Source organism: Sciurus carolinensis, chromosome 1 (assembly GCF_902686445.1).
Source record: "Sciurus carolinensis chromosome 1, mSciCar1.2, whole genome shotgun sequence".
NCBI classification, from domain to species: Eukaryota; Metazoa; Chordata; class Mammalia; order Rodentia; family Sciuridae; genus Sciurus; species Sciurus carolinensis.
In genome coordinates this window covers 137,320,622-137,547,171 of record NC_062213.1, presented here as the reverse complement: position 1 = coordinate 137,547,171, position 226,550 = coordinate 137,320,622, and the positions used below count along the sequence as shown (strand labels likewise).

General features: G+C 38.8%; 3 protein-coding genes across 6 annotated transcripts; all 3 read right to left on the bottom strand.

Moving 5' to 3' along the window:
- Positions 1 to 11,098: 11,098 nt before the first annotated feature.
- Positions 11,099 to 20,125, bottom strand: C1H1orf52 (chromosome 1 C1orf52 homolog). Of its 4 annotated transcripts, XR_007104890.1 has the most exons (5): positions 19,798 to 20,125; positions 18,961 to 19,159; positions 17,917 to 17,986; positions 16,000 to 16,111; positions 11,099 to 13,732 (listed from the first exon to the last, which is right to left on the bottom strand). XR_007104890.1 is itself a non-coding variant. In XM_047524018.1 (4 exons), exons 1-4 carry the CDS (start codon positions 20,071 to 20,073, stop codon positions 13,729 to 13,731), a joined length of 549 nt encoding a protein of 182 aa, XP_047379974.1. In that variant the 5' UTR covers positions 20,074 to 20,124; the 3' UTR covers positions 11,100 to 13,728. The 4 variants fall into 4 exon arrangements, 3 of the variants coding, with proteins under 3 accessions (XP_047379974.1, XP_047379978.1, XP_047379971.1); XM_047524018.1 differs by lacking the exon at positions 16,000 to 16,111 and having other exon boundaries at positions 11,100 to 13,732; positions 19,798 to 20,124; XM_047524022.1 differs by lacking the exon at positions 16,000 to 16,111 and having other exon boundaries at positions 11,100 to 13,732; positions 17,917 to 17,952; positions 19,798 to 20,124.
- Positions 20,126 to 27,607: 7,482 nt separating this feature from the next.
- Bcl10 (BCL10 immune signaling adaptor) lies at positions 27,608 to 39,873 on the bottom strand. The gene is made up of 3 exons (XM_047559842.1): positions 39,544 to 39,873; positions 31,520 to 31,808; positions 27,608 to 28,958 (listed from the first exon to the last, which is right to left on the bottom strand). The coding sequence occupies exons 1-3, from the start codon at positions 39,598 to 39,600 to the stop codon at positions 28,606 to 28,608; spliced, it is 699 nt and encodes a 232-aa protein (XP_047415798.1). The 5' UTR covers positions 39,601 to 39,873; the 3' UTR covers positions 27,608 to 28,605.
- A 37,348-nt stretch (positions 39,874 to 77,221) lies between these two features.
- On the bottom strand, positions 77,222 to 225,596 carry Ddah1 (dimethylarginine dimethylaminohydrolase 1). Its single transcript, XM_047518680.1, has 6 exons — positions 225,123 to 225,596; positions 122,583 to 122,682; positions 110,731 to 110,804; positions 109,602 to 109,721; positions 82,378 to 82,521; positions 77,222 to 80,280 (listed from the first exon to the last, which is right to left on the bottom strand). The coding sequence occupies exons 1-6, from the start codon at positions 225,423 to 225,425 to the stop codon at positions 80,164 to 80,166; spliced, it is 858 nt and encodes a 285-aa protein (XP_047374636.1). The 5' UTR covers positions 225,426 to 225,596; the 3' UTR covers positions 77,222 to 80,163.
- Positions 225,597 to 226,550: the final 954 nt, after the last annotated feature.

Here is a 226,550-nt window from a genome sequence, read left to right as displayed (position 1 = left end):
CAGTGGAGGCATCACTTTCTTTGTGATATTAAATTCTCTCATCCAAGAATATATTGAGCTTTGATTTTGTACCCCTCAAAGTTTTTTAAATCATTTTCTTCATATAGACCTCATACCTTTCTTTCTTATTAAATTTATTAACAAATAATTTATAATTATTTTACTACTGAAAATGAAATTTTTCCCATTTCCACTTTTTTAATGGAGAAAAACTAAATTATGCTTTTTTACAAAGTATACAGAGATGACTTTTCCATGGTTAAGAGTATTGTAAATGCTGGACGGGGCGGTGCTTGCCTATAATCCCAGAAGCTTGGGAGGCCAAAGCAGAAGGATCACTGGTTCAAAGCCAGCCTCAGCAACTTAGCGAGTTCCTAAGCAACTTAGGGAGACTGTATCTCAAATAAAAAATAAAAAAGAGCTGGGGATGTGGTTTAGTGGCCAAGAGCCCCTGGTTCAATCCCTGGTACAAAAAAAAAAAAAAAAAAACACTGACTGATGCTAGAGTCAGAGTCAAGGTCTAAATCCTGACTTCACTTCTTACTTCTGGTATATTACTTAATTTCTCTGGCTCCTAGTTTCTTCACTTATGAAATTGTTTGATGCCCCTCACTTATAAACTTTTTATAAGGTATTAAAAGACTTAGATACATCACAATTTTAAAGGATATCTGAGCATTCCATAATGTATGAATAGGGGAGCACTAGCCCACAAGCAGTTTGCACTCCAGTATGGGGCAGAGGAGAGGAAATTTTAATTTAAATTTTAAAGATATTCAAGACAGCAAGATAAAGAAAATATATTTGATTAAAGTGGAAAGTACCTAGTGAGAGGTTAGTTGGAGGTTTCTTGTTGGTTACGTTTGTGTTGGGCTTTGCTTTGCTTCTGTAGCACTCTAAGCTATGGAAATCATCTCAGCCTAAAGTGAGCACTTTGGCCTTTCAATACAACCCAAATGCTTCCATATTCCAGATATCATGGTAATGTGGTCATTACCCATTACAGTAGAAAAGGACAGGGGATGTGCTTGTATATTTAATGTCAATATAATAAAGGTTTATTTCTCATTTCTCATGTCCAGTGTGCTCCACACAGTCACTCAAAGAACCAGCTCACTGGGGCTCCCAGGGGCTTCAGCGAGGGGAGAGAGATCAGGGAGCATTTTACATGAACTCTGCAATGTTCTGCACCAGATGTCTTGTACTTTGACTGTTTTTTGGTAAGAACTAGTCATGAGACCTGGGCTCCTTGCAAAAAGTATGGTCCTCCTGTATTCCCAGCAGAGAAAAGAAACAGATGCAAAGAGTAGAAATATCCTCATACATTCACCTCACTCTTCACAGTGATTTCAATCTGTTGTGCTGTTCTTTTATCGGTTATTTTTTTGAAAAATAATGCTACAAAGCATATAATGGTTAAAAGTTGTTCATACAAAATGTATCACAGTTGGGGTTTATATTCTTGGCAAAGGTCAGAACAGAATAACCACACACAATAACCACACTGATTTTTAAAGAAAAAAATCTGATTTATTGAGCATTTGCTTATAATTAACCAAGAATATCTTCTGAGACACACATGAAGACATAGGAAGAAAAGAACATTTCCTGCATACTCTCATGTTGCAGAAGAGTTTCTAGTATTATCTGAATTTTATCAATAATAGAGGCTCAAATAACTTAAGTCATTGGTCTAAGTCACAGGTAGCAAGGAACAGTGCCAGGAATTGGACTTAAGAGGGCTAAATCTCCAGTCCAGCTCTTCTTCATCCTCTGTGGGACAGAGTAGTAAATGCCTCATAGCTGTGATCATTGACATGGCCTATAAAAAAGCTAAGATTTGAAGTCTCCATAGTCCTTTTACAGTGGAAGTATCACTCTTTAATTCACATGTCAGAACTAGAAAGCATCTTAAAGATTATCTTCTACAACTCTTTCTACTTTCTTGAAAAGAACTGTTTGTAGGACACAGTTAAACCATACAGGGTTTAGGAAAGAAGTGTCTTTTTTTCACATATCAGTCTCAATGTGAATTGTCCACATCTTCAAGGCTGATTTATTTCTTGTGATCACTCACGGATCCTGTTTCCTTTTAGAGGATTTCTGAATCCTCCTAGAGCTTCTCATTAAAGTAAGGTTACAACATCCCAGTTCCAGCCAGCAATAGGGGGAAGGCAGCATGCACAAAGTATAGCTAGGTTCAGGTTTCTAAAACATTCATGAAAACAGAAGAGGGAAAGAAAAGAAAGGACTAAAGACCAGTGGAGGAAGGAGAAAAGAGAAAATGACACGCCTTTGCTTCTATGGTAGGAAGAGAGACTGTGGGGCTGAAAGTAGGGAATTCCATCAGTCATAAGTTGGAAAATACATACATCTGTATTAACCAGCAGTCTGTTGTGAGAAAATACCTGAAAAAAATCATCTTAAAACAGAAAATCTTTATTTTGTCTCATGGTTTCAGAAGTGTCCATCTGTGGTCACTTGTTCCCATCACTTTGGGTCTGTGGTGAGGCAGAACATCATGGCAGGGGGTGCATGGTGGAGCAAAACTGCTTTCCTCATGGTTGCTGGGAAGCAAAAAATAAAATAAAAAAACTAAAAAGAGGAAAGGGCCAGGGTCCCCGTATTCCCTTCAGTGGCTCACCCCCAATGACCTAACTTCCTCCCACTAGTCCCCTCCTCCCAATAGTGCCACAGGCTAACAACCAAACCTTCAATACATGATCCTTTGGGGGACCTTTAAGATTCAAACCATAATAATATCAGAGGGCAGAACTTCTTATTCTTTCCCTCTTTTGTTCTTTCTCTCTGCCTTCTCTCATTGCATGTATACTTTTGAGGGAGGAAAACTGGAAAGTGTCAGTGAGCGAGCACCTCATCAGTCAGTAGAAAATGAGTGCTGAAAATGGGGCATGTTCCTCTCTTGAAATAGCTAACTGGGATGCTGGGAAAAAGGTTCTCTGGTTAGTGGAATTTTCTCTTCAACCACTAATTAATTGGAAAAATCTTTTGTTTGTTTTCTATTTTTAATTAAATTTAATTTTTAAAAGTAGACATTGGAGCTGGGGATAACTCCGAGGTAGAGCACTTGCCTAGCATGGGAAGAGCCTGGGTTGACCCCCAGCACAACACACACACACCCACCCACACACACACACACACACACTAGTAGCCTAGTAGTCACATGGTTTGAAAATCAAAATATTATGAAAAGACATAGAGAAATGGAACTTCCCTGTTCCCATTCTTGTGAAAACAGGACACTTTTGCACTGAACAATTAAGGAGATGGTTTTATTCTGACTACTATAATGTTCATTAATAAGAATTCTTCAAAGAAAAGGCAGGCAGCAGGTGCACAAGGGAGTCCAAACATTGAAGTTGGGAATCAAGGAAGGATGTAATTGGGCTTAGACAGCTGCATGGTTCCTTGCTGTTTCCTGGCATAGAAAAGGGGAATTTCTTAACCATTCTTTTCTGGGAGCACGGGTGTCAGGTGAAGTTCAGCATTGTCACTGTCTACTCTGAACTCCTCCTGTCCTCCATAGATCACTTCTTTTACTGGTTTCTTATAATGTTACAGTGTTTCCTTATGCAAATAAAAACAAGTTTATATACTCTTACGTCTTACACAAAAGTAGCATATGCAACTTCCTTTATTCATTTTATAGTAGAGTATATTCTGGATATCTTTTCAAGTCCATATGAAGAACTTCTTTATTTTCATTATATTTTCCACTGTGTGGGGGTAGACCATTGTTATTTCACCAGCCCTCTATGACACAAATTAGTTCCACTATTTTATTATTATAAACAATGTTTCAATAAATAACCTTGTACATATATCATATTGTACACATAGGGGCATATCTACAGAATAAATTCCCAGAAATGGAATTTCTGGGTTGAAGAGTAAACATATTTCATATTTCTGTAGATATTGCCAAATTATTGTCCATTAGGGCTGGACCATTCTGCTCCCATTACTGCACTGTGAGAGCATGCAGTGTTCTGTAGCCTTACCAAGAAAGAGTGTTGTCAACCTGAATTTTTCTAGTCTAGTGTCAAGAAATAGTATTTCTAAGTAGTTTTAATTTGCATTTCTTTTAAACAGCTTTTTTATTTCACTGTTGTGGAAAATAATTTAGAACATAGTTTCTGCTGAAGATACTATCCCTTTGATTAATCAATGATCCGCCCCCCCCCAACCAGCATGTATGCAGGTACATACTGTCATTCCAGATGACTGATATCATCATTGGTAAAGAATAGTATATTTTGTGTCTATTCCACACATTTTACCAAGTTTGAGAAACTGGGGACAAGAAGGAAAAGAGGCGACTCTATCAAATGACTTCTCAAAGACTTTTAAATTTTCATTGTTATTATGGTTCTCCAGGAAAGCAGAATTATAGATTATGATAATGGACCCCTTTTCTCAGGGTATCTGCAAGTAATTTCCTTGGAAAACACTTTGGGAAACATTGATGGAGAAGCATCAACATTAGAAAGTTGAGTTGAACTTATAGCTAGTTGATGACCAATCCTGAGAAGAATCTTTGTTGTTGCTGTTGTTTTGGGTTCCTTTGTTTTGTTTTGTACCTGGGATTGAACCTCAGACCTTCAGTATGCTAGGCACGGGCTTTAACACTGAGCTACAAACCCAACCCTGGAGAAGTGACTCACTTTTTCTTTCCTTTTTTTCTTTAAAGAAAAATCACTATTGTTTTCTCAAAAATTTGTTTTCTCCAAACACAGAGGAAAAGGGGAGATATCAGTTAATTCAAGGTTATTATTAACTGAGTTAACTGAGTTACAGGAATCACAAACCAGACTTGGTTAGCTTCCCTCAGGGACAGCCTAGGGAAAGAGGGACTTTGGTAAACTGCTCTTTATTAGGCCTCTTCCACCCTTGACTGGTTTGCTCAGTCCCTCGTTGCAAACAAGCTGACAGGAAGAGACCTGAAACTCATTTGCTCTATGATGTTTGGTTATTTGTTCAATTACTTATTGAACAGTTCCTACCTTGATTGCTTTGTGCTGCTTCTTGTGATTGTCCTACAGGAAATGCTCTGCTCTACTGCACTCCCCTCCAGTCCCTAATCTAGTTAAGAAAGATAAGACATTCTAGCAACCAGGTAACAATATAAGTGTAGTTAAGTGACAAGATAAGGGTTAGGATAATGTTGCTTCTCCCTGCCTGGGAGCTCTTCCTTTGGTGTCTCTGCTTTGTAACCCTCTAGTAGTACTTCATCAGGATCTTAAATTGCAGAATTTTCCCAATTCCTCAAAGCATTTTAAGAAGACATCTTTCTTTCCTCTTTCTGGGGAGGTGTTCCCTGGCATTCTTTCACCTTGTTGGCCAACTCTTGGGCCTCTTTCAATGAGGTAAGCCAGTCACTAAGAGATATCTGAGAGGTCTGTTCTGACCCACTGCAGAGGATTCTTTTAATAGCCTTTGGCTCCACCTAAGGTTTATATCTGCTAATTGCAATAATGTCAATAATGTAGAAATGTGGGAAAAGACTTCATCTATTATTTTCCCCCCGTCTTTTTACCTCAAAATTTGTCTTTAGTTCATAGTAGCCATAAATTCCTATTGCTAAAGGCAAAATAACAAAGTTCTCAACTTGAGCACTACTAAATGGGTTTTAGCAGATGTGTAAAAGGAAACGTGGTTTTTGAAAGCAACTAAAAAGAGGGCATATTAGAAATACCAAATTGTTATTAGGGCTTCAAGAAGATGTATAAAAAATTTTAAGGAACTTATTTAAACATGGCATCAAGAAGTTAGGAGCAGGAAGTCAAGCAAACTAGATGAACTGTAATTACATGCGACACTATCTTAAAATCTTAAAAGAGTAGTTCCATAATCAAACACTACAACCGGACTTGATAAAAAAGATGTTCATCGTAGTGTTATTTATAGTGGTAAAAAGTTTGGAAATAATAGCTGAAATAATTGTGGTGGCACACACCTGTAATCCCAGAGGCTCCAGGGGGCCAGGGCAGGAGGATTGCAAGTTCAACACCAGCCTCAGCAACTTAGCCAGGCCCTAAGCAATTTAGTGAGACCCTGTCTCTAAACAAAATACAAAAAGGGCTGGGGATGTAGATCTGTGGTTAAGTGCCCTGGGTTCAATCCTGGTGCCAAAAAAAAAGAAAGAAAGAAAGAAAGAAACTGTGATACATTTGATACCATTAAGTTGAACAAGCATAAAAACTTAAGTTTTTGAAGAATACTTCTGGCACCAATAATGCTAAATGTTAAGCAAAACATAGACAATATTGTTTTAAATATGTTTAGAAAGAACATTTAAAAAATTGTATATTAAGACTTCTCTAATAATAATTTCTATTTTCTTTTTATTGCTTTCTAGAACTTCTACAGTAAGAATATTCATTTTCATAATCAGAAATTTTAAAAATGAATATTATTATAAAGAATTTGTATTTAACATTAATGTAATGAGAATTGAAACATGTGTCTTAAATAAAGGAATTTGTATTTTTGTTGTAAATATTGTTCCTATCCTTGAAAAGGTTAACTATATTTGTAATAATGAAAACATAGATTTGTGTGTGTGTGTGTGTGTGTGTGTATGTGTGCTTCTGTGACATATGGATTCTTTTCCTTTTAGAATTTCTGTGAGACAATGGATACCTGTTCTCCATCACTGTTTATCAAATTTCCACAATCCCTGTGGAAAAAAAACTGGTTGAATTATGGTAATATCAAGTAAACCTAGTCCTCTGTCAACTACTCTTCCAGCCTTTAAAAAAAAAAAAAAAAAAAAAAATTAGTGCCAGACTGTGTGATCTCCAGGACAAAAGATGAAATGAGGAATCCTAGTTCAGCTACCACAGCAAGACTGACACAGGATAACCTTCCCATGGTTAGAATTGAAACAAAAGTGGAAAAAGAATAGAAAAACCTAGGCAGCTTGTAATTAGCCAGAGCTATTGCTTCAACTTAGCAACTCCTAAGTCAGTTAAAAATATGTAGGACATTGGTCAAAGTATCTAGAAAAAGCTACTTACTGTCTAAGGCTTTAAATTAGCATCTCCAAATTGATTCCAGAGGCTACTACTTGGAAATCCTATTCTCCAAATAAAACAAAACAAAATCTTTTTTCCACCTTGAAGCAGCAAGGCTGCAGAACCTCTTCGTGTGTGGAAGTTCAGAATTCCAGGGCTTTAGTTCAGAATTAAATCACTTACCTCAGGGTTCCAGACAATCTGGAACACCAAAGTAAGCCCTTCCCCCCAGGGTGGCAGCTAGGTGTAGAGAAAAGAATTTAAAAACTCAAAAGCACCCGACAAATATAAGGGCTTATTATCTTTCTTCCCCAACTATGGAACGGTCTAGAGAAATTAACCCTCTCATTTGTTAACCTCAATAACAGGCTTTAACTGATCTGTAGCCATGGATGGCTCACATAATTGCCCTAATTAGTTTGGTATGGAAGGAGGGCAGGGGCAGGGAAGATTTGGAGCTTAAGCAATTAGCCTATATTAAAAGAAAAGGAAAAAAAAAAAAAAAAAAAAAAAGAACTATGCCTTACAGATTTGACATATATATTCCAGATGTTACGGAAAATTTACTGCTAAGGCTCTTAGGCCTCATTTTGTAGTTAAGGACAGAACTGGAGAAGTCCTCAAGGCTGAACCTGGTGAAAAGAGATCAAATTTCTATTGCCAGTTAAAAGTCTCAGGCCATAGGGGTGTGTGTGTATGTGTGTGTGTGTGTGTGTGTGTGTGTGTGTGTGTGTGTATCTCCCAGATAAAAACTAGCAAAATACAGCAACAGGGTCTTAAAAATCCTCCTAGTACATGAGCCTCAGAGGAGTTATTTCTGAGTTGGCTTGCTTGTAGCTTTGCTGGCAGACAAGTCACCTCCTTAGTTGGAAGTGATTGGTTTTGTTATTTCATTGCAGGGTCCCTCAGGAATTCTAAATTTAAAATGTTAATAGAAAATCCCCAGAGTTCCAGGGAAGTTTGCTAGGATATGGGTCCCATTTAAAAATGGAAGACAAATAATTATGCCAGGAGAAGAGCTACACTTTAACTTCAATGACATGTATCAAATTCTCTACTTCTTTTCCTTTCTCAGAAAATGGTAAATACAGGGGAAGAAAGAGGAGTTCCAGACCCTGGTACCAAAATATTACAGACACAAAGGAAGTGACTTTTCAAGTCCAGGCTGTAAGCCTGTCATTTTGTGGGCTTGTCTGTGAGCCTAGAAAAGCGAGACAAAGATTACATTGAAGACATTTCTAGTTGTGGGAGGGCAGTGCCGGAGAACCCCTGGATGCCTGCCCATGCCCAGGTGCTATGATTCCAAATTCAAACCATAATTTGAAATGCTAGAAGAGAGACAATGAAATTTAAGGAAAATCTTGTGGTTTAAAGTTGTCTTCATTTGCTTAAAAACTGTACACTTTAAAAAACAAGCAAAATGCTGAAAAATATTTTTGAAGAAAGTATATTCTCAGCCCTATTGCTACATTTTAAGGCTTTCAATTAAAGTTACTTCAAATAAATAACAAGCTAAATCCCTGAAATATGCATTACCTCCCTAAAACATTTACATATTGATTTTAATCTAATCTATTGGAAATCTATGTTCTCTGGTTTACTAAATCAGTGCTGCTCCTCTGGTTGGCGAACTGGTTTTGGATTCATTAATTCTCCAAATATTTGTATTCTGAATGCCTTTTAGGGGTAAGGCATCCTTTGAATCACACACACACATGAATAAGTCAACCTATAGGTTAATTCAGGCATTCTTCTTTCATCTAACATATTAAGTGCACTAGCCCAGCAGTTGCCTGCTGGGAAACCTCGAGTAAATTACTTAATCTCTCTGTACCTCAGTTTTCTTCCCTGAAAAGTAGTAATAGCTGCTACCTCATGGAATCAAGAGCATTAATACATCATGTAAAGCACATAGCATGAGGCCTGGCATATAGTAAGTATTCAAGAAATTTTGGCTATTCACGTAGTACTGAGCATGGAGGAAAGCAATGCAGAGGTGCAGATACAGGATAAATAAAAGAACATAAAAGAACCAAAATTTGAACTGGTTCTTGGAGAAAAGAGGGAGCTCAATAAGTAGTTGGAGAAGGGCGAGGTCAAGCAAATGGTATAAGCGAAGACACAGAGCTTTGGGACTAAATAGCTTTATCTGGGGAATTGTTAAGTGAGTCATTACAGCTGGATTAAGAGGTGTGTGAGAATGAGGGAGCAGAACCTACACAATTTACTGACCAAACCTAGGTAATGGTAAGAGAGGCAGAGGGCAGATTTCTGGGTTGATGATGTTACCGAGCAAGAAAACGTGGGAGATAATGTGTGGCTTTTGACAAATGTTTGGTTTTCAGCAAGGTATGTGAGGGGCCTTTAAGACACAAGTGGATACACAAATCTGAGGCTTCACCAGAGCACTCTAGTACCCTAACAGTGTACTGGAACCCTCAGCTCAGTGTGTCACTGCCAGTGGTGGTCACAAACTTGAGAACTTGACTACAACCACGAAGAGCCAGTATAGAGAACAAGAACAATATAATTTCAGCTGGCATTTGGTGCAGTTGGAACAGGAGCTAGAGAGAATAGAGATGGAAGCAGGCTAGCGTGGGACCCGGGAAAAAAACAGAATAAGAAGAATTTTATATCAACTAGCATGCTTTGGGCTGAAAATGACAGAAAACTAATTTACATTGTCAAGACTTGACATATATAATTAAAAACACAAGCCTGTGGACAGGGAGGATAGCATTATACCAAGACAATTCAGGATCAATCCTAAGCTGGAGGTGAGGAATTCAGCTTACTTTCAACATTTAGCAGTTTTATTGCATGCCTATTGTATGCCAGACATTGTTTTAGTTAATAAATAGACAAAAACCTTTATATATGGCCCAAGAATAGAACATATATAAAGGAATTCCTGGGCACTCTTTCTTTATTCAAATGGGGAAAATTAAGTAGAGGGAGATGAAGAGAAAGATTTAGGGTTTAATGAAAACTCCAAAATATTTGCTGGGAATTGTAACACCTCTTTGTAGGAATGTCTGGAACTTCTGCACTACTATCAAATGGAGGGGTGAAATAGAGCAGTTAAGAATGGATACCAAACTTCAAAAGCCAAAATCCAACCAATGATATATTTTAAAGTCCAGTGTGGGTTTAAGTGTCAAAGTTTTTGACTTAATCAAATTGAATTGTTAAGTTTATTCAGATCTTATGTAAATGACAAAACACATTTTTCCAATATTTCTGTCTGGGCTTTCAACTTAATTATGTGAAAATATATCTATGTAGGTCATATCCAAACCTACATTTGTCCATTCATATTTTAATTTAAAAAGTTTTCACTAAAACAAAACTAAAGCTTAGCCATTGTATCCAACTAAGCACAATTTCATATATGCTTCTCATTTTTCTATTGCTGATTCACTGTGCACCAGTGGGTACATTGCTTCACCTCACTGAGCCTATTTTCTATTCTCTAATTTGAAAATGATAAAACCTACATCATAGGATTTTTAGAAAATAAAATACAAGTATATGTTGAACTGTGTGAACTTAAAAGCACTACATAGCATTGAGGGTTAAGTTAGCTGCAGGTTTGCCTAAGTTCAGGTTTTAGCATTTTAATGGCTAAAAAGCAATCTTAATTTTCTCTGTAAATTTTTTTTATTCCAGTTAGAATGCTTTCCAAACAATTCTATAAAGTTTCTTATATTGTAAATCTTAAAATATGGCCCAGATATGCTTAGTTCCTTTTTCAAATTACACCAAACAAAAAAGTCACACATGCCTGATGTAGTTTTGCTTCTGAAAGATGAGGAAACAATCAGAAATATCAAGTGACTTGATTCTCTTAAAAAGATACTTGAATAAAGGTTTTATCTATATGGACTTTTATTATGCTTCCCTGCTGGGTTTTCACTACACGAACCTCTGTACCCATATGGACACTTGTGCCAAATGTTTCCAAGAGACCTCTGAAGTGGAAAAGAAATTCACTCTTATAGAAGTGATGGAGAGTGATATGAAAAAGTTCATTTTTGTCCAGGGATAGTTCTGTGAGGGTGAAGCAATTCATAAGCAAGTTTATTTCCCTTTCCATTTTTTAGCCATGTTTTGAAAAGAAAGACAGTGAGATACAAATGGTTGTCAGAGAGCTCCAAATATTTAGCTTTCTTCTTGAGTCCTCTATTTCCTTTCACAAAATAAAAACTAGCCATAATCCATCCTAGCATAGGTGTACAGCTTTCAGCATTGCTTCATAATCCCACAGGTGCAGCTACCACCTGTCTGAAGAATTAAAACATATCCCCCTCTCCAAAAAAAAAAGTGTTACTTGCTTCCCCACTTGGTACTTCATGGAGAAGTTCAAACTATCACCAAGGAACTAATACACTTTTGTTATCTGTCAAAAAACGAATTGATGAGTCCAATCAATGGGTAGTGAAGAGATTAAAAAATTTTCAGTGTCATGCTGGACCCTTTTCCTTCTTCTTCTTCCTTTGTGCCAATTTTAAAACCTTGCAACATTTCAGTAAATTCTTAGATCTGTTCCACCAATTCATGCACCTGGACTAAAGATTTCTCCAGAGCTTGAGAATCACAGGCTCATAATTCTTTCATTTATATGTAGTTTGATGTCACATTAGGGTCATGCTTTACCAGTTGCTGCTCCCTACTTTATACAGACTGATCATTAAAGAAAATTCTTGTCTTAGCAATTACTCCAATTTTGTGATTCTTATTTGCAAACCTAAGTGAGCAGCTACAGAACTGGTTTTCCTAACTTTGGGACATATCATTATGCTCCTTCCTCAACAAACAAAACAAAACACTAAGGTTGGCACAAACACTTTTAATGACTTTTACAAATTTTAATATATTTGACCTATTTTCCCAACGAAGTGAACTTCTAGTATGGGGAAAAAACTGAAGATTTTTGTCATTTTCTCCTATACCCTGTGCAGTATCCTATAATCAACTCGTCTTTTAAAAGTGCAAGAATTGACAGATGCAGTGTGTAACTTTTTATTGTTCTAAATACTAGAAATAAACTGGGCAAGGTGGTATGTGCCTATAATCTGTGACTCAAAAGACTGAAACAGGAGGATAACAAGTTCAAGACTAGCGTGAGCAATTTAGTGAGACTATCTCAAAATAAAAAATAAAAAGGGTTGGGGATGTAGCTCAGTGGTAGAGCACTACTGGATTCAACCCCCAGCACTACAAAGTTATGAATAACTGCATTTTGAACTGTATTACTCAAATCAAAGGTTATATCTTCCCAAATACCCCTGGTTTGAGTATTACTATATGCAAACCATTAAAATGGAAGCTGAGTAGAGAAAACATGTAGAAATAGGACTGCTAGTTAAAACACAAGATGCTAAGTTAAATTTGCATTTCAGATAAGCAGAGGTTTTTGTTTGTTTTGTGGTACTAGGGATCAAACCCAGGGCATCATACATACTAGGCAAGCATTCTACCACTGAGCTCCATCTCCAACCCTTTTCACATTTTAGAGACAGGTCCTAAGTTGCCCACTAGCTGGTCCTAAGTTGCTCTTAACTAGCTGGGATTACAGGTGTGTGCCAATGCACCTGGTTAGACAAACACAATTTTAATATTAGTATGAACCAAATATCACATCTATTAAAAACACTGTTCACCAGTATTTGAAATTCAAATTTAACTGGGTGCCCTGTAGTTTTCTTTGCTAAATTTGATAACCCTTTCTAGAGGACCCTTATTTTCAATATACTTTTTAATAGAAAAATTGAATAACATAAGGTCTATCTATAAGTAGTCACACACTCAGGGGAAGAACAGAAGAGTACCTGGAAGAGATGGTGTAGGTCTTGAAAAACGACCAAATTTTGGTTGGCGGACAGGTGGTTTAACGTGATGATTGTGGAGTTCAAGTGTCCTGAGTTAAATTCAATATTCATCACTCACTAGCTGTGCAACGTTGGACATGTTACTCAAGCTCTCCTTATTATAAAATGGGATACTAGTACTTTTCTTACAAGGTTGCTTGAGGATCGGAGATAACATACAAAGCACCTGGAATATGAGAGGTACTCCCCCAATGGTAATTCCTCCTTGTCACAAGACAAGGAAGGTACTTATAACAAATATTCAAATGTTGATATTATGTAGTAAGATAATATTGAATAAGTAATTTTATTTCCATGATCTATATACACTGTACAAACACTGATGAAAAGCACCCTACAAGTTCACAGTACATTACAATATATTCACTTTAAAAATATATTCCTTTATAAAAGGTTCATAGAACACTTGCATGTCAATATGTGACAAAACTCTCAAAGCATGTCACCAATTATGTGATAACAAGAATGCTTCCAAGTACTGTTAATTTCACAATCACAGATCACCATTTGAGTTTTAAATACATACAAGTTTTAAATAAAAAATGAATTCTACAGTGGAAAGTTCTTGAAGCAATACTTATTAGTTCATTAACATATGTACTTTCACAGAGATGTTTTGTCATAATAATCCACATCAAATCATAATAATCCACAACATCAAATTAATCTGCCCAAAGACACATTTCAACACACGTTTAGTAGTCCAAAAGTTCTTGTCATTTGTGGCTGTCTATTTTTTCTTCTTTGCTTGTTCTCCTGGTTCTACTTTGCGCTTTTTAGAAGTATGCTCATCTTTTTCATCATCTTTAAATAGGAAAGGAAGAGTTTTGATCAGTAATTAAAAAAAAGTAACCAACGTGGAAAGCATTAAAATGTCATAAGTTTTATACCAATATAAATACCCTCAACTGTTTAAGTTTCCAAATAAAAACTTAAAAAATTATTTTTAGAATTGGTATTAAACTCCAAGTGAAAACAAGCAATTGTTTTCAATTGTAGCAATATGAAGTTCACAAATTGACCCTTTAGCACTAAAGTAGCTTAAAAAAATGGTTTCCCTGAAAATCAGATTTGCTCTGAAAAATTACTCCCTAATATTCTAGTTATATATATTGCATATTAATAACACCTATACTTTGAAAGAATGGAGCACACTGTTTTCTTACTGTGAGAAGTAGGATCAATCTAACTTAAGTGGCTATCAGCTGTCCTTTTCAATCTTTTCTCCCTCAACTACTTCTCCCACCCATTCTCAGCAACCCCTTCCCCTTGCATTCTGAAGTTAAAAAGCACAAGTAAAAGTCTCACAGAACCTCTATTTTCAATTTTGCACTGTATGGTTCTAATTCCCCCTATTCCTAAAAATCAGCAAATTCTAATAGCAAAAGAAAAAAAAACATCTTTCCTCTTTATAGTGTGTCAAATTTGGATGGAGGAAGATTAGAGAAGAACCACACATTAAAACCACACATTAAGGGTCCTTGCCAGGTGAGGTGGCACATGCCTATAATCCCAGCAACTTGGGAGGCTAAAGAAGAGGATCACATATTTGAGGCCAGCCTCAGCAATTTAGCCAGTCCCTAAACAACTGAGGAATAACCTGTTTGTAAGTAAGTAAGTAAGTAAATAAGGCTGAGGACATAGCTCAGTGATAAAGCACCCCTTGGTTTAATCCCCAGTACCAAAAATCAAAAACAGCATCTTTCACACTTTTTCAAAAATGTTTCTAGCTTCTGTAGCCACTTAACAAAAATTGTCAAATCTGAAAAAGTAGACCTTTTCATTCTATTAAAAAATCTGCAAGGCACAGTTGTGCATGCCTGTAATCCCAGCAGCTCAGGAGGTGGAGGCAGGAGGATTCCAAGTTCAAAGTCAGCCTCAGCAATTTAACGAGACCCTAAGCAATTTCGTGAGACCTTGTCTCAGAATAAAAAAATTAAAAGGGCTGGGGATGGGGCTCAGTGATTAAGCACCTCTGGGTTCAATCCCTGGTACCCAAAACAAAACAAAAAAACCCATAAAATAAAATTCCAACTACATGGTTCAATAAAAAACAGGGTAGCACAGACTAGTTGCTAATTCCCATCTCCCTACTATTTTAGGAATTTCATACAGAATGAATAAATCACATGTAGAAGATGTTATGATTTAGAAAACAACTTTTTGGGCACATTGATGAATTAATTTTAGCTTTTGACTTTATTTTCTTGATCCACAGAGACTCACACAGGTATCAGAAGTGATGCAATAAATATGTCGAAAGGTGCCTTCTTATTAAAAAATTGGGGAATATGATATCCAGTCACAAATTACTTGAGGAAATACATTTAAAACCTTAAGCCTTCAATGCTCTTCTGCCAGATGTACCATACTCACAACAACTCATTTGTTAATGTGGATAATAATTAGTATCAAGTGATTCATGTATATTTATCTTCAAATACAACTTGGCAATATCATTCATATGTTTCATGGAGCACCATGAATTTAAGCAGTATAATAAATACAATTCAGATTAATAACTCAACTCTGGAATTTCAAATCAAAGTTTTAATCAGTGTTTATCATGTACACAAAAATACTGACTCTACAAACTAACTGATACAGTACACAATGTAAGCCATGACATGTTTTTTGGGTACTAGGAATTTAACTCAGGGGTGTTTTACCACTGGGTCACATCCCCAGCCCTATTTCTTTTAAGACAGGGTCTGGTCTTGACCTTGGGATCCTCTTGTCTCAGCCTCCAGAATTATTGGGATTACAGTGTGCACCACGGTGCCTGACCATGACATCTGCTTTTTAATTGGAGTTATCATAAATGTTATCTTGAGATTATTTTCAGGAATGGCAATATAAAGATTAAAAGTACTTTCTAAACCTTCTATAAAATTCACTATTAACATATATTGAGAAGATGATCCCGAGACACTTCTGCTTTTATTCTGTCACTTATTACAAGTAAATTTACTGATAACAAAACCGCAAACTACTGAGATTAAGAAAAATAACTTCTATAAGTGATTTAAGTAGAAGAGCTAATGCCATCTAGTGTCAAGACAATGAATTACCTTAAAAATCAGTGCAGGAAAATGCTCATTCATCAGCTTTACTGAGCTGCATCTGAAAATGCTCATTCATCAGCTTTACTGAGCTTTTTTACTGTCACATGGTGCTGATGCACTGGTGTGGAAATAATTGATCGATTATGGAAATCAAGTAGCCCAAGGTAAGCAAATTTAGCACCTGTATAAACTTTCTTAATTTTAAAATAAATAAAAATCAATCTATGTTAGCTAGGTTTTTACAATTAATTGCATGTTAATGAAGTTACAATGAATGCCTAAGCCTTACTTATCTATGTTTTATGAACACTGAACATGCTGATAAAAGACAGGAGAGGTGGTGCACACTTGTAATCCCAGCTATTCTAGCTATCTGGAGGCTAAGGCAAGAGGATTCCAAGTTGAAGGCCAGCCTGGGCAACAGAGTGAGATCCTGTCTCAAAATAAAAAGGGCCAGGGGTGTAGTCTAGTGGTAAGAGCACTTGTCCAGCATTCCCAAATCAAAACAATAGTGTTGTAAAGTAGCAAAACCTAACAGGTGAGTTTAACCTTGCCCAACTCCTCCTCTAAAAAGCCTCTGAAAGAAGTTAAATGGCAAAAAAGGCCAAAGGACAGGAAATGGGAAGGCGAAATAAAAGGGTAACTTGATAATCTAACACACAGTTAAAGAGTGTAGTTTGTGATAAATGATACTTCCTGGATTAAAAAAATAAGTAAATCTTATTGATAAAAACAGTGACTTTGTGAGTGGCTTTTTATGGAAGTCTACAATGGCAAAAAAAAAAATCACTACTAAAAAGAGAGTTACTACAAAAAGAAGCATCACATTCAATAACCAACATTAAAGACAAAATTGAAGACTGCAGAATTATCTTTTAATCATATGATCCAGCTTTATTCCAGTTGAATTTCGGGTCTTTTTGTCTTTTTCTACTGCCTACGTTCACTTTGATGAACCTCATGTGATCAAAAGGACATAAATTATCTATGAGAATAGAGTGTTATTTGCCACTTGCTTGGAATTCCTTCTAACTGAACTATAAAAAATAAGTTAGAAAAGAAATAATTATTTCTTGCTTGCTTCACCTAATAATCCTGGTCTTTTCCATAAAGGGACAAAAATATAAGAGCACCAGCCTAATGACAACCTAGTTTAAATAACAACTCTAGTGTTCTTACTGCCATTCTTACTACAGAAGCAAAGCTATTTCTCAAACACCAGCTTGGAAAACATCAAGAGACCAAACTCCAGCTTAATAAGGCACAATTTCTATTTAAAGACCTGTTTGAAACCCTATTCGCCTGTTTTTATCTGTGTGAATTTAAACAAATTATTTTATCTGAGATTGTTTTGTCTGTAAAATAGTAAAAATGCATCATGTGCCACTACTTTATCAAGTTGCTAAGAGTAATAAATTAAAAAACTTGTGTAAAAGCTACCTATTTTAGAGCATGATATTTTCTAGTTTTGTGACCTTGGGCAAGTCACATAAGCTCATATCCACATTTCCCCATGTGGTTTCACAAGGCTCTGTAAGGATTAAAGATCATTTATGCAAATGTATTTTTTATTAATTATATAAAATACTATACAATATGAGGTAAATTCTAAGTGCCCACTTGATTATGATCTCCAAAAAAAGGATGCCATTCACTAAGTATATGCTTTCATTAGTGACTTCTAATACACACTGAGAAATTAGTGAAAGAAAAATTAGGTAGAATCAAAACTGGGGTATGAACACTTGCTAATTAATTAATCCTTTCTCTTAAATCATAACTCTCTGTAAGGCTGTAAAGGGAACTAAGTAAGTGGCCTTTGTATTGTAAGATCAGAAATGTTAGAAAAAAGGCATACCCTTTCTAAAAATGGACAGTCCAAAACATTAAGTTTATTAAGACAATTATTCACTAAATACTTACAATGTACTATGACACAACAAACAGAAGATCAGGATCCTGTTGATGAATTCATGTTCATGAAGGAAAGAGACTTATGAAAAAATAATCAGACACAAGTGATAAGTGCTATTAACAGCATTAGCACATACAAGGTAGAGAAGCAAATTATTAATTAAGAGATTATATCTGAGATGACTATTATAATTTTTTATGCTGGATTTTGAAGGATGAATGAATCTACTAGCCAAAGAGTGGGGAAAGAATATTCTAGATTAAGTTGCAATATATTAAAAGGCAAAGAACCATAAAATAACATGGTCTATTCAGTTCTGAACTTGAAATCTTAAAATGCTGGAAATAAGGTCCTTCAAAATGGTGAAGAGACAGGCAAGGCCTATCAGAAGGCTCTGACTCTATCTTGTTAGGGAAGGGTTTTAATCAGGCAAATTATTTAATCAAATGTGACTTTTAGAAGCCTCAACTTCTAGCTGCAGAGTGAAGGATGAAACTGAGGGGTAAGAGTTCAGAGGCAGAGATTACTGTGACAGTTCAGGTAAGAGATGAAATTATGATACTATGAACTAAGAAAACCAGATCCTCTCCTTCCTGTTACCATGTAGTTAAGTTCATCTTATGATGCTAATGATGCTAATTTTAGTTCTTAAAGCACAACTGCTTTAAAAGGAAGCCATCAGCACTTCAAAAGTGCAATCACAAGAATCCATGAATTACTGTTGTTCTAATAAAAGTATAAATCATGTAAACTGATTGTGACATCAGAAATTTCATTTTAAAGCCTAACTAATTATCTTTCACTTTCAGGAGCAAATACTACTGGATATCAGACTTCATTTTAAAACTTAAAAATATGATTTTTTTCAAAAACAGAGTGCAAAGTATCCAAAGACCATTATAGTCAGTTTGTCAATATGCTAGATTTAAATTTTGTTCAATAAATATCTCATTCTTTTTAAACCCATCACAAGGACTAAAACATGACAGGCTTACTAGAGCCTGACCCTTCTTACCTGATTTGCATGTCTCCTTGCCTTACCCCCTTCTTACCTGATTCTAATGTCTCCTCGCCTTCAGGTAGAAGCCTAGCTTTCTTAGCATTCTGTGGGGCATCATCACCATTGTCCTCATATATGTTTGACCATTTTATTGCCATATCCAACTCTGGAGGCGGAGGTTTCTTCTCAGTAGTGTAGGTCTCTGGAGGTGGCACATAGTTTGACTTCCATATTTTGAATTCCTTTGGAGGCTGTCAAGTAAGCACAGTAAAAAGCCCTGTGACGAACCGAGGTTCCCATGATTAATATAAGCACATGCACCTCCCTGCCGTTCGATTACCGTGCTGTCTGACTTTTTTTTTTTAAGGTTTAAAGATACATTTTTTTTCCATCAAAAACACAATACTGTTAAGTGAAAAGTCAAAGGGTTCCCTATATGAATAAAGCTAATAACTTTTAGTTACCAAAGAAGAATCCAGTCTCAGATACTACGCCAAGGCTGACCCCTTCAGGAGGCTGCAGCAGACACTGTCTTGGAGGCAGCACCGCAGGCACTTCGGCGTCAAAGGGAAGGGGTCTCGGGGAGAAGCTGCAGCGGGGGGGGGCGGGGGAGTCACCACCGTTAGTCCTCGCCCCGCGGGTGGGGGCACCGAGCGCGGAGGTTTGGGTCTCCTCACAAGGGGCGGGGCTGCGGGTCCGGTCCGACACCCACCAGGCTGGGGAGGGGACCCGGGCTCCCTAGGGCTGGAGATGGGAGGGGGTGATGCGGCATCCCGCGGGGGGCGGTGACTGCGTGTGGGGGAACGGACAGCCGGCCCCCAGGACCGCGCTCAGGAGGAAGGGGGCGGTGGCCAGGGCCAAGACCGGGAAACGGGGTCGGGGACCTCACCTCCTCAGGCGCTTTGACGACGTGCCTCTCCCAGTCTATCTGCTTGTTGAGCGGATTATAGAGAAAGGCTGGGCGAGTCACGCTCCGGAACAGCTCGTCGGGTCCGGGTAGCCGATTCTCTGCCTTGTTCCCACAGCCGCCCGCCGACTTCGCCGGATCCGTGCCCTTCTGACTCGTTTCCTCCGGCTCGCTGTTATCTTCCTCGCCCGAGGATTCTGAGCTGCTGCTCCCGTATGCCGCGAAATAGCTCAGAGGATCTTTCTCCTCGGCTGCCATGACGGCTGCGCACGACGACCCCGGACTCTGCCGGAAGCCGGAAGTCGCTCCAGGACCCGCCCCACGATTGGCTCCGCCCCGATTCTTGCAATTGGTTCGCGGTCTGCGACCCCTGGCGGTTGGGCTGCGCTTCTGCTCCTGGCCTGAGGGCGTAGGCTGGAGGAGTCGGGACAAATCCTGTTTTTACTCTTTCCTAAAGAGCCCTGAGTAGAGAGGAGATACTGAGTCAGTGGGCTCAGCCAAACTTTCAGCGTTCAGTAAGTTTTATTGAAGGCATAGAAGAGAGAAGAATTTTTTCTTTTCAGTGTTACTTTACTGTAGTCACCGCCTTGTAAGGAATAGACTGACAGGAGCCATGGGAATATGAGGTTAAATGATTCTATAAAATGGGCCCACTGTACTGACTCCCACGAACTTTCTCTTTTCAAAAGCAATTTACGTGAAGCCCTGGCCGGCTCAAGGCAAAAGGATATATTACATTCTTCAGTAAGCAACCTGTTACTTTCAGGGGAAATGCAGGCCCAAAATGCCAAAAAAATAAAGAACATTAGTTACCCTGAAGGGCTGGACTTTTGTGATCCTCATACGGACCAAATTCCAGAACGCGTGGTGATAAGGATAAGTCCCCCTAACAATAAAATCTATAAGGACAGGTTCCAATTAGAATCCGTCGGTATAGGCCAAAGTGACCCAGAATTGTCATGCACAGTGGGGACTTGAAAAAAATCTGATGTCATCCTGCTGTCAGTCAAGAGCCAAGAGGACCTGGGTGGAACTTTGGAAACTTCCTTGGGAACCCCTTCCCCCCAATAAAACTGGAGGGCAGGAGAGGTGCAGTGTCCCTCTCCTCTCTGAGAGGACCCACTGTCTCCCTTTGAAGTATCCCCTTTTTGCCTTTCCTTTCCCTTCTAATAAATTCATGCTTGTTACTCTGAGTAAAACATCTAAAATCTTTCTGGAATGATTGCAAGAATTGAGGTATGAAGGTGTGTGTGGGGGGTCTGCCCTACAGACTAGAATTTCTTCCAGGTTCCTCTTCCAAATAAAAATTAATCTTGGTGTGCTTCCCTCAACTGTCATGAAGGACCTTTGGGAGTGGTAAAGGTCCCCACCTCCAAGTTAAAAACCAAATCCTTTTCTGTTTGAACTCATTCCAATGCACTCTAAACAGTCTCTCTGATAAAACACCTCTTGGATTACATCCCATCTCTCTCCAAGTCCTCTGAACTCTCTGATTTCCCAATATCAGCCTCTTTCCATGCCTGCTTTACTCCTTATGGACCTTATATGTTGGTGTTTCCCAACATATTATGATATCTTTCTGTAACATATTTTGTAAGGGTGTTACAGAATTGCATGTCAGCTCATCCCTTTCCTTGGCTTAAGAACCTTATGCTGTGACTCCCAAATCTGGGTCTCTAGCCCCAACCTTTCCTCACATTCCCGACCCAACCTCCACTGGTTCTTAAATTTTCCACAGGTACATCCTGCTCTGGGACCTTAATGTTTTACTCATTGGAACAATACCTTGTTTTGCCATATAACTTGTCTCTGCATTTAGAAAATGACATAATCATGTACCTATCTACCTCGGAAACTAGAAATCTTTGACTAGTGAACTAAAGAGGGAATGATACCCTCTTTAGTCAGTGTAAATGCTTAGACCCCACTCAACGATGCCTGCTCATTCTGGTGATGCCTTCTTTGATAACTTGCTCTTCTTCCTGGAGGTAGGCTGCAAAGACAAAGATACATCTATCTTCTTCATTTCTCTCTCCTAAATCCTATAGGATAATGTCCATGAAGTCCTTAATGGAAGGAATGGACTGTGCTTTGTTCATGTTTATATTCCTAGAACTTAGGTCTGTCCACCAAGCAGGTGATCAATAAATTGTTTGATTATTATAGTTTATTAGAAAATGTGTCTAGATAATGGTTTCTCACATTTTTCCATCCAAGTACCTATACTGACAGAGGGAAATGATGGTTCTAAAGTGCAGTTTGGGAGTCCCCCAATCATTCTCACTTCTGACACCAGTTGCAAGTTCAGAGATCCTTCAAACCACCCTTAGTTTTGATAATGTACCAGGACACACAGAACTCACTGAAAGCTATTATATTCATGGTAATAGTTTACTACAGCAAAAGAACACGGGAAAAAAACAAGAGAAGAGGTAGGTCTGTCTAGGAGTGTTTTACATTCAGAGCTTCCAGGTGTCTTCTGCCAATGCAGTTGTGAACAGTACTAATTTCTTCTGGCAAAGATATGTGAATAATATACATGGAGTATTGTCAGAGAACGTCACCTAAGCCTTGGTGTCCAGAGTTTTTACTGGGGCTTGGTCATATTGATATGATGAATACCCACACGACTGACCTCAGTCTCCAGCCCCTCCAGAGGTTGAACTGGACATATTGTGGTCCAGAGTCCTAAGAGCATACAATTTTGGGAGGAAATACAATCTAGGATCTTGAAAATATATGCAAATTTTGCATAGTTGTCCCTAATATAGTTCTTTATTTTCATAGGAAAAATATTTAAAATGGCTTATTATTGAGTAAAATTGATACTCTAAGAACATAACTACTTTTATCTGTGATTTAAAAGTGGCTCACTGCTGGGGCACCTAGTTTAAGTAACACAAGTTCTTGTTATAAAAGCCACCAACTGCTCCTGTGTGACCAAGTCTAAGAACTACTTCCAACTTGATCTTTCAACAACATAGTTCTCCTTCTTGAAACACTTTATTCTCTTGCCATTCACTCATTACATGATTTAGTTCCTATTTCACAGGGCCCTTTTTGGTTTTCTCTGTTACCGCCTTCTTCATCTCACTTCTAGTTGTAGGAGCACCTCAGGATCAGGCTTGGCTTCTCTTCTCTTTTTTTATCCACTCTACATTTCAAAGTGAACTTACCAAGTCCAGTGGCTCTAAATACTTATTTTATGCTAACTCTCACATTTATAAAATTGATCCAGAAGTTTTTCTGGTGGACCAAACTAATTTCTTCCTTCAATGTTTTAAAAGCCCCTCAAACTTAGCATGGTTGTGGTAGATTGTCCACAAAGATGGCCACTGCTATGATTTGGATGTGAGGTGATCCCTTACCAAAAGCTCCTGTATTATGCAGGAATATTTGGAAGTAAAGTGATTGGTTTGTGAGAGCTGTAACCTAATCAGTCCATCTTAATGTGAAAATAGGCAGGGGGGCATGACTGGAAGAGATGGGTCACTAGGGCTGTGCCCTGGAAGGTATCATCTTGCCTGTGACCACTTTCTGGTTGCCATGAATGGAGCCACTTCCTCTGCTTCACCCGTCTGCCATGATGTGCTGCCTCATCTTAGGCCCAGAGCAATGGAGTTGGTTGTCTGTGGACTAAGACCTCTGAAACTGTAAATATTCCCTCCTCTAAAATGTTATGGTCAGGTATTTTGGTCACAGGGATGAAAAGCTAACCCAAACTGCCATCAGCAGTTCCTCCCATCCCTTTGCACGTGTGTCACTCCTTCCACAGAGGGGTGGAGTCTACTTAAATCTCAGCTGGCTCTGTAGCTTGATTTAATGAATATAATGCTTCTGTTTTTACTTTCTTGGGAATCCTGAGCCACCATGTAAAGAGGTACAGCACCCTGCTGGAGTTAGCTTGAGGAAAGGAAGAACCCCAGCCAGTCCCAGCTAGAGCAACCATCCCAGTTGAGGGAAAACACATGTGAGTGAAGTCATCTGGAATTATCCGGCCTCAGTCTAGCCCAGGAGTGACCCAGAAGAACCATAAAGTTAAGCTCAAGTTGATAATCATAAACAAATAAATAGTTGTTATTTTAATATACTGTTTTGGAGTAGTGCATCAAGCAGCAACAAATAACTGAAAAATACATCCCAACTAAACTCTTTATTCCCTACCCTCAGTACTCCACAGCTCCAGTCTTCCCTGTCTCTAAATTGTACCACTATTCATCAAGGTGCTCAGGATGAAAGTCAGAAGGTCTCGTCATTCCAAGTTTAAAACATATTCCAAATTCTAATACTTTGACCAGTTCCACTTCTAGCACCTTCATTTTTTGCCTGGAAAATGGCAATAGTCTTCTTTCCATATTGTTAATTTTTCCTTATATATAATAATCCTTAAATTTTAAATTTTTGAAACACTTTGTAACTTACTGAAAATTGCAGGCACAAATTGCAAGGACAAAGAACTTTTTTTTCTGAACCATCTGAGATGATGTTTTATTATGCCTCAAAACTTTAGCTTAATAAAAGCACTGTACTTGTTTATATTGTCTATATTACAAGGACTTCTCATGCAACTACCGAACTAGCAAAAATATTTGACTTAGATTCATGTGTGGCATTTAGTAATCGTTTCTGAGCCTCTTTCAACCTGCTGTCTTTCACTTTCATGATTTTGTTATTTGGAAAATTATAGGCCAGTTATTTCATGAAAGAAACTTGAATTTGAGTTTGTTGTTTCCTCACAGTTTATGAATCTTTGGCAGGAATACCATGGAAGTGGATCGTGGTCCTCTCACTGCAGTTTTTCAAGAGACACATTTCAATTTGTTCTGACTCAAGAATTTAATTTTGATTTCTTGCTAAGATGTAGTCTGCCAGGCTTCTCTACTGTAAAGCCACCTTTCCTCCTTTTGTAATTAAGAGTTTTGTTGGGAGCCACTTTGAGACCATGTCAATATTCTATTCTCCATCAAATTATTTGTTCTTTTTTTATATTAGCATTGATTCATGGTGTCCCATTTTATTTAGTGAATTATGATCAAGTATTATTTTTATTTTAATGTTGAAATTGTTCTATATTTGGTCAGTGGAAACCCTTTAAAGTGGCATTTTGTCTTCTGGACATATCTCCCACCATTCCTTGAGCACTTGCTTGCTCCCTGAAACATGTTTCAAGCTCTCTCTCTTTTTTTTTTTTTTTTTTTTTTTCTTTTACGGGTGATTGAACCCAGGGGTGTTCTCATGGAACTATATCTTCAGCCCTTTGTATTTCATTTACTTATTTTTTTAGACAGGGTCTAAATTTGCTAAGTTACTGAGGCTGGCCTTGAACTGTGATCTTCCTGCTTCAGCCCAAGTCACTAGTATTACAGGCATAAGCTACCATGTCTGGCCCAAAAGTTCATCTTATACTGTTCCCTGAAATTAGTCATTTCACCAAGGAATCCTGATTTTAGTGGAGAATGACATTTAGAAGCCAAGATCTGGGTGCTGTTCTCATTGCAAAGGAGATATTGTTTCCAGGACCTACCAAGTTACAAAGCTAAGGAATGTTATTTATTTCTATGTCCATTCATAGATATATTGAAAACCTTGAGTTTGCATTTACACCTTCCATTTAAATTCAATACTATAAAGTTTCTTTTAGTTTTCTCTTTTTATATTTGTAGCTTCATTCTCCATCATTGAAAGATCTGGCTCCCATTATCCTAAATGTGTTTCCTTATTTGATCAATCCCTAAGCATGCAACTGATGTTCATTTTGCTACTCCCTTGCCCCACATGGAAGCTCTGCTTAACCCACTTAGGGTCTGCCATCTGTATTACCTATCCTTTTACAGATTCTTTCCTCATCCCGTTCCTACCTGCTTCTTCAGGTTTGGATGCTGGGTCACCCCGACAGGCACTCCTCTGCATCTGTGAAATCTCATCTCAACCCAGACTCCTGAACTCTCCAGTCACCCTCACCTCCCTTATGTTCTAGCCACATAGGCCTATAAGGTCTTTAGACTCAGTGCTACTCCTGCCTGGAATCTCTCGCTTCAGAACCTCACATGAAAGGTTCCATTCTTCTATTAGGTCTTGGTTCAAAGGTCACCTGCTGTAAGAGGCCTTTGCTAGTAATGCTATCAATTCTTTTTTCAAAAAGTCTCACATTTTGTAAATTTTCTCATTTAAAAAAAAAAGACAATAAAACTCAACTTGTATGATTGTTATTAGGGTTACAAGCAAGACTACAAGGATACACATAGGTAAACACCTTACACAGTATTTGGCATCCAACAAGGCTGTGATTCCCAAGTTTTGTTGTACATGGAACCATCTAGGGACACATTTGAAGTTAATTGGTATGGGGTGCTGCTCCCCTGTTAATTCCAAAATGGGAAGCAAAGTTTCAAAACTATTGCAGTAAAGGGCAATTTCTGATACTTAAATTATATGGCAAATAAAAAACCCTAAAATAAAAATTTTGAAAATAGCAACAACAAAATAACTGTCATTATTCTGGCCTACTCCTGTTTTGCCAGTGTTTGACTTTGTATTGGGATAACCAAAATGAATCATCTCATCAAAAGTGAACTCATCACAAAGACCTGGAGGAACCATAAGTGCTCATTGCTGAACGAAAGATGTCAGTCTGAAAATGCAACCTATGATTTTAAATAACTAATATACTGGAAAGAAAACTAGAGAGATAATAAAAAGATCAGTGTTTGCCAGGGTTGCAGTTGGACAAGTGGGAGTGAATGGGTGGAATACAGGGAATTATTAAGGCAGTATAACTATTCTTTATGATACTGTAATTGTGGACACATGATATTATACATTTCAAAAACCTACAGAACTGGGGCTGGGGTTGTGGCTCAGTAGCAGAGTACTTGCCTGGCACTTGTTTGATTCTCAGCACCACATATAAATAAATAAAGGTCCATTTAAAAAAAAAAAAAAACCTACAGAACTATACAACACAGTGAACCTTAAAATAAATGAGGAACTTTGGTTAATAACGTATCAAGATGGAATAAAAATGTATCAATATTAGTTTATCTATTTTAACAAATGTACCACCAATGCAAGATGTTAATATTTGAAAATTCTATACTTTTTCATCAGTTTTTATGTAAACCTACAACTGCACCAAAAAATAAAGTATTAGTTTGTGTGTGATACTGGGGATCAGGTATGCTCTACCACCATGCTATATCCCTAGCCCTTTAAAAATTTTTTTTTTTTTTTTTTTTTTTGCGGTACTGGGGATCGAACTCAGGGCCTTGTGCTTGCGAGGCAAGCACTCTATCAGCTGAGCTATCTCCCCAGCCCCTAAAATTTTGAGTCAGAATCTTGCTAAGTTGACCAGGCTGACCTTAAACTTGTGATCCTCCTGCCTCAGCCCCCTGAGTTGTTAGGATTATAGGGGTATGCACTGCTCCCAGCTCAATTTTTAAAAAAGCAATAAAAAAGATGTTGTTTTTGTATTTTGATAATGTGGTAATCCTGAAAAGTAACTTTTTCACTGCTGCATTTATCAACAGTAACAAATTGCATATCATGTCAATATGTCATTCTAATTTATACATTTTTGGCTATGGCAAGTTTTTAGTGTTTGAAGGGAAGAAAAATGACTTGCAGGATTCAAAATTCAGAGCCTAAGTTTAAGACCTTGGTTTTATTGTCTTTATCATTATCCAACAGCCTAAAAGAAACTCAGTGTTAAAACAAACCTCTAGCTGGGTGTGGTGGTATTTTAAACTCTTCCTATTGAAAAACTGAAACTCCAAAACATAGCACTACATTTTTAAAAACTTTTATTGTTAATAGCAAATTTCCACTTCTAGTTTTTTAAATAATGGAATATACAAGAGATGAATGTCAGGAAACTGGTAGAATTATAATTTAAATGAAGACAATGAGAACATAAGATTTATAAATGTATAAAATTACTTGAATTTTGTTATACAACAAAAAATTAAATCTGGCTAATGACCTGCTTGTTTCAAATAGTATTAAAGACAGAATTGTCACACATACATCTCAAAACCAATTTGTTCGAGCTATTTCAACTGTACAGTGGTACTCATTAAGAGAATGAAAAGTACAGAGAAATTATTTTTAAAAATCTCATCGAATTACATGTAATAACTGAGATTCATACCAAGATATTTTTGGGTGGAATAAAAATTATAAAGCAAAGACTGTAAAAATCTAAAAAAAGTAGTATCAATTAGTCAGGTTGGTAAGAATTTTGGCAAACACATCATAGGTGGCTCAAACTCCATGTGTTCTTCCAAAATGAGAAAAAGATCCTGGAAGACCAACTGAGTGGGAAAGAGATTCTTTTCAGTAAACTGGCAGTTTTTCCATCAGTAGTTGGTTTCCTGCCAAACAGAAATTGCTTAATGCTAAAAATTTACTGCTAAATGGGTGGAAAAAGACTTTTTTTTAGACTCTGAAAATTTCTTGTACAAATGCACTGAGAAACACTATTCCCAGTCTATTACCAAAGAGAGAAATGTTCCCTATTAAAATTAGTTTTACAACATGAAAAACTTCAAAGCACTAAACCACCTAAAAAATTTAAAAATACTGAAAAGTACATAATCAACATGGTTTATATTCAGCTATTCCAAAAGTATGCTTCTTTTATTCTAAAAAATTCTATTTACAAAGTATGCTTACATTATGTTTTAAAAGACATTTATCAAATGGAAGCAAATCATTATAGTGATTTTATAAAAAGATCATATCCTTTAAAACATTTTTTTGTCACTATTAAAAAAAGTAAAAGGCAGTAAAACGTCATTGTGGTGAAACAGCACGTGATCTTAAGGGAAGAAACATCTCACTAGAGCTTCCACAAGTTCCTCCATCTAACTGCAACTCCGGTGGCAAAGGAGGAGCCCCAGGGTCCCCAGGTCTAGGAAACGTAGTTGAAGAGAAGATGGTATTTTCAGTTCTGCCTACTTCCAGGACAGGTAAATTCAAAGAAGAATCAGTAGAAAAGAAGGGAGCTGTGCTGGATTCTCCTTCTGGGTGGTACATGACAGTGGATGCTCTCAGTTTTTCAGAGGAATTACTTTCATCTGAATTAGATCTAGAAAGGTTGTTCATGGCTCCATCTGGGAAAGGTTCACAGCTGCTACATTTCAGTCCTACAATAAAATTATTCAGATATAAATGAAAAAGTAAAAATCCGAGTCAACTCCAAGTCAGACCCACGCCTGTAATCCCAGCTGCTTGGGAGGCTGAGGCAGGAGGATGGCAAATTCAAGGCCAGCCTGGGCAACTTAGTGAGACACTGTCTCAAAATAAAAAATAAGAAAGGCTTTGGATGTAACTCAGTGATAAAGCATCCCTCAGTTCAATTCCCAGTACCAAAAAAAATAAATAAAGAGGTTACAAGATGGATGTGGATTCAGTTCCCCCCCAACCTCCATGCCCCATTTTTATTTTTCATTTTTTATTTTGAAACAGGGTTTTGTTACTTTGCTTAGGGCCTCATTAAGTTACTGAGACTGACCTCAAACTTATGATCCTCCTGCCTGAGCCTCCCGAGTCTCTGGGATTATAGGCACGTACCACTATGCCCAGCTCATTTTGTAATTTCTTAGAGTATGAAATAGCCAGGCATGGATGGCACATGCCTGTAATCCCAATGACTGGGAGGCTGAGACAGGAGGATTGACTTTGAAGCCAGTCTCAGCAACTTAGTGAGACCCTGTCTCAAAAAAAAAAAAAAAAAAAAAAAAAAAAGAAAGATATTATATATATATTCATATATATTCATATATATATTTATGTATTTATATATATATATATATAAAAGGCTGGAGATGTGGCTCAGTGGTTAAGCATCCTTGGGTTCACTCCTGGTATCAAGGGGGAAAAAAAAGACTATAAACTAGTTATCACATGATTAGAATTTAAATTGCAATGAATAAATATATATATTGCAATTTATAAATATATATATATTGCAATTTATAAATATATATATTCATATATATATGTATATATATATACACACACATATATATATATATAAAAGGCTGGAGATGTGGCTCAGTGGTTAAGCATCCTTGGGTTCACTCCTGGTATCAAGGGGGGGAAAAAAAAAGGACTATAAACTAGTTATCACATGATCAGAATTTAAATTGCAATTTATAAATTCTGTAATAAACCATTTCAAATCTCATTTGCTTTTCTTAACAATCACATTTGCTAGATAAGGAAGCAGTCTCAAAGAATCTAACTAACATGCTATAATTAAATGTATACCTAACCACTGAAGAAACTGGAAAAAATGAAGTAGTTCTAAAATCTTCCATAAAATAAGAAATAGCTTTCACGACTAATACTTTCAGCATTTTGGTAAAAAACAAAACAAAAAAACAACACAACAAGAAGAACAATAACAGTTGACCTAGAAAAACAAAATTTAAAAGGTCACAACATATGCTAAAATTTTATGAGTTGATCAATGGCAATTACTGATTCTTGAATCACAGTGTATTAGAACTGAAAAGGATTTTAGAGGTCATATCATTATTGCTATGAGAAAACAGGTAAGTCATTCTTATTCCAAGACTACTTTGTGGGAAAGTGAGAACTGTAATGTAATAGATAATACCCTGGGTTCTCAACATAATAGTTAAATGAGAGTGCTTATTCCTATAAAAGAATCTTGTCATATCCAAAGGGTCTAGTTGACAATTAACCCCAGGACTGAAAGAATAAACACAGATACAATTTATCTTTTTGTTAGGCTTAGCAATTATTCAACCTGTTAAAGGTATGGAAACTCTTGAGTTAACAAATTTTAGTGAAACGTGCAATGTACGTTTACATGTCATTTTTTCCACTAGTTTTTCAAATTTATAATACATTTAACACGTCTGTCCTATGCTACACAAACTAATTTCTTATATATGGCTCATGAGGGGAAATCTTCCAAAGTGTCTCAATAAGGACATAAGGTCAGAGTCCTAAATTACTCAGTTCTTGATCTTTAATGCCAAGAACATAAACTTTTACATTACTTTACCTGGAGTAAAGCTATATCACATGAAGATTTAAATTAGTGCTCTGGAAAGACAGAAGAAATAAAGGGGTTAGGGGCTGGGGATCTGTACTGTGCAGACAATTCTACACAATATTCCAATCAATGTGTGTGCGCTCTGGGGTGAGAGTGAAATGGGAGAGGTAATGCTATTCCCTTAATCAGTCTTAGTTCCCATGTTTCTCATGTCTTACTAAACTAAGTGTGATTCTAATGTTTAAAGTTGTGTGTATACGTATAATTAAACATATACCAATAACTTTATTGTGATCAACTGGTAAGAGAATTAGCAGAGTTGAACTTCACCTATATACAGTTCTTAATATGTGATGTATTTTCAGAGATTACTTTTGAATTATTTTTACAGTACACTGAGTTTAGAAACAAACTCATATATAATGAGATTCCATCACATTATCTATAAATGATAGTGCTAAATAAATACAAATATAGGATAACAAATATTTCACTTTTGCAATGTAATGACATCACATATGGTTAAAAAAAAAACCTGAATATAATTCCAAAGCTTAAATTTTTTGAAAGCAATATGATTATTTCTGATTTTCTTTTGTTTTGCTTTGTACTTTATTTTGCTTTTCCTTTTTTAAAAAGCATTATTACATTAATTCTTTGAAACCTAAGATATCTTACCTTTCAGATGTTCTAGTTTTATATTTCTAAGTTTTAGCACTTCATCTGTAATCTTCTGTATCAAGAAGTTCTGTGTTTTTTCTCGCCGAATAGATTCAACAAGAGTGTCAAGTCCTTTTGGGTTTTCTTGTAAGTAGTCTAACAGTTTTCCAGCCCTTTTTCTACTTGATGTTCGGCAAGAAATTTCTTCAGTATCTTCTCTACTGAGTATTTTTTTTGCACGCAGATGATCAAAATGTCTCTCAGCTATGATTTTCTCACAAAGGTAAACACGCAAATTTTCTAAAGCCTAAAAGACAAAATATGCCTCAGTGTTATTTTGTACATCTAACAGAACCACACACGTGACTAAAAAGTAGTTATGAATCTTTTTTTTTTTTTTTTTTTAAGTATTGGGGATTGAACCTAGGGCCTCGGTGTGCTAGGTACTCACTCAACCACTGAGCTACATCCCCTAGGCCTAGGTAGGAATCTTATCTTGTGTGAGACAATGTTCTGAAGTCAGGAGGCTCAAGTCAGTTAAAACGCATGTTAATTAAGATGAACGTTCAAGTAGATACAAGTAGATCCCAGACATTCATAGCATGGTTCTACTCTTACCTTCCCACCTGAAAATCAAGACCAGGTTGTTTTAAAGAGGGGCCAGATAAATCTAGGTCCTTAGATGAAAGTCTGCTTAAGGTCGCCTGTGGTGGTAAAAATGGAAACAGACTACTATATATTTTAGATATCATTTGGCAAGGAATTCAGAATTAATCAGGACCAGGGAGGATAATTTAGTTTGAAATCTCACTTTTTTTTTTTTTGTGGTGCTGGGGATTGAACCCAGGGCCTTGTGCTTGCAAGGCAAGCACTCTACCAACTGAGCTATATCCCAGCCCAAAATCTCACAATTTTTAAGTTTCTTGTGTTTGTTACTAATTATTCTATCTCCCTAGAGTCAAAACCATTAAAAACAAACAAACAGAAAACAAAACCCCTAAACTAAAAGAGCCCATAATGTATCAGTCTTTGGGATTGGTTAGAAAAACTGTAACTTCCTGAGTCAGTCTAGGTGGAAGGGGAGGTGTGTGGTGTGTGGTATGTTGTGTAGGGAGAGAAACCTAAAGGGATAATGAGTGTTGGGAAAAATAAATCAAGAAAAAGGAGATCACAGAAAACAAATCTAAACCTAAGAAGTGCTTGAATAGGCTTAATCTGCAGAAAACACATGTTGGTTTTTAATTATTTGTTCCTGTATTTCTTTTTATTTTTTAAACTAATACATAAAACACAAAAAGTACACATATTAATGGGGTGTCATGTAATGTTCTTATACATGTATATATTGTATATTGTTTAAATCAGGTCCACGTTGGTCTTAATAAATTTGATGTCAGTGATTGCATTTTAGTGCCTCTGAGTACTAGATATATGATCTTAAGTAAGTTAACTCCTCTGTACCTATTTCATCATTTAATTTTTATAAGGAATAAATATTATATACAGTGCTTAGAAAAGCATCTGGTACACAGATGGGATAACAACCATGGTTAATTTAAATCACATTAAAAAATGATGACCTAAAGGCAATGGAAGATATCAGCAGCATCCCAGTATACACTAAGTCTTCTGGGTGAAGGTTTCTGTAGTTTTCAGTTCACTGAATTCCCACATGTATTAACTGTATTTCACCATATAAACATCAGAGTTTATGCCAAAATTTTTTTACGCAAAAATGTGGGGTGCGCCCAGAAGGTGAATCTTTTTTAATTGTGCCAGTATTATAACTTAAAAAAAATTACTACTAAACTGTCTTTGGTGCACAGAATACTTATGAATGTATGTTAATGCAGTGGCAACAATTATGTAGCGAAATACAGTATTTACTCCTGTAAGAGACCTTTTTTTAATATCTAAATTCCTTGTAAGCCAAGTGCTGAGCACTGAATATACAAAGATGAACAAACTTGAATCCTGTATGCAAAGGGCTTCTGGTCTTGTTGAGGAATACAAACCACATGCAAACCAATACTATTAGATTATTGATATGGCCCAGACAAAAGGATTACAGGTCAAGTACTTGGCAAGCAGAGTGAGCAAGTTAACTCTATTCCCAGGACCTCGGAAATTTACAGAGGCTACACCTGAGCTGAAGGCATGAGGCCATGCAGCTGGGGAAGACACTGAAAAGTTTTGGTAGCTGGAACACAAGATGCATACGAAAGGTTGGTGAGGAATGAAGTTGGGATGTAAAACGGGTTACATCACAAAAGACATTTTAATTTTACAACATGCTCACGAATACCCATTTTCCTGTAGTCAAAAGGAAGAATCATCAAAGGTGTATAAATAAAAGGCAATAAGAAAACACTGCAGAGAACTAGGGGGAGTCAAACTGGGGCCAAAGGAGGCCAGTCAGAAGATTGCTACAATCATCTTACATAGAATATCTTGCCTGTATGACTCTAAGTTGAAGGATGGAAAGAAAGATTATATTTTAAAAAGATAAACTTCTTGAAAAACTTCATCTATGGTCACTTTACCACCTATATAATCAAGACCTTCTCCACTTAGACATTCTAAGTATACTTCAAATTTGACAAGCCAAAACTAAATTTATCTTCCCCTATTCTTACCCCTGACATTCTCAACTCATTTGGAAGTCCAACCATCCATTCAGTCATGCTATAAATCTAGAACTCATTCTTAAACTCTTCCTCTTTTTCACTCACTTGCCACATCCAATCACCCACCTACAAAGTCCTGCCAACTGACCACAACATATTTACCCACAATTACACACACACACACACACACACACACACACACACACACAATCTGCCCCTTCACTTCACTTCTACTGTTACCACTGCCCTACTTCAGGTCATTATCATATCCTGCATGGACTAACAATAGAAGCCTAACCATACGTCCTACTTCCTTCCTCTTTCTAAAATTTCTCCTTTACATATCTATTAGATCTCTTAATTTTTCAAAAGAAAATGGAAATCTAAATTGTCTATAAACTCTAATACTGAAATGATGTTAGTATTTTAAAAATTGAAGTGTTCAACTTGTGACTTATGGGATAAAATTCTTCAATCAAGCAGAACAGTACAGAGTTAAAAGCATAGCTCTGGAGTTAATCTCATTTCAAATTTTGAATCTGCCACATCTGTTGAGAGTGGGGGCAAGTTACTTAACCACTCGAAGCTTCAGGATCCGTATTGATTAAATAATGATGAAAACAACTTGTAGAACATTTAGGATGACTAACCGGGATGGTGCAGCACAGTACCTGATACACAATAAATGCTCAACAAATAATGACTGATTATTGTAGGAAGGATTCTTGATAATATGGTTTCACTACCTCTGACCTCCAACTTTATGCTCCCCTCCAAACTGCTGTCGCTCCATATTTATTTGTCACCTTTGTCCTTTTTCTTTTCTCACACTCTAAGTCCCTATTCATCCTTTAAGATTCAAGTCATCTTGCCAGGCACCGTGGCACATGCCTATTATATCCCAGTGGTTCAGGAGGATTGTGAGTTCAAAACCAGCCTCAGCAACTTAGCAAGGCCCTAAGCAACTCAGTGAGACCCTGTCTCTAAACAAAATACAAAAAAGGGCTGGGGATGTGGCTCAGTGGTTAAGTGCCCCTGAGTTCGATTCCTGGTATCAAAAAAAAAAAAAATTCAGATCATCTCCTTTGAAAAGTCCTTCCTTAATTACCCAGGATTTGACAGATATCTCACTCCTCTGTCTTTGTAGCACCCTGTAAATATATTTCACCTTTCTATACACCAGGTCTCTTCTTTCACCCCATCTCCAGTGTGTCCCCAGACATTTCCATTATTCTTCTCAAAAGTCACCAATGATGTTCCTATTGCTAAATCAGATACTTTTTCATTTTCACCTTACTTCTCAAGAGCATGGACACAGTTGACCATTCCCTCCTTGAAACATACTTCTTGTCTTATATGAATAACACACACGATCTCTATGGCTATCACTGCTCGTTTTTTGAAATTCTTCTCTTTAAAGGGTCTTAGAAAACCCTTTTGTCTTTTAGCTCTCAACTTCCTAAATGAAATTAATCAACTCCATACTTTTATTTCTACCTTAGAACTCTCTTCTGACCTTCGGACTTGGTGGATCTAATTGACTTGATATTTACCCTTAACTAATCCAATTGCACTCTCCAATTCTTGCATTCAATTTATCAATTTCAAAAATGCACCTGGATATGCCTTTACACCATGTACAAACAGAGAAACAACATGTATCCCATTTGTTTACAATAAAAAAAAAAAAAAGTAACTGTCACTGAACCACTCTTCCAGGTGATTAAATTCAGACTCCTTTCTCCAGATATAAACCTTAGGTGGAACACAGCACCACGTGGGTTCCCACCAAAAATGTCAGCCCAAATCTAATCACAAGGAAACCATCCCACAAATATGGAACATGGACAATCTATGACACAATGTTAAGTAAATGCAGCAAACTGTTAGTAGCTGGTTAATCTCAGCAAAGAAGATACATAGGTTCATTGTACTGTTCTAACTTCCCAAGCTTTAACCTTTGAGAGTAACTTTTATATATTAAATATTTGTGGCATTATTATTAAATCATCGATTTGTTTAAAAAAAAAAAATGCACCTGGAATTCTGCTCCATCTATTTCCATTGCCTTCACCTTGATCTGAACCATCATCCTTTTTCATTATATAAATTCCATGAATTTCTTCAATGATTTCCCTACTCTCACTCTTGTTCTCAAGTTCACAGAATAGGTAGAGGAGTCTTTAAAAAATGTAATTCTTCAATAAGTCTCTACTAAACCTGTGAGAAAAAAATATGATTTGGCTCTAGCCTGTTGGAGGTCATATATAAATTATGGATTTGTTCCAGCCATTAAGGCAGGAAAGCTGCTTTTCTGAGAACTCCTCGGTGAAATTCCCCAATTTGAGAAAGCCCAGATCATGCTGGTGCACTGTTGTAGCTCACAGCCTTAGGATAGAGCAGCCTCCCCGAGATGGGCAGAGATAAACATAACCCGCAAAGCACCAAGCAACCTGTCTACCCAAGAGCCCCTGCTATACTGAAATCTTATACCTACCAATAATCCCCTTTGATTTGTACCTCTATAAATAAAGCAAGTGCAGGTTTTTTCTTTGTTAGAAGCCAGACTCCTCTGGTCAGCTCAACTGGTCACGCCCCTGCTTTGAAAATATATACTTCTTGTCTTTTTGTCTTTATTTCTTGTTATATTACTTTCATAGCTTTTATTTTGCAGCCAGCCCATCCCTCCAATGGGTACCTACTCCCTTGCCCACGTGGGAGTTCACCTCAGGCTACCCTTTGCCGTCTTATAATATTCTCAAGCCCATAAAGGTCTTGCCTGTTTTAAATCTGTGGCAAATTCTATTCTGCCTAGAATGTTTCCCCCTAGTTCTGTCATACTCTTCAAGATTCAATTTAAATGTAATCTCCAATGACCATGCTATCTCAAGCAGATTTCCTCTGTTACTGTCTCATCTGTTTTTCTCCTTCTCACTTACCATAATTTGTAATTACACATGTATTTATTTTCAACTCTAATGACCTATATGTTTGAAACAGGCAAGAATCAGGTTTTTTTTTTTTTTTTTTTTAATACTAAATACCCTGTACTTACCAGAGTGCCATGTAGATAGTGTTCTGGGTAAATGCAGAATTCAATGCACTTATTTTGTGAATTAAAATGATCATTTTATGGCTATCTCCCATCCCCCAAGAAATTGAGCTCTTTTAAAATTAGGATTGTGTCTTAGTTTTTAATTTTTGAACTGTTAGAATCAATCACATTATCAGACTTGAAGTACCATGTAATTTGTATTTATTAAGATGAATTAAATTCAATCAAAAAGATAAGGTAAATAACTAGATGAGGAAGAGGGGGAGGAGGAGATCCTAGAAGAACTGGATCCCACTGCAGACCCCAGACCCCAATGGATGCCTGAAATCTTGGACAGTACCAAATCTATATACAAACACTGTGATACCATGATAATCTGACTTGAGACAGCTACTGAGTGACTAATGGGCAGGTAATGTACACAGGATAGATATAATGGACAAAGGGATGACTCACAATCCTGGTGGGATGGAGCAAAATAATAAAAGATTTTACCATGCTACTCAGTGCCCAATTTAAAATCTATGAATTTCTGCAGTTTTTCATTTAATACTTTTGGATGATGACAAGTGAAACCACAGAAAGTAAAACCTCAGATAACACAAAGTTATCCTTAGAGGGACAAGTGTTCATCATTTATCAACAATACATGAGGAACAGCAAGCAACTTTGGGGGAAGGATGATAATAAAAAGTTCAACTTTTGATGATACAAAGTGAGCAATCTGTAGAACATAAAAACCAGATTTCCAGTAGATATTGGAAATTAGGGCCTAGAACTAGAGAGAAGGAAGGTCAATATGCAAAGGACAATTTTCAAACTTTCCAAGGTCATAAACAATTTTGAAAATATGGAAAATATCTAAGTAAAATTAAAACATGGAGTTTTTTCATAGACCTCCTGAAACTCATTCACAGTTTCCTCAATGTCACAAATTTCCAATACAGGTATAAACTGAAATTATGGAAATGGATAACATCAATGAATCAACAAGAGAGGTGCAAAGATTTGGAAGCACTTCTATGCATCTGTATTTGTATACAGTTGTTATTTTCTCACTTGTAATCTTTCAGGTCCTGTTTTATGAGCTATAAAATGGTAATACCAATTGTCTGACTTAGAGGTTATTGTAAAGATTAAGTGGGAAAACTGGATATTGTGTGATGAAGAATCTGGAACATAATAGACCTAGCTCTTGAAGTTTATGATTTTACTGGCATCCTGAATAAGACAACACTTATTTATTCAGTGTCCCAGTCTTATCTCAACTGGAATGTTAAATATGGGCCTGGCCTTCACCTGTTGTGTCTTCTAGGCCAAAGGGCACTACTTTCTACACAGTAAGTGCTCCATAAATCTCTGTTGAATGAGGAAACTAAGGCACAATTCCCAGTCACATCCAGTTTCCTTCTACTAGTGAGTCACAGCAACTCTAATTATGAATACAGTGTAATAAACATTACAAAAGAGGAAAAAGAGATTTGAAGTAGATGAACATTCAAAAAGCTGCTGTCCTATCAAGTTAGCAAAAATGATTTTGTAAAAGGACTACAATATTAAGAATGCACATCGTGTTTTTAACTTGAATTAATGTAAAGTATTTTTTAGTGGTGTTTAGACCTCATCTGGTAAAACAAGTAATTGAAAGCAAAGAAAAAAAGAAACACGTCGTACCTAAACAAAGCCTTTCTTTACAACTAAATATTTAGGTTTGTGCAGTTCTGCAACATCCAAGCAGAAGAGCAGAATTTGACTACTGAACATTTTCAACGTTTACCTTTAAATTAATTCTGAGTTACAGGTATTGTCTCCCCCACCCCATTTAAATATGTGGGCGTCTGCTTACTAGGGGAATTCCAGGCTGCACTTTCAGCTGTTGAGCTTACCCCAGCCACTTTTGCAAAAAGAGTTTCACATATTTGCTCCACTGCATGGGATCTTTTATCTGGTCCAGCTTTTGCTCTAGATTGAGACAGCAACCTAGGCAGTCTGACTCAAGGAAGAACCCGAACCGTTTCCCTAACAGTGTAGCTCCAAGAGCGCAGTGGCGAGTAGGGGGAATCGTGACGCGATGGGCAAGGAATAGGCAAGATGATGACTGTGAACAGACCCTCCGCTGAACAAGGTTTAAAATTCCAAGCCCTGCATTTAATGACTTAAACCTGGAGTAACCAGTCACTGAGCATCACTTCCACCAAGATCCCTGGATACAGGGCTCGCTGCGGTCCTCCGATGCGTGGACCTTCTGTTCTTCCTACCAGAAGGCTCCTCCGCGTCCTGCGACTCCGGATTTCCGCTTTCCCCCCCCGCCGGGCTGTAGCCCGCCCCCAACCGCGCCAGGGTAAGGTAGTACTACTCACGTCCTTCTTCACTTCAGTCAGGTCCTCTTCTGTGAGGGACGGCGCGGTGGGTTCCATGGCGGAGGTGGGCGATGGCGCTTCTTCCGGGTCCGGGAGTTTTCGCGGCGCCGCCCCACCCTAACTAGGGGCTTTCGCCTCCGGGAACGGGGGAAAAGAGGAAGTGGAGAAGATGGGGGGAGAGGGCCGCCCCTTAAAAAGCAGAGGCTTGGGGGGATCAAACCGTAGCGTTTCCGGCTCCGCCTCTGGAGCTAACAGCGTTGCAAACCTACCTCGTCGCAGGAAGAACCTCACGGTAGAACAACTTCCCTCTCCTAGAGGCTCAGATGCTGACACCACCCCTCGGGGAGGCGGGTCCGTCTGGAGCCCGCCCCACCTCTGCGTCAACCAGTCGGTGTCACTCTGCGGGCCGCCTGTCTCCGCCCCCCAGCCGGGGCCTTTCCGGACTGGTTCCGCCCATAAAGGACGTCACCTCAAGCCACGCCTCCGCAGGTCGTTTGCATGAGGAGTTGGGTCGCCTCCCAGTAAGAAATCTTCGGTGGGTTGGGCCCTCACTGCTCAGCCCAGGGGGCCCTCTTCGCCTTCGCAGAGTGCTCAGTTTGGTGGAGTCTGATCTCCGCTCGTTATTGTCTTCGGGTTCCTCCCCTTTTCCCGCCTTTGCCCTATGATTACCTGTTGCTGTATTTATCTAAATTTTAAAATCATTTGGCCATACACAAACACGTACTTGTACACACACACAGCCTAACTACAATTAAAGAAATTTTGGAAGAGGAAAAAAAACAAAAACAAAAACAAAAAATCCTAAATCCCACCACTTTAAAAGCACCTTATCGACGGAAAATAACTCCGCTTTAAGGAAATAAGAAAATGTTTTTTTCTGAGCTAATACGAATGACTATGCCCTGGGAACACAAACTCAAGTTTAACAACATAAGTTCCTCATGAACACTGATTCCCAAGGATATGGTTCTTTTGTGAAGAGATTATACAAACTTTTAGACTTCCCCAAAGCGGGCAGGGTCATCATGACACTCCTCCACAAGATTCGGAAGCTTTCGGTAAAGTAAATTTCCTCCAAGACTCAGGTATTGGCACATTGCAGCCTTAAGGTTCAATAGAGGCCAGAGGTCCGTCAAACTTAGTGTATCCAGTAGTCACACAAATGCTAGGTCCGATACAGAAGCAGATGATAAATGGCAAAGGAACCTAAAATAGCCCAATACCACTTGAGCTTCTTAATTTGCAATACTTCCTTTCTCCACAAGGTCTGGATAATCCGATCAGCAAGATTCCAGCAACCTAAAAGTTCCCAAATACAAATGTGGAACTTTAGAGGAACTTCAGTTCACAACCTAATGTAACACATGCATACTTTTTGGTTACTGTTCATTACAAACATAATTTTTCCTCATTTATTAATCTATGTAATAGAGAGAGGCTTACCTCATAGGGCAAGTAGGAGTATATGCAAAGTTCCTAGAGGTACTTGGCACACAATTGGACTCTTTTTATTTATTTTTTTATCACTCCTTACTAATATGTTCTAGGCATCTTATGCTACGAGAGTTTTCCATTTATTGAAGGAGAATAATGAATAAACTGCTAATCCCAGAACACTACCTAAAAAATAGTAGTGTATATAAAACATAATTGTATGAGAAGCTCTACATAGAGCCCTGAAGGGCCCAAGGTAGTTGTTTGTACAACATGCTAAATAAACTAGGAATAAACTAGAGGATATAGGAAGTTACAAAGGTAGATTTGTGGACAAACTTGGAGATCCCAATGTTTATTTTATTTATTTATTTTTGTAGTGGGCATTGAACCCAGGGGTACTTTTCCACTAAGTACATCTTCAGTCCTTTTTACTTTTATTTTGAGACAGGGTTTCACTAAGTTGTTTAAGGTCTTGCTAAGTTGCTGAAACTGCTCTCAAACTTGTGATCCTTCTGCCTATTTCCCAAGTCAATGGGACTAGAGACATATACCACCATACCCAGCCCCAATGTTTAAATGAAAGCAAAATAACCAGAAAAGATCATCATTGCCAAAACCATATCTATATAGTTTTGTTCACAACACAAACTTTTGCTCTTTATGTTAACATTATAATACATTATTGTATTATGTTAACATTATAATACAATATGGTACAATATACCATATTGATACATATAAATGGTCTTTTTCTGATTGCTTGATCTTCCATCTTTGACATAACCTAATTTATTTAACCAATTGTGTTTCATTTAACAAATATTTATTGAATGTCAACTACATTCTAGGTACTAGGAAACATCTGTGAACAAAATGGATAAAAATTCCTTTCCCTGTGGAATTTATATTCTAGCAGGTGTATGTTTGGGGCAAGAAAGGTTAATATTTGAAATTTTATATAAAAGTTATATGGAGTCATATGGAGAGTGTTATGAGTAGAGGGAATAGCCGACAAAATACTCCAGTGTAACTGGAAGGAGATGAACTCCTGTGTGCCACTGTCAAAGTTTACTGTGGTGTACTCTGAGTCATTTAGGCTTACTCTGAGTCAGATGGGAAGCCACTGGAGGCTTCTGAGCAAAGTGATATGATCCGATTTATCATTTGAGAAGAAGCACTTTCACTATTGTGCTGAGGGGAAAGAAGGTAGAAGAGGGAGGCTAGTTAGAGAGCTATTGCTATAATCCAGACCCAGGAAGTGGTGGTTCAGACGAGGATGGTAGCAGTGAGGATAGTGGGAACATTTTGAAGAGAAGTGGAGAGGTGATTTGATTTTATCTTGAAAGTATTACTGTAGCTGCTGAGTTGAAAGCAGACTGCAGGTGACAGGGTGGAAGCAGGGACCAGCTGCAGGTTACCACAGTCATACAGGCAGAGTTAAGGGTGGCAGACCAGGTGGGAGAATCTTACACACCCTCTATTTGTACCTTAAATTATTTCTAATTTATTGTTATAACAATTTGTCACAGGTTTTAAAAAAATTTTGCATAGATTTTTTTCATCTATACATTCCCCAATCTTTTCCTTTGGAATTATCTTTGCCCTTACGTAAATGCCCAGGAGTAGAAGTACAGAGTAAAGAAAATTAATAGTTTATGACTTCTCATGTATATTTCCACAGGCTCTCTCCATAGGGCTGTATTGGACTGTTCATATGTAGGAATGAAATGTTTGGCTACAACTATATCAGCTTTGCTGATGAAAGACAAGTTTAGAACCCATTAAAGCAGGGGATTTGAATGCTGACAATCCAATGCACCCATTTTGAGGTTGCTTCTGTTCTTTTTGAAAATGAAACACTCTGAACCTACCAAAATATAAAGAATAATATTACGAATATCCTTAACTCATAATCAAGATTTAACAAAGTACCATATTTGCTTCTATTATGGCATTTAATTACCAAATGTTAGTGACAGACCAGTCTGATTCTTGAAACTTCTTTCTGGCCTTTTACTGTACATCTGATTTTTTCCCTGTCTGACATCATTTAATTTCTGATGCCTTCAACTTTCCATTCTCAATATTAGCTCTCTTACTCATATGGTCAACTAAAAAGGTAAGGGTCTGGTCTGGGTCAGAAGTGGAAGTAATGGAATATGGAACAGGGATCAGATGAGAGTGAATGAGGATCTTGGGAGTTTTTTACAGTTGAAAGTTAACAGTATGTTTTTTAGGTTATGTTCTCAACATTCCCAAGACCAATTGCCTAACTCAAAGCAACCACATCTGAACACCATGTGCCTGATCACAGAGCTAGTTTATAGTTGACCTTGTGGTTCCCACTTCTTTATTTTTTTTTTAATGCATCCTTCTTCCTTCATTAGTAAATTCATTTTTCCTTGTCTGCTAATTCATAGTGTCAAAATATAATGAAAGTTGGTGTTGGGGCAGGCCCCAAAATGGCTGTAGTTAGGCTCTTTCGCTGAGACTTTGGTGGTCTATGTTATATTTTTAGTATGTAGCCAGGGCTGGGAACTAGCTATGTTATGGCTAGTCAAGGCCATAAACATTGTGGTTCAGCATATAGACTCAAGGTCATAAACATTAACTTGTGAGCATGCTCCCCACCTTATGTTACCTGTTAGCAGTATACTTTCTTTGATTTAGCTGTATATAAAAAGGACCTACAAAATGGCTTTGGGTGCTGGCTAATAATGGTTATGGTCACCTCTGAATAAAGGATGACTAATATTCCCACCATGCCTCTCATCTTCTTCCACTTGCTGAACCTCAAACCTTGTTTTCAGAACTCCCACATGATAGTTGGGCATATTTTCAAGAAAAGATCCCTGCCTATTCACATCATTCCCATTCCCCAACATAGCCCCTATCCCCACCTCAACTTCTAAGCACACTATCTTAGCTACTACGAACATAAGGCAGCTCCTCATAGTGGCTTGGCATGTGACACGTTGGGCTGGCATGTTCCTTTCCTGAGGTTGTCGTAATGAACTACCACAGACTTGGTGACTTAAAACAATAGAAATTTATTCTCTCATCATTCTGGAGTCTAGAAGTCCAAAGTCAGCAGGGCCATGCTCTCTCTGCAGGTTATAGGAAAGAATTTTTCCTTGCCTCTTCCTAATTTCTGGTGAGTGCTGGCAGGTCCTGGCATTCCCTGGACCATGGCAGCATCAGTTGGGAATGTCAAGAACATAACCTAAAAAGCATAAAATTAACTGTCGGCTGTGAAATATTCCCAAGATCCTCATTCAGTTTCATCCAATCCCTATTTCTTATTCCCTTACCTCCATTTCTAAGCCAGACCAGATCCCTTTTTTGTTGATTAAATGAATAAGAGAATGAATATTGAGAATGTTCAAAGCCAGCCTCAGCAAAAGCGAGGCACCAAGCAACTCAGTGAGACCCTGTCTCTAAATAAAATATAAAATAGTCAGAAATGAAATGATGTCAAAGACACGGAAAGAGTCAGATGTACAGTAAGGGGCAAGAAAGAAGGCTCCCTTCCATCTCCATCTTCATGTGGCTTTTGCTGTGCTTCCTCCTGTGTTTGTGTGTCCAACTTTCCTTCTTATAAGAACACCAACTACCCAGGGAATGATGGAATGCCCTAAGTGTCCTGCAACTCTGGGTGAACCACTTGACCTTTTCACTAGGGAGAGAACTGGAAACCAACCAATGCACATTCTGCAAAGAGGAGGGTCATTGGAGAGGGAGATGTTCCTGAGGAACATCCATATGTGATCATCAAGACCCTGACCTATCCTGGAAGATGGGATAACTGGTAGAGGAAGACTGAAAGAGCCAAGAGGCTTCCCATAAGCTCCCGAAAGTGACCCCTGGGGCATCTCAGCTGACCCTAACCATAGATAGGAACAAGGTTAATTTTTGACCAACTTGGTCTTAAATACCTGGCAGGAAAGTGTAACTAAAGAACAATCATAAATAGAGATTTAAAAAGACTTTTTTTTCCCATTTTAAATGTAACTTGATATACATTTGCATCAGCCTTACCAAAAGTGAAGAATATAGAAAAAGGAGTCATGCATGAGTGTCTGATAATAACAATCAGAAGAGACTCTGCTAAAATGATTCTTGCCCCAAGTTAATTTTTCAAAACAGACAGACGTGCTTTAAAAAATCAGATCCTGCCTGGTGTGATGGTGCATGCCTATAATCCTAGTGACTCAGGAGGTTAAGGCAGGAGGATCTCAAGTTCAAAGCCAGCCTCAGCAAAAGCGAGGCACCAAGCAACTCAGTGAGACCCTGTCTCTAAATAAAATATAAAATAGGGCTGGGGATGTGGCTCAGTGGTTGAGTGCCCCTGAGTTCAATCCCTAATACCACCCCCCAACCCTCCAAAAAAATCAGATCCTGAGATATGTACAGGCAAATAAAACTATTAATGCTTACTTACCTAACTTCACTTGCCTGTTACCACTGTTAAGAACTCTGGTAACTATACTTCTGCTCTGGTTGCTCAGTTTGGGTCTTTTAAATCTAACAAAGCCTGTATCTTCTAGATTACAACAATTTCATGTTAAGAGGATGGCAACACAAGAATATCAACCCATCCCTGCAACTGAGACCAGTGTCTATCGCCTTTAGAACAGTTAAGATGAGACTTTTGATCCTGACTAGATAGGGTCATTGCCCCTTGGCAGCCCGAAGTAGCCAAAGAAGATGGATCTTCGCCCCTTACCAACCTTTAAGATTAAAGGATCAAAGTCGGGGGTGAGAAGAGATAGGGATTTAGGATAAAGAAAGAGAAATACGGAATCTTTTTTTGGGGGGTGCGAGGGTATCGCTTTTGCTGGTGCTGGCTTTGAACTCCAGATCCTCCTGCCACAGCCTCCCAAGTCACTGGGATTACAGGTGTGCGCCACCATGCCTGGTCAAAATACTGAATCTTAAACACTCACAAGCTATTGAGAAGTAGAAAGTTTAGTTGTAAATCTTGGGCAACACACCCATGGCCCATGCCCTTGTAAAATGAGGGAAGTAAGCAAGCACAGGGAAAACTGGCCTGAAATTGTGCAGCTCCACCCTGGATGCACTCCAGTTCAACCTGATATCCTTCTGTAAAAATTGGACCCCCAGCCCAACTCAGGGCTGCTTCTCACTCTTGAGACAGCCAGCAGTCTCCCTTGAATGTGTATCTACCTTCCTAAATAAACCTCTGTCTATGCCAAAAATAAATAAATAAAAGAGCACCAACCACTGAATTTAGGGCTTACCTTACTGCAGTATGACCTCATCTTAACCTAATTATGTCTGTACAGACCCTCCAGTTATGAACCACATAATGCTACTTTAGTAAACAGCAGGCACATGTATGGTGATGGTCCCATAACACTACAATAGAGCTGAAAAGACTCTGCATCTCCTAGTGGAGATTTCATAGCATCATAGGGCACTGCTTACTCAGGTTTTCAAGGTGATGCTGATATAAACAGACCTCTGTGCTGCCAGTCATTTAAAGTATAGCACATATAATAATTACATATGGTATGAAATACTTCATAATAATAATAAATGACTGCTACTGGTTTATATGTTTACTATACTATACTTTTTATTGTTATTTTAGAGTGTACTCCTTCTACTTATAAAAAAAGTTTAAAGCAAATAGTGCGTTATGCTGGCAGAAGCTTCATGTACCTCATATTCACTGAATATCTTGAGTGCATCATTTTACTTTGTGTTTGATTTAATCTCATGTTATTTTGCTCTGAATAGTCCTAGGAGAAATATAAATATACCATATAGACCAGACATATGGATGACTATTTCATCTAGGTTTGTGTAAGTACATTCTATGATACTTGGACAATAAAAAATTACCCAACAATGAATTTCTCAGAACCTATTCCTATTGTTAATGGACACATGATCATATTTTAAAATAAGGTCATATTAACAGGTTCTAGTGGATGTGAATTTTGGGGAGATGCTAGTCAGCCTAGTGCAATTGGATTCTGGATTTGGCAATCATTAGCTGTATAATCCTGGAACAATTAATGAACACTGGATAAAAGTAGCTATTATAGGAATGCAGAGAGAGAGAAGAGGAAACCATTTTTAACTGACAAGACAACTTGAAAGAGAAGTATTTAAGCTGAGTGGGAGAATTTTGATAGTTGGAGATTTAACTACTTCTAAATGATTTGTTTGAAACTTTCTAATATTAGATATTAGATGCTATATTGAATAACAAATTCGATTCCAGGTAATGGTGAATTATAAATTTCCTGTAAGTAATCGGGGGACAAAGTAACCAGTTCTAAGACAGTCACTCCTGGGTTTTAATGGGAAGACAATGTGTGGTGAAATTGACCTGTCTGCACAGAACTTTGTGAAGACTGCAGGTATCCCTGTCTCCAGGAATGACTATCAACGTAGAAAGGAAGGACCAGGAAGGTGCTAGGTGGTGGGAATGGGCCTGAGCAAATGTTCAGAGGATGTTTGCAAGTGAATCCCAAGACTAGGACATTGCTGGGGTTTGTGAGGAACCTGAGAGAAAGGTTCATTCCCTCTGCCTTCCCCTAGAAGACTCTTCCACTTGGAGAGTGCAGACAGGCACATGCAGATATTGGAGGAGGAGCTAGATCTCTTCATCTTAAAACTGCCTGAAGACATAATCACTAACCATTTATTTCATACCCACTCTGAGCCGAGCACTTGACATCTGTAGTCACAGTTTAATTCCCTAGCAGTCCTGCCAGGTAGACTTTATTATCCTCACGAAACAGAAAATCTTAGACTTAGGAAACATAATTTGCCCAAGACCACTCTCCAACCAAGTAGCAGAATCAGGATTCCAACATAGTGCTGTCTGATAACAAGGGCAGCATTCTTAATTACCAGCTCTAGAGTGACTCTTTCAGGACATGATAATTCAGAGAAGCTAAGATACTCAAGCATTCCTTGGGGCAAGGCAAAAAATTTAATAGTTTCAGTTCCATTCTCTATGCCAGAGGTAGGAAAAAGAAAAGCCAAGAAGCTTACCCTGTGACTTTCCAATTCCCTAAATGAGAAAATGAGCACCCCAAGACTGGCAGGAAAGGGACCCTTGGGGTTCTTGATGGACCCTGAAATTTAGTCTGATCAGAGCATCCTGCAGCTCACTGTTCAGGGCTTGGTCTGTAATTGGTGGCACAGGACTTTAAAAGACAGCATCAACATCATGAAGAGGTAACTGAAGTTTAAGACTATAGGAAGGACTTCACAGTGTACAGTGAGTTTTTCCAAATACACTCTTTTCTGGTGAATGAAGAGTTGAACAAACTTGAGTTGAGAGGCGCGTTGTTCTGTCAGAGGGCGTCCAAGGTCACATAGAAACAATCTTGGGAATGAAAGCACCTGTTCTTGCTGAGAATCCCTGAAGGATCAAGGGCAACCATAAGGGAAACTGAAAATTTAGGAATGTTAATTAATACAAATCTCAAAAAGGGAAAGAAGATAGTCTTTGCATATTCCAGGTTGGGCTCAAGGGCAGGCAAATTCTGGGAAGGAGTATTTGAGTGGTGTGTCTCCAGAGAGCCTAGAGTGGGAGGTAGGTTACCACCAGGAGGCATCATGGCTTCCCTTAAAATCAGTCATTTCCCTTCCCACTAGCCCTGGTGAGAATCAGTGGTTCTCAATCTGGGCTACGTACTAGAATTCTGATTACTACTGTGATCAGAAGTCCAAATTCCACCCCTGATCAATTTAAAAAATTTTGGGGAACCTGGCAGTGGTAGTCTTTTGTTGTTGTTGTTGTTGTTTTATTGAGATATAATGTAAATACCATACAATTCACTCATTTAAAGTCTACAATTTGATAACTTCTAATGTGTTCCCAGATGTGCAGCTATCACAGTTTTTTTGACTTTTATTTACATTTATTTTATGCTGAATTTATTCCGGTGCCATAGGTTTTGTTTCTCCAGTGTCTTCTGGGATGTCTTCTTTGGTGCCACCTCCTCTTCTGATTTAGGAACAATTTGTTCCTTTTCAGTAAGGATCGTCTCAGTGTGACAGGGGGTGTGGAGTGGGGAAGCTCACGTATGGGTTAACTCCACCATGAGCTCTGTAAGTATGGCAGTACATCTCAGGTGCTTTGTTCACTTGGTATTATGGGGTTCTGGAACATTCCCCAAAGGCTCATGTGTTGAAGGGTTAGTCTATAATGCAGTAGTGTTCAGAGGTGGGGCTTTGGGAAGCGATTAGATCATGATGGCTCTACTCTCAGCAGTGGATTAATCCACTGATTTATAATTTGATGACATTATTGGGAAATGGTGGAAACTGTAGGAAGTGGAGCCTAGTTGGATGAAGTAGGTTTTCCAGATTCCCTTTGGAAGAGTAAATTTTGTCCATGGTTTAAATATGAAGATTTGAACCTCTTGATTGGCATGTGGTTTTCTAGATCAAAGAAATATTGAATCATTTCACAGATTACTTTTGGCCTCTTTTAGGAAGAGCCACAATACATTTCAGAATATTCTATCACTCCCCAAAGAAACCTGTATCTTTTTTTTCCACATTTTTTATTGGCACATTATAACTGTACATATTGATGGAATGTATTGTTACATACTCATACATACACACAATTTAACAGTATAATTTGACCTATATCACTCCCCAAATTCCCCCCCTTCCTTCATGCCTCTCACCCCTTTCCTTAACTGATCTCCCTTTGACTTTTAGGAGATTCATCCCCACTTTCATTTTCCTTTTTCCTCTCTGCTTTATCAGAGAAAACATACGACCTTAACCTGAGTTGACTTATTTCACTTAAAATGATTGTCTCTAGTTCCATCTACTTTTCTGCAAATGCCATAATTTCATTCTTCTTTATGGTGGAATAAAACTCCATTGTGTATATATACCACATTTTCTTTACCCATTCATTCATTTATGGACACCTAGGCTGTTTTCAGTTTGGTTCTTGTGAATTGTACTGCTATAAACATGGGTATACACATATTGCTGTAGTTAGATGACTTTAATTCTTCAGGGTAAATACAGAGACGTGTTACAGCTGGGTCATATAGTGGTTCCATGTCTTTTGAGGAGACTCCATATTATTTTCCTTAGTAGTCGTATTAATTTGTAATCTGTATCTTTTTGTCATCACCTCCAATGCTTGTATCTTTCCTAGTGCTAGGCACCCATAAATCTATTTTCTATCTCCTAGATTAGCTTACACCAAACACTTAATATGAATGAAATGATACAATATGTGGTCTTTTGTGTCTGTCTTCTTTCACTTTGCATAGTGTTTTCAAGGACGCAGGAATCAGTTCTTCATTCCTTTTCTATGACTAATATTCCATTGTATGTATATGCCATATTTTGTTTATGCATTCATCAGTTGGTGGGCATTGGGCTATTTCCACATATTTTGGCTATTATGAATAATGTTGTTATAATGAACATTCATATACAAATTGTTGCATGAACTTGTGTTTTCATTTCTTTTGGGTATAGACCTAGGAGTTGAATTTCTGGTAACTATATTCAACTTCTTAAATATTGGTGATAGTTTTGAAGTTTTCCAGTTGATTCTACTGTAGGTACAGGGCTGAGACTCAATGGCCCTGACAGAATGCACTCTCAGGATGCACTCTGACAGCTTCATGGAGCCTTTTACGGGGTCATTTGTAAGCCTTGGGGATCCATGTGGTATATGAGGCTGGTTCTCAGCTCATTCCCAGACAGGAGTCATTGCTGTCCATGTGCAGGGAAATGTGCTCTCAAGTCTCTTTGATTCAACAAGGAGACTGAGGAATTGGGGATGAATATAAAGAGTGGGGATTTTCAAACCTTTTTCCAATTGTGCAACCCTTTCTTCCAATTAAATCCTCATGGAAGCTAAAATGATGAAACAGAGACAGGTGGAACCTCTCCAGGTATTGTTGAGGAGAGTTGGAGTTTTTGAGTCCCCTGTCTACAGAGCCTGTAGAAGTTCCTTCTGTTGCACACCCAGCCCACTGCCTCTGAGCCCTTCCTCAAAACACTGAAAAATCACTTATCCAGAAGGTATTTGTATTAATTTGTGGGTATCCATAACTGAGCATGTAAGATAATTTTAATGGAAGACTCAAGATTACATGAACTCTAATGGGAATCAATAAAAGGTAAGCAAGATAAAAGTAAAATTATGCTTCTCTCAAGTGGATTGCATTGGGAAGAAATGCTTTCTTTCCTTCAACGCATGTGAGCACAGCCCAGATAACTTGTGTGTGTGAGTGGTGTGAGTGAGTGTGTGTGTGTGTGTGTGTGTGTGTGTGTGTATGTGTGTGTGTGTGTGTGTGAGAGAGAGAGAGAGAGAGAGAGAGAGAGAGAGAGAGAGAGAGAGAGAGAGAGATGGAGTTGTAGAAAGCAATTCAAAAACTGGAAGCGGGTGAGGTGGTTGTTCTAGTGATTTTGACAGTGTTCCCAACTCTAAGTCTCTATTCATATTGTCAGAATATTTATATCGTACCTGGAACATCTCTGCTAGAGAGTGGAAGAGGCACGGCCTGAAGGGTAGGAAGCTGCTACTTTTCTCCTTCTCCTTGCCTTGATTTTCCTAATTTGGTTCCAATGAGGTTTTAACCTTGAACAGAGCTGGCTGTGAGTGCAGGGCATACAAGATCTGTTATCTTTATTACATTTAAACTATTTATTATTCAGTTAGACTATAACTTCAGTAAGATCAGCGCTCCACCTTTTCAATGCTGCTCCTAGAACAGTTCCCGGCATATAGTAAATGTTCAATGAATATGTGCCAAATAACTAAACAGAAGGTCATACTTAACACTCTCATGCCAGCATGCTTTCCCCAATACTTGCATGGCTCCTCTCAGCCACCATTACTTTTAAGACACCAGGAAGCAGCCAAAGGAGAATACAGTGTTCTATTGCATTTTCTGGCCTTAGGTCTAAATCACTTGTAGCAACCCATTCCTGCCCCATCCTCTATCTAGGCCTCCTCTTTGTGGTTTCTGACTCACATCTCATTCTCTGGTTTTCAGCCTCATTTTACTTGGGCTTGAGTCATTCCTTTACTACTTACTGTTCACACTCAGGCAAATTACCTAACTTCTCTGTGCCCCAGGTTTCTTACCACCCAGGAAAAAAGCTTACATAAGTGTCAAGAAGAGGAGCAAAGGTGAAATATTATGAAACACTACACTGAAAGAAAAAGAAATAGCAAAACCTTATCTCACAGATTGATTGATGTAAAGACCAAAAATACTTAGTTTTTTGGCTATTATCATGCAGGCGGTAGATGTTAGCGTTCGTCACTCTATCATTTTCTTGAGACTTGTTATTAGCTGGTCTTTCTGAGCTTGTGCTTGTCAGCCTCACCTTATTGATGATGACCTTGATTTTCCTCAGCCACAACATAGCTTCTTCCTTCAACTCTGGGACTTTGACTCCCTAAGTGCACTGTCACCCCATTGACCAACCTTCAGAGCAGAAGCTGAACTTACTACTGTTACTGAATAGTAGTTGTTTCCTGTTTCTGATTGGGTCATTGTGTACCTAGTTTGCTTTGGGCCACGGCAAGCTGTTGAATATAAAGGATTAATTTGTAGCTTTTCAACTTCTGGGCAGCTACATCACTTCCCATGATTTAAACTGGAATCAGCTTTAAAAATTCAGAACCAGCTGCTTGTGATTATCTTGGCTGCTGTCAACATTTGTTTAGCTCTATCAACCACCTGAAGATTCTTAAACTCTGTTGTGTATTTCAACCACAGTTAGTTCCTGAAAGAATGACAAGTGTGTCAACCTTTTTACTAGGAATAGCATTTTGTTTTTTGCTTCAGGAGAAAAAAAGAATTCCATTGTGCTTTTTCTAGCTAGGAATTTGTCAATAGGCGAGCCTGTGTCTCTCAGCGTATATATTATCAGAGAATCTTCGGGAAGCATATATTGCCAATATAGGATATATATTTTAGAAAAAAAATCAGTGGTGACAGGATTTGATTTGTATTTTAGAAGATGATCCTCATACAGAAGATGAAGTACAGGAGGGGAAGACAGGAGTTACAGAACAAAGAGCAGCCTGAGGGCTGGGATGGTCACCAGGGCAGAGCTCACCCACCACCTGGGGGCAGGAGAGAGAGAGGAAGATGAGGATTTAAGGGAGGAACTTGCCAGACCCAGCTATGAAGCAACACCCCAACTCTGTTTTCCCTAAGAAATTCCTTCTCACTTGGTGATTTGTGGGGCTGAGGAATTTACAGTTTGGGAGTACTTTAGGTGAGAACCTTGCATTGCCATCTGTCAGTCTCTGACTCACGCTCTCCTGCCTCTGAAGCTCAAGGCCATCCTTTTCTTGGGTCTCTGAAAGGGCCATGTGGTCCCATCTTCTAACACATTCTCCCATTTATCTAGGTTTATGGTTTATGATGTCTTCCCTGCTATAATATAAGCTCCATAAGGGCAGAGGTCTTTGTTTTGTTTTCTGATGCATTCAGGATATTTATGCTAGTGCTTGGTTTATAGTAGCTACTAAATAAAGATTTGTTGAATGAATAATGGAATGAGCAAAGAAAATGTTGATCAATATGTCGATGCTGCTGCAGAAAATTCAAGTAGGAAGAAAATTGAAAGGATATCCTGGTTTTAGGGTAGGAAGTCTAAGAGACCGTAGAGTAACTGCAGTAGAATGCATATGAGAACCAAAATGAAGTATTGTTATTGTTATTTTAAATTTACTTTTTGAACAAGGTAATGAAGGTGCATGGTTTTGGGATTTAAGGTTAGACTAGTATTCTATATGATATTTTATACACTGTCTGGCTCATGGGAATTAAAATTTTTAGTCTTTATTTGATGAAACGATGGCTCAAGAAAAAAATGTGCTTGGAACTATCAGCTAGGTTCACAGAGGACTGTTTGTACCAGTTTGTATGAGAGAATGGGAGCCAGAATATAAATTAGTAGGAAGGAGATTTTCATTTTTATTAGATAAATGACAAAGATTTTGTTAATGTATGTAGGCATTTTGGGTCAGGTTCCTTCTAGGGTTATCTTAGGGATCACCCACATGAAATTGCTCTCTTTACTTTATGGACACCTCGATAGAGCTGTCTTATCTATTAAGCATTGTTCGACATCCCTCCCAGTCATGCTCTGACTTTGTAGAGAGTTTTATTCAACCATAAAGAAGGATGAAATTACATCATTTGCAGGAAAATGGATGGAACTGGAGAGCATCATATTAAGTGAAATAAACCAGACTCAGAAAGTCAAAGGTTGGTTTTTTCTCATATGTGGAATCTAGAGAGGAAAAAGTGAAAAACAAGAAAAGAAAAAAAAAAAAAGGAGGGGAGACCTCATGAAAACAGGAGGGAGATCAGTAGAATAGAGGAAGGGGATCAAGGGAGAGTGGAGAGGAGGGAAGAAAAGTACTGAGGAATGAGATTGATCAAATTATGTTACATACGTGTATGAATATGTCACAAGGAATCCCTCTATCATGTATAATCAATAAAAAAGAAAGCACTTCTTTTAGAGGAATTTATGAACAGTGTTAGTGTGGATCTGCATCTTTTTTTTTTTTTAATCAAGCTTTTTTTTTTTTTGTGGTTCTGGGAATTGAACCCAGGGCCTTGTGCATGGGAGGCAAGTACTCTACCAACTGTAGTATATCCCCAACCCACATTCTAACAATCTTAAAAAGAATCCATAAACATATTCACTGTAGCAAATTTTTTTGTAATAAGTGTATCTAGACAGCATAAATGCCCATTAATTTAGGTCAATGGATATATAATTATAATACCTATGTATAATTAAAAACATTGTAGCTGTACAAACAATAAGCAACTGTATAGGCTGAGTTCAAACTATTCATATTAATGAGAGGAAAAACTTTAAGAGTAATATGTGCAGCATGGATCAAGTTTTGAAAACATGAATCTGCATGTATTTATGTGTTTAAGCTTCAGGAAGTGTTGAATAGATTCAGGTTGCTGATAGCAGTGTTAAATGAGTAAACGGGCAAAGAAGAGGGAAGACTTTCATAAATATTTTGAAGTAATTGTTAGAATTACTTTTTTTGTGAAAAGGTATATCACTTAAGTTTATTTTAAGTCATTATTCATTTTATGTTGTTATTGCAGACATAAACTTTTAAAAAATTTGTTCTTTTTTGATATCATGGCAGACATAAACTTTTGGATCTGCATCTTAACTGGCCATTGCTTTTCTTTATTCTCAGAAGCATAGATGAAGGATTCTATGAAGCCATCCTGTCTGAGACAGCTGATAGAGACTTAGTTCACATATGATCCAGGTGTCTTGACCATTGCATCCTCACCTACAAAAATTTAAATTCCCTGTTATATGTAAAATAGTGGTAGCTGGTGCTTCCTCCCTTGGTTTGGTGACTGGAAGTTGTCCCCTGGCTTGTCTGAATGTCTGCAGGGACATCTTGTGTGAAAGTAAGATGGGTCCCTGGTGTTCTTTCCCAGCCTCCCTGTTCTCAGCCACATTGCTGCTGGTGACCTTATTGAGATTGCCCCTCTACCAGGCACAGCTATCTCAGTAGCCCTGCTACTGCCACCACCACTTTGGCCTCAGGGGAGGACACTCTTGTTCCCTTTTGCTATTTGGGCTCAAGAATGGACAGTTCCTCCCTCCAGATTGTCACAGCACAGAATACAACTTTCTGTAACTTTTAGCAAGAGTTCACTCCATGTAAAAATAACAGAAGGGAAGTTAAACATTGAGGATAATTTAACTACTAATGGAAGATGTGTCTTTTAGTAGAGCCATCATGTCTTGAGCCATCTCAAGTTCAAAGCCAGCCTCAGCAACTTGGCGAGGCCCTAAGCAACTCAGTGAGACCCTGTCTCTAAATAAAATACAAAAAAAGGGGTTGACTAGAGATGTGGCTCAGTGGATAAGTGACCCTGGGTTCAATCCATGGTACAAAAAAAAAAAAAAAGATTTGAGAACAAGTAGTTCATTTGGTACATGATCCTTGGAAGCTCTTGTAGAGGACTGAAGAAACTATTCAGGGAGGGAAGTAAGTCTAGATAGGGTGCAACAATCAGAAGATTACCTCTGTGGGCAATTGGGGCTTAATTCTGTTGGGAAACTTGGACAACTTCTTTGATCAATATGGTAAACACTAACCACATATGGCTAGAAGAGATTTGAAATATAGCCAATGAGAATTGAGTCATTTTTTAAACACAAAATAAAATATTGGGTTTCTAACACAGTATCAAAAAAGGAAAATATCTCATTGTTAAATTTTATATTGATTATGTTTGTATTATGATATTTTAGATACATGGGTTAAATATATTATTAAAATCAATTTTGTTTTCTTTTTTAATGTGGCTACTAAATGTAAAATTACACATGTGACTCATGTTATACTTCTATTGAACAGTGCTAGTGTAGAACATGCTTCAGCGTTGTCTCACTGGAGTGCATATCCCAAGATCTGGGTCCCTTGGTCAACTCTGCAGCAGGACTGCCACAGTTCACCCCCAGTTGTGAAGAACTAAGCCAAGCCCAGCTTCTCCCACTTTCTTCTACACGTGAGGTCCCCCTATCACTCCTGCAGCCCTGCAAAACTCATGTGAAACAGGAACACACAACTGCACAATAACGAGTCTTAGATATAGGCACAAGGCCTAATCCTATGTGGAGTGGGATAATATTTGAATTACTTTGTGTTCTTATTTGCCTCTCCCCAACTCTCACACCCCTTCCATCTCTGTGCTCTCCAATTTTCTTTGTTTGCACCCTGAAGATCTCCCTCCCACCCCAGAAAACTATATGAGTCATTCATTGCATTAGGGAATTCTTAAAGCAGAAAATAAATGAGTCAAATCTATAGTGTTTAAGTTCAGAAGTCACTGGTGCAGGTGTAAGACAGAAGGAGCTGGATACATAACTGCATAATGACAAAGAGAGCCTATGATGAGGATTGCCCGTGGGCTGGGGTCACAGTGATGATTTAGGCCTAAAGGCAACAAACTGTGCTTTACAACTTTGCTCAGCCCTCAGCTCCTCCACACCATATAGGAAACCCACCTTCCAACAGTCAAGGCACCTGGAAGTACCAGTATGGAGGAGATGGTTACCTGGAATCTTCCTGGGATCAGAACTGAACCTAATCCTCTCAACAAGCCAAGAAAATGGTGGACACATACCTGTTGTACTTCTTAGAGTAGGAATATTCCTCTGAAGGAAACCTCATCTCTGTAAGTGTGTCCCTGTCCATGGTTAAGGCACATGGAGCTGTATCTCTCTTGGGGAGCCATGTTGTTTTGGGCCCCACTCATGCTCCCACCTCCTGCCAGTCCATCAATCAGGTTTCCAACCACAGAGAAATACTTTGCTTAAAGATAAATTTAATTAGAAATATCAAGTATTAAAAGAACAAAAGAGAGTATAAGCTCATCTAATGTCACCTTTAACACATACACCAGGGCTAAAATGCCAGCAAATCGATTGAATGAGTTCTGACTCACTCGTTGAGAGAAGCATAAGGTTATGTGAGCTGACCTTATAATTACTCATGGAGAGGTGTTTCAGATACTTTCAGTATACATTTGATCTTGTTTTGTTGAGATAGTTGGACTCAAGTGGGTACATTCCAGAATCTGTTTTCTCAGGCAGTGAAAATGGTGAAAGAGGAAGATGGAAAGCTTCCCACAGGATTTCTGCAGAATTTGACTTCCTTAGGCCAATTTAGGCATTAAACATCTCTCTGTCATTGACTTATGATTTCTGTTTTAGTTTCGATAACACTGGAAACAAGTGTTTAATACCCTTAGTGACCCAGCAAACATTTTAGAGGGCAGCCTCTTATATGTTATGCTTTCAGTACTAGTCTTCCGTGGGCGAATGACAGAAAGACAAATGGAAAACATCTGGACATTTAAACAGAAATGATAATAAACTGCTTCTCACATATCAGAGCCTGGAGCTTACCATCTGTTGACTAAGGTGAAGATGGTCATGACTTTTGGGGTGATCACTAACCACATAACCCCTTCTCTGAATCTTTCACCAGCTGCCACACCTCAACAGTGTGACCCTCCTCCCTGGGTCCTCCGAGTTCTCATTATGCCACCTGTTCCCAGATGCCTTGACATAGCCAATAAACCATCAGCTCTGCTTACATACTTGTGGGTGTCTGTGTTGTTTCCCAAATCCTATCAGGAGCTCTGTCTGTCCTTTACTGAACTGAGTGTGGCTGGACTTGTCTCTAGGAGGGCTCCACATCTCAGAATCATCACATTCCTTAGAGTTTTCTTTCTTTGCATCTTCAAGGATAAATAGCTTGAGCCCTTTTTTACCTCCCTCACCTGTTGTTCTACTAAAGATATTTTCCAGGCCCTGAGTTTGATATTAAAGGGTCAGGTGGACATGTCAGCAGATGGCAGAAGAACTTCCTTTTTCTGTGTGGACATTCCCAGCATTCTGCATTTTAAAGGGTCAATTAAGTAGGGTAAAAGGGAGAGGTGAGACTGCCTTCCTCTCTCTCTCTTTCTCCATTTATTCATTTGACTGATACTTGTTAGGCACTTACTATATGCCAGGCACTACTTAAGATCATGAAGTTATGGTACCTTATGGCACTGACATTATTGTGGGGGGAATAAGAGAGCAAATAAACCCCTAAAATGACATCAGACCATGAAGGAAAATGAGACAGGGTGTGTGTATACATGTGCACCTCTGTGGAGACTCCTTTAGGAAGGATGTCAGGGAAGAGGTGATTTTGAATGGACACAGGAATGAGAGAAGAGGAGCTGGCCATGGGAAAACGTGTGGGGACAGCTTCCTAGAGAGGGGTGCCAGTATATTCAAGGGTACAGGGACCTGCTTCCTGCCTCACATCCTTTCTCTCCTTTTTGTTTACATTTCCTCAAATAATAACTGAACTCCTCCTAGGAATCAGGAGCTAGCTGGGACTGATCAAAAGAACAGGGCAGAGTTTCCACCTTGGAAAGATTCACACACCAGGAAAGGAGAAAGAAGAGAAGCAAGTCATTAAAATACAGATGGCGTGTACTTAGAAGGAAATATAAATTGTTAATGGGAAGAAGATGGAAGAACAGACTATCCTTGGGATGCTCTTAAACACCTGCCCGGTGGCTGTATCTTCAAAGGAGGAGGTTGAGTCTCTGAAGAATCAGAAAATTCCATTTTTTCCCAACATAACATTTTTTCCTAGGTTCCTTCACGAATTCTACAGAATGAGAAGGTTCTTTGAACAATCCAGCAAAACATGCACACCAAACATGAACAAAGTGACCCAGTGGAAAATTGGAAGTGAATCAAGTTGCTGAGAAAACAGGAAAAGTGGCTTTTATTTGCAGGACCAGGATGCTGACATAAAACACACACACACAGTGTGCAGAGAAGAACTGGGGGTAAAGGGAGGAGTTGGCAGTCTTCCCTGGAAATGTGTAATCCAAGAACGAAAGTCTTACAGAACAAGGAAAAAAAAACCTTAACATAACACATGTTCAGAGTGAACCCTTTGGTATTTATGAAACTGATTAAAGGTTTAAAGTGAAACTGTGTATTGACTTAATGGTGTGACTCATTTAAATGGAACAGACTTCTAAAAACATACACACGATGATTAGATTTTCCATGTACTGTTGTTGTGGGGACAAGTGACACTTAATGTCATTGAAGTCCAAAAATGTGGAAGCTGCCAGCAGAATGTGTCTATGTAAGGACAAAAGAGGGACGGGTGGTGTCCTTTAAACTGTTTGAAAGGAAGTGCAGGGCGCGAGTCACTATCCCCTGTGTGCCCTCAGCCTACAGCTGGTGGTGAGTAGGTGTTGGGTGTTAGGTAAACGGAAGAAGTGACTCCAGTGGTGGGAGGTGTGAATGCCAGGACACAACTTCGGTTTGCGGTAAACACCAGAAAGGGCATGGAAGAGAGGTATTTTAGTTATTCTGCCAGAACAGAGTATATTACAGGGTGACCAGATGTCCCTCTTGAAGGAAATTGCCACTCTATAAACATTTGCACCAAGAGGACTTTGAGGGAAAAGAACAGTCCTTGGCTAGGACTAGTCCATGACAAAGTTCCTTCTCTGCTTGGTAAATTTGGGAAGAGAAACTAGGAGTTTGGCTCAGGCTTCATTTTCTTCCCCACCCACACCCTTTTTTTTGGTACTGGGGATTGAACCCAGGGTTGCTTAACCATGAGCCACATCCCCAGCAAGCACCCCAACCCCCAATTTTTTAATGTTTTATTTACAGAGAGGGTCTTGCTGAGTTGCCAAGTGCCTCTCTAAATTGCTGAGGCTGGCTTCAAACACAATCCTCCAGCCTCAGCCTCCCAAGCCACTAGGATTACAGGTGTGCGCCACCACGCCCGGCTTCAGTTTCTCCTCTTGACGGCAGGCTCATCATCTGCAAGCATACGTTCTGCTCAGCAACTCCAGGGCAGCCTTTGGCCCTGTTGGGGGACTTGCCCTGGCTCAATACTGCCTCAAAAGGGTTACTCCTAAATCTGAACTTCTGTTTGCCAGTAGGTGTATGTTAGGTCTTCCAACCTAAACATTATCAATAATAAGTGTGATATTTTGGATTCTAACTACTTGGTCTTTTATTTCTCAAGAGGGTGGCAAGAGAGATATTATTACTGACATGCCAACAGGTCCCAGGGGATACCTCAGAGAGTTCTCCAGAGCTGTTGAAATTGAGGTTCAGTAAGAGGCCTGTGAACCTGCTAATCTGGAGAGATAAGTCCTACTGTTAGGAGGACTAACAACACAGTTTCTGATACAATCCCCAAAGCAAAAGTCACAAGGGCAGACACATTGAGTGCCATGTTAATTTGTAGTTGAGCAACTTCTTATCTGAGCAAGTTTAGGTAGCATGCTCCATAGTGAAAGTCATCTCAGGAGAATCAGGTCTCTATCCCAGTTAGACTGGGAGGTCAGTTAGCTCCTTAGAATACCACTAATTCCTTCAGGGACTGGCATGTGCTTAGCATAGAACCAATCAAGCCAACAAAAATCCCCAAATAATAAACTCAGCACTTTAACTGATAACATGCCACACAGAGAAGGTAGTTCCTGTTTTGAAAATAAAGCAATAAAACAAAAGTTCTATGACACATTTTCCAGTTAATGACATATCTACTTTGACCTATATCACAACCTCACGGTTTTACTATGATTTCTACTTATAATAAAGGATGAAAAGAGGAAGGGAATAAGGAATAAAGGGGGCCAGAGAGATAGGCAGAAAGTGAGTTGCATCAGACCATTGGTGCTGATGCCAGATTGTCTTTTAAAATGTCCTTTTGTAATTGATGGGTTTGAATCAAAATTCAATAAGGCTTGCATATTGAATTTGGTAGTTATGACTCATTGTGGAACATTTTCACCTATATCCAATGAATACTTTTTGGGAACCACTAAAACTAATGATCCCAAGGCAATTTAGGATCAGGGTACTCTGATCTTCTGAAGTTAAACACAATAGAATGCTATCAATTGCAAATGATGAATTTCTAGAAAAATCCTAAAGTCATACCCAAACTACTTATCATCTATGAATGGAAAGATAGTAGGTTTACAATGAAGAAATGTGGCAGATACCAACTTAACCCAGTGATCAACATAAACATCTCCAGGTATAACACATTTCAACCTCATGAACTCCTTAAAATGATAGACATACATATCAATTTTGTGATATCCTTGCCAAAAACACTACATGATTCCAGTCATAAGAAAACATTGGAAAAATTCAGGGACATTCTAGAAAAGAATTGATCACTATTCTTCATTAGTGTCAAGCTCATGAAAGATGGAGGAGTTATTGCAGAGTGGAGGACCTAAGAAGATATGACAACTAAATGAAAGGTGGGGTCCTGGATAGGATCCAGGAACAGAAAAATCTATCATGGAAAAAATTATGAAATTCAAATAAGGTCTGCAATTTAGTTAACAAAATTACCCATGTTAATTTCTCATTCCTGATAATTATATTGTGGTCCTAAGATGTTAACATTTGTGGAATGGGTTAAGGGATATAAAAGAATAGTACTCTTTGTACTATTTTGTAATCTTTCTGCAAGTCTCAAATGAGTCCAAAATAAGAATTAAAAAAAGAAGCCTGACATTTTTTTAAATATGTATGCTGGGTTTTGAAACTATGAAATGAATCATAAATGGAAAACCATGCCTCCAACTAGAAGTCAGTCAGCATTTTGTTTCAACAAACCATCCAGGTTTTCCTTGTCTTTTTTTCTTTGCTGACTATCCTGACATATAGGAGCATGGATACTGATCACTTTCTCTTGATAATGCACTGTCCCACTTCCCCCTTATAGTCACCACTATTGTAGCCATATACACTGGCTTTCTGATTTAAACAATGACAATAACAATGATAAACAACCTTCCAAATACGACTCCCAGCAGGTGGGGCTTCTGCTTGTCTCTCCTTCCAGTCTGGTCAAAGTCGAGGAGGCTCTGAAAGCTACCATACTTGGAACAGCAGTGGGTGGGATCCAACCAGGAAAACTTGTGATCTGATTTCTGTCTCCACCCTATAGCCAGCAGCATGTGCAGACATTTGCAGCTGCCTGGACTCTGAATTGTGTCGTCTTGTAGTAATGGTTGCTCTATCCCTCTTTCAATAGATGCAGAAGGGGTATGGAGATCGTGAGAACAAGCTTAGCTTGTAGATGAGGACAATTCTGGCAGGGATAAATCATCTCCATTCTTCTGCTGGCTGGTAGTATTGTTGATTTTCCACTTCCAACCTCCAGTCTCTCCTAAGCAATACAGCTGTCTGCTACCTTTCTCTTTTTGAGGAAGGGTGTGGGGAAGTACATAAGTTCATTGAGGGTGGGGAGAGTGTTGTGATCTATAAGGTTTTTTCAGTGCCTGGGATGGAACCCAGGTATTTGTTCATGCTAAGCAAATAAATGCTCTACCACTGAGCTGCACCCCAGACTCTAGAACCTTTTCTACAACCCTAGCACTTGTTTGTGTGCTGGCATATAGTAGCACTTTGTGTTGATTGAATGGATGGTGAAAGAAGGTGGTTTCATTTAATGTTGTTTCCTTTGTTACTTTTAAAAGCTGGTCAAACAGAGCCAACTCTTCTCTTTCCTTTTGGTGCCCAGCTCTTTGTCTTTGCTGCCAATACTGTTTCTGTTTTGAAGAGCTCAAAATTTACAAGTCTCATTATTCATTCAATCAATATTCAAGTCAATATTTTTTGAACTCTTTCTGTATACTAGCTCATACACAGCCAGGATGCAGTGGAGAGAAAGTTGTGTCTTGCCATTCCCCAAGAATAAACTATTCCTTGGATGCCATATTGGACCTTTGGGAAACACCAACTGCCTTGGCCTGCACTTGATCCCAGATGTCTGGAAGGGCACCTTTCTCTGCCCTTTCTGTCGGAAGCAGCTTACGTCCCTTGCACTTAAGCCATTCTGGGGCACACTGAGCCCCAGAAATCCATGCTGTTTTCTTCAGAAACTTTGAAAAACAGTCCTGTGTCTCCTCAGAGAGGTCCTGGAGTTGCTTTTATATTTGGTGGCCTGCTGACTGGAATAATAACCTGAGAATTCCTATTGTCAGACCTGGATATTGTGCTCATTTTGGACAACTGACAAGTGGGAGGACAGTCTATGCTGCTTTATCCAAGAGACTGAACAAACAAGACAGGCATGTCTAAAATTCTCAAGGAAAAACCCAGAGATAAGCGAGTGGCACCTTGACAAGGTCAACTAGGAAGCCAGGTCCCTTCTACCTTGCTGCTTAGTCAACCCCAAGGAGTTGCCTCTGTCTTCATGGCTGAAGCTGACCTACCAGGACCAAGACTGGATTTCAGCATACTGGAAAGTAGAAGAGGAAAAGAAGAGAATCTGGCTTCTGTTTTATTTTTGTTTTTCAGTACTGGGGATTGAAACCAGAGGTGCTTTATTATTGAGACCACTGAGACCACAGAGTTACATCCTGAGCCCTTTCAAAAGGGCTAAATTGCTTAGGGCTTAACCTCATCAGTGGATTAATGCACTGATAGGAATTAACTGAGTGGTAATTTCAGGCAAGTAGGGTGTGACTGGAGGAGATAGGTCACTTAGGGTGGGCCTTTGGGGTTTATAGTTTGTACCTGGTGAGTTGAGCTCTCTTTCTGCTTCCTGGTGCCACGTCCTGAGCTGCTTTCCTCCACCACACCCTCCTGCCATGTTATTCTCACCTTGGGCTCAGAGCAACAGAGTGGGCCACCTGTGGACTGAGACCTTTGAAACTGTAAGCCCCAAATAAGCTTTTCTTCCTCTATGTTGTTTTTGTCAGGTATTTTGGTGGTGAAAAAGCTGACTAAAACAGTGTGCATGAATAAAACCATATGGTGACATTGCTGAGACATTTCAGGTCTCAAGGCTGGGAGTAAAAGCAACTGTGAATGAGAACTCGAGGGAGGGTCTGATTACAATTGATAGCCTCTGTCCACCAGGAGCCATGATTCATCTTCCTCAACTTCTTCCTCTTCCTCCTCCATTTCCTCATTTGCTTCTCCAGTGTTAGAGCATTACACCCCCACTCCAATCCCAAAAGGTAGCCGTTATATCTCTATCTCACAACTTTACAAAACTGACACTCAGAGTGGTGGTGACTTTCTTTATACTGTTGTAAGAATTAAATGAGATAATTCACATTAAAACATCTAGCTCAGTTCCTGACAAACAAAAAGTACTCAATAATTATATTAGCTTTTACTGTTTTAACAGAGAGGAACTGAAGACTTAACTAATGTAAGTGATTTGCCAGTATTAGCTCCAGAATTTACATAATGAGGGGCTTATGGAGGTAATGGGGTGGGGGGACTGCTCTGGGTCTTGACCTGAAGTTTTGAAGCTTCATTTGTTGCTTCGTTTGCATAAAAACCACACTATATTAACTTAGATTGTGCATAACAAAGATACCAAAATTTCCCAATATGTTATATGCATACTTTACATATGATCAAGAACATGTGAACATTTCTACTGTCCATCATGACAATTATTATCAATATTTGAGATAGCCTGAGGTCTCATGGAGATGGTGGGTGGTTAATGTTCCTCCAAGCTACCCCTTGGTACCACCATGGCAATGGCTCAAGCTAGTCAATGTCAGGGCCAGGATTTGAGACAGTTCTGATTCTAGAGCCCATGTCGTCATGGCTCTGGGAGTAGACAGGAGTGGTGACTAACAGGGGTTTCTTTGGGTTGAAATTGCTGACCCCTGCATGCTTCCATGAAAACTCCACATCTACTAACAATGTCCCTTCCTTCACTATGCCTCTCTCTGGGGCCACCTTCACTGTTTCCCACAGCAAAACTGAGACAGAGAGACCCAAAATGTAGATTTCTCATTCTTGGATTTCTTGAGCAGCAGAGACTGAGAGCAAGTAAGTGCAATGAAGTTGGGCTAGGCCTTGTTCTAGACACCTGTCTCACAGTGTTAGGGCACAGTTCCTGTCAGCCTGGCAGGCCTACTGGGTGTGACAGCCTTCATCTAATCAGAATTTTCTTTCTCCCTGGAAGAGCCCAAGGTGCTGTCACAGGCCCCTTACTGACAGCAATAATTGTACACTTTTCTGGCTTTCCCCAGTGAGGTCCTATTGGTTTTGACAGCTTCTGGATAATTGTGGTTACACAACAAACAAGTCTGGAATTTTACAAAAGCTTCTCAAATCTGAAAATGTCAGGATATCAGTCAGTAAAATCCTGTCTCAGATCCTGACCACAGATAAGAGCGATTCTCAGTTAGCTCTAAGTGAAAAGCAAAGCCTGCCCTGTCCCTGGGAGATGGCCGGCTGGATCCATTCTCTCACTCACTCACTGATCCAGTCACCTCTGGGTCACCAAATATTAACTGAGCACCTGCTCTGGGTTGGACACCAACCCAGAACTGAAAACGCAAGGGCCTGCACAGCCCCTACCTGAAGGGACACACTGCCCACTGCAAAGGACACAAGTGTACTTTTCAAACATTCTGAGCACTTGCTATTAGGTCTTGGGCTAGAAACTGGGGTCTGGAGCAGGAAAAGCCTGTGTCTGCCCTCAGCCTCCACTGTCTAGGCAGCCTGGGTACAGACAAGCAGACAGCCATTGTGTTCCATCTCACCTCAGGCCCAGACCTAGAGTCTGCTGAGTGTGGACTGAATTTCTGAAACCATGAGTGAAAATAAACTTTTCTTCCTCTAAGTTGTTCTTCTCAGGTCTTTTGGTCACAGTGATGCAAAGCTGACTAAAACACTGAGTAAAGCAGATCACCTCCCAACTCCTGCCCCTCAGTGTGGGTGAACTCCATTCAGTCTGCTGGAGGCCTGAATTGACTAAAATTTGTTTAAGGAAGACTTCTCTGACTTTGGGCTGGGGCATGTCTTTTTCTGCCTTTGGGATCAGACTCAGTTTAGGATTTACTCCATTAGCAATTCTGGGTCCTCAGTTGCTGATTGAAGATTTTGGAGCCTGTCAGCCTCCATAATCCCATGAGCTCATTCCTTATACACACACACATACACACACACGCACCCCTGTTGGTTCTACTTCTGTTTTTCTGGAGAACACATCAACGATGGGAGTCCAGCGGGAGCCTCTGGAATGCCTTGTGTGTTGAACAGAAATGCACGTCATGCCTTTGAGCCTGGGCTGGGCCGATGGGGACTGAGCAGACCAAAGGGTCTGAGCCATCTCTTCTCCCTCCATTCTCCTTTCTCCTTCCCTCCCGCTCCCCTCTCTTACCTTCACCTTTCTCCCCTTCCCCTCCTTCCTTCCTTCTCTTCCCTTTCTCCTCCCCTCTTCTCTCCCTTTCTCTTTCTTACCTTCCCTTCCTACTACTCATTGTCCTTAGTCCCTTTCCTTTTCCTTAAAACACCTGTTACTAGGTAGGGGTCAAATCACCACATTTCACACTAAGATGTGAAGAATCAGTAAGAATGAAAGTGTTACTACCCTCACTCCTAAATCAGAGATTGGTGATCCCCTCCACCCCACAAAGGATACAACCCCTTAGCTAAAGAGCCAGCGCTCCATGGGAGGAAGTACACCCCTGAGCCAAGAGATGGTGGCAGCCAGGGAGGGGAGAGAAGGGGAGGGCGAGCCTGGCTTCGGGACCCTCCCAGATTCCAGCATGTGTGGGTCTTAACCACCCCTACCAGGACTTTAACTCCAATTCTGGTTTCAGCCAGCAGGGAGAGGTCAGCCTTGGATCTACCCAGGCTGAGGCTGGCAATGGGTCCTGGAGGTGACTCCGCTGGTTTGCCGCCTGGTCCTAGGCAGGCTGTTTACTTAAAGCATCAAAAGGCACCAGGTATCCACAAAACCCACCCAGTGAGCAGCAGTAGCGTTCTCATCACCACTTTTCCCCCGTCCAAAGGCTGGCTGAGAAAACGCGCGTGACCACCCGAGGGCGCTGCTACTCCACAATTTGTCTGCAAGACCTGAAGTCGGCACTGGGATGTACCCAGTGCCTTTGTGTTTGAGGGTTAATCAAGAGATGCCTCTGGCGAAAAAAGCAGCACACACCCTCAGATCTTCATTAATGCGGAAAAGCAAGGAGGGAAAACATTTTATACATTTGGAAAATTCCTTGACGTGTAATAATTCCGAAAATCTAATAGGGCACCGATTATCAGTGTGCAGCATTGGATAATGCAGAAGGACCGTGCAGCCAAACGGAACCAGGACTGGATCCCCAGTTCCACGCTCACTAGCTGTGTGTCTTTGCCCAGCTACTAAGTCTGGACATCAGTTTCGTCATCTGCTTCATAGGGAAGTGGCCCATAACACTTAAGTCCTGGCGTTGAAGCGGGTGATAGGGAAAGGAGGAGCTATTACCAGTACTTACTATTTTCATAACTTTTAAAAAGATCAAGAAAGCATCAGCTACTTGCCATGCAAATGGAGGGTGGGCTGTGGTCAAGCTGTGAGAAAGGATGAAAAGCTGTGAGAAAGGGTTGTGTGTGTGTGTGGCAGGCCCGTTTTTAAAAAATTAATTATTATTTTAATTGTACCTATTATGAGGTATATGTGATAATTCTTTTTCTATTTATATATTTTATTGGTACATTATAATTATATACAATAGTGGAGTTTTTTGGGTAACATTCTCATTCATGCATACAATGTAATATGATTTGGTTCATTTCATTCCCCAATTCCTCCCTCACGGTGGGATACATTTTGGAGAGTGGAATGAGCTAGGTCACACCATGCCAAGAAAGTGCCACCAGAAAACTAACTTGATTTCTTTTGTAAAATTACACCCGGCCAGGAATCAACTTCTGTCCCTACCATACTCAAACTCACTGTGAGTAGCAAATTTCACTCTTACCTCCTTTTACTTAATCAGATTGCCATTTCCCCCAGCTCAGAGGAGCAGAGCAAAGATCAAAATGTAATGCCGAGTTTGGGCACAGGAGAGGAAAGGAACCATTACTGGTTAGCAAATTATAATAAGAGCCCGTGGGCTCCAGAGTTATAATAAGTACTTGGTATGTGTGGAAATTACGTGCACTTGAGTTTTAGGAAATGTTATTTTAAAAGAAATATTATTTTCTTTTTTGAAAGGGCGATGTAGGTAAGAAGCATTCCATAAGTGTTTATTATGCAACACTATTTCAAGGGTGGGGCTCTGTTGATGTGTTTTAACCTCTGAAGAAAAGGAATCCTAATGGAGGGCTAAGGCAGTTTCAGGAACCGCAGCTTCTGGGTTTTGTAGTGACAGGTGTAGAAGAAAGTTGATTAATCCTATTCAATAAACAATAGGCTGCATTTGTATAGCATTTGCAGAGTACCAAGCACTTTATTATAAATCCTCTCATTAATGTTCCTAACTACCCTTTCAGATATGAGGAGGACAAAGAGTATTATTACTGTCGTTAAAAAGGCTTTGTTGAGATATATTTTATATACCAAACATTCACCCATATAGAGTGTGCAATTCAATGGTTTTAAGCATATTCACAGATATGTGCAACCATCACCACAGTTGATTTTTCAAATATTTTCATCACCTCAAAAAGAATCCCCCTATCCTTTAGTTATCACCCCCTTTATCCTCCTCACTTCCTAGGCAGCCATTAATCTACTTTCTGTCTCTACAGCTGGATATTTCATATGAAACCATGTAATGTATGGTCTTTTGTAACTGGTTTCTTTCATTTAGTATGATGTTTTCAAGGTTTATTTATGGTGTGATATGTCCAGTACTTCATTTCTTTTTATAGCTGAATAGTATTCCATTGTATGGACATTTTTGTTTAGCCATCCATCTGCTGGTATGCATTTGGGTTGTTCCTCCCTATGGTTAATTTGAGTAACACTGCTAAGAATATTCACATACAAGTTTTTGTGTGGAAGTGTGCTTTCATTTTTCTCAGGCGCATATCTAGGAGTGGATTTGCTGGGTCATAGGATAACTCAACCTTTAAGTTTTGAGGGACTGCTGGACTATTTTCCAAATTGGGTACTTTTTACATTCCCATCAGGAGTGTAAGAGGGTTTTGGTTTCTCCACATCTTTGCCAATACTTGTTTTAGCTGACTTTACAATTCTAACCATTCTAGTGGGTGTGACTTTGATTTGCACATCCCTGATGACTAATGACGTCAAACATCTTTTCCTGTGGTTAATGGCCACACATATATCTTTTTGAAGAAATGACTCTTGAGAACCATTGCCCATTTTCAAATTTTACCTCTTTTAATTGTTGAGTTGGAGGAATTCTTTATATATTGTAGATCTAAGTCCCTTATCAGATACAATTTGCATATCTTTCCTCTCATTCAGTTAGGTTGCCTTTCACTTTCTGGAGAGTGTCCTTGAAGCACAGATTTTCTGTTTTAATGAAGTCCTTTTTTTTTTTTTTACTTGTGTTTTTGGTGTCACATCTAAGAATTCAATAATAAATCCCAAGTCCTGAAGATTTACTATTATGTTTTCTTTTAAAAGTTTATAATTTAGCTCTTGCATAAAGGGGTTTGATCTATTTTGAGTTAATTTTTTTCTATGGTATAAGGGAAGGGTCCAACTTTATTCTTTTGCCAGAGGGTGTTCAGATACGCCACAGGTATATGTTAGGCAGACTGACCGTTCTCTCCTCCACTGAAGTTTTGGTACCTTTGTTGAAAATCCATTGACTTTAGACAGATTTATTTTCAGTCCTTCAATTCTATTTCATTCATCTATATATCTATCCTTATGCCAATACCAGTCTTGATTACTGTTGCTTTTATAGTTTTAAATTGGGATATGCAATTTCTTCCATTTTTTTTCTTTTTCAATATTGTTTTGGCTAGTTAGGGCCACTTACAATTGTATATGAATTTTAGGATTAATGTTTCAGTTTCTTTTGAGAAGTTAGCTGGGTTTTTAAAAGGAATTGCATTGAATCTGTTTCTCAATGGGGGGAATTATTGCTATCTTAATAATATTAAGTCTTATACTACATGAACATGAGAGATTTTTCCAGTTTCTTGGATATTTAATTTTTTATAACAATATTTTATAATTCTCAGAGAATAAGTGCATTTTTATTAGGTTGATTTCTAAGTATTTTATTCTTTCTGAAACTATTATAAATGGAATTGTTTTCTTAATATCATTTTGAATCGTTCGTGGTAGGTGTGTAGAAATAGTTGATTTATTTATGTGTTGATTCTGAACATTTAAAAACCTTGCTGAACTTATTTATTAGTTTTAATAATTTTTAATGAATTTCTTAGGATTTTCTGTATGAAGATGACATCATCTGCAAATAGAGATAGTTTTTATTTCTTCCTTCTGAACTGAACACCTGCTATTTAGCTTAAATCTCTAAGGAATCTACAATCTTTTTTCAGTTGCTTCTTTACCACAACCTTCACTTTTTTTTTAAATTTATTTTTATTGTAAACAAATGGGATACATGTTGTTTCTGTTTGTACATGGAGTAACAGCATACCATATGCATAATCATACATTTACATAGGGTAATGATGTTTGATTCATTCTGTTATTTTTTTCCTTCCCCCACCCCTCCCACCCCTCTTTTCCCTCTATACAGTACCTCCTTCCTCCATTCTTGCCCCCTCCCACCCCCCATTATGTGTCATCATCCGCTTATCAGTGAGATCATTTGTCTTTTGGATTTTTGAGATTGGCTTATCTCACTTAGCATGATATTCTCCAATTTCATCCATTTGCCTGCAAATGCCATAATTTTATTATTCTTTATAGCTGATTAATATTCCATTGTATATATATATACCAGTTTCTTTATCCATTCATCAATTGAAGGACATCTAGGTTGGTTCCACAACCTGGCTATTGTGAATTGAGCAGCTATGATCATTGATGTGGCTGTGTCTCTGTAGTATGCTGATTTTAAGTCCTTTGGGTATAGGCCGAGGAGTGGGATAGCTGGGTCAAATGGTGGTTCCAATCCAAGCTTTCTGAGGAATCTCCATACTGCTTTCCAGAGTGGCTGCACTAATTTGCAACCCCACCAGCAATGTATGAGTGTACCTTTTTCCTCACATCCTCGCCAACACCTATTGTTGCTTGTATTCTTGATAATCGCCATTCTAATTGGGGTGAGATGAAATCTTAGTGTAGTTTTGATTTGCATTTCTCTTATTACTAAAGATGGTGTACATTTTTTCATATGTTTGTTGATTGCTTGTAGATCTTCTTCTGTGACCTTCACTGTTTTTGAGGACACCCTTAGTCTCAAAATGTACTCTCTATTACAAAGGGAGTCAGTTCTTTGGGGAGAGATTTGGATATGTTGCTTCTAACCCTGTGCAAAATCTCTGAGCGTACTGCTCTGGAGATGCAGGCAGACTAAATGGTCCACTTTTGAGCGACATTCTCATTTTAGTTGCTGAGTCTAGATGGAGGGGAGGTACCAGATTCAGTCTTTATGACTTGCTAGGACAGAGGGGTTGAGGGCCCCAGTATTCTTATTGGTGCCATTGTTTCGAAGTAGAGCCTCTGTCCCACTCAAGGGGGCTGGGAGGAGGAAGAAGGCCCCCACCAAATGACCACCCTTGTTTAGGCCTTAGTCTCAGCAACATATTGGTGGGGCACAGGATGTGCACGCTGACATACTGCCCCTTCTGGGAATACAGACTTTCATTTGGGATCTGTGGGAGAGAGAGCCTCCTATCCTTAGCTCCCCAGGCTGGAGTGAAGTGTCTGCCTCACTGAGTGGGAAGGAAGGCGTGGGTTTTGGTTCAAGTACCATAGACTCTCACCGATCTTACCAAGTTTCGTAGGTTTTCTTGAATAATTGTGTCTTCATTTCCTGTATACATCTACAGTCATTTCCAGAGACCTTAAGTGTTTATTTAGTAGAAATAATTTTCATAAGTTTCACTCACAGAGCTCCTCATGCTGCCCTTATTAGGAAACATGCTGGAAGTGAAGCCCTTGTTAGATGAGGGCAGTGTGCATGTGTTTGGGAGATTGGAGACGGTATAGAGGAAAGAAAGTCACCTGGGATCAGAATAGTAAAAAGGCCTAACCATAGGCTATCAGGGTGGTAAAGAAATACCTCCATGTAGATATTATCTGTGGCAGATGTTACTGGGCAGAGCAGTCACTACCTCTACTCTTGCACACGGTCCTTCAGTTTCTTCTTAAACACACCCAAGAAAGGGGAACTCATTACTCTCAGTTTAAACTATTATCCTCATTAACAACCTGACCACATAAAATTAAAACAGGTTGTGCCTGGCTGGATGTACAAACAAAAGGGTAAACAGAGAAAATAAATACATTTTCAGAATCTTAAACAACTTTATGTCACCAGAAGGTCATGCGCTTGCTGTAGAAAGGCAACTCACTGTTTTTGGATACCAGGTGCCCTAGAGACAGCTCTAATTTTAGAATTAACATCGTGCTTACTAAAGAGGTCCAGGACTCATGGGTCTGGAATGCAAACATCTTTCACCCTCAGGCCATGCAAGCTCATGTTCTGTTGTTGATTTTACTCCAATCATTTTTCTGATATTGAGGGAGTACGGACCAGACTACAGAACTGGCATGTGCCTGAGGAATTTGCCAGGAATTAATATTTTAAATACCAATCTCTGAAATGGCATTGGTGATGGTCCCTTTCTGGTAGGCTAAACTTGTTTTCACAATGGCATTTTGCAGATATCCTCTTACTCTCCAGATCCTTCTCCTGCCCTTCTCTGCCAGCTGTTTGTCCTGGGATGCTGACCTCTGCTGGACACATCACCTGGGACCCCTCAGTAGCATCTTGCAGTTCACATTCACCTAATGGAGAGAGCAGCAGATCAGAGAGTGAGATCAGACAGAGAGAAGCTGAGGTATTCTTCCTTGCTAGGGAACCTAGTCTTTAGCTGAGGGTGGGGTCTTGTCTCCTCTGTCCTGAATTCAATAGGACAATTTCCTGTTCTTGTCCTTCTGGGCCTATAGCACTGCTGATAGCTGGTTTTGGATATCTGGCCCACTTCTTTGTACCCTTAACACTCATACCTCTGAAACAAACCTTCATTAAAATCTACTCATTTGAATCAAGTGGCAATGAATTTTATTTCCTACCAAACTGCTTGTTACCACCTTGCCCTCTGTCTCCCCCAGTCATTACCAAGCCTAGACAGAAAGCAATCCCCATGTTTCTGTCCTAGCATTAACTCTAGGGGATCTTATGCACTCCTCTGGGTCCCCTGTAAATAAAAGAGATGACTTTGTTCACATCCTGCCTTGGAATTTTAAGCCTCTTTTGGATCCATGAATCAGTGTTTATTCCACAAGTTCCTTCCAGAAGCGGAAAAGTTAACATTTCTACAAAGCTAGACTGTTGCTCGGAATCAGAACTTGTTTGGTTCCTGAACTTTTTTGGCATCAATGTGAGATGTGCAGTCATTGCACTCTTATGGGATAGAAGGAAATTTCAAATAGAGCATGTAATATCCTAGTTAATTTTGAAGAATTATCCTGAGTTCTTTCACAAAAGTCTTAGCTCATCAAGACTTGTCTGTGAGCATAACTTAAAAATTACTTTTAAGGAGGAAAATGGAATAGGCATTTATGAATTAAATTGGAAAAAAAGGTTTAAGGATAGGAAAAAACAAACTACCTTTTTAGGTCTACATTAATTCACCTAAGCATCTTCTCTGTGTTCATAACTAAGTGACTAAACTTTCTGCTTATAAATAGAAGGGGCTTCCCAACACCTAGAGACCCATCACTGAGTTTAGGCATCATGTCACAAGCCAGCCCAGGCAGGATTTCACCAAGCAGTTCACTGGCATACTTGTTCAAATATTTTATTTATTTATAGTGCCAGTAACATATTTGACACTTAAATGTCCTCTAAAAGCCTGATAACCCCACTTATCTTGTGCTACAAGTGGCCCAGCTCTAAGTTAGAAATGAGTGTTTTTAGGGGAAAGGGAGACAGGAACATTTTAATTTGCCAGCCACCAGGAAGGGGCAGTGAAGGATGCCTTAGGGGCAGCAAAGGACGTTTGTTGATGCAAGTATGTTTAGAGAGCAGCCATGGAGGCACCAAGGACACCTGCGAATTCACCATGGAAGCTGTCAGGACAGCTTAGAGGCATCAAAGATGAAAATTCTGAGTTATTTCTGGAGTGGGTGATTGATGTTTCAAATAGAAGATGACATTTTGATGGGATCCAAACATGCTGTGATAGCAGTTAATGAGGATAATGATGATGATAATGATATTTACATTATACCTTTCTTCCAAAGAACACTTCATTTCTTTTATCTTATTTGTGTTGAAAATGTCCCTTTGGAGTCAGAAGGTGTTATTAAACTATTCTTCAGGAGAGTAAATAGAAGAGAATTAATTGTCTGGCTTTTGGGCTCCATTCTGGTGGTAAGAAGAGATGTTTAAATAAATTAAACTTGGAGAAATTAAACTTAAGAGAAATACTAGCCTTTCTCTGTTCTCAATCATCTTATATTTTACTGTCACATAAAACTCCAGTAGTATCTCTCCATGACCCAGCAGTCCTCAGGAGACCCTCATGGACTGATAAATTCAGTCCAAATAGCCTACCTCAGAAGGTAGAGCCCTGGACATTCCAACCTGCATTGTCTCACTATACTCTAGGATTTATGCCATGCTTTAGCCAAACAGATCTATATGCTCGCCCTGGCTGTCTGCTCTGAGCAACACCCCATTCCCCTTTCATGATGCTCATCTCACTTGCTCTAGCTTTTTAAGTGTCTGTCTTCCTTGCTACATGTAAACTCTGGGAAACCAGGGACCATTACCATGATATCCCCAGGACATAGCAAAGGTAACTGGCACATAGTAAGTGCTCAACAAACACTTTTGTCTGAAGTCCACACTGGTCTTCTCCACCTGCATGCCTTTGCTCATACTCTTCCCTCAGCCCAGAGTACCTGCACTCCATCTTGACCTGTTGGAGCAGGAGCTGTCCTTCCAAGTCCAGATCAAACCCTGATTCCTCTATATGGTGTCCCCAACTTGGGATCAGCACAGCATTGTCCTTTGACAGTTCTTACCTGCTGTTGTGTCAGTCATTAGTGCACTCATGTGTTCATTCTTCCCTGTCCCTCCTAAATGGTCAGCTTTCAGAAGACAGGGGCTGTGCTCCAGAGCCCGGCAGGGTGGGGGCACTTTTTTGTGGAGAGGATACCAGGGATTGAACTCAGGGCATTCGACCATTGAGCTACATCCCAGCCCTATTTTGTATTTTATTTAACGAGAGGGTCTCTGAGTTGCTTGGCACCTCGCTTTTGCTGAGGCTGGCTTTGTACTCACGATCCTCCTGCCTCAGCCTCCCGAACTGCTGGGATTACAGCCCCCCACACCCAGCTGGGCATTTGTTAATATGAGCTCCCTTGTCTAAGTGAGTGTTGTTGACCAGTGTTCTCCATTCAGCAAAATTCCCATTTCTAGAACCTGCAGCTTGTCATGAGTGGGTATTTCCCTCATTCTTTCAAAAGACTGGGAGGAAAGTCAGTTGGGGAATCACTGCCTACTTGTCCTTTAAAAGGGACCATCCTTTCTCTTCTGAGGAGCACTGAATTCTGGCACTTAGGTGGAGGGTTCCATTTCCTGTTGGACCCATTGCAGGTTTGCAGGGGTGGCATTTTTCAGTTTCATTGCCAATGCCAAAGCCAACCTAAATAACGAAGAATTTAATCAATGCAACAGCATTAACTGATAAGGTGTGGTTAAATCAATGACCACTCCAAGGAATTTTAGAACTGTTCTGTGCATCTGGTGAACATTTCCACATGCCATTCAGTTATGATAAGAGTACACCAGATTGAACTAACTCTGGGCTCATGTGAAAGCTTATAAGCAGCACATCTTTGATAGCCTCAAGGCCCGTGACTGATAGCAAGTGGGCACAGTGACCATCTGAGATATAACATGCTGTATAATTTAGCAAGAGATGCTTCAACAACTATATTGTGAAATATTCGTGGCTGTTAAAATTGATGATGTGGATCTACGTTTATTGAGATGAAATACCCAGAATACTTTGCTAATGAGGGAAACAAACTATAGAATATCATGATTGGGAAAATCATTCTGTATTTCAATCTTTATTCATACATGTGTGCACTTTTTCTGCAGTGTTAATAGTAGCTATTATAAATTTTGGGCAATTTTCCCTTCACTTCTATTTTATAGTTTTTTGTATTGCTTGGATTTTATTTTTACAGTAGTAGGTATTATTTTTACCAAACAAACAAACAAACAAAACCCCCACCTCTTTCAGCTTACAAAAATTTTTTGAAAATAAAAAAGCATCATTAAAAGAAACTGCATTTCCTAAAGGATGTTTACTGTAAAAAAATAGAAAATGAATGCACACACACACAAAAACTCTTGGATGAGCAAAGTAAAAAAAATAATAAATCACTTCTGCCCCCATAATTAAACCACATAATGTACTGACTATGGTGAGCAGTAAAAAAGAAGAGACAGACACTTTTTAAGAAAACACACGGGTGAAATCAAGCTGTCCTGACCAAGCATGGATGATATGCACACTATGAAAGTGCCTGGAGAATGAAGTGTCACTCAAATATCATTTTAACCTAAGTTTTGATGGCAATTGACTTACAGGTATAGAATTTCTTATTCCACAGCCTTTAGGACGAAAAAAAAATATCTTATGTTTAATGACAAAGAAATGATGAGTTTGTCCTCTGCAGTAGTTTCTGTTGCAAAAAAGAGACATACATTGTTCATCACAGTACAACTCACACTTTATTCCATCGTGATTGGTATACATGTAGGATTGGGACGGCAAGAGGCTAAAATCAGTGCAGAACTTCTCTGGACTACCGGGCCACAGAAGGCGTTACTGGTTTTGGCACACAGAGTGGATAACCATACGTAGGCTGGAACAAGATCGGCAGGAAAATTAAAATGCACAAATCTAACACCATGTTGAAATCATGTGAGTTCTGTAGAATGCTGAAGAGTTAATGATTACAGAGACTAACATGCAACTCCACATAAGCCACATTCTTCATTTACAGACTATTTTTCCCCTTTAGAGATGAAGAGATGGCCTTAGTAATCTGTTCACAGTAGCTTAAAAGAGAAATCAATACATATTAGAGAGACTGCCGGCTGATTTCTATAGCAATCCATCACAGTTGAAGAAATTAGACTAAATAATGCATTTGCTCTATGGCATTCTATTATTAGATTGAGTCATACTGACCCAATAATTCTGATTCAACTGTTAGTTACTTAAATATAATTCCTCATGTCTTCATAATGTCAAAAAGCAGTTTCTGTTAGTTTTTCCATTCATATAAATCACAATGGATAAGAAGGGGAACCTATGTCATGGATATCTTTCCTTTTCAAAGATAATATTATGCTGATGAGAACATCAAAGTAATACTATTATACTGAAAGTCTTTTAGGTTCTCACATCTTAATATTACATAGGGAGTCCAAAGAAGCCAGCCTAATAGGTAACATAGCAGCTCAGAGTAAGATGTAGAAGAGGCACAGAGGTTCTAAGTGACTTTTGGGGATAAGCAGAGAAAAAGAGGGAAAGAAGCAAAGGAAGGGGAAGATGACAAACTGCCTTCGGCAGAACAAATTGTTACAAAGGAGAATCTATTCACTTGCAATCGACTAAACATAATAGAGAACAGTTCTTTAATTTGGGATGATAGAAGGAATGCTATTGAAAATTATATGCCAGTTAGCCTAAACTGGCTGATTGGGTTGTTTTTCCTGTGGTTGTTTTTGAGCTGGTGAGCTCTCCCAGGGAGAATTTCTGTTTTTTTTTGCCAGTGTAGGGCCAGATTTAACCCAAAAGGGCAACCATAATTGCTGAGAACAATTTTTCTTTATTAACTTGGGCATGTGGCTAACATTCATTCTCTCTGGTATAAACATATTATTCACCCATGATGAGATGTTTCAAAATATGATAGTGACCAAGACATGGTTCATTCACAGGATGCACATGGTTAAGATAACACTGGTGTATGATGTGAATGTTAAAGTTAAGCACTAGGAAAAAGAAAGAGAGGAATTTCTTCAAGTTTCTGGCATAAAACCATCAAATAAACCAAGAAGACCAATAGTGGTTAAGGATATCTCAATTTTTCCAGGGGTTTCTCACCTCCATCTGTTGAGGGGGAATGAGATGAGTGAAGGTAATTCTCTCTTGGTCACTGACTTAAGGACTTTTGATTACAAAGGCAGAGGTGAACAGATCTGAAGTAATATACCTCCCTGATTTTGAATCTTAAACAATGAGCCACAGGCAGCACAGGAAGGTGGCAACGACTAGGAAGCGCGTTAACATGCCTGGATCAGTCAGCATTCCTTGGAAAGTACCATTTCCCAGGCCTGATTCAGTTTGAAGTAAAAGAAGGATCTCTTCCTTCACTGTGGCATTGTTCTGTATAAGACCCTTCTCAGTTGAAAGTTGTGTAATTTGAAGGTGCTAGAGAAGAAAGAAGTTTGAATTCCACAGCAAACAATCACGGATATTTTAAAGTAGAACCATCCATTGTCGGAGGGTGGTTCCAGGCACCAAACCCATCATTTCCCGAACATGCTCCTCGACCATGGGGGGGCTACTCCCTTTGGCTCACAGGAGACCATCGATAATCATTTTTAGATGCGATGTCTCTTTCAAAAGAAATGATATTGCTAAACGAGAATAAACGCAAGGGGCAGAAGGCTACAAGTAAGGTGAGAATGGGTTGGGGGAAACAGAAATAAGCTAAAGGGAAGAGTAAGACTTCCCTCCAGGTCCTACGCGACCAGTAATGAAGAAAAAAAAAAAAAAAATTCATGGACTGTGACTTAGAGACTTTATAAGTCGTACTCATGGGGTGTTTCCAAGCTTCTTGATCTATGGTTCTGTAGCAACCATCTGGGGCCAAATTCAGCTTCCTAGGTGTGGTGCCCTACTTCATTTAGAATTTAGGTCTCTGAGGCAAACCCCATTGGGATGTGCAGTTAACACTCCCCAAACAGCCACTCTGATTTTGGCACTACTCTGCTGATGAGCCTGTTTAGCCCCCAGGGAAGGGAGGGCTGGTGGTGACAGAAGACATGTCCGTGAGGCAGAGACAACCGATGGCCAACAGGGTGGACCTGTAGAAATGTATCCAGATGCAAGGTCTCAGATTTTACCCAAGGTCAAGGGGTGGTGATAGAAGCAAAAAAAGTACCTGGAAAAATGGTTTTTGGAGTCCAGAAGAACAAAAGAGGGAAACAGGGAGAATCCACTGGCCAGGGAATTTCACAGGAATCAAATGTGATTCATGAGGCAGAGAAAGACCTAGCTTATCTGACTGATCAAGAAGACATTCTTCGGAAAAGGTTGTAACTAAACGATTTTCACACAGATAATACAAACACTAAAATGAGTGTTTCCATACTACTATTAATCACATTTCAATGATTCATTAGTTCTATATTTTCTAGGTTACTTAATTCATTTAGCAAATCCACAGCTTAGGTACCACCGTGAGGGGAAGGAGGGCAAAGGTGCAGAAAATGAAGCAATTAAACTTGGAATTAAATTTCTGTAAACAAGAGTTAGTAGCACAGTGGCACAGTAGATTGTCAAGGAAAACAAGGGAGTGGGTACAGAGTCATCGGCTGGCCTGGGCATCTTGCCGGCTACCGGGAGGGGCTCTGCAGCTCAGGAATCTACCTTCTTGTTAATTAAAACCGAGCAGCAGGTGAGCAACCCGTCCACCTTTTCCAGTTCAGATTGGCTCACGGGGATCAGCAGATGGTCCTTCAGTTTCTCATAAACCTACAGAGGGAATGGAGGGAAAGGGAGAGAAGAAGGATTACATTTTTGCCTGTTTTACCACCTCCAGGTTCAGAGAAATTAATTCAGTTTGTGTGTCTAAGCTTTTCACTCATTGAACTCTAAGACACACATGCAACCTCGACCCCACACATGCAACCCTTCCCATGAGCTGGTTCAAACTGGTTAACCTCCAGGTCTGTGCTTTAACCTCAAAGCCAAAGATATGTCAGAAAATGTGGCTGTTGCTGGAGATGTCTTTATTCTGCCATTGTCATTGCTAGATTAAGTAAGTGAAAGTCAGTGGCTGTGTATTCAGTCTCAACATACATACTCTCTCCACAGCTGAAGTCCTCTCAACTATATTTTAATGTTTCTTTCCTTACCAACACCACTGGAAAAAATTGATAATGTAGTTTAAGTGAATATTTCAGGTCACACTGCTTTTAAATTATAGGTGTGAATTTTATAGCATCTTTCAACACTAGAAGAAGGTGTGTGTCAAAACTTCAAATTAACAGTCCATAGATTTTTCTGATGATCAAACAAAGCACACTTTTAAAAACAAAATCACTTTGAAAACACACTGCCTAAAAACAATCTATCATGTTTCCTTAGGAGGCACATGTGTTCCTTAAAATTCAGAGGGCTGAGCCAGTCAGTGCTGGGATCCAAATCCAGTTCTGTCAACTTACTATTATGACTTCAGTTAAGTGACAAGCCCTCTGAGTCTTTGTACTTACTTATCTTTAAGATTAGAATAATAATACTGCCCTGAGAGAGCTGTTATGGGGCCTAAATAAGATACTGCCTGTAGCATGCTTGGCATGATGCCTGGCTCTGAAGAAGCCCTTGGTAAACAGAGATGGTATTAATGCTGTCATTACTGTTGATAGACACAGGGCCGAATTAGGAAGCAGTTAATGATCATCTGGGTTGTCAGGTGATCGATGGGGCCCAAGAGGCATGAACGTGCCAGACCTGTGTTTCTCAAAGTGAGTTCTGTGAACCAGGTGCTTGTTGATTCTGCAGATTCCAGGGTAGGGGGCCAGGAACCTGCATTTTTAACAGCCCTGATACACATTAGAGTGTGAGATCCACTTTCATCTCATAGCTGCTTCAGCCCTAGTCTATCAGCAGCCCTATGTTTTCCTCAAGCTCATACTCTAAGCCATGGAAATAGAAAGCTAGGAATTATCTAGGTATGTCCCCCATCCTTCTCTCTTTAGCTGCTAAGAGAGTGACTGTCATTGGAAGGCAATCCTAGTAATAATACAGAAATGCATATTTAAAAAGTGGCATAGAATAGTTTCCAATATTTTCAAAGCTTAAAACAAACAAACAAAAACCAATAATTCTTAAAGGCTTGTCTAAATATCTGCTTTCTCTGGGCAGAGGAGATGATGCCAAAGTTCCTAGGAGATATAGGCACTTGAAAAAAAAAAATCTATGGTTCAGCACTGTTATATCTGCTTGTAGGATAAAACTGATAAAATTACTAAGGCGAATGGATGAAAGAATTCCAGATCCAGGGGCAATTCCCTTGGTGGGACACAAATGCAGGGTCTATTGAGGGATCAGTTGACTGGTTCCCAATGCCATATATCTTCCTTCTCTATCTTCTTGCTACCTGGGATGTGCAGCCCTCTCTTTTTGCAGCTCTGAGAAGGAGCACTCACCTCTCTTGGTCATTCCATTCCCCTGCCTTAAGAAGCAAATGGCCCTCTGCTAAGGGGTGGCTCAGATTTGTTGAAATACAATAACACAGTTGATTGTAGGTCTTTATTCCTAATGAGTATGTGATATGGGAAGGTACATTTAATCAGAGTTGAAGCACAACTTGGATGGCTAGATTACTTATTTGAAAAGCTTTGAATACCAGGCATGATTGTCTCAATTACCGTGCAAGCATTTGTGACCAGTGACATGAATGAGAAAAGTAAGTTAAGTAAACTTCCGTTGTTCCCTAAATTATCCTCACTGGTTTCTTAATGACTTGATAAATACAGAGGACAGGAAGCCCCTATCTGCCACTCCATCATGAAAGAATCCCCAGGGAGGCCTGCCAGCGGCAGTGGCCAGAAGGGATGGTGTTTTTACCTTTGCACTTTCTGGATACTCTTCTGGGGTTCGGTGCAGCAAGACATGCCCTTTGCTGGGGATATTTAGATATATACAGTTTGCAGCCATGTCATTAGGCACAGTGAGCTTGTCATAGCGGTGGTCACTCATCTGCTGCATAATCTATAAAAAGAAACAAAGCAGGTCAAAGCATTGTCTCCCACACTTTCAAACAGAGGAAAGGCAGTTGGCACAAGCTTGCAAGTACAGGCTGTAGGCTGTTCAGCTGCTGAAGTTCTCGGCTATTACCTCTGGTTGCTTAGAACAGAAGAAGAAAACCTGACTAGACTGATTGCTGGGAAGAATTACAAAGATTCTTGTTCTTTCGAAGTCTGTGTTTGTCCCTTTTATATATATATATAAAAGGTGCTGAGGATGTAACCCAGTGCCCCATACATGCTAGGCAAGCACTCCACCACTGAGCTACAACCCCAGCCCCTTGTCCCTATTTTTTAAAAGGGTTTTAGAACTCTCTATTATTTTTCTAGTTTTTGGTCATAAGACCTATCAGTGAGACACAAAATGGCCATATATACAAATGGCCCAGCCAGAGGTTTGAATGATATCACTGGGTGAGTAAGCAGGGCTGCCCTGGTCTACAGGAAAGAAGGACTGTATGGTAATCAGAATGGTCAATAATCAGATAAGCAGATTTAGCAACTACCACATATACACATGCGCACACACACACACACACATACACACACAATGTGCTCTTTTATGGACAAGTTGGAGTCATCTGTCTTTTGGCAGCTGATGCCCTTAATATAATGAATTTTTTTAAAAAGGCAAGCTCATATTTCTAGGCCTCACCTTCAGGGACTCTGGTTTGGCAATCTGGGGTGGGGGGGCATAGGAATTTGCATTCTGAAAAATCTCTAGAAAAATTCTCAGGTAGAGAAAGAGAGTCCCTGCACCACACTTACAGAAAGACTGACTTAGCAGGCCTACTCTTCAAATTATGTACCTATTATCCCTTCAGTATAAAATAAAGGAACAGGGCTGGGGTTATAGCTCAGTGGTAGAGCCCTTGCCTAGCATGTGTGAGGCACTGGGCTTGATTCTCAGCACCACATATAAATAAATGAATAAAAATAAAGGTCTATCAACAGCTAAAAAATATTTTAAAAAAAGGAACATAAAAACAAACTGCACACAATTTAAAATACACCTCATCCCTATCTCAACACAATCAAAATAAAATGGCCCCAAACCAACTCCCCCAAACAACAAAAATATTCAAATATCAAAACAAAAGAAAAATTTTTTCTGGGTTTAGATATGCTGTTTTCATTCTTTATGCATATTCACATGTTGTAACGAATCTGCTGAAATTTCATGCCATGAAGGCATAACATGATTTTTTCCATGATCTGGTTCTAATCTACCTGTCCAGTCATGTCTGCTTTTACTCTTCAGTATTTGTGTGGAAATGTCCTCTTATTACTAAGGTAGACTTGCACACACAGTCATGATGGTATTGGACAGTAAGATTTATGGTACAGAAGAGCAGAAGAAAAACTGCATGCTCCATGTAGAAAATGCATTCTCAAGAAAGCATGAAGACTGGCACACAGTAAAACCTTTCCAACCTGCCAATCAGGTAAATCATTCACTTCTCCTAATGTTGAATATGTCAGGAGTAGAGAGAAGCTGGGAGTAATCTGATAATGGAGTGCCCTTCACAGAAGGAAACATCAAGGATGTGGATGAGCCCAGGAAGCACTGTATGAAAGGCTGAGGGACACAAGGATGAACAAGATGTGGACCCAGTTTTCTGAGAGGTTACAGTCTAATGGAGAATGACAGATACATAGATGATTACTTTATAGTAAGAAAAATCAGGGCACCAGGCTATGCATTTTACCTTTATGATCTAATCTCAAAATTCCCATTATATAGATGAAGAAACCAGACTGAGAGAAGTCAAATAATTTGCTCAAGGTCATACGGGTCAATGCAAAGCTGCTCTTTGCAACTTAAAACCTTTGCCCTTTCTTACAGCTGCAGCAAATCTCTCTCTTCTACAAACTACCATAGCATCTACTTTTTCACACTCATTTGGTATTTATCATTTATTCTCTTGCAATGCCATTAATTATTTTTTCATATGTAATCCTATTATGACATGGTGTGGTCTAGAGTAGCTAAAGGACTTGACTGGATCCTTTTCTTGAGCTTTTCAATTTGCCCATAACACAAATCAACTATGGGGTGGGTCCTTATTTAGAGTCCTGGTCAAAAACCTTAAATCTATTCCAACATATGGGCAACTAAGAAATTAAAGACACTCCTAAAGATAAACTTTTCTAAGCAAATGTATATCACATTCAACTTAAGCCTTTTTGTGAAATGGTTATGCCCAGAAACAATATTAAGAAGCTTAAGAGAAAAAAATTTCCAGACTCAAGAAGCTTTCTTCTATTATGACTTGCTACTTACTTACTTTTTAAAAATTTAAAAAATTTGTTCTAATTAGTTGTATGACAGTATAGTGGATTTATACATTTTGATAGCTTGTATATAAGTGGAGTGTAATCTCTCATTTTTCTGATTTTACATATTGTAGGATCACATCGGTCAAGCAGTCATATATGTACATGAGGTAATAATATCTGTTCACTCTACTTAATTACTTCTTATGAAGATTTTCTTTTTGGTTGTTGCTAAAACACAATAATACTAGCCTCCATTTATCACTGTATGGGTGATAGCGGGTAAGACTATGAGCTCTGGAGTCAGATCTGGGTTTGAGTCTGAGTGTTAGTTAACCTTTATTAGTTGTGTGAATTTAAGCAGTTTTCATTTTTTATTTTTGACTTCTCACTTTCCTTACCTACAAAATTGGGATAATAATAGTTTTTAATGCACTAATTATGAGGGGTAAATGAAGATAATGTATATAATAAAGTATATGAAAAAGTCTTTAATAAACTATGAGTGTATTATATGACAGCATCACCAGATGAACAAGGTTTCAGCTTGCAGTCTGCAATTCTGTTGACTATTTTGGCAAACTTGAACTCATTCTTTTTTTTGGTACCAGAAATGGAATCCAGTGGTGCTTAAATACTGAGCCACATCTCCAGACTTTTCTATTTATATTGAGAAAGGGTCTTGCTAAATTCCTTAGGCTGGCTTAGAACTTGTGATCTTTCTGGCTCAGCTTCCTGAGCTGCTGGGATTACAGGCATGTGCCACCACACCTGGCTTGAAAACTCTCATTCTTCTTTTTCTTTTAAATTTTTTATTTGTTCTTTTTAGTTATACATGACAGTAGAAGGTATTTTGACATTTCATAAATACATGAAGCATAACTTTCCATTTTTGTGGTTGTACATGATGTGAAGTTACACTGGTTTTGTATTCATTTATGATCGTAGGAAAGTTATGTCCAATTCATTCTATTGTCTTTCCCATTCCTATTGCTCTCTCTTCCTCCCACTCTGCCAGCCAATCCAGTGAACCTCCACTCCACCCTCCTCTCTGCCTATTGTGAGTCAGCATCTGCATATCAAAAAGAACATTCGACCTCTGGAGTTTTGGGATTGGCTTATTTCATTTAGCATGATAGCCTCCAGTTCTATCCATTTACTGGCAAATGCCATAATTTCATTCTTCTTTAAGGCTGAGTAATGTTCGATTGTGTATATATAACACATTTTCTTTATCCATTTATCTGTTGAAGGGCCCCTAGGTTGGTTCCATACCTTAGCTATTGTGCATTGAGCCACTATAAACATTGGCATGGCTGTGTCACTGTAGTATGCTGATTTTATGTCCTTTGAGTATAAACCGAGGAGTGGGATAGCTGGGTCAAATGGTGGTTCCATTTCAAGTTTTCTGAAGAATCTCCATAGTGCTTTCCAGAGTAATTGCACCAATTTGTAGTCCCACCAGCAATGTACAGAGTATACCTTTTTCTCCACATCCTCACCAACATTTATTGTTACTTGTATTCTTGATAATTGCCAATCTGACTCGAGTGAGATACAAATCTCAGTATAGTTTTGATTTGTATTTTATAATTGCTAGTGATGTTGCACATTTTTTCATATATTTGTTGATTAATTGTATTTCTTCTGTTTAGTGTCTGTTCAGTTCCTTTGCCCATTTATTGATTGGGTTATCTGTATTTTGGTGTTAAATTTTTTGAGTTCTTTATATATCATGGAGATTAATGCTCTATCTGAGGTGCAGGTGGTAAAGATTTTCTCCCATTCTGCAGGTTCTCTCTTCATGTTCTTGATTGTTTCCTTTGCTGTGAAGAAGCTTTTTTGTTTGATACTATCCCATTTATTGATTCTTGATTTTAATTTTTGTGCCTTTGAAGTCTTATTGAGGAAGTTGGTTCCTAAGCTGACATGACAGAGATTTGGGACTACTTTTTCTTTTAGCAGGTACAGGGTCTCTGGACTAATGCTTAGGTTCTTGATCCAAGTTGAGTTGAGTTTGTGCAGGGTGAGAGATAGGGTCTAATTTCATTTTGTTACATATGGATTTCCAGTTTTCCCAGCACCAGTTGTTGAAGAGGCTATCTTTTCTCCAATGTATGTTTATGGCACCTTTGTCTAGTATGAGATAACTGTATTTATGTGGGTTTGTCTCTGTGTCTTCTATTCTGTCCCATGGGTCTTCATGTCTATTTTGGTGCCAATACCATGCCATTTTTGTAACTATTGCTCTGCAGTATAATTTAAGATCTGGTATTGTTGATCAACCTCATTCTTAACACAACCTACTTTGGGAATCAAATTTGAGGGGGTTACAGGAATTGAACTCAGGGCACTCAACCACTGAGCCACATTGCCAGTCCTATTTTGTATTTTATTTAGAGACAGGGTCTCACTGAGTTCTTTAGTGCCTCACTTTTGCTAAGACTGGTTTTGAACTCGAGAGCCTCCTATCTCTGCCTCCCAAGCAGCTAGAATTACAGGTGTGCACTACCATGCCGGGTTTGGAGGTTAATTCTGATTCTTAAATCCACATAAGACGACATGTTTGGTGGAACCTTAGTAGTTCCTCCAGACTCCTTTTTTCTAAGGACCACATTATTTAAAACATAATTCAATGGTCTTGCAGGCTTAGCATTCCATCTGCCTAGATCACTGTAGTTCTCAAACTTTTCAAAATAAGGAAAAAACTTTGATGTGAGAATTTTTGTGAAGTCTCTCTTTCTTCAACCAGATTGATAATTCCTTGAATGCAGGCACAGGTGTAGTGGAGTGGCCAAGCCTGAGCTGCACAGTCAGAAGGATCTGGGTCAGAAGTCAGCCATGCTTGGCCACACACTAATTGTATGACCTTGGGTAAGTCACTTAAGCTCTTTGAGACTGCATTTTCTCAGCTGCAAAATGAGATGACAATACCATACTTTTCCTCATAGAATAATTCTGAAAATTATTTTAAAAAACCAAAGCAGATAATGTATATTAAAGGGCTCAGCACAAGTTCCTGGCACATATCCAACATGTAATACATTTGAGTTCCCTTCTTTTTTGTTATTTGCAAGTCACTCTGCATATGGCAGGTGATCAAAATATATTTATAATGAATTGATTCACTTCTTCATTCCTTTCACTCTTTCAAAAGATATAGAGGGAACCTTGGAAGTACCCTATGATGAACTATGTGACCAATCACATAGATAAGTAATTGTATTCCCTCAGAAAACAGATAGAAAAAAAGAAAAGAAAAGAAAACAAGATAGGGTCTAAGTCCAGAAATAGAAAAGCAATCATTATTTAATGAGAAACCTGGCTAAAATCAATGAAACAGAGTTTGTCTGTTTCTTAACGCCATACAGAAGGGCACTATACTCTATGGTACTACCCCAAGTGACTTTATATGACAAAGTAAGGTCTTAGGAGTGGTGAACCTGGAGTAAACTGAAGAGTTTACAGCACCTGACAGCATTAACACAAAGAAACAAAAGGGGGAAAAAACTTTGCCTGTATCAAACCGAACATGTAAATTTTGGTCAGTCTCTGACCCTTGTTTTAGTAAACCCAATGGGCAGATTGACTTCTTCAAGGGTACACTGAGGTTCTCTAGACAAAAAGGTGGCACCTAGGATTTGTGAAAGACTTTAGCAATTGCTTTTCTGGTCAATCTGCTTCTTTACAAAGGCAGGGAGTGGAGTTATACATGTTCGAATGTTGGCTTATGGTGTGCTATTACTGAAAGTGGTCTGAGATTGTCGATCTGATCTTGTTTGCAATCAGAACTGTTCTGTTTTCATTTCACAGGAATTAGACCTTGTTTACCAGAAGAGTTCAGGATTTTACTGGAGAGGCAGTTCCCTGGGCCAGAGGTTTACTAAGGAGAGCCCCAATGACTCAAGAAACTTAACAGAGGTCTTTAAAGCATGAAATGGATAGCCACAGCTACTTGATCAAGACATAAACAAAATAAAATCAGGATGATCTACTATTCCCATTGACTTAATTTTCTAAGCACTTGGAAGTACAGTGTGTATTAGATATGGAAAATGAAAAACCCCAAAATAGCATAGCCTGGGAAAAGGGAGTGAAAAACAAAGTCATGCATTGATAGCTTTAATCTCTTCTAAGATAAATCCTCTCCAAGTGCTGGTCACAGACCCCTCAACCCAAAAGCCCAAATTTCTGAGTGCCCAAATTGACATGGTCATTAAATCATCTCTCAGTGTAACCTATAGAAGCCCAAACTCCTCTTTTGGCTAGGGGCTCATTTTCCACCAGGAAAGTGGGTCCATCAGAGGCATCACCTCATTCCTGCATGAAACTTTGTTCCTGAATAAAAAGCTGAGCTGATCTGTGAAGTCTGCGTCCAGTCTGGTCTTTTTGTGCTAACAATGGGTAGCATCTTTTGGCTCAACACTTTTAGGCTAGGTGCTCCCACCACTCAAAAGCACCAAATAACTGCCAGCTTAATTCATGGTTTACAGGTGATTCATTGCACTCTTTGTCCATAGATGAAATAATCACAGGTCTCTTGGTACAAGATAGGCCATAAGAAAGAAGCACAGTGAGACCATACATCTGAGGCCTCTCTATACCCTCCCCAGCTCCATAAACATTCTGGGCAAATCTCCCACCTGTCTGACTCACGCATATCTGTTGGTGACTATGAAGCAAAAACATGGAATGTCGTGCATTCCAGAGGAAGTGTTATCAAGGACTGTTTTCAGTGCCAACTTCTTGTTTTCCAGTGAGAGAACAAATAAAACCTTCAAGGCTATGCCTACTTTATGAAGTGCCAAGTTTCGCTGGTGCAGTGGAGACACTAGATTTTCCTTTCTGGTTGTACTTTGGCTCTGTCCCAACCCTCACCCTCACATCCTTAAGTGAACACTCCTCCCCCCATTGGTTTCCATTTGAGTTGTTGTTCTTCAGTTGATGGCATTTATTTGAAATTCTAATTGCTGGTTTTCCCCTCTCTTTAATGTGTCTCCCTTTTCTGAGTCTTATAATTTATACCTTCTGATGGGGGCATTCCTAAAGTTTCTGACATAAGAGCCAGTACCCAACCTAGAACGGTTTGAAAATAGTTTCATTTTTTCATTACTGGGTGGAAAGGAATTATAATATTCTTAGTGGGGGAATAATTTAATGCTGAGAATATATGAAGTAATTTATTGATAATTTCTACTGAGAGTTACTTTTAAAATAAATGTCTTAACAAAACCACCAAAGCCACCTTAGGAGAAGCCTTTCAATTAATTTATCAAGGCCCCATGGTTATCATTTTGAAACAAATTAAAAAATAAGCCGGAAGAAATGACTTTTAATAATGAATAGACCCCATTTGGAGCAGCGAGTGGCTCTGTTTGACTGTGAAACAAAAATACTACAAAAGCTACACCAGGCAGAGTCTTTCTAAATGAAAAGGATTTTGGAAGAGGTAACTGTAGATAATAAACAAGAAATACTTTCCTATTTTTCATGGAAAAGTTAAAGGTACTTATGACAAACACAGAATTTCTGTCTTTTTGGACAATGAATAAGCTTCCATTTTTTCCTGTCAGGATGAACATCTTCCTTTCTTACATGTTATTATTGTCCGAATAAGACAGCACGCCCTTTATTTACAGCTGGGTTCAGGAGGTACATGAACATACATAATGCAGGGCCCTCGCCATCCAGGGGGACATGTGGAGAAAGACTGGGGGCAACTGCATGTCCAACACCCATTGTGGGCACGGTGAGGATGTGCTCACACTGCAGCCCGGCAGGGTGGCGTCCTCAAAGAGCCCAGGCTTCTGGGGACTAAGCAGTGGTGAGGCCAACCCTAGGCTTGTTTCCCTCTCTGTGGATGTACAGAGCCTTTGTGAAAAGATGAGCATCATTTCAAATATCCTGAGAATGTGACTGTTGGACTGTTTAGTTCTGTGTTTCAACATTTTTTCCCTTAAAAAGTGTGGAGGAGGTGGGATTGTTCCAGAGCACTATGTAAAGTGTTCCTTTAACCCCAGGGACTGTATTTCCTGCTTCTCACTCAGCCCCAGGCCAGAACGGAAAGCAGGGAGCATTGAAAACCTCTCCACGTCACACACCACACACATTCCTCTCCCTGAGAGCAGATTACTCTACATCCTGAGAGGCCTCAGACTCAACTCTGAAAAATCTGCAGAAGGTTTTACTGCATTTGGGGGGAAGATTTGAGAAGTCGAGCTGTCATTCCAAATGCCTTTTCTGATTGTGCAACATAATTAGAGAGACTACCATTGGGATTAGATACAGTTGGCGTTCAATTCATTCAACAATCCTCTATGGAGTGCCCCTGTGGGCTAAGTACCGTGGTGGCGTGAGGTGGGAAAAAGAAAGAGATGTAAAGGGAACTTCATTCGGGAGATGAACATCTATAATCAAAGGCAGGACCAGCATGTGAAGGGTGTCCTGGCAGTAAAAAGTAAGTCACTTTTTACTTGTGTCGTAGACACGTCCTTAATGAAGAAGGCACACAGCCATAGAGAGGAAATGGCCCCGAGAATCATCTTGGCCGTGTCGTCCTCATGGTCTGTTACACAGCTGCTGGTTTGAAGGAACTGGCCTTGCTCCCCAGAGTGGAGCTGTCACAAAATAAGAGTGGGAACTCTCTGGCTTTCAGCACAAGAGAATCTGCATGGCTCGTTGCATTAACAACCAGGCATTTCCGGGAACATTTCTGGGAATTTTTTCATTCAAAGAACTGGAAGGCAGCTTCATTCCTCTGCTTCTTACTCATGCTTTCTTTGTATTACAGCAAATATACACAAAGAAAGTATGAGTATTACATTATATTTAATATAATCCTGGCAATGTGGTTTGACAAGACTTAATTAGTCAAATACTAAAGCATACACACACACACACACACACACACACACACACACACATATATGCTATTTAGAGATATTTAGGAAATATTCAAAGCATATTTTTGGATCACTCATAATTGATCTTCCTCTGATGTGTGCATATGAACCCATCTTAGCATATCAAAATGAAATCAACATTAAAAGCAACTAATTATGGAATCTATTGAGGCATATAATGCACAACCAACATTTCATTGCTACTGGATATCTAAGATCATTCATTCATTTATTTATCATTCATCAAGAGTCTACTGAGAGCCTGATAATATAGCAGGCATTGAGCTTTGGCAATCCTTTTAAGGATGGACCAAAATAACTATAGATAACATTCTAGAATTGACATTATATTTCATGTTTTATAGTCTTTGACAGATGGGCTTAAAATGAACACAGGCTGAGAGATGTTCTTTTAAACCTTCTCTCTGCATTGATGGACTGTACAGATCCTAAGGAGGTTACACGGCTCTTTATAGCTAAGTCTGTGCAAATTTCCCTCCTTCCTTCCATCCTTTCTTCTTTTTCTTCTTCTTCTTCTCTTCTTTTTTTTTTGGGGGGGGGGCGCTGTGGATATTTAACCCACAGCCACTCAACCACTCAGCCACATCCCTGGCCTTTTATTTTTTATTTTGAGACAGGGTCTTGCTAAGTTGCTTAGTGCCTCGCTAAATTGCTGAGGCTGGCCTTGAACTTGTGATCCTCCTGCCTCAGTTCCTGAGCTGATGGGATTACAGGTGTGCACCACAAGGTCCAGCTGTGCAGACTTTCAATGACAAACATTCCCTTCAAAGACAGCTGCCCTTTTATTAATGAATTGTGTCTCATATTTGGTGCTGCTGCTTTTGCTCAGATCTTATGGACCACATGAATATGTGGAGGAAAGACTTTTTGTGTTGCTCGAACTATAACCACAAGTCACATGAACCATTTCTGAGATGGGCCCTTCAAAACAGTGGCCCATGTGGAAGGCTGGGAAAACCTCCTGCACCCTGAGCAGACCCCTCTGAGCTCTGTTGGAGGGCTCAGAAGCAGGGAATGGGCTGGAGGAACAAGGGGAAACCTCTCTGGGTGAATGACAGCTCTGAATAGTGTTTTATTTCAAGGATGGAGAGGAGGGAAATTCAGACTGTAGCTTCCCTTCCAAAATGTGAAACCTGGGAGCCTATCTTCCCTTCTTACTCTTGCCTGTGTTTCCTATCATCTTATGTCTTGAAAGTAAGTACAGCAGAGAGCTGCCCACGTGGCTATGGAGGCTATGCCCTGGCCGTGCTTCCTCAGACACCTGCACCACCACACCCTTTGGCACCTTAGGTCCTACAAAGATTAATTCCTTTGGGCATCAGAACTTGTCGATCTTTAAGGTTCCCTTGGGTCATTTGACAGCAAGGAACAAATGGAACACTCATCTTCTACTGATTCAGTCATTCATCTATTCTTCATTCATTTCCCATAGCACCTTGCATAGGTGGCATAATCTTCATTTTTATTGATGAGAAAACCAAGGTTCAGTGAAATTCAGTAATTAGTCCAAGGCTGCACATTACAATAGTGAATCTAGGATTTGAGCCAAGGCACATCTGTCTTAAAATGCAATTTTTTTCTGTCACAACAAACTACCACCCTGTCACCTTGAAAAACTAGACAGAGCTCAGTCACTGGCATCTTGTGAGCTCATTTTCCCTAAAGATAGAATTTATTTGACATGCATATAATTTTGAAAGTTTGCATTTGAATGCATTTTAGAGAGAATCTCTGGCCCCTGAAGCCATCTGAGTTTGCTACTGGACTACATGATTTGATATCCTCAGAACTAGCTTTTTTTTTTTTTTTTTTTAAGAAAATGAAAGAAGAGTAAAGCCTTTGGAATGGAAAAAGACAGGGAGCAAAGAGGTATTATGGCCTCTAAAGCAGCAGAGGGGCAGGCAGCTCCAAGATGGGAGATGAGAAATGGCCAAACATGCACAATTTTACAATGATGCCCAGGACGTCCTGACACCCCGTCACTGGTGGATTGATGCTTATTCTCTGTATGAACAAATAATTCCTGGGTTATCTCATTAGTAGGGAAGGCATTAAACATGTTTTTATTTTCCAATAATTATTTCTTTGCTGTCATTCATCTGAAGTCCTCTGTCCAATCTACTTGGCCATTCATGAAAGGGTTACCTAGGGGTTAGGGAAGTGTTTGTGTCCACATAATAGCAATCTTTTCTTTCTTTTTTTCTTGCTTTCTCCCCACCCCCCTTGAATAGAGTGAAGAAAATCATCACTGGGACTCCCAACTAAATAACTCTACCTAACTGCATTCTTAGCCCCAGTAGTTAGGAAAAAGGCTTTTAGCTCATGTTTAATACCTAAGATCTTCAGCTCCAGTCAGTAGTGTACTTAATTAAATTAGGGGAAAATGTATGCAAAATATACTATACCAACATGAGTTGCTCTACAGTTTACTGATATGAAGGATTGGTTGCATATAATATACATATAATAATAAGATGTTCAATACTCTTTACTGGAAATTTTATTTTGCTAATTGATTCTCAAGGAATGCTTTAGTTGGTTTTTGCAGAGATTGTGTATCTGAGGCCAACCAACAGTTGTAATTGACAAATCAGTGTAGTCCTAGCATAGCTGTTGGTTGATATTTTTGTTTATATTAATGAGTAAGGCAAATGAAACAGGACATTTATTGGAATTTCACTTGTTTGGCAATGATGGGAGTGACTTTGATGAATTGCATAATAGTTTTTGAATACTGGAAAAATATTTCATCATTTCTCTCTCACTGTAATGGCTAAATACATAAAACTTTTTAAAGCTTTTTCTCTTTTGATATGGGGTCTTCCTATGTTGCTCAGGTGGGTCTCAAATTCCTGTGCTCAAGCATTCACACTACCCCATCCAGTTTCCTGAGTACCTGGGACTACAGCATGTGTCACCATACCTAGCTAAACACACTTTTAAATTAAACCTGCATTATTCAGATTTTCTTCATTAGTTTGATGTTCAGACAATCAATAAATGAACTCCTGTAGCATTTGCTGATTCCTATGGTTATAAATACTCCCACTGTGGTCAATTTTGAGTGACCATGGTGATGTCATTGAATGCCTGTTACATAATGTTATTACTATGAAAATACCACAAGAGCATAAATAATGGCAAAATACAGTAATGTATTTAGGAAGTGATGAATTTTAAATATTCATTACCTTTGTTTTTAATATAATTTATTTAATTTCAAGTGTACAAATTTTAATTTTTTAATAATGACTGTGTTTAATAACCAGCCTGCAAAATTCCTCAGAATTTAGCAATCAGTTCTCATAAGCTGGAAGAAATTGGCACCTGCAAACCATTGCCCTATTCCTGAGACTTTACAGTTTTATAAGACTTGGCTTCTGGACTTCAGTATAAATTAGCCTGTCTCAGAAAGTTACTCTAAGTCGCACTCCATTCTTCATCAATGCTGTAGATAACTTTAACTTTGAAGCTTGGCTTAGGGAACTTTTTGCTCACAGGCAGATGATATTTGGGTGTTAACTTTCCATAAGTCTATGAAATACACTAATGGAAGAGGAATCACAAACACTTGGAAGGCTGAGTGGAAAATTGTATTTACTCTCTAGAAGCCTAGATTCATTGAAGTTCTAAACAAGAAAAGATGATGTGGGTTTCCCATTCACACTGATGGAGCTGAAAGTCCAATTGTTTTACAGGTAAAAACTGAAATGAAGATTCATGGTTCCTCTTGTTTCTCCTTTTATATCATCTTTCCCTTCTATTTTTACTTGTTATTTTGCTATACTTTGTAAGCCACTTTTACAAAATGAGGTGAAGTATGATTACATAATCTCAGTTTTTCTAAAATGTTTTTAATTATAAAATTATTACAGAACACAAACTTCCTATAAAAGATTCAAATATGAAAAGTTAACATACTACTGGAGTTATTAACACAACTGCATTCATTTGTCAAAACTTATCAAATTTTACACTTAAAATTTGTGAATTTTATTGTGTGGAAATTATATTTCAATAAAGTTAACTTTAAAAAAAAGTTAAAAGTCCTCTTTCCTCCCTACTCTATCCTTTCTCTTCTCTCCATCTCCTTTCCCTATGGGTAGGTGTTTTAGTCAACTTTGCTTTGCTGTGACTAAAATACCTGATATGAGAACAACTTAGTGAAGGGAAAATTTATTTGGGGCTCCTGGTTTCAGAAGTATCAGTGCACAGATGGCCAACTGCATTGCTCTGGATCCAAGGAGAGGCACATTATGGGGAAGGGACCCAACAGAGGAAAAGCACTTTGTACATGGTGGGGTCAGGAGGCAGGGAGAGAGGGAAGAGGGAAAGGCCTTCCAGGATGCATCTCTAGTGACCCACCTCCTCCAGCCATGTCCTACCTGTGTACAGTTACCACTCAGTGCATTTAAACTAGGATCAGGTTATAGCTTTCATAATCTAATAATTTTACCTTAGAATATTTCTGCATTAACAGGAACTTTTGGGGGAACCCCTCATATCCAAACCATTACAGTAGCCAATGTTAATTTTTTGTTTGTTTGTTTTTTTGTGGTGCTGGGGATTGAACCCAGGGCCTTGTGCTTGTGAGGCAAGCACTCTACCAGCCCCCAACGTTAAAAATTTGTTATCACTACTTCAGACCTTTTCTCACACACATGCATGCACAAAATAAAACCTGTTGACCAGCACTGAATTTGTCAGTGAAGGAACCTGAACACTCCAATCAGAGGCTCCAAACTCACTTCTCTCAAAGGCTAATCTCATTTCACTTTTTTAATTCCCTGCTACTGGAAAACACTCTTGCTTGCACGAGCTGCTTGATGGCGGAGAGTCGGAGAGTCGTTGCTATCCCTGAATGCATAAGGATTAAGCAACAGAACTGTGATTTGTTCACAAACTGAAATTTCTGTGAAACAAGGTTGACCAAGCTCATTCATACTTTAGGATGGGATTTTTCAACCTCAGCACTATCGACAGCTGGCCTGAACAAGTCTTTGTTGTTGAGGCTGTCCTTTTCACTACAGAAGATTTATCTCCCTGGTCTCTGCCTAATACATGCTAGTAGCATCCTCCAGACACTCCCGGCTCCCAGACATTGTGACAACTAAAAATGTCTCCAGATGTTGCCCACTGTCCCTGGGACAGAGCTTTCTCTCATTGAGAACCATCATTTTAGGAGAAAGCCTTCAAATGTACTCATATTTTAGGACAGCAGATATTCACAGGAAATAAAAAATGAGAAAGAGAGAGATAGAGAATGAAATCAAACTTTTAAGTAAGGATACTATTTACTCTTCTTTTCCTACTCTGAACTAATAAAATCTCTGACAGGAAATATATTGGTGTTTAATAAAATAGCTTTTACCCCCACATATCTTTTACAAGAAACAAAAGTCCCCCATATATTAGCACAACCAAACCAGGGCTACTGAAGAAAGCAGTCAGTGGACCCATCTCCATCCTGCCACTCTGTGTGGGGAGATACGTGGGCTCTCTACATTCCAATTTTACATCCCTGAAATGGGGAGAAGAAATTTTAGTTTCTTTTTGGACACAGCCTTTGTTAGTGTTAGATGGTGAATGTTGACGAGATACTCTGAATACCCGCGAAAGTGACATCATTGTGCAGAAAACTTAGAAGTATACATTTGAGAACTGGGCAGGAATCTGAAAATTATCAGGTCCATTTCCCTTTCACAGAGGCAGACTTCAGTAAAGAAATTAAGGAATAACTCAAATCACTCAAAGGTAGGTAGTTATCTACAAAGTCAGGCCTGGATCCCAGGTCTGTGACTCTTCCAGGCTTTTTCTGTTGGTCTTGGTTTGGTGGAGAGTTTAAGAGGGCCATGGAGGAAGAGTGTCAACTCCTCCCTTCCCTGACCCTCTATTCCATGCTGTGTGGAATGGCTTAGGTCAGTGGTTTCCAGTCCTGGTTATACAGCAGAATCATCTGGGGAGCTTTTAAAAAAATACACATGCCTGGGCCCCAACCACATAGATTTTTCACTTACTTGGTTTGGAGTGGAGCCCAAATATCAGTATTTCTTTTTAAAAGCAACTCAGATGCTGGGAAATATGGATTTTATTCTAAGTGACAATGTGCTCCTTTAATACTCAAGGTTTAGTTAATAAGAGGGAAGGGTGGAATGGATGTCAGAGAAGGCAACTAGCTGACTGTCATCAATTGACTCAGACAGTAATATTTTTTCTACCCACACTATGCTTTTCCTTTTTCTTTTCTTTTTTTCTCTTCTCTTTTCAGTGCTGGGGATTGAACCCAGGGCCGTGTACAAGCAAAGCATGCACTCTACCATTTTCCTCATCCTCCCACTAAACATATTTTGACCTTTGCCCTTCTTGGTGATTGACATACTGTTTGAATTCAATTGAATCAGAGTATCTGAGTCCTCTCAGAAGTGATGATGTGGCTCTCAGGGAGGTACAGTCTTATCACTGGCTCTTGTGCAGGGATTTGCAGTAGAGTTTGGCATGTGGTAGGTGCACAATCCATATTTGTTGAATATTAAATGAATGAATGATCTTTTAGCAGTGCATTTCAACATTTCAACAACTCTTCAATTCCCCTAAAGTGTCCTGATGCAATTCCCCATAAGACACACTTACTTAGAGCTGAATGTTCAGTGAGGCACAGAAGAGCTGCCAGTTGGCAGTCCTGCCATATCCTTCTGTGGAGTCAGTGCTGGTTACTGAATCTTTGACTTTAATCAGCTTAGGGTGCTCTCCAGAAACCCTTCTCAAATTCTTCCTAACAAACTTCAGAGATGTGGCCAGACAAATTTCTTATCCAAAAAGAGATCTGGGTTTCCTTTTCCTTCCACTATTCCTAATTGAAGAGCTTAGTATCATGTTTGTTTTCAAGCCACAAGACTTCAAAGTTGGGCAGGAAGGCAGACTTCTCTATTCAAGTCTGAGGGTCTAGATGCTTAATGAGAATTAGTGCAGTAAAAACTCACTGCAGAGACATTTATTGTAATGCTCAAATGTTATCAGTGAGAGAAAGATACTATATGGAAAACATGATAAATAGCTTTCATTCTGGAAGCACACCCCCTAAAAAGGCACAGTATTTTAGTGAGAAGTCAGCACTTCTTAAGCATTTGCATGTTCATAATCTTGGGGAGTGATGTATGATTTTCTTCATGGGAGAGCTATTCCTCTAATGTGCCAATGATTTTACCCAACATGACATTATTCTGAATGGTTTTAGGTGGCATTCTCTGTTTAAGGACGTAGCAACTTACTTTAGCAACGAATTTCTCCCCTTGCCCTCAAATGCTGACATAGAACTGATGTCTGGTGAGTTTCAGAGAGAGTCAGATTTTCACAGTGTGGTCTTACGGATGACCTGCATCAGAATCATGCAGTGGCTCCTGAGCTCCTACCAGTCTTGCTGAATCAAAATTTCTCATGGTGAACTCCAGGAAGGTGATATGCATTTTAAATGCATACTTTGTGCAATTCTGGGGTTTATTAAATTTGAGAACCACTAACAGATTATTCAAATTCAAATTAGCATTATCTTCACACCTAAAAGGTAGTATTATTGTTACTGATAATACAACTACTAATAGCTGACCTATACTTAGTTCTTATCACTTGCCAGGGTATGGATAAAAAAAGAATTAGAAAATATACACAATATGTAATCGATTCAGCTTCTGTTTTTTTTTTTTTTTTTTAAACTCTGTAGCTGTGAGTCACCTCTGGGTATGTGATCACAGCTTTGAACTTGTTTCTACTTTCGGAAAGAGATAAAAAGAAATGGCTGATGTCAGCTATTTCCAAAGCTACCATTTACATCTACAGACAAAAAGTGTTATGAGTAATACAGGGACCCAAAAGTGGCAAAACAACCATCCAGGGACCCTTAATGAAAAGTAAAGTTTACAAATATTCTTAAAGATTGTTGGACTGATATAATATTTTAAAAGATGAAAACAAGGAGAAATAAGTAATTATTAAGAGCAGGGTAATGCTTGTGTGATGGTTTTACAGAAGTGTGGTAGCAAATTTACTTTTAATCTGTTTCTCTTGCACATCAGATGGTTCTAGTATTGTGTAAGGAGGTGGGGATGTTTTCCCTAGAGGTTGATAAAGAATTCATGGTTAAAATGACACTCCAAAGTTAGTGTCTCTGTTTTACCGTATGCTATATTAACCTTCAGCCAAGGAATAGGATACTCATCAACACCTAAGGCATTTCAAACTTGTGATTTCCACAGAGAAACGGTAACCCAAAACTCAAAACCTTCCTCCTTCCAGCTCATCTGACACTTTTCCTAATCCCTTCAACAGCAATGGCACTGGTGTTGGCATGGCCAAGAGTATCACAGGGGTCATGCTGTGAGGTACAAGTTCAGCCCCTGGGACAGGAACCATTCTGGGTGTTTTGTTTTGTTTTGCCATCTTTTGCCAAATAAATTCAGTCAAGAAAAAAAATCTGACACTGCTGAAGATGGAAGATATGCAAATGTTATTAAAGTGATTTTGTGTGTGTGTGTGTGTTGTGGGGGGCTTTCAGTGTGAGTAGATAAAGACAAATTAAATGGAAAAGAGAAAAGGACAGAGACTAGGAATTTGGATGAACGTTGATTCCACTGCTGCCAATGGAAACTGACATGGAAGCCAACCCCATTTGTGTCTCACAAGCATAGACACTGGATTTCTACCAGAGCTGCAGTCAGTTGGACATGTCTGAGTATCACTCAGTTCCCAAAATGTGAATCTAGGTCAGTGAAATCGAGCAACATGCTTTTGTCCATCAATTCTCGGTGGCTTGTTTCTTTGTAGGAGATGGGGAAAACTGAGTTCGTGGTGCCTTGGAGAGTTTTAATTCTTTTCCAAAAATCCCCCCAAAAGGCACCCCATTCTGGCAGATGTTTCTGAAGTCATTTTGCTCACTGAGCCCCCAGAGGCTTCCCCAGTGGGCCTACCACAGTGCCTGGCACAGGGCAGCAGTTCTGTAATCATCTGCCAGTGTTGAGCTGATCCCTTTCTTCTCCTCAAAGCCCACCAGTCATAGTGTTCTATTCCTCCTCTAACTGGGCCTCACCTTCTGCACTGTCCTTTCCATTTTCACAGACCCTCCTCTCTTTACTTCTGGACAGCACTATGACATGTAACTAGTTTTATTACTCCTAATTTGTATTCCTGATAAAGGCATTACAGCATAATGCCTTTCTGAAAGACCACCTTCAGCTTCTACTCCTCTGCCAAAAACTTTGGAGGCTGCCACAGCCCATAGATTAGAAAACCCCAACCCCTTTTGCCAAGGTACACGTTGGACCAGCCTAAACTTCTATGTTAGACCTTCTCTTTCTTTCCCTGGACACAGGCCCCATTACGGTCACAATGTCTCTTCATTATAAACAGGCAATCCTCCGGGTTGTCCTGTTTGTAATGACTGCTTCTTTGGGTCAGCCTGTGGCTTATGTTCAGCCTTTGACTCCGGCCTCCTGTGATTACTCCTTCCTCAGACCTTCCAGCACCTTTACCAGGATGGAGAGCCATTCGTTAGGCAATTACCTTGTGTCACAGTGCACAGTGTTCGTCTTTTAATGCTCTCTTCTTTCTCCAGGTAAGTCAGAGCAGCTCTGAGGGCAGAAATTGTTTTTCACTCTTCTCAGTATCCCTATGCTTGGGATAGTATTTCTCATGTAGTTGCGGCTCAGTAAATAGTGCTGTGTGACCAGGAAGCCCAAGTTTCAAGTTCTATGGTGATCTCTTTTCAATTTCCTTTTTAAGTCTTTCTTGCAGAAGAAACAATAAAAAACTTTAGTCTTTTTTTTTTTTTTTTTTGGTCTTAGAAACTTTAGCTTTTTTTCCTCCCTGTCAGATTTTAATGTATGAATTAGAAAATGATCTTGTTTGTTAGATATCCAACAGTGTGTGTGTCTATGTGTATACATATAAAATTAAAACCTCCTCAAAGAAAATGGAACAATAAATACTAGAATCTTCTTCTTCTTCTTTTTTTTTTTTTCTTTAACCCTGAGACAGGCATAAAGATGTTGCAAAGCAAAAGTCCGCCATCACTAACAGTCACTAGGAGGGCAGTACCACAGCAGCAGAGTCTACAGTGAACCATCTTTAGAATAATTCTCACTGCAAGTGCTTTGTAATTATATGGATGCTACATTTTGCCAAGCAGTTGCACATTCCCATGTCCAAGGCATTGTCCTGTACCTTGACTGGTCATCATGAAATTTCCAGTGGGAAAGAATGATGCTCTCATTTCCTAGTGAGGTTGATTCAACTTTGTTTTTTTTTTTTTTTTTTTTTTTTTTAAAGAACAGACTGAGTACAGGACATGGGGTTACACAGGGAGAGCTGGAGGCTAAGCCAGAACGACAATCCATGAATTTGGATTCTAAGTGCCCTGCTTTGCCCTCATAGCCCTTTTGGCCCAGTGGACAAATATGTTTCTTTAGTAAAATCAACATATGATTATTTAAAAAGTAAATCCTTCTGTAGTATCAGAATGGCATGCAGTTTAATTTTCCTTTTTCTTTCTGGCACAAATCTTCACATGTTAAGATCAGGTACTGTTAGGCTTTTCTGTGTGTGTGTATATGTGTTGGGGGAAGTGGTATGGTAACATGGGTCGTATTCAAGTTTCCTGTTCTCAGAAAATGATGACATTAGTGATTTTTGATTACTTGGAATATATTAATAAGGAATTTTAGCATGTGATGACATCCAAATTATTACCCTGTAAGGTATTACGTTTCAAGTGTATAGAGTGTTGAATTTCAGGCAGCAAAAAAGGTCAGGAGTTCCTAGCTTTCTATGGCTTTAATTTGGACACTTACTTTACTTTCACTGTTACTAATGGGAATATGTTATTTTATACCTATGTTATGTAGTGTTGGCCTCTTCATATGCTCATTATTTGGAATTCTCAGCTAGGTGCTTTGGGAAGTTTCAAGTATCCTTGAAGGTAGTGGCTCTTAACTTGGCCTGTGCATCAGAATCACCTGATGGAGTTTTTAAAAAATTCGGATGCCCAAACTCTCTCCCAGATTGAGCACACCAGAATTTTCTGAGATAGGCCAAAGGCAATGGGTTTCCAGAAAGCTTCTCAGATGATTCTAAACCACTCTTCTCACTAGGAACCACTAATTTGAGATCACTTTCAGACTTTGTCTTCTGTAAGTGAGGGTCTTGGATTGCACAGCTCCTTGTAAGGCCATTTGCCCTGCCACGGATACTTGAATTCCCCCTCAAGATAATCCACAGAATCAGTTGAGCACTTCTTGATGTTCCATTGTGTAATGGCCAACAGCACTTTGACCGTAATTTCTTTGTTTTTCCTCTGACATTTTCTTGAAAGCCCAAAAGGGGAGGAAAAGGCACATTATTATTATTCCCTTTCTCCTACTTAGTTAATTTTGCCTTCTTCCTGCCTTGGAACTAATGCTAAAATCCTGCATGGCTGTTTTGGTCTTATAGCTTCATATTATTTATTGCTTTATCATGCCAAAGCATTTAATTTTGGCCACCCCAGTCTTGTTGGCATACAGCTCTGGGAATACTATCAGATAAGGCAAATGCTTCCAGGAAGAGGAGTATAAGCAGTTGGTATAAACTCCCAGACTATTTGGTTTTGTGTCTCAATTTCTCGAAACAGACATGATAGATTTTGAAAATATCATTGTTTTGTGGGTCTGATGAATACAACTGGAAAAGACAACTAGATAACAACACTAAATAACACTAAGTTAAAACTACAGTGGAACTGCCAGTAGGCCTTTCATGGTAGAGATCCAAAGGGGAAAGTCTCCTGGCTACATGTTAGGATTCCCTGAGACAACAATTAAAAGTTCCAAATCTTTATTCTTCCATTTCAATCACCCTGTTGATACTAGTTAATTCTCATTCTGTTTTTGAGTTTTACAGTAGCTGTTCTAGTTGTCATTAAAGGAAATTCCAGGCAATAAAAAACATGCAAAATCCAAACACATTAAGGGGTTTTCCATCTTCATTTTTATATGATGATCTATAAAATAACATAGACGTTTTTGGACAAAAAATCAATGCTGAAGCTGAGTCAAAACAAGAGGAAATATTGTCTGAGTGATCTCTATTATGTAGTTAGTCATTCAAAAGGAAAACAGGCTGTGTGCTATGCAATTTAAATTAGCTGCAAAGCAGTTCTTGTCCTCATTCAAGGAATCTTACAAATGCAGTCAGTTATTTCAGGAAGTAGATCAGAAACCTAAGACATCTCCATTGAGATGCATTGTGAGCATTTTAATTTAAAATTACAAGCCTACTGGAATCCCACTTACTGTGTTGCAGCTCCATTTACATGACAAAGACATGGAAAAGTGGAGGGGTGCTCTCATAATTCTATTTTAAAATAATAATTTATTGTGATACAAAAGAACATAATTATTAATAAAAGAAAGAAATAGAGGAAGAAAGAAAAGCACTACACAATACTGTAGGTGCCCAAAAGGAAAAACGAGACTCTAGCACAGGGTTAGGAAGGTGAGGCTGCTCCTCCCACTCTACCCAGCCAGCAGATGGCAGAGTCCCCCAGCACATAGGTACTGTCGTCCCTGAGGCTGGGCAGCAGCTTCCTCATCTGATTCGTTTCAGGGGAGTTTCAGCAAGAGGTCACCACCTCGTCCTCCTTTACCCCTCCTGACCTCACTCCTTCTATTCCCTCCCCCTCCCCCTCTTCAATCTTCCTTCCTCCCCAGCACCCCCAACCCCACCCCAGATGACTGGACGACTGGAGGAATGAATGCTGCCAAGGAGATTGAGTTAAAGATCATTACTCAAAATTACTGTGAGTCCCTCCTGAGGGCAGATATCACAATCTGTCCTCCTGAGACAAACAGTACGCAATTAATCCAGGTTCTTGGAAAGGAAGGCGATTGATTTTGTAAAGGATCTAAAAAAAGAATGGGGTGAGATGTGGTACCAATTTACTCTTCACCATTTCTTTCTTTTTTCCTTAATTAAAAAAAAAAATTTAGAAAAGACAGGCATTATGCAGAAGAGAAAGCAAGGGTTCGGAGGTAGACCTTGCTATTAGGGAATTATTTCTCCAAGACAATCAGAGCCCTCTTCCAACAATAGATGTATTTTTCATAAATTTTTTAAGAATTAAAGTCCAACATACAAAATGACCTTCTGGACCACGAATTCCTCTCTTCTTCTTAAAGTAAACACTGTTCCAACAGCTAACAGTATAGAATAGTTTTGCCTGTCATTTAACTTTATATGAATAAATAAGAGTGTATCCTTTGGAGGTTGGCTTGTTTTGCTCGAGTTGTGTTTGTGAGCAGCAGTTCCAGCTGTGGTGCAGTGAGGACTCATCTTTGAGAAGACAGATATTTTTTCTGGAAGGTGGCCAGTAGGTCCCATGCCTGTGAATGTATTAACTAATCTTATTCCTTTTTATAGGTAGAGGGGCAGGATGAAGGTGGCAGCTGTCCAGGGGCATGAAGGAAACTACGGAAAATGTAGGAGAAATCTATAGAAAAAGCAGGCTGCTCTAGAGACAAATTTTGATTAAATAGCATTTCTGGGATAAAATTTGATGTTAAAGATATTTAGGAATTGGTTCAAATCAACCTAACTTCCAGTACCTTGCCCATACCAATGTAAAATATTTAATAATAATATGCTCTTCTTTCTCCTTTCCTAGGTTGGAACCCTGTGTTAAATGTGTTCTGGGCTTTTTAGCAGAGAGTTGCTAAAATCTTCCTAGATGGATGATTTCATTTAAGTATACAATGCATGCACTATTAAATGTACTACAACCTAGACAGATATGATGACTATCTCCATTTAAGAACCCACTTCATTAACCAAGACTAGATCGCAACCCATTGCTAAGTGTTTCAAATGCAATAAGACCACCCAGAAACCCTTGGGCTCTCAGCTTTACATGAATATGTAAGAAATTGCTTTCAGACTCTGAAGGAAACCAGTACTCAGAGCGCAGTGACAGATGTGGGAAGTAATCAAGCTTTCAGTGTGTGGCACAGGAAAGCACAATTCACCTCTGTTTAAATAATTTGCCTTTTAAAAAGATGCCCAAGTGGCCAGGGCTTCTTTACAGAGGCAAGATCCACATCAAGGTTTGCAAGGGAAAAAATAGATATCTGGGACAAAATTCATGCCCTCCCTGAGACCAGTCAAATCCTGGATATCAGCAAAAAGTGGGAAGAGGAGGGAGAGTTGGAGAGAGAGAGAGAGGACAAGAGAAGAGGGAACTCCACCAAACCAACCCATGGTAAAATAATTTACAAAGGGTTTCCAACAGGAAAAAAAAAATGTGTATGGATGGGATGGGCACTATGTTTGGAACTTAAATGTCCCTAAAAAGTTCATGTGTCAGCTAGGCATGGTGGTGGCACATGCCTGTAATCCCAGCAACTCAGGAAGCTGAGGTAGGAGGATCACAAGTTCAAGGCCAGTCTGGGCAACTAGGCAAGTTATAAGCAACTTAATAATACTCTGTCTCAAAATAAAAAAATAAGTTAAAAAAGTTGGGGATATGACTCAGTAAGCACCCCTGGATTCAATTCCTAGTACCAAAACAAAGCAAAAACAAAAAGAAAAAACTGTACTGTGTTTAAAAAAAAATTCCATGTGTTAAAGGCTTGGTCCACAGCCATGATGCTACTGGAAGGTGGTAGAATTTTAGAAGAAAGTTAGGTCATTGGGGGAGATGCCCTTGAAGGGGACATTGAAACCCCTGAACCCATCCTGTTTCCCCACTGCCATAGGGTCAGCAGCTCTACTATGCCACACATTTCCCACCATGATGTTCTCCTTTACCCCAGACCCAAAGCAACATGGCCAAGCAAGATAAATCTTTTTGCCTAACATGCATGGGTTCAATTCCCAGGATCTTTAAAAAAAAAAAAAAAAAAAAAAAAAGCTAAATCTCTTTAAGTTGATTTATCTCAGATATTTGTGTCAGCCATGGAAAGCTGAGTGGGCAATTGAGATGAAGAGAAATTAGGGCCCAGGAAATGTGATTCTGCAACATGAGATCCTATTCAAAATGCTTATTTCATCAGCTCTCAGTATTTTCATCTGAAAAATGGGGGAAATAAACCAAGAACACTTCTGCATTTGTAAATGATAAATCTGTCTCTATCCATCTGTTTTCTCTGTCTATATCAGTATTTATGTCTCCATGTCAGTAGTATGATTTACCCAATTATCCACTTTACTGATGGTTCCAATTCAAGAGCTAGACGCTTCTCAAATCATTGGCTTACCTAAATGTGAATTTCACCAACCCACCCATTTCTGACCTGAGTTCATTCCCTCTGGGAGATCTGATTGTTCTCCAGTTCGGTTTGTCCTCCTGCTCTCACTACAAAGTAAAAGGACGTTTTTGATATTAGGAACATGGTAGGTGGGCATTTGCCAACTCCGCAGGCCCATGGTTTAGGCAGCACATTTGCTGATGGAAAATACGATCTCTAAAGAATGCCTTTCTAGCTTGTGAGGACTATTTATAGCTTCTGACACAGGTTTCAAGTAGAGAATGAACATCATTATTAATACTAACTCATGAACTCTATAGGAAGGAGGGCTATGAGTTCAACATAGGACATCCTTAAGAGATGTGGTTTTAGAGAACCTGACAATAGGAAGGAAAAGATGAATAAAGAAATGGGAGTAAGTCGCTAAGACATAAATGGGACTTGGGCCTTGGCTTTCTTTTCTAGACCATCAGTGGTCCTCTTTTCTGACTGAAGGGTTTTCCCCCTCCAACTTTTTTTTTTTTTACCTGCGAAAGAAATGTTGGTCTAACATCTCTAAAGGAATCTGGAGAATGCTAGTGCCCAGACTCCTGCTTCACAGTATTAATCTTGTCTTCCTAACTTTTAAGTTCTGACCTCTTTAGATCTCACCTTCCCCATCCTCAGGTCCACAAGAAAATCCTTGATCAGTTGGGCTGGTTTGCTCATATCTCATGAAAGTGCTTTGCTTACTCTTTGCTTCTGTCACAGCCTCACCTGAAAGACTCTCACTGACTCCCATCCTGCCACATGCCATCTGTCCTTCAAGATGCACATGGAGACCTATTTTCTCCAGGAAACTTTCTCTGAATATCTAGCCCAGAGGGAATCACCCTTTTCTCTAAATTTTGAACAGGAATTAGAGGGTATTTCATATAATGTCATGTTAATTAGCCATATTATATATTATCTCTTATTTTATTATATGCTAGTTTCCCCTACTATTTGAGTTAGTGTCCTGGTAAGTTAGGGGCCTGCTGCATTGTTTGAGTCAGGGACCTAGCCTACTCAGAATGACAGAAAGGGCTACTTTTTAAAATTTGTCCACCCACGAAGGGATTGTGAACTCAAAGATATGGTATGGAGACCAGCTTAAGCCCTCTTCTTCTTTTGTACTCCATTTCAGACATGGCAGATCAATTTGACTGGCAAAGATACCACAGTTACTCCTGAAGGAGAAATACATCTTCTTAGATGCCCTGAATAACACCATTCATCAAATGCTCTCCTTCAAGATATCATCTTTTTTATACACAGAGAGTTGACACAGTTTTCTGGATGAAGCAGACCAAAAGACATACTCTAAAGAGATGAAAAAAAATTCACCATTATACACGCCAAATCTTGAGAAGATAATTCAGCAACAGTTGTTAAAATCCCTAGGAATACCATTAAAGATAAAGTTTGAGAAAAAGGGGAAAGGCCAGCCAAGCCAGCCAGATCTGCAGGGAGAAATTCAGCCTAAGGCGATGATTACTTGCCAGCAAGCTGCCCCAGGTATATTAGCACTGAGGTAGAAAAGGAAGAACCCCAAAGGGCAAATCAATGAATTGTGTAAGTCAGAGCAGACAGATCTGCTCCCTTTCCCTGAGAGGAGTCTCTGCATTTGGTGCTTGAATAAATCATGCATGTTGATGTACAGGACCCACTCAGAGGAAGGGGCTGCTGTACCATCCCACTATTTAGCACTAGCCTTCTGACCTGGGGTGAGGCACTCAATCTAGTTTTCTTATCAGCAAAAATGAGTAACACCACCTCATTTATCAATTCATCCATTCACCAGGTATTCATTTAGGGCCCACGTAGGGTCAAACATGAAGGAACACAAAGGGGAGCAAAACAGACAGGTTTTGCCTTTTGGGGTGTCTAGATTACCTCCCTGGGTTAAAGTTACAGAGAAGAAATGTGTCTTTGAACTGGAAAGTACTGTGACAAAAGAAAGTCTTTATCATCAGTGACTTCCACTCTTAATTTGGTTATGTGACTGGGCAAGTCACAATTTTTCTGGGCTTTCTTAATTTCATCTAAAAAATGGGGACATTTCCTATCCTAAAATTTCATTACTTTGAATACAAATGAAGAAGTTAGGCTTTTTAGGTACTTCTGAGTCAGAGCCTTCTAAAAGATTATTATGAAATAGTTCAGACACAACAGAAGGATAAGAATAATATAACAGGCCTTTATGTACCAACTCTCTTACATAAAAGAGGAAACGTTGCAAGGAGATCTACCTGGGGGCATGCCCTCTCATCCCCAGATTGCATAACTGTGATGAGTTTGGTGCTTATTATTCTGAGTCCTGGTTGTTCAAGGAAATCTGGTGTGTGACTAAAAATGTTTCACCAGTGAAGAGCTCTTTCTACACTTGGATGTTCTTGGATCTAATGAATGCCAGATCATGGCAGTGCATATCACACACTTCTCAGTTGCCACTCTGTACTCTCCCTGCCAACTCTGCTTGCTGCCCACCTGGCGGACAGATCAGAAAAGCCCTGTAGCAGGCACTGCTGCTGCAAGGAGAAAAATAGTATTGTATTTACCTTGAGGGCCTTCTGCGCAGCTTCACTAGACCCGATTGCAATCAGGTTAGGCCCAGCCATGCTGCAGAAACTCTTCAAATGCAAAGCATCAGATACAGGGACTGTGGAGACTGCGTAATCCTACAGAGACAAACAGAAAAACAAGCAGTTTGGTACAGCAGAGTAATTCTAAAACTGATTAAATCCTGCCTGAACTGCACTTGCTCATTTGAAGGCTGTTGGGCCCTGAACATCTGAAGGAAAAATTGTGACCCACAGGTTTGGTAATGTCAGGTAACTGGCAATGAAGACTACTTCTGAGAAGCAAGCAGAATTTTCTCCCCGATATGACTGTGTCAAGAGCTTTTCCAGCTCTCTGGACTATGAAGTGGACCCACTGTGGGATGGTGGTTTGAATACCGTGTGCAAACTGTGGCTCAGTCGGAGCCTCATGTCCTCATGGGGAGTGGAACTTATTGGCAGTTATATTCTTTCCTCAGCAGTCTGGAGAGCCATCTATTGATGACCAGGAAGGGAGCCTTGAAGGGAGACGTGCAATACCTAGTCTAGTTTCCAGCACATAGTAGGCATCCATGTACAGGCAATCTCTGACTTCCTGATTTTGATCAGAAAAGTAATATTTCATATAAAAGTCACTTGGATCTCTAGATTTTCTTACTTTCTGTCTTTTTTTTTTTTTGGTCACTGATTGTTCCAGGACCATGTGCCAGGTATTTGTATCATTATATATTGGAAGAAAACAGGATGACCATGCTAACTTAATCAGTTGCTCCTGTTAATTAATGAGGCCTAATTATCAAGAAATTTGGGGGGCTGGGGATATGGCTCAGGGGGCTGGGGATATGGCTCAGTTGGTAGAGTGCCTGCCTCGCAAGCACAAGGCCCTGGGTTCAATCCCCAGCACTACCTAAAAAAAAAAAATAATAAAAAAAATAAATAAATAAATAAATAAATAAAAAGAAATTTGAATTTGAAGACATTTAAAGCTTCTAGCAAAGGTACAAATACTAGGACTTTTTTGCTACACTGGTGAAATATAAACACCATTACTCATAACGTATTGATTCAATGGGTCTATGAATATTTATTAAGTAATTACTCTGCCAGACATAAATTATCCTTTACCTACCTTAAAAGTATCAGCCAAGATTTCAGCACCTCGTTGATTTGTCCTTTTGGAAAGGCCCACAAAAAATTCTCTGCCTATAATAGATGTCATGAAACAAAGTGAGTGGGTGACCCCGGTGACTGTGCACTATTTCTTTTATCTATAAATACTGACCTGAGAGCACTACATAGTTCTTTCCTGTCACAGAGAACAGCTCCACCCAAGAGAACCCTGTTCCCTTTACAAAAAATTAATCTCAAATAATTGCCCTTAAAAATAAGCTTTTTCAAATTCACAGAGACAGGAAACAGGATGGAGGTTTCCAGGAGCTGAGAGGAGAGATGAATGAAGGAGTTTAATAGAGTTTCAGTTTGGAAACTGCATGGCGGTGTGTGTAAGAGTGTGAAGATACATACTGCCTCTGACTGTACCCTCAGAAACAGACCCGATGGTAAATTTTATGTTATGTATATTTTACCTCAATAACGAATTAACTGTTCATTTAAGAAACAAAAGAATTAAACACATTCATAATCTATAATCAGAAATTGGGAAATAGCAATGACGAGTTAGCAGTGTTGTCCTTTGTTACCCCCTAAAAGAATAATGCTTTTAATTGAGTCAGAGGCCTTTTCTTATAAACATCATATAAGGCCTGAAAAAATCACATGGGTAATATGAGTGTAGTGCTTACTGATCTTCGGGTCTGTTCTCTAAGAGCTCCACCTTTAAAATTACGCATCTGTTTATTTCAAATCAAAACATCAAGACACCATTTGCAAAGTGAAAAAGTTAAGGAGGATGGAACTTGGCATTTGATGTCTCTGAAATTCTGCAATTTTTCTACTCAGAAAGCAAACACTAGGTAAAAACGGTCTCTAAGTTTAGGCAATGAGGCAACTACTGTAGAAAGGGTTAGTTAGGCAATACATAGATGTGGGGATTCTCATTTTCCCTTAATTCTTTGGAGGAAAAAAATTCCACTTGAAAGCATGAAGGTACATACTGCCTCTCACTGTACCCTCAGAAGCAGATCTGATGACAAATTTTATGTTATATGTATTTTACCACAATAAAGAATTAACTTTTCATTTAAGAAACAAAAGGCCCTGCTCCCTCCCACGGCAGGCCCAGTCCACAGCCAGGTTCTCGCAGCAGGCCCGCCCAGTGAGAGCTTTTCCGCACAGAGCCAACCCCAAGCCCCGACCCAGCAGCGACCCCGGCCCGCAGGGGGCTTCTGGGACCAGGGCAGGGCAGCGAGAGGATTTCCAAAGCAGCCTGGCTCCCTACAGTGGGGGCAGGCCCTGTCTATAGCCAGCTTCTAGGAGCAGACCCACCCAGTGAGAGGATTTCCACGCAGAACCAGGCCCCAGCCCTGGACCCAGTAGCGGGGTAGGGGCAGCTTTCTTCAGAAGCACTGCATTATCAAGTTCCTCTAAGACTTCAGGCTACTGAAGGCTGGGAGGTGATATACTGGAAATCTACAGGGACACTATAAGCCAATAGAGGAAATCTGCAATATCTCAGAGTCCCACTGATATCTGACCAATATGAGAAAACAAGGGAAGAAAATGTCCCAAACAAACCTAGATACTATATCAATAAAACCCAAAGACAGCACAGCAGAAGAAATGTCAGAAATGGAGTTCAGAATGTACATAATTAAAACAATCAGGGAGGCAAACGAGGAGATGAAAGAGCAAATGCAGGCACTGAAGGAAGAGATGAAAGAGCAAATGCAGGCATTAAAAGATCGCACCAATCAACAGAGCAAATACGGGAAGCAAGAGATTATTTCAAAAAACAGTTAGAGATACTAAAAAAAAAAAAAAACCAAACAAACAGAAATCCTTGAAATGAAGGAAACAATAAACCAAGTTAAAAACTCCGTAGAAAGCATAACCAATAGGATAGAACACTTGGAAGACAGAACCTCAGACATTGAAGACAAATATTTAATCTTGAAAACAAAGTTGACCAAACAGAGAAGATGGTAAGAAATCATGAAGAATCTACAAGAATTATGGGATATCATGAAAAGGCCAAATTTAAGAATTACTGGGATTGAGGAAGGCTTAGAGAAACAAACCAAAGGAATGAACAATCTATTCAATGAAATAATATCAGAAAATTTCCCAAATCTGAAGAACAAAATAGAAAACCAGGTACAAGAGGCTTATAGGACTCCAAATATACAAAATTACAACAGACCCACACCAAGGCACATTATTAGGAAAATACCTAACATACAAAATAAAGACAGAATTTTGAAGGCTGTGAGAGAAAAGAATCAAATTACATTCAGGGGGAAACCAATAAGAATATCAGCAGATTTTTCAATCCAGACCCTAAAAGCTAGAAGGGTCTGGAACAACATTTATCAAGTCCTGAAAGAAAACGGATGCCAACCAAGAATCTTATACCCAGCAAAACTTACTTTCAGATTTGATGATGAAATAAAATCCTTCCATGATAAACAAAAGCTAAAAGAATTTACAAAACGAAAGCCGGCATTACAGAACATTCTCAGCAAAATATTCCATGAGGAAGAGATGAAAAACAATGATGCAAATCAGCAATGGGAGGAACTAGCCTAAAGGAATAGCCAAATAAAGGAGAAATAAAATCATGTCAAAAAACAAAAATGAGTCAAATGACTGGGAATACAAATCACATCACAATAATAACCCTGAATGTTAATGGCCTGAACTCATCAATCAAAAGACACAGACTGGCATATTGGATTAAAAAGAAAAATCCAACAATATGCTGCCTGCAAGAGACTCATCTCATAGAAAGAGATACCCATAGACTAAAGGTGAAAGGATGGGGAAAAACATACCATGCACACGGACATAGCAAAAAAGCTGGAGTATCCATCCTCATTTCAGATAATGAGGACTTCAAGCCAAAACTAGTCAGAAGGGATAAAGAAGGACATTACATATTGTTTAAGGGAAGCATAAATCAGCAAGACATAACAATCATAAACATCTATGCCCCAAACAGTGGCTCACCCATGTATGTCAAACAAATCCTTCTCAATTCCAGAAGTCAAATAGACCACAACACAATAATACTAGGCAATTTTAACACACCTCTCTCACCACTGGATAGATCTTCCAAACAAAAATTGAATAAAGAAACCATAGATCTCAATAACACAATCAACAATTTAGACTTAATGGACATATGTAGAATATACCATCCAACAAAGAATGAATACACTTTCTTCTCAGCAGCACATGGATCCTTCTCTAAAACAGACCATATTCTATGCCACAAAGCTACTGTTAGCAAATACAAGAAGATAGAGATACTACCTTGTATTCTATCAGATCATAATGGATTGAAATTAGAAATAAATGACAGAATAAAAAACAGAAACTTTGCCAATACTTGGAGATTAAATAATATGCTATTATATGATGAATGGATAACAGAAGACATCAGGAGGGAAATAAAAAAAATTCTTAGAAGTAAACGAGAACAAAGACACATCATATCAAAATCTCTGGAACACTATGAAGCAGTACTTAGAGGAAGATTTATTTCATGGAGCGCATTCAACAAAAGAAGAAAAAAATCAACAAATAAACGACTTAACACTACAGCTCAAAGCCCTAGAAAAAGAAGAGCAGAACAACACCAAAAGTAGAAGACAGAAAATAGTTAACATCAGAGTTGAAATCAATGAAATTGAAACAAAAGAAACAATCAAAAAAATTAACAAAATAAAGAGTTGGTTCTTTGAAAAAATAAACAAAATTGATAAACCCTTAGCCACACTAACAAAGAGAAAGAGAGAGAAAACTCAAATTACTAAAATTTGGAATGAACAAGGAAATATTACAGAAGACACGACTGAAATACAAAACATAATTAGAAGCTATTTTGAAAATCTATACTCCAACAAAACAGAAAACCTCGAAGACATCAACAAGAGACATATGAATTACCTAAACTGAACCAGGAGGACATACACAACTTAAATAAATCAATTTCAAGCAATGAAATAGAAGAGGTCACCAAAGCCTACTAACAAAGAAAAGTCCAGGACCAGATGGGTTCTCAGCCGAGTTCTACAAAACTTTTAAAGAAGAGCTCATTCCAATACTTCTCAAAGTATTCCCTAAAATAGAAGAGGAGGGAACCCTCCCAAACTCATTCTGTGAAGCCAATATCACCCTGATACCTAAACCAGACAGAGACACATCGAGGAAAGAAAATTTCAGACCAATATCCTTAATGAACATCGACACAAAAATTCTCGACAAAATTTTAGCAAATCGCATACAAAAATATATTAAAAAGATAGTGCACCACAATCAAGTGGGTTTTATTCCAGGAATACAAGGTTGGTTCAACATCCGGAAATCAATAAATGTCATTCACCATATCCACAGACTTAAAGTTAAGAATCACATGATTATTTCGATAGATGCAGAAAAAGCATTTGAAAAAATACAGCATCCCTTCATGCTCAAAACACTAGAAAAAATAGGGACAGTGGGAACATTCCTTAACATTGTAAAGGCCATCTACGCTAAGCCCATGGCCAATATCATTCTAAATGGTGAAAAACTGAAAGCATTCCCCCTAAAAACTGGAACAAGGCAAGGATGCCCTCTTTCACCACTTCTATTCAACATCGTCCTTGAGACTCTAGTCAGAGCAATTAGACAAACCAAAGAAATTAAAGGGATACGAATAGGAAAAGAAGAACTCAAACTGTTCGCTGATGACATGATTATATATTTAGAGGAACCAGGAAATTCCACCAGAAAACTTTTAGAACTCATAAGTGAATTCAGTAAAGTAGCAGGTTACAAGATCAATGCTCATAAATCCAATGCATTTTTATACATAAGTGATGAATCTTCAGAAAGAGGAGTTAGGAAAACTACCCCATTCACAATAGCCTGGAAAAAAATAAAATACTTGAGAATCAGTCTAACAAAAGAAGTGAAAGACCTCTACAATGAAAACTACAGAACACTAAAGAAAGAAATTAAAGAAAATCTTAGAAGATGGAAAGATCTCCCATGTTCTTGGATAGGCAGAATTAATATTGTCACAATGGCCATACTACCTAAAGTGCTATATAGATTCAATGCATATCCAATTAAAATCCCAATGACGTACCTTACAGAAATAGAGCAAACAATTATGAAATTCATTTGGAAGAATAGAAACCCAGAATAGCTAAAGCAATCCTTGGCAGAAAGAGCGAAGCAGGGGGTATCACAATACCAGATCTTCAACTCTACTACAAAGCACTAGTAACAAAAATGGCATGGTATTGGTACCAAAGTAGACAGGTAGATCAATGGTACAGAATAGAGGACATGGACACAAACCCAAATAAATACAATTTTCTCATACTAGACAAAGGGTCCAAAAATATGCAATGGAGAAAAGATAGCCTCTTCAACAAATGGTGCTGGGAAAACTGGAAATCCATATGCAACAGAATAAAATTAAACCCCTATCTCTCACCCTGCACAAAAATCAACTCAAAATGAATCAAGGACCTCGGAATCAGACCAGAGACCCTGCATCTTATAGAAGAAAAAGTAGGTCCAAATCTTCAACATGTCAGCTTAGGATCAGACTTCCTTAACAGGACTCCCATAGCACAAGAAATAAAAGCAAGAATCAACAACTGGGATAGATTCAAACTAAAAAGTTTTCTCTCAGCAAAGGAAACTATCAGTAATGTGAAGAGAGAGCCTACAGAGTGGGAGAAAATCTTTGCCAATCATACTTCAGATAGAGCACTAATTTCCAGAATATATAAAGAACTCAGAAAACTCTACACCAAGAATATAAATAATCCAATCAACAAATGGGCTAAGGATATGAACAGACACTTCACAGAAGAAGATGTACAAGCAATCAACAGATATATGAAAAAATGTTCAACATCCCTAGTAATAAGAGAAATGTAAATCAAAACTACCCTAAGATTCCATCTCACCCCAAGTAGAGTGGTGATTATCAAGAACACAAGCAACAATAGGTGTTGGAGAGGATGTGGGGAAAAAGGTACACTCATACATTGCTGGTGGGGCTGCAAATTGGTGCAGCCACTCTGGAAAGCCATGTGGAGATTCCTCAGAAAGCTTGGAATGGAACCACCATTTGACCCAGCTATCCCACTCCTTGGCCTATACCCAAAGACTTAAAATCAGCATACTACAGAGATATAGCCACATCAATGTTCATAGCTGCTCAATTCACAATAGCCAGACTGTGGAACCAATGTAGATGTCCTTCAATTGATGAATGGATAAAGAAACTGTGATATATTACACACAATGGAATATTACTCAGCCATAAAGAATGATAAAATTATGGCATTTGCAGGCAAATGGATGGAATTGGAGAATATCATGCTAAGTGAGATAAGCCAATCTCAAAAAACCAAAGGACGAATGATCTCGCTGATAAGCGGATGATGACACATAATGGAGGGTGGGAGGGGTTAGTGTTAGGGTTAGGGTTAGGGAGGGGGGCAAGAATGGAGGAAGGAAGGACTGTATAGAGGGAAAAGAGGGGTGGGAGGGGTGGGGGGAGGGAAAAAATAACAGAATGAATCAAACAACATTACCCTATGTAAATTTATGATTACACAAATGGTATGCCTTTACTCCATGTACAGAGAAACAACATGTATCCCATTTGTTTACAATAAAAAAAAGGAAAAAAAAAGAAACAAAAGAATTAAACGTATAGATAATTTATAATCAGAAATTAGGTAACAGCACTGACAAGTTAGCAGCATTACCCTTTGTTTCTTTTGTTATTCAAAGAGAAATCTGTGTGTTTTTGTCTCAGAGCATCATGGTAAAGTAAGAAGACAGCTATGGAAAAGGGACTGTTTGATAGACTTTATAAATGCTACTCCTTTAATCTTCATCTGTCTTTATAAAAGGGGTAAATGACATAGGTCAAATGATGTTAGGAAAAATTCCAAGGGTTTATGCTCTTGGCAGACACAGAAATCTGTTGTGGCACAATGACAATTTTTTCTGGCAATGGTATGATTGTGTAGTCTCTTCAGAAAACTCAGACATAAAAAATCAAAACTTAAGTAGGGGCAGGTCTTTTCCATGGCAAAAGTATTATTTTATAAAAAAAAAAAAGTCACCTATGATTAAAAAATAAAGCTTCACTAATTCTTTTCAGATAAGAATACATTTATAAATTAGTCTTATACACAACTTTTAAGAAAAACTGAATGCAGTAAGCAAGTTTTAACATGTTTTTATAGGGGCATGCATGCTATTTCCATTTCATACAATTAAGTATGATAGGAAAGTACAAAGATAAGCACACTGTTTATCTCTTTAAAAAGTAAGTTGTACTTTCTGTTTTTGGCAGTATTATGGATAAGATCCCCTAAATCATCTTCCTGATGGAAATAACTAAAATGCTAGAGTTGAAATATTTAAAAACCTATTTTTTGGGTATTCATGGGTCATTTTCTTCTATGCCAATTCACTTCCTCCACCTTGTTTATTTATAGGAGAAACCATGCCTTTTACTCTATTGACTATCCTATATTCCAGATTTGATGGATTGCTTCCTAATATCATTTAACATTAAATTGTTCCTGTATTCTTTCTATTTTTAATAAACATAGTTTCATGTAGAGGGTTATATTCTCGTCCTTTTTCTTCTTCTTTTTTTGGATAGGACAGCTTCAGAAGTGGGGCTTTGCTTCTACTGCCTCACACAATGGAGCACACGACTGACTGTCCCATTTTCAATAGTAAGACTAGAAGGATCAGTGGTTTCAGGAGGCATCAGATTAATTTTCCTATTATACAGTTTTCCATCAAGCCTTCACATAATGGTTTTAGTATTGTTTGATGATCATGCACAGACCCACGATTTTGTTAGAGATCTGCATTTGCTGGTTGGAGATCTAAAAAGAAAACCATCAATCAAGTATTTGGTCTACCTGAAATACAACTCATAAAAGGAAAGATAGGATAAATGTTATGTCTTTCCTTCACCTACCCACCAGGAGACTGATGGGTTGTTGTTCCAGCAACTTATAACAATGACCAAGTATTTTTTTTTAAATTATAAGTCAACAATTAAATCATAATGGAAATTTAAAAACATTTAGAACTAAATACTAACAAAAATGCTCATCAAAATGAAGATTCTGTAAAGTTGTACTTGGAGGGAAATGCTTATGTTAGTGAAGATTAAAGATTCAAAATTAATGAGATAAAATTCCAACTTGAGATGTAGGGGTAAAAAGGAACCCAATAAAAGAAAGAAATCTGAAAGAAGGAAATAAATAGAGGAAACATTCAAGAGAGAGAGTTCAACGAAGTCAAAAGCTGGTCCTTTGAAAAAGTTAATAAAACTGACCAACTTGAGGGAGGCAGGCAGGCAGGAAGGAAGGAAGGAAGGAAGGAAGGAAGGAAGGAAGGAAGGAAGGGGACAGGCAGCCAGGCAGATGGCACAAACATCACAAACTACAAAGGAATATAGCTACAGTTGCTGTGAAGCTTAAACAAACATTAAGAAGATAGGAAAAACTTTATACCCAACATTTTGAGAACTTTTACATAAAATAGATAAAGTCCTAGAAAATGGAATGCCCCTAAATGGACTCAGAGAAGCCTCAACATATTATCTTTAAAGAACTGAACCAGTTTAAAATCACCTCACAAAGAAAGCACCAGAGAAGGTTTATGGATGTGTTTCTACCACAGTTTGAGGGATACACAATTCAAATGGTACTAATTCCAGAGAACAGAAAAATAAAAAAAAAATCCCTTAATATTTTGGATGAGACTCATAACACTTTACCAAAATCAGACAAGGATAACAAGAAAGAAAAATTATAGGACATGAAAATAAGGTCTTAACAAAATATTAGCAAACCAGTTCCAATACTGGAATGAAAAAAGTGAATTAAACATGATCAAGTTTGATTTCAACCCAGAGACTGGTCAACTATTGAAAAATTGATTAATGTAATTAACCATATTTCAGATTAAAGAAGAAGATCAAATAATCATTTCATTGGAAGAAAAAACATTTACCCTATAACCTGGAATTCACTTCCCAATGTTGACCTTAGAGGAACTCTTGCACATGTCTGCAGGAGACACACACAGAAATTAACACAGCAGCATTGAAGATAATAGTAGACAAGAACCAGAAAACACCCAAAGTATACATCACCAGGAAAGTGAATAAATACACTGTGGTATATTTCTTCCACAGAGTACTAGCCAGTATTGAATATAAACTGCAGCTACACACATCAGCTTGAATCAGAAGTAGAAAAAATTCATGCAAGAGTTCATGTAGTGGGACACTAATAATAAAAAGCTGTAAGATGAGCAAACCTAAACAACTTATAACTTAGGAATACATATATTGAGGCAAAATTCAAAGAAAGAGAAGGCAGTTATTAACACAAAATCCAGAGCAGTGATTTCTTGAGGCTGGGCGGAGGGAGAGAATGGGGATAGAGGGACCCCAAGGGGTTCCTGTGGTCCTGACAATGCTCTATTTCATAAGCCAGAGGTGAGTACCCAGGTGTTCATTTTATTTTTGGTCTTGAAAACAGTACATGCACATTTTACAACTCAGTTCTATGTACTCTATATTTCACAAAAATACATAAAGAAGAGTAGAAATAAGCCAATGTTATTTATTCAAGAGAAATGAGATGAAAACAGTTTTTAACAGTAGCTGCTTGCCTGACTGACATATTTCCCAGCAGGAACTGGAATTAGAAAGCAGCTCTCCTTCTGTCCATTTCCTGATAAATTATTAATGAAAGTCTGAGTTACAGAAGGAAGAAGGCACAGAACACATAGAAAGTGCTACAGATTTTCTTACATAATTCTGCCTAATACAAAAATTGAGTGGTAATGTTACATACTATTGTGAATGCAATTAATGCCCCATGGACCGTATACTTAAAAATGGTGAAAATGGCAAATTTTAAGTCATATATGTTTTGCCACAATAAAAAAGAAAGGAAGAAAGAAAACTACAGAAGTAGGAAAAGAAAGCAGGACCCCACATCAGGTTTGAATGAGATGCCAAGCACAGAGATGTCCCAACATCATCTCAATTTTCAATATAATATATAAGATGTTAATTTGTATACTGAATATAGCAAGTAAAAAAAACTAAAGAGATATCAAAGACACGCTTCAGTGCTAAGTGACTAATTAGAATATGGGGAAAAGCATTGGGCTTGAAATGCTGTGGAAAAACCTTGGACTGGGCAGGAAGGGACTCCTAGTGTGAGCTGCGCCTACCATTGAGGACGTTTTAGGGTATCTGTGCAGCTCGGCTGTGAAGACAACTAAATGGCTGTGAATATAGCTTGTTTTAAGCTGTATTGCAAAGGTGATTCATATCTGCTTACAATAAGTTGTGTATTATACCGCTATTTCTGGTTTTTAAAAAAAGTATTGTTTAGGAGGTGTGATTTACACATCTAGCTTTTCACAAAAGCCTATTTTCTAAGTGAAACAAGCTGTTGTTCTGGTCTGTCAAAAAGAATGAAAGTGCCATCAATGGGAGGCACAAAGAATATTCTCAGTGGGGGGACTTACTGGGCAAAGTTGAAGAATGCCTGTGTCTGCCCAGGATCAGCCAGAGCTAAGAATGCAGCGTGAGCCCCCTACCCCTTGTTCTGCTTCTGGAGGCTCAATGTGCAATGTGCAGCAGACCACAGCCCAGTGGCAGGGCCACTAGCAGCTGTGACCTTGGCAGCACAGGCCCTGCCGTGCACAGCTAGCTCTATCGGGTTCTATTCACAGGGCGGTTGGTGGAACGGCGCCCCCTGGAGCTGGGCAACACAATGGCCTCAACCCCAGGCACAGGACACTGAACAGAGAATGATCACACTCCTCTCCCAGGAAAACTCGGTAGAGCCAAAATGTAAGTAACACAAAACTGTTTCTATACGAAAACAAAGAAGGCTATCTTCAGCCATATACACAGGATTCAACAGAAGTACACATCAGTTAAAATATTAGACTTCCAGGATGCTTAGTGCTTTCAATGGGTCACATGGGGCTGCTTTCCCAGATCCCTGAGAACCAGCCTTTGCTGTTTGGGCTACACTGGTGCAACAGGTATTCATTCTCTGACATTTAGAGGAAAACAAACTCTCTGTATGAGTTTAAAATTACTATGGATTATCTTGCTCTTCAACATAACCAGGAGGAATGTGGGGGTCCAGATTTTACAAATGATTTTATAAAACAATAATCCTATGATCAACAAGAATTAGAAAGGTTAAATACTAAAATTACTGTTTCTTTAAGAGCCATATTAGACTGATTGTGCAAAGCAATTCTTTTAGATCAATAATAACATTGCATTTATATTTTGTTGAGTTCTGCTATTACTCAGCTGGCATTAAGCCAAATCAATTTGTATAGAAAATTATTTGAATTCCTCTTGCCATCTGGAAAGAAAATTATTTGTAAATGACACTAATCTAGAATTAAGAATCCTTCAAATACAAACCAGACATAAAGTTACTAGATGCAAAACTATGCTACTCATAAAAACAAAAGAAGAACATAAAAATAAGATTCATACTGATCATGTACATACCAATAATATTCTTGTAAGAATATGCAGATATATGCAAACAAAAGTGTTGAAAGAATGAAAAACTACATGTTAAGTTGATTATCTCTAAATGGAAGGTCACTTTTTTCCTCATTGTGCTTTTCTATATTTGTCAAATTCCCTACATTTAGCATCCATTACTTCAGTAATTAAAATAAACACTATAATAAAATGAGTGAGTATGACTTAGGTACTAGAAATACTTTGGGACAGAAAAAAATAAATGCCAACTATACCTGTGAATAAGACATCTCCACCATCTAAGGTTGCGTTTTCATCCTTCATCTCTACTATATTAAGCTGAAGTTTTTCTAATGCTTCTCTCATCATGTCAACCTGTTGAAAAATAAATTGACTCAGATTAGTAGCCTACCATTTCCTAATACAAAAACCAACTACTGAAAACTCTTGAGCATTGTCATCCTCCTATGTAAACATGTGTACACACACACACAAACACATACACACACACACTCATCCTTGTGAATATAGGAATGTATGTTATATACGGTAAGATCACAGGATCAGTCATGACCATTTGAAAGAGAAGAAATTATCTGTTAGAAATTGCCCATTTGGTTCCTTTTTAGTCCAAGGTTGAGTCAATATTAGTCTCTTTTTTTGGAGGAGGGTAACTAGTTTGGACCCTATTGGCTGACCAGTTAGGACACTGCTGGAGGTTGACCATTTATAGGGCATGTAGGTCAAGGAAGACATGAGGCATATCACATAGTCCGCATATCTCTTCCAGAAAGAACAAGATTTTAATTTTCAGCCTGAGTCAGTTGGTGAGTCAGAATAACATACATACAGAATAATAATGGAAGGAATATCAATAACTAGAAACTTGAAATTTCAATGTATAAGACAGCCATTGTTTCCTAGTCAAATGTTTTCTTTCTTTTTCTTCCTTCCTTTCTTCTTTCCTTCCTTCCTTCCTTCCTTCCTTCCTTCCTTCCTTCCTTCCTTCCTTCCTTCCTTCCTTCTTCCTTCCTTCCTTTCATTCTTCCTTTCTTTTTTTGTACCAGGGATTGAAGCCAGAGATACTTAACCACTGAGCCGCATCCCCACATTTTAAGGTTTTATTTTGAGACAGGGTCTCACTGAGTTGCTTAAGGTCTCGCTAAATTGCTGAGGCTGGCTTTGAACTCAGAATCTTCCTGCCTTAGCCTCCTGAGTTGCTGGGATTATGGGCATGCGCCACTGTGCCTGGCTCAAATGTTTTCTAAAATGCCAGAACATCCCAACCTTCTCTGTAAATTTAAACTGTTATTTAAGTTTATATGCAAACAATTAGTATTATTACTTGTCTTTTAAAACCTACTTCCACAGAGGGGATTAACAAATATAGTAACTGTAGTCAAACCAAAGCATATTAGACAGATGGAAAGTCCGGCATGAGGAAGTAACCGCTTGAGCTAAAGCTGACGCACCAAAGCATATTAGAAATGATGATCAGGGACTCTAAGATTCTAGGATGTGTCTACAGCACAGAAAGATTCTGGGCTGAATTAGGGAACACTTCTAACAAGGCTTATTTTAACACAAGAAAAAAAAAAAACGTAAGGCACAACAAATACCCTTTGAAGCTTACAATTTAACTAAAGTCCTTCCAACAACTCAACAAAACAACTTAAATAGTTTTGAAAGTCTGCAAAACTTTTAACATGGTAAAGACATACATTGAGAAGACATGAACAGGACTAAGGGAAAACAAGAGATCACATCACACTGGGCAAAGCAGGTGGCCCTGCCAAAATGTAGCATACTGAGGACACAGCGTGAATTGTCAAGGAAGCGACATCAATACGGCAGTCAGTTCTAAAGCAATAAAAATATGGAAATACTTTGACAACAAGGCTGACATTCATGCATTTAAAAACATTAAAGAGGATACAAAGTAAAATAAATATATCATCTCATCCTTGTCCTGGAACTCATGCTAAAATTCCACAAACCAGGGTGACTCAGAACAATAAAAATTATTTCCATGGACAAAATGGTCTTAACGTTGTAATAAATACATCCAGTGACCTCTTTTAACAGCAGAAGAGGTTTTCCTATGTAACAGGAAGTGGAATCGTTGCTATAGCATAGAAAAGGAGAAAACAACATTTAGTGTGACTTGTTGAGCTACTGTGAACCCAGGAAAACACACAACCCTTTGCTTCTGGCCTCTCTGCTTCTGTGTCCATGGAAAATTCACTGAGCTTAGGGAGAGATCATGAGACGTGGGCTGCCATCACCTTTTGTTTCTATTGCTAACTGCTGCAACCATTACAGCTTAACATCTCAAAGGTTACTAGGAGTTCAGCAGTAACATGGATTTTGGTCTGAAAAGTTCATCTGTAACTATGTAACTTCTCAATATAGGAACTTGATTCATCTCTAAAGAGTTAAAGGACAGTAAGGAGGCTACTATACACTCGTTTCAGAAACACTGTTTTTTTTAAAATGTCTTATATCTTTCTAAATTAAAGTTTTAGAGGATAAAATATTTGTGGTTTTTTAAAAAGTCAAAACAGCTGCACTGACATTAAAAAACTGGCTTTTGTGCAAGGGAAGTACTTTTTTTTTCTTTTTTAATGTGCAGTCACATCTACACAAAGTCATCAGGATGGGTCCATACCACAAATGTTGATGGTACCACATTATTTTCAGAGTTAAGGGCATGGACAAGAGTTTTAAAAAAAATTTAAACATCAAGTAAACAGTTTTGAGAAGTGCAGGACCATATGGCATCAAATTGGCAATGCTAACTCAGGGAGATTTCTGGAGAAGAAAAAATAGGCCGAACCCTGTAGGCTGTCCACTGAGAACTGCATTTTCTTGACACAGAGGTTCCAGCAAAGGAGACCAACGGGGTTGCACAATGAACCAGGCACTACACTGACACACAGGCATAAACCAAGCCAGTCACTCAGGCTGACAGAACTTTCAATGTAACTGTACAAGTGGGAATGTTTGCAGGAAAAGATCCAAACCATGAACCTTCAAGAAACTGCCCATTCTGTTGTTACATAGCCATGGTTAAAGTTGACTTAATTAACTTTCATGATGTATTTAAAAAAAAAAAAAAACAACCAAACTATAACACCAACCTTTAGCAGAGATGGTAATCTTGCAGAGTGGAATTTCACATTACTCAGAGAAATCATCAGAACAAATAATATTAATCCAAAGGCTGAGTTGAATAGGTCATTTTAGCCCGTGAAATTAGAAATAGGGCAGATTTAGAGAAACAGCCCTAATTAGTTTAAGCCTTAATTTGCACCTTAGAGTATGGGTATAAAATTCCCTCATTCTTTTTTTTTTTTTTTCATTACTTTTTTTTTTTTTATTGTACACAAATGGGATACATGTTGTTTCTCTATTTGTACATGGCGTAAAGGCATACCATTTGTGTAATCCTAAATTTACATAGGGTAATGTTTGATTCATTGTGTTATTTTTTTCCCTTCCCCCCACCCCTCCCACCCCTCTTTTCCCTCTATACAGTCCTTCCTTCCTCCATTCTTGCCCCCCTCCCTAAACCTAACTCTAACCCTAACACTAACTCTTCCCACCCCCCATTATGTGTCCTCATCCACTTATTAGCGATATCATTCTTCCTTTGGTTTTTTGAGATTGGCTTATCTCACTTAGCATGATATTCTCCAGTTTCATCCATTTGCCTGCAAATGCCATAATTTTATCATTCTTTATGGCAGAGTAATATTCCATTGTATATATATACCACATTTTCTTTATCCATTCATCAATTGAAGGACATCTAGGCTGGTTCCACAATCTGGCTATTGTGAACTGAGCAGCTATGAACATTGATGTGGCTGGATCTCTGTAATATGCTGATTTTAAATCCTTTGGGTATAGGCCAAGGAGTGGGATAGCTGGGTCAAATGGTGGTTCCATTCCAAGTTTTCTAAGGAGTCTCCACTCTGCTTTCCAGAGTGGCTGCACCAATTTGCAGCCCCACCAGCAATGTATGAGTGTACCTTTCTCCCCACATCCTCACCAACACCTGTTGTTGCTTGTATTCTTGATAATCGCCATTCTAATTGGGGTGAGATGGAATCTTAGGGTGGTTTTGATTTGCATTTCTCTTATTACTAGAGATGTTGAACATTTTTCCATATGTTTGTTGATTGCTTGTAGATCTTCTTCTGTGAAGTGTCTATTCATTTCCTTAGCCCATTTGTCGATCGGATTACTTGCATTCTTGGTGTAGAGTTTTTTGAGTTCTTTATAGATTCTGGAGATTAGTGCTCTATCTGAAGTATGATTGGCAAAGATTTTCTCCCACTCTGTAGGCTCTTTCTTCACATTGCTGATAGTTTCCTTTGCTGAGAGAAAGCTTTTTAGTTTGAATCTATCCCAGTTGTTGATTCTTGCTTTTATTTCTTGTGCTATGGGAGTCCTGTTGAGGAAGTCTGGTCCTAAGCCAACATGTTGAAGCTCTGGACCTACTTTTTCTTCTATAAGATGCAAGGTCTCTGGTCTGATTCCGAGATCCTTAATCCATTTTGAGTTTATGTCGCGTCCCCTCTGGCCGCAGAGAGAGACACGACAAATGTCTGAAGCTTTGGAAGTTTATTGTGCACAGTTTCTTTCCTACGCTTCTCTTACCCCTAGCTTCTGCGCACTCTCAGCTTCCCTTTTCCCAGCTCCTTCCACTCCCGCGTACTCCCTCCTTCCAGCTCCGCTCCAACTGCTGCTGCTGCGGCCGCCGTCGCCGTCGTCGCCGCCGCTTCTTCCGCTCCGTTCGTTCCGTTTCTCCCTTCCTCAGCTTCTGCCCCCTACTCTCCCACCCACCAGGCTTATATACACTTCAGTCAATCAGGGGAGAGTACACGAGATAAACGCGGACAGCTGCAGGCGCGGGATGGGTACACGAGGGGGCATGCTCTAGTCACATCGTTAACTAGCCAATTATTGGAATTCGCTGGTTGTTTACTGTACAGCTGGCCGCTTTTGGCTCAGCGTCAGGCGCCATCTTGACCATGTCTAAGGCCGGGGGCTCTAGAAACCCCGACAGATCCCCCTTCTTTAATATTAAACTAAGGCTCGGGACCGTGTCTGTCTTAGGCTGAGTGGTCAGCATATGTCCTTACCCGTCATCAGAGCCTGCAGAGCATGCTGCAGCTCCTGTCTTAGGTCAGTACACAGCCACCTCCTTCATTACCCGTCCTTGACTACCGATCCAGCATCAAGAGCCATACTAATGGGGGGCTGTCGGCCTTTAGGGCGGTCATGGCCTGATGAAAAATAATTTGATCTCTCTATTGGCTAGCTTGCAGATGCATGCCAAAACGAATGAAGAGAAGAAGGCCAAGGCAGAGGAGTACCACCATAGCTCCTAAGCTTGCCCACTGTTTGACAAATCTATAAACAGAAGAAGAACCTTATAGCCATATTAAATACAGAAACAATATACATCCCAATAGAGTTACAATATGGGTAACACAAAGCAGCTCTCAGGGAATAAACGCATCCCAGTCCCAAAAGTTCTTGCAAGGCATCCACTTGTTCTTATAATGAGTCCATTCTCTGATAGAGTCTCTATGGTCTGTAAGGCTGCAACTGCATTCTCGGCCGAATGATCGTTGTTGTGGTTGTGTCAATGCTGCTACTGCAAGGACTGTGGTGGCAGTGATCACGGCTGTTGCAATGTCAAAGCCTCTTCTGTTTTTTGATAATAGCACTGGCAATTCTATATCTGCAACAGAAACTAGGACTGGTAGGAAGATAGAAATGTGCAAATTGCACAGGTGGCAAAAGAACCATTCCAGTATTGTGAGAGATAGGACACAGTTAGTGAACAGTTAGGAGGTATTATTAGAAATGTTAGTTGGCAGAAACATAAAAGGGAGGAAATACACAAGCTGACGTAGGAGGAAAAGCAATATCACAGCTAGGGTCAGCAGAACGAGTTGCTCTACTCTGGGTCTGATCTGTAGTATGATTCCGACGGCAAAGTATGGAAATTCCTCCTGTTAAAGCAAAGAAAGGCTAGAAATATCCTTGTCACCAAAAGCAGCACGACCTGAAAAATCATCAGTAGAATTGACAGACTTGTAGAGAAATTGGTGAAAAACAAGAAAAGGAAGGATAAAAAATATGTTAGTCAGAACTGAAAAATATGGCCAGGCTAACAATGGCCCATAGGTTCCGGGTTTGCCTTTCCGTTTGAGTTTTCGTTATTGGAGGAAGGCTCAGACTCGCCATTGTGAGGAGGAGCAGCATCATTTGCATGCTGTAAAACTCTGACCAGCCTTTCTGGAATCCAGACTGGAGTCAGTTGATCCTGTGGGAAAATACAAACAGACCCTCGGACCCAACGAAGGACTGGATCCGGTCCTTTCCAACAACCTGTCAGGATATCTTTCCATTTTGCCCATACTTGAGAAGTATTATGGGGATTATAATGTCGATCAGCTGCAGAATGGCCGTCCCTATCCAGAGTTAAGAAATTTAGAATGAAAAGAACTAAATTAAGTTTATCTTTAGGAGACTTGTAGGAGGCTCCTATTCCCCCTTTTTGTTTATTTAAACAATTTTTTAAAGTAAGATGTGCTCTTTCCACAATGCCCTGTCCCTGAGGATTATAGGGGATGCCAGTGACTGATTGGATGTTAAATGTTTGTAAAAACAACCGAAAGCTTTTGGAAGTATAAGCAGGACCATTATCTGTTTTAATAACTTTAGGTATGCCCCAGCCAGCAAACGCTTGTAGGCAATGTTGAATGACATCTTTTACCTTTTCTCCAGAATGAGCAGAAGCCATAATGACCCCTGAAGCAGTGTCTACTGACACATGTACATACTTAACAGTACCAAATTCAGAAATATGGGTTACATCCATCTGCCAAATATGGCCAGGCAGCAGTCCCCTAGGGTTAACTCCAAAGGATTGTACTGGGATTAAAGGAGCACAATGTTGACAATTTTTTACTATTTGTCGAGCCATACATTTAGATATAGGAAATTTTCTGCTCAAAGTAGTGGAATTTACATGAAATTTTTCATGAAAGAGTTTTGCCTGTTCCTCTATGGAAAAAACAAAAATTGATTTGGTGGCCATATCTACCAAGTCATTAGCATTGGCCAAAGGTCCTGGTAAATTAGAATGAGCTCTAATATGTCCTACATAGAATAGATGTTTACGCTGTAGGATAAGGTTTTGTAGCGTAGTAAAATAAGAAGCTACCGTGGACATGGAAGAAATATGGGGTACCGTTTCAAGAACCTGTAAAGCGTTAACGATATATAAGCTATCAGATAGAAGATTGAATGGCTGATTATCTGCTAATTTAAAGGCTAATATTACAGCTGCAAGTTCAGTAACCTGTGCGGAGTTGGGCGGAACTATTATGGTGTGAAGTTGTTTACTGATAAGTACTGCACCTACTCCATTTTTGGAGCCATCAGTAAAAATGGTTACACAGTCTTTAAGAGGCTGGACACTAGTCACTTTTGGAAAAATTATGGGAGTATTTTTACAGAATTGAATCCAGGGATGTTGGGGATAATGGTTATCGAACTGAGCTGAAGTGGAACAATATAATACTGACCAATCGTCATCATTATTAATTAACCATTTAATTTGCTGAGTGGAATAAGGAGTTATAATAATAGACGGATGGATTCCAAAAACAGTAATGCAAGATTCTATTCCCTTGAATATTACCTGGGCAATAGCTTGGGGATATGATTGCAATGTTTTAGCTGGAGAGCTAGGGAGATTTATACTTTGCAAAGGTCCTCCTTGCCAAACTATGCCAAAAGGGGTATGCTTCTCTGAGATTATGATTAAACTTAATGGTTGAGTAGGATCACAACGATCAACGTAACACTGCTGAAGTCTATTCTCTACTAGCTGTAAGGATATCCGTGCTTCAGGAGTAAGTTTCCTAGGGGAATTCAAGTCAGGATTACCTTTTAATATATCGAATAAAGGTTTTAATTCCCCTGTGGACAATTTTAAATAGGATCTGATCCAGTTAATGTCACCTAAGAGTTTCTGAAAATCGTTCAAGGTATTCAATTGATCTGTCCTGATGGTCAACCTTATTGGTCTGACTGTAGTAGCAGTGAGCCTTGTACCCAGATATTCTTGGATCTCCTCTAATTGTAATTTTTCAGGGGCTATCGTTAGTCCTCTCTTTTCTAATGCTTGAGTTATAAATTGTAATGCTTCTAACAAAACTTCTTTTTCTGGATGGCAAATAAGTATATCGTCCATATAGTGATAAATCAACAATCTCTTAAACTTTTGTCTAGTAGTTGTTAACGCTTTATCTACGTATATTTGACATATAGTAGGACTGTTAGCCATACCTTGAGGCAACACAGTCCATTCGAATCTCTGGTCAGGCTGAGTGTGATTAAGAGAGGGCAAAGTAAAGCAAATCTCCAACAATCATTTTTGTGTAAGGGTATAGAGAAAAAGCAATCTTTTAAATCCAGAATAATAATAGGCCAATTTTTTGGTAGTGCAGTAACAAGAGGGAGTCCACATTGGATGGGTCCCATAGGGTACATTTGTTCGTTTATGGCTCTTAAATCATGTAATAACCTCCATTTTCCTGATTTTTTCTTTGTTAAGAATATTGGAGTATTCCAAGGAGAGGTAGAATGTTGTAAATGACCTGCTTGTACCTGCTCTTGTACTAACTTATGAGCTGCCTCTAGCTTCTCTTTTGTTAGGGGCCACTGTGGAATCCAGCGAGGCTTATCATCTTTCCATATTATAGGGATTGATGGTTTATCAGTGGCCCCTAGGAAAAACCCAATCCATGAGAATCATTTTTTGATGGAGGTAAAGGCAGTGGTTGGGTAGATCCTTGGCTATGTCTTCCTAATCCTTTTTTATCATCATAATTCATATTTTGTAACATATTTCTTACAGGAGTCCCTTGGTAAATCTGGTCAGTGGTGAGTTTCATATCCATTTGCTGCAGGACATCTCGTCCCCATAGGCTAATAGGAACATTACAGACATATGGTTGAAATATTCCTGTGTGTCCCTCTGTATCTTTCCACGATAATGAGGAAGCACTTTGATTGGGGCTCTCTGCTACTCCTAAGCCTCTCAAGCTCTGAGCTGCTGTGATCAATGGCCAGTGCTTTGGCCAGACCATTGCACTGATAATACTTTTGTCTGCTCCCGTATCTAATAAACCTGTAAATTCCATATTTCCCACTTTTAATTTTAGGAGGGGCCTCTGTTCCATATCCATAGTAAGGTTTATTAAAGTGGTTCCTGTTGATCCAAAACCTCCTTGTCTTTTATTTGTATTTTCACTGGGCCACAAGGAATGTCGACTGGGCAATATAAGCATTTGTGCAATGCGATCCCCTGGAGAGATGACCGTAATTCCTTTTGGTGAAGAGACCAAGGCTTTTATTTGTCCAGTGAAATCAGGATCAATAACCCCTGGGTGTACTATAAGTCCTTTTAGTGTTGAGGAACCTCTACCTAGTAATAGTCCTACACTATTTTGTGGGATTTTTTCATGCCAATCAGTATCAATCATCTGCACCCCCATATCTGGGGTTAGTATGAGTCTGGAGGTGGCACAGATGTCCAATCCGGCACTTCCTGAGGTGGCTCTGCGCTCCCCTTCTCTGTGGGAGGATACCACCGTCGGGGAACTTGTTGAATTACCCCGTATATTCGTTGCGGACCCCGGGGAGGGCCCTGTCTCCCGTTTTTTTGAAGTTTAGGATTTAAACCTAAAAAATTACCTTCCCTATCTCTAATAGACTGACAGGCGCTATTCCAATGACTTCCTCTTCTGCATCTCGGACATAGCCCTGGGGCATAAGGTGTAACAGATTTTACTATAGTTATCTCTTATCTTTTGTTAGGGCATTATCTCCTTGCTGCTGATTTTGTGCATCTATTGAAATGTATTGGTCTTCTCCTATTAACATTTCTATCGGGAAACCTTGCCACTATGTTTCTGCAAGCAGTTTCAACAGCTGAGCTCTCCAATTAGCCATTGTTCTCCAAATAACACTGCTCTGCATAGTCTTAACTGCCTCTTTAAAGTTTTTCTAATGGTTGATGGTATCTCCATTTGCTCCTCAAATACAGGCAGGTTCTACAAATTTTGAAGCTCTTTTTATTAGGCTTAGGTTTCTCCTACCTTTTTCCCTTGTTCTTAAGTTTTCACTACCACTTGGTTATTCCTTTTGGGGGTTCTTTGTGTAAGACTTAATTCCCCTTTTTCCCTTGTTCTTAGATTTTTTGAGCAATTATTTTCTAGGTCACCACCACTCAATTTTTCCTCACTTTATTCTTTTTAAGCGTTCTTTTCTGTTACTATTAGATCCTGTTCATGAAGATCCCCTTGTGGCACACTGAGCAGCTTTTCTTACTTTAGCTGTTTTTTTTTTTTTTTTTTTTTTTTTTTTCTCAATGGCATCCCATTGTTTTTTAATGGTTCCCTGAGGGGTTGCTGCATTCAGACCCCATTGTTACTAATTTGAATGGCTTTAGTTATGGCAATTACAATAACAATGGCCTAGCTGCCAGGAGCAATGAGATTACTGAAGGGAAAACTATCAAGTGCGCATTAAAATTTTTATAGCGGCTTTTCACGTACTACCTAATTGGACCGCTCCAAGCGTGTTTCTACTTTCACTTTAATTAGACCGCGTTCCACGCGCCAGGACCGCTAATGGCGTGTCCCGATACCGGACCACCTTCCGTGTGTCCTTATTTTTATTTTAATTGGACCGTATTCCGCGTGCCCCCAGGACCGCTGATAGCGTGTCCTGATACCCTTTAACTGGACCGCATTCCGCGTATCCGGATAGTCGCTATACCGCGAACGTCGAGGCGCCTCTCCTTTACCTGTTTACCTTTTTTGACTTCTTTATAACCGGTTTAGCTTGTTAAAATATTTTAAGATATCTTACCTTGTCCCTTTTATCTTCCCGGGTTTCGGCACCAGCTGTCGCGTCCCCTCTGGCCGCAGAGAGAGACACGACAAATGTCTGAAGCTTTGGAAGTTTATTGTGCACAGTTTCTTTCCTACGCTTCTCTTACCCCTAGCTTCTGCGCACTCTCAGCTTCCCTTTTCCCAGCTCCTTCCACTCCCGCGTACTCCCTCCTTCCAGCTCCGCTCCAACTGCTGCTGCTGCAGCCGCCGTCGCCATCGTCGCCGCCGCTTCTTCCGCTCCGTTCGTTCCGTTTCTCCCTTCCTCAGCTTCTGCCCCCTACTCTCCCACCCACCAGGCTTATATACACTTCAGTCAATCAGGGGAGAGTACACGAGATAAACGCGGACAGCTGCAGGCGCGGGATGGGTACACGAGGGGGCATGCTCTAGTCACATCGTTAACTAGCCAATTATTGGAATTCGCTGGTTGTTTACTGTATAGCTGGCCGCTTTTGGCTCAGCGTCAGGCGCCATCTTGACCATGTCTAAGGCCGGGGGCTCTAGAAACCCCGACAAGTTTAGTTTCGTGCATGGTGAGAGATATGGGTTTAGTTTCATTCTGTTGCATATGGATTTCCAATTCTCCCAGCACCATTTGTTGAAGAGGCTATCTTTTCTCCATTGCATATTTTTGGACCCTTTGTCTAGTATGAGAAAAATGTATTTATTTGGGTTTGTGTCCGGGTCCTCTATTCTGTACCATTGATCCACCTTTCTATTTTGGTACCAATACCATGACATTTTTGTTACTAGTGCTTTGTAGTAGAGTTGAAGATCTGGTATTGCGATACCCCCTGCTTCACTCTTTCTGCCAAGGATTGCTTTAGCTATTCTGGGTTTTTTAATCTTCCAGATGAATTTCATAATTTCTTGCTCTATTTCTGTAAGGTACATCATTGGGATTTTCATTGGACTTGCATTCAATCTGTATAGCACTTTTGGTAGTATGGCCATTTTGACAATATTAATTCTTCCTATCCAAGAACATGGGAGATCTTTCCATCTTCTAAGATTTTCTTTAATTTCTTTCTTTAGTGTTCTGTAGTTTCATTGTAGAGGTCTTTCACCTCTTTTGTGAGATTGATTCCCAAGTATTTTATTTTTTTCGAAGCTATTGTGAATGGGGTAGTTTTCCTAATTTCTCTTTCTGAAGATTCATCGCTTATGTATAGAAATGCCTTAGATTTATGTGCATTGATCTTATATCCCGCTACTTTACTGAATTCACTTATGAGATCTAACAGTTTTCTGGTGGAATTTCCTGGTTCCTCTAAGTATACAATCATATCATCAGCAAATAGGGATAGTTTGAGTTCTTCTTTTCCTATTCGTATCCCTTTAATTTCTTTGGTCTGTATAATTGCTTTGGCTAGAGTTTCAAGGACGATATTGAATAGAAGTACTCCAGTTTTTAGAGGGAATGCTATCAGTTTTTCACCATTTAGAATAATATTAGCCATGGGCTTAGCATAGATGGCCTTTACAATGTTAAGGAATGTTCCCACTATCCCTATTTTTTTAGTGTTTTGAGCATGAAGGGGTGCTGTATTTTATCAAATGCTTTTTCTGCATCTATCGAAATAATCATGTGATTCTTGACTTTAAGTCTATTGATATGGTGAATTACATTTATTGATTTCCTGATGTTGAACCAACCTTGCATCCCTGGAATAAAACCCACTTGATCGTGGTGCACTATCTTTTTAATATGTTTTTGTATGCGATTTGCTAAAATTTTGTTGAGAATTTTTGCGTCGATGTTCATTAAGGATATTGGTCTGAAATTTTCTTTCCTTGATGTGTCTCTGTCTGGTTTAGGTATCAGGGTAATATTGGCTTCATAGAATGAGTTTGGGAGGGTTCCCTCCTCTTCTATTTTAGGGAATACTTTGAGAAGTATTGGAATGAGCTCTTCTTTAAAAGTTTTGTAGAACTTGGCTGAGAACCCATCTGGTCCTGGACTTTTCTTTGTTGGTAGGCTTTTGATGACCTCTTCTATTTCATTGCTTGAAATTGGTCTATTTAAATTGTGTATGTCCTCCTCGTTCAGTTTAGGCAATTCATATGTCTCTAGAAACCTGTTGATGTCTTCTAAATTTTCTATTTTTTTGGAGTATAGATTTTCAAAATAGCTTCTTATTATGTTTTGTATTTCAGTCGTGTCTGTTGTGATATTTCCTTGTTCATTCCGAATTTTAGTGATTTGGGTTTTCTCTCGTCTTCTCTTTGTTAGTGTGGCTAAAGGTTTATCAATTTTATTTTTTCGAAGAACCAACTATTTATTTTGTCAATTTTTTGTATTGTTTCTTTTGTTTCCACTTCGTTGATTTCAGCTCTGAGTTTGACTATTTCCTGTCTGCTACTACTTTTGGTGTTGGTCTGTTCTTCTTTTTCTAGGGCTTTGAGCTGTAGTGTTAGGTCGTTTATTTTTTGAGTTTTACTTCTTTTATTAAATGCGCTCCATGAAATAAATCTTCCTCTAAGTACTGCTTTCATAGTGTCCCAGAGATTTTGATATGATGTTTCTTTGCTCTCGTTTACCTCTAAGAATTTTTTAATTTCCTTCCTAATATCTTCTGTTATCCATTCATCATATAGTAGCATATTGTTTAATCTCCAGGTGTTGGAGTAGTTTCTGTTTTTACTCTTTCATTTATTTCTAACTTCAATCCATTATGATCTGATAGAATACAAGGTAGTGTCTCTATCTTCTTGTATTTGCTGACATTAGCTTTGTGGCATAATATATGGTCTATTTTAGAGAAGGATCCATGTGGTGCTGAGAAGAAAGTGTATTTGCTCTTGGTTGGATGGTATATTCTATAAATGTCTGTTAAGTCTAAATTATTGATTGTGTTATTGAGATCTATGGTTTCTTTGTTCAATTTTTGTTTGGATGATCTGTCCAGTGGTGAGAGAGGTGTGTTAAAATCACCTAGTATTATTGTGTTATGGTCTATTTGGTTTCTGAAATTGAGAAGGATTTGTTTAACATACATGGATGAGCCATTGTTTGGGGCATAGATGTTTATGATTGTTATATCTTGCTGATTTATGCTTCCCTTAAGCAGTATGAAATGTCCTTCCTTATCCCTTCTGACTAACATTGGCTTGAAGTCCACATTATCTGAAATGAGGATGGATACTCCAGCTTTTTTGCTGAGTCCATGTGCATGGTATGTTTTTCCCCATCCTTTCACCTTTAGTCTATGGGTATCTCTTTCTATGAGGTGAGTCTCTTGCAGGCAACATATTGTTGGATCTTTCTTTTTAATCCAATCTGCCAGTCTATGTCTTTTGATTGATGAATTCAGGCCATTAACATTCAGGGTTATTATTGAGATATGATTTGTATTCCCGGTCATTTGGTTCATACTTAAAATTTTATTTATTTATTTATTTATTTATTTATTTTTTGACACATCTTGGTTCCTCCTTTATTTGACAGTTCCTTTAGGATAATTCCTCCCTTTGCTGATTTGCTTCTTTGTTTTTTATTTCTTCCTCATGAAATATTTTGCCGAGAATGTTCTGTAATGCTGGCTTTCTTTTTGTAAATTCTTTTAGCTTTTGTTTATCATGGAAAGATTTTATTGCATCGTCAAATTTGAAGGTAAGCTTTGTTGGGTATAAGATTCTTGGTTGGCATCCACTTTCTTTCCGAGCTTGAAAAATGTTGTTCCAGACCCTTCTAGCTTTTAGGGTCTGGATTGAAAAATCTGCTGATATCCGTATTGGTTTCCCCCTGAATGTAATTTGGTTCTTTTCTCTCACAGCCTTTAAAATTCTGTCTTTATTTGGTATGTTAGGTATTTTCATTATAATGTGCCTTGGTGTGGGTCTGTTGTAATTTTGTGTATTTGGAGTCCTATAAGCCTCTTGAACTTCATTTTCCATTTCATTCTTCAGATGTGGGAAATTTTCTGATATTATTTCATTGAATAGATTGTTCATTCCTTTGGTTTGTTTCTCTAAGCCTTCCTCAATCCCAATAATTCTCAAATTTGGCCTTTTCATGATATCCCATAGTTCTTGCAGATTCTGTTCATGATTTCTTACCATCTTCTCTGTTTGTTCAACTTTGTTTTCAAGGTTAAATATTTTGTCTTCAATATCTGAAGTTCTGTCTTCCAGGTGTTCTATCCTATTGGTTATGCTTTCTATGGAGTTCTTAATTTGGTTTATTGTTTCCTTCATTTCAAGGATTTCTGTTTGGTTTTTTTTCAATATCTCTAACTCTTTATTGAAATGATCTTTTGCTTCCTGAATTTGCTCTGTTAACTGTCGATTGGTGTGATCATTCAATGCCTGCATTTGCTCTTTCATCTCATCATTCAATGCCTGCATTTGCTCTTTCATCTCATCGTTTGCTTCCCTAATCATTTTAATTATGGACATTCTGAACTCCCTTTCTGTCATTTCTTCTGCCATGCTGTCGTTGGATTGTATTGATGTAACATCTAGATTTGTTTGGGGCATTTTCTTCCCTTGTTTTCTCATATTGTTCAGGAATCAGTGGGTCATTAAGATATTGCAGATTTCCTCTATCGACTTATAATGTCCCTGAAGACTGCTAGTATATCCCCTCTTATCCTTCAGTAGCCTGAAGTCTTGGAGGAAGTTGATAATGCGGAGCTCCACGAAGAAGCTGTCTCTCTAGGGTGGTGACCCTCAGGTGGCGTATATTCCCTGCTAGTGGTCAGAGGTGTCTCCACTTGTTGACCAATGGTCATCCAACGGGGAACTAGGCTGCGGGCTGAGGCAAGTCCTGTTTGTGCCTGTGTCTCTGGTTTTACCGTCCCTGTGGGAAAACCTCTCCCGGTAGGGAAGACTCACTCGGTGGGAACGTCTCGCTGGTCAGTTGCCTTCCTAGAGGTTCCCCTCAATCTACAACTACCGCCTGGGCTGGGCTGTCTTCCTCTGCAACGTTCCCAGGGGCCCGGACCTACTTCCTGGGCCTGGGAGCCTCACCCTTCGCAGGCGAGTCTCCTTAGGCTGCCTCTCCCAGATAATCTGCCCGCAGTCCTGGAAACTTCGCTCCGCCCCTAGGTGTGTCTCTGTGCGGCTCTTCCAGCAAGAAGCCACCTAGCTCCTGGGACCCTACTCTGCACCTAATCGCCTGGTTATGCGGCCCCTCCTCTGAGCCGCCACCTGGAGCCCTGTACAATAGCTCCGATACCCAGAGACCCGCCACACACCTCCTCCTCCGGACAGCGGCCGGGTTTCCGATGCAGTCACTAGGAGTCCAAGCAACTCACTTCGCGTCTCCTCCTCCCGCCAACCTCCCGTAGCCCTAGGCAGTCACTCCAAGCCCAAGTGACCCGCCCTGTTCTTCCTCCTCCTCCTCGGGGTAGCCCCCCGGGTGTTCAGGGGCGGTGGCTCCGAGACCAAGTGACCCACCACGCTCCTCCTCCAGGTAGGCCACCGGTATTCAGGAGCAGTCACTTTGAGTGCAATCAACTCACCACTCGCCTCCTCTGGCAACCGCCTGTGGCTCTGATGCAGTCACTCCTAGACCAAGCGACCCACCGTGCTTCTCCTCTTCCTCCGGGCAACCCCCCGGGTGTTCAGAAGCGGTTGTTCTGAGTCCAAACAGCTCGCGATGCAGCTCCTCCTCTGGCAACCACCTGTGGCTCTGATGCAGTCACTCCTAGACCAAGCAACCCGCCATGCTTCTCCTCTTCCTCCGGGCAACCCCCCGGTGTTCAGAAGTGATTACTCTGAGTCTAAACAGCTCACCACGCAGCTCCTCCTCAGGCAGCCGCCCGGAGCCCCAGTGGTTGCTCCGAGTCCAAGCGCTGTGCTGAGCCGCCTCCTCTACGATGATCCCAGTTGTCTGTGTTTACCGCTCCAGCGGGGGGAGGGGCGTCTCGCCGAGCAACTCCACTTCACAAATTCCCTGCATTCCGGGGCTACCGCCCCATCCGGGACGCCTCCCCAATGGGAGAGACTCACCCAGCGGCTTTGAGTTGGTCCCAAGTCTCTCACTATCTCCTCTTTTGAATCCTGCGTCCTGGAGCAACGTGAAATGCAGCCGCCCTCTAGGCCGCCATCTTGAAACTCCCCTCCCTCATTCTTTTCTGAAGACTTACAAGACCTTTTTCTTTCCATCATCATGCTCCATACACTTGATTTCATTGTTTTATTCTATATTCCCATTTATGGTTGCTCCACCTTTTCTCCTCCTAACCTTTACCACAGGTTACTTTCCTGGTTACAGTGACTTCTGACAGCCTCTGCTGCTGCCATTTATTCAGTCCACATGTCTTGGTTAATTATCTTCCCTTCTCCTCCCTCTCTCCTTTTCTTTTCCCCTGGAGTACTAATGTTAAAAAATGCAGTTATTGTGATTACACATTCATGGTCACTATACTAGTAAAGTCTATGATCAACAGCCTGGGGTTTATATTCCCACCTTGCTACTTACTAGCTAAGTGATCTTGGGTTGTTTAACATTCTGATGATCTTCTGACTGCTCATCTTTAAAGTGATTGTTTATTCATAATAATTCCAACTTGTTGGGTTCCTCTTGATTATTAAATTCATGTAAAGCTCTTAGCACATATAACTGTAATTACTCAATAAATATTATATACAACTTTTATTATTTTGGTGAAATACCAGCTTGTGTGCATATACTGACAGATACTTGTGTTATAAAACTGACCCACAAGGAAAAAATATGTTGCTTTTCTTACATTTGGACAAGTTTCTTGTGTTTTGCCACCCCATGACAGATTCCATCTGCTTTCCAGTAAATTAAAATTGCAGTCTTTTCTGCAAATTCAATGTAAAGTTAAAACACTACATTGAGGACATATTTAAATTTAAATTCAAAACATTCAAATTTGACTTCCTTCCAGGTCCTGGAAGATGCCAGAAAGAATGAGGTACATTTCTTGTATAATATCTCCTTTGAACTAGTGATCTTTAGGTACCACGTCAGGATAGGCCTGTCTGGTAAGATGCAGCACAGAACTCAAAAGAACATCAGCCCAGACGTATGAGCAGGTTATAAGGACACAACCACTCTAAAGGACCTATTCGGTCTTAAGAATTTCTTCTTTTTTTGATACCCAGTCTCCTTTCTCACCTTTCCTATTTTCCTACCTTCCAGTTTCTTTTATAGCTCTCATCTAAGTTCCCTTGTTTGTCTTCTCATGGTGACGTCATCATCCTGACTTTCCATTTCAGACTCTCATAGTGAGTGCAAAGTACCAGGGGTTTGGATCCCGGTTCTGTCACTTATGAGAGATATGACTTGGAATGAATTAAGTTCTCTGAGCCTCAGTTTCCTCATCTGCAAGCAAGATAACATTTTTTAATGGATTATGAAACAAGTCAGGTAACACATAGAAAGAACCTAGCTTAGTGCCTGGCACGTGTTAATGGTATTATTATTATTATTATTTTGGCCTAAAGTAACTCAGTTTTTGTTTGGATTCTGGTTACCTTTCAAAAGGAAGAAAAGATTAAAAGAACACATTCAGCACTAAATAACCTTTTATGTTCAACTCTCCTTTTCTTCTTGTAAAACTTCCCCAAAACCTAAAATCAAAACCCGCCCCCCCCAAACTTTCCCTAATATAAAGCAAAGCAAAGCAAATAAAAAATCTTATACAGTTTTACTAGGAAGCTATGTTCACAGTTGCTTGCAACATACTGTGACTAATTTATATTCTTTATTTAGAGACAATATTTTCCAGTTGACCTGTCCAAAGTTGACTCTCGCTGTGTCTTTTGAACAACGTCCATTTCAACTGCTTTGCTTTCTCACCCTGGGTGTTGTGAATGTACTCGTCAGGCCTGATGTGCTAATGTGCTGCAGCTCCACAAAGAATATTCATCGACCTCTGTTAGCTAAACCACTTCCCTTTAGCTGCCTCTGCTCAATGGTCTGTCAGATGTTATGACTACGAATGGGGCCCTTGGAGTTGACCTATCTTTGGCCAATCTGTCTCAGTCACCCACAGTGCCGTCTGTGCTGGAAGCTGTGCTGTCAGCACTCTCGCCACCTGATACAGTTGGGATCTGGAATGTCTCCCAAAGGCCCCCATATTAAAGGCTTGGTCCATAGCCCATGGTGCTATTGGAAGGTGGTAAAATCTTTAAGAGGTAAGGCTTAGTGGGAGGTTTTCCAGTCACAGGGGACATGTTATGGAAAGGGATATTGCAAACCCAGCCCCTTCTGCTTCCCCTCTTTTATATCCCAGTCAAGAGGTGAGAGGTTTTGCTCCACTTAACACTCCCGCCATGATGTGTTACCTTGCCAAAAACCCAAAACAAGAGGGCCAATTGATCAAGGAGTAGAATGAAACTGTGAACCAAAATGACCTTTTCCTTTTATAAGTTGATTATCTCAGGTATTTGTTATAGTAATGGAAAGTTGATTAACAAACCACTGTCTTCAATGCCCACTTACATTTTCCAAGTCCTTTTATGACTGTTCACATTATAAAAGCCTTTGAAATGATGCTGTAATCCTATCCAAAGAGTTGAATAGCAGCAACATAACTTAATTGGTGGTGAAATGGTTTCCTTTTCTCCACTTGTTGCTGATTTTGTTGTGCCTTTCCATGTCAAGTGTGACATGCAGACAATGCTGAGGAAGCCATTCAAGAAGCTTATGTAATGTCTCTAGCACGTCAAGGAACAGTTGTCTTGGAACTTGCTGATGCATCAAAGCCACACTATGTCAGTCCTGGTCACATTCGAAAGGCCACATTTCATTTCTTTATGCCACTTTAATATTCTTTGGTAATCCACACATTCACACATTTGGTTAATTTTACGTCAATGCTTCTTGTTTGTATTATGCTTTCCTATACATTTTCTCATGTGATTATAACATCTCAGTTCAGCAAACATTTAGTGGATGTCAACTTACTTTTAGCAGTCTACAAAGTTTTTCTTGTTGTTGTTTTGCTTTATGTTTTTTAAATGCTACAGTCCTTGTCCTGGAAAGTTAACAATTTAGTGGAGGAAATACAACTTGTAAATACATAGTGACAATAATGAAATATTAATTGCGATGCTTATAATAGCTCCAAAACACAGGAAGGGTAGACATTAGAATGTCTATTTTGCATATGAGTAAACTGAGGCTAAGGGAAGTTGCCTAACTTGCTGGGTCAAGTCTCTTGAACCCTACCCCCGTGTTCACTCCACTGTGTGAATATGATTCTACTGATGTCTCGTCATAGAGCCTGGCCCACATCAGAACTGGACCTCATGCCTGCTGCTTTCCAATTCTGTATACTTAAGTCACTAAGTATTACAAGATCCTGTGCCAAAGTGGCTTTGGATTCAATGATGTCTAAAAATCAGAGGTAAATGAAATTCCTATAAATTAGGGTCTTGGGATGTTAAGTTACACAGAGATTAAGAACACTAAGTAATATGAATAGAATGTGCAAACCACCCCAGGGATGTTTACCAAAGAAGGCCTGCATATTAACTACCACCCTTCAATTTTGGGATGCCTAGTGGTTCATTTCTTAACTTTTCCACATGTACTGATTGAATTACTAAAACTAACCAAAACGAGCAATAAAAGTAGGATCAAAGGGAGATTTAACATACTAAACAACTCAGTCTTCATTTCTAAATAAAAACAGAATCCTCTTCTCTATTCTAAGTGTAGGACAAAGTCTGTAGGAGGAATTTAAATCACTAATTTAAAAATTAGCAATGATAACAGCAAACATTTATATAGTCTTCTTATATGCCAAGCACCCTAAAAGAACTCATCCTTCATTTATATATTCCTTACAACCTAATGAAACAGGTGTAAGCATTGTTTCTCTTTTAGAGATGAGAAAACTGAGGTAGGGTATGTAGCTTGCCCAAAGTCAGGAAGTAATTATCACAGCTGAAATTTAAGCTTTGAGGGCTGTGCTCTGAAGTCTTTCCTATATGATATTGTCATTAACGAAAGGATAATTTAGTCACCTACTGTGCACTCAAATGGAAACAAATATTAGAATGACTGTGAGGAGCTATCACAATCTGTCAAAACCAGATTGTTCTCACCATTATTACTCACTTGAACAAAAAAGGTGGACTCAGGCATTTTGAAGAAATGGAGGGCAGAGGCTACACACAGAACCTGGGTTTGGTTTCTAAAGACCCTGATTTATGCTTTTCCAAGCGTACACAAACTAAAACTGATGAACTTTGGGAGTCACTAATTCAATCACCAGAATATGAGGAGTTATCTATGGAACAATCAATGAGGCATTTTAAATTAATGAAGTTACAAAAACAAATGGACACCCAGATGAACTTCAAACCAATCTGATAAGCTTAAAAAATGAGAAGGATTTTGACTGCATTGTGAAGTATGGCAGGGGGAATTCCAGGATGGTGCCCAAGATTGCTGTCCCTTATATATATATCTGGTACAAATTTGCCCCTTGGAGTACAGAAAGAACCTATAAATTTGATGGGATTCTTATTTCTATGATAAGGTTACATTATACAAGAAAAGATATTTTTCAGATGTTATTAAGGTAACTAATCAGTTGAATTAAGTTAATCAAAAGGTAACTTATTCCTGCTGGCCCTGTCCTAATAAGGGGAGCTTGGAAAACGGGCTTCAACGGTTAGAAAGGAAGGAAGTCAGAAAGATGTTGATTCTGTTGTGAAAAAAGCAATTAGCATGAACTGTCAATGGAGGAGGGTTACAGAGCAGTCTCTAGGAACTCAGAACAACCGCCTCCCCTCAAAAAAATGCACGTCGTTAGTCCTAAAACCACAAGGTATGGAATTATGCCAAGGATCTGAATGGGCTTGGAAGAGAACCAAAGCTCCAAATGAGAACATAGCCCAGCTGACACCTCAGCTGTGGCCTTGTTTAACCCTGACCAAAGAAGCCAGATACATCATGACCAAATTTCTGACTTGCAAAAACTGTGAGATAATAAACAGATGTTCCTTTAAGTTGCAATGTTCAGGTGATTTATTACATAGTAGAAGACTAATGGAAGACTAATGCAGGAAACTCCAAATTTAAACAGATTTCATTTAAGCAAGTACTTGTAAAGGTCTGTTGTCAGAAGTGGAAAAGTTGGATGTTTATTTCCAAGTGTTTGTTCTGAATGTGGTGTACCATTTCATAAGATGTTTCTAAAAAATTCCCAAGAAAGCCATGTCTTAAATGAGTCTGGGGGTACTAGACACACCAACTTCCTTAATCCATTCCTTAACCTACTGAAATGTTGTACAGTCAAATTTTAAGAATGCAGAAAACAAGTTGCAATAGTGTTTAATTTATAAATCTAACACATGCACATAGGGTGAAAATGACAAAAGCATATATATGTGAGTGCGTGTCTATGTGTGTGTGTTTGTTTTATATATGTATAGGTATATGTACATGTAATAAAAAGTAAAAACGTGTCTTGAATCACCCCAATCTTACTCTCATTTTCATTCATTCAGTATAATTTCATTGTTGAGAGCTAGACATCATGCTAGGCAATGGTCAACAGCCATCAAAATTAGGTGTGGCCCCTGCCATATAGTGCCTTTGTGGTGACAGAAATGAAGCATTCGCACATGCCACATACAGTTACATTAGGATAAGGTCAACAAAGAAACATTAGCAGGTGTGAAACACTACATGTTTGAGATATAAGAGAGGGGCATAATTCAGATGAGGAAGGGTTCTTTGAGAAGGTGGCATTTAAGTTAAGAAATCAAAATGTTAATAAGTATTTATTCTTGATGGTAGGTCATATGAAATTCCTTAGAAGCAAAAGAGATTTCTCGATGATCCTCAGATTGTAAACAGCTCACTGTAGTCTGTTAAGTTAATGAAGGGCTTATTGTATTAGGAAAATGGTCCACAGAACTGGAAATGACTTAATAATTGAAAATTTCAAAACTCATCAGAGTCAAGTAAATGTCATTAATCCTATGATTATTCTGGTAACTCTTCATATTTATAAAAGCTAACATACAAGACTTTATAAACATTTGGTTCATTTTCCCTCATTGAATTTTTATAAAAATAACTTAGGTGAATAAGAGCTTTTAAAACATTTCCCACAGACTGTTAAATATTCGTTGCATCTTTTTCTTATTGTTTTCTAAGCTTACTGGTTTATTTCTAGTGACAAGTACTAAAAATTAATGAGGATATTTAGCATCTTTGCTTCCATATTTGTAAACTGAGAAGATAGAGCTTAAAATGAGGCAATTTCCAGTTCTACATTTCTAAGACTTGTAGTCTGTAAACAATTTTTGGTAGTCATAAATGTGTAATCCTCTTTTCCTCTCATAGAGTTTATTGAAAACACCCCGAGACGGTTATTCATGAGTACAGTACTCTGGCGTTGAACCAAATTCAATCAGAAGAAGAGACTGGGTGTATGAATAGAGGGAAGATGGGGCAAACCCAAGAGTGGATTAAAAAATTCCAGAAGGATGGGAGCTATCAGAAGCAAACAGAAGGATTCTATGGTAGTAGGAAAAACTATATTTAGAAAATAAGGTGTGTGAGTGTCAACTTACCACTAACTTGTAATGCTTACATTTTATTTTTTTGAGTGCTCACAGTTCCTCCAAGGCTGCTAACTACCTGCTAACAGTGAGCATCCACAATGCCCTTCCTTTGAGAAGACTGATGTCAGGCCCTGCTTAATTGCTAAGCTGTGTGTTTTCTCATATCCACATATAGTATAGTAGATTTCATCAATTTTGGGTCCATTGCCTACTTGATTCCCAGGATCAATCTTAACCTGAGAAAAGGGGATCTAACAAGTTCATGCTAGGTTGAGACCTAGGATTAAGTCATTCTTTCTGCACTGAGCCACTTCAGATCACATACCTGGGCAGTGCTTTGGTTTTTTCTCCTAGTGTTCTGTGCTAGCAACTTGTCCCAGTCTCTTCTTATGAGCAGAGTTCTGCTCTGCGCTCTCCCTGAGGATATGAGTTTTGGACCCCACAACTGAGCACTGTAACTGGGCTTCCCAGCTGATCCTTGCCATCTCTCTCCATCCCGTCAACATAGAATTAGTGTCAGCAAGGTATGAGGCATCTATCTCTAAACTACTCATAACTTGGACCCTCATTAACAATTTAAAGATGTTTCATCATTAATAATACATAGATTTACTATATTCCTTTTCAGTGCCAAGTTTTGTGCTAAGTGATTCTGCACTGATTGTGTCATTTAGTCATCGTCACATCCCTGCAGGTAAAATCAGTTGTGGCAGTTCCATTTCACTTGCAAGTGATCCAGGTTTGGCCAATGAGCAGATTTCTACTGATGTTCTTGGACCCATAGAAAGAAACATAATCCCCTTTCTTCCTTTGAACACTACCCATATGGATGTGGTGCCTGACACTGATGCTAGTCTAAGAACCACCAAGCTATGGTGGGACAAGATGGGAAGAATTGGAGTGCTTAATGACATTGTGGAGCCACTGGATCCACCAACCCTGGGGCCCTGGTGTTCTTGATATAGGAGGATTTTCATACCTTACCTAATTTGCCTTGAGTTTTCTGCCGCAGCTAAAAAGCATTCATTTACTTATATGACGAAACTGATGAATAGTATCCAAAGAATCAGTAACAGACTGCATTACTAAAACTCATTACATTTAGATGTAGAAACAACTATTTTTTTTAAGAAACAACTATTAATGGAAGATTTTTTTCTTTCTAGCCATATCACAATTTACACCATATGTAAGATGTGATTTTTAACTGATAATGTCTGTTACCATGACTAATAAAGATTCGAGCAAATGCTATTCATAACCACTTCTAACACTAAGACCATCCGGCTTATAGAAAACAATAGATCACAAGAAATAGATCATAAATAATAATTTGTTAAGCTAAAAGCACCCCAGGAAGCACCATACTTTGTTGATTCTGAAGATAATCAACTCTGCATTGTTGGGAGAAATCCTAGTTCTTGGCTGGCAGCAGTGAACATCTCAAGTGTGTAAGGAAAACTTGCAAGGAGAAGCATTCCACTTTGGCTACCTAGGAAAGTAAACAACTGCCCCAAGTTGACTCAGTGTTACGAAGGGAACCCATATAGGAACCTGGTGGTCTGATCCCCCATGGAACATTGTGATTGGGCAAGAAACCTACAAAATGTATAGCTGCTCCCGCAATAAATGAGTTTGCAGGCTGCTCGCCACAATCCTGCTTCCACCCAACTCCTGGAGTCTGGGTCTTGACTCCGCGCCCTTACCCCGCGTCTGAGCTAGCCTGGCACAAGAAAAGCAACACTGCATGTCAGACCTGGAAGTTCATGCTCCTACCTAAGGGCCTTTGCACTGGCTCTTGCACTGGCATTTTCATCTTTGAGCCAGTGTTCAGATCTGGAGGATACACTGGTGTCAAGGAAGGTTAGATAGAAATGTGGAAGGAAAACCAAAGAGGTCACTGTTCTCCAGGGAAATAAAAACCACCCTAGACAAAAGTAAGAAAGATCTTCCTTCTTATCTGCAAAGGGTACAATGACAAAGTTCCAGGCCTGCACAAGTCCCTCCATAAAGATGTCACTGAAAGACAGTTTTCTGGAAGAAGGCTGAGCAACATTCAGCTTTTTAAATCAAAAGCAAGGCAGGAGTTCTGCTAGTTCTTGTCAGCTCTCTTGACATATAACGTACTAATTCGGCAGGACATTTCCTTGTTGATGATGATGACACAACACATGTCTTGAGTACCTAAGGGCCACTGACATTCTGCCTGCAGAGGACAAATAAAAATATGATTTATCACCAATACCAAATGAATGTGTCAGCTGCCAAAAGGCCCACAAAATTTAGTATATTAAAAACCAGAAGCTGACAAGATACTAAATTTTTAAACTAGTTTTCCTGAAAGTCAAAAGGCATAAAAATTTGCTGTGCGTGCCATCCAAAATAAACACCAGATATAGTGCTTAAGATGCCCATAATTTTCTGTGAATTCAGAGAAGTTGCACACTGCCATTTATAAAAGCAAATAGACTTAAAGTTATGGGAAATATTTTATATGTTCAGTACACAATTAATACAGTGTCGGCATGAAGCTGCCCCAGAAGCCTTCTGACATATTTCTGCTCCCACCCCAACTATGGGTCCTGGCTGTGTCCTGTGTTTCCTTCCGTGTGTCCCTTAGGGCATCCTGCTAACACAAGATGGGCCCCTGGCAGACTCTTTATATTGACTGAAGTAACAGCTAAATAACTCTGCAGATTGGATATAATTTCTAAAATTGTTTTAACAAACTTATGTACAAGGCAAAAATGTCCATCTCGTTTAGACAGGGTATAGTCGCAAGGTGGGGTGACTCCTTCTAAACAACTCTCTGGCATTTCAAGGGTGAACAGATTCATTCTTATTTCTAAGGACTTCCAAATGAGAAAATTATCCTTGGCCTACTTGTTCCCAAACACTAACCACCACTCATCTCCAATAATTGCATGCATTTATCTACTCATTCAATGAACATTTATTCAGCATTTTCAACATACCTAACACTATTTTAGGCCCTCAGTGAAGAGGGAAGAACCTGTATATGTTCTTATGGGAAAATGAAGTGCTAGGTAAATAAATAATAAACAGAAAAAATAGTAGGGAGTAATATGTGCTGTGCAGAGATTTAATTCAGGAGACTCACTATATAGGGAGTGGGTGCTAACTGTAGATTGGGCAGTCAGGAGCAGCCTTTCTGAAAATGTGGCATTTGTATCAAGAGCATAATAACCAAAAGGACCCAACCCTGTTGCAAGTAAGAGCCAGTGCGAAGGCCCTTAGGTAGGAACAAGCTTAATTTGTTCAAGGAACAGAAGTAGTCAGTATGGGGCTAAAATGAGAGGGTAAGCAATTTGGCCCTCAACATTCATTTATTGAATACACCCAGTACCTCAGAATGAGACTATATTTATCAATAGGGTCTTTAAAGGGGTACCCTAATCCAGTGTATGATTGGTGTCTTTATAAAAATAGATTGGGACATAGACCCATAAGGAAGACCATGTGAGGACACAGTGAGAATGTGGGCCATCTGCAAACTAAGGAGGGGCTACAGAAGAAACCAATGCTGATGCCACCTTCATCTCAGACTTTTAATTTCCAGAATGATGAGAAAATAAATTTCTGTTGTTTTAGCCTCCCAGGCTTTGATACTGCATTACAATAGTCCTAGAAAACTAACACAGCAATTTACTAGATAAAGCTGGGGATGCAGGAAGGGGTCAGGTCATACTGAATTTAGTAGAACAGCATATAGGAGTAGAATTGTTATAGGAAGCCAATGGAGAGTTTGAACGATCATGGTTTAATTTATGAAGATAATTCTGAATAGCTGCTCTGTGGAAACTGGATTGGAAGATTTGAATGGAAGCAGGGAAATTAGTTGAGAGGCAGCTACAATAGTTGAAGTAGAGATGATAGTGGTTTGCAGAGGAGTGGTGGTAGTGGTGATAGAGAAATGTCCCACTTAGGCGTGTGTTTTGAGTGTCTGCATCCTAATCCCCTCTTCTAAAGATATAAATCACATTGGATTAGGGCCCACCGTATGGACCTCATTTTAATCTAATTACCTTCTTAAAGACCCTATCTCAATTTGGCATATGTTTTGAAGGGAGACTTGACAGGAGTTGGCGGATTAGATGTGGGGGTGAAAAAAATGGATCAGGGTGATTCTTAGTTGTTGTTGTTGTTTTGTCTTGAACAATCGGGTAGATACGAGTCCCAATTTCTAACATGGAAAACTCAAGGAGGAGAAGAGCAAGTGTGGAAAGAAAATTTAAGAATTCTGTTTTGATCACACTGAATTTGAAGTGCTTTCTAGATATGCAAAGGTAGATGTCAAGACGCTTGACGATGCTAGTCCAGATTTCTGAGGAGTTCAGCAGTCAGAACTTGAAACAAGAATTGTGAGTCAAGGACATAAAAAGTTACTGAAAATCAAAAGATGCTGGAAGAATTCACAGACTGTGACCTGCAGGAAGTAATGTGAGAAAACTTGCTTTATCCATTCATTTTAACAATTATACTCTAAGAAGAAGGCTCCGGGAGATTTCATTCATTCACTGCTGTTGCCAGGCATGGTGGCTATTTGTGGCAATGATTGGAAAAATTCCCCCTGGCAGGAAGAGCTCCTTACTTCGCATTCATTATGATTGCCATCTAGACAAAGGTCTGGAAAGGAATGGATTGCAATGAACTTTCCGGAGGTGAAGGGTGTCTGAAATCTTCAAGTGCTACTTTTTGTCAATTGTCTGTACGTTTTCTTGTTAAATTCAGTTCTGTGGAACCTATAAAACATAGCAGTAGCACAAAATTTTATTCTTTCAGAAACCATCGATTTTAAATTGTGATGGCTTAAACAGGAGACAGGTGAAGTTCATTAAGCAAATCAACAGAGCAGGCAAGGCAGTAGGAGGCCTTTCAAACACTTTTTGGATCAGTCACTCCAAAATATATTCACACTATATAGCTACACAGGATTGAATGAATTCTTACAGTGCTAATTAAAACACATTCTTATTCACTTATTCAAGTAGGTAAAGATTTTGACTGAGAAGCCCTTCATTAGTATATATGTTCCATAACTGCTGCTCGTGCTAAAAATGAGCAATGCTTCATTTCTTTAAAATACACTGTACTTGCTAATTTTTCACCAGTTGGAAGTAGCCTTCTCCATAACTGGGGCAAGCGGGTGCTTTTTTGACTGTACCACACTGCCCAGGGGACTGAACGTGATATGCAGGAAGGCTTTTGGAAGGCTGGGATGAATTAATTTATTTTTGAAAGTGTTGGTGCTTATTTTCTTCTTCCCAGTCCTAGGCTCTTTCTGGGTTTTATTATTAGTGCCTTCAACATAACTGGTGGCTTAGTAGAGTACACAGAAATTAATTCTGAGAAATTGTTAGTAAAAAAAAAAAAAAAAAAAAAAAAAAAAACAGCTGTATATTTGTATGTACCTAGATACTAAGTAAAGATTTATTTCTCACCATAGTTGAACAAAATGGTTGGCTTTGAGGGCTGGGGATGCGCCTCAGTGATGGAGTACTTGCCCAGCATGCATAAGGTCCAAGGTTTGAACCCCAGTACTGTGGAGGAAGGCGAGCTTCAAAAAATTGTTCTTGGATTTGAAAGTGGTTCATGTTCTAACAAGGTGGTAACAAAAATAGTGAACAATTTGTCTTCTCTGTTATCAAATTTGAGGGTCCTCAGCTGGACCAAGAGTGGAAGAGTTCTATAGTATTTTCCTAATAGAAACATTCTAGTCAACTTTTTGCCAAGGAAAACTAATTATCATTTGGCTAATAAATTTTGCCTTCCTCAAATTACTTCTAAAAAAATATGGTAAGCTTCTCTGTAGGTTTTCTTCTTTAAAAAAAAAAAAAACTTTACTTCTGCTTCAAATTTATTACCACCTATTAGCTCATTTTTGAATAAAACATCACTTAAGGAATAGCCACTAGGGATTTAACACAGAAGAGACTTCAATTCTGGAGCAACTCTCAATGCACAATAACCTTAACAACATCTAGATACACTTATGAGGCAGAGCATGAGGAAATTAGATTCCCATAAATGTCATTGCCCCTATTTATTGTCTTTTCCTTGAACCAGTACTGCACTGGCTGGAATCCATTGTCTCTCAAGCAGATTTATTATAGATCAGATGCATTCCATTTCACAACAGGAATGTGCTTATTATAAAATGTACAAAGCTTTTAATCCAACATGCATACAATCTGTTGGCAAAAACCCACTTAGCTTAACAGTGGTTATGATTTGTTATTTTTTCTGTTGTCTCTTAACTAAATTTTATATAATACTGGTTGATCTTCAAATCTTGAAATTCCCGGTGAAACAGTTCTATTTATGATGTCAAGACTCAATGCATTTTGGTACTATGCAAATATATGACCAAAGTGTTTCTTACTGACATTATATAGTCAGTCAGGTTTTCTTGTTGCTTCCGTTTCTCCTAGATAGCACCCTGAGGAACTTTGAATAGATGAACTCTTTCAGATCCTCAGGGTACAATTTTACACACACCCTCTTTAGTGAGTAAGCCATTTAGTATCAAAGAACTGATATGAACTGAAGAGTATCCTTATAAATAAGGATGAAACTAAGAGATAGCTCTAAGAATAAGGAGAATGTGGATAAATTTAGCACTTAAAAGATTAAGCAAAAAACTAGAATTACAATAATTTTTTAGTCTGTTAACAGACTAAAATAAAATACGCAAAAATGAAAAAAAAAAAAAAAAAACCACTACAGTTGATTGATGGGTAAGAGTTGGTGTGTCACTGGTGGTAAAAGTTGAGAGATACTTGGGGACCCATAGTTGAAATACTCAAAACTTCATCTGCTCCCTTCAACTATAGAAATCACTGCCTGTTCCCAAGCCAAATCTATGCATAGAGCACACTTTCTATTTTTCTAAATATCCAAATACCAATGTTACTCCAGATATGGAAAACTGGACCACTGGAACTGTATCACTGGAATGTTTTTTGCTTGGGTTATCAGGCCCTGCACCACCTGTGGCTTACTCTATCTGGGTTCTCTCAATTATTCCTATGCATACCTGGGCTACCACTTTGCACTGAACTTGTACCAGTCCCAGCCCAGCCTTTTCTCCTACATGACCCATTTCTGTTACATACAAACACTTGCATTCACAGTGCCATAAACTGGTAGGGCAGTTCTGTCCAACCAGTAGTACCTTATTGGCTGCCTTTCAAAGCAGCTAGTCATCCAGCTTCTTGTTCTCTAGATCTCTGGGACACTTGTCCTTGGTATTTTCAAAATGCAAAGATTATATACCAACTCAACAAGAGGTCCATTTGAAGTCCATTCTCTGGACTTGATGTGAAAAAGATAACATCCCATCCCAGGTCAATATAGAAAAGTTAGGAAATATAAGTAAGAAAAATAAAACCATTAAAAATTGTTGTAATCCCAACATCCATGCATAGGCATTGCTCACTATTAATAATCTGTCATATAAATGTCCAGACATTCTTATTAAATGTTTATAAGAACATTATTTGTTCATATTTTAAAATTATACTATAAGTACATGTTCCATATTTAAATAAAACAGCACTGTCCATTTAAAATAAATTCATACCATTTAAACTGAAATCATTTTAACTTGGATTTTTTTGGAAAAAAAAATCTTTGAAACCAATCTTTTGTTTTGTTGTTAAGTAATTCCAAGCACAAGTAAAGCTCCTTATATTGAATTTTAGAATACTTCAAGACTTAAAGCAGAGATTCAGATTTTTATGGTGGTTACAGAATTCAGGAACAACTTTGTAGAACATTTAAATATTTAAAGAACTATATCAACTAGGATATGTGTTAAACTTTGAGAATTCAAAGCAATGACACAATTCACAGATCCTTTCTTCTCTGACTATACATGAATCATCAAGAGAGAGAATGAAATAGAAATTTTAGCTGCCAAGAAAAAAGTTGTTCTGAGACATCAGTAAAGATTTTCTTCTATGACAATATGATGCTTTTTAGGTCTTGCACCAAATGCTGGGAAAGTACTCTTACAATCGCAAGATGGTTAATTATAAATGTTAGAGAGAGGTCCTCTGTTCTCTGTGGAAAGACAGAGCAGGCCCAGAATGCACCTGGTCAACCTGGGCCCTCATTATCTTGAAGACACCTGATATCTCCTAATATCCAAGGAAGCTGCCAACTCCTTGTCCACACCAACTACATGCCATGTACCCAGTTTTATAACTAAAGAGGATTTAAAATTCATGAAGCTTGTTGAAAGCCCAACTGTCACATTCTGCTCATTCCAAAGTGCATGGGAAAAAGAGCAGAACAGACATTTTGACTGAGGCCATTATTGTGCTTGAATAACCATATTCCATTAAATTGCTAATAAACCTACTAGAAGATGTTGATCACATCAACCATACAGTCGCATTCCTTTCCTTTATACCAACTTACCCAATTTCATTCTATGTAGTATTACTTTTTCTATGCCCTTTATTCCAAGGTTGCCTAGAATTCAAAGCACTTATTCAGTAAGTTTGTAATCCAGTTTAGTATGCTATTAACAGAATTCTTTAGAGAAGATCACGGGAAAAAGAAAATCAAACTTACTCTGGGGTCAATGATCAATTTTAAGGGAAACACATACTACACCAGTTTAAAGGAAAAGGTCCGGATCCATGAGGTATTAAGGAAAAAAGGAAAAGAAAAAACATTCATTTCCACAATTTTCCAGCATTCTTTAAAAATAAAAACAAGCCTAAGTATGGACTGGCAAGATCCCATTCCTCCTGTACAAATGGTGATAGACAATACTGCTATTCACAGGACATTAGAAAACAAGGATTTTTCCTTCATACCAGGAAGTTTTTCCTTCCCCTACCTTCATTTATTCTGGGGTTCAAAACTGAATCTTATAAATCTTAAGATTGTCTCTCAGAGCAAATAATAACATACAGTGGATCAAATGTTTTAAATTTGCTTTTTACTATAAGTAATTAACTAATTAACTGTCTCTGTTATAAAAGGCATATGAAACCACTGCTGTTATTAGGGTGTAAGTACTGAAAAATATATGCAGCTGAAGAGACACCCTATGGAGGTAGGCACTTTAAAAGAGCTAATACACTATTTACACTGTTACCTCATGGCTCACCTAGTTTATCCCTCATTTAAAAGTTAATTGAAACACATTATAGAAAAAAAAAACTAAATTTGAGGGAATAACTTTAAAATACTGTAATTAAACAGCAAGCAATTAATTCTTTGTAAATTTTTTTTCCTATTCTATGTCCATCTTAGAGCCTTAAAAGAAACTATAGCTCTCCTCAAACTCAGAGTACCAAATGCTTGTCTCTACCCTGACAGTTTTCCAATGGATGCAGTTGGAGTAGCTTTTCTTTCCATAGGGCAACTGGTTTGGAAAAAAACAAAAAAACAAAAACTTCCCATGTACTCAGAATGGTTTTTTTTTGCTAGCAAAATCAAGCTGGATAAAAGCAAAGTTTACTTCCTGAATTACTTTATGCTTATGAAAATATTTGTGTCTATCTTTTTAGAATGACCAAGTTTAGATGTGAAGTGGTTTTTCCTGCAGCTTCCTCTCTGAAACACGTAAGTGAGAACACATAAAAACCAACTATAAATCATTCATAAAGCCACAGTAGAAAGTAAATGTTAAAGCAACAATAACATGATTCAACAAAAATAAAAATGAGTAATAGCTCCAATATAAAAAGCTGTGAAATTACAATAATTTCATAATCCATCACAAACAGAAAAAATACACCATTACTTTAACAAATATTTATTGATCATCTAACACATGTCAAAGCTAGATGTAGATATACGTGGCAAATTTCTGGACTGGAGAATTAAATGAAAAGAAACTAGCACAGGATATAAAGCTTGCAGAATCACGAATGCAAAAGCAGATGAAATCTTAGTGGTCATGAGGATCAGGAAAAGAAACCCCAACCAGGTTTATGTAACAGTGCCCAGTCATAGGTGCAAAAGCAGGAATAGACCTGAAGTCCACTTATTTACTGTATAAAAGATTCTTCTGAACCAGAAATATTTTTGAGATTAAAAACCCAATGTTGACTGCTAATAAAAAGTTGTTTTTATTTAAATGTTTGAAAATAATTAATGCTATTAATTATATTACTTACAAATTGAAATGGTTTTCTAGATTCCAAGTACAAATGACCAGATTTTGTTTAAAGTTTTTATATTAGCTAGGAGTTCAGCTTTTTCTGCCAGGAAATGAGAGACCATCTGCCATCTAACCAAATTCAAAGACTATAGACTGAATGTGGCTTGGCTTAGGAAGACAAGAGTGAGGACTAGGTCTTCCCAAGACATTTCACAGGCAGTTACGTTTTTAGAGGTGTCCACACAATGCAAAATTATGGTGTAGGTGTCTTCAAACTATTGTTGATAAGAAAAAGCTTTAAATCAAAGTAATTCACAATGTAGTTCAGATTTTCCCAGAAGATTATTTTAAGAAGCAAAACATCTCTCTTTTCTGCTGTTTCTCTTTCATATACACATAGACACACACATGCAATACACACACCCACAGCCACAAGCAGTAAGATTTTTGAGTAATCTATTTGAGGAAGATTCAGCTTCCTAAGATGACAATCCCTTTTCCTCTACATTAATATTTGAAGCCTGACGACCTGAAGAATTGGAAAATACATAGTATAAACCATGACATACTTTTTGTACTTGATTTCTAATTTCTGATAGTTGAACACACTGGAAATATATCAAAGGTGAGGGGGAAAAGTTTAGCTGTGAAACTCTGAAACTCATATGAATATAAGGTAATATTTATGCTTATTTTTATGAGTGACTTATAGGATTCCATTGCATTATGTCAACCATATCTCACATATTGGCACTTATGCAGGATGTATAAGTGAATGATTTTGTTTAGTACATATAAGTAGGCATAAAAAATTGAAAAGCATAAAAAGATAAAGGAAGATAATGAGGGTGAAATGAAATCTCCTCTACAAAAAAAAAAAAAAAAAAGCAAAGTAATAGAGCAGGTGTATGCTATTAAGAGGAGGTCAGTTTTTAACATCTCTTTCTCGTAGTTTCTTCCCAAATATGCCAAATGCAAATCTTAGTTTGTTTGTGTGCCTAGCATGTCTTGATTGATGAAAAGTTTCTAGTTCTGTAATGGAAAGAAGATTGCACTCTGCTATAAAACAGAAAAAGTGACAGTAAATTAGTACCCTGTCGATGGAGCCTCAGATTTTTTTGAGAAGTGGAAATCCTGCTAAATGAAATGTCCTATTCTTGAAAATGAAGTAAGCATTCAGACAGCTGTTCTGTGACATCACTAAGCCAAGCATAACAGGAGAAGGCAATGAAGGTGCCATATGTATCTGAAATCCCGAAGAGAATTTGTAGGGATAATAAAGAACAAGGCAAAGTTGAAATTCTAATTTTTTTTTAAATCTCCAGAGATGAATCTAAAAAGCTTTTTACCTTTACCATTTCTAAATTTCCTAATGAGCTTTAAATGCAAAAATAACACAGATGTTTAATAAATGTGTTGAATTTAGCTGCTCAATTATCTGTGAATAAATTATCTCCATTTTGGCATATCTGCAGCAACCATATAATGGTTAAAAGCTGTAAGTGGCCTCATTGAGAAGTATCCAATCCCTTATCTCACAGATGAATTGACTGAGACCCAGCTGGATCCCTTGTTCAAAGTCACCAGCTAGTTAGATTTTAGGGCTGGCTTCTGTCACCCAGAGCAGTAGGCGGGGCTCTTCCCATCATATCCACAGCATGTTCCTCACCACCGAGGATGAATGTGATGGCCACATTCATGCAGTGATAGTGCCTTTCAAGGACCTCCTCTTGGATGACCTTTTCCCCTATCCAAGCTTCATAACAAAGCATGAGTTATGTACTACATTCACCATCACTCTGCGGAAGAGGAACCTGAGGCACTGAGTGCTCACATAACTTGTGCAGCAGTTGGCCTCTGAAGCCACCCCACACACTAACCCTTAAATAGTATAGTACTGTTCACTTTCCCCTTACTCGGGACACTTGCCTACCCTGTATTCGACATGCACTAAACTGAACTCATTTATTCTCAAACCTGCTGCTGTCCACACTTCCAGCTCAGTTATGTCACCCTGTCTTTTAATCACCAACATAGGAAATGTGGCGGCATTTTTAACTCTTCCCTAATTATTCACCCTTCTCTAGGTTTCTATTGCTGGAAAGCTCTTAAACCCATGCACGGTATTTCCTTAAAGAGCATTGGTTTTTGTTTTAGTATGTAGTTAAATAAATTTCAGATCAGTTTGATCCTTTTGAAGATTACTTTTCACCTTTGTTATGGTGAATCCAGAGCAGTGTTTATTTTGGCATAAAGATTCTGGTAAAATGTAGACATCTCCCCTCACTCATAAGGCATGGGTCTTTAAGTCTCTACCTGAAGCCCTGTGACTTATGAGGTTTTTCCATTCTGGTTTGTGGGAATGTAAACTATTCTCATCCTTCCATGAACTCTGGGAATTGTTTGGCCTATCTTCTCTTGGTTCTTTCTCCAGCCTTGGGTAGTTCCTCTCATGCATGCATAGATAAATACCCAACCAAAAACTCAAGTAATGATTCTGCAGATCTCTGGAATGCTCTCTGTGTAGTCCCTTATCTCCAGTACTCTGCCCTGGAACTTCTTCCCTCTTGGTTTCCTCAAACTCTGATCTTTCTCCCCTTAACTCAGCAAGATTGCTGGGCTCTGTTCTGCTCCCTCTCTCTACTGTGGCCTAGAAATTGCCTGAAGACAGTAAGCAAGAGTACTTATAGATCTCACTTCATTTTTCCCTTTTCTCAGGGATCCCAGTTGTAGGTTTCCTGATGTACATGGTCTGAAAGTTGTTGTTTCATACAGTTGGCCCAGTTTTCTAATTGTTTAGAGCAAAAGGGAAATTCCATAGCTATTAATCTTTCATGAATGGAAGTGAATTGCTGTAGCTCACACACTGCCACTTTGCTTCCCTGACAACCTCTATAATAACATTATGCAATTTCTCATAACTCAAGTGACTATTTTTTCTCATTACAACAAGAAGGACCAACATTCCCCCCTCTAATAAATAAGTAGAAGGTCTAGCAATTACTTCTGTAAGAACAAACATGATGGTTCTTGGTGATCTGGATGATGGCACAAGAGGCAGCAGCAAGCAAGATCAAACTCCTTTTGGATTTATTTAAGATTACTTAAAATGCTATGCTCACATACAGCTATCCAGTGTAACAGAGCTTGGAAGTTAATTAAGGAGACATTTGTACTGCATCACAGTCTGTATCTGAACCCTTCTTGGGAGATGGATCTATATAGCAAAGTGATTAATAAGCAAATGTAACCATTATATTAAAATTAACAGAGAGCCAGACGCACAATTAATAATCACTGCTGATGCTTCTTCTTCTCCTCCTCTGTAGTATCTATTAAAGCTCCTGAATAGGAGATCCTGGAGGTGGGGGGAATCTAAGATCAAGTAGGAAAAAAAAAAAAAGAAAGGAAGAGAAAGAACGAGACTTGGCTTGCCAGAGTGTCTTTGCAGAAGGACTCATAGACATTGGCACAGGGCAAAGCATCTGGGAATTTTTCTACTTGAAGCAAACACAAATTCCAAATGGTTTGGGGAAAAAAATCCCATTTATCCCTGATAAAGAAAACCAGAATCATTGCAAAATTCTTTCTCAAATAATTTTGCCACTGGGAAACCTGTACATTTGGACCATAAGACCTTAACTTGGTCGCCAGCTCTTACCTGATAGCAGTTTACTCTGACTCAGGCCAGCTTGGCAGGGAGGTGGTCTAGGAGTGCTGCTGAGCTAATGGACACTGGAATCAGTCAGACCTCATTTTGAGTTATAGGATCTACCACTTTGTTGCTAATTGTCAATCTTGAGTTTTTACTTATCTTCTCCTACTTTTGGTTCCTTGTCTGTAAAGTGGGAATTAGAACAGGGATTATCTAATAAGTCTGTTGTGATGTTTAAATGAAATAATGCATGTAAAAAACCCAAGTGCAAAGCCTGTCACAAAGCAATTTAAGCTAATAAATTTGTGGGGTTTTTTTGGTTTTTGTTTCTTTGGCAGTGCTAAGGACAGAACCCAGAGCCTGGTACATGCAAGGAAAGTGCTCTACTAATGAACTGCATCACCAGCCTAGTCCTGCTAAGAAAATAAATAAATAATAAATAAACAAACTGGCTCTTTAACACTAGCCTTATAAATACAAATTCCATAGACAGTAAATGTCACCAACTGTGAGATTACAGAAATAATCTGAATGACTGAATGAAAAGTAATCATAAAAAATTGTTTTAAACCATGTACGTTGTTTTGCCTGAGAAATGAAACTGGAAGATGCATGGGCAGGAACGACGCGTGGGCAGGAACAACGCATTTGCCTCACCTTTCCCCTCCCAGTTATGTGGAATTATTAGAACCCTTGGCAAGTATAAAACTACATTTTACATGGAAATGTCACTATAAGAAGCCATGCTGCTCCTCTTGAACTGATCTGGATGTAGCACTCAGGAAAATCAGAGTAGCTATTAACACTCTAGGACAACCAATGGCTCTCCGGAAAATGACAAAAAGAAGCATGTGTCCCTTTTGCTGAGCTCCTGATGAAGCCATTTTCACCTACATTCAATACAGAGCACTTAGTTCCTTGAGTGAGCACCAGCCAGTTTAAGGTTTCAGGATTCACTAAAAGGAATTCAAACAGACAACCCTTTGTGGGTTATGCAGCAAAATGCTTAAGTTCACATCTGGGAATTGAAAAACTTGGTTTGGAAAACTTGTCCTTGACAGACTGGGCAAGTTGAGGCAGTTATTTAGAGTCTTAGTTTTCTCCTCTGTAAAATGAATGCTAAAAGTTGTTTTTACCTCACAGGGTTATTGTGATGAGCACAGTGGTACCTTACTGAATGAATGTTCATTAATTATTATCTATTAAATTTTAGTTTAGGAATTTAGAGCATTCAAACAAAAAACCCAGAACACCAACTATGTGCCACTTACATCGCTATAGATTTGCTCATCCACTGAACAGATATGTGCCCAGTGGGTGGTGCCAGGTCAGAGGCTGTGCTCAACACCTTGGTGACTGAGTTGAAATTCTCTTATCTGGATGGTCTTCATTAGAGACTGAGCTCAGTGAGGGTGAGATCTCTACTCTCATGTCAATGGCTACATCACCATGTGATGTTCGGGGCCTGGCCTGGAGTCTACTGTGTAGGAGATGCTAACAAGATCTTATAGAATGAATGAGTCATGGATAAGTGAATGATATGACCCAAGGATGATTATGGTGAACACCCTGATTTCAGGGAACTCATGTTCTAATTGAAATTCCCCAAAAGGGAATGGAATGGCGATGGAAGTAGGGAGAGTTAGAAAGAAAATTTCAGGAACTGGGATCACAAATAGGAAAATACTAAAAACTTCTATTACAGTTATGATAATATAATTCAGTGATAATGGCAAAAGAATGTGTAATCAAACTCAACAGGTCTATGAGATCTCTTAATTTCTAACAACCAAAAAGGGAAGTAACTTTATTACCTGTAGAAAAAGAAATTCCACTCAGTTTTATATCTAAAGTCAAAGGAAGAAAAGGAACAATAGTGTTATATATTCTTCTATGTTAGGTCAAGTCCAGTACTTCCCTAGGGTCTTTGAACTATTTGCTAGTGGTTAGGGATGTCAGTTACTGCCCTCTCCTCCCTTTCACCTTATGGCTAATTAGGAAGAGACACTGAGGAATGGTCGGAATGATAGTAGAATGAATGGGACATTATTACACTATGTGCATAAATGATTACATGACTTGTGTAACTCTACATCATGTACAGCCAGACAAATGAGAAGTTATACTCCATTTATGTGTGATGTGCCAAATGTCATGTATGACTAATTAGAACAAATAAAAATAAAAATGGGGGTCAGATATTGGCTTCATCCAGAGACTACTGGTAATGGCCAAATTAGAGAAGGTTTCCTGCCTTTCAGTTAAAACTGAACACAATGCAATCTGCAAGCAGGGTGAATCTGACTTAAAAACTCAATTGTACAGTCCTCTACTCTACCCTCCTGTCCCAAGACATCCCACAGGCCAACAGGAAACAGAAGGGCAATGTTGGGAGAAATCCTAGTTCTTGGCTTGCAGCAGTTAATGTCTCAAGTGTGTAAACTTGCAGAGAGGAGCATTCCACTCTGACCACCTAGGAAGGTAAACAACTGCCCCCAAATTGACCTAGTGTTACCAAGGGAACCTGTATAGGGGCCTGGTGGTCTGATCCCCTGCGGTGCACTGTGATTGGGCAAAAAGTTTATAAAATGTATGGCTTTTCCTGCAATAAACGAGTTTGCAGGTTGCTCGCCACAAGCCTGCTTTCACCCAACTCCCGGGGTCTAGGTTATGACTCCGTCGTCTCTTACCTGCACCTGAGCTAGCCTGGCACACCCTACAGGGCAAAGGATGCTCTGCTAAGCAAGAAAAAATGGCTTCTGAAGTCACCTGCCAATCCACTCAGAAGTATGGCTGACCAACAACATTAGTCATCTACCATGGATAAAGGACCTGAGTGGTTCACTGTAATGGTTTTCCTTGAGGAAACACGAGGAAAAGAGATAAATGGCTCCTGTCTCCTGCACTCCATGTACTTTTTTTTTTTTTTTTTTTTTTTTTTTTTTTTTAGGAGAGGAAAGAAAGGATACAAAAGGAATATAAGATTGTGAGACTACTCTGGCTTCTCTTCTTTTCAACATGTTTCTTAATGATCCCACACTGCCTTTGGATAAAAAAGATGCTTGGTCTTCTACTATCAATAGAAGGCCAAGCACTCTTTATATAATTATTTCTCTTATCTCTGTGGAATAATAAGAAATAAATTTGGTCTTTGCCCCAGTTTCTGGCACAGAGCTCCTAAAACCCTTGGAATTTCCTGAGTGATAAGAATGTCTTTTGTTATTCATAACAAAATCCTTTCCATTGCACCTGAATTTATACTAATAAGGTGGCAAGGTGAGGTCTCTAGATAGCCTTAGGATGGGGCTGGTCACCCGAAAGACCCATGTGATTGAAGGGTTAGAACTTTCAGCCTTACCCACTGATCTCCAGGAAGTGGGGGCAGTGTGGGAGAGCAGAGATTAAACTTTACATAAACTCTTAAACAAGATTTGATGAGCTTCATGGTTATTGAACACACTGAGGTGCTGAGAGGGTAGCATGCCTAGAGAGGGCATAGTTGAATACCCACCTTCAAACCCTGCCCTATGCATCTCTTTCATCTTGCTGTTCTTAAGTTGTATCCTTTATAATAAATGGGTAAACATAAGTAAAGTATTTCCCTGAGTTCCACGAGCCATTCCTGTAAAATTATGAAACACGCAGCAGGGCAACCTAGGGACCTCCCAATTTATAGCTTTGAACTATAAAAAAGCTTGAACTTTCTCAGAAATTCAAGAGGTCTAAGCTTATGATTAGCATCTGACATAGGGGAAGTCTTGTGGGACTGAGCCTTGAATTTATAGGATCTACTGTTAACAAGTAGATAGTGTTAGCATTGAACTGAGTTGTAGGATGTCCAGCGGGTGTTGGAGAACTGGTCAGTGTGGTCACAATCCCATACATATGGTGTCAGAAGTATTCTGTGTGTGTGTAGAAAAATTATTGACAGGCACTTTACCTAGGAATGGATGGGTAAGACAAATTGAATAGCTAACAATAACAAAATATTCAATAGGATATCAAATATCCTGAAATTGAAGTTATTTTGTTGTTTGTTGGTCATATAAGTAATAATACGGGAGAAGTTGAATAAGTTTTGTTGCCTGGGTAGCACAATTCCAGGTAGTTCATCTTGGAGACAACACTGTCCAAGGTCAATAGATGTTAGACAGAGATGAACACCTTTTTTTGAGATTTTCTCTATGTCAGTCTTATTAAACAGAATTGTGGGACTGCAGAGGTATGGACCTTTTTTTTTTTTTTTTTTTTTTTTGGTCTATGTACCCAAGTGAACTCAAAGGTTTTTTGGTACTTTTCTCCACTTTGGAGAATCCTGGCCTTCTTTTGTTGTATCTCAGTCATGCCTGAAGGACATGGTCTGTTCTTCTAGCATACCTAAATGAAGAGGGTTCACCTGCTGTGACACTGAACTCAGTGAATTGTGCTAATTGTAAAAATGGGGGTAGAAGATGCTGTTTACTTCACTCACACTGTTCACATGTGGTCCCTGGGAGGAAATGCCTCTCTGAGCTTAGCAGCAAGCATACCTTCCCTTCTCCTCAGTAACTGAATTGCCTGCACTTTTGAGTTTTCACAGACTGACACACCTACCAAGCTCACTTCTACACACCGTCGGCAAGAAGGTTTAGAGTAGAATCTGTGACCCATCTAGTGTGCAGATCCTGCATGTCACAAACTGCCCTCTTAACTCTACCTAATGATAATTATTCTTAAATTTTCCTCCTTTATCCATCTTTTGATTATTTGTACTTCATATTTTAAATACCCTTCTAGGCTGCTTATATCCCTTCTGCAGCATGATGGTGCATAAACAAAAAAAACATAAAAATGTAATGAGAGATTTGATCCACACCCTTGATGTAATTACTTTCTTCCAATACGTGGCCGGCAGACGTCTAGAGTTTCTGAAGCTTAATCTGTATAAGGCCAAAACGCTGGGCTAAAAAGTGAGTACTTCTGAGGACAATAGACTGCACACAGTAGAGTGTGTGTGTTGGCCCTGGGCTGGGACCCTCCCGGCTGCAACAGAAACACCACTGAAGTATTTAAAAATAGCTATAATATACTGCGTTGACATTGTCTAATGACAAAATTACAGAAATCTTTCATTTTTTTCCAAGACCGTAGAGCTCCAAAGAGAAAAAGTTTACTACAAAAAGAGAAATTTATGAAAAATAAAATCTTTCATTACTGACATTTTTTTTTCAACCTGGATTTATTCACTTTCTGGGAGCGCTGCAGACTTGCTAAATAAATCAAATACAGAGAATTTAAACAGCACATACATGATGCCATGGTTAATAGTTACCTTAAAGAAAAAAAAGAGTTGCAATGAGGCTGAAAGGTAATTTTACCTTGACTGTTAAGAAAAGCAGCTTTTGAGCTGTTTTAAAATACCTCTCATTCAACTGTAGAATCAGATACTCATTTATATGTAAATTTGTAAAAGACATATTATTAGAACCTAACTTGAAAGGAAACATTTTCATAAACTGTTTTGTACCTAGTTCTTTTTAAATGTGTCCCAAAAATATAGTCTTTTCAAAAATCCACCTCATTTCCCTATTCCAGTAGGGAAAATGTGAAGGTTTTTCTTCAGTTAAGAGTCTTTTGCTTATAGCAATGAGAGTATTTCTCACATTTTTTTATAGACAAAATATTTTTTTAAATATAGTATATATGAATTTCCTACAGTGTTTCAGCCTCAGATTAATTTAATTTTTTTTCCCCCGAATCCTGTAATTTCTGTCACAAAGAATATGATACAAAAGTACTTTGCAGATTTTCTGGTTAATACAGCTAACCTAAAGTTTCTTTTCTAGAAAACACAAGTAATAAAAATCTTCTCAGAATTCTCATTTTTGTTCCAAAAATATTAGTTTAACCTCAACAGATACCTGTTCTCTTGAGAAGACCATATGCGAACCCCTGGAGGAGAATCTGTTCACAGTGATAAGAATGGATCTGTGTGTGTTGGCCCCGGGCTGGGACCCTCCCTGAGGGCCTGCTAGTGTTTGATCTGGTGAGTAATGGGAGCAAGTTTTAGGGAATTTTTTCCTTAGACATGTTAACACCTCGGTTTTACCAAACAGAATTAAAGAAAAAGGCAAAATGAAATAGAACAGTTATATCCAAGAAAAGTCTGAGAAGAACCATTCAAAACGTGCGAGACACACTGTACTTAAAATGTACTTTGAAGGCTCATTTCTGTAAGGGCCGCCTAAACATCCCAAAGCTCTACTCTTCAGGAATCTTATTTCCAGGCACAGTGTCCTGGAGCACTTGCGATTTTTCAATTGGAACGCTCAGCACTTTATTTTTAAAATAGTCTAAAGTCAGAAACTGAAATGCTGATCTATTTTTCAACCCCCAAGTTGCTCCTTAGTCAATAAAACATTAAACATTTCTGAACAAAGGATTCTTAAGGCTGGCTGTGGTTCAGGCAAGTCCTAAACTTATTAAGGGGAAAATAAGTTATTTTCAAAAGAAAAAAAAATTATGTCTAACCTCAGTTGGGAAAAGATCTATTTTCCCCCTCACACTGAATTGTGAATTAAACCAGTTCAAATTTTATTTTGGAACATTAATCCGTAATTTAACATGGCTATTAAATGGATGTTTCAGTCTATTTTATGTCAAGTTGTTTACTAGAAAAATAATTCAATGGATAGAATGTACAACGTATAGCCTCCCTTGTGTGATTACTTACAAATGGATACATGTATTCTTAACAAAATTCACTTGTTACACATTTTAGCAATGTAATTGCTGACAATAAAACACATTAGTTAATGCAAAACAATTTCTATATCTCATATCCTAGCTGTTTTTCCTCCTGCTATTTATATTGAGTAATCTTTCCATAACCAGTTTTTCTAATGTTTCTACGACATCGCAAGTCCACATATCCTCACACACAAAAGGTTTATGAAACTTTCCTTTAAGAACTACATAATGTAATTCACAAATTTAGCTAATTCAGAAAAGGCAGTTCAATAATACAATTCCCAAGTATTAAGCATTCAATGACCTCCATTGCTAGAATCTACTTCTTAGTGATGCCACCAGTTCATAAAGAGGCATTATAAATGGAACTGCTGCCCACAGGAGACTGCAGCTGACAAACTCTGAACAACCACATTCTAGAAGGTACTGCTGAGCTTCATTTGTCCTTACCATAGCTGACTGCCATCAAATTGCCATCCAAAACTGCTTTAGGGAAGCAATTCTCTGCAATCTTTTCAACAGATTCCCTGTTTCAACATCCACCTGTGTTACTGCAGAACAGTCTGACCTGGTTTGAGCCAGGGAGCAAATAATAATACTAACTGCAACTCCAGACAGAAAAAAATAGGAGTTAATTTTCCAGACACTTATGGGAATACAGAGCATGTCTGCTGAAACTGAATCCAAGAGTTCAATGGTATTGTAGACTCAAGTATTTCTTTATATTCTACGTAATGGCTTTTCCGTTCTTGGTGTTTTATAACACATTTCTGAGCCATGACTTAAAAAGTGAGGAAAATTCTCCCTTTCTTCCCTCCCCTCTTTCTCAAGTTGACTTATACAAGTTATAATTACAAAGGGAAACTAACAGAAAACCACAGGAGTTGTTTCATATAGTGTTGTCATTGAACCCCACCACCACAATTTGTCAGTTTATGCTGATTTTCTTTATTTGGGAGAACATAGTTTCTTTAGCCATTAAACTCAAATTCTTTTCCTTGGATTTCGTTTTGTTTCATTTTTGCCAGAGAATGACTAAACTCTATAATCAACCTTAGGAGAGTCTGACATTGTAATTGCTGACAATAAAACACATTAGTTAATACAAAATGATTTCTATATCTTAGGTCATAACTATATTCCTCTTTCTACTGTTTTAATAGGTTAAGAAATCTTACTATAATTAGTTTTTAATAAATTCCTAGGATATTTTTAAGCCCCCCCCAATACAAAGTTTATGGAATTTTCCTTTAAGAACTACATTTAAAAAAATATTTTTTTAGTTTGTAGATGGACACAATAGCTTTATTTTGTTTATTTATTTTTATGTGGTATGATCGCAGGCGGTGGGCGATCACAACACGTACGCTTTTCTTGATCACAGGAACCAAAAAGGGTTTATTCCACAAGTCTCAGACTTATATTGAGAACATCAGCCTATCAGAGAGTAGACTACCAGGAAAGTCAGCCTATCAAGGAACAGTCTCCAGGCAGATACCAGGATTGCCTCATGTACAACAGCCAACCAGAGTTATTTCCTAAAACTTGAATATGAGTGCAGCTATGTCTGGCAAGCCGCCAGGCGCCATCTTAGAGATCAGGCCACGGTGTGGCTCTGGGGCCCTCAGAGCCCGCCCCTTACAATGTGGTGCTGAGAATCAAACCCAGTGCCTCACACGAGCTAGGCAAGCACTCTACCACTGAGCTACAACCCCAGCACCCAAGAACTACATATTATAAATCACAAAGTTAATCAGGAAAATGCAGGTCAATGTTACAACCATAAGAATTACAGTCTCATTCTGTCATCATCAACTCTCTTTTGACCAGGACAGGCATGTTTCTTTTTCTGGTACCACTAAGTTATAGGAGGCCTTCCATTTCTTATACAGAGCTACCAGATTCTCTGTCAGCTCTATGTAGCTGCCACTTCACATTATTCTGAGAGCAAACATTCTAGCAATTCTCTTCAGTTTAATTAGGTAGCTCAAATGGGTATGATTCCATTTAGTCAACAATCTAAAATAACAAGATGACCTAAAAAAAACATAGGTTTTAAACTGTATCTCAGATTACACAGGGAAACAGTCAAACAACTGAGGAAGAGATCTTGTTTTTCTCTAATATTAAAAAGCTTACTGTAAAAATATGGTACTTGGTTCTGTAAAGGGTGTGCATCATCAGGTGGTCAGCACAGACATGGAGAGGCTGCCTTTAAACAAACACAGGTGTCAGGAAGCTTGAGCATATAAATAGGGTCACTCCTTATTTTTCTGTAAGCTTGGTTTAAAATCTTGAAGTCATGTTCTGGGTGAACTGCAGCAGGGATAGTACCAAGGCACACAGTCCATTCCCTGCTGCACAGCTGGCCTTGGCCAGACCTAGAGTGCCCTGAGGTAGCTCTGTTTTGTAGCAGTGAGTAGCAGACACTCTGGAACAGAAGTCTTGAGAAGTAGAAGGCACTCTGGAACAGAAGTCTTGAGAAAAAGCGGTGTCCTGTATGAGAAAGAGGACCTCAAAGAGAGAGAGAGAGAGCAGGGAGGGAAGAACCCCAGAGTCACAAATGCTTTGTTTCTCTGCAAGGAGAATCAAGGTGTGAGGCTCCTACTTGTCCTCTGATCCCAAGCCCCCAACATGAGATGAGTGTTCTCTCCCACTCACCTGAATACATCTCAGTGGAACTGAGAAGTGAAACAAAACACTTAATGTTGCCAACTTAAAACAAACAGGGTTTGGTTGTGAGCATTTAAGAGCATATTGGTATTAGACTCCAACAGTTTTAGAGAATCTGAGAAGTGGCATTCATCCAGGAGCCACTATGTGCCAAAGCTCCTGCATTTCTTCACTTGAATCCCACAGCTATTTGGTGTGGTGTGCATTATGTTGGATGTTGAAGTTGAGGCCCAAATAGAGTGACTAACTTGTTCAAGGTCACACCATCCAGAACTTGGACTGGCCAAGTCTGTCTGACTCCAAGGCCCACATTCTATCTATAAAGCTCCTTTTAGATTATTTCATATAGTCTTCATTAGACATTTATGAAATAGAATTCATATTATGAAAAGTTTACCTTATCATTAAATCTAAATTGTATAAGCTTAAAAATCTTGTTTTTAAGATTCATTACACTCAATCTTTCTTTCGTTTTTTTTTGTTGTTGTTGTTGTTTTTGTTTTTTGCAGGGCTGGGGACTGAACCCAGGGCCTTGTGCTTGCAAAGCAAGCACTCTGCCAACTGAGCTATATCCCCAGCCCTCAATCTCTCTTTTTAAATTCAAATTCATAATCCAGATTATCCCTTTCCTTTCATCAAAATGAAATATTAATATCCATGATGAACTGTGGGAATCTCAATGTGAAATCAATACCAAGTTCAAAAAGAACATAAATAAAACTATTACATATTTTAAACTATCATATTTATTGTATAGAACACAATAAACTTCATTTTAAAAATTTTATTTTTTTTAAATTGACAGATAAAAAAACATATATGTTTATATATGTATAATATTCTATTTTGAAGTATGTATAAATGATGGAATGGTTAAACCAAGCTAATTAACATGTATAATACCTCACATACATATTTATTAATGGTGAGAACACTTAAATGTCTACTCTCTTAGCAATTTCCAAGTATGTAATACATTGTTATTAACAATAGAGAACAGAATATATTATAAACATTCATAAAGAAGCTGAAAAAATTATATTCTTTTATAATATTTTTATTTATTTTTTTGGTACTGGGGATTGACCTTGGGAGCACTTAGCCACTGAACCACATCCCTTTGTATTTTTTGAGTCAGGGTCTCACTAAGGTGCTTATGGCCTCACTAAATTGCTGAAGCTGGCCTTGAACTTGTGTGAACTTGGCAATCCTTCTGCCTCAGTCTCCCAAGTTACTGGGATTCAAGTGCATGCCACTGTGCCTGGCTTTAGTTTACATTTTTAAAGACATATCAAACCTTTAAAATAATGTATTAAATTACCAAAAAAGGGTTTCATGACTCAAAGAGGAACAGAAAAATTAGAGAACATTTAATAATATTAAAGAAAATTCATTTGAAACATGAAACACACTTTTTATTTCTTTCAAAGAGTTTAGGACTTCCTCCCCAAGTTTTTGTGTTTGGTGTCTGTGTCCTCTTTTTAAATATTTCCATTTCCTCTACAGGACAGGACATTTTCTTGTGTATTTTCCCAAGTGGAAAGTCCTCCAGCTGCACAGACTTTCCCCTTTGCCCCAAAATTAAAGCTCTGGGCAAAGTTTTAATTACTAATTTAGGGAAGATGAGACATTTAAAAACTTGATGTATTTTGCCCCTCTATAGACCATCTAGAATAAAACCTTAGTATGCTTGAAAATCTCTTAGCAACTGAAAGTGGAGCTGGCCAACAATGGATGATTCACTGATTTAGCTTGAGTGTGCAGGAATGTCTGCCAAAAGGTCTGAATAAACTCACATTGCTAGACACTATGGTAAAACGTACCCTGACCTCTTTTAAAACTCTATCAGAGCGGAAAGTTAAGCTTGCAGCTTTCCAGCAATTCACTGGCATCTGGAAATACACTTGAATTTATAATATCTTACTTTTACAACAATTGATAGACTTTCTTAGATGATCATTTTCACTTAATTAGACAATGGTGCTACTAATTGGAGATTTCCAAAGGGACCTCGCTGTGTTTTTAAGCACTAAAAATAATGGTTGTCTATTTGATTTAAATCTGAAAGGAGGCTTTTTGAAATCTGAAACTGAAAGAACTGATTGTTAGTTTTCAGTAATATTGACTCAAGGATGCTGCAAGATTACCCTAAACAATAATTTGCACACTAAAATTGGTAAACATTATACAATTGATACCCAATATCTGTCAGTGTGTGTTTTTAAGCTTATACCAAGACATCCAATCTTATTTTATATAAAATTCAAGAGTTCAGGCCTTTTGGTAACATCTGTCATTTGTCTCCTCCAAAATCCTTTTTAGGGGTATTTTTTCTCCTCCTTTGGAAGTGAAAGACCATGCACCTAGAATTTTAAATTGTTAGTCTGAACTCAGCTATTCTAAGGCAAACTCAGGTTTGCAATACAGATTTTTACTTTAAAATGGGGTGTAAGATTCATTGCACTCCTTCATCACTCACAATTTCAGTAGCTATAAGAAAAAAAAAATTAATGAAGCCAAATCCTCCTTTACTTTAGACAAAGACAAACTTCCTAATTTCTTTTGCCCTTGACAAATGTATGCACCAAAGAGAAATTTTCTGCCTCAAAAGAGCTCTGCTTTTGGCTGCTTTACTTCATCTCTCCTCCCTCCAGTCTCTTTCCTTCTCCTTTTTCTTGCTTTTTGTGATAAAATATTCAAATAAAGATTAACTAGAAGAGCTCCTCTCCACTCGTAGTATTTCCTCAAGAGGTACCCACTGTTATCAATTTAGGGTATTCCATTTCAAACTATTTTCTGGAGATTTACCTGATTATGTGTATAAAATAAATAATTTTGTTTCATGTTTTTTCCCTGTTTGAAATATTATCATGTATTCTATTACCTTTTTAAAAAGTACTTCCTGGAAATCTTACTATTTCTGTACATCTAATCCACTTCATCTTAAACATTGGTTAAAAAAAAAGTATTTTATTGTATGTAGCTTACATTTTGAAATGGGGCAGATTAAAAACATCTGCTAAAACTATAGCCATTCTTCCATAAGAACCTGGATGGAGAGACAGAACAAAATGGAGTATGAAAAAGGTATATATGTACAATGAGTGAAGACATTTAGTTTAATTTTTTAATTTTACTTCACTGAGGGCAATTCTGTATCTAACAGCAGTGGAAGCAATGAGTGGGTTTGTTACATTGGATGGTATAATTTGAGTAGAAAGGTAGAAAGGGTGGGAAGCTAGCAAGAAAGAGGCCATGTCAACCTGGGGATTAATACACATGGGTCCTGCCCTCATGGCAGGAATGGTATAACTCTAAGGACCCTCCAACCTCACCCCCTTCTCTCCATTCCCACAGCCACTATTACTATAGACACTGCATTTCTGGTGGGAACTACTGCAGGAACCCCGGGGTTATTTCCCTTTGTCCAGTGTTTCAACATTCTGATCTACAGCAGAAATATCCCCAAGGAGCAAAATCTGATTACACCACTGCTCCAATGAAACATCTTCCTTATTCTTCCTCAAATCACAATACAGGACAAACCATAATCATCTCAGCCTGGCATGCACTGACTAATCTCCCAACTTTTCTCCTGTTACTTTAGGTTCTAGTCACATCAAACGTCCCACTGTTCTGCAGATTCTCTGTTATACCTCTCTGATTTTTCACAAGCTGCCTAAAATATCCTTCATCTTTTTCCAGCTGGTGCTCCTACACATGGTTCTTGACCCAAACATTCCCTCTCTGGTGAGGCTACTTAACTCCCATGGCAGATATTTAGTTCTATATTCCAAAGCAGTTGGCATTCACTTCTATAATAGTCTTGAATGCTGTTAAAGTGAATGAGAAATATCCCTGTGCTTCTGGTGCAGTAACCTTGAGGAACTGGGAGCAAGAAGGAGCAGAAACTCAGATGATGTAAGTGGGAAGGAGGGAGGGAGACCCTATAAAGCAGTACAGTCACTATCAAAGGGAGCCTCGGCTGTTGCAGACAGCACTGTTCATCAATGGGATGGAGAAGACATCTTGAGAGACAGTTTTAATCAAGTATATTCTTCATAGGTCCATTGACTGAGTGCCTGGGCAGGGATCTACAGCAACCAATCTTGGTCTAGTTCACAAATTATCACAGCATCCCAGAAAACAGTGCAAGGCATGTGAAAATATCTAGTTACTATTGTCCATGAAACAAACCAATATAACAGTTTGACAGAGAGTCAGGAGTCTAAGGAATAGCAATTAATTGTTATGAACTGACTGAATTAAATCAATTAAACATCTGGAATGATCATAGTAGCTTAGAGTAAGATTTAAAAAACTGCAAGTTTTAAGGTCAAGTAAAATAAAGAGAAAACTCCATATAAGACTATAGAAAGATAACACCTGCCTAAAGCAGGAGGCTCATTTGTCTGACAGAGTCAATGTTGACCCTTATGTGGGGTGTGATGCTGTGTTCATTACCATGCTGTGCAGTCCTTGTCTGTCTCCTTCACTGAACTGCATGAGCTCATCTGGTGGCTAGGGTTGTCTTTCATTTTTGGATCCCCAACCCTTAGCAATGTTCATCCAGTGACATCTGTCTAGACCCAGAAGTCAGGATAGCAGATGATTAATTCTATTGGGTCTTAAATATAAAGACAGTGAAAAAGATCTGCAGTTCCTGATAGCTGCCATGATGACAACTGCTGAACCATTTGAGGGTAAATGTGTTTCACCATCATTCAGAGGCTCCCCACAGAGACTGCTGCTGTGGGTTCTTTAGAAGTACTCTAGTCATGCTGGCTTCTGCTCTGAAAAGGAGGAATCTAAGGGAAGCACAGAAAGATCAGTTGACATCTCAGCCTCAACACGGTAGAGGCCAATCAATAGCTGAAAAAGGATTTAGAAACAGATGAAAGCAAAATCCCCAGCCTACACAGCCTGGAGGAATTTTCTGCACAGATATCATTAGGGCTTCCTTCTGAATCATCCCACCTATGTAGAATGTGCTTGTGCAATTTAGGAGAGAAAGAGGACTGATTTTTAAAATTCCTACATGTACCAAATTCCAGGCACAGTGCCAATGAAAGAAAATAGAATATTTTAAAAATTAATTTAAAACATTTGAAAGGTTTTAAGGCCTGGGATATTCTCTCATTTACTATCAACTATATATTCAAGTCCCTCTGACTACAAGAATTCTCTGAGTGTGGAGTCTACCATGCCATGCTAGATGCTCTAATGCTGTTTGCTAAGTGAGACAAACCAACACAGAAATAATCAGTCTGCTGTTGGAACACACCAAATTTCATCTTTGGGGATATCTTCTATGACTTGTTCACCTGCCTCTTCTAGCTAGACTATCCTTAAGAAATCACAACATGTCCTCTGCTCAGGGCAATACCATCTTCCTATGCCTGCAGACTCTTGGCCACTAGTACCTCTGTGCCTTTGCTTTGTTATTTCCTCACCTGAAGCACCTTCCCCTCTTCTCTCCTTCCATTGGTGTGGTGTAGCTCAAAGGTTCCCTTTGCTTCCCACAATCCTACTTCTTCCTGCCCTCATGTGGAGGGCATCTGTTGAGCAGACTTTCTTTCTTTCCATCCTTGGAAAAACACAAAGTCCATTCCCTAGGGAATGATGAAACCTCTTAAGAAGAGTGCAAATAGTACGTATAAAATATTTTGAGGTTTTGAGGAAAGGTTACTTCATGAATGTAGTCTAGAAATATACAGCTAGAGTAAAACACAAAATAAATTCACCACTGTGAATACATTGTTACAAGAATTAACAGAAACAAAGAATTTGTTAAAATCTGTAATATTATATAGAACTTACATACCAGCTTGCTATTACCTTATCAAGCTAATTATTTCTGATAGCATCAAGGAAACTTAGTGAGCTTTACATTACTGAATTGACTCTCTGAAAACCAGGAAGGAAAGGAAATTTACTTATAGTTTTACCATATAAGGACACTGGATCCCAATTCTGTGAACCTGTGTCTCTGCTCATATTTTTTGCAGCTGCTGATACACATCAGAGCCAAAGCTGAGCTTGAAAGTTTGGATTCCTGTGTGTTGTGATAATCAGCTGGGGTTTGGAAATGCCTTTAAAAAAATCTAATGCTCTGGCACTTTAACAAGGCTTCTGAAAAAACAATTTAACATCTGGAATCAAGTATTTTGTGGAAGTCCAAGACCAACAGAGCAAAGAACATTTCTTTCAGTAACAGTTAAAATGTGGCACTTCCCTCTCCTTCATCAAATAAATGGGTTTCTTTTATAAAGAACTTGAGTTGGTTTATAATAAGTAAAATATGCCATAGAAGCAAGATGTAGAAAACTGGATGTGCCGGATATTTATCACTGAATGTCTTTCTTTAATATGGTTCTTTATTCTTTCAGCATAATTTTCTCTTCCAGAACTAAAATCTGAGCAAGAAACACAGTATTGAAGCCACACCTTCTCCATTTAACCTACTGAGACTGCTGAGTGGGGATGAGTAAAGGACCTGCAGACCTTCCTCCTTTTCTATAGGCTTCCAAATAGGGTGGGGGATGAAGAGGCACACCTTCCCTCAGCCATCACAGTCACAGTCAACACTTCCATGACATACTAATGAGAGAAAGTCTAACAAATGTATCTAATCAATGTTTTACAAGACACAGAAGCCTTCAGAAATGAAGATCTCCCACCACTTAAAAAAACAAAAACAGGGAAAACTTTTTTATGCTTAGGTTCAATGAAGAATAGACAGTTGTGTAGAAATGTTATTGCACAAAAGGGTATGACTGAGGGGGGACCCCAGAAAGGCCTGCTATTCAGGTTCTTCTTGGCCTCTCTCTGCAGGCTTCCTTCTTCCTGTTTGTAGAGAAGGACCCCTCTGGAAAGGCAGTCTTCAAGGGAAAAGGAAGAGAATGACTTTTTTAGGCTATAGGGTTTGCTGTGAGGAGAAGAGGTCTAGTTTCTGTGATCCACCTTGAGAAAGGGAAATTCTAGTTTTAGGAGAAGGTGTGGGAGACAGGAGAGAGACTTTGCTTCTAAGACCTTCCTATATCCTTTAGTTCAAAGTACTCAGCCTGCCTAAGTGCTGTACTTTGAGGTATTGTTTTTCTGAGCCCCCCAAAAGGGTAAAGACAGTGACTGAATATGTATATTTCTTAAGTCTCCAGATAGCGACAGTAACTCAAATCAAATGCAAAAAGCGGCTATTTCTATCTGATTTGTCTATAAAATTTTCAATAGTATTTTAATAATAGTTTCCTACTAAAATAATAACAGATAACATTTACTGAGTGTTAGGCACTGCAAAATTATTCCAGTTATTTTTTCTTTTTATGATGAATAATACAGTGGTACAGAGGAAATGGCATAGAGGGAGAAAGGGAAAGAAACAGAAACAATGAAAGAAAGAAAACCCCAGAAAGAAATCTACACACACATGTCTATAGCAACATGCCTCAGGACAAGAGAGTGTTTTAGATCAGCAGTCAAAGGCTAGACTATTCAATAATGGTAGAAGGAGAGTTAGTTCTCTATATGGGGAAAGACAAAAAGAAAGAGACTTGATTCCTTCTTCACACAACATAAGAATATATTCCAAATGGAAGTCAGGTCTTAAATGTGAAATGCAAAATTCTAAAACTTTTAGAAGACAATATCAGAAAATGACCTGACCACATTAAAATGAAGAACTTCTGTTCATCAGAAAATACCACAGAATAAAACAGCAGGCCACAAACTTGGAGACAATATTTGCAACACATATAACCAACAAAGAAGTTTCCAGAACATATAAAAAATTGCTTTGGAAAAAGAACAACAAACCAATAGAAAAATGGGCAATTGATACATTCAGGCATTTCAAAGAAGTAGGGGAGAGATCCAAAGAGTGAACTAGAACACGGGAGTTACTCAAACAATATTTATAAAATGAATGGAAACACAATGGCCCATAAACATATGAGAAGATACCCAACTTCACTGGTAACCAGAGAAATAAAAATGAAAACCACAATGAGATACTATTTCATATTCACTATGCTGGAAAAAACTAAAACCAAATACTTTGGAGAGGATGTGGTGCAATGGGCACTCTCATCCACTGCTTGTGGGAACATAAATAGGAACAACCACTTTGGAAAAAATTTTGGCATCACTTACTACAGCTGAAAATCTTGTATACCTTACAACCCAGCTCTACTCCTAGATATCTACCTGAGGTCTTCCACACGTGGCATCAGAGACCTGTGAAAGTCTAGTAGTGCAGGATTGGTCAGAACAGCAAGAAACTAGAAACAACCCAAATGTCAATGTGCAGGAGTATATATGAGTAAAGTGGCTATATTCATACACTGGAATCTAGCACATGGTAATGTTAAGTAAGAGAAGTCACACAAAAACACAAAGTATGGTTTTATTTTGCGTAAAGCTAAAAAACTGACAAGTCTAAATGCTTTATTATTTTAATACATAGATGACTAAATTATAATGAAAAATAAGGGACTAGGCTGACATAAAATGCAGATGACCGGTTACCTCTGTAGAGAGAAATGTGGTTAGAAGTACACAGGAGCTTTCTTAGTTTTGATTTCTTAATCTGTGCAATAAGTACATGAGTGTTCACTTTAGTGTTTTTCTTTGTTCATTTTTGTTTTATAACTCTTCTGAATGTATAAAGTTCTCCCCCCCTCCTTCTCTTCCTTCTTCCCCTTCTCCTTCTCCTCCTTCTTTTTCTTAGTGCTGAGGATCAAGCCCAGGGCCTCACGCATGCCTGGCAAACACTCCACCATTAAGCTATAGGAATTTTCTATTTACATAAATTTATCATGAAAGCCTTAGTGTAACAAAATAATTCCCTAATGTATTTATGTTGATAGACATACTTTGAGTTTGCATATGTTAGGACATATTTCCATAAATTTACTTCAAAGTAGGAAGAAACAATATATATCTTTTGAATCTTTTACTCTAAAAAAGTCACTCACATTGCCACAGTCTGTATGTGACTGTGATTTTGGTTTCCTTCTGCAAACAGTATTTCATTAGTGTGATTATCTGCAGAGAAACATTTATGAAGTTAATAACATTTGATATTTATTTTAAAAAACAGGTGTCTCTAATTCCTATGAAAGAATTTAAAATGGTGTGGTTAGATGTGGAGTAGACTGGACAACCGAACTGGTGTTTTCTGATCAAGGTCCTCTCAGTAGCTTTTACTGTGTATTGTTCTTACATGTAACATCATGAACAATAACACTGGATTTTTATTTTTTAAAGGACAATTTTTTTGCAGATGAAACCCACCAACTGTGAAATGATCAAATTACCAGGTGAAAAAAAATTTTTTATTTTAGTAAAGGGACTCTCTTGGCACCTAGAGATGAAATCTGAGATCTGCGTAGCCAAGCTGGCTGGGCTGGAAGGCTGTGTGGAGCACAGCGTGCAGCCAGGAGCTGGCTCTGGCCAAGGACAGTCACCTCCTGGCAGGGTTGGATCAGTCTGCTCTGCTGGAGGGAGGGGTGGGGAGAGAAGCCAGGCCTGGCTGTGTTCAAGAGCCCCATTCACAGAGGTGAGTGGGTTCAACAGGCTTGTGTTCTAGGAATTTGGGTCCCTGACTCTTTCATCATATTACTCTCTTTCCCCAACACCACCACCCCACACCCTCCAAATGCTGAAAGGTCCCTTCCTCAGCTTAGTTGATGGGAGAGTCCAGTAATTTTTTGTAACAATTTAAACAACAGGGACTCTGAAGAAAACCAAAGTTGGTCTATGAATTCCATCTCATTCTAGGAAAATCTGAAAGTCTAAAAATTTTCCTCTTTGCCAACCTCCTTACACATAATTCTCTCCATAATCAGCAGCATCTTTCTGCAGTATTATCAAACACAAAAAGAATAAAACAATCTCTAATTGTCATCTATAACCCCCAAACAGCATCTATTTAATTTACTTGTACTGTAAAAGTCATACCTCTCATGAACTGAAGAACAAACTTAGAAAATCAATTGCAAAATAATTGCAAAATGTTCCAGTTTGAAAATGAAAAAGAATTCATTGTCAAGCTGAGATCCTTTAAAGGATGGTCTTAAAAGAATGTCTTGGAAATGCACCTATTGCATACGTTTACATGCCAAATACCATTTTACTAACGATTACAAATAATGGTTGCTCTGCGGAAAGGCTGTAGGAAATGGTGGCAGATGATAAGCTTTTAAAGACTTTGATTAGGGATGGGCATAATGACCAAATCTAAAGAGCTCTTTGAAAACATAAGGGTGAGAAGCTGAAACAGCAGCAGCATCTCTTTGAACCTCATTTGTTATTAAGCTCACTGCTGTGGGCAGATAAGATCCAAGGCCAAACACAAAACATACATTTGGTTCAGCAAGAGGCTTATCTCAGCAGCTGGACCTACTCTATTCAAAAAATTGGCCCAAGAAAAGCATTTTCCTTTTTTGCACTAATAATTCAGGATCTCCCTGCAATGTAACAAAATGAAAACACGAAAGGTTAATTTTTTTTCTGTCCCACTGAAATAATACAAATAAACCTCAGTAAAACAAGAAATTTATGAAGTTCCTTAAAAATACAAATTTATTTTTATATGGTTTTCATTATATAATTTGACACATCTGGGGTTTATAATTTATAAGAACAGAAAGTAAAAGATCATTCGTTTGGTCTGGAATGCGGTAACTTCATGGTCTAAAACTCTGGTGGAGAATAATTTATAGACCAAATACCAGGTCAAGGCCTCACATTTTTAAAAGGATTTAATATTTCATTTACAAATTTTGGTTAAACCAAGAGTTTCCAGAGGAGTCAACAGAAGTTTTCTATCTTTTCACCTCTCACTAAAGCAGAGCGGAAAACGCAACATCTCTTTGGATGTTGGAAACACCCTTCTTCGTGCTCAGGTGTGTTGCTGCTGCTGCCGTTGCTGGTTCCAACACAGTGCCTGCATCCTCGAGCTTTCCTGGTCCACTAGAGCTGGTTCCTCATGCAGGGGGCTAAAGCACCAGAACTGCCATTTATATGAGGCTGAGGATCCTGTCCTATAACCAAGGTCAGTATTATGTAAAGGCCTGGAGTGGAGATCAAAGGCCAGAGTGGAGATCAAAGGCCGGGTTGGAGAAGCCAGTCAGAACTCAACACTGCTCTAGCTCCACCCTCTGCTTATAGGCAGTCAGGCTGATGCCAGTTGACATGAGGCAAAGTGCCTTTCACACACCTCTGTGTGGAAAAGGCAAGTCACTAATTCAGCACAGCTTTCCTTCCCCTTCTGAGCAAACAAGTGAGGTAGGGTCTGTTACCAACTGAAGTTTCACGGGGACCATTCACACTGAATTTTACAGAGTTGGAGGTGAGTGATGCAGTGGTCCTCAGGATGACAGCAACAAGGAAGTTGCTGGGTAACATTTTAAAATGAAACCTTGTTTTCAGGATAGTTTTGGTCTACAGAAAAATTATGCAACAAGGTGCAGAGTGTTCCCATACACATCTGCAACCAGTTTCCCCTGCTTCTGACATCTTATATTAGTGTGGTACATTTATTCAATTGGTACACTGTTAATGACCAACTAGAAGAAAAAGGAGAAATAAAATCTGCATTGAACCAAGATGTCTCCCTAGGTTCCTCTTGGCTGTAATAATTTTTTAAACTTCCCTTATTTCTGATAGATACCTTGACATTTTTAAGAAGTACTTATCAGGTTTTTTTGTAGAATGTCTCTCACTTTGGATTTGCCTTATGTTTTCCTTGTGATTGGCCTGGATTCATGTTTTTTGGGGAGAAGACCATGGAAGTAAGGAGCCATCTTCATCACATTTGTCAAGGGTCCACACTGTCAACACGATTTACTCCTGTTGATGTTGACTTTGATCACCTAAGACAATGTTTGCCAGGTTTCTCCTCTGCAAAACTATTCCCTCCACCACCTCAGGCCCTTTTCTTCATACTGTCCCTTTGGGAGGAAGTCACTGTGTACAGTCCACACTTAAGGTGTGAGGAATTCTGTTCTACCTTCCTGAAGGGAGAGCATCTATACAAATTATTCAGAATTCCTCTGTAGGGGAGATAATGTCCTTTTTTCCACATTTATTTATTTACATCAGGATGGACTGAAAGATATTCATTTTATACTTTAAATTACAATCCAATAGCACTTTATTTTGTTGCTCAAATTGCTTCATCACTGGCCACTGGGAGCTCTTTCATTTGGTTCCTATGTTCTTTTGACATACCTCAGCATAGTGTGTGAGTTGTTTAGCCTTCCTTACTTTCTGGCAGCATGAGGCTCTCCAGGCTCATATTGGCTATTTCCTGCACTAGTTCTAGAATCTGCTATTTCTCCAAGGGGCCCTGGTTCATTCGATTAGGGAATGGTATTAGAAACCAAGATCTCAGTGTTAGCTATTCTTGCTGCTCCTGGGGTGTTATTACTGCTAAGCCCTCTCAGCTAATAGAGCAAAGAAATAAATATGTGTATACTAACTTATGTATAAGTACATATTTATAAATATCTCCACATGTAAACATCTATTTCAAACTGAACATGAATTCATATTGATTTCTCCAACTCTAATCCATTACCTTATGGATTATTCTAGTTTTTCTTGCTTATCTGTGAACTCCTAATCCAATGTGAGAAACCTAGCTTCCACTATCTCCCATTCATTTACTTAATTGTTCAATTCTAGTACACTTTATAATAGTGTCAGAATTGCTAACCTGTGTCTCCAAGAGAAACTACTTTATCAGTTAGAGTTCATTGATTGTGTACTGTTTCTTTTGCCTTTAATTTTACAGATTCCATTCATTTCCAAAGTTACTCAGTTCAGCAGCTTTCTCCCTCACCTACTTCAGTGTGGTTGTTTCATTCACTGTAATACGGTAAAAATGTTTTTATCAAGTTCTGCTTTCAATCATGGAACTCCCAGCCACCTAAATGACTGTTTATCTGTATACATTAAGATTTACTTCTAGTGCTGTGAAATGCACAAATGGCTGTTGACAAGCGCACAGGGTCACACATCCCTACTTACAATACCACACAGAATAGTTTCACCCACCTCTCCCTCAAAATTCCCTGTGCTTCCCCTATTTCACCCTTCTTTCTTCTTTGTCTCTCTGAATACCTGGCAACCACTGCATCTTTTCTGTTGCAATAGTTTGTTTCGTCCAGAATGCCATATAACTGGAATCATATAGTATATAGCCTCTTCAAACTGGGTTCTTTGACTTAGCAATATGCATTTAAGATTTATTTATATCCTTTACATATTTACTGTTCATGTCTTCTTATTGTTGAATAATAATATTCCTTTATACAAAGGTATCATAGTTTGTTCATCCATTTGCCTACTGAAGGACATCTTGTTCCTTTCAATTTGTGGTGAACACACACACACACACACACCTGTTAAAAAAATTTATATGCAGGTTTTTGTGTGAACATAAGTTTTCAATTCACTTGGGTAAATACCTGACAGCACGATTGTTAGATTGTATGGTAAGACTGTGTTGGCGTTGAAAGAAATGGCCGTGCCATTTTCATTCCTACCAGCAATGAATGAGAGTTCCTGCTGTTCTGTTTCCTGGCCCAGCAATTGATATGGACAATTTTTTGGAATTCAGCCCTTTTAACAGGTGGGTGATGGTATCTTTAATTTGCAATTCCTTAACAAAAAATGATGCTGAGCATCTTTTCATATGTTTATTCCTGTCTGTATATTTTATTGGGTGAGGAATCTAGTCAGAGCTTTTGCCCATGTATTAACTGAATTGTTTTCTTATCGTTGAGTTTTAAGAGTTCTTTGTATATTTTGGATACAAGTCTTCTACCAGATATGTGTTTTACAAATGTTTTTCTCCCAAGTTGTGGCTTGTCTTTTATTCATGTAACAGTTCCTTCTGCAGAGCAGAAGTTTTAAATTTTAATGAAGTTCAGGTTATCACATTTCTCTTTCATGAATCATGCTTTTGGTGTTAAATATAAAAATTTGTTGCCAAACCCAAGGCCACCTAGATTTTCTCCTATGTATTCCTAAAGAAGTTTTATAGTTTTGCATATTACATCTTGGTTTATGATCTACTTTGAGTTAATATTAATGACAATCATAAGGTATATGCCTAGATTCACTTTGTTTATGGATAGTCCATTGTTCTAGAACTATTTTTGGAAAAGGTTGTTCTTTTTCTAAATAATAATGCTATGGACTGAGCTATTTCTTCAAAATTCACATGTTGGAGAGGCCTAGCTCCCAGTATAGTGGGATTATACATGGGCCCTTGGGAGATAATCAGGTTTAGGTGAGGTCATGAGGAGCCTCCTTAAAAATGGGATTGGTGCCCTTGTAGGAAGAGACATGGAGAGCTTGCTCTCTCTCTCTCTCTCTCTCTCTCTCTCTCCATGCACAAGAAGCAAAGAAAGGCAAAGTGAACACACAGTGAGAGGGCAGCTATATGCAAGACAGGAAGAGAACCCTCACCAGATTCCAACCATGCTGGCACCCTAATCTCAGACTTCCAGCCTCCAAATTTGTAAGGAAAAAAAAAATTATGTTGTTTAAGGCACCTAGTCTGTGGAATTTTGTTATGGCAGCCTGAGCAGACTAAGATAAAAGGCTTTTGATCCTTGTCAAAGATCAGTTGATTGTATTTATGTGAGTCTATTCCTGGGCATTTTATTCTGTTCCATTGGTCTACATGCCTGTTCCTTCACCAATATCATACTATATTGATTACTATGGCTTTACAGGGAGTCTTGAAACCACGTAGTATGAGTCCTCCAATTTTGTTCTTCTTGTTCAGGATAAATTGGCTATTCTAGGTTTTGAGTCTTTCCATACATGCTTCAGGATCACTTTGTTGATAACTACAAAATAGCTTGCTGGGATTTTGATTTGGAATGAATCAATAATTAGGCCAAATAGAGAATAATCAACATCCTAACAATGAAGTAGTCTTCTAATCCATGAACATGAAAATCTCTCCATTTATTCATTTCTTCTATTTCATTCATCAGTTTTATGATTATCTGTATATAGAATCTGTATTTATTTTTGTTAGATTTTCCACAAATATTTCTTCCTTCCCTTCCTTACTTCTTTTTTATTTTATTTTATTTTTTTGCAGTGCTGGGGATTTGAACCCAGGGTCTTGGGTTTATGAGGCAAGCACTCTACCAACTGAGCTATATCTCCAGCCCTCTTACTTCTTTTTTAATGACAATTTAAATGGTATTGTTTTTTATTTTAAATTCCAAATGTTCATTGCTGGTATATGGGAAAGCAAATGACTTTTATGCTCTAAATTGTGCCCTGAGACTTTGCTATACTTCCTTATTAAATTCTAGAAGGCTATTTATTTATTTATTTACTTATTTTGTCAATTCTTTGGGATTTTCCTAAGGAGAAAAGCATAACATTTGCAAACAAAGGAAAATTTAATTTCTTCCTTCCCAACATGTATATCTTTCATTTCCTTTTCTCGTCTTATTGTACTAGCAAGGATTCTCAATACAATGTTGAATAAAAGTACCTTGTTCTTGATGTTGAAGGGCAAATATTTAGTTTGTTATCCTTAAATCTGTGTTAGCTGTACGTTTTTTAGTAGATGTTCTTTATCGAATCAAGGAGGTTCCTCTGTCTTTATTTTTAGTTTGCTGAGAGTTTTGCTTTGTATTGAATCATGAATATGTTTTTTATCAAATGCTTTTTCTGCATATGTTGATATGACATATTATTTTTCTTCTTTCAGACTACTGAAGTGGGGAATTATACTGATTTTCAAATACCAAGTCAGTCTTGCATACCTGGGATAAATAATGTGGCCATTATATATGGTTTTTTTTATATATTATTGGATTCAATTTTCTAATATTTTATTGAGAATTTTTTATCTATGTTCATGGGAAATATCGGCCAATAGGCCTTTCTTATTATGTCTTTGTCTGGTTTTAGTATTAAGGTAATATGGGCCTCATAGGATGAATTACAAAGTATTCTTTCTGCATCTATTTTCTGGAAGAGATTATGGAAGATTGGTGCCATTTTACCTCAAATGTTTGGTAGAATTTACCCAAAAAATCAATTAAGACTGGTGCTTTTTTTTTAGGTTGTTAATTAGAGTGGAATCAAGATGACACAGGGACTATGAAACTAAGCTGGGTACAGTATCGATTATGCAGCCTGACATATCTTTGAATATACAACACATATTTTTCTGCACAGATATGAACTAAGGTGATATCTATAAACACATAATGTAGTACATTAAGTATGCATTTAAAATCCCATTTACATATTTATTTCCTTAGCAGCATCTCTATTTTCTCATTCATAAAAATGGGTACCATTATCTCCTTATTTTTTAGTTCACAGGGTATATAATTAGAAAATCCCAGCCTTTGTAAGTTCCTAAAAGAGTTAATAGAGGCAAGTATGTTACCTCTCTAAAGGAAACCTCTAAGCTTTGAGATATTAAATTTTAAAAAACTGCATGTTCTCCAATGAGAATGTACTTATTAATTTTATAATACAAAAGTTATAAAATAAAGAGAATCCACTCTTGGCTTTCTTTTCTAGAGTATCAATACAAAAAAAGTAGCAAATACACACAGGACATTAGTTATATAAACAATAATAAAAATTATCAGTCACCAATCTATTATCACAGGCATTATTTGTAGGAAAGAATATACCTTTTTTAATGAAACATTTATTTATGCTCTGCTAAGGAACTTTCTATGTTTCAATCACTGATATCATACAACATCATTTTTAAATTAAGCATTTCTTTGCAGTTCATTTTCAGGTGAGCTGTCATGTCGTATTAACCGCCAGATGAAATTAGGTGTTAGATTTCACACTGTAACTCCTTCATGTTGAAACCAAAATCTCACTTCAGTATGGTAGTTTCAGATTTGTACTTTTCAAAGACAATCTGTTACTTATTTTCTTATTCTTCTTTCTAGATGTTCACTCATCCATTTCTGAAAATTAGAAACTTTCTTGAGGCTGGGGGTATAGCTGAGTGGTGGAGTATGTGTTTAGCATGCATGAGGCCCTGGGTTCAATCCACAGCATGAAAAGGGAAGAAGAGGAGAGAAAAGGAAACTTCTGATAATGACTCAGTTTTTCCTAAATATTTTGTTTTGACTGATCTGGATTTGCATTCCTCCCTTCAGGCCCCACTTCCAGCTTCAATCATCACACTGCCTCTCAGACATTTATTTTTCTTTGATGGATAAATTAGAGCTATATTTTCCTAGTTTGCAGTGAGCAATCTAACAAAAACAAAATAAATATTAAACACTTTTGGAGAATGCATTCTTAAGCAGAAACACTAGAATACTCAGTTAAATATTTCCCAAGCCTGATCACCGTAACTACATAAAGAATACATATTCAGTTGGAGGCTTTCCGTCAATTACGTGTTTCCTTGGAAGAACCTAAATACAAGGATTAAAAAAAAAAAGTTATGACTTTCCATCGTTTGTTTCAATTTTTCTTTCAAAACACTTAGTTTTGATTGGTGGGTTTTTTGTTTTATTTTTAACATAAAGATAGCTTTGGGTGTTAAGAATTATGTATTAGGCTGCCTCAGTTTTGCACCCACCTTAATTATCCTGAGTCTCAGTTTCTCTATCAGAAAAACATAAATCTATTCATTCAAAAAATATTTATGGAGTACCTATTTTGTTCTAGGCTCTAGTCTAACTACCAAGTATATGATTAAACAAAACTGGTTTTTTTAAAAAAAATTATTTGTTCTTTTTAGTCACACAGGACACCAGAATGTATTTTAACATATTATACATACATGGAGCATAACTTCCCATTCTTGTGGTTGTACATTATGTGAAGTTTCACTGACAAAACAGATTTTAAAAGATCCTGTACCAGTAGAGTTCATTATATTCATTACTAGTCAGAATAATTTTAGTACCACTCTCATGGAATTATTTTGAGAATTAATGAATACACATGACAGAGCAGTGTTGAACAAACAATGGAAGGTCATTAAAAGTTAGTCTTCTCCTTCTTCTCCTCCTTCATCATTATTGATATTGAACTTCCATAAAACGTTTTCCTTGTTTTTCCCATTTTTTGTCTCTTTGACAAGAAGACTGAAGTGATCCAACCATCGTATTTTATGTGACATCACTAAGCCTCAATTTCCTTATTTGGAAAAGGGTGATAACATTTGCCAGCCCACTCCACAGTGTTGGTATGAAAATAAAATAAAATTATATGAAAATGCTTTGTAAACTACCTTATGCTGCACAGACTAAAGATGTCATAAAGTTGCGCTTGGCACAAATCCTTGCCCTTACAGGTCCATCAATACATGTTAATTGAATTAAATATTAATTTGTTGCCAAAGCAATTAAATAGCCACTAATCAAGCAGTCCCGTCAATTCTTGAGACCTAACAAACTAACCTGTTTAAGTAGGTAACTAGCTACCACTTTATTCAAACAACTTCTGCTAATTTGATATCGCCTATCAATAAATTACCTGAAATCTCAAAAGGGTTGAAAAACATGACATTTTCCTGGCACACGAACTTTGGCTAAAACTTCTAAACTTCCTTATCAGCTTAAGGATGATCTTAGTTCAAGTTCCTTATTTTACAGCTGAGGCAACTAAGGCTCTGACAAGCAAGGTAACTTCCGCAGGATCATGGTTGATGTCAGCGCCAGTTTCTGTCTCACCCTGAATTCAAGGCAAGTACGTGCTTATCATACTTTTACACACAACACGATTCAGGCCTCAGATTCTAGTTTAAACCCTCCTCACTCCTCAGTGTATAAAGAGTTCATCATTCCCGGTTCTGTTGTGTTTTCTCCCCCAAGTTAGCTTAAAAAAGAAAAAGGAAAAAAAAAAAAAAGGTGGAGGAGATCACAGAAAGTAAAGTAAAATAGAGAAGAGGTATTCTGTTTAATGGCATACCTGAAAATCTGTTCATTTTCTGAAAATTTTTATGTGAAGTTCAGATTTCTAACTGTCAAGGAGTCTGAGGCTCAGAAGGAATAAGACAGTCAGGGATTTTGTGCAGGGTTTTTCTTCCAACTGGCTCATATGGTAACTTGGATTCAAGCAAGACTTTTACAGCTCTGAGATCTCTATATAGAAATGGCATGTGCAAAATGCTTGTGACCTGCCAATTCGTGCAGAGCCAACTAAGGGACAGACCAGAGTGATCATTTATCTTGATCATTAAACAGGGTATGTTTTCATGACTGTCAACTACTCTGGGAAAACAAACATGGTGTAAATTTCTTGTTTCTCTCTAAGGCTGTGGCAGAAGTAAGAGTAAGTAGAAGGGATAGGAAAAGTCACAACAGGAGGCCCTGATATTTGAGTAGATTTTTGTACCTCTCTCACCTCATAAACTCTTGCATGTTTCCTAATTAACTATCTCCCCAAATATCACAGGTGAGGGAGGGTGTAGGGAAGGCTCACATCTTCAGGTGTCAAATGTCTCCTCTAGCATTGAGAATTGAACACAGGTGAGAGAAGTATAATCAGAAGTACAGAGAGGTTCAGTCCTCTTGTGGCACCAACCCACATCCCTGTCTTATTAGTTTAGAAGGCTGTGTGTTGTCTATGTATATTAGGAACTCAAATAGTTTGAGTCTCTCAGGATCTTTTGGGTTATTCATCTGCCTTTCCAGCTCTCTTAGAATCAGCTCTCTTAGAACCAGCTCTCTTAGTTCAGAAGGATATTATTGTATGTGCAGAGCTTTGGTTAGAGACCATACTACTTGATAAGCCTAAGGTTGTGGCCAAGGTCAGTGAACTGATATCTGAGAAGGCAGTGGGAATGGCCTGTTCACCAACTTCCTGCAGTGAAGATTCAAGACAAGTAACTCCAGGCAACACAAACAGTCAGCAGGGTGCCTGTTTACTCCTGCTTGCCTGAACAGCAAAGAAAGCAGTGCTTTATGCAGGATGATCAAGCATTTTAGATCCAAAGGACCAGAGTCCTGCTGGACTACAATTTTCTGGTGAAGGCTTCTATAAGTATGTATGATTAAAAATGAAGATGTGTGGCCAGATGACGGGAGACAGCAACAAGAGGAAGTGAAATCTAGAGCTACAGGTATAGGGCTAGTGAGGAGAGGAGGGCTAGTGAGGAGGGGAGACTTTTTAGTCCTAAGGACAGCTAAGAGAGTTGTGCAGAGCAGGTGCTGGGCAAAGGCTTTGCCTTCAATTTATAAGCGCGAGAGGACAAAAGTTCCAGGAATTGAAGGGGACTAGGCTATTCCTTAAACTAAATCCCTTCTCCTATGTCTAATAACCAGCAGAACTGTTCCTCCCTCCCTCCCTTACGTAAAGCTCTATAACAGTACCAAGAAACACCTTCACCAGCTGGAGATGTAGTTCAGTGGTAGAGTGCTCACCTACCATGCCTGGGGCCCCAGGCTCAATCTCCAGTACTTACAGAGAAAAAGAAGAAAGAAAGAAACACCTCTATATGCCCTCCCTTAGCAACACATTTGACCCCAGTAAATGCCATTTGACTCAAGTAACCCTTGACCTGTTACAGGTCATCAGTACCTCCAGCTGGACAAAGCTCACGCTTTGAGGCTTAAGTAATATTTTTTAAATGCACTTATTTACAGCCTCATAAAAACAAAAACACAGAACAGTCAAGCCAGGTGAGGTGAATGGCCTCCATGTGCCTCTCTATTTCCCACAAGCTGTTTTGGAATAATACAGCAATACAGGAGGTAGGGCCCTCACAGCATGATATGCTTTCCTACATCCTCAGGCATTTGGTTATGCCAACATCTTCAGTAGGTTCTACCTCTGTTAACTCAATATGATGAGTTTTATAGTTAAAGATTTTGTTCAATCTTAAGTGCAATAAAAAGTAATTTAGAAGAGCCTCAGGAAATGTAAGGGAACTTTGCAGTTAGAAACTTCTCTAAAGACTGTGTGTGATGTAGTCCCACTTAAGGTCCATGTCCTCGTGACCTCCCTAGACTATGACCTCCTGTTTGGTAATCCTGGAGTATCAAGGAATGAATACAGGCTCAAGACACCTAGATTGAGCACCACCACACTGGCCTCTTTCATCCACTTTCCTTTCCCCATGGGGTAACTTGCATGCTGTAAAGTAGTTCCTCAATTACCTAGCTAAATTAGAGAGGGCCTCTATATGCCAGCTGTGATTCTGAGATGTTTCAGCAGTACTAGAACCACAGATATAATGCAAATCCTATCTGTATAGGCACTTTTAAATATAGTTGCTGTGGTTTGGATATGAACTGTTCTCCCAAGTCTCCTGTGTTAAAGGCCAGGGCTTCAGAGAAGTGATTGATCATCAGGGCTCTGACCTCATTAATGCATTAATCTATTGATCATCAAATGGACCACAGGGAGCCAGTGGGAACTATAGGCAGGTGGGGCACAGTTGGAGGAAGAAGGTCACTGGGAACATGCCCCCTAGACACTGAATCTTATTCAAGGTCCCTTCGTCTCTCTCTGGTCCCTGGCTGCCAGAACTGAGCAGCTGTCCTTCATCATGCCCTTCTGCCATAATGTTCTGCTTCCCCTTGGGCCCAAAGCAACTGAGCCAGAGGACCAAGAACTGAAACCTTTGAAACTCTGAGTTTCCTCCTCTAAGTTGTCTTTGCCACAGCAACACAAAGCTGACTAACACAATGGTCAAATCTATTTTACTTTTGTGTGGATTATTTGTGGTCAATTTTTATTCCTAGAGGAGTCTACCCTGCCTGAAATGATGAAAGAACATCACATCTCTTAATGGAACTATTGAATTGCACTCAGGAAATGCAGTTATTTTAATATTATTGTAAACCAAACATAATTAAGAATGTAAATTTTCCCAGAAAAATATTGCATGATATATCCCAGAAACAAATATAAATGACTTTCAGTTTAGTTGATGATTTGGCTTATATACTCCACTTTCAAATGTTTAATATTTAAATGTTAATTCGACTGTTAATTCAAACATTTAGTATTTAGAAATCTAGCATTTAGCATCTAGAAAATCAACAGAATTTCTCCCTTTTAATTCCAGTATTTTAACATCTTGAAGGCATGGTGTGATGAAAGCAAATTAGGAGCATGAAGTGATCAAGACTTGGACTGACTCCCACAAACCAAAACCAACAAAACAAAACAACAATATTCCAAATCTTAGAATTCTCTGTTTCAGTTTTGGCTTAAATTTATTGGTTTAGAGAAGGCAACTAGAAGGCACAGAATCTACTCTATGGTCCTGATATTTAAAAACTGTGATAACAATTCATTTAACAAGACTATTTTTGAGCTGGGCTCTCTCTCTCTAGAGATGGATATAGATACACACAAAGAGTATTCAATTTTATTTTGTTTTTAAGGTCCTCATGTGCCACACAGTGATTTATCATGGAAAAGCTGAAGTGCCAGGAAGAGATGTAATTAAGAGGTAAAGGACTGGTAAGGGGTTCCAGGGAGCAGACCCAGAGGAAGGAAGCCATAGGGAACAAGACTGGGTCTGAATTTGGCTGAGGGGTAGAGTGGGTGAGGAGAAGGGCTTTCTTCTTCACCTCTGCACATGATGTCTATCTCTCCTCAATAATTTCTGGAAAATGCATCAAGTTTTTGATTGATATCTATAGAGATTCTTACCTTTAATGCTAAACAATGACAATTGTAATAATGCACATGAAGCACACAGTCAGACAACAACTTAAGGATATTCTGAAGAAGACTAATTAATATACTAAATTGTAAGGAATTTTACAGGTCTTATTGCCAATCCAACAACTAGGCTGTCAAGTAATATGTACAAGATTTGTACTAAAGTCTAAAGCTAAAAAAAGATTGAACAAATTTTTTGAAATCTTAGTTTTCACATTTTGTACCTTTCTTTTATAAGAACATCATTAAAATCATTTATGTTCTTTCATAAAAACAACAATGTCAACAACAAGTTAACAACTATGCAATATAATCTAGATGTGTTATTTGTAGCTCAAGCTATATTAATTTTGGAGAAAATAACAGAGGAAATTAAAACTTGAGAGAAAAATAAAACATTTTGTTATTTCTGATTTAATTCAAAATCCATGTATAATATATGTTAAATGTTTTTTATTATTGATTGTGTAGGAAAAAACACATAAATCTTAGGTAATTATTTCAGTTATTTAGTTCAAATGTAGGTTTCAAACAAAATAAACAATTTTGCACATTCTTTATTAATTAAAAATTAAAACACATTAGAAGAGAAAGGATATAAAATGTAGCGCAAGTGACTGAGTTTTCCCATTGTGATTTCTATTTTAGCTTTCCATCTCTCTTATCCTAATACCACATCATTAAAATGACGTTTCTCTTTTAAATATTACATTTAAATTTTTGATCCATCTAGAATTTATTTGATGTCATAGTACACCCCAATTTTTAAAAAGTGACCAATTATTCACTGATTTGTAATGTCATTTATCACATTTGTTAAATTTTATGAACACGAGTCATTCCTAGACTATTATGTTTTCATAATTTTGTCTATTCTTCCTCTAGTATTGCTTTTACAGTACGATATAATATTTTGCTGTCTTATAATAAGGGAAAATCCTCTAACTAAATATTACCCCCATCTTTAAAATGTTCATAGCTATTTTCACGTACTTATTCTTGTTTTTATAAATTCTTTTTTAGTCGTAGATGGACACAATACCTCTATTTTATGCATTTATTTTTATGTGGTGCTAAGGATCGAACCCAGTGCCTCATGCATGTTAGGCAAGCGCTCAGTCACTAAGATACAACCCCAGCACCCACACACTTATTCTTGAATGCAGGCGAACTTTAACTCAAGTGCCAAAGCAAAAAAATCCTTTGGGGACTGAACTGAAACAATATTAAATTAATGTTAAAATTAATAATGTGTATAATATTAATAAAGATAAATGTGTACAATATTAATAAAAATAAATTAAACTTGGAAATCCTCATAATATATGTAGATATGTAATGATCACCCAGATACATATTCTCTTATGCTGTCTATGCCTCTAAATAAAGTTTTACCATTTTCCTTCTGTGGGTTCTATATATTTTTAATGAGTTTTCAATACATTTGTTCTTGCATAGGACTACAAAAACATTTACTAACAGAGTACTGATGCTTTAATAACAATTGATCTTTCCAACTGATTTGCCCATTAGTTTAATATTTTTCTACTTGATTACCTGGGGGTTTCTAATTTAGCAAGGCAAATAATTATGGTTTCAGTCTCTTCTATTTGTTATCCATTTATCCAATAAATATTTATAAAGCATCTACTATATTCCAGGCACGATGCTAGACAAAAGGAATACAGATGTGAGCAATACATTTTTCAAAAAATCCCACCCAATGGAACTTACATGCTAGTGGAGTAAAAAAAAAATAATAGAAAAATACAACTAATAAATATAATATGTGAAAAGTTGATAAATTCTATGGAAAACCAGAGCAAGGGAGACAAGGAATGCAGGAGCGGAGGGCTTTGCAATTTCAAATAAAGTACTCTGTATAGGACTCCCTGAGGAAAGACTCGAAGAATATGAGGGAGTGAGCCACACATACGTGTGAGAGGAGTGCCAGAGTCAGACAGAACAAGTAGTGCAAAGCCTAGGGAAAGAGTTTTACTGGGCAGTGGCCAGGTGAGCGTGAGTACAGGACAGAAGAGCAGGGGGAATAAAGGGACATCTGATTATGCTAGACCATTTATTTTTGTTTTATATTTTATTGCATTAGCCAGAAATTCACGAACATTATTTTAAAAAGATGAAACAGGTCTCCTTACTTTGTGATAATTTTTAACAGGAATAGTTCTATGTTTTTGCATTAATCATTGACTTACATGGTTTTACTAGTTAAAAAACTATATGTAATTCCTTCATATTAACAGAACAAAGGAAACCCTAAGATCATTTCAATGGCTGCAGAAAAATCATGAGAAAACATTTAATACCTTCAAAAAAATTCATGAAAATGCTTAGAAACCAGGAATTGAAGTACTTTCTCAGTCTGACAAAGAACATCCATGAATCATACAGTTAACATTGTATTTAATGGTGAAAATTTGAATGCTTTCCCCTTAAGACTGGAAACAAGCCAGGATGGTCACTCTTACAACAACTTCCTTCAACATTTTATTAAAGATTAGTGCAATAAGAAAAACTAAACAAAATAAAACAAGAAAAAAGGAAACAAAGAAAGAAAAGGGATACTATTATATCATTTAGAGAGGACAAAATAAATCTCTTTTTTTCCTTCAGATTACATGATCACGTACACAGAAAATACTATAAGATGCGCATGCACACAGACACGCACCCACACACAAAAAACTACTAAAACTAATAAGTGAATTTAGCAAGTTTTCAGATACAAAGTTCCTATACAAAATCCAGCAACTATATTTCTATATATAGCAATAAACAACTAGAAAGCAAATTTTTTAAAAAATATCTTTTAAAATAGCACTAAAAAACATTAACTATGTATGGAAACTGCAAATATTCAGATATCATTTCTCCTCAAATTGATTTATGGATCATATAACAGATGAACCCAAAGGGTAAAAGGTGAATGAGAAAAAAAGAAACTCTCAAATTTTTCATCCATATTTAGGAATATTATACATACTCAGAAATAAAAATGTATGACCTGTTGATACTGCAACAACATGGAGGAATTTCAATACATTAGGCTGAGGCTGAAGAGAAAAATCACATGAACATATCAATCAATATATAAAAACATTTTGCAAAATTAAACACCCATTCATGATAAAGAAAAATGTCCCCCAAAAATAAGAATAGAGGAAACTTCCTCAACTTGATAAAGATAATCTACAAAAACCCTACAGATACTATTATATTTAAGAGTTAAAAACTGAATGCTGAGCTGGGGATAGAACTCAGTAGGTAGAGTGCTTGCCTTGGAAACACAAAGTCCTAGGTTCAGTTCCCAGCACTGCAAAGATCAGGAACAACGCAAGGATAGTGACTGTTACCACAAACTTTTATGTAACATTAGTACTCAACATTCTAGCCACTGCAACAAGACAATAAGAAGAAATAAAAAGCATACATGTTAGACAAGAAGATATAAAATTGTCTCTGCAAATGACATGATGGTTTACACAGAAAATCCCAAGATTTTCAATGGAAAAAAAATCTTCTAGAACTAATAAGCCATTTCAACAAAGTCAGAGGGTATGAAATAAACATACAAAATTGTCACTGGCTCTTTGCGGTGCCAAATCTGCAGGTATTTGTCACCGCCTGCAGCAACAATTTGTGCGGTCTTTATAGGTGGTGGACTGGAAACTGAGCTACTTCTATCTCTGAGCTGTTTCCTTCCTTGCTTGTTTATAGAGGATAGAGGAAATGAGGCTTACTTGCTTTGAGAGGAGAGAGAGAGAGAGGCTTTGCATAAGAGAGAAAGAGAGACTTTGCTTAAGAGAGAGAGACTACACTTTCAGAGATCTATATCTTCTTAGTTCTGCTGCTTCTCCTTAAAGGTGCGTCCTGCATCCTGTGAACTAAGGGTACGTCTATCTGAGGTGCTTCTTAGTGATGACTCCCACGTACTGCGATCTGCCTATCTGTGATCTAGAGGTGTGTTCTCAATTCTCCGCTCCGTGATCTGCCTTCTGCTGCTGCCTACTGCTTCTCTCTGCGAGCTGCTTCTATCTGCTTGCTGCCTTTTCTTCTTCCTTTCTGCTAGTGGCTTCTCTTCGCTTCTTTCTGCTAGCTGCTGCTCTTAGTGTTGTGCCCCCGCCCACTGCCCGCTTATATTCCCTCCAGGAGGCGGAGGGCGGGGCCACGTCAGTTGCGATCAGGTGAGGAGCCAGCTGCCCTATCACGGCAAAGGTTAAAACGAGCAGGCCCGAGCAGGCACGCTCCGGGAACACCTGTGCACGCTGTGCACGTAGGTGGACTTAACTGAATACGGCCAGTGATAAATCACCTGAGTGTGCTTATGTCAATTAACCTACTCACTGCTGATGTGATCAGGTGCCGTTCTGGCTGGCACAGTCCCCAACACAAAATCGATAGTGTTTATATATACTACACATGAACACATGGACCTTGAAAATGAAAACTATAATTATTCAAAAAATGAAATACTTAGATGATAATCTACAAAACATACAGAATGGGTATGCAGAAAACTATAAAATGCTATGAAACCAAAGAAATCAAAGATCTAAATAAACAGTGAAACATACCATGTACATGAATTGGAGGATTCAACATAGTAAATATATTAATTCTCCCCAGAGAGATACACAGGTTTAATGTAATTCCTATTAAAATTCCAAAAGATTTTTGTGTCTATAGACATGACTGTTCCAAAATTTATATGAAATGGCAAAGGAATAGCTAAAATAATCTTGAAAAAATGGGAGGAATCAGTGTGCTCAATTTTAAGACTTATTAAATGGCTTTTATAACCAAGACTGTCTTGAAGCCTCAGTGTTACTGCTTGTGAATGTAAATATTAACATGTTTCATAGGACTGAAGTGAGATTTTACACCTCAAGTGCCTGACACACTAAACCCTCCCTAAACAGACACTAGTGATGGTCACAGTCAAATGAGCCTAAGCTCAGCCTTATAACCTGGCATTGTGGTGACTGCCAGGATCCCTGATGCAGGTTACCTCAGCTTCCTGGATGGCAAATGTTGGAGATAGCTGCTTATGAGAATAAGATTAAGCAGAATAAAGTCCCTGTTCACATTTAATGAGTGATTCAGAATTATGAGTTAAAGGCCATGTCTACATTCCCCAAATCAAGTGTTGTATTTTAAAATCAGAAAATGTACTTGGCTGGTTCCTTCACAATTTATAACATGATTAAAAACAAGGTGTAGAATCACTGGCCCTCACACAATAAATCCTGCAGATTATTTCAGCCTCAAGAACACACTGAATAAATGATGTCTGGGTAATAAGAAAGAGGACATTCCAAACAGAACTACAATAATTTCTTTTACTATCCCATAAACAGTAATTCCTATTATTTATTAAAGCTCTAGGAAGCTTTTAGTATCTAAATTTTATTTTCTAAAAGTGCATTTTCTTTTTTTAATTTATTGGTTCTTTTTAGTCTTACAGGAGAGTAGAATCCATTTTGACATAGTTATAAAAGCATGAACTATATCTTGGTCTAATTCAGTACCTAGTATCTCTCCTTCCCCTCCAGTTCCCCATCCCCTGCTTCCTTCCCTCTACTGATCTTTCTGCCATAAAAATGAATTTTCACAAAGAAAAATATACAGCAGAATTTATGAAAATATGGAGGTACTACACATTTTATTTTCCAGTACCTCAAAGTCATCAGGGGAATAAAAGAAGAAAAATCCTGCTTTGTTCTGGCAACCAATGAATTCTTTGTGGGAAGGTAAATCCACTTCTTTTCTATGCCTTTGAACAGGTTTTCCATACCAGAATTAATATATTTTATTAATTTTACTCAATGTTTATTTAGTGTTGCAGAAACTTAAGAGTGAGGTTTTTATGGTTTGGATCTAGAATGTCTCCCAAAGTTGCATGTGTGCAGAGGTGGGGTTTTTGGGAAGTGACTGGATCATAAGGGGTCTGACCTCATCAGTGGATTAATCTATCAGTGATTGAATGGGAAGTAGGACTTTGTTGAGGGAAACAGGTCACTGGGGGGTGTGACCTGGAAGGGTGTATCTTGTCTCCAGTCAGTGTCTGTCTGTCTCTCTGTCTGTCTGTCTCTATCTTCTCCCCAATCTCTCCCTCCTCTCCTCTCCTTCCTGGCTGCCGTGGGCTAAGAAGCTTTCCTTCACCATGCGCTTCTCCATGAAGTTTCACCCTACCTCAGGTCTAAGAGGAATGAAGCCAGCTGATCATGCACCAAAACTTTGGAAAAATTGAGTCAAATAGATCTTTTATCCTTTGAGCTTTTTGAGTTGAGGTATTTTGGTCACAGTGTTGAAAAGTTGACCAACACAATCATGTACTAGAAAATGAAGCTTTTGGTCAAAATATCCTGGGAAAGTTGTGGCATATCATTGCACTGCATTTCTGGTGAGGAGAAAACAAGTGCTTTGGCAATACAGGCACACTGTGAGCCCTGGTGAGAGGAGGCTCAGGCACCAGGTGGTGCCCAGGCTGCAAGAGCTCTGCTGGCTGAGCTGATAATGGGGCCCAATCTTTCTTTGGGCTTCACTGTCCTGGACTAATTGGTCAGATAAATATTATGGAGGGGGTAAGGAGGGGTGTGAAGAGGGAAAGCTAGAAAGTTTTGAGCTGGGTGGGCATGACACATGCCTGTAATCCCGGCGACTTGGGAGGCTGAGGCAGGAGAATCCTGAGTTCAAAGCCAGTCTCAGCAAAAGTGAGGCGCTAAGCAACTCAGTGAGACCCTGTCTCTAAATAAAATACAAAATAGGGCTGGGAATGTGGCTCAGTGGCCAACTGCCCCTGAGTACCTGCCTCCCCTGCAAAAAAAAAAATTCTAAGCTAGGGAGATCAGAGAAACTCTACAGAGAAACTCACAAATTCATATAGTTGTGACTATTAAGACAGCTGGTAGTAAATGCTTAGTTAATGGTGATTATTATTATCAATTTTTATTTTGGCAGTTTCCCCATTTTGCATTATAACATAATTAGCGGTGGTAGATACTAATGTTCCAGCTCATTCCGGTTACAAAAACATCCTTTTGTACAGATAATGCACCAATTAATTGAGAATTTCCCACCATACCTCTGCCCTTTCAGCATTATGCTAGAACTGTGAAACTATCACCCTGGGAAGTCAAAAATCTAAGCATCCCAAACTGGTGTGAGCAAATGACTTCAGCTTCCCAAGTGTCTGAGGCAGATCTGAACTCCAAGCCCTTCTGCCAAAGGGCTACAAAGCTACAGAAAAGGCTTCCATTACAATCCCTAGCTGCCTCAGAGATTTCTCCAAATTATACAATGAGTATTTAGCAATCAACACACTATACACTGTACTCCTCTTTAATTTCTAATATCTAATTTCTAATTTCTAATTTCTAATATTTTCAAAACAAATTTGAGTTGCCTAGTTACTACACTTTAAAAAAATGCTTCCCATGTAAGATTTAGAAACGACTCAATAGATAGTTCATCTAACACTCTCTGAATGCCTGTGAGGACCCAGGCAAAATCTACAGAAAAATAATTAACTGGATTTTAAACCTAGTGGAGTAATCTAGTATCTGGTAAGAATAATATGACAATTCCTCAGTAATGATTTAAGTTGTATTTTTACTTTTCCTATTTTAAGAGATGGTAATATATTTTAAAAGATTGACAGAAAAACACAAGTTTAATTTATAATGGTAACAAAGACAATAGCATTTCAAATGTATGCATTCTAAAACAGCTCAGATGGCGGCTTTTGATATGATGCCTCATAGCTCTACACGGAGGAGTTTATACTTTTCTAAAAGAGACTCAGAATTCTAATTGAAGACCTGGATAATTATCCAGGTCAAAACAAAACAAAAGCTGTCACAGGCTTTAGAAACATTTAGTTCCACACAAATTTTGCTTTGCTTACTAAGATTTTTATCTTTCCACTGTTTTCCACAGTAATGAATATTGAGTACCTGATGTTTACAAGCATTAAATAGTCTAACAAGAAACACAAAATACTGTTGTATAACTGATGTTTTATCTTTATTTTTATTATGGTTGTTCTTAACCAATAGCATGCTTTTTCTTTAAAGTAAAGTCTGATATTTTTTTGGCAGGAGAGGGGGGATCCCTGAGTCAGATCTTCAATCATCTTTCAAGTTCTTTTGCTATTAGTCTCTCTCCTCTCCAATATCCCTCTAAAACTGATGTGTAGTACCCAAATTGCCTTGTGAGCTTATGGAGGACTACCCAGAGGTGAGTAGCTGGGATGCGTTGCTGTATGATTCTGGAATTGTCCCCTGAAACTTGGAAATTTATTTCTCATCTCTAGTACTGTGTAAGTACTATTCTCAATAATTCCGGTCTCTGAAGGGACTGGAGAGTGTTATATAAAACTATTCAAGCTTCAACTTTTCATGGGTCAGAAATACCCAGGGGTTTTGGTTTTTAATGTAACTTCCTTAGATAAAAGTCAGTTTCCTTTTTCCAATCCGGGAAGTGGATGTCTGTAATACAACATAAATTACACAGTTTCTGATTTTACTGTCTAGACACCATCAACCCCCTTAACACTACCTTCTCTGTCAAAAGTCTGGGCAAGGCCCAAAAAAAACTGATGTCCAACTAAGCTCGGAAACATATTCCTTCCAACTAAAGCTGGCAGGACTCTGGTGAGCACATCTGAAGCCAACAAAAAGCAGGACTGGAAAATTAAGAATGGTTAAAAAAAAAAAAAAAAGGAAAAGGAAAAGAAAGAGGGCAAATACAAACCTTTTCACAAATTCACAAGGCTCAATGGCATCAGGTACTTAACAGGCTTCCATCTCCACCCCAATTCCTAAATAAAGCAGGTATCAGTCCTGCAGATAATTGCAGATGTTTTTAGGGCCTCATCATCCTAGGTAGAGGCTCCACCATCTAAGAGACACAAATCAGAGGAGAATGAGCACATGCTCAAGAGGAGAGCAACATTTGCCTGGATTTTTCAGCACTTCTCTGAGCTCAAAGTCATCCTCACAGCACACAAGGAAAGATTAGAGTACTGAGAAAGGAGACACGAAATTGGTTCTCTGCAGGGACAGAAGGTTACAGAAATGACAAGAGGTTGGAGATGCACTACCCTTCCCAGACCACCAACTGTGTTCCTCTAAACTCAGTTAAGGAAACGTTACATTATCCTAATAAGAGCAGTAGTCACTGAAATGGCAGCTGTCATGCAACCAGTGACTGCTCCAAGCTCAGCACCATACCAGATGTTTCACGTTTAATATTTTCCCCATAGGATAGCTTTCAACTTTATGACATGTTTGCTACAGAGCAGGATTCAGGAGAAGAGAGGTCTGTCTTGGATCACATCTAAGGATGATTACTTTCTGAAATTCTAAAAGGATGGTTTTGATGATATCCTGCTTATAAACTACATTCTAAAATTATAAAGACTTTTCACTTTTTTTTTTTCATTTCATCTTTACAAAAGTCTTGAGCAGCAGGAATCTTTATCCTCTTTTACATATGAGAAAACCAAGGCCCAGGGGGGACATGGCCAAAGCCACATATTCCTAAAGAGCAAAGCTAGGCTTAAACACAGGCATCCTGACCCATAATCTTGTGTTCTTCCAAAGTGGTCACTTTGGGCTGGCCTTATAGAATGGGCCCTGAGAATATTATGAATGCTAAACTGTACTGAACACAGTCTACTCAATTCAGCAACATTCATTGAGCACCAACTGTGAGCCACTCACTGTGCTCAGTGCTAGAGGTTCAGAAGCAAAACAGTCACAGGAGCTGCAGGAAGGGTTCACAAAGAATGAAGGAGACAATCATGCAAATAAGTGACTATGATACCAGGTGGTACATGGTTGACCAAAGCAGATGGGGCATAATAACTCTAAGGGCCTATAAGCACTTCAGGGAGGAGAGATATCTGAATTAAGTTTAACAGAATGAATTCAGGGGTTCAACAAGTAGGTTATTTTTTAATTATCAAGAAAGAAGGGTAAAAGACTAATGATTTGTGCAATGTTAGCACTCTTGGCCCAAGGCCAAATATTTAGGAACCTTGACATATGTGGATCTGCAGGTCAGACCATATGGCAACAAATTAGGAGGGATGGCTAATGCTAAAAGTAAAGATGCACAAAAGAATAAAGAAGTCTTTCTGTTCTTTCTAAAGGGTATGAGCTCATTGAAAAGATCATGTTACATTTTAAAGCCAGATGAATTTATCCCAACAGTTAAATGCCATCTTCAACTCTGACCATTTGTTAGAACGGCAAACTCAAAATACTACAAACCAGTAAAGATGTCTGGAATACCCATATGCTTGCTTTCTGGGGCATCTCTGACTGAGGTTGGTTTGAGGTTGAGACACTCATGCTGAGCTGTCCTGCCCCAGCCATTGCTCATGGGCTTGTCTACTGGCATGCTTTCAGGAACAGGGAAAGCTGAAAGCCAGCCAGGCCCAGTTGATCATTTGCATTTTAAGTCCACCTTTTGTCCTATCCTTTGACAACATCACATCAAGGACACCAAGGTGGAATTCCCATCTTGAGGCACAACATCACAATTACTTTTCTTCTTGTTCTTTGTCCCTCAAGTTTCAACCTCACCCCCCTTCCTCTCTAACTCCCTCAACTCTGCCCCCAACCCACCCCCAATCTTCTAGTTTATAAATGAGAAACATGAAGATGTATCAAGTTTCTGAATGGAAACTGAGGGCTTCATGTCTAGCTAGTTCTTCCCTTTGTTCTTTCCTCTTCCCATTTGCCCATTTCTTCTTGGTGTCCACTCCCCCTGTAGCAATAGCTTTTAATATCATGTCTTAATCTTTACCTGGGGGCAGCGAGAGGTATTATCATAGAAGATATCTTCAAAACAGGAGATAAAGGAAGATGGTCATGTTTGAATTTCAAAATTCTAAAGAAAAAAACAACTAGATTGTGATCTCCCCACCCAGGGTACTTCTTTCACAACAGTATAGCATTTGGACTCACTAACAGGAGGCTAGCAATGCATGAGACACCACCTATTGCCTTCCTAAATATTTATATACAGTTGTCTGGGTCACAGACTCTGCTGCTCTAAGGAAACCTACTCTGACCTTCAACCCTGAAACTAAATTGATCGAATCAAGGTTTGGCACTTGACCCAAATCCAAAATATTCACAGGCTGGCTGACTACCTATGACTTCGTTGTCTGGCTTAAAAAAATTATCATAGGCCCATCAGACTCTGGGTGAACCAAAAGGAAGCTTAAGTTATTAATAAATAGAACAGAATTATTATGGGTCATTTCACAGAAACAAAGAACAGAATCAAGAGAAAGACTCAAAGTCCCCAATAATTTTGTGGATTCAATTTGAGCTTAACTTTACAGTCTTCCTCCTTTTTCTTGCAGTAGGCATGGACAGTTAGTTCTCTGTTATTTGCAACCTAAAAAATATCTGACTAGAATGTCAAATCCCTGTCCCAGTAATATGATTGCTAGTCTTAGCCTGGAGGTAGATCCTATTTCATTCCAAGACTTGCCAAAGATTCAAATTGAGTTACCAGGAATTGAGTTACCAGGAATTGAAGGTTTAGTCAGTTTGAATTATGCAAAATATTAGCCAAAAGTTACAACGGTCTTTGCTTTCTGAATTTCCTCATCAACAGGCTAGTTCTTGATAGAAACACTGAAAGAATTTCTCCTCTGCAAAACTACCTTTTTCCTTTCACTCAAATCATCCACAAGAGGAGCCAGCTTTTGCCTGTATCCATCTCTTACTTTAAATTAACCTGAGGAAGACATGGAGACCTTGTACAGTGCCATGTGTTCTGCAGCAAATGCCCACTAATTATGATCAGGATCGGAACAGTCATTATCCCTTCTTGTTAGAATATCAAGGTCTGTTACTTTCAAGTTGTTGTCCTGGATCACCAATCAGAATTTGTGTTTTTATCATTCCTAAGCGTGCTCTTTAACTCTCTCAATCACCTTTGTTCTAAAAGATAAAGAATGGCAGGAATTATTACTAAGAGTGAGAGGTTCTGAGAATCTGGTTTATTCTGGAGTTCTGTGAAGCATTCATTTCCTCCCCACACCACCCACCTTTGTTTACAAGTGAATATCCCTCTACTGCTCTCCTTCAGTTCAAATATTCAGAAGAAAAATTCCACACAAATGACTGGTGTCTTAATCTGAAGAAATGTGCTGCGCATTGACAGCGGCTCCACATTCCCACCATGGTTCAGGACGCTCCAGTGACTCAACTGACCTTTCTGCTAAAGGATTTGCATCACTTCCTTTGTTCAGTTCTGCACTATATGGAATTACAATAACGTGAACAATTTTTCTTTTATAAAAAGTAACAGAAAACACAGGAACTCTATAAGAACAGTTTTGACAACTGACACATTCACATTTTAATCTGTTTAATTAAATAATAAAATTACTTTTCTACTAGCAAATGCCACTTTACTAAGTTGTGCTAATGTCAATTTAGTGAGAGTTCCAAGAACAAGTTTTTTGATTAAATGGAGTCAGAATAGTAGCATTTAATGGATAGCTACCATAGAAGGTATGGAAAAAGATGGGAAATTACAGTTATATCTTAGCCAAGTCACCTTACCTCAAACTTTCTAATAGGTAGGACCTAATGCTTTAAAAAATAAAAGCATATGTTGGATCTGAGTCCAGTCAGCAAAATGGTCTACCAGCACAAGACTAGTAACCAGGGATGGTTCCAGCTCTGGGCAAAAAGAAGAATAATCAGAATGACAGCTGGCATCAGAGGCCCTCCAGAAGGGGCCAGGCTGCTGGGCATAGGCCAGGATAAGGCAGGTTGGGGTTTGGCCCAACAACCCAACAGATGTATGAGAGAGCTGGCAGAACAGGGCACCAGAGGCCTTGGCAGTAAGTTTCAGGGATTCTCTCATACAAGGACTAGGGGTTAGTCTTCAGGTCTTATGTGGGGTATCCAGGCAGGAAATTAGCAAAGGGGGAGAGTCAAGATATAAACCCAGTTAATGGAACCAGGGCACAAAAGGAGCATATGAAATGAGGAAAGGTCATGTTGGGGCATGGCTAACAGCAGAAATGATGAGGCTGACCAGGTGACCCATTGGCTAATGGGCCCCTTATTTACTCTGCTAATAGCCAAACTGTTCCCAGGTCTTGGAACAGGGCCAATACAGCAAGTAAGAATGATGAATTTAAAGTGCTGGTGCAAATAAATACAAGATAAATTATATTACCACTGTTCATTGCAGGTGAAAGGATTAACTGGGAGAAGGTGGGTCATATTGAGAGGAAACAATGAACCTGAAAACTGGACCCAAGCTCAAGAGAGATGCATGTTTTGTAGGTGGAAATTCAAGTAGGTAAGGTTGAATCTCTGGAAAGCAAAGTAGCAGAAACAAGTGGGAGGAAAGCAAAGAAGTGGAGGAGCAGTATAGAGGTACTGGAGAAAGCAGCAGACTGCAGGGTCCAGAAGTCAAGGCTGGCAAAGGGCAGGTACTCATGGGGCTGGAATTTGGCCAGGATTCCAGTCTCCTCTAGCAGGGAGAGGGAATATTAGAGAAAAAAAAAAAAAAAACTCAGGTTTTGAACTTGGGTAATCCATGATTTCTCTTAAGCATAGGTAATACTGGTCCCAAGCCTAGAGCAGAATTGGAGAGAGAAGGTTCAGGAGCTAAGGGCTTCCTAAGTCACCACAGATGCAAAGGGTCATAGTTGGGGGGTTAAGGGATGTTGGGATTTAAAGTCAGGCAAGTTATCTTCCCCTCCCTCTTCTCACATACACAGATAACAAGGTCCGAGCATACTTCTGAGTGCTTCCCCACTCCCTGAAACGAAACTTACGTGCACAGAGTTTAGGTAAATTGCCACTTGTTTACACTGTGGATCAGGTTATTGTTTGTACTATTGACCAGGGGTCTGTTTTACCACCTAAGACACACAAATAGATGTTAGGACAACATCTATTTTCAGAATAATGACAATCTGTGCCCCAACTTTCATGTACTTTTCATGTAATTTTCCCTTTTATTGGGTATGAAGAAACTGAACAAAAGCTAGTATAGGTGTGAAAAAATGGAATTAACCCTTTTTTTTACTCTAAAGAGCCAGGGGGAGCTAGGACATTCCCAGACTTACTCTACAGACCCTTATTCACCACACTCTTCAATGCTTATATTAAGGTCAAGGTTCTCCATGAGTTGCATAGTTATTTGGAATAGACCTCTGCCAACAAATAATAAACTTGGACTAAGTGCATGACTAGAGACAGTGACTGCCCCTGATTCCCTGGGGTAGGGAAGGATTCCAAGCTATCCTTATAGATAAGGGGCAGAAGGATAGGTCAAACTGAGCTGAACCCTGTCTCCATCAAGAGAAGTCTTTGTCTTTACTCTTCATGACATCCTAATGACAGGATAGCTGCCCTGTGGGGACATCAAGACCATGGCTATGGTCTTTGTATCAGTAGGGTCTCACTAGCCCAAGTTATCCAAAGGTAGGTTTGCAGTGACTAAATGCTCTGTCTTTGGAGTCAGAAAGCCTTGCTCCCATCTCAGTTTCACTACTGCTACAGTTTGACTATGACTTAGGTTTTCCCCCTGAAGTTTCATATTCTAGAAGCTTGGTCCCCAGCATGGTGGTTGATGCTAAGAGATGGTAAAACCTTGAAGAGGTAGGAACCCTGAAGAGGGAGGTGACTGGGACATGACTCCCCTCATGAATGGATTAATGTTGCCTCACAGAAGTGGATCAGGTCTAGAAGGAGTGAATTAACTCCCAAGAGAGTAGGTTTTTACATAAAGAGTAAGCCTGGCCCTTCACTGGTCTCTTGCTTCCTTGCTCACTCACATGCCCCTTCTGTACCTAACCAGTTCCCTTTCTCTGCCATGTTACAACAAAGCCAGGGGGCCCTCTCCAGGATTCTGGCACCATGTTTGGACGATATCCATTAGAACTGTGGCCGAATAAACCTCTTTGTAAGTTACCTAGCCTCAGGTATTTTGCTATAACAACACAAAGCAGGTTAATACAAATACTTAGTAACTACTTGACCTAAAGTAACTTATTGTAACCTTTCCTTAGTTTCCTTGTTTATAAAATTGGGGCCTTGTAGGGGTGAGATAAAGCAGGAACACAAATCAGAAAACACGGGGCATAATAAATGGTAGTTATGTGTCTTACTTACAGGGTGAATATCCTGACAACAGTTCATCTCCTTGGTCTCTCATATCTAGAGGGCTTTTCATGGGACTCCTATTTGCTAACTTGTATCTTGGTACAGGGTAAAAAGACAGGCATACTCAAAACTGCTGTAGATCGTGCCATCCAAAGTCTGAGGAGCTATCTCAAGCAGATCAGAGGTGGTTCTAAGACTTCTGGAGAGGACTGTGGGACTGAGGGCCCATTTTTTGATGTCCTAGCAGAGTAGGCTGTGGTCCTATTCCTGTGGATGCTGAGTTTACTGTTCAAAGGCAGCCAGTACACAATACCCACAGCCATATCCTCACAGACTACTTCATGTTCATTTCTTCATTTAAACTTCAGCACAAGAGGTTGATTGAGAACAGAATTATCCCAGGTTATGGGCAGATTGGCTGAAGCCCACACTGGCCACCTGGTGGCCCTCAGCAACACAGCATTTAAGGAAGAGGTTTTAAGACTTCTAGTTGAGTTCCTGGTCAACGCCACCACCTCTTAACTGCCTGGGGAAGGGTCTCATTAGACCAGTTATGTATCATCTGATCAACAAACACTTATTGCTGACTACTTCAGAAGAGGCTTCATTTAAAAGTAGATTCAGGCCCTTTGCAGGTAAGTCTTCGTAATTAACTTTCTACAACTTTATAGTGGGGAACATTCAAAAGAAGATGCAGTGAGAATGAGACTGGGGCCAACAAAACATGAAAATGTACTGGGCTCACAAGCGGCCAGTGGTATGCTCCTGAACACCTGCCATCTGGACTGTAATATCACAACATTACATGATTTGATTTACAAATGAACATACCACTTCTAAGTGTATGGAAATATTCTATAGCATTAGTACAAGGAGTCTCTGATATTTGACAATTCCTAGTCACTGGGAAGAGCCTGAAACTTTCCACCTACACTGTATACTTTTCCTTTTTTCCTCTCCATCTCCTGCATTTTCCTGAATATAGTTAAGTGGCATTACCTTCCTAATAGATAATAAAATACCCAGGGCCCCGGGACCAAACTGCCCATTTGCTCAATGGAAGTCAAGTGCCACTGACACATCCTCAAATTCTATTATTGCTGGGACAGCACAGAATGGCAACGAGAACTCAACTTTTAAAGTTTTGTTTTGGTCTCTTAGAGAAGTAGATTTCAAATCTCTTGACAATGACCATGGTGAGAAATACGCATTACCTTGTGACCTACAACATGCAAGGGAACATACATGTGTGCATGAATGTGTATAAATGAAACAAAGGTTACATGAAATAATACCTGGCTATACTGTGAGTAACACATGCACTTTGAAATTTTCTATTCTTCTTCTGCTCATTTACTACCAAACAAAAACACTGGAGTGACCCAAACTAGGGTAGGTTTGTGGTCCACTTATGAGTTGAATCTTTTCATTTGCAAATCACTATCCAGACCAGTCCGTGGTATTGCAGGAACTCCCCTAAAAGAGGAGGGTAAAGAAGGGTATAGAAGCCCTAGGAACTGCAGGCACTCTTTCTGCTCCACGTACAGCTCCAAAAAAACCCACTCCAAGGGTGAAAACAATATAAAAAAGGAGGCCTAACTGGAGGCAATCACAAGTTGGAAGAGCCTGGTTAAAAAGGTACAACTCATTAAAAAAAAAAAAAAAAAAAAAATTGCTCCTGGCTAGAACATCACTAAAATAATGTAACTCAAGAATGCTTCTAAGCATTTCTGATAACCCACGTTACCACCAAGTGTTATGCACAAGGAAGTCACTGTTAGAAACTGATTTCATCCAGACCTGATTCAGAATGTGTACAAACTGTATGTGTGTGGTGGTGGTGGTGGCAGGAGTGTTTTAAAATAGGCCAAGAGACAATAGCTGTTACATCTGCAGCGTTTCCAGTCATTTGGCTGACCTCAGGGCAGGAAAGCATTTCAGGGAGTGTGGATTGAACTGAGCCCTCAGCTACACCAAGGCCAATGGGCTGTATCTTGTTTTTTTTTGTTTTTGTTTTTGTTGTTGTTGTTGTTTTTTTTTTTTTTTTTTTTTTTTTTTTTTGTGGTGCTGGGGATTGAACCCAAGGCCTTGCACTTGCAAGGTAAACACTCTACCAACTGAGCTATCTCCCCAGCCCCTGTATCATGTGTTTTTATACACTTACTTTCAAGAAAATGCTCTAACTTAAATCCTTATTAACCAATCCCTCCCCAAGAAACTTCTTTGGGGTTCATTTTAGAAACAATATTAATCCTCAGTTTTCTTGCAAATTACTCAGAGACTTCAGTTATACAGTGCAGTGCTCACAAAAGAAAAACAAGACAGACATGACAATCTTACTGCCCATTTTTTCCTCATGTAATTACAGCTTCAAGCCACACAATTCCAACAAACACACAATTTCTCCAGTCATAGTTACATAGTTTGCCTCTATCATTAATGTCTTTTATCAAAATCTTCAAAGCACTCTGTGAGGACAAAACAGCACATGTGAGGGAGTACACTCCACTCTTAAAAAGTAGGCTGGGTTCCAAGATGGCGGCCTAGAGGGAGACTGCACCCCCTGTCGCTCCAGAACCCAGGAGTTAAGAAGGGGAGGCATTGAGAGACTCGGACTGAAATAGAGCCACGGGTGAGTCTGCCCACTGGGTAAAGCTCGGCCTGGGGGGCAGGCCCAGATAGAGGTGGCTTATCGGAGCCGGGCAGGGCAGCTAGAGTCATCCACAGGCAGCCCTGCGCACTCCGGTGGTGGGCCCCGCCCACACAGCCAGCTTCTCCAGGTTCTCGGAACGGAACTGGCCCGCTGGTGAGAGCCTTTCCGACCAGAACAAGCTCCGAGTCCCGGAGCCAGTGCAGCTCAGCGTACTCTGGCACGCAAGCAGATTCAGGGTCCAGACAGGGCAGCCAGAGACTTCCCCAAGTAGTCTGGACCCCTGCGGTGGGAGGTGCCATTCAAGGCTAGCCTCTCGGAGCTGACCGCCCAGTGAGAGACTTTCTACATAGAACCAGCCACAAGCCCCCGAACCAACGGAGAGCCTCGATCCGCAAACAGCCTCTGGGATCAGGGCAGGGCAGCCAGACACCTCTTCAGGCGGCTCTGCCCACTCCGGCTGCAGACTCTCTTCTCGGGGCGATCCAAGATGGCGGCCTAGAGGGAGACTGCACCCCCTGTCGCTCCAGAACCCAGGAGTTAAGAAGGGGAGGCATTGAGAGACTCGGACTGAAATAGAGCCACGGGTGAGTCTGCCCACTGGGTAAAGCTCGGCCCGGGGGGCAGGCCCAGATAGAGGTGGCTTATCGGAGCCGGGCAGGGCAGCTAGAGTCTTCCCAAGGTAGCCTTCCACACTCCGGCAGTGAGCTCCTTCCACACGGCCAGCTGCACGGTGCAGGCCCACAGTGAGAGCATTTCAGCACAGAGCCAGTTCCAAATCGTGGAACCAGTAGGGGGCTAGGGGCAGTTTTCTTCGGATACGCTGCTTTATCAGATTCCTCCAAGACATCAGGCTACTGAAGGCTGGGAGGTGATACACTGGAAATCTACTGGGACACTATAAGCCAATAGCGGAAAACTGCAAGATCTCAGGGTCCCATTGACAACTGACCAATATGAGAAAACAAGGGAAGAAAATGTCCCAAACAAACCTAGATACTACATCAATAAAACCCAATGACAGCACAGCAGAAGAAATGTCAGAAAGGGAGTTCAGAATGTACCTAATTAAAACGATCAGGGAAGCAAATGAGGAGATGAAAGAGCAAATGCAGGCATTGAAGGAGGAGATGAAAGAGCAAATGCCGGCATTAAATGATCGCACCAATCAACAGTTAAAAGACCAAATACGGGAAGCAAGAGATCATTTCAATAAAGAGTTAGAGATACTGAAAAAAAACCAAACTGAAATACTTGAAGGAAACAATAAACCAAGTTAAAAACTCCATAGAAAGCATAACCAATAGAATGGAGCACCTGGAAGACAGAACCTCAGACATTGAAGACAAATTATTTAATCTTGAAAGCAAAGTTGGCCAAACAGAAAAGATGGTAAGAAATCATGAACAGAATCTACAAGAATTATGGGATATCATGAAAAGGCCAAATTTAAGAATTATTGGGATTGAGGAAGGCTTAGAGAAACAAACCAAAGGAATGAACAATCTATTCAATGAAATAATATCAGAAAATTTCCCAAATCTGAAGAATGAAATGGAAAACCAAATACAAGAGGCTTATAGAACTCCAAACATACAAAATTACAACAGACCCACACCAAGGCACATTATTATGAAAATACCTAACATACAAAATAAAGACAGAATTTTAAAGGCCGCGAGAGAAAAGAATCAAATTACATTCAGAGGGAAACCAATAAGAATATCAGCAGATTTTTCAATCCAGACACTAAAAGCCAGAAGGGCCTGGAACAACATTTACCAAGCCCTGAAAGAAAACGGATGTCAACCAAGAATCTTATACCCAGCAAAACTTACCTTCAAATTTGACGATGAAATAAGATCCTTCCATGATAAACAAAAGCTAAAGGAATTTACAAAAAGAAAGCCAGCATTACAGAACATTCTCAGCAAAATATTCCATGAGGAAGAGATGAAAAACAACGATGCAAATCAGCAACAGGAGGCGCTAGCCTAAAGGAATAGCCAAATAAAGGAGAAACCAAATCATGTCAAAAACAAATATGAGTCAATTGACTGGGAATACAAATCATATCACAATAATAACCCTGAATGTTAATGGCCTGAATTCATCAATCAAAAGACACAGACTGGCAGATTGGATTAAAAAGAAAAATCCAACAATATGCTGCCTGCAAGAGACTCACCTCATAGAAAGAGACACCCATAGACTAAAGGTGAAAGGATGGGGAAAAACATACCATGCACACGGACACAGCAAAAAAGCTGGAGTATCCATCCTCATCTCAGATAATGTGGACTTCAAACCAAAACTAGTCAGAAGGGATAAAGAAGGACATTACATGCTGCTTAAGGGAAGCATAAATCAGCAAGACATAACAATCATAAATATCTATGCCCCGAACATTGGCTCATCCACGTACGTCAAACAAATCCTTCTCAATTATAGAATTCAAATAGACCACAACACAATCATACTAGGCGATTTTAACACACCTCTCTCACCACTGGATAGATCGTCCAAACAAAAATTGAATAAAGAAACTATAGATCTCAACAACACAATCAGCAATTTAGACCTAACAGACATATATAGAATATACCATCCAACAAAGAACGAATACACTTTCTTCTCAACAGCACATGGATCCTTCTCTAAAATAGACCATATTTTATGCCACAAAGCTACTGTTAGCAAATATAAGAAGATAGAGATACTACCTTGTACTCTATCAGATCATAATGGATTGAAATTAGAAATAAATGACAGAATAAAAAACAGAAACTTCTCCAAAACTTGGAGACTAAATAATACACTATTATACGATGAATGGGTAACAGAAGACATCAGGAGGGAAATAAAAAAATTCTTAGAAGTAAACGAGAACAAAGACACATCAAAATCTCTGGGACACTATGAAAGCAGTACTTAGAGGAAGATTTATTTCATGGGGCGCATTCAACAAAAGAAGTAGAAATCAACAAATAAACGACTTAACACTACAGCTCAAAGCGCTAGAAAAAGAAGAGCAGACCAATACCAAAAGTAGTAGAAGACAGGAAATAGTTAAAATCAGAGCCGAAATCAACGAAATCGAAACAAAAGAAACAATTGGAAAAATTAACAAAATAAATAGTTGGTTCTTTGAAAAAATAAATAAAATTGATAAACCCTTAGCCACACTAACAAAGAGAAAGAGGGAGAAAACTCAAATTACTAAAATTCGGAATGAACAAGGAAACATCACAACAGACACGAGTGAAATACAAAACATAATTAGAAGCTATTTCGAGAATCTATACTCCAACAAAACAGAAAACCTCGAAGACATCAACAAATTTCTAGAGACATATGAATTACCTAAACTGAACGAGGAGGACATACACAACCTAAATAAACCAATTTCAAGCAATGAAATAGAAGAGGTCATCAAAAGCCTACCAACAAAGAAAAGTCCAGGACCAGATGGGTTCTCAGCCGAGTTCTACAAAACCTTTAAAGAAGAGCTCATTCCAATACTCCTCAAACTATTCCATGAAATAGAAGAGGAGGGAACCCTCCCAAACTCGTTCTATGAAGCCAATATCACCCTGATACCTAAACCAGACAGAGACACATCGAGGAAGGAAAATTTCAGACCAATATCCGTAATGAACATCGATGCAAAAATTCTCAACAAAATTTTAGCAAATCGCATACAAATATATATTAAAAAGATAGTGCACCACGATCAAGTGGGTTTTACCCCAGGGATGCAAGGTTGGTTCAACATTCGGAAATCAATAAATGTCATTCACCATATCAACAGACTTAAAGTTAAGAATCACATGATTATTTCAATAGATGCAGAAAAAGCATTCGATAAAATACAGCATCCCTTCATGCTCAAAACACTAGAAAAAATTGGGGTAGTGGGAACATTCCTAAACATTATAAAGGCAATCTACGCTAAGCCCATGGCTAATATCATTCTAAATGGTGAAAAACTGAAAGCATTCCCCCTAAAAACTGGAACAAGGCAGGGATGCCCTCTTTCACCACTTCTATTCAACATCATCCTTGAGACTCTAGCCAGAGCAATCAGACAAACCAAAGAAATTAAAGGGATACGAATAGGAAAAGAAGAACTCAAACTATCCCTGTTCGCTGATGACATGATTATATATTTAGAGGAACCTGGAAATTCCACCAGAAAACTTTTAGAACTCATAAGTGAATTCAGTGAAGTAGCAGGTTACAAGATCAATGCTCATAAATCCAATGCATTTTTATACATAAGTGATGAATCTTCAGAAAGAGAAATTAGGAAAACTACCCCATTCACAATAGCATCGAAAAAAATAAAATACTTGGGAATCAATCTCACAAAAGAGGTGAAAGACCTCTACAATGAGAACTACAGAACACTAAAGAAAGAAATTCAAGAAAACCTTAGAAGATGGAAAGATCTCCCATGTTCCTGGATAGGCAGAATTAATATCGTCAAAATGGCTATACTACCTAAAGTGCTATACAGATTCAATGCAATTCCAATTAAAATCCCAATGATATACCTTGCAGAAATAGAGCAAGCAATTATGAAATTCATCTGGAAGAATAAAAAACCTAGAATAGCTAAAGCAATCCTCAGTAGCAAGAGTGAAGCAGGGGGCATTGCAATACCAGATCTTCAACTCTACTACAAAGCAATAGTAACAAAAACGGCATGGTATTGGTACCAAAATAGACAGGTAGATCAATGGTACAGAATAGAGGACATGGACACAAACCCAAATAAATACAATTTTCTCATACTAGACAAAGGTTCCAAAAATATGCAATGGAGAAAAGATAGCCTCTTCAACAAATGGTGCTGGGAAAACTGGAAAACCATATGCAATAGAATGAAATTAAACCCCTATCTCTCACCCTACACAAAACTCAACTCAAAATGGATCAAGGACCTTGGAATCAGACCAGAGACCCTGCATCTTATAGAAGAAAAAGTAGGTACAAATCTTCAACTTGTTGGCTTAGGATCAGACTTCCTTAACAGGACTCCCATAGCACAAGAAATAAAAGCAAGAATCAACAACTGGGATAGATTCAAACTAAAAAGCTTTCTCTCAGCAAAGGAAACTATCAGAAATGTGAAGAGAGAGCCTACAGAGTGGGAGGATATTTTTGCCAACCATACCTCAGATAGAGTGCTAATTTCCAGAATCTATAAAGAACTCAAAAAACTCTACACGAAGAATACAAATAATCCAATCAACAAATGGGCTAAGGAAATGAACAGACACTTCACAGAAGAAGATATACAAGTAATCAACAGATATATGAAAAAATGTTCAACATCCCTAGTAATAAGAGAAATGCAAATCAAAACTACCCTAAGATTTCATCTCACCCCAATTAGAATGGCGATTATCAAGAACAGAAGCAACAATAGGTGTTGGCGAGGATGTGGTGAAAAAGGAACACTCATACATTGCTGGTGGGGTTGCAAATTAGTGCAGCCACTCTGGAAAGCAGTGTGGAAATTCTTCAGAAAGCTTGGAATGGAAACACCATTTGACCCAGCTATCCCACTCCTTGGTCTATACCCAAAGGACTTAAAATCAGCATACTACAGAGATACAGCCACATCAATGTTCATTGCTGCTCAATTCACCATAGCCAGATTGTGGAACCAACCTAGATGCCGTTCAGTTGATGAATGGATAAAGAAACTGTGGCATATTTATACAATGGAATATTACTCCGCAATGAAGAATGGTAAAATTATGGCATTTGTAGGCAAATGGTCGAAATTGGAGAATATCATGCTAAGTGAGATAAGCCAATCTCAAAAAACTAAAGGACAAATGATCTCGCTGATAAGTGGATGAGGACATATAATGGGGGTGGGAGGGGTTAGCATTAGGTTTAGGGTTAGGTTTAGAGTTAGGCTAAGGAGAGCGGTAAGAATGAAGGAAAGAAGGACTGTATAAAGGGAAAAGGGTGGGAGGGGTGGGGGGGAAGGGAAAAAAAAGAAACATCATTACCCTATGTAAACGTAAAAAAATAAATTAAAAAAAAAAAAAAAAAGTAGGCTGTTTAGCTGGGAATCAGAAACTACCACTGAAAATCAGAAGTCCAGTTTCCCTGTAATCAGACTAACTCATAACTGAACAATACGTACACTTTTGTTAGAATCAACCCCAATTACACATCATTCCAAATGTCTCACACCTAACAGGCACTATCACCAACAAATATTGCTCAAATGGGATACTTGGGGAAGAAAATTAAATTTCCTTTGGCCACTCTCACATAAAGGTTGGATTTCCACCTGTCTAATGTTGGTGAAGTGTGAAGGAAAGATGGTGAAATCAGTGGTTTTCACAATTGTTTCTAGGCCCTTAGGCACTGAACTGAGAATGACATGAAAATTATAATTGTTTTGGCACATTCTGTGTTGGTACTCATGCTGGAAATCTCTAGGGGAAAAAAAAAAGTATGCTGAGTTTCTATCCCCATTCCAAGAATATGCACAACCAAATCTTGATGTTGAATCCTGAGGCCTCTTGGTGACAGTGTAGGTCTCAGCCTCCACGTGAAGGCTGCTGGGAGAAACTGTTCCCTCCTTCTGGTTATGACTCATGGCACAGGGTTCAGGATGCACTGCTACCACTGAATCTACTGTTTTAAAAATGCAAAAGATGCCTGTAATCCCAGTTGCCCTGGAGGCTGAGGCAGGAGGATTACAAATTCAAAGGCAGTCTTAGCAACTTAGTGAGATCCTAAGCAACTTAGCAAGACTGTCTCAAAATAAAACATAAAAGGAGTGGGGATGTGGCTCCGAGGTTGACAGCCCCTGGATTCAATCCCTAATATTCCACTCAAAAAAAGATACAAAAGATGCAAGTTCAGATGGAAATCAATGCCTTCCTGTCTCAATGTCACCAAAGAAAGGGAGGAAGAATCAGTTTCAAGCAAATGGTGAAGATTACAGTCTTCTTCCTCATGTTTCCTAGTCACATGTTACCAGGCCACACAGAATCAGGTACTCAATACCAATTTGCTGAAGAGACAGGGGTCTAAACAGCCAGAAAACCATGACTGAAAAGAGTCAAGCCAAGTGAACAGAAATCAGATGTGACTTGGTATGCACAGGGACCCTGATGGAGGATTAAGATAGGAAGCAGAAAGTTATAAAAATATCCAAAGCAGGAACAAAAATGGCTTGGATACTTCAGACTATACTAGATTTAATTTCTCCACACAAAACTCTTAAACTAGAAATTATATCCTAAATGGTTTAAAATATGATCCAAAGCCAAACTGTAATTATATTTTTCTTCCTGAAATGATGATTCCCTTAGGACTAAAAATAATAATAATAAAATGAACATGTTGTCTTCTGTTATTATAATTTTATAACTCTATTAGGATTAACTCACTAATTTTAGCTATTTTAATAATTTTAGACCAAAAATGTCTAGACTTACCACAATAACATCTCTACATGATAAAAAAATTATTATATCTATACTGTATGGGACTAACAATATTGTATTGTGTACACAGCTAACTATAGAAAGGCTACGTTTAAGTTTGTATCTTTAACTTTTTGGTCTTTACCTAGAAAAATAACTTCATGAAGTTTTTGAAGACAAAAGTTAAAATTTGGAAAACAAAACTAAATGTTCAGCATCAGGATGGAAATACATGGAGCATGTAAAAGAAGTAATTACCTGGATAAATCAAAACATTTGGATATAATAGAAAACCCAACTTACAGTACATACGTCATAACTATTACTTCAGGCCATTGATTCACATTTTTAAAATTTGTTCTGTTTCGATACACAGGACAGTAGGGTGTATTTTAACATATCATACATACATGGAGTATAACTTAGGATCCCATTCTTGTGGTTGTACATGATGTGGAGTTTCACGGGTCATGTATTCCTATACGAACATAGGAAAGTTATGTTCAGTTCATTCTAGTGTCTTCCATTGATTCACATTTACCACAAATTCACATTTACCAATTGGCAGACACTAATGAGAGATGTGTGATGGTAGAAATTATGTGGGTTTAAGGATCCTACGTGATTTCAATGACTTTTATCTTAAGTCTTCTACAGGAAAAATTACTCATTAAATGTGCTATAAATGGTTGAGTAAGCAGAGCATTTGAAACAGATTTAGCAGATTCAACTTCATCTCATAATAGATTATCATTAGCAAGACATGAGTTTATATGATTGGTTAATTAAGTGGAAAAAGTATAATGTCTTGGGTTGAATAACATCCAGTATTTTTATTCCTCAAATCCTAATCCCCTCTCATAAATCTAACACTGCGGACTAACCATCACTTCCCACTTCTCTTTATCCCTTTCCCATTCTATATTCTCCACCCCAGCATAACGTGAGTTTCAAAAGAACAGTGTCTTCAAGATGAAAAGAATATTAGATCTTAATATCATTTCAGAAACCAAAATCAGCATCTCCTGGTCTATAGGACAGTGCCGTACTCCCCAACGTGCTACCTCCAGGAACACATACAAAGTTTAACCCCTGATTAGAGATGCCACTCAGCTTAGGCTGTCCTTGATTTATGTTAGTATGAGATTCAGTGCTGACTACTGTCAAGATGAAGAGACATGAATAAAAACACATATCAACACCAAAAAATTATTTTTTTCCTACCTGACACTGATGCAGGTAATGTTATATGTACTATAAGATGTCAAATTTGCCTGATATGTCCCAATGTGCCAAATTATGGGTCAATGGGAAAAATGATTGCCCACCGAAGAATACACTGATAACTTATAGGACACCCCAAAAACTATGCCTTTCCAGAGTCTCAATGCCAACCTTCAGAAATGAGTCTCAGACCTGAATTGAACTTCACTGTACTCCAGGGTTGACTACATAGTTCCCAAGGTGAGCTAATTAGGAATCCTAGAAAGGGAGCAAGACTCTTATGGAATTTTGAGGAATTTGCTATGCAGCCAAATCCCTCTAGCCCCAAAGCAAGAATTAGTGTTATGGATGTAGTTCTCTTGATGAACTTGGTATCAGGTATCTGAAATCTTAAGTGATCTTAAAGGGCAGAAGTGTGCTTTTTTTCAATTTTGTGCCTTTCTAAAAATTAATGAAATTAATTTTCACTGGACTATCAACCCCATCTATCTCATGTGCTTTCTTTATCTGAAAAGGCTGCCCCTCCTTGCCTTCCCTAGTTAATTCTTACACAATAATTGCTCCTTCTGGTGTGGGTCAGACATACCCTGAAGCATCCATAGCACCAGGCACAGCTTCCTCACATTGTTCTGCAAGGGTCTGCCACCGGTTTGCCTCCTTACCTAAACCACGAGATCCTTGAGGGATCTAATTCATCTACATTTTCCCAATACCAATATTATTTCTGGCATGTAATAGATACTTACTGAATACACAAACATATATGAGTGATGCAACTATTATCTGTTCACTTTCAAAAGCAAGATCCTTTTCAATGAATCACGTGCATAATTATTGCCACACAAAATTTAAAAACTTTAATATTTCTTTACAATATAGGAACAAAGAAATCAAGGCAAAAATATTTTAATGACGATAAAAGTCTATTTACTTATATTCAAATCCAGCAAAATATTGATGTGTACCTTTTCATTGAAAAAGCAGCTTAAATGTTGCATTCCCTTAAATTTGCATAAAAACTGAGTCGTTCTTGCCCATATTGATTTGATGGGTAAAATTAAACCAAATCTGCAGTACTTTGTACTTTTATCTTTGTACTCTGATGTGCTGATTTCTCTTGTGATACTTTCTTGGATGAGCTAGATGTTTAGAAACGGAAGTCTAAAGTCTAGTGATTTATTCCTTTTTATGTGATGTTACTTTTCCATCAGCACTCAGTTTCCGGCAGACAATGGACATTATTAAATTATTTGACAATGACAAAGTGAACCAGGATGACATTATATGCACAAAATATTTAATGGGATTTGTTGTTTGAGATTACTCCTGCTTGTCTATTCAGATGGAAAATGCCTGCTTATGAAATGAGCCTGAGGACTCTGACAGATTTAATACCTAGTATCAGTTTATGGAAAGCAATGGAAGCCAACTTCAAAGGTCAGGTGAACATTCTGAGAGAACATCAGGGGATTCAGTTGTGGTAAATAAATAACTGCAGACTACCCGGGGTGAACAATTTGCCATGTTCTGTATAAATGAAACTCTCTCATCCTCTCAGTTATTCTACTTGTAATTATGATGCCCCCTTGATAAGGGGAAATGAACATGAACACATATCCAGATCACCATTCAGAAAATGAGACTTTCTGAAATAGGGACAAATTTTAATAACAAAGAAAATAAATAATAACCAGCACTCATTTTTTTCAACATATATCACCAAATTTATATCGAGGTTATAAGATGCCACAAATTATTTATTTATGACATAAAGGCAGTGGAAGGTAAATGTTTGTTCTAAAGTCTTAAGTAAATTTTTCTGTGGTTACAGTTAACATTAATGGGTAGATACTTACCATTTCTATAATAAAACTAATTTTTAAGAAATCTGAGCCTGACAGAAATTCAAATACATGCAAAAGCAATTTTCCACCATATCTGAATTACAAGGGATCCATCCCTCCCTTCTTAGTCTTATAATGATTCTCTAATGATTCTAAGAATCTCTGCAGAAAGCTCATTTTCAGCTAATAGTATCTAACAGAAGTCACTCCCTACTCATCATTTTGTTCTTATTTTTAAGGCTTTCAAAATCAACTGTACAGGAAAGATTGCATCATGGAATGCATCCCAGTCTCTGGGACATATCAATTTCTGAACATTATTGCCAAGGCCATGCAAAGAGTTGAAAAAGAAACATCCTGAAAAGGAACAGTTGTTCTAACCAGTTGGAGGTGAGGATTTATCAAGAACCATTAATCTGCTGCCATGTGAACAGCCTCCAGCACGTTCACTTTCCATCCCAGTGATAGAGTAATTTCTAATTATGGTTCAGGGCAATATCCTCACCTGAAGTGAAACAGAAGTTCGAGGAAATGTGTACATTTTAAAAAGCAAATATCCACTCTGGGGTAAACACGATACAATTATGTATAAATTGTGCCCAGGCACTTTAGGAGGTTCATGTAAATGACTGAATTATTATTTTTTAACTAAAATGAAAATAATTTACTCTCATTTCTGAAAGAAAGCAAGTAAAATAATTCACCTAGTCAACATCTAAGATAGACTGTGTTTCATAAGTGTGTAAAACAGGCTTCAAGCAGTTATTCTATTTAATGTTCCGTTAGGATTGGTTAATCAACTGGCATAAGCCCTTTAAGCAAAAAATGACCTTCACATTTTCATGAAAACCTCATTTCTGTAACTTAATATTTGTGTGTGACTTTGGTCAAGTTGAGCCTCAGTTTTCTTGTCTGTTAAATAGGTATAATACTAATATCATTTTTTAGATTCATACGCACTCAAAAACTTAGGCACTTGTTAGTTCCTATTATTAAACACGATCCTGATATGTAACTTGCCTCTGGGATCAACATAATTTTTCTTTTTCTTGGTCAGAGAATAAACCCAGAACCAAAATATATAGATCCTAAGAGTTAAATGCCTTAATAGAAAGGGGCCATCTACCAAAATATATATTGCATTTATGTCCCCATCCTCCTACCTGATGTCTAAGTCTCTTTTAGGATTTATAACCTAGTTCTAAGTACTGACTTCTTCCTAAAGAGGTCTAAAAATGAAAATGATCAAGGAAAGATTAAAGCTATTATCACTTTGTGAGAATGTGTGCATATGGTTTTCTACTGGTTAGAATTATCCCACATACTGACACTTAGTACGTGGGAAAGAATAGGATCATTCTTAATAAAAGATACAAAAGAGCATAGGATACATTTCACAATTTTGCTTAAACTAAGCTTTACTGGTTAATCATTTACTATGTACTAGGAAAACTTCTGAAAGGAACCCAAGAAGATGGTATTAGTAGTTGCCTCTAAGGTTGGGAACTGGGTAGCCAGCTGGAAGGGTGGGGGTGAGACTCACTTTCACTGCATATTCTCTCATACTTTTTGAACTTGGTACTATAGGCAGGTATAATCTATACAAAATTTTAAATCATTTTTTTAAAACTCAATCATCACATCCTCTCACTTGTTCTACCTCAGTTTTTAGAGAATTTGATTACATATTTTGGCATTTAAGAGTTGGCCTTTTCCTCTAAAAATAAGTTGGATTCATTTAAAATATCAGGCTTTTCAAGGCTGATTTATTTATCTTGAAAATAGTAAACATATTAAAAATACAGTCCTAAAGACACAAAGTTACTAGATAATTAACATAATTTACTGATTTTCTGTATATAGTTTTTTCCACTAAAACTTAAGCTTTATGTACACAGGGGCTGAGTTTTATAAATCTCTGAAGACCCCACTGAGGCAAACATTAGGCCTTCACATGAGAACAGAGGAAGAGAATCCGGGAGAGAGGGGAGGATAAGGGAAGGCATGGAGAGAAACTGATCAAATTATGTTAAATGCATGCATCAATACACCATAATGAAACCCTCTATTATGTACAATTATTATGCACCAATTAAAGAAAGAGAGAGAACCAATTCATACTTAGGAAAGTTAATGTCTAATGTCACCGTGTGCGGAACTATAGCTTTGGAGTCCAGCAAACCTGGATTCAAATCCTGATTTCACTGTTTCCACTCTCCAAAACCTTGGCCAATTTACTTAATCTAAGCCTCAGTTTCCTCAACTTTAAAATAGGAATAATAATAGCATTGAGCTCAAAGAGTTGAGTATTAATGAAATACATGTCACAAATCTGGCCTTTTGTGGCAGATGGCAAGCACCCAATAACTGTTAATATTAATGATGACAGCAAGCTGAGAACTGAAGGATAAATAGAAGCAGCCAGGTAAAAGGAAGAGAGGAGGGAGGAAGCATGCCTCATATCAAAGAAAAATGTATCCAGAAAAGCAATAGTATGATAAACCTGGCTCAAGTCAAGTGTTGGGAGATGAAGCAGATACTGGAAAGGCAAGCAGAACCAAGCTCCATGGATCTATCTAGCTCAGTGGGGGTGCCTCAAGATTTTTAATCAGAGAAGGGACAGTATCACATTTGAGGTTTTTTTTTTTTTTTTTTTTTTTTGTGGTACTGGGGATCGAACTCAGGGCCTTGTGCTTGCGAGGCAAGCACTCTACCAGCTGAGCTATCTCCCCAGCCCACATTTGAGTTTTAAAACGATCAACTTGGCTACAGTGTGGGAATAAAATGAAAAGAGACTAGAAGCAGGAGGATCAGTGATGATAACTTTAAAATAACTCCTTGGTTACTATACATTTTCAGTTAGAAAGGTAGACATCACATGAAAAACTATACATAGTAATCCAAAAAGGATCCTGAAGTTACCATCGGGCTTGTCTATATTAGCTAATTAATGCATTTCATTCATTCTAACAAGCACTATACTGAAAGAGATTTCAAAGAGTGGTATCCTGCATGGTCCTGCTTTCCAGAAGCATCCCATCCAACACTTAATTCCCCATTTTCCTCTCCCTGACTGGAAGGCCCGTTACCCTGGTGACCCAGCTCATATGCAATAGCAAAAGTGTTTCTGGGAGCATCATATCTAGAGAGCCAAGCTGAGAGGCAGGGTCACAGATTAAGGTGGAGCCTAAAGCATGAAGGTGACTCACCTTCATCCTGGGAAGAAGAAATGTCACTACACCAGGTATCACAGACTGCTTCTTACTCAAGGAGTCATTCTTCCATGACCCAGTAAGTTAATAATTAATAGTCAACATTCATTAAATGTCCTCTCCTATGAATTTCAGGTAGATTAATAAATTTATTTTAATTTTGTGAAATGGGTATTATTATGCCCACCAAATAGGTAAGAAAACGGAGGCAAGAAACATTTCCCCAAGTGACAGAATTGAGGCGGTGAGGCTGAGACCCAGTCTAATGTTCCCATCCACTGAACTTTGTGATCTCTGGTTGGATCGCCAAGCTGGTATTAGAATGGAGCCGAACTTTGATATTTAAAACATATGCCTCAAAATAAGAGCAGGGGAGAAAGATCACTGCTTACTCTAGATAAGCTTTACTCTAGATAAAACTGGGAGGTTTTATTATAGGAATAAAATGAAATGGATGAATATGGTGACAGTCTCTTGACAGACAACTGGACCACTATCATCAAATGAGTACCATTGAAAGGGTTTCTGAAACCTATTTTTCTCTTAAGTAGAAACCACAGTTGTGCCACATGGTCTAGAACACACTAGAAGGTATTCAAATGGTCAAATGGGAGTACGTTCCTTACGAGGTTAAAAGACAATGGCATCTCACAGATTCAAACATGGAAAGGTGTGGGAATGGTGTGGCAAAGTCAATAAAAGGGCTAAAAGAATGAGACTTGTTACTCTTTTAAAGCTTTCCTCCTAAAGTACGGTGGGGAAAAAGTTAGTTATCTCAAGGAGAAATAAATGAAATATTCTTATTCCCAGTCCAGGTAGGTGGGGTTCCATCATCTAAGTAGTGGAGCATGTATAGAATACGCATATTTTAATGCTCTATGAGGTATTTCCAATGCAAACTGAATAAAGACAAAATGGGAAAAAATGTCTAAAACTCAGATTTGAAAGAAACCACCTGCATCTTGTAATGCCAAGGATGCCAATAGCAAAGGAGAGTCTTGAGCTCCAGCTCTTAATGGGCAATGAGAAGAATCCCAAGCCAGATGGCATTTTAAAATCCAATCTCACTCTATTTGTCTCTCCCCACTAACCTACATTGTCTTTAAAGCAATCACAGCCATTTTTACAATTGCAATATTTTAGTCACTATCCCCTGAGAACACAAAAAGCTCTCTTAATTGCTATGAATTAAAAATACAGAGAATAAAAATTATGGAGTTTGAGGAAAAACATTTCTAATTAAGCGCACAAGCCAATATCCCACAGTTGAGTACAGCTTTCTGAACCTTGCCCATACACACATTTTGCACAGCTCACCCATTAAACGCCCCCCTTAAATTCATTCGCTTGCCAATCCCGTTCTTCGGGACTTAGTCGCCACCACTAAAAAGTAACTCCGATCGCCCCAGGTCTGTGGCACAGACGCCTGTTAATTCATCTGGCTTGCCCTGCCCAAGCTCCAGACAGGACCTGGGGGCTTCATCGGCGACGGGCGCTGGAGGGGCACCCAGCCACCACCCGCCGGCCTGGGGCGACACCTATTTCAACCCCCGCTCCCTGGGAAACACTCATAGTTGCGCTTTTTCCGCTGTTTAATTTTTACAAATAAAAATGCTTGTAAGATGAATTCCCCAGCCCACCCACCTGCCCCAGTCCGCAGAACCACACTCAATCGGATCGGCTGGAAGACCGCCTGCCGACAGACAGGAGGTGTGAACAATGAACTTCTCTCTGTGACGCTCTCTTTCACACCCGCACGCACACCCCCTCGCCCCCCAATGGGAAGTTGAGAACTAGCCCAGGGGCCAATTCCGCCGGCAACTCGGCCGCGGGCGCTAGGGGAGGGCCCGGCGCGCGCCGCCGGCCGCGCCCCTCGCGTCGCCGGGTGGGCAGTTACCTCCTTCCTCCGGCTCGGCGCCCCGGGTCGAGTGATAAGGGCCGTCTCCTCGCACACCACGGCCACGTCCTCCACGAACACGCAGTCCGGGAGGCTCTCGTCGGCCGGCAGCTCCACCACCTGCAGCCCCAGCTTGCTGCCCAGCACACCCACGTAGAGCTGGTGCTGCCGCTCCGCGCGGGCGAAATCCACCTCCTCGCCCTTGGCGCGCCTCAGCGCGTGCTGGCTGAGGGACTCGGGCGGCGCCCGCACCACCGCGTGGGTGGCCCGACCAAAGGCGGCGGGATGGCCGAGGCTGGCCATGGCTCCTGGAGGCGATGGGGCAGCGGCGGGGGTGCGGCGGCCGGGTCCTCCCGCGGGCAGCGCTCGCCGAGCCTGCGAGCGCCCGGTGGCTCCCCTTGGCAGCCGATGAATGTGGTGCAGAAGAAGCCCGGCTCGCGCCCGGAGCTCTGCCCGCGCGACTGAGCATGCCCAGTGCTCCGGGCGCCGGCCCGCGCGCAGCCCGCGCGCCCACTCCAGAGCTCCGGGGTTTTGCGGCAGCCGAAGCGAGAGTTGTAGCCAGGAGCACCGCACCAGGCGTGGGGATGGATAGACAACCGAGGAAGCAACGAGGGCGAGTGGTGTGCACAGGTGGATGGGCCTCTGCCAAAAGTCACCCCTACTTGGACCTAGCGGTGTCTATTCCGTCGCAGGTGCATCCTTCACATCGCCCCTCAAGAGGACTTGGAGAGTGGGCGGTGGTCTAGATAAAATGACTGGAGGGCTTCTTAATGGTCAGGAGGCAAGGCATGGGATGTTTCTTTGGTGGATACTTTCACTTCTTTGCCCACACTCTTCTATTCCCACGTCGCCCCACATCTTCCAGGTTCCTAGCCTTTCAATCAGTCTTTATACTCAAGTTTGCATTACCTTGACTTTCTCCAAAATTGACCTCTTGCCCCACATGAGACTCGAGATTATAAAAAAAGAATGTATTTCCTCTCAACCGTGAAAAGGAGGAAGAGTCCAAGAAAGAGAAACAAAAACACATGTTTTTTTTTTCCAGGACAATCAGTTCTCAGAACAGTGTGATCCTGGAGTGATTTTCTCCATGGTCTATAGAGGTAGGAGGTAAAGAGCAAGCATATTATCCCCAGTACAGATCTGTGCTCACCTGGAATGTGCCAAGTGTGTAGCATTAGATCCTTGTCCTTGGGAAACGGTTTCCCACCTCCTCCCTGAACCTTCCCTTACACTGGTACAGACTCTGTGGAATTCCCGTGATATTTGTGGAACATTTCTTTTTCCTTATCACTCAGAGACTGTTCTTCCTTTCATTATAATACAAAGTTTTATTTTCCTCATATGTTGGATATTAAAAATCCATGGATTGTGCCTTTTTTGATGGGATGAACTTAAAAAAAAAAAAAAGACTGCAACACCAAAATA

Bases quoted from the DNA above. Each gene is read 5' to 3' on its own strand.
- C1H1orf52 (XM_047524018.1), bottom strand. From the start codon at position 20,073: ATGGCAGCCGAGGAGAAAGATCCTCTGAGCTATTTCGCGGCATACGGG. The intron at 19,160-19,797 runs GTGAGGTCCCCG...CTTACTTGACAG, and splicing joins TCGTCAAAGCGCCTGAGGAG to CCTCCAAAGGAATTCAAAAT. The intron at 17,987-18,960 runs GTAAGAAGGGGG...TTTTTTCATAAG, and splicing joins CGAGGAGACATTAGAATCAG to TCTCTTTCCTTCATGAACAT.
- Bcl10 (XM_047559842.1), bottom strand. From the start codon at position 39,600: ATGGAACCCACCGCGCCGTCCCTCACAGAAGAGGACCTGACTGAAGTG. The intron at 31,809-39,543 runs GTGAGTAGTACT...TTTGTCTTTTAG, and splicing joins TGACTGAAGTGAAGAAGGAC to GCTTTAGAAAATTTGCGTGT. The intron at 28,959-31,519 runs GTAAGATATCTT...ATTTTATTGTAG, and splicing joins AAAACTAGAACATCTGAAAG to GACTGAAATGTAGCAGCTGT.
- Ddah1 (XM_047518680.1), bottom strand. From the start codon at position 225,425: ATGGCCAGCCTCGGCCATCCCGCCGCCTTTGGTCGGGCCACCCACGCG. The intron at 122,683-225,122 runs GTAACTGCCCAC...ATTTTTCAACAG, and splicing joins CGCCGAGCCGGAGGAAGGAG to GTTGACATGATGAGAGAAGC. The intron at 82,522-109,601 runs GTAAATACAATA...TTCTTTTTATAG, and splicing joins CTGCGCAGAAGGCCCTCAAG to ATTATGCAGCAGATGAGTGA.